We start from the raw sequence: 287,186 nt of genomic DNA, 5'->3' as shown, positions 1-287,186 counted from the left end.
TGCTTAGCAGTGGCGATGGCAGGCCATATATTGAGAAAGTTGTTATCACTTATCTTCTTCCGCCCCATTCCCAATAGCTGTAAAATATATAAGATTCCTGTGCAAGAGGCAGAACTCATGCAGCAAACAGGAGTAATTCTACCTTATCAAGACATATGTGATTTTTGTAAAATATAGCTTTGGGGTTCTTTTCATGCTGTCATGTTTAATTCTGTAAGGAAGAGGCTGATGAATCTGCTACCAGCCCAGTAAAAGGCTGTTTGTGTAGCCCCATTGGCTATGAAAAATGCATGAACTTCATGTCAACAGATGGGAACATTTACATACACCACTATGTTTCGAAACAGTAATATAAACCACATGGAGAGTAAAAACACAAAGCATGGATTGAAGTCTTTCATGTCAATTCACATTAAAATCAAGCTTTCTCAAGTGCCAACTGACATTCGTTTAGGACCAGAAAAGTGAGCTTGTTGCTTGCTCTGGGATGAGAACTAACAAGTCCGTGAACACAGAAATGGGTGAATCTGTCAATTTCAATTTCTCTCCGTTTCTCATTTTCCCCAACTTATATTCATTTCTACACATTTCCGCAGCAGTTTTCGACTTAGAAAAAAAAAGTCGAAAATTCCTTTTAGCGCAAATGTCTCTGCATAATGTATCATATTTTTTTATGTTATATGCGTTTCTGTGCACATTAGCTGGAGAACTGCATTGCAATATTCAAAACAGTGTCAATTTTTAGGGATGGCTGCATTGTTCATGCGCTGTTTCAGAGCTCTCACTCCTTCTCTCTCACTGTTTAGGATGCAGGGATGCAGAACATTCACCTTCCGTTGCTTACCTCTGTGGGAGGTACCTTATCTTTGCAGTCCCAGTTGCAGCAGTGGAGGGGAAGTTCTAGTAGGTATTTGCTCCTGGAGTCCTGAATTAAGGTACCCAGAAGAATTTAAGGAGCCACAAAAGTTAGCAATCTAACCTTCCTGTATTTGCTGTTGGCATGATCTACTTGCTGTCTTGAGCAGAGTTGCACCAATGTTCTTTCAGCAAGACCTCATATTCTCTCCAGTCTTATCTGACTTTTGTTAAAAGGTAAAGGGACCCCTGACCGTTAGGTCCAATCGTGGCTGACTCTGGGGTTGCGGCACTCATCTCGCTTTACTGGCCAAGGGAGCCGGCGTACACCTTCCGGGTCATGTGGCCAGCATGACTAAGCCTCTTCCGGCGAACCAGAGCAGCGCACAGAAACACCTTTTACCTTCGCGCCGGAGTGGTACCTATTTATCTACTTGCACTTTGACGTGCTTTTGAACTGCTAGGTTGGCAGGAGCAGGGACCAAGCAACGGGAGCTCACCCCGTCACGGGGATTCGAACCGCCGACCTTCTGATTGGCAAGTCCTAGGCTCTGTGATTTAACCCACAGCGCCACCCGCGTCCCCTGACTTTTGTTAGGTCCCTTATAATAGGAAGCTGCCTTACACTCAGCAAAACTGGTTGAGGCTGATGGGCTCTGGAGTTCACCAAAATCTGGAGAGCCACTAGGTCACGGAATGCTGCTCTTGACAATATTAGGTAACAACAAGCCAAGAGTTTGAACATACAAAGAGATTTACTTTGGGGGGAAAGGAGGCATTTTATTTTGGCTGGAAATAAATTATATAAAGAGCAAATATCATTTTTGTAGCTTTTTTAAATTTAATTTTAAACCACACCATTAACTTTATTGCAGTTTATAGAGGATATTTTAAAATGTCAAAAAGTACAGGCCTACATTTCATTACTAGAATTTCACTCCCCATTGTTCTTCTCTGCTGGGGTGTTTCCGTTTTGTTTCGTTTCTCCCTGAAATATAATACTTGATCAAACGTATGATTTATGAATATGTGGTTTGGATCCTTCACAACACACGGTGGGGAAATGGTTCAATAAAAAGTTATTAAAGAAAAATCCATAATGTTTCATATGTTGTGCTCCCATCACAGAGCAAGAGACCTGAAAGACTACAATCAATCACATGGTAAGCACCTCCGAGATGAACTTGCCATTCAGCATATGTAACTAACACCAGCCTAGAAGGCCTGCGTCAGCCAAAACCCAACAATGCAAACTGTCGCCTCCACTAAATGAATGGGGAAGCCCTTGTGGGCAGAAGAGTTCTAGCTGTGGATCTATGTAAACCTTTGACCTCAGGCAATGCATTCCATTATTCTACCTTGAGAGGATAAGTGTTGTTATTTGCTTGGGGTCTACAGCACATTATATGTATTTTAATATTATTGATTAAATACTGAATGGTTAGACACAAGGTTAACTGGTAAAAATAAGAATAAAAATCATTGACCCAACCGACATGCCTATTTTGTGTGAATGATAAATGCAGCACAGAGTTTTGAGTTTTATAAATGCCATTATGGAGTGTCAGCAGAACTCCAATGATGACCTTACTGTGTCAAAATGGTATGTCTTCATAAGAGATGTTCTGAGGCCATTTACAGTGGTACCTCGGGTTAAGTACTTAATTCATTCCGGAGGTCCGTTCTTAACCTGAAACTCTTCTTAATCTGAAGCACCACTTTAGCTAATGGAGACTCCTGCTGCCACCGCGGTGCCAGAGCACGATTTCTGTTCTCATCCTGAAGCAAAGTTCTTAACCTGAAGCACTATTTCTGGGTTAGCGGAGTCTGTAACCTGAAGCGTATGTAACCTGAAGCGTATGTAACCCGAGGTACCACTGTATTGAAATTCATCATGGAGGGCCAAAACTAGATGAGATTCTATTTGTATGCTTAGCAATTATGTCAGTAACTTTAAAAAGTAATAGCAGCCCCCTCTGATCTGATTCAGGACCTTCATACAAGAAGAAAAATGACCCCACCCCCACTCCTGCTATTTTCATTGGAAAAAAGAGCTTCCGTTGGGGCAAATGAGATCTTTTCTTTCAATGCAAGTACCAGGCATGAAGAAGGTTGAGCTGGATTGGGACTGTAAAATGAGGCAAGAGATTAAAGCCCCTTTCTCAACACCACAGCCCCGATCTAAATTGAGTCCCCCATGCCTGCTATTTATCTTTTAAGTAAGTCACAGAAGAGCTGATTGCATGAACCCTGATTAGTTTGTTAGCCCTGTTTCTGTCGCCTTTCAAGAATTTTCCCAAAGCAGAGTTTCAACATAAGGCAAAAAAGGAAAAGAGAATATTCCCCTCTGTTGAAGGACAGAGCTGTATATGTCACACAGCTTTTCTGTAGCAGAGGATGCTATCTCAATTCTAGTGTTGAAGTAAGATTTGGTTGCCCAACCAATTAGCTTCTATACATACAATGGGGAAGAGGGCGCCATTTTGTCCTTCACCTCAGATGGCAAAATGTCTTCAGTTAGCACTGTGTGAGGCATAGGCATCCCACTCATTTTTCAAACCAACATAGTCAGGGCTTCTTTCCCTTTTTTGCTTTCCATTTGAAGTTGTGGAAACGTATAAATTTCCTATTTACCTCAAAATAGCTTTCGTTTTGAATAGATGTGGGATATTTAAAAAACAACAACAACCGAGCATGTAATGTACTGAGCCTGGATCCTAGAACAATAGGCAGGTAGGATCCTAAAAAGCAGCAACCTGATTGGCCTGCAGGAGCCGCCCAATCCGGCTCCAGGAGGGGAACTGAATTAGCCAATCACACGGGACCCATTTTGTAAATAATATATATATAGCCAGAGGTTTTGGAGGAAAGGACTCACTCAATGTTTACCGTGAGCTGAAATAAAGAGCATGAAATCAACACTCAACTCTGAATATATTTCAGAGCATCTCGTTGTTATTAACAGAGATCCAGAGGTGTTGATGTGGTAAGGGCACTTATTTATTATTTAAAGCAGCATCTTGTATATCTGCAGTTCTCTGTGACCTTGAAAGAAGACGATAAGAAGGCCTTCCATTTGCCATCATCTCACAGTGATTACCTTACCTGAGATCAGCAGGAAGCAATCCTCAGGTTGGCAGCAGCCTGCGCCCAAGTGATTGAAAAAAACTAGCTGAAAAACCTCTAAACATCAGAGTAAAAAGGGTACACTGGGGCTTAGCTATGTTGACAGTGTAAAACAGTTGCACAGCCTTGAAGGACAAGGCCTATTCATCTTAAGCAATGGCTTCAAGAATAGGCTTGCTCTTTTTGGATTCCACTTACTCTAGCTCCACAGTCATGCTCATGTGCCACTCTGTACAAGATTTGGCTTTTGATACAATACAATCAATGCTGGGTTTGGGCCAAATTCTTGATATGTGCCCATAGTCACACCCATAACAATTCGTAGCGGCTGGGAGCCAACATAGGCGAGACTTTCCCACCACCACACGCCAAAATGGTCTTACTATACTATACTAAAAATGGTCTTACTATTGCTAAAAGAATAAGTAATAAACCCAATAAAACAAATTGACTACCAAAAAACACAGAGGGAAGAGCAGTCTTGAGTAGTGTTCGATGTTGCCTGGATTTTGAATTGTGAAGTAGCTGACAACCCTGCGCATTTTGTTCCTCAAAAGAAACCGAATTTTGTCCTTTGGTTTCATAGTCGAACCATTGTGGGCGATATTATCGATGGCACTGAAGTTGATCTTATGATTGTAGCTGGTGACAGATGTGGAAAAGATACTGGTGACATCTTCCGTTTCTCTGGTAACCTCATTTGTAGAAGCCTAAAATAAGAAAAAGTTACTAATAAACATTTGGGCCATATCACTATTTCATAACCAACGCACCAAAACCAAGTACAAGGAAATATAACTGCAGAGGGCAGAAGTTCACCGTGACTCTGTTGCCAACATACCATTAGTCTGGGATGTTAGAAGAATAAATAAATCCCTGGAAGTCTTTAGCAAAAGCCTAATTCTTGTTTACTGATGCTAGACCCTGAGGGACCAAAATTTAATATCCTGTCTAGGAACTTGGTGAACACACCCTTTGATGGCTTACAGGTGGTGGTGATTTTTGAAGTAAGTTTCCAGCCCCAATACAAAGTGATTTCCCCTCACTACTGCAGTGCCAACACTCAGAGAAACCATGCCACCATCTAGGAGATACCATATTTTCCTGTGTATAACACCCCCTCCCCCGTGTATAAGATGCCCCCTATTTGGGGGGACTGTAATTTAAGAAAAAATAGGGACGCGGGTGGCGCTGTGGGTTAAACCACAGAGCCTAGGGCTTGCTGATCAGAGGGTCGACAGTTTGAATCCCTGCAACGGGGTGAGCTCCCGTTGCTCGGTCCCTGCTCCTGGCAGCCTAGCAGTTCGAAAGCATGTCAAACTGCAAGTAGATAAATAGGTACTGCTCTGGCGGGAAGGTAAACGGCATTTCCGTGCGTTGCTCTGGTTTGTCAGGAGCGGCTTAGTCATGCTGGCCACATGACCCGGAAGCTGTACGCCGGCTCCCTCGGCCAGTAAAGCGAGATGAGCACCACAACCCCAGAATCGGTCACGACTGGACCTAATGGTCAGGGGTCCCTTTACCTTTACTGTTTGAATGTTGTGATGATGATGCATATTTCTTGTGTTGTGAACTGCTTTGGGTATATGTATAGGGGAAAGTGGCCTACAAGCTAAATAAATAAATATTTTTGTATACCTTTTGTGATGCGATATAGTGAGCTACTGCATATTCTACCAAGGCACCAAATATGAAGGTGAAGCAGATGCCCAGGTAAACATCAATGGCTTTTATGAAACCGTTGGTCTTCGTCACAGCGTTTCGTGAGCCCATCATCAGAGTTGTCATTGACAGCACAGTTGTTACTCCTGCAGGGTGGGAGGGAGGAAGGAACACTTTAATCAAAAGAAAAGCACAGGGCTGGCCAAAGATGGTGGTCCCCCTCTCATTTCACATATCAAATCTGACTGGCCTTAACAGCTGAATCCTACTTCAACAATGTTGATGGGACACATCTGAAGGCAGCAGGCTAGCTGCTCTGGCTTCCAACAGGTGAGGCACTCAAGAAGAAGAAGAGTTTGGATTTGATATCCCGCTTTATCACTATCCGAAGGAGTCTCAAAGCGGCTAACATTCTCCTTTCCCTTCCTCCCCCACAACAAACACTCTGTGAGGTGAGTGAGGCTGAGAGACTTCAGAGAAGTGTGACTGGCCCAAGGTCACCCAGCAGCTGCATGTGGAGGAGCGGGGAAGCGAACCCGGTTCACCAGATTAGCAGTCTACCGCTCTTAACCACTACACCACGCTGGAATGACTTTGTGGCTGCTGCCAAGTAAAGGTACCTATACCTTACCTTAGCATGGCAGCAGAAGAACTGGGGGAGCACTGAAGTCTCACCATTTTCTTTCTGGGTCCACATGCATTTGCTCATTCTTGCTAAGCCATGGTGCTCTACCACTGAGCTATAGCCCTTCCTCATCCAATTCCCTCAGTTTAGGATGTCAACTAAGCTACAGCTAATTTTAAAGGACTGATCCCCTTCTAAAGAGCTCGTGCATTCCTGAAGGCAATTTGAAAAACACATGGCTGGCATGCAATAATATTCAAAGTCTGAAAGCACATTCAGAGTTAATTTGTATTTTCCATCTGACAGTATTTGATAGATGCTCTTCAAATTAGCATTTGACAGGTGACAGTGGTTAACACGTCAAGTGTTTGTGATGATTTATCTCAGCTTTAGAAACTTGGGTACCACAACATTTCAGTTTTTACATTCAGCATAGCTTGTAGCACTGCATAAACAACAGGTGCTTGTGTTCTCTTGCTCTCTCCCCCATCCACTGCAGGAAGTATCCTACTTCAGAGAACAGCTCACCAATACATGTTCTTGCCGGAACGGAATCCAGAGTGATCCAGAAAGAAACCCAAGACAATATGACAAGGAGGGTGGATGGCACATATGTCTCCAGAATGAAATAGAGGATATTTCTCTTGAGTTCAAACTGCAACACTAGTCTTGGGTAACTGCCTAGTTGGAGAAAGAAAACACATCCTACAATGAAAAGAAACCATCCACAGAGAGAAGGCAATCCTACGCCAAGTTTTATTCAATGGATGCAGATTTTTGACAAAGTAGAGAAGAGAGCCATCATATTACTGGCCAGAAGACAGGTCTGGCATCAGAAATGAGTCTCTTTCAACTCTACAACTCTATGAATCTACAGTGGTACCTCAGGTTAAGTACTTAATTCATTCTGGAGGTCCGTTCTTAACCTGAAACTGTTCTTAACCTGAGGTACCACTTTAGCTAATGGGGCCTCCTGCTGCCGCCACACGATTTCTGTTCTCATCCTGAAGCAAAGTTCTTAACCCGAGGTACTATTTCTGGGTTAGCGGAGTCTGTAACCTGAAGCGTCTGTAACCCAAGGTACCCACCGTATAGTTCTATGATCACATCTCCAAAGCTCTCAAAATCAGAGAAAGGTTCATGGGGGGACCTGGACCATTCAGAATAGCCAACGTTTGTGAGCCATATTTGTTTACGTCTCTGCTTCTTCAGCTTTCGTTACCTGTTTCCTGGTGAGACATTGTTACAAGGCTGTAATAGTGCTCCACTGTGTACTGAGAAAGTCGCAGGTTCTCAAGGCCGTGGACCGAATCGTTTCCCCTCAACCAAGTGTACAGTACATCGTTTTCATCATATCCCCCTGCAGGCAATATATTAAGAAAGCATCAAGAGGTAACTGGACAACCAATTGAGTAAGTAGCTGAATGTTTTGCCCCTACATCCTGCACTGGACTCTTGGAATTCCCATAGGAGTTCTTGGTTTCCGGAGCCCATTTTAATGCTCTCCCTTCAGCACTACTAGAGGGCAGATATCATGACATCCCAGCTGAACAAAGATTATGTCCATGCAACTCTAATGAGATTGAATCCATTGGGCACATTCTTCTCTATTGGGCCCGTTGTATTGTGTACCATTGTACTGTAATACCTGAAGAGAGCTAATTTTACCGTTATTAAGGAAATTACCTGGCCGCTCAGAGGAATCTTACGTTAAATACCTTCTTGCTCATAAAGATCTGGATATCATCAGGCCTGTTGCGAAATTCTGTTTTATAGCAACGAGGACAAGACAGGCTGTGGTGACAGTGATGGCCAGAGAATGAGTACTGATTTTAATTTCTGGAATACAGGTTTTAGCTGAAGGAGTATTATTTTTAATGTAAATAAGTTTAGAGGGAAATTTTAATTACATCCGCTTCTTTATGCGGTTGTGGCGTATGTTGTTGTTGTTGTTGTTGTTGTTGTTAACTTTGCTGTCTGGTCTTTGACTGCAATAAAGATTGATTGATTGTATACACACCATATATTCAAAGCACATCTGACACATAGAATCCTGGGGACCATTGTTTGTCAAAGGTGCTGGAAACTGTTGCTCTGTGAGGCGTTAAATACAGTTTCCAGGATTCTTGAGGATGGATACAAACTGATATAAAACCATCAAAACATTCCAAAGACCATATTGAGAGATAGAAATATATAGGTGAACTTTGCATCTTAATTACGCACTTTGGATTTGATGGATGTCATAGGGTCTCCTGGGTTTGACCCCTGGGTCAATCATCCAGCAGACGAGTTGGTTGATATAGGTTATAACCCAATGAGTAAACCAAACCTCTTACACCTGTAATTGATGAGGTGGCGTCCTAATTTGAACCCTACAATGGTGTCCTGAGTGGCTGGGCAGTGGGCCACAGCACCTGGGCATGCAACATCTGAAGAGACACAGATTCCCCTCTCTACTCTCAGCATTAGGTAAAGGTAAAGGGACCCCTGACCATTAGGTCCAGTCGCGGACGACCCTGGGGTTGCGGCGCTCACCTCACTTTATTGACCAAGGGAGCCGGCGTACAGCTTCCAGGTCATGTGGCCAGCATGACTAAGCCGCTTCTGACGAACCAGAGCAGCGCATGGAAAGCAGCGCACAGAGCAGTGGTACCTATTTATCTACTTGCACTTTGACGTGCTTTTGAACTGCTAGGTTGGCAGGAGCAGGGACCGAGCAATGGGAGCTCACCCCATCGCGGGGATTCAAACCGCCGACCTCCTAATCTGCAAGTCCTAGGCTCTGTGGTTTAACCCACAGCGCCACCAGCGTCCCCTTACTCTCAGCATTACAAGACTGGTTATTTGAGTCTATCCCCCACTGTTGACAATGCTAAGGAAGCTTTGGATGAGTGAGGTCTCTTGTAAGTAAAGATTGCCATTTCATCAGCAGCATGGATGTAAGTTCATCCCAACAGAAATTATGAGCCATTTCCCCCTATAAACGGAAGGTACTGCAAATACAAAGAGTTATACAACTCTCCTAAAATCAGATTGCTTTCATAAACAAGCCGATAACGTTTTCATCGGCCCAGCTATTTAATTAAAGATCTGTCACGCAGTAAAAATGGAAACACTGATATTTACCAGTTTGCCTTCACAGCAAAGAGCGAGAAATTGTGTTTTCCACTAGAAACAAATGACGGGAATCTTGCAACAGATATTACACAGAATCTGCCGATTCCCCAGGTACAAATCATCCAAATATGACTTTTCAAAGTTTGCGCCCAGTTTGTAATAATAACTGCCGTTACTAAGGGAAACTTTATAATAAATGACTAATTGTTCTTAATTCATCTGGCATATATTTAAATAGCATTAATTCCAGGCATTTATCCTAATGACATCTCCAGTTGGCAATGTGCATGTAATTTCATAAGAATAATATGGCACAGGAGCTTGACATAGGACCCAATTACTCTCTTTCTCTCTTTTTAAGGCTAAACCCAGCTACATTTTAAAACAAGAGGCTAATCATTATTATTTCTGTGCATTGTAATAAAGTTAATCATGGCAAACTAATATGATTTTAATGTGAAAATAATAGGCCCTTCCATAGGAACTCCACTCAAGTAGCTGGCAAGTAAAACCTGGTCTTAAAATAATGAGATTTTAGACATTACTTGAATTGGTAACCACGATGAACAAAGAGTCTTCAAGATGTTCAGTCGTTGCAAGCACCCAAATTGTTCTGGTTCTTCTTACCCCCATGAGTGGCAAAAGCCCATGACTCCTTAAATCAGGTATTTCAAACTGTGTGCAAGGGCACAGTAGCATGTCACACACAAGAGAACAGTTTGTGTGCCCTGATAAATAAATCTATTAAATAAGAAAGGTTACCATGTGCACAGACAGGAAGATGCTTTATCCAATAGACCAGACCTTTTAGCAACTGCTAAATCTTACTCAAATGTGATGATGGAAAAAACCCCTCCCTGAAGGGTCTTTCCTTCAGGAAATCCTCAGACAGATTCACTACCTTCTGAAGGAGACTCCGAAGGAGTCTCAAAGCGGTTAACATTCTCCTTTCCCTTCTTCCCCCACAGCAAACACTCTATGAGGTGAGTGAGGCTGAGAGACTTCAGAGAAGTGTGACTGGCCCAAGGTCACCCAGCAGCTGCATGTGGTGGAGCAGGGAAGCGAACCTGGTCCACCAGATTACAAGTCCACCGCTCTTAACCACTACACCACACTGGCTCAAGGAAGGGGGTCAATCATAGGCCTTCCAAGATGCTGAGGCCCACGTAGCTGCCTGCGGGTGCTGTGTGGATCCACCAGCTCGTGACTATTGACTCCAGGCCACAACTTACAGCATCTTTGCTTGCTTTTCTGAGATTGGGAAACACTGCATATGTCCTTATGCTCGCAGAACAGCTTCTCAGCTCCTTCCTTCCTTCCAACAGCAGCTCCCTGGAGCCCCAACCCCAGAACAGAACGCCCTGAGGCTCAAGAGGCTACTGCAAATAACACCTCTTCCTCAGTGTCTGTGTGAAAGTGCTTTCCACTTACACATCAGATTTGGACCATAGGCAACTGTCTGATTGGTGGCAGTAAGCTGTAGATGGACTTCCCAAATAAAAAATGAGGTGAAAATGAAAAGTGAGATCAGCTCTCCATGCATATTTGTTGGTGAGGGAAATGTTCGTTTCCGAGCACAATTCAAAGTGTTGGTGCTGACCTTTAAAGCCCTAAACGGCCTCGGTCCTGTATACCTGAAGGAGCGTCTCCACCCCCATCGTTCAGCCCAGACACTGAGATCCAGTGCCGAGGGCCTTCTGGCGGTTCCCTCATTGCAAGAAGTAAGGTTACAGGGAACCAGACAGAGGGCCTTCTCGGCAGTGGCGCTTGCCCTGTGGAACACCCTCCCTTCAGATGTCAAGGAAATAAGCAGCTATCTTCTCTTTAAAAGACATCTGAAGGCAGCCCTGTTCAGGGAAGTTTTTAATATTTAACGCTGTATTGTTTTTAATACTTGATTGGGAGCCGCCCAGAGTGGCTGGGGAGACTCAGCCAGATGGGTGGGGTATAAATAATAAATTATTATTATTATTATTATTATTATTATTATTATTATTATTATTACTACTATTATTACTATTATTATTATTATACTATGGAACAAGCCTGTCGGCTTGAAAGCAGAATGTCTAGAAAAGTCAGTGGGTCAAGTAAGGTCCTTCTGAATGCCAGGATGTGCATGTGAAGCCCGTGTTGACCCCACAGTGATTTTTTTGACCTGTCCTCTGCGTTCTTTAGCTATTTGCTCGATAGCCCAGACTTTCCCCTCATCAATTCTACAGCAAGCCATAGTGGTCATTGACTACGCTTCCTGGTCATATATTTACACAACCAGATTTCTGGAAACAACAAAGGGTGCTTTATACTGAGATATGACCCTAGTTAAACCCATCATTCAACCTGAGGTAGCAAAGAGGTCAAGTTCTTATAAGAATGCTTGCATTGTATGCTCCCATGCATTCCTTGATTCAGTTCTCACTAGTGGCAATGGAAGTGTCTAAGCAAGTGCAGTTCAGGCCTATGTATGCTTAGGTAAAGGTAAAGGGACCCCTGACCATTAGGTCCAGTCGCGGACGACTCTGGGGCTGCGGCGCTCATCTTCCTTTATTGGCCAAGGGAGCTGGCATACAGCTTTCGGGTCATGTGGCCAGCATGACTAAGCCGCTTCTGACGAACCGGAGCAGCACACGGAAACGCCATTTACCTTCCCGCCAGAGTGGTACCTAACTATCTACTTGCACTTTGACGTGCTTTCAAACTGCTAGGTTGGCAGGAGCAGGGACCGAGCAACGGGAGCACACCCCATCGCGGGGATTCGAACCGCCGACCTTCTGATCGGCAAGCCCTAGGCTCTGGGGTTTAACCCACAGTGCCACCTGTGTCTGTATATGCTTACTCAGATGTGAATCCTATGGAGCTCAATGTGGCTTGTTCCCTACTGGCTAGTAAGTATGCTTAGAATTCCATATTTATTAAATGTACTGTGAAAACACAACTTTTCTGAGTTACAGAAAAGACACACAGAGAGAATGCAACTGGAGGCCTATTTAAATAGAAAATAATTGTATTCCATACAGTAAAGTGGCCTAGCTATTGAAAATGAGACAGTGGCCACAGCTTGTGTGGGGTGGCAATTATCCAGTTGGCAATCAGATTCAAACCTGCTCCCTAAATTGGTTTGCTCTGTTAATAAATGACAGAGCAGAGAGAAAAGGCAAGTTCAAATGATTAGGAGCAAATTCGCCTTGCCTGTTTTGTGTGCTGTGTGACAGTCTCATGTTTTTAAAAGAACCTCATCCCATGTAGGGCAAGGGAAGAGACACTGTGTGGTCTGTCCATAAATCTTGCACATGTATTTCCAAAACTGTCCCAGGGTGAAGAAGATAGACATTGTAAAAGGTCGGTAGGGAAGCTGTGCCCTACAGATGGTTCTTGGACTCCCTTTCCCATCAACCTGAGCCAGCATGGCCAATAATCACAGACGATGGGAAGTGTCATCCAGAAGCAACTGGAGGACCACAGGTTCCCCCAGTTCAGTAGCACCCGCCCTGTGGAATGCCCTCCCATCAGATGTCAAAGAGATAAACAACTACCTGACATTTAGAAGACATATGAAGGCAGCCCTGTTCAGGGAAGTTTCTAATGTGTGACATTTTAATGTATTTTTAATCTCTGTTGGAAGCTGCCCAGAGTGGCTGGGGAAACCCAGCCAGCTGGGCGGGGTACAAATAATAAATTGTTGTTGTTCTTGTTGTTGTTGTTGTTGTTATGCTTGTAAAGAGAACCAAGGAAGGGGAGGAGGGAAGTCTGAACAACTACAACTATGTATGTAATTGTGTTTGATAATTATTGGTGGCAATTTGAAAAACTGAAGACTGAAATGTATTAAAAGAAAGAAAATTTTTAAACCCCAAACAACATTGGGATCAGTATCATGTATAACTGCCCCAATATCATGAGTACAAACTATAAGGTTTTCGGCAAAGGCCCATGAGTACAAACTATAAGGTTTTCGGCAAAGTCTAGAATCTACAAATGCCAAGTGTTCTACACCTATGGATTTTTTTTTCCATTCTTCTGGTTTCAGAATATATATTGTGAATTTTCTCACCAGCCCATTTAAAATTAGCATGATTACTGGAAGATTAGGCGCAGCTGTTTACTTTTTGAAATGGCTCTACATTTGAAAGGGGCAGGTGGAAAATTTCATGAGCTCCAAGACAGAAATGAAATGTTTGAACTGGTCACCTAAATATGAAGAAACAAATTCAAGAGCAGTCGGGGCCGGGATAGTTTCATCTTCTTGTAGAATGTGATACTTACAGCTTTCCATCTGCAGTTTACAGGTCTGCGTATCCAGGGGATATTTTGACAGGTCCATGTTACACGCAACTGTGGTAGTGATTCTGCAAAAAGAGAAAGTGATGTGAAGGCATCAATGAGGAACGGCCTGTATTTTCCATAGCAGTCCACAGGTGGCAATGTTTCTGCTTCGAAGAATAAATAACTGTTAAAACTAGCACTGAAGCTGCAGCCTGGACTTCCCTTTAGTTCAGATTGGCAGCTCTGGATCATTCCACTTATGGAAACAGGATAATGTAAGTTACAGATAGGTAGCCGTGTTGGTCTGCCATAGTCAAAACAAAAAAATTCCTTCCAGTAGCACCTTAAAGACCAACTAAGTCAGTTCTTGGTATGAGCTTTCGTGTGAATGCACACTTCTTCAGATACACTGAAACAGAAGTTTCCAGACCCTTCTATATAGTGAGAAGTTGGGGAGGGGTATTACTCAGAAGGGTGGTGGGAATGGGTGATTGGCAGATAACTGTGATGAGCCTGTTGACGACTCTTAACGACTGCAATAGGTCTTACAAGAAGAAGCAAGGGGTGAAAAGGTGAAAAATGGCTTTGTCATGTATAATGAGATAAGAATCCAAGGTCTTTGTTCAGGCCAGGTTTCTCCATGGTTTTAAGTTTGGTGATAAGTTGTAATTCAGCAGCTTCTCTTTCCAGTCTATTTCTGAAATTCCTTTGTAGTAAAACAGCTACTTTGAGATCTTGTATAGAATGTCCTGGGAGATTGAAGTGTTCTCCTACTGGTTTCTCTGTCTTTTGATTCCTGATGTCCGATTTATGTCCGTTTATTCTTTGGCGTAAGGATAATGTAAGACAGCTTTTGTGAACTTGGTGCTCCCCAGATGTTTCAACCTCCCTTCAGCCCCAGCCAGCAAGTCCAAAACATCTGGAGAGAACCAGGATCGCAAAGGCTGCTGTAAGGCTATGTGACATAATCTGCCTCGGCATCCTCTGCTAGGCCAAAATGTAAAAAAATATGTTGCTCAGCAGAACACCACAGAATTTGGGCCAGGTTATGCCATGGAAGTGAAAGCTGGACCATAAAGAAGGCTGATGGCTGAAGAATTGATGCTTTTGAATTATGGTGCTGGAGGAGACTCTTGAGAGTCCCATGGACTGCAAGAAGATCAAACCTCTCTATTCTGAAGGAAATCAGCCCTGAGTGCTCACTGGAAGGACAGATCCTGAATCTGAGGATCCAATACTTTGGCCACCTCATGAGAAGAGAAGGCTCCCTGGAAAAGACCCTGATGTTGGGAAAGATGGAGGGCACAAGGAGAAGGAGATAACAGAGGACGAGATGGTTGGACAGTGTTCTTGAAGCTACCAGCATGAGTTTGACCAAAGTGCGGAAGGCAGTGGAAGACAGGAGTGCCTGGTGTGCTCTGGTCCATGGGGTCACGAAGAGTCGGACACGACTAAACGATTAAACAACAACAACAACAATGCCAGTTTGAGCTGAATATTTGTGTGATGGCCATCATTCTGCAAAGCACATTCTCTCCTTTATATAAGAAGCAAGTGACTACTAAAGATTGTAGGATGTGGACTCAAATTCACCTACATCAAGTGCTATTCCTGGTTACATAAAAAGTTAAATCGCAAAAAAAAAAAAAATTATATAACACTCAAACCACTTAACATGTATGTGTAGTCTTGCTTTAATCCACGTGTGTCCAAAGTCGGTTTAATCCAGTCCCTGGGGCAGTTTATTTCCTGGGGTAAAATCCCAAAAAAACCTAAACCTCAACAACTAAAATCCTCAACAACTTCACTTCATCAAATCTGGTCCTCTTTGAAAATAGTTTGGGCACAATCTTTACAACAACAGCCCCTCTCCTGTTCTGTTTACAATCAAGCCCGGGGTTTCCTAACCTTTTAGGGCATGCCGGCACCTTTAGAAATCTAAGAAACTGTCACAAAACACCCATTTCACAGAAGAAACTCAGAACCCAGAAACAACAAACAAAACACCAAAGCAAAAAAATTGCAGGCAAAAGGGGGCAAAATTGCACCCAAAACAAATGAAATGCCAAAATTTAAGGGGCAGGTATCTTTGGGGGCACCAAGGGGAGTGTCTGAGGGTACTGTCTGTGGGTACATTGCGCTGGGGACCCCAGAGCTGGCCAGATGCAGAGTTCTGAAAGATGCAAAAACTTGCATGCTATTTTATGGTATTTTTAAGGTAAAGGGACCCCTGACCATTAAGTCCAGTCGTGATCGACTCTGGGGTTGTGGTGCTCATCTCGCTTTACTGGCCGAGGGAGCCGGCGTACAGCTTCCGGGTCATGTGGCCAGCATGACTAAGCCACTTCTGGTGAACCAGAGCAGCGCACGGAAACGCTGTTTACCTTCCCGCCAGAGCGGTACCTATTTATCTACTTGCACTTTGACATGCTTTCGAACTGCTAGGTTGGCAGGAGCAGGGACTGAGCAACGGGAGCTCACCCCATTGTGGTGATTCGAACTGCTGACCTTCTGATCAGCAAGTCCTAGGCTCTGCGGTTTAACCCACAGCACCACCTGTGTCCCTGTGGTATTTTTGGTTGGCCCCTAAAAGGCTGTGTTATAGATGTTCAGTTGTGTACCTCATACATTCTTTTTATCCCATACTTTTTTCATTTAAAACAGCCGTCTCAATAGTTCTTTGATATTAGTCAGTACATTCCCTGTACCTAAGTTCTCTATTGCAGCATGTCAGTGTGTTATCAAAAGCATGTGATACCTGTGATGAGTGTTTAAAGAAAGGAAGGTACAGCTGTAGAAATAATGGAATAATGAAACAATGAATTATGATGAAATATGCAACTGACAAAACTATTTCCCCAGATATTCCCGACCCTCAGAATCTAATGGTGTCTCTTGGGCAGTGGCGTACCGTGGGTTGTCAGCACCCGGGGCAAAGCAAGTAATTTGCACCCCCTAACCCGTGGATTTGCGCCCCCTAACCCTAACCCCCAGATGTTGCGCCCGGTGCGGCCGGCCCCCCCCTGCACCCCCACGCTATGCCACTGCTCTTGGGCCTTGAATTCCTGACTGTTGCACCAGTCTGCAATCTTTCTGCTACTCAAGGGTAACAAAGGGTAGCAAAACAGTAGGAGCACATGCAAGACTTACCGCAAAGCATACAAGACGGTGCCGTTAGAGAACAGCCGTATAAGCCGATTCTCTGCTGTGACCTCATGCAAGAAAGACTTCTTAGACTCCACAATATACGTGTCAGGAACCCATAAGTATTTCACTAGCCGGGCATCCAGAGTGAAACTTTTGTTCCCCTGAAAAACCAGTCGAGGATCTGTCCAGCGTTGTCGCAAATATATTGTTGCCGTGTAGTCCTGGAAAAGAAGGCAGCCTATGAGCAGGCATTCAGGACTTTGCTGCATAGAAAAGGGAAACTCTAAGTTAGAGAGACTTTTGGCAGGTGGAGTTCAACTTCCTTATCCAAAGGGTGCGCTGAGCATATATTTATTGAATGTAGTCCCTCTGTCCTATAGGCATTTCTGAAATTTGCTCATCTTGATTCTTTTAGTTCTCCACACTGCTCTGTAATTCAGTACATTTTTTTGCTGTTTTACACTTAGTTAGTTATTTAAAAATAAATAAATAAATAAATAAATAAATAAATAAATAAATAAATAATAATTTATACCCTGTCCATCTGGGTTTCCCCAGCTACTCTGGGCAGCTCCCAACAGAATATTAAAAACACACAAAAATTCAAACATTAAAAACTTCCCTAAGCAGGGCTGCCTTCAGATGGCTTCTAAAAGTCTGATGCAATGGTACCTCGGGTTCCATACGCTTCAGGTTACATACGCTTCAGGTTACACACTTCGCTAACCTAGAAATAGTGCTTCAGGTTAAGAACTTTGCTTCAGGATAAGAACAGAAATCATGCTCCGGCGGCGCAGCGGCAACAGGAGACCCCATTAACTAAAGTGGTGCTTCAGGTTAAGAACAGTTTCAGGTTAAGTACTGGAACGAATTAAGTACTTAACCTGAGGTACCACTGTAGTTGTTTATTTCCTTGGCATCCGATGGGAGGGCGCCACTACCAAGAAGGCCCTCTTCCTAGTTCCCTGTAACTTTGATTCTCATAGTGAGGGAACCACCAGAAGGCCCTTGGAGCTGGAGCTCAGTGTCTGGGCAGAACGATGGGGGTGGAGACGCTCCTTCAGATATACTGGGCGAAGGCCGTTAAGGGCTTTAAAGGTCCAGTCTTCAAACTTTTCAGACTCAGGATCGACTTTTAACCCAAACACCCATCCATCTGGGGACCCATTTCTTAATCTTTTACCATATATTTGTGTAATGGTTCCTAAGGGGGTTGCTCGTGCGTAAGCAGATGCCTATCTCCCTGGCTGGGTGCAAACACTTGGCTGGGCTGCCAAAGTGAACCTCCTCTGTCCGGACAGCCACTTACCTGTGGCTGACTCAATCGCTGGCAGAATCCATGAGTGGGCATTTCTTAAACTTCTTCCAGCAAAGAAGTTCTTTGACGCCTAGTCTCCGCCTACCCTCTCTGCGCGGAAGCCTTCTGCGCAGGGAGGGCGTGGGCAACGGAGGACCCTTACTCTCCCCGCTGGTCCCTGGGAAGGAGTCATGGGACCGCCTCGCCACTTCCCCCACCTGCCCCCCTTCTCCACTGGTGCTACGCTGATTCTCTTCCCCAGAAGATGGGCTGCTTCTCCCGATCCCTGGACGCCCTCTGGAATCCCTCTGGCTTTCGCGCTCTCCCTCCAGTACTGATGGCAGTTCCCTAACAATTTGCACGGTGGGAGTGTTCCTGTTGCAACCCAACTTGGATGAGGCCACAACCCACCCACCCGTAGTTCCTTAACATAGCTTAAGTAGTTTAAATTCGCATCTGTTGCAGGTATGGCACTGTAGGTGTGTCTCTCGCCTGCCGCATCTGAACATCAGCCTTGTCCTCAGGTAATCATGGCAGGCAAAGTAGGATTCATTGCTCTCTGCATTCAGAATATCATGTTCCACTCTACTTCAGTGCTGGGTGAAAGGATTCCTTTTGTGTTGAGTGCATAGACTTTAACAGGCTTTGGAATGAAAGCTGTTAACCAAAAAAAGTCATCCCAAGACTTCATGTATATCATTTCTAGCTTTCAGATTTTATTCTCATGCTGTTAGGGGGGAAATTTCTCTACCTAAATGATTGAGATGGTGCACCATTATGCATTTCAAAGCAGTGAATTATTAATCTCAGCAATGAAGGTGAAAACCCCCGGGTCATTTGTAGTTCAATTATTTATCTAGCAAAAGAGTACATCTCTATAATGTTCTGCGTGAGACCTGAAAATGTGAGTGCTATAGTGATGAGAAGACTACTGTATGAAGATAATATTTCTTGATTAATAGCTTTGGGATACCTGGAAAGTTAGCTTCATGAAAGATTGGCTCAGCCTTTCACAGACTTCCTATGGGTTCCAAACCCCAGTAGACAGCAGCTTTCAACGGAGTTCTGCATTTAAATGGATACTAAAAAGCTGTGGTGTTCTATAGACCAATGACTTCGGACACCTATTTGTCATTCTCATCTCAGAGGTGCCTTATTTTCAAAAGATGCCTGTAGTGTCTCAAGTCTGGGCTTCTTTGTTTGTTTATTTTAACACCAGAGCAGCCCGCAAACAAAATACTATGACAACAATACAAGGAATTTAAAAGAAATAATCCATTTGCTAAAAACAGCATCGCCATAAACAGACACTGGGGATCGGGTAGCAGGGGCTAAAGGAGCATCCCCACGGGAGGAGTTCCAGAAATTTGGTGCCACCACTGACAAGACTCTGCTGCATGTACTCGTCATCCCATATGGCAGTGGGTAGCAGGAACACAACCTTCCAGATCTTAACAGGCAGGCAAAATCATGTAGGAACAGGTGGTCCTTTTGATACTTCAGGGCCAAACTGTACAGGACTTTGAAATTTGACAACTACCACATTCAGCTTTGCTAGAGGTCCACAAATTCTAGTGTTATTAGGGAAGCAGAAAAACTTTTCTCTAGCCACTTGCAGGATTTTATACACTTCTGAAGTGTAAACAGGTAGCGGGATCTTTTTTTTTCATATGCAGTGGACTTTATAAGAAAGAGAGGGTATTTTTGGAAATGATATATGATGAGATGAAAAAGATGTTTAAAGTGATTATACCAAAAAACCAACAAACCCTGAAGCTTTTCTCTTAGGGGTTATAGGGACAGAAGTTCTTTTAAAAAAGATGATTAAGCTGTTTATGTATGTAACAGCAGCAGCTAGGATTCTTTATGCACATAAATGGAAGGAAGAAGTTGTCCCCACCAAAGAAGAACAGATAAACAAGTATGGAATTGGCAAAGTTAACAGCCAAAGTAAGAGAACCTAATGACAATTGTTTCATGGAAGAATGGAAGCCCTTTTCGGACTACTTAAAGAAATACTACAGTATGATGAATTCGTGAGCCGGTTTGAACTATGAGTAACAGAAGGAATTGGAGATGATAGCTGTTATGTAGTGAAGTTTCACCCTGGGCCAGCAGGGGGATACTGTAGATAGTTTTCACTCAGGTCCACGTCAGTTATTTTAGGTGGGAAACTCTGGGTTGTTGTTGCTACAATGTTGACAGCCGGCTGCCTATAAAAGCAGGCCGGCTGAGCTGTTTGCTGTTCAGTTCTGTCCAGCTTACAAGTAAAGAGCTGCTCTGGAGAAATCGCTGTGTCGTCTGCTATGTTCGCCCACAACTTAACAATAGCATTGTTGTTATAACATAAGAGAGGGAAGGTAGGGTGCCACAGAAGGAGATTTTATACGGATTTTATAAACTTCTATCATATTGCTTCTTACTCACCTTTTCTAAAAAGTTCCAAATGCTGTAACCTTCCTTTACAGGTAAAAGGTAAAGGTAAAGGACCCCTGGACGGTTAAGTCCAGTCAAAGGTGACTATGGGGTGTGGCGCTCATCTCGCTTTTTAGGCCAATCAAACCAGTGCACAATGAGAACCACTGAACACAACGGAAGGAGTTCCAGGAGAACCTGGATTGCAAAGTACCGTGGTACCTCTGGTTGCGAACGGGATCCATTCTGGAGGCCCGTGCGCAACATGAAAAGAGCGCAACCCGCAGTGGCCATCTGCACATGTGCGGTTGCGATTCGCCACTTCTGCACATGCGCATGACGTCATTTTGTGCTTCTGCACATGCACAAGCAGCGAAACCTGGAAGTAACCCTTTCCAGTACTTCCGGGTCGCCGCGGGACGTAACCTGAAAGAACGTAACATGAAGCGGACGTAACATGAGGTATGACTGTATCAGAAACTGCATCTGGATTCCCACTGTCTCCCTGCTCCCCGGAGCTACCTTAATTCCTTTTATTCCCCCTTCCAGGATTGTTTGCTTACCATATCGCTCTCAGAAATGCTGGAAATGCTTGCAACATCAAGGCTCATGGCTATTACCACAGGCTCTCCTGCAAAAGGAAAGGAAAGTGTGAATTGCAGAATCAGCTTAGGTGGTACCAAGCTAAGGGTACCAATAGTCTGATGACTTATCATAAGATGAGCAGGGCTAGGTTTTCAACATTGCAATATATCACCAGCTAAACATTGCGATATACCGATATATCATGATGTCTGAAATAAGGATGAAACTATGACAGGGCGTTGGCTGGCTTCACGGTTTTTCCTGCATCGTGATTTGGGCCAGCGCCTGATCTTGTGATTCGCTGACTCTTCCGGGATGCATGGGAGAACTGAGCTGGCAGAGTTAACTGGGGCTGCAGGAATCGAGAGATGGCTTCATGGTTTCCCCAACATTGTGATTTTTGCATAGCGTGCGCACACATCATGATTCGTGATATATTGTCAGGTCAAAACTTATGAAACCAATATCACGATATGGACTTCAAACCGGTTTGGGACGATATGTTGATACGTCGCCCAGCCCTAAAGGTGAGCTTATTGCTTTGCTATGACTCAGTCCCCAATCTGGAAGATAGTTTTGAATGCATTCCTAAACATCTTTGCCTACTGAGCAAAAGACAGAAAGCATGAATGAGGACAAAATCAAAATCCCCGTTGACCTGCCAGGACATTTAGGAAGAGTGGCATTTATTATCACGATGGGCTTACGCATTAAGAATATAGCCCTTTGAGGCTGTAATTCTATACATGCTTACCTGGGAGTAAATTCCATTAACATCCTTGAGGCTTACTGCTGAGTAGACATGCCTAGGCCTCACGGTGCAAAGCTCCTTAACTGAGGGGTGTTGGCGGGGGAGACCAGGATGTGGTTAGCTCATTAATTCTGAAGCAGATACTTTCAAAATGTGAATGACCAGCTCCCGTGTTCTACAGGAATGCGAGCCATTGAAAGAATGAAGATGGCCAAGTTGAAGAAGGTCAGATTCATCATAAAATGAAGAAACAAAAAAATTCCTTCCAGTAGCACCTTAAATACCAACTAAGTTAGTTCTAGGTATGAGCTTTCGTGTGCATGCACACTTCTTCAGATACATAAAATGAAGGTTACTTAAATAGTGCATGGCCTTGTCATGAAGAAGCAGAATGACTGTTATGATTAATAAGCATCTTGAGGTCTTTTTATGAGATGATGTTGACAATGACATCTGATGTGTTGACTGCATAGACAGGAGATTATAATGGTGTGTGAAAAGAAGATTGGACAAAAAATCCTAGTTATAATATAGACTTCTTCCTTGTCACTCACTTAGAACTTAGAAAGTATTTGCTTATGCCCAGACATAACCAGGCAATTCCTCTATTTTTCTTTGCTGTAAGTTGTTTGGAGACCTTTGGGTGACAACCAACTAATAAGTTTAATAAATAAAAAAGCTAAAAATATATACTAGCCCTTTCAATGTTGCCCCATCAGCTGGGAGTTATTCCTTCTGCTGCCTTGACCACCATTCGGGTGAAGTAATCACTATAATTGTTGACCTGTCTGTAAAGATATCTATATTGTTACATTTTTAAATTATGATGCTTTTTCAATTTATTTATTTTTTGGTCCAGTTCTTCTCTTTCTCCCATACCAGCTCTTTTTATCTGCTGCACTGAAAGACTGTTTAAAGGGCCATTAGGCTATAGTCATTAACAGACATATACCTGGCAGAAAGTGCCGTTAAACTCAATGGAGCTTAGAGCTACCCAAAGTACAGGGATTTGCTGTGTTTAATACCTGCCAGTGATATGGCAGCATAAAAACCGCTGCATCTGAGCGTTTAGTTAGCTTTTTCCGAATTCTTGGGATAAGGTGGGATATTAAAATTACAACATAAATAAATTTGGTCCCGGCATTTCAAACTGCTTACATTGCTCTACAGCTGCTAAGGTCATATTTATTATTGCTAGGTTAGTAGGTGTCTGCTATTAAGAGTATGCAAAGTACAGTAAATGTTTAGCAATAATAAGAATAATACACTGAAACTATCAAATTGCACTGTGAAGGAAGGAACATACCAGGCTTTGTGCAATGTTGGGCTATGCATGTTTACTCATAAGTAAGTCCTAATGTGTTTGTAAGGCTTAAAGGTAAAGGGACCCCTGACCATTAGGTCCAGTCGTGACCGACTCTGGGGTTGCGGCGCTCATCTCGCTTTACTGGCCGAGGGAGCTGGCGTACAGCTTCTGGGTCATGTGGCCAGCATGACTAAGCCACTTCTGGCGAACCAGAGCAGCGCACGGAAATGCCATTTATCTTCCCGCCAGTGCAGTACCTATTTATCTATTTGCACTTTGACATGCTTTCGAACTGCTAGGTTGGCAGGAGCAGGGACCGAGCAACGGGAGCTCACCCCGTTGCGGGGATTCGAACTGCCAACCTTCTGATCGGCAAGTGCTAGGCTCTGTGGTTTAACCCACAGCGCCACCCGCGTCCCATATTTATATTCATGTGTTTTCCATTTTTCCATTTTCACATCCTCCACATAGAATATTTATGTACACACTTCCCAACCTAGCCTCCCACGGTATTCATAATAAACCTAAGATTTGCTGCATCTCCATTTATTTTTCCACCTTTCTTTCATCCCTTTTACTCCTTAATTATAGTTGACTGCTGCTCATGTGATTACTCCTTCTTGCAAATTAATTGCAGTATCATATTTTCTTAGGTACTCCCCAAAGCTTTCCCATTCACCCTTTCATCCAGATTTCTTATGTTGGCTTTCATATTGGCAAGTTCTGCAAGTTCTGTCAATTTAAATAGCCATTGTTCCTTAGTTTTACTTTCTTTCCAACATCTAGTGTATGGCCGCAGCTGTTGCATAGAGAAATAAGTTGCATGCCTTCATGAGAATCTCATCTTCAGTTATACCTAGTAAGAAGGCTTTAGACTCCCTAGTAAATGAACAATGGAACAGGTGAGGGTATTGGGTAGGGTTAGCCTGCAGAAGAGATGACAGAGGTGATGCAATGTTGTTGTTTAGTCGTTTAGTCGTGTCCGACTCTTCATGACCCCCTGGACCAGAGCACGCCAGGCACTCCTGTCTTCCACTGCCTCCCGCAGTTTGGTCAAAATGCTGGTAGCTTTGAGAACACTGTCCAGCCATCTCGTCGTCCCCTTCTCCTTGTGCCCTCCATCTTTCCCAACATCAGGGTGTTTTCCAGTGAGTCTTCTCTTCTCATGAGGTGGCCTCCAAGTATTGGAGCCTCATCTTCAGGATCTGTCCTTCCAGTGAGCACTCAGGGCTGATTTCCTTGAGAATGGATAGGTTTGATCTTCTTGCAGTCCATGGGACTCTCAAGAGTCTCCTCCAGCACCATAATTCAAAAGCATCAATTCTTCGGCGATCAGCCTTCTTTCTCCAGATACAGATAGAAACTGAACACTGGAATTAGCCGTAAGGGCAACTGATCTTAAGTTAATAAAATGGAATGGGAATAGGCAAGGGTCTCTAAGTTCAGCTTAAACAGGGGCATAGAGACAAAATTATAAAGACCAATAAATTATTTCCTCTCTTCAAGGCTGAAAGGCTTTGGCAGGTCCTACACAACTACAAGAGATGCTGATGATGTCATACCACCAAATTTTGGCCTGAGATATTTGTTGTATCCCCGGGTTAGGTTCCCGAATCCAGGGAGGGATGTTGAGGCTCGGCTATCTGACGTGTCAGCATAATGACCCAAGATGCACTTTCTGAAAACGAAAAGTAAGAAATGTTGAATGTGGCAGTGGATACTCATCTGTTACACAGCTGCAGCCTTGCTCTTCTCAGCACATCCAACACTTGCAAACCAAACAGAATCTCCATTCTGCATTTATGCAGCATTTAAATCCTAAACGCCTGCTTCTTGTTCTGTGTGAGAAGGTAGTCGGTGTCTAATTGTCACCGGATTTAAAACAAGGGCTTGCCTACTCTCCCACATTCCTCAGATGAAAATAGGGACCTTTTTTACTCCCCACCAACAGACCCCCACTTGCAGGATTTAATTATCAGCCAAGAATAATTTTACAGCGCAAAGCAGGGGGGGAGGAAGCAAAAGAAACACTAAATGCTTGAATATTTTGGACAGCAAGTATGAGATAATCTGCTAAGTATGCGCCAGAGGAAGAGTCCCTCCCTGTGACCGGTATAAATCATCAGCCACTTTCTACCTCACCTCTAGAGGATGAGAACATGGGCGCAAAGCCATGTGGCAGGATTTTTTCGCTATTAAAAAAAAGAAAGGCATGTAGAACACTGAACTTTGTTTCTGTTGCTGCTCCAGATAATTGCTAAAGAACAAATAAGTGGCTATTATCGTATAATCAACAGGTATCAGGTAAGGAAAGCTATAACTTTAACTGGAACAGAACTGCAGTGGCCAAATTACTGGCTAGTGTTGCTACAACTGGAAGAAAAACCATGAAGCGGTCTGCCAAGACCCACAGCAATTTTCAAGTGGTCCGTGGTATGAAGGGGAAAAACCACTCATCTAGGGTGGCGCTGTGGGTTAAACCACAGAGCCTAGGACTTGCCGATCAGAAGGTGCAAGTAGATAAATAGGTACCACTCTGGAGGGAAGGTAAATGGCGTTTCTGTGCGCTGCTCTGGTTCGCCAGAAGCGGCTTAGTCATGCTGGCCACATGACCCGGAAGCTGTACGCCGGCTCCCTCAGCGAGTAAAGCGAGATGAGCGCCGCAACCCCAGAGTTGGTCACAACTGGACCTAATGGTCAGGGGTCCCTTTGCCTTTACTTAGCATCTTAACTGCATAGCTCTTGCTGTTTGCTGAAGACAAGCCTCTTTATCCTGGCCTTTAACAGTTAATTTATTTTGTTTTGTGAGACCCACCAGGAGGGGGGAGTCCGCAACAAAGTCAGTACTCTTTCTGTGTGGTTCCATATGGGATTCCAGCTATGATTTCCACCCCAATTAGAAGTTTTGGGGGGAAATCTGAGATGGGGATAATTAATTGAAATGGAATTGGTTTGGTGCTGCTACTGGGCAAGACGTTATTGGGATAAGTTAATTGGGGGACATGTGGATGGGGTACAAATTAATACAATAATTTATTTGGGGTGATTTTAGTTGGGAAGTGAAATTAATTGGCTAGCCTTCTGTGAAATATACATTCTAGTAATTATTTTCTAAATTTGCATATCTCTCTCTCATATATATACAGAGATATATATATATATATATAGTGTGTGTGTGTGTGTGTGTGTGTGTGTGTGTGTTTTATATATATATATATATATATATATATATATATATATATATATATATATATATATATTACACACACACACACACATACATACACATGCATACATAGGCAAGTATGTATCTTTTTGCCTTTTCAGCATATCCTCTTTAAAAAAAAAAAGATTTGGACACTTTAGAAAGCCTCTCTAAATTCCCGCCTCAGATTTTTACATCATACAATAGCCCCAGAAAACTATCTGGATGGTTCTATACTACAGAACTTTTCCATCTCCAGCCCCTAGCCCTAGGAACCAAGTCTTATTTTCTTGCATAAACAGATTAGCTGTGCGGCAGATATTCTTAAATATTTCAGCTTACCCTTCACACAAAAGAAACAGACAGACATGGACGGAGAAGTAACAACTGTAAGACATTTGTGAAGATTGTTTTCACCACCGGCTAAGATGGCTCACTTGTCAATGATCTGCAAAGCAAAGCAGATAAGTATTTCACCTGTATAAGCAGAGATGAATCAATCAGTATATTTTCATATCAGCGTCACATGTGATCACTCACATATCTGTTTCAGCCCATTTCTGCACCAACCAGCAATTTTTTTTTTAAGCCCACACAAAAGTTCACATTTAAATGTGTATTTAAAAATTTATTTTAAATTCATCTTCTTCTTTTTTTAAAAAAAAAAATAACAAATAACAAAGTGCTTAGATCTATATCAGACCATTTAGGAGATGTGAAGGAGAGAGAGTCCACACATTAGCTCTGGAGGTGCAAACCACATCAAGTCAATAGGTGTTGGAATTCAAAAAGCTCAAATTCCTCAAGCAAATCTCTAGGTGCCCAACTTTGTCTCATAAAACAAGCCACCCTAAAAAAATTAATACACACACACAGTTTTTTAAAAAAACCCACACCCGGTTTACAGCCATACATTAAGGTGTGAGGAGACCCCTCACAGAGCTACAATTCCCAACATACTACAATTCCCAGAATTCTTTGGAGAAAGCCATGACTATTAACATGATTTTTTATCTCCTCACAGACACAGATAAGTATGTGACTTGGCGTGTGGCACTCTTTGCAACTGCCGCTAGGAAAACTAGAGCAAATTATACAGCCAAGGTAGCCACCAACTGTAAAGGAGATGAATTTATTTGACCCTATCAGGCTATGTTCTAGCTTCGTCAGCAAACTCTGAGCATAACTGCACACTGTATTAATTGGCATTTTTTATATATATATTAGTGGCCATGTGATGATTTTAGCTTATGAATTTTATTGTTTAATGTCTTGATTTGTATATTGGGGTGCAGTGGTACCTCTGGTTAAGTACTTAATTCGTTCCGGAGGTCCGTTCTTAACCTGAAACTGTTCTTAACCTGAAGCAACACTTTAGCCAATGGGGCCTCCCACTGCCGCTGCGCTGCTGGAGCACGATTTCTGTTCTTATCCTGAAGCAAAGTTCTTAACCGGAAGCACTATTTCTGGGTTAGCGGAGTGTGTAACCTGAAGTGTATGTAACTAGAGGTACCACTGTACTTTTATAGCTCTGTTTAGAGTACGTAATGTTTTGATAATATAAATGTTTTAAGTCTTTTGTATCAATCCAGCATATTTTCTTTTAATTGTTGAATGATTCTGTGTGCATTGCGGCAGCCTTTGGCTATGTGCAATAAAACTGACTGACTGACCATGACTATTAAAGTGATATTGCAATAAAACTGACTGACTGACCATGACTATTAAAGTGATATAAGAGTGCTTTACATGTATGGAATGGATGCTGTTGGCATCTATCTGTCTTGAGAGGCAATGGAGGGCACATCCAGGGGTGAAGTCAAAACACTGTGCTAGCAGCTCCCTGGGGCGCAAGTCTGGGCAGTGTGTATGGAGGTCCTGGGCTGCCTAGATGACAAGCCCCCCCCCTCCCAACCTCGTGGTCCAAAGGAAAGCAGAGCAATACATTTGGCACCAGCTTGGCTGCAGGAGTTGCAGGAAGGAGGTGTAAAAATAACGCCATCCACTCAGTCTCAATTTGTGTAGGGTTGACTCCTTAGCCTAGGGGGTCAGCCACCTTTTTCAGCAGGGGGCCGGTCCACTGTCCCTCAGACCTTGTGGGGGGCCGGACTATATATTTTTTTTGGGAGGGGATGAATGAATTCCTATGCCCCACAAATAACCCAGAGATGCATTTTAAATAAAAGGACACATTCTACTCGTGTAAAAACACGCTGATTCCTGGTCCATCCACAGGCCAAATTTAGAAGGCAATTGGGCCAGATCCGGCCCCCAGGCCTTAAGTTTGCCTACCCATGCCTTCGCCTATACTTCTCCTGAACGGATGTAACACCTGTCCAAACAGAGGAACATAATACAGTGGTACCTCAGGTTACATACGCTTCAGGTTACATACGCTTCAGGTTACAGACTCTGCTAACCCAGAAATAGTGCTTCAGGTTAAGAACTTTGCTTCAGGGTGAGAACAGAAATCGTGATCCGGCGGCGCGGCGGCAGCGGGAGGCCCCATTAGCTAAAGTGGTGCTTCAGGTTAAGAACAGTTTCAGGTTAAGTACGGACCTCCGGAATGAATTAAGTACTTAACCTGAGGTACCCCTATATGTCTCACTAAATAGGCTTATAATACTTGTTCAATACTTGGAAGCAAGTACTGGTGTCGCCATACTGCATTGCTTCATTCTGATATTTTGAAGTGCTTTCGCTGACTTTCCTGGGAGTGGGCATGCCACTGGCTTCAAAGCCTGAAGTTACACAAGGGCTGTGCTCACCAAAGCATGAACTGGCGGGGGTGGAGGTGGGGCAGTTAGCTTTCATCTAATGCCACCATTCTGTGCTGCCCACTATTATTGCTCACCAAAGCCAAACAATGGAACGGCATTCGCTCAGTTGAAACACTCTCAGTGGTGCTCAAAATGTGTGCTAGGGAGCTCTGGAGTTCCTTAAAAGCTCAAGACTTCTTCCATGAGAAGATGTTTAATGAAAGACACGCTCGCCTGAAAGACACCCCTGTTATGTACTGAAGTTCTCACCCTGGGCCAGCAGGGGGAATACTGTAGATAGTTTTCACTCAGGTCCACATATGCAAATAAGGGATTGAAAGTGACGTTCAGTGATTGGACAGTTACAGAAAGTGGTTACTGTTGCGTTCTAGTGGAGCTCTATATAAGCAGGCTGGCTGAACCCTTCAGTTCAGTTCTGTTCTGGCCTGTGAATAAACAAGAGCTGTTTGAAGAATGGCTGTATCGTCTGATATGTTCACCCACAACTTAACAACCCCTGTCCTTGCAAAGTCATTGAGAGCATATTGAATGTGTTTTAAGTTCATGCAGGATGACACTGACTTGTGTCAAGCAGGCTTGTTTTCAGTAAAGACATGGACTGAGGCTAAGCAGTACAGTGGTACCTCAGGTTAAGTACTTAATTCGTTCCGGAGGTCCGTTCTTAACCTGAAACTGTTCTTAACCTGAAGCACCACTTTAGCTAATGGGGCCTCCTGCTTCTGCCACTCCGCCAGAGCACAATTTCTGTTCTCATCCTGAAGCAAATTTCTTAACCCGAGGTACTATTTCTGGCTTAGCGGAGTCTGTAACCTGAAGCGTATGTAACCCGAGGTACCACTGTATCTCAATCAGGGGTCAGCAAACTTTTTCAGCAGGGGGCCGGTCCACTATCCCTCAGACCTTGTGGGGGGCCAGACTATATTTTTTTTGGGGGGGGGACCAAATGAATTCTTCTGCCCCACAAATAACCCATTGATGCATTTTAAATAAAAGGGCACATTCTACTCATGTAAAAGCACACTGATTCCTGGACCGTCCGTGGGCTGGATTTAGAAGGCGATTGGACCGCATCCGGCCCCCAGGCCTTAGTTTGCCTACCCATGGTCTGGATGTCTGATTGTCTGGGAATATATGCCAACTTGAGGTTCATGATGGAAGAATCTGACATCAGATCTCCAACACTGGACACCCAATATATCCTAAGGCCCTGGAACTCCATTCTAGCGGCCACTGGATTGAATTCTAAGGCTGCTTCCAGATTGCTGTTATTTCTGGTTGGGAATCAACTGCATACTGGCAAATTTGGGATGTGCATTTGAAGGGGAAGCTGACCACCTGGACCCATGTCAGTATAGATTCAGGTCCCACATCTGGAACAGAAACTGCTGTGCCCATTCCAGTGGACAATCTTCACCAAGGTGTGACCCGCCAGATTCTTTAGGAGCTCTCAATCAGTTGCATTCGGAACCAACAGTCGTGGTTTACTTCTGAGCCAGCCAGAGGTGGCAGCCAGGAGCGTGGTGTTACATTGGCTTTGTTCCCACTTGGTGGAGAGACTGAATAAGATTTCTTCTCCACCCCGTGGAACTTGTTCTGCAGGATTCTATAAAGCTGAGGTGCATATCCCCTGTTCTACCTGAAAGACCACCTGATTTTAGGCTGCATTTTTCTCTTCACGTATATCGCTTTTATATTGTACATGGTGTACACCACTCAGAGATTTCTGGGAAAATATCAAGTGCTTTCTTTTCTTTAAAGAAAATAAAATGTTTAGCTTTGAGAAACTACACTGAGTTTCATTGTCATCAATACACCTATGTGGAGATGCCCTGTGAAATGTGGAGAGCCAGTGTGGTGCAGTGGTTAAGAGCGGTAGACTCGTAATCTAGTGAACTGGGTTCGCGTCTTCGCTCCTCCACATGCAGCTGCTGGGTGACCTTGGGCCAGTTTCTCAGCCCCACTCACCTCACAGAGTGTTTGTTGTGGGGGAAGAAAGGAAAGGAGAATGTTAGCCGCTTTGAGACTCCTTCAGGTAGTGATAAAGCGGGATATCAAATCCAAACTACTACTGTGAAATAAGTCTGCTGGACATCATTGTAAAGTTAAAGGGACCTCTGACCATTAGGTCCAGTTGTGACCGACTCTGGGGTTGTGGTGCTCATCTCGCTTTATTGGCCGAGCTGCTTCTGGCGAACCAGAGCAGCACACAGAAATGCCGTTTACCATTCCACTGGAGTGGTACCTATTTATCTACTTGCACTTTGATGTGCTTTCGAACTGCTAGGTTGGCAGGAGCAGGGACCGAGCAACCGGAGCTCACCCCGTGGCGGGGATTCAAACTGCTGACCTTCTGATCGGCAAGTCCTAGGCTCTGTGGTTTAACCCACAGCGCCACCCGTATCCCTTTTACAGAAGGATCATTAACAGAGATGACCTCACTGCTTTCAGTTCTGGTCAAATCTTTAAAAATTACACCTTAACCCGGGGGTCAGCAAACTTTTTTAGCCGTGGGCCAGTCCACCGTCCCTCAGACCATGTGGTGGCCAGACTATATTTTGAAGGGGGAAAAAATGAATGAATTCCTATGCCCCACAAATAACCCAGAGATGCATTTTAAGGTCGAATATGTGGAATTAGCAAAACTGACCCACAGGATCCGCAATCAGGAGGAAACAAAGTACCAAAAATAATGGAGCAAATCCATGGACTAAATAAGTGAGAACTGTAGAAATTTGAAGACATTAGCAGGACTGAAATAAATCTTATGACATGGTCTAGATATTACTAAGAAACTGTGGATTAGAGATTGGAATAAGAAAACCTGCGGAAGGGAAGGAGGGAAGTCGACGTTCTATGGAGCGTAAAGAAAGACAGATGTAAAAAGATATGAAATATTTGTGTATTTTGTTTGTGTTTGTGTATTTGAAATGAAAATCTAATAAAAAGCAGATTTTTTTTTAAAAAAAAGAGAGATGCATTTTAAATAAAAGGACACGTTCTACTCATGTAAAAACAGGCTGATTCCCGGACCGTCCGCGGGCCGGATTGAGAAGGCGATTGGGCCAGATCCAGCCCCCGGGCGTTAGGTTGCCTACCCCTGCTTGAAACAGTCAGCTTGGCATGAGTCAAATGCCAACTGAACTCTGGTCATCTATCTTTTGTATGACTTCTACCTCACATCCTCTGCAAAGCAGGGGATCTGTGGCAGTGAAAAATAATGCCCAGATGGGAGAACCATCATGAAAAATACCAACCGGTCTATCTCTAGCCATGGTGAATCTGTAATAATAAAAATGTGATCTCATCTTGAATCAAGGCACAGATGACAAAGATTCCTCATTGTGCCAGCATTAGACACCAGGAACAGAATCAGATCTCAGTGCCAAAACATCTGAAGACAACATTAACCTTACCTCCATCACCACATTGGATTTCCCTGCCCTGTGTACCTTCCATGATCCCAGCTGCACCCCTCCCATTCAGCTAACAAGAAGAAGGAACTACAGCACACTTTAGTAAAAAATTAATTCAGAACATTGTGCCCATGGAAAGCCCTTCAAGAAATGGGCATTACGCTGTTTTCCATGGTATAACTCGCTCCCTGCCCCAGCCCCAACCCCGCAATAAGGGTATGCCTCTATTAAACCACCAAAGAAAAGATAAGAAGGAGGAGGAAAAAGGATTGTCAGCATTTACTTACATTTAGTATATTATTCGTCACAAAATGACCAGTCCTGTCTCCCGGTTTTGTTGGCACGGAACCAAAGCGGCAGACACTAACAGTTGAAGCCTGTGCGTGCAAATAAGTGAAAGTTAGAAGCTGTATAAGTCGATCCACTTGTCAAGGTGTTACACAAGCCGAGTTCCCTCAATGAAAGTCTGAGAGACTCACCGTCGGGAGTCAACATTCATTCAGCTGCAACTAATAATCCTGCCTGAGATCAATCATGCTGGGCATCTGTTCTGGGGCTGTGATTTTTCACTCAGTCAAGTGAACGTGCTTTCTCAGCTGACCTCTGCAGGTAGAAATCCCCTCTCCTCCCAGGGACACAAACTGCAGGTAAATCCTCCGTGGGCTTTCCCAGGACTTTACGTGTAACGTGATTTGCATGGCCCGTCCCCCTCAGCCGTTGTCCCAACCCAACCCATGCCATCATTTATGTTCCAGCATTTTCAGTGAGACCATTTTTCCACAGTTAGATCATCACAAACTGTACTTACTGCATGCACACAGATGTAAGTTCCATTTAAGTTACATTCTGAGGCATGGAAATGGGCCTTCTCGCATGCATATATATATATATATATATATATATATATATATATGAAAAACTGGTAGAGATGTAATAAAAGATGTGGCTGATTAATCAAAACAACATGGCCCCACCAGGATGCAGGCCCCAGAGAATAAGGGACTTAAGTGAAAAAAGATATAAATGCAGTCTTTTGTCCCAAATAAATATTTATGCCTCCTTGTTAATGATTTTAATTCTTTCTTTTTTGTGCATTCATCCTCACTTAACTGGCTTCAACAAGCTGAATTTTATTGTTTCATAACCTGGATGCCAGGGCAGAAGTGCAATCAATTAATAAGTTGCCTCTCGAAATAATTTATTTAATTTTATAAACACTTTAAAAATCACAACCTATAGCAATTGCATCACTACAGCACACTCTATTTTGGAGTGGGGTTTACATTAAATGTACAATTTCTAATGAAAGAATGACTTGCTTTAAAAAAACCACGACTTACCATTCCTATATAACACAATCACCCACGGTGATTCAGCTATGTTTAATGTATTGAGCTGACCTACCGATTTATGGTGTGTACAGCGTCTTTGTTTTATGAATATAAGCTTATTGTTGAATGCCTACCACGGTATTATTTGTTGCTTACACATTTTATTATTTTTATTATTAATTATAATATCAAAGATATCATAGAAATCTGCCTCTCATCTGTACTGTACTGTCACATCCCATGAGACCATTCACTTTCATTTGGTATTAGAGGTTTGCATCCAGCCAGCTGACAAGCAGATTTCAACCCTGCCTTTGCTTGCTAACTAGCTACCCATTCAGACGACTGTTTTCCCGCCCCTCCTTCATTCATGCTCTCTTCCTCATCCATCCTTCTCCCCTTCCCTCCTCCACCTGGTGGTGACCCAGAACCTAAGAGGAACCTGATGTCTCAGGTGCAGTTTCATCTCCATCCACCATTATCCAGCAGGCAGGCCACTATTGCCTACTGGAAGGGAGAGGTGGCGAGGAAGCTGTTGTGGTGTGAAAGCACCAGCGGAGCCAATCTGGCTCTCCTGCTAGCATGTTTGCCCTGCAACAGCCTCCCTGCTGCCTCATCCCTCTCAGTGAGCAACAGTGACCCACCTGTTGGGATACTCGGCCTCACCCAGCTAGCCAATTCAGCTTTCATCGTTTCCATATTAACAGTTACAGATAGGTAGCCGTGTTGGTCTGCCATAGTCAAAACAAAAAAATTTCCTTCCAGTAGCACCTTAAAGACCAACTAAGTCAGTTCTTGGTATGAGCTTTCGTGTGCATGCACACTTCTTCAGATACACCGTGTATCTGTGCTACTTCAGATACACCGTGTATCTGTGCTATTGGAAGGAATTTTTTTTGTTTTGTCCATATTCACACACACACACACACACACACACAAATCCACACACAGACCAAGAGTGAATGAGCACATTAACATATTGCCTTTTGAATTAGGAGACATACCCACCCCACCCCCCAGTTCAGTCTATCTCTCGGGTCTGTGTTTGCAGGAAATCTACCAGAATGAGAGTCATGCTTTCTATGGCTGGCTGTGCTTAAATAATTAAACCCTTTATAGGCAATACACTGGTACCTCGGGTTAAGTACTTAATTCGTTCCAGAGGTCCGTTCTTAACCTGAAACTGTTCTTAACCTGAAGCACCACTTTAGCTAATGGGGCCTCCTGCTGCTGCTGCTGCTGCTGCCGCGCTGCCGGAGCACAATTTCTGTTCTCATCCTGAAGCAGAATTCTTAACCCCAAGTACTATTTCTGGGTTAGCAGAGTCTGTAACCTGAAGTGTCTGTAACCTGAAGCGTATATAACCCGAGGTACCACTGTAAGTTGGAACAAAGGGAGGTCAAAAGAGGTGCCAAGACCGCGTACCCTTGAGTACTGTTAAGTTGTGGGTGAACATATCAGACGACACAGCGATTCTGCAAACAGCTCTTGTTTATTCAGAGGCCAGAACAGAACTGAACTGAAGGGTTCAGCCAGCCTGCTTATATAGAGCTCCAGTACAATGTAACTGTAACAATTTTCTGTAACTATCCAGTCACTGAACGTCACTTTCATTCCCTTATTTGCATAAGTGGACCTGAGTGAAAACTATCTACAGTATCCCCCTGATGGCCCAGGGTGAGAACTTCAGTACATAACAAAAAGTGTTCTTTTTCCATTTGCATGGAAAATTGAAATATTACTAGACTTGCACCGTACATACTGAAAATATGTCTGGGAGGGGCACAAGAAAGTTAAGGATCTTGCACTGGAGAAGGAGAAGCTGGAGATTTACTTCAATAAACAAGTAATCAAGTGTGATTCTAGACTGTTGCTGTTTTGGGGTCAGTTTCAATCACATACCAGCAAATTCAGGCTGTGTCCATAGCTTTTGAAAAGGGGAGTGTTGGTTCATGTTGCCTGCTAACAAGATGAACATGGAGTGAAAATGTTTTTGGAGCTTCAAAACAATTGACTTGGGGGCCAAAGCTAGGAAACGTAGACATGACCTAAGTCAAATATTTTGTCTCGAATCTTAGTTGAAACTCATTGTTTAAGAAATGCTAACATGCAGATGATAAATCTGGACTTTAGACAGTTCATTATTTAAGAGTGATGAGCCAAGACTTTTTAAAACCAAAAGATGATTGCTGCTGACCTATATGACTTTAAGAGGATGTACTGAGGGGATATAAGAGTCAGTTCAAAGAAAACATAGTCATGGCATTTCTTCCCTAAAGGTAAAGGTAAAGGTACCCCTGCCCGTACGGGCCAGTCTTGACAGACTCTGGGGTTGTGCGCCCATCTCACTTAAGAGGCCAGGGGCCAGCGCTGTCCGAAGACACTTCCGGGTCACGTGGCCAGCGTGACATCGCTGCTCTGGCGAGCCAGAGCTGCACACGGAAACGCCGTTTACCTTCCCGCTGGTAAGCGGTCCCTATTTATCTACTTGCACCCGGGGGTGCTTTCGAACTGCTAGGTTGGCAGGCGCTGGGACCGAGCAACGGGAGCGCACCCCGCAGCGGGGATTCGAACCACCGACCTTTCGATCGGCAAGCCCTAGGCGCTGAGGCTTTAACCCACAGCGCCACCCGCGTCCCATTTCTTCCCTGCTTTGGGGTAAATGCATAAAGATCCTTTGGGTAAGTCTTTTTAAAGGAAAGGGGTGCTTAGAAAGCTTACTTAGAAATCTCCAGAAATGTGCTTATTAGTACAACCACTTTTGTGCTTTTTTGTCTATCTTCTATGCTCTCATACCATATCTTGTCATCTTCTAAATACTGTTTGGTATTTTAAAGTAAACTACTGTATTTTAAAAAAAACATTTCTCAAGCAACTGGGTTCGTATTTAATGTTTGGGTGATACTTGTCAGACATTGTGCAGGTCTACATTTTTTATAGTTCATTTCATACATTCCGGTTAACACAAGCAACTCTGGCTTTGCTCAGCTACTGGGGTGTGTGTACTTTATAGACAGTTTCTTACTGATCATATGCTGGTTTTGACCTACAAAGCCCTACATGCCTTGGGACCATGTGATTTAAAAGACTGCATTCTCCCATACAAACCTACCCAGCTTCCTTGGGAGAGACCCTTCCAGCCATAATGCCAACACGTTTGGTGGGAATTCCAGAGATCAGGGCCTTCTCACAAGCTCTGGAACTCTATGCTAAGGGAGACAGACTTTGGTAGGCTGATCTCTGATGTTCCAAAGACAGGGTGCCACCAATGAAAAGACATGTTCATCCAGGAACAAGTGGACCTCGACTGAGATCTGTGGTCCCTGGATTCTGTGAATTACGAATCAGAAATTGTTGGTAAGAAGCAATGGACAGTCTGTGGCAGAGGAAGCTGCTTGGGTGCCTGGGGCGGCGCGCCCAGGGGTAGGGCAGGCCACAAGGCCTCCCGAGTCTGCCTGCCTCCTCTCACTCAGCCGCCCTACAGCTGGGGCGGAGGCAGCGGGCGGACCGTTTGGGCAGCACGGAACCTGCGTGCGCCCAAGCCACCGCGTGTCAGGTGTGCGTGCAGGAGCCAGGCCCTGTCACCAGTAGGACTTTGCATGACTGGGGCCTTCCTAAGTTTGTTCTAAAGAGGCAAGGCACGGCCACACAGGTGAGGCCGATTGGTAACTCACAGCACCTGGTGGCAAGAGCCCGGAAGGGATATAAGGTCAGCATTTCCCTTCGGCTCTTTCCCTTCGACAACACGCTTCCTTCCTTGCTCTGTTTGGCTTCTTGACTCCTTACTTCCTGATACTCGGACCCTTGGCCCCTTGATCCTCGGATCCCTGACTTTGTGACTCCTTGCTTCTTGATCCTCGGACCCCTGACTTCGTGACTCCTTGCGTCTTGATCCTCAGACCCCTGACTTCATGACCCCTTGCTTCTTCATTCTTGGACCCCTGACTTCTTGACTCCTTGCTTCCTGACCCTCAGACTCTTGGCTTCTAGACTCCTGCCTCTCTGACCCTCGGACTCTTGGCTTCCTGGCTCCTGGACTCCGGTTCCAGCTCCCACCCCACCTTCTTGCCCCCGGTCCCAACGCAACGTCCCCAGCCGGGACTTCAATCGCCCGTAAATCGGACCATGACACCACGTCTCTCCCAGGAGAGACACATGGCTTCGGCACACTGCAGGCCCCATGGTGAGTGCCACCTGGCATTTTGTCACCCCGCTCAGTGGTTACACCCCGGGACGACCTGCACCCACCACGCACCCCTTCCTTCAGCCCTATGGACAGTCTTCTATTTATTATAAATATTAACATTATGCAACAAGGCCGTATGTGGGATGTGTAGTTCAAATAAGGACCAGAGAGCAGTGGCGTAGTGTGGGGGGTGCAGGGGGGGCGGCCGCACCGGGCGCAACATCTGGGGGTTAGAGTTAGGGTGCGCAAATCCACGGGTTAGGGGGCGTAAATTACTTGCCTTTACCCGGGTGCTGACAACCCACGCTACGCCACTGCCAGAGAGCTGTCTTTAAGTTGATGGGGATGTCTCTGCCAGTAAAATGAAAAGGATGTGAAATCCAAATGTAACAGTCTTGATGTAATATTACAGCATCTAGCTGTCCCCACCCCCGTATCACAACAGGGGGCAAAACTGCCAGCTCAGAACATGTTGATCAATTAGTTAGAAGCACACTGTTTATTTTCTCTAACTACACTTTGTCCCGCAAGAGCACTTTCCTTCTAGAACACAAGCTACTCCCACACTTTCGGCTACAGGCTGCAGTGAAACTCAACCTCTTGCCAACATCCATCACTTGTCTGGGTTCTTCTATTGTTTGCCCTTGTGAGCATAGTTAGTGCATCCCAGCGTAAAACCAGTTCAAGCCAGAGGATGATCTGCAGCTGAAATTCAAAGTGAGATATGGGGTGCTGATAGCTTCTATGAAACCTGGCAGGGTGTTTTGAAGGCTTCAGGGGAGTCAGTGTGATTTTTATATTTTGCAAGTAAAAGCCAGACATGCCAGACTATGTACTACACTTTTCAGTGGGGATTTTAAGGGAAAGTGCCCAGGGGAAAGCTGGAATCTTTGGGGGAATGGCAGAGGTTGCTCAGTCCCTTCCCTGCTAGGGAAGAAATAAAGACCTTGCTTTTGATCCCCACCTGCAGCCCTGGTTATTCATTTATTTATGACCTGGTGGCCTAAGTAACAAGGACTCCAAGGCTTGACTTCACCAGTTTTCTGTACAGCTGTATGGAATATTCATGTTGGGTTTTCCAAATTAATTTTACATTAAGAAAACCAGTTGAAAGGCTTTCTGGGAAACGATATATAATGAGTTAAAGAAAATGTTTAAAAACACTTTTGTTTTTTTTAAAAAACAGAAGCCTTTTTACTGGATATAGTAGGCGAAGAGATACCAAGAAAAGATAAAAGATTGTTCGTGTATGCAACAACAGCGGCAAAAACCCTTTTAGCCCCAAAATGGAAATAACAAGTAGTACCAACGAAAGAAGAGGGGCAGATGAAAATGATGGACTTTGCAGAGCTGGCGGGAAAAATCTGAAACCAACACGATCAAGTATTCCAAAAAGACTGGAGTAAATTTATACAATATTTGAAAGATCACTGTAAGCAATTAACAACACTAGTAGGGTTATCGGAAGACTTGTAATGAGATTTTTTTTACCTTTCTACATTTATTTAAACTTTGAGGTGTTTTGTGATGAGTTTTATTAGAACTGGAAAATATATAAAATACTGAAAGCCAGGATGTGGGAAGGAAGGGATAGGCTCTAAAGCAGGGCTCAGCAAACTTACCACACCTTGGGCTGGTGTCTCCAGCACCGGTTGCGCGGTGGGCCGGAGGGCGGGGGAGCACGTGCCCATACGCATGCGCACCCGCTATTTCCGACACACTTCCGGGTTGGAGGAGCACCGGAAATAGCTTATGTGCATGGGCCTCTTCCAACCCGGATGTGCACCAAAAATAATGCTTGCACATGCACAAATAACGCACATGCGCACGAGCTATTTCCAGGGCTCCTCCGACCTGGAAGTGGGCAGCCGTGCAGCGCAACGCTGGTAAGAACGGGCAGCGGGGGTCGCTGCAGGCCGGATAAACAAGTCCCTCTGGCCTTAACCGGCCCGCGGACCTTAGTTTGGGGACCCCTGCTCTAATGAGCCAAAGAGGTAAAGTGGATAATAATGATGTGATTATTTATGATTAAATGGAAAATGAATAAAAAATATTATTTTTAAAAAATTAAAAAATTAAACCAGTTGGCACATGTCGTGGACAGTTGTGATTAGGTCCAGAAATGCACTGGTTCAATGAACTTCCAGGTCTTGTCTCAACAGGACATGCACCCTGTATCTGTATCTTTATAAATAATCTCCATAAGGACAATAGACAAACCACCAGTGTGAGAGCTACTGAGCCAGCATGAAAGCAGGAGCTAAAAGACCCTCCTGCCTACTGCTCTCTGTGCAGGCAGCTTCTATACGATGGGAGGAGAGGACTATAGCCAGCTTCTAGGGTCTGCTGGTCAAAAACTTAGTGCTCAAAAATATGATGGGTCACTATGCTGAGGACCACATTACCTAAAGGACCGCTTCTCCCCATATAAACCGCCGCAGAGCCTGCAATCATTTGGGGCCCTTCTTCATGTGCCTCCGCCACGAGAGATCTGGAGAGTGGCAACACGAGAACGGACCTTTTCTGTGATGGTTCTCCGCTTGTGGAATATTCTCCCAACAATCCATGGACTTTTGAACTGTTTGTGGGAGGGAGGTTTAATTGTTTTTGTGTGTTATTATGCCACGTATTTTTGTGTTTTTATATTTGAGGCCCAATCCAAGGTAGGTCACAACAGCAGCACTACTACCATACAAATAGATGGTTAAAGAAAAAGAAAAAGGAATAGGTGCCTGAATATAAGGTGAATCTGAGTCTGAAAAGGCAGCAATAGGTGGATACAGTTAATTAAGAATACTCAACCAAAAGAGTACTATCATTTTCAGAGTGCAGCTGTGTGAGTCTGTGTTTTTGCATTTGTTAGCTAAGTTGCCATTGTCACACTCCTGATCGAGAGTGCATTTGTTGGCCGATCAACTTTTAGATTCTCTGCAGCGTTCAGCAGTCCACCCTACAAGCCAACAAATCTTGTTTCTCTCTTGCGTGTTTTGCTAAGGTAGAGTACAAGAAGTTTGCTAAAGGCAGTCTGTCAATGCACTTGACAAGAATGTGTGTAATCTGCAGCAAATCAGTGTGTGTGTGTGTGTGTGTGTGTGTGTAGACAATTGTTCTTCTCTCTCAACAGGGCAGCCACAGCAAGAGCGGCAAACAGAAATAAGCAAAGTGTGACAGTTACAAAAAAAAAATAGCCCAGCCAAAGACAGTAATAAGAGTCCAGTATTTCATAGGGTGAAGCAACATTGGCAGACGCACGGTGTACCGTTTCTTACAAAACATGTCTCTCTTGATTTCAAAAATTCCTTAAAGGGGGTGTGCAGGAAGGTTTAGAAAGAATTACTAATGAGATTGCAAAACTTTAATTACAGGGTGCTTTAAATGCTTCCGAAGATTATGTATGGCGATTTTTCTATGTAGCAGATGTTTCAGGAGAATAAATTAAGTGGGAAAATGCAATCCGTATCAGTTTTTCTTTGAAATGGAAGAAGCTTAGATATACTTGCGTTCGTCAAAACGACACCCAGAAGTTCCAGTTTCTGGCAATAATGGTACAGGGTTACATACACTTCAGGTTACAGACCTAACCCAGAAATAGTGCTTCAGGTTAAGAACTTTGCTTCAGGATAAGAACAGAAATTGGGCTCCGGTGGCGTGGCGGCAGCAGGAGGCCCCATTAGCTAAAGTGGTGCTTCAGGTTAAGAACAGTTTCAGGTTAAGAACGGACCTCTGGAACGAATTAAGTACTTAACCTGAGATACCACTGTATCTTCATTGTCAGCCTTGCTGAGCAAGTGTTAATGACTTATAGGGTGAGCTGAGCACATTCCTGCCTTTAGGTAGCATCGCATTCCTATATACAAATATGAGTGAGGTATTAACCTTAAGTGAATTCAGACCAGTATTTGCCTTATCTTAGTGGTATCAGCTGCTCTAGGAACATATGCCATGGGTCTTTCTTTGGCGATCACTCATAGCCAAGTAAGATTGATTTCCATAAACACGGTTTTAACAGTGAGTCCGTAAGTGACTGTGGAGGCCAATTCTGGATCCACACGTCCTTCCACAGTGGAGGCATATGTTTCCAGCCGGGAATTGATCACAGTGTGGATTTGCCAAGCATGCCTTCCTCTTAGCACATTTCTCCCTTTTGTCCTGAGTTTGAGTGTCTTCAAAGCCCATGACACCTTTGGTAAAGGCTGTTCTCCAATTGGAGTGCTTGAAGGCCAGTGTTTCCCAGTTGTTGGTGTTTAGACTACATTTTTAAAGTCTTTAAACCTCTTTTGTTGACCACCAGCATTACGCTTTCCATTTTTAAGTTTGGAATAGACTAGTTGCTTTGGAAGATGATCATCAGGCATCCACACAACATGACCAGTCCAACAAAGTTGATGTTGAAGAATCATTACTTCAACACTGGTGATCTTCACTTCTTCCAGTACACTGGCATTAGTTTGCCTGCCTTGCCTGTAGAATTTTTCAGAGACACCATTGATGGAATCTTTCAAGGAGTTGGAGATGGCGTTTATAAGTGGTCCACATTTCACAAGCATACGGTAAGGTTGGTAGTACATGGGTAAGATTATATTAGAGGGGTTTACAATGTGATGACACTGATTTTTGTATTTCCTGGCTCAGAAATACAAAATTTGGCAGCTGGTAATGGTCACCTCAAATACAAGACAAAGGTTGACCCTGTGAGATGCTTGGCTTCTCCTTCTAGTGTTGAGCACCTACATATTGCCTTGTAAGAAGATTCCCCTGCAAGGTAAGTCACATCAGGACCAGCCCATTCAGATGGCAGACTGAAGCAACCGCCTTAGGTGGTAGAACCTCATGGAGTGGTGTCCCCGTGAGCACCTTACCAGACCCTGCTGTCACCATGTGACCCCCAGTAAGCGAGGGATTGGAGAGGCATGCTAGGGTTTGGGGACTGGTTGTCTAATATGGGTCTTGGGAAAACTGTTCTTCAATTATTTGGTTCCTAGATCACATTGGTGGGGAACCGAAAACATGGGGGACAAATATGGATCTCAATAGCTATCTGAATTCCTGGGATTCTCCCTAAGCAACGGTCTATTCCCCAGGACACACCCACAAGCAGCCATGTTCTGGACTCTCCTCAAGTGCTTTTGTGTCCTTCAACTGCCTCTTGCTTACTCAGATAAAGAATAGAGAAGTAGAGGGTGTTTGTGTGTAGGAACCTCTGATTTTTCATAGCTTAATGTAGCTTACTATACAATGTTCTTCCCCCTGTTGCCTCAGGCCCTCCTCTGTCTGACTGGTTTCATGCTGCCCCATGGAACTTGCGCTGTGAGGTTTTGCAGTCTCTTGACCACCTATGCTGTTCAACGTCAACATGAAATCACTGGGAAAGGAATGTACCCTAACAGTACTTCATATTATCTGACTCATTTCCCAGAATGTTCCCCCGACAACATTTACCCAAGGGAATCATACTGGGGAAAATATTTGGCAATGGTTAAGCATAATTTGGCTTTTATTACCCAAGAAACTCTGTCAACAATGTTGTCTAAATTACTTGAAGCACTATGAGTAACGAAGAATCAATATGGTCTAGGACACGGACAGGCTTGAATTTGGGAAATCTGAGTTCAAGAATGATGTCTGTCATGGACTAACAGTGAGGTCCTGGCCAGGTTATTACCTCCGTTCGCTACCTGAAAGTGACCTACTCCACATAGTTGTTGTGGTGCCTATCAGGGCTGCTTAAAGATGTCTCAGACCCAGTGTTGAGGTAGACCTAATGTTGAGTACCTCAGGGGGACTTCACGGCCACTGTGATAATCATGGAACTGTCAGTCAATTCAAGCCTACTGGAAGAGGAAGGTCTTCTCTTCACCATGCTGAAAATGGTTACCATTGGGACTGAAGCTTAGAGACAGATAATGTCTCCATGAAAGAAGAGATGACATTGGCTGCCCTGAAGGCATATATCATGAGCCCACTCATTTAGCAACCACCACTGGCTCCTGATTATTTTGCCTCGCCATCAACATTCCTTTTTGGGGAAAGGGTTGCAAGCAGGCACTGCTCAGACAACTCCAGAAATTTCTAGATAACACAGATTAATTTGGCCCATTTCAGCCCAGTTTCCAGCCTGTGTTTGTGACAGAAGTGGCTTTGGACGTCCTCCTGAATGACCCAAGAGAACCTGAGAGGAATGCATCCCTGTTGATTCTCTTGAACCTTTCAGTGGCTTTTTGTCCCATCAAGATGGTATACTTTGGGGTTGTCTGGTGCATTTAGGAAACCCACAGAAAGCAGCAACCCTCCCCAGCAATGGGTAATCTATTTACCACCCATAGTTAATATACGCTGATAGAGTTACCTGCTTGGAACTGATGTTGGGAAAAGGAGTATATAGATGTCTTGTGCCAAACATAAAACAAATGTATTATCTCCTTCCCACGTCTGTCCAAGGTAAGCAGATTATACATGCATAGTCACTGCTGGACATTTTTCACAATAACATTGCTATGTCTGTTATAGCTGGAGATATGCCAGATCACCACATACAGGGACATACATCCCGAGGGAAGACTATGTGACAGCTTGAATAGATCACCTAGTAAACACCATGGAAACCACAAAACACCTACACAACAGCAGCACCCTTGGTCACAGAATGATCAGAAGGAAGCTTCTTTGAGTGAAAAAACCATAACTGAGCTCCATTGTACTTTCTGCAAAAAGGGAACATCTCCAAAAAAAATGTTTTGAAGTGGAGGGAAAGGAAGCTAAAACCATTTTCGTCCATTCTTTCCAGTCACATAGGCTTAATTTTGTTCACCCAAAACTTCCATTTTCATGCCAAGAGTTTATTTTCTTTTGCCTTCCAAAATAGACTTATGATGTTTCCTAGAAGCCTTTTTTTAATGCCAAGTTCTGCATTGTGCATAAAAAGAACCAGCAGCCTATCGGATGTTGTTGGACTCGAAATCCCATCATCCCTGATGAGGGTGGTAGAGGCTGACAGGAGTTGGAGTCCAACCACACCCGGACAACCACAGGTTCCCTATTCCTAATATATACCAATAGCAAGCTCAGGTGTTGAGTTATGATGGCTACAGACCCCAAACAAGAGAAACCAAAGGAGTAAATCATTGTGCTTGGGGGGGGGCTCAAGAATTGAAGAATGGGGGGAATGAAGGCAGGGCATAACAATTCACAAACAACTTGAGAGGACTGAGCATGTTCATTTGTCACAGAATGCTGGATGTCCGTCTCTGTGACGGGTGAGGAGGAACAATAACTTCTAAAAGAAGGCATGGCTGCCACATTGCAACTTTTCCGCTCCCAATAATTTTTATTTATTTCATTTGTGAACCACTTCACCTGAGGCATCCCAAAGTGATATATAAAAAGCACACATAAGTAGAGTTTGTGTGTGTGTTTAAAGTAAACATAATTGTAAAAACAGTTTTAAACAGCAGGACATACCATATTTTTCGCCCTATAGGACGCACTTTTCCCCCTCCAAAAATGAAGGGGAAATCTGTGTGTGTCCTATGGGGCGAATACAGGCTTTCGCTGAAGCTTGGAGAGCGAGAGGGGTCGGTGCGCACCGACCCCTCTCGCTCTCCAGGCTTCAGGAAGCTATCAGCAAGCCTGCGGATAGCAGCCTGCTGCCCGGTGTGCGGGCGCCCTGAAGCAGAGCACCCCTCGCGCAGGGCAGATGTCCGCAGCCTGAGGAGCCCTAGCCGGAGTTCCTGCAGGGCTCCCTAGGCTGCGGATAGTAGCCTGCTGCACGGGGCGCACTGAAGCAGAGCGCCCCGCGCTTCGGGCAGACATCGGGCAGCCCCACAAGCTCGGGGGACAGCGGGGAGGCGCGGCGCTGCCATCCCGCTGTTCCCCGACCTGGTTTGGAGGCTGGCGCTGGGGAGAAGCGCGCTTCTCCCCAGCGCCAGCCCCACAAGCTCGGGAGACAGCGGGGAGGCGGATCGCTGCCATACCTCTGTTCCCCGACCTGGTTTTGGGGGGGACATAAAGGGGGAAAAAATCCTTTATTTCCCCACAAAAAACTAGGTGCGTCCTAAGGGCCAGTGTGTCCCATGGGACAAAAAATACGGTACATAAAATCCATTCAATTGCAAGAAAGATATCTCCTGGGATAAAGTTTTTAGAAAGCTTGTTGAAAGAGGCACTTAGCAGGTGCTGAAAAGACAACAGAGAAGGTGGATATGCAGTGGGAGGGAGTTACAAAGGGTGGTTAATATTTATATTAACATGCATAGAACAAAACCTAACAGACAAATAATTTCATATACATAAAGGGTGCAAAGAGGGATGTTTGGCGGGAGGGGATGTTTCAAAATAAACTTCCATTCTAATTGTGTGGGGTTTTTTTCAGGTGTGCCCAGCAGTTAATACATATCTGTTCAATGTCTGGATTGGCAAACAGTCAAGAGTTCTAGATGAGAGCATATTGTGCTGGTGGCTCTCTTGTTGTTGCCCTTTTTATTAACAGAGATAATCAAATCATACCAATCTTGGACAAATTTATCGGATGTTCTTTTAGCTTTCAGCCACTCTTAATTTATACGTGAGTTTCTCTACCAACAGAATGGTATTTCCCAAACCACCTAGAAAACCCAGCAGCGTTCTGAGGCAGGTCCTGTTTGTGGAAATTCTGTTACTCAATACAAGGAGGAAAATTTCCTGGATGCAAACTTGGAAGTCTCAAAAACAAAACAAAAAACTTTGGACGTGTAAGTTCATCCACAATCATGCACAGTGAGGTGGCCTTCCTCTTAACGTTTTCCCAGTTAAAAATGAGATGTCCTAGACATACAAAAGCTAGTTCAGGTCAGAGCTAGAGAAACAGGTGGAGGAACTTAAGCCTGGAGCAGCAGCAGGAGATTCTCTTTCCTTCTCTTTGACTTCATGACAAACAACAGCATCACCAACAGGGAGGGGAGACAAGAGCCTGAAAGGCAGAACATTGTGTAGCCTTGAAAAGCTTGTTCCCCAGCCCTGATCTAAACTAAGGCATGCAGATAGACCACGTGCCAACAAGCATATGGTACTCAGTTATCTGCGTTGGCTTAGCCCAGGGGTCAGCAAACTTTTTCAGCAGGGGGCCGGTCCACTGTCCCTCAGACCTTTTGGAGGGCCAGACTATATTTTTTGGGGGGGAGGGAATGAACGAATTCCTTTGCCCCACAAATAACTCAGAGATGCAATTTAAATAAATTCTACTCATATAAAAACATGCTGATTCCCGGACCATCTGTGGGCTGGATTAAGAAGGCGATTGGGCCACATCCAGCCCCCGGACCTTAGTTTGCCTAGTCCAATGATTCTCAACCTTTTTTCCCTGAGCCACAATTTCAGAATAAAAATTTGCTCGTGCACCAAATTTTTTATTGACAAGAAATACATTGGAAAACGGAAAGAAAGAACTTCAAACAGGGCTTGCTTGATAACATAAAACACAGCTGCTTACAATATGATCGTGGGGTGGAACAGCCAGACAGTATAAAACAATGCAGCTACATAAGAACAATAATCACTCCCAAAATATAATTATAAATTAGCCTCTTACATAACATATGTAACTTGAGTATGTATACAAATTCAATGAGATGTCTGAGCTTCCTTTGGCTTCATAATCTTGTTTCTATTAGGTATGATTTAAGGCAAACAAACTTTTATCTCCTCATGACGGCTTTGCCCCTTCGACTGAAGGCCAGTTAGTGTGACTCCAGGCGAAGAACTCCATGCAAAGCAGATGAGCCAAGCCACAGGCAGATGAGTCAAGCCATAGGTAAGGTAAAGGGACCCCTGACCATTAGGTCCAGCCGTCACCGACTCTGGGGTTGCGGTGCTTATCTCGCATTATTGGCCGAGGGAGCCGGCGTACAGCTTCCGGGTCATGTGGCCAGCATGTGGCGAACCAGAGCAGCGCACGGAATTGCCGTTTACCTTCCTGCCAGAGTGGTACCTATTTATCTACTTGCACTTTGACGTGCTTTCGAACTGCTAGGTTGGCAGGAGCAGGGACCAAGCAATGGGAGCTCACCCTGGTGCGGGGATTCGAACCGCCAACCTTCTGATCGGCAAGTCCTAGGCTCTGTGGTTTAACTCACAGCACCACCCACATCCCGAGCCAAGCCATAGAGATAACTTAAAGCTCATGATCACTCAAGAAGAGCCATCTCTACCAGAAACATGTTCCCCTTTCTTGTATCCACCCCAACCTCTCTCTTTCATGCACCCACCTATTGTACACCCAATATTTTCTCCCTCTCTCTCCTTCTTTCTCACCCCTCCATACATTCCCCATCTTACAACACGGGAAGCTGCCATATAAGAAGCCAGATCATTGTCCCATCTAGCACATTGTTTTCCGCACTGGCAGAAGCTCTTTGGGACCCCATTAGCTGCAAAAACCGGGTAGTGAACTTTTGACCCTCTCCATGCAAAATATGTCCTCTGCCACCCTTGTACACCTCACCTTTCCTCTTTCCTCTTTCTGCCTCATTCCTACCCACACCCAACCTTCCCTTTCCTGCCTCAGTCGTGCACACCCATGTGCCAGATACTTAATCATCCTGTGCACGTGTCTCTCCTTCCCTCTCTCAGTCTTTCTCTCTCTCTCTCTCTCTCTCTCTCACACACACACACACACACACACACACACTGGTCACACTCCTCTTCTCCCCAAGCCATTTGGCCGTTGGGGAAGGCTTGAGGTTGGTAAGTCAGCACACACCTGGCTAGGGTGGCAGGTGAATGGGAGGCAGAGCTCGGCCCAGGCTCTTCTATCTTGGCCTTCAATCACTGTTCCAGGCTCAGGTCTCCAGTCTCCAGGCTGAGCACAGCAGCTGACAAGGCTCATGCCCAGCTAAGAAGGTATGGAGGCAGCCAACTCCATCATATCCTGTGCTCATCACAATCAGCACTGTTTCCGTTCTGCTACCAATCATCTGCCGGGCTGCCTCTAAGGCACACAACAGCTCCTGCATTTGAGGGTCTCTGTGTCACCACAACTGGAAGAGTCTGCATGTATTGTTTAAATGGTCAGTAGTTTCCCAACATGAAGAAAAACATCTTCATGTATGCAACAATGGCCGCGAGAGTTCTGGTAGACTGAAGAAACCTCAACTAAAGAATCATGGCAAGAAAAATTGATGGACTATGCAGAACTGGCAAAACTGACATATAAGCTACGGGACAAGGATAACTGTGACTTTAAGGATGAATGGGAACCCTTTACAAAGTATCTGAAGACGCAACAAAGTGAACTAGACTCCTTGGCAGGTTTTGAATAAACATTCACAAACTTTTTATTGATAATAATCAGCTAAATAGTTTGAGGATCTATACAACTTTGTAACATGCAGAAAACAGCATTCTTAGAGAAACCAAAGACTGGAACTGAGGGAAGTCAGGGGGTGGGTGGGTTTTGTGGGGGGGGAGGGAGGAAAAATGGGGGGGGGGACAAGGATGATATGTTTTTGGATAATATGTCTTGTTATAATTTTGAATAATTATTTTTTTTAAGTAGTTTCCCAGCTTCTTGGGTCCTGCCAGCCTTCTGCCTTCTTCCATGCGTTCGGTCTTCCTGAAGCTTCTCCCCCTTGCCTTCCATCGTTGCTCAGTGGCTCGCGTTTTATGGCAGGGCCTTTTAGCTGCATCACTGCAGACACAAAATCAACAGGTGCAGCCTCCCCAGACTTGGAGCTGCCTGTTGCCCAGCTGTGAAAGGTGCAGAAAACCTATCAAGGAAATTCTGTGGAGGGTGTGCAAGTAATCATTCCCCGGCTGATGACAAAAGCACCTTGCACCACCCTCTCCAACTGCACCTTTTGCCAAGTGAGGCAGGGGGCTTCGGCAGAGGTTGCCAGTTTTAACCCTGCTCTTTGCGAATGGTCAACCCTGAGGAGCCAAAGAGGCTTGCAGCCTTTCATTCATAACCCACCTTCCAAAAGGTTTTAGTGACATCTGGTGGTGTGATTGGGAAACCATAGCTATTGTAAGATTCTCCTTCAGGGATGCAATTTCTCCTGTCCGCTGGGGAGCTGGCAAGATTTTCAGGAAGCCTGATCAGAAAGAGGAAGAGATGGAGACTTGAACATACTTGAGGGCTTAAATTTAGTGGCACTAGAGGTCAACCCTAAGGGACGTGGGTGGCGCTGTGGGTTAAACCACAGAGCCTAGGACTTGCCGATCCGAAGGTTGGCAGTTTGAATCCCCATGACGGGGTGAGCTCCCATTGCTCGGTCCCAGCTCCTGCCAACCTAGCAGTTCAAAAGCACGTCAATGTGCAAGTAGATAAATAGGTACTGCTCCGGCGGGAAGGTAAACGGCGTTTCTGTGTGCTGCTCTGGTTTGCCAGAAGCGGCTTAGTCATGCTGGCCACATGACCCGGAAGCTGTACGCCGGCCCCCTCAGCCACTAAAGCGAGATGAGCGCTGCAACTCTAGAGTAGTCCGCGACTGGACCTAATGGTCAGGGGTCCCTTTACCTTTACCTAGAGGTCAGCCCTACCTGGCTTGACTTCCCTCCAGATGCAAATAGCAGAGGGAGGGCAACTTAATCCTCTACTCCCCACACCTTTCTTGCTGTTTCATCTAGCACTTCTAATTGGCTGCAGGAAGCTCTTGCAGTGAATCAGAAGCCGTGGAAGCCCCATTGGACGTTCGGGTTCCAAAGAACATTTGCAAACCGGAACACTCACTTCCAGGTTTGCGGCATTCGGGAGCCAAAACGTCCGGGTACCAAGGTGTTTGGGATCCAAGGTACGACTGTATACTCAAAGCGGCTTACTAGTTTTATTATCAGTTTCTTTACTTAAGAATTTAGGAATGCCTCTACATCCAAAACTTACTGCAGCGCTGTATTCAAGTTGTTATGTACTGAAGTTCTCACCCTGGGCCAGCAGGGGGATACTGTAGATAGTTCAGGTCCAGATATGCAAATAAGGGATCGAAAGTGACGTTCAGTGATTGGATATTTACAGAAAATGGTTACTGTTGCGTTCTAGTGGAGCTCTATATAAGCAGGCTGGCTGAACCCTTCAGTTCAGTTCTGTTCTGGCCTGTGAATGAACAAGAACTGTTTGAAGAATCACTGTGTCGTCTGATATGTTCACCCACGACTTAACACAAGTGCTTTGACCATTATATCCTCCTAGACCAGCTCTGAGTTAGCAGTGGGAACTGTTTTATCCCTCCCTCCCTCCCTCCCTGTGTCCAGAAAATAGCATTGGGGGGTTGTGTCCTGGCCCTGTGGCCCTTCTGCTTTGGGGCCTTGCAAAGGCCCCATCCTGTCACCAACTCTGCTTAACATCTATATATTGGAAGCCGTCATTCTGTAGCAAAGTGTCATCAATACACACGGTACCAGGAAGGGCCTTCTCAGTGGTGGCGCCCTTCCTGTGGAACGCCTTCCCATCAGATGTCAAGGAGATAAAGAACTACAACTTTCAGAAGACATCTGGAGGCAGTCCTGTATCAGCAAGTTTTTAATGTTTGACATTTTATTAGGTTTATCTATTTGTTGGAAGCTGCCCAAAGTGACTGGGGCAACCCAGCCAGATGCGCAGGGTACAAATAATAACATTATTATTATTTCTGATGCGTTCAGTGGGCCAACCCTGTGGAACTGCCTCTGAGAGATTAAACAGGCACCCTCCTTGCTGACGCATCCAGACTTGAGGGTAGTCAAGTCCATGATTACGACTTTCCTGTTCATAGAATCATGGTTGGAAGGGACCTTGGAGTCATCTAGTCCAACCCCTGCAATGCAGGAATATTAACGTAGTCCCAGCAGGCATTTTAACGTAGTGCTTGGTTTAATGATACTTTTTCCTGGTTTTATCGTCCCATTTTCTGTTACTGTTTTTTATGCACAATGCTTAGAAATGCAAGCAATTAAGCAATTGAGTGGTATGTAAATGTCTGAAATAAATAAAATTATTGTGTTACGTGCTTGTGAATGGTTAACACCGGACTGAGGTCCGCATGTTTGCTGGCCTTCAGGATGAATTGGCATCAGGCTGCTCTCATCATCACAAGACTTTGGCCGGCTGACTTTGTTTGATGGCCAACAAGAATGTGTTACCATAACACGCTTCCAGGCAGCCTGCTTGCTGAGGATTAAGTGCTGTTGATTAGTCAGTGAGCACTGACTTTGATTTGTTTGTGGAGAGGCTAGGCAACGTTGCATCAAAGCAAGGACTCAGCTACATTAGTAAAAAAAAAATGTTTTAAATGCGCTATAACATGGTGACACCAGATGGTGATGTAGAGCTCCATCTTTCGGCAACATGATTCCCCATTATGAGGTTTACAATGCATTTTCCTGAAATGTTTTTTTTTTTTTATGTGTCTCGATCCAGTCCAGGGCCTATTCTATACTGTCCGTAGTGTTTCCCCATTAGTTTCCTTCCTGCAAAATGTCTAATCTTTGGGCGGTGGCACAAGAGCACCAAAGGAGCTTTGATTGCAGATCCTGAATTGGATGGTGCTTGCTTGAATCCTACCTCAAAATAGTGGCATAGACAAGTCCCATCTGTAATTTTAGTTAAACGTGTAATATATATGTGTGTGTGTGTATATATCACTAAAGTGTTGCTTCGGCACATTTCATAAATCAAACTAAATAAATAGCAACTTCACTTTGCAAAGAATAAAAACCCTAATACTGTTACATAAGCATGAATGTTTTATGGGCTCTTGCCAGTAAGAAATACTGCATTCTATCGCCTTGGCGGCTCAGTTGGGAATGGTCCCTGAATTTTCATTAAAACAGACAAAGCCTTATATTTTAACTAAACATATTCATGGCAAATTATTTAACAGCAGTTCTTGGTGTGTGTCCCCCCTTCTTCCAGATGTAATTCATAGCATGCATTGTGTCTCCTCAGTCTGCCTCTTTAATTTCTGAGCATCTCCTTTCATCCTTGCTTTGCTAGAAAATGAGCACATGTCTTGCCCAATTCCTGCCCCTTGTAAAGGAACCAAAAAATGTTTCACATTTCTCCAAGCCTCCAACAGTGGAGGAAAATATCTTTATGTAAATCTCAGCATAATCTTGTTTCGTCCGGCTGGATGCCTATGTTTTGACAGCATAACATGGAGACTACTGCTTCGTCGTGATTAAAACAACAGCATCAGCCAAAGGGCTGAAACAAACATGGTCTGCCATTATGTACCTAACTTCGAAGCAAGCATGTTGTTGTTGTTGTTGTTGTTTAGTCGTTTAGTCATGTCCGACTCTTTGAGACCCCATGGACCAGAGCACACCAGGCCCTCCTGTCTTCCACTGTCTCCCGCACTGTCCAACCAAGCCTCTGTTGTCCCCTTCTCCTTGTGCTCTCTATCTTTCCCAAAATCAGGGTCTTTTCCAGGGAGTCTTCTCTTCTCATGAGGTGGCCAAAGTATTGGAGCCTCAGCTTCAGGATCTGTCCTTCCAGTGAGCACTCAGGGCTGATTTCCTTCAGAATGGAGAGGTTTGATCTTCTTGCAGTCCATGGGACTCTCAAGAGTCTCCTCCAGTACCATAATTCAAAAGCATCAATTCTTTGGCGATCAGCCTTCTTTATGGTCCAGCTCTCACTTCCATGCATTACTACTGGGAAAACCATAGCTTTAACTATACAAAGCTTTGTTGGCAAGGTGATGTCTCTGCTTTTTAAGATGCTGTCTAGGTTTGTCATTGCTTTTCTCCCAAGAAGCAGGCATCTTTTAATTTTGTGGCTGCTGTCACCATCTGCAGTGATCATGGAGCCCAAGAAAGTAAAATCTCTCACTGCCTCCATTTCTTCCCCTTCTATTTGCCAGGAGGTGATGGGACCAGTGGCCATGAGCTTCGTTTTTTTGATGTTGAGCTATACCTAACTTCAAAGCGGGCATAGGAAATCCTTTTGAGCCTGAGGGGCACTTTCCCTTCTAGGCAATCTTCTGAGGGGCACATGCCATTGGTGACAAAAGTGGGTGGGGTAATGGATCTTAATTTTACCTTTGTGCATTAAGCTTGTTTCTAAAAGGTAAAGGTAAAGGAGCCCTGGACAGTTAAGTCCAGTCAAAGGCGACTGTGGGGTTGCGGCACTCATCTCGCTCTCAGGCCGAGAGAACTGGCATTTGTTCACATACAGCTTAGGGTCATGTGGCCAGCATGACTAAACCGCTTCTAGCGCAACAGGACACCGTGATGGAAACCAGAGCGCACGGAAACGCTGTTTACCTTCCCGCTGCAGCTGTACCGATTTATCTACTTGCACTGGCGTGCTTTCGAACTGCTAAGTTGGCAGGAGCTGGGACAGACATAGGCGCCGACTCCATGGGGCCTGAGGGGGCCCGAGCCCCCTCAAAAATTCGTTTGGGGGGGCTCCGCCCCCCCAATAATTTAAGAAAATTATTACCGTATTTTTCCGGCATTCTGCCTCAGGGTCTTACTGCCCACCCTGCTCTGTTTCCTTGCTGTGTTTGCTCAAACGGAACAAAGAGCAGGGAAAGCCCCTCCCCTCCAGGCAGAGGGAAAGCAGAGTGTGTCTCTGTGCTCCGTGCAGGAGGGAGAGAGAGAGAGAGCGAGAGAGAGCGCGCGAGCTGGCTGACTTGGGTGGGTAGGTGAGGGAAAACTTTTGCCTTCCTTTCCTCCCTCCTCCTGTTATACCCCTCTCCTGCATTCTTAGCCAGCTGCTTCTCTGCACACCCCTCTCCTGCTCCGTGTCCCTTCTGTGTTTTTCCTTCCCTCCCCACTTAAAATGTGGTTAAAAAGCATGGATCCACATGGATCCTCAGGATCTTTGCATTGGGTCAGCCCAAATTCACCATCAGATCACATAGCATGTCCATGGCTACAGCCTGCCCCCCAAAAATCACGCACCCACTGTTGCCTGGGGCTGCAATGGTGCAAAAATGTGGTTAAAAAGCATGGATCCACATGGATCCTCAGAATCTTTGCATTGGGACAGCCCAAATTCACCATCAGAGCACATAGCATGTCCATGGCTACAGCCTGCCCCCCCAAAATCACGCACCCACTGTTCCCTGGGGCTGCAATGGTGCAAAAACGTGGTTACAAAACATGGATCCACATGGATCCTCAGGATCTTTGCATTGGGTCAGCCCAAATTCACCATCAGAGCACATAGCATGTCCATGGCTACAGCCTGCCCCCCAAAAATCACGCACCCACTGTTGCCTGGGGCTGCAGTGGTGCAAAAACGTGGTTACAAAACATGGATCCACATGGATCCTCAGGATCTTTGCATTGGGTCAGCCCAAATTCACCATCAGAGCACATAGCATGTCCATGGCTACAGCCTGCCCCCCAAAAATCACGCACCCACTGTTGCCTGGGGCTGCAATGGTGCAAAAACGTGGTTACAAAACATGGATCCACATGGATCCTCAGGATCTTTGCATTGGGTCAGCCCAAATTCACCATCAGAGCACATAGCATGTCCATGGCTACAGCCTGCCCCCCCAAAATCACGCACCCACTGTTGCCTGGGGCTGCAATGGTGCAAAAACGTGGTTACAAAACATGGATCCACATGGATCCTCAGGATTTTTGCACTGGGTCACCCCAAATTCACCATCAGATCACATGTCTGTGGCCACAGCATGAAGCACAAAAATGATACATCCACTGTTTCATTCAGAATGTTTTTTTCCCTTGTTTTCCTCCTCTAAAAACGATGTGCGTGTTATGGTCAGGTGCGTGTTATAGAGCGAAAAATACGGTAGTTATATTATGCTTTGTAAAATCACAAAATTATGTTGGTATTTTTTATTTTCCTTGTTTGATGATAGTTACCTTTTAAAATACATTCAGTAATGAGTTAAAACAAATAATTATTACGGTAGTAAAAGAGGCGGCGTGAGTAGTTTTGCTCGGTGCGTGCGACTGGCCCAGCCCCTCTTTCCTTTTCCTCTCTTCTGCTCTCCCGCCGGGCGCCTGAGGGAGAGTTACTTAGCGGTTCTGAGGAGCCGCTGTTGTTTCGGCAGGGGAAAAACCGCCGCCCGCGAACCGCCGAGCTCCCTCTCTCTTTCTAGCCTCTCTCTCTCTCTCTCTCTCTCTCTCTCTCTCTCTCTCTCGCTATGGCCAAGGAGGAGGAGAAGCCCTTCAGCCAGTCTATGGCCGAGTGGCGGAGGTTCATCTACAACCCCAACAGCGGCGAGTTCCTGGGGCGAACGGCCAAGAGCTGGGGTGAGGAGGGCGAGCGAGCGCACGCGCGCGGGGAAGGGAGGGGAGGGGGCGGCCGGCACAAGGGGCGGTGGGAGGCGAGGCGCGGCGGGCACTTGCCTTGCCCACCACGCATCTCTCTCCTTCTCGGTCTCTCTCCCTCCCTCAGCTGGCGAGGGGGCCACGAGGCGGGCGGCAGCAGCAGCAACGGGCCGGGAGCGGATCTTATAAAACTTCCCGGGGCAGGACCCCAGTATGGGCCCCCCCCAATATTTTTTATAAGTCGGCGCCCCTGGGGACAGAGCAATGGGAGCTCACCCTGTCGCGGGGATTCGAACCGCCAACCTTCTGATCGGCAAGTCCTAGGCTCTGTGGTTTAGACCACAGCGCCACCTGCGTCCGCCCCCCCCCCGCACCCAAGCAAGCAGAAATCAAGGAAGGCAAAAGCATTCAAGGATGCAGAGGACACCTGGTGAGGATCGTGGTGTGACCTAAGGAAGGTCCTTAGGACCAGAGAGAGAGGCTTGGAGGGTCGTATTCAGACCCCAGGCCTGAGGTTCCCCATCCCTGCTTTAAAGCAACCTTTAAAGGGCGCCTTCACACAGCACATAGCTAAATGATGGGATTTGCTACCGCAAGATGCAACAACAGGCCGCCATCTTAGTCAGCTTTAAAAGGAGATTGGAGTCATCCATGGAGGTAATTCAATAGCCTTCAGCGTCTAATGGCTTCAGGACCAAAGCAGCGTGTTTCTGAATAAGTCACCAAGGAACACCAGCAGGAAAGGGTTGTTTTCCTCATGTTCTACTCATCTTCTTCCCATAAGTACCCGGTCATGATGGGTGCAAGAAATGCTAGCCTAGACAGGCCTTTGGTCTGATCCAGATGGGCTCGCCTTGCAATCATGTATCTCCCATGGTTATTTGAACCCCAAGTCACACAAATATCATACCATTTCCTGGTTCGCTACAGACGCCAGGAGGAGGAGGAGCTCACTAATTATGAGGTGGGAGAGAAAAGAAGATTCCAAAGTGCAACGCTTTTCACGCTAAGGTTGCCTGAGAAGTTCAACAGGCCATTTAACATTGTGTGTATATTTTCTTTCTCTCTTTTCACTGTAAATTTGCAGTGGATTGTAAAAGTGCCACGTGGTTTATAAATGCTTCCAAAACAGTGCTTTTTTCCCCTTAAAAAAACAGGTGCCGGTACTCACCATGAAGTTGTTACAGTAACTGCTACACTTTTTAACAACAAACATATCAGACGACACAGCGATTCTTCAAACAGCTCTTGTTTATTCACAGGCCAGAACAGAACTGGGCTGAAGGGTTCAGCCAGCCTGCTTATACAGTGGTACCTCGGGTTACATACGCTTCAGGTTACATATGCTTCAGGTGACAGACTCTGCTAACCCAGAAATAGTGCTTCAGGTTAAGAACTTTGCTTCAGGATGAGAACAGAAATTGTGCTCTGGCGGTGCAGCGGCAGCGGGAGGCCCCATTAGCTAAAGTGGTGCTTCAGGTTAAGAACAGTTTCAGGTTAAGAACAGACCTCTGGAACGAATTAAGTACTTAACCCGAGGTACCACTGTATAGAGCTCCACTACAAAAGCAACAGTAACAACTTTCTGTAACTATCCAATCACTGAACGTCACACTCAATTCCTTATTTGTATATGTGGATCTGAGTGAAAACTATCTACAGTATCCCCCTGCTGGCCCAGGGTGAGAACTTCAGTACATAACAAGTACCCCCTGGAAAAAAGGGGGGGATCACTGCGCCCAAGTAAGTAAATAGCAGCTGCTGGTTCCCTACCCGCATCCTGTTCCCTTAGTCTTCCATAATTCCTCATTCCTACTCTCCATCATTGCTTTTTTGGACCTCCAGGAATTTTGACAAATGGCAACATCCTTTAGGAAACGGGAACGCATGCTATTGCATTCAAGTAACGGATATGTGCAAGCACGGATCACTTCCACCTCTTTCTTTCTTTCTATCTTTGGCTGGGTTTCTACATTTACCATTCTTCCGACAGACAGCATCTTAGTAGGCGAGGGGGATGTGAGCCATTGAAATGAATGTGCCTTGCTAACCCATAAATTGCATTGGGTCTGCTCTGTGAGTATTGGAAACAACCCATCAGAATGGATTGCTTCGAAGTTGTTTCATTCTGCGCCAGGTAAAGCGATTTTTAGGCCACTCCCCATTCCTCCCTGACTCGTGCCTTATTTTATCTGGCCAAAGGTGGCAACCCTTTGGTATCCATGGGTTTTGACGGGTGGCACTGTGGGTTAAATCACAGAGCCTAGGATTTGCCAATCAGAAGGTCGGCAGTTTGAATCCCTGCGATGGGGTGAGCTCCCGTTGCTCGGTCCCAGCTCCTGCCAACCTAGCAGTTCAAAAGCACAACAAAGTGCAAGTAGATAAATAGGTACCACTCTGGCGGGAAGGTAAACGGTGTTTCCGTGCGCTACTCTGGTTCGCCAGAAGCGGCTTAGTTATGCTGGCCACATGACCCGGAAGCTGTACGCCGGCTCCCTCGGCCAATAAAGTGAGATGAGCACCACAACCCCAGGGTCGGTCACGACTGGACCTAATGGTCAGGGGTCCCTTTACCTTTAATTTAGCATTTTACTTTTTTCCCACGTTTAATTGTGCAACGGTTTGCTCCAGCAACGATAGCAACAGACACGTACACACATATATATTTAAATGTTTATAACTGCGGTATTTCCCAGGTGTCAAAAAAGGTTATTTATGTACGCCGCTACTGCGGCCCATAGAATTTATGCAGCTTGCAGACCTAACATATAGAATAAGAGAACAAGAAGAACATATGTTTAAAGAAGATTGGAAAGTGTTTGTTGAATATACGGAGGGGAACACTTGAAAACGCTGTAAGTGTTAAGATAAATTCAACAGTGTAAATAAGTTTTGATGTAAGGAATAATGGAATACTGAATGGTTTTGTTGTTCTTTAGTCATTTAGTTGTGTCGGACTCTTCATGTCCCCATGTACCAGAGCATGCCAGGCATTCCTGTCTTCCACTGCCTCCCGCACTTTGGTCAAACTCATGCTGGTAGCTTCAAGAACACTGTCCAACCATCTCGTCCTCTGTTGTCCCCTTCTTGTGCCCTCCATCTTTCCCAACATCAGGGTCTTTTCCAGGGAGTCTTCTCTTCTCATGAGGTGGCCAAAGTATTGGAGCCTCAGCTTCAGGATCTGTCCTTCCAGTGAGCACTCAGGGCTGATTTCCTTCAGAATGGAGAGGTTTGATCTTCTTGCAGTCCATGGGAATCTCAAGAGTCTCCTCCAGCAACAGAATTCAAAAGCATCAATTCTTCGGCGATCAGCCTTCTTTATGGTCCATAAAGTTTTGATGGAAGTAATAATGGAATACTGAATGGTTTTAGTTTATGTAAAATATGCAACTTTTTATGTTATGCAAAATGAACCATGGAAAGAAAAGGGAAGTCACTGACATTTTAAGGTTTTTTAAATGAATACCCTGAATTGTAAAACAGAAAACTGAATAAAATTATATATATATATAAATAGATGTTTCTAACCAACTTCTCCGTAGCCCAAGCTGCATTCCCCCCAACCCCATCAAAGAAACTCTCCCCACGTGACGTTTCTCCTCCAATTACTTCCCTTCCGCGGCAGCGTGGGCGGAAAAGGCTGCTGCCAGCACCAAAAATGGCTCCGGCGGCGTCACTTTCCCCGCGAGAAAGATGTCGGGTGGGGCGTGCGCCGTCTTTACAGTTCCTGCCTTTCCTTGCCTTGCTACGGTGGCCGCCGAGGGTCACGCGGAGCGTTTTCCTTCCCCGCTTTGAGGGATGCTGCAAAAAGGAAAAGAAAGGTCCGCTTAGATTCAGCTCCGCTTCCTTCTCTCCGCCCCGGGAAAGGCAGCAGCGCTTGGCTGTCATAATTCAAAAGGTATTCTGTCCCTGGAAGTGGAGGTTCCACTGGTAGAGCTCACTGCATGTTGCTTGGGGGGGCAGAGGGGGGGGGGATACGTCCTTGCAATTTTGATGCCCATCCAAGGTGCCAGCTTTCGACAACGAACTCAGACCTGGGTTAGATCAGTCGGTAGAACATAGTCATTCTTAATCTCAGGGTCGTGGGTTCGGGTTTTGCACGTTGGGCAAAAGATTCCTGCACGGCAGGGGGTTGGACTAGATGACCCTTGGGTCCCTCCCAGCTCTACAGTTCTGTGATTCTAACAGTTTGAAGTTGCACCAAGAGCCCAGTCGCTTAGTGCAGCGGCGCCTAGTACTCCCAGCCTGTTGAGATCATTCAGAGGCCTTCGCTGTGCTCTTTTTGGCACCTGCTAAAAAAAAACCCCACTCCTATTTAGACGAGTCACCCCAGATGCTCAGAAAGTTTTAATCTGCTTTTTTTGTATTTTTACTTTTGCATGTTTTGAAGTAAGGGTTGTAATTTCCCCTCCCCTAGATTTTACTGTGCTATCTTTTGTAAACCGCTTTGAGGGATTTCAAACAACAACAACAATCAAGCGGTGTATAAATCTTAGGACATAAATAAGTGTTTGGTGCTAAGAAGTTATTTGTTTTGTTTGGGCTGAATCTTCTGCCTGTCAGTTTCACTGGATGACTCCCAAATCCTAGTTTTAGCAGAGAACATTTTCTCTCTCTTTCTCTCTGCTTCCCTACACCTCTCTTCCTTCAAACATTTTGGTTTTTCCTCATAGGGATTGATGTTTTCAATGCAAAATTTCCAGAATTGCATGAAAGTGTCTAAGTATGCCTGTTTCTCATCGTGGGTAGGTGTCTTCTCAGTTTTGCACAAGGCAGCAAGTAGAGAGTAGAGCCTGGAATATAATAAATTTCCACCAAGGCTTCCTACTAGGCTGGAATATGAAACTAGGCTTAATAGTGCAAGTTTATTCCACACTTTATTCTGTTTTCTTAGGCTGCCCTCCTTGTGTTTATTTACCAGGAAGTAAGTTCTATTAAACTCAATGAGACTTCCTTCTGAGTTGGCATGATAGGATTGCACTGTTAGTCTGTCTCCCTCTACAGAGGGAGGACTGGTCATACAGTCCTTTGAATTCCATAAACTTTGTCTGCAGTTATTAATGTGTAACATTCTGTGTTAACTGTGAATTCACCGAGAAAGTGAATTTATTCATTTATTTATTTTGAAAGTGGGGGATTTATACAAACCAATATATCACCATTCTTTGACGCACTTCCTTTTGATAGGATGGAGAAAAAGAAAATTTTAATGAAATCCAACACGGCTGCTTCCAGCCTACTGAGAACCTTACATTCTCTCTATCAGTTTGGCCACTTCTGTGACGCAATAATATACACAGACCAGTTTGGCATCCAGGAGGAGTTTTTCGTTCACAAAGTTGTATTGGCTGCTTCCAGCAATTATTTTAGAAGCCTGTTCCTCACCGATGAGATGCTGAAAGCCAGAGATTGTCGGGTGACTCTTCAGGGTGTTCAAACTGAAGAATTTGTCTGCTTCCTAAAGTTTGCCTACACAACAGAAGTAGAAATTGAAGAGGACAAACTGCACCGAATAAAGGAGGTAGCCGAAAGACTTGAATGCCAAGATCTGCTTGATGTTTTTGAAGAAATGAAGACTGCAGGAGAAGATTTGGATCTGGGTGTTCATTCAGAAAGACATGAAGGCAGTAGGTCTGTCTGCAGTAAAACAAAACAAGTAGAAAACAAGGAACAGAGTGCTTCGTCCCGAATTTTGGCAGCGCCCATGAAGAGACAGCTTTGGGACCGAAAGAAGCACACAAAACTGACTGCCGTCTATGATGGTAGTGAAGGTAAACCTGGCCGTTCTGACAAATATGGTGTTGTGTTTGAGGGGCCCAAAGACAGCACAGCAGCGTCAGCTGGATGTCATGAAATAGACATGCACGGTGCTCATACTATGAAGAATGTCAGCCCACCGGGAAATAAGGCCAGCAACCTGTCACTAAATCTGGTGGACTCCAAGGAAGCCTGCATTGTTACAAGCAAGATATTACCCGGCCAGGAGGAGGGTGAAAACGGCTTGAATCTTAGCGAAACCAAACTCAGGAAATCGCCGCGCAATGTATCGAAAGTCTTGCCCCAAACATACACATGTGACAAGTGTTGTCATTCCTTCCATTTTGCCAAGCAGTACCGGTCGCACATGGAGCAAGAACATGACGCAGATCTGGTGGTTCAATATAGCTGCGATATGTGTGGCCAACTCTTTCCCAGTTGCCAGGACCTAAGGCAACATAGGCTCACCGTTCACAACGATGAAAAGCAGTTCCCCTGCTTGTTGTGCGACAAAAGGTTTAAGTGCCAGAAAGACATCAGCCATCATATGCGGAGAGTGCATGAGAAGAAAAACAATCCTCAGAGGTGTCCCTACTGTGACAAGGTGATCAGCTCTAAGTGTGGCTTGACGGTTCACATTCGAACACATACGGGAGAGAAGCCTTATAAGTGCGGAGGCTGCACGGCAAGTTTTGCTCAGAGATCTGCCTTCACTACTCACGTAAGGTAAAGTCTTTGTTCATTTCAGAATACTGGGAGATAGTTTTCCGTCTTCATCTCTTTGCTGTTAGAAATTTTATCCAGAAGCGAATAGAAGTCTGCCAGCTTTAGAGGATTTGCTATAGGATTTGCTTTAGAGCCAGTGTGGTGCAGTGGTTAAAAGCGGTGGACTCGTAATCTGGTGAACCAGGTTCGCTTCCCCGCTCCTCCACATGCAGCTGCTGGGTGACCTTGGGCTAGTCACACTTCTCTGAAGTCTCTCAGCCTCACTCACCTCACAGAGTGTTTGTTGTGGGGGAGGAAGGGAAAGGAGATTGTTAGCCGCTTTGGGACTCCTTAAGGGGAGTGAAAGGCAGGGTATCAAGTCCAAACTCTTCTTCTTTTTCTTAAAAAAAAGGTAAAGGACCCCTGACATTTAAGTCCAGTCGCGAAGGACTTTGGGGTTACAGTTGCTCATCTCGCTTTACTGGCTGAGCGAGCCGACGTTTGTCTGCAGACAGTTTTTCAGGGTCATGTGGCCAGCATGACTAAGCCGCTTCTGGCAAAACCAGAGCAGTGCATGGAAACGCTGTTTACCTTCCTGCCGGAGTGGTACCTATTTATCTACTTGCACTTTGACGTGCTTTCGAACTGCTAGGTTGCCAGGAGCTGGAACTGAGCAACGGGAGCTCAGCCCCTCGCGGGGATTAGAACCGCCAACCTTCCGATCGGCAAGCCCAAGGCTCAGTGGTTTATACCACTGCGCCACCCGCATTCTTCTTGTTATTGCAGTGCTATTATACAAGCATATTCAAAGTTACATTTAGACAGTTCTATCAGTGTAAAAGTATTTGCTGCATGGCTTCCACAGCCAGTCTGTGAAGCTTACAGGCAGCACAATAAACTTTTCTTTCTTCCTTTTATAGCCTGGACAATGTGTGGCACAGCAAACCAAACAGCCACAGTCAGAGAAACAAAGGTGCTGTGCTGCTCAGTTTGCTCTCCTTGTCAGGCAGCTCATACAAACTGCCATGGAGTTTTTATGCCCTGTGCGCTGCTAGGAGTGATTATTATTGTCAGACTTTATACTTGGCTGCTGCTGCTCAGAACAAGATTATGAAATGATGCTTTACATCACAGTCCATTGCATCTCTTACTCAGTATCAAACGCCACTAAGATCAACTGAATTTACTCCCAGGAATGTATTCTAGAATTGCAGGCTCTGCGTTTAACTTTGCCTTCATGATGTGTATTTGTCAATTTCCATTTTATTTTACTAAGCTTTTCTATCCCACCATTCTAGAAAAAGAAACCTATCCAATGCAGAAGACAGGTCCAACCAATACATCAAAACTTACCAGTTTTTAAAACGAAAACAAAGTTAAGATGGTAAAGGGACCCCTGACCATTAGGTCCAGTCGTGACTGACTCTGGGGTTGCGGCGCTCATCTCAATTTATTGGCCGAGGGAGCTGGCATACAGCTTCCGGGTCATGTGGCCAGCATGACTAAGCTGCTTCTGGTGAACCAGAGCAGCGTACGGAAACACCGTTTACCTTCCCGCCGGAGTGGTACCTATTTATCTACTTGCACTTTGACGTGCTTTCAAAATGCTAGGTTGGCAGGAGCAGGGACCGAGCAACGGGAGCTCACCCCGTCACAGGGATTCAAACCGCCGACCTTCTGATCGGCAAGTCCTAGGCTCTGTGGTTTAACACACAACGCCACCTGCGTAGCAAACAGTAATTAAATATCATACCTGGAAATGCCTGCTGGAAAAAAAAATCTTAGAATAGCACCTAGTGATGGGGGCAGCAATATCCTATGCATTTTGACTTAGAAGTATGTCCTACTTAGGTCATTGGGGCTTACCCCATAGAAAGGAGGTTAGGATTGTGGCCTTAGATGCTTTTCAATCGAATTTGCCCTTGTATGAATATATGGATTATTTGTGTATCTAGTATAGCCTGCTGGGAATTGTATCTAATTTACAGGTGGCATTACTTTTTCCCCCCAACAGAAAAATACATGAATCAGGACAAGACAGGAAACTCAGTCCAGATTACTGGATGATAGCCCCGCCAACAAAAAAAGCAGATGTTATAGATAGCAAAGTTGACAAGAATAGCAAAACATACCCAAAGGTACCAAACAGCGACTTGCAAAGAGAACCTGTGGATGAAAAAACTCGAGAGCTTGAGGGAGAATCCAGGAATCCTCCTCCTTTGGAAGCAGAGTCTGAGAGTAAAGAGGAAAGTCAGGAGCAACGTGGTGATGCTGATATTCCAAGAGAAAAACCAGATGGACACAGGACTTTGGCTGCAGAAGACTGTGTAAAAGGAGAAAGGGACTGTGAAACAGAAGGAAGGGGCAGGGAAGAGAATGAGGCAGTCTCTTCCGAAGACATCGATGATAATTCAAATGATCAAGATGCTGAAGAAAGCAAATTGGATGCCGGTTGCAAAGCGAGGGGCGTTGTGAACAAAAACGAGGGCGCCAAAAAATCAGCCTATGTTATAACGTGTACCAAATGTGCAGAGAAGTTCGTCTCGCGGAAGAAATACACTGACCACTGCAAAAACGTCCACCATTCTGTGCCTGGTAAAATTTATCAGTGTGACGTCTGTAGCAAGTCCTTTGCGAGTTACAACAGCTGGAAGGAGCACAGGGCGAGCGTCCACACGGACGACAGGCAGTTTTCCTGCACCCTCTGCAACGCCACTTTTAAAAGGAAAAGGGATGTGAGGACCCACTATATGCGGAAACACGAAGGAAGAGTGAAGCGTCCCCTTTGCTCTGTCTGCGGGAAGATCTTGAGCTCCAGAACAGCGCTAGTGTTTCACATGAGGACCCACACAGGCGAGAAGCCGTACCAGTGCAGCATTTGTTGCTCGAGATTTGCTCAGCCATCCCAGCTCAAGATTCACACCAGGTAAGCCTGTTTTCTTTCTCTCTCTCTCTCTCTCTCTCTCTCTCTCTCTCTCTCTCTCTCTCTTTCTCTGTCTTTTCTATTTTCTATCTTTAATTTTGCAAATTCTGCATGCATCAGAATTGGGTACTTACCTCTAACTCATATTGGCCATGCGTACAGTGGTACCTCAGGTTACATACGCTTCAGGTTACATACGCTTCAGGTTACAGACTCTTCTATGAGAACAGAAATCGGGCTCCGGCGGCACGGCAGCACCAGGAGGCCCCATTAGCTAAAGTGGTCTTCAGGTTAAGAACAGTTTCAGGTTAAGTACGGACCTCCAGAACGAAGTAAGTACTTAACCTGAGCTACAGGTGGCGCTGTGGGTTAAAGCCTCAGCGCCTAGGACTTGCCGATCGAAAGGTCGGCGGTTCGAATCCCTGCGGCGGGGTGCGCTCCCGCTGCTCGGTCCCAGCGCCTGCCAACCTAGCAGTTCGAAAGCACCTCCGGGTGCAAGTAGATAAATAGGGACCGCTTACCAGCGGGAAGGTAAACGGCGTTTCCGTGTGCAGCTCTGGCTCGCCAGATGCAGCTTTGTCACGCTGGCCACGTGACCCGGAAGTGTCTCCGGACAGCGCTGGCCCCTGGCCTCTTGAGTGAGATGGGCGCACAACCCCAGAGTCTGTCAAGACTGGCCCGTACGGGCAGGGGTACCTTTACCTTTACCTTTAAATGTTCCAATGTGTGTAGGTGGGGGGGTGGAAGAGTGTGTAGCTGGCAACCTTCAGTAGTAGTTGTAATACAACTAGAACTAAATAGTTCTAGCATTTTTAAAAAAGGTGACACACCGCTTAAACACACAAATATACAAAGCAGCTCTTGGACCAACTCCAAATGGGAGCAGAGGTGGGGACTGACTTTCCGTGCTTCGAAATTTCTGGTAATGTTACATGATTTCTGCTGCTACCTCAATGGGGGCAGGTTTAAAAACCTGTTTCCTTGAGCTGGGGCTCCCTTCTCTATTTGTTCTCAGGAGGTCTTAAATCAGGAGAACTTTCGGTGTTGCTGGACTTACAACTTCTGATTGTAATTTTGTCTGGCACATGCCATTTTGTGGTATTTTTACAAAAGTGTGGTTTATATTTATCTAAATAAATAAAAACTAAAACCCCTCAGCATTCCAGCTGAGGGCTAGTTGGCATCCAAGAACGCTTGGAGACTCGAAGGTTCTCCCATTCCATCTCAAATTATCCTGTATTGATTTTTTAAATTTTATTTTAATTAAGTCTGCTGTTATTGGTTGTACTCTAAAGCAGACATAGGCAAACTCCAGCCCTCCAGATGTTTGGGACTACAATTCCCATCATCCCTGACCACTGGTCCTGTTAGCTAGGGGTGGTGGGAATTGTAGTCCCAAACATCTGGAGGGCCGGAGTTTGCCTAAGCCTGCTCTAGAGGAATGAGAAATCTGACTTTTTCTTTTCTTATTTGACAACTCTATCTTTGATACATTAAACATTAGGAAGAACTTCCTGACAGTAAGAGCTGTTCGACAGTGGAATTTGCTGCCAAGGAGTGTGGTGGAGTCTCCTTCTTTGGAGATCTTTAAGCAGAGGCTTGACAGCCATATGTCAGGAGTGCTCTGATGGTGTTTCCCACTTGGCAGGGGTTGGACTCGATGGCCCTTGTGGTCTCTTCGAACTCTATGATTCTATGATACTTTTTTTTGCTGTAGCCATAGAATCGTATAGCGCCAGAAAGTGCCTGAAGATCATTTAGTCCAAGTCCCCAGGCTATGGCAGGAGTCATTTCCCAAGTTCTCTGCCGCTTGCCTTGGGTGGTGGCAGGGAGGTGAGGGAGAGGGGTGGAATACTGGCAAACTATCTGTAATATTTACTAAGCAGGACACGTTTTGTCAGCGTTTTCATATTTCTTTGACTGCAGGTCCCATACAGGTGAAAAGCCATACGTCTGTGAGGATTGTGGAGCTTGCTTTGTAGATAAAGGCAAGCTTACTGGCCACAAGAGGACACATACAGGTATAATAATAATAATAATAATAATAATAATAATAATAATAATTTATAACTTATACCCCGCCCATCTGGCTGAGTTTCCCCAGCCACTCTGGGCGGCTCCCAATCATATGTTAAAAACAGTGCAGCATTAAATATTAAAAACTTCCCTGAACAGGGCTGCCTTCAGATGTCCTTTAAAGATAGGATAGCTGCTTATTTCCTTCACATCTGAAGGGAGGGTGTTCCACAGGGCGGGCGCCACTACCGAGAAGGCCCTCTGTCTGGTTCCCTGTAACCTCACTTCTCGCAATGAGGGAACGGCCAGAAGGCCCCGGCGCTGGATCTCAGTGTCCAGGCTGAACGATGGGGGTGGAGACGCTCCTTCAGGTATACAGGTAAGCGTTTAAATCCAGTCCTTGGATGTGGCAGAGGTTAATTCCTATCCGTGCATATTGATTTATTCTGATTACAATCCTGCATTGCCGGGGGTTGGGCTAGATGACCGTTGGGGTCCCTTCCAACTTTACAATTTTATGACTTTTCATGAATTACAGATAAGTAGTTGAAAAGGATGATGGGGGGGGGGGGAGGTTACCAGATTTCCTGTGAGGCATAACTCTTAAGCTGCCTCTCATTCACTTACTCTAGCCTGTTCTATCGGGTCGAACTACATGTTACACTGTGATCAGGAATAAGACAGCACACACATTTCTACACTCTCCACAAATGGCCACCTGCCCAGGGCTTCTGTGGCATTGACCACACAGAAAAAGATGTGTAACTGGTGCAGCAGAGGCTTAAAGGATCATATACCCCAGGAGCAGAAAGAGAGGCAACTATTCTTGGGAAGGTAGAGAGTGTAGAAGTGATCTCCTGGACCAGGGAAGGGGAATGTGTGGCCCATCAATGGAAGTAGATCACAAATGTGTGCCTATGCACTGTGAGACGACGGCCACACAGATGCTCCTAGCCCAGAGATGGAAAGAAGACAAAGTCCCTACCAGAGAGGAGTGGCAAACTAAGCTGTTGGAGTACGCTGAAATGGCAAAACTGACCAGAAAGCTCAGGAACCAAAAAGACCAATTCTTTAATAAAGAATGAGGGAAATTTATACTGGTAGAGCACTCTAAGCAGATGAAAAAATTAGCAGGATTGCAATAATAATAATAATAATAATAATAATAATAATAATAATAATAATAATAATAATAATTTATTTGTACCCCGCCCATCTGGCTGGGTTTCCCCAGCCACTCTGGGCAGCTTCCAACAAAGATTAAAAATACATCAAAATGTCACACAGTAAAAACTTCCCTGAACAGGGCTGCCTTCAGATGTATTCTAAATGTCAGGTAGTTGTAATGTAGCAAATGTAGCAAATTTTATGGACAAAATAGAGAGACATAAAATATGGAATACTAAACAATATGCAGTTGAAAAGGTTGACAATAGGACCCATGGAGGGGAAGTCCAGAGATTCAGAGAAATCTCTAAATATGGATATGTATTTTGTATTGTTATAATTCTATACTTCTAAATTCAAATGAAAATTATTTCTCTCTCTCTCTCTCTCTCTCTCTCTCACACACACACACACACACACACACACACTGGCCTTTCTAGTGTCCCACTGAATACGTAGCTGTTCAAAGGTTGTTGGGACACTCAACTGCTGTCCCGGGCCCAGAGTGGGGTAAAAAGTAAATAAACAAATGGCATCCCCTGGCGGCCTAGCCAATGCTCAGGGATGATGGGAATTGTAGTCCCACAACATCTGAAGCGGCTCCCCATCCCTGGACGTTCTTTGGACGTCTCCTGTGGGTGATCATCAGCGTAGGTAATGGTCAGTAACATAATTCTACCACCATTCATTTCCTTTGCAGGAGAGCGTCTGTTCAAGTGTGATGTCTGTGGAAAACATTTTTCTACCAATGAATACTTGAAATGCCATAAGCGCTGCCACATGGGAGCCAAGCCATACAAGTGTGATGTGTGTGGGAAAACGTTTGGACTGAGGGCCTCATTAGCCCAACACAGTAACGTTCATGCAGGTAATAAATCCCTTCCCAGTGGGGGTGGAGGAGATGGATCGTGTTGAGGAAAGTCTCTGCCACGTGCAGTGTTCATTCTGTGCAAGTACAGCGTAAGAATCCAGAATCTGTCCCAGACCACAGTTGGCAATGTGCCTTGCATATTTATTTAAATATGATGCAAGAATCGTCATGTGTAAATAAAAAGGTAAAGGTAAAGGTACCCCTGCCCGTACGGGCCAGTCTTGACAGACTCTGGGGTTGTGCGCCCATCTCACTCAAGAGGCCAGGGGCCAGCGCTGTCCGGAGACACTTCCGGGTCACGTGGCCAGCGTGACAAAGCTGCATCTGGCGAGCCAGAGCCGCACACGGAAACGCCGTTTACCTTCCCGCTGGTAAGCGGTCCCTATTTATCTACTTGCACCCAAGGTGCTTTCGAACTGCTAGGTTGGCAGGCGCTGGGACCGAGCAGCGGGAGCGCACCCCGCCGCAGGGATTCGAACCACCGACCTTTCAATCGGCAAGTCCTAGGTGCTGAGGCTTTAACCCACAGCGCCACCTGCGTCCCCATGTGTAAATACTACCGTAGTTTTCGTTCTATAAGACGCACCAGACCACAAGACGCACCTAGTTTTTGGAGGAGGAAAACAAGAAAAAAAAAAAATTCTGTATCTCAGAAGCCAGAACAGCAAGAGGGATTGCTGCGCAGTGAAAGCAGCAATCCCTCTTGCTGTTCTGGCTTCTGGGATAGCTGCGCAGCCTGCATTCACTCCATAAGATGCACACACATTTCCCCTTACTTTTTAGGAGGGAAAAAGTGAGTCTTATAGAGCAAAAAATACATATTTAAATATGATACAAGAATTGTCATGTGGAAATACTTTCAGTACAATTTATGTTCTAAGCAGGAGATCGTTACATGTGTACATGAGCTAGGGTGCTCTGGGCTAAGTTTCAAACTTTATTTCATTCCAGGCAAAGGGGGACAATGTATTTCCTTGAGAGTCACTGAAAATTAAATAGATCTGTGTGCTCTAGCTTCCCCAAATGCTCACCTTTCAGAACCTTGCGTTCTTGTTGGGTATGCGGCAGCATTTGTAAAATTCTGACAACCGCAAAAAACTTGGGTTTTCAGTTTTCCCTACTTGGCAATATCTTTCCTTGATGAAAGCCAAGTTGTGTAGAGTCTGTGGGCAAGCAGCTTCACCACTCCACAGATCTCTTATTGCTTCCAAAAGATGGACAGTGTTCAGGTTCGGGGGGGGGGGGGGGATGAGGCCTATTTCCAGCAGCAGAGGGTAGTTCTGTAAGTAGAACTGATCATGTGAAAACCACAAAGAGGAACCCAGCTTTTCCCTGTGTTGTTCTCCTGCCATAGTACTGCCCTCAAGGCATCAGTCACATTCATGCCTTACATGAAAATCACTCTTGTCCCAGTCATGGTTGTGAATCCTGGGAACTGTAGCACTGAGAGTTGGAAATCCCTTACAGAGTTACGATTCTCAGCTTTGCTGTTTAACAGCTGCTGTGTCTGTTGGCTTCTGTCTCTCTCCTGTTTCCAACTTACCGTATTTTTGCTCCATAAGACACACCTGACCATAAGACGCACCTAGTTTTTAGAGGAGGAAAACAAGAAAAAATATTTTGAATGAAACAGTGGGTGTATGATTTTTGTGGTTCATGCTGTGGTCACAGACATGTGATTTGACGGTGAATTTGGGGTGATCCAATGCAAAAATCCTGAGAATCCATGTTGATCTGTGCTTTGTAACCACGTTTTTGCGCCATTGCGGCCCCACAAAACAGTGGATGCGTGTGTTTTTTGGTGCAGGCTGTAGCCATGGACATGCTATGTGATCCGATGGTGAATTTGGGGTGACCCAATGCAAAAATCCTGAGGATCCATGGGCTTTTACCTCCCCCCTCCCAGGCAGCCTCCTTTATCTCTGTGTCCCTTATCTCTTTCCCCGATCGCTTGCCGATCAGCTGCTTCCTTTCAACACCCCCTTGCCTCTTATTTGCCTTAGTGTCTTTTCCTTAGCTGGAGCAGTTTTTTGCTCCTCCTTTTCTTCTAATTTCTCTCCTTATTGCTTTAGCCTTCCTGTTTTCCCCCTTTGCAAGTTTGTTGTCTTTACCTCCCCCCTCCCAGGCAGCCTCCTTTGTTGCTAGCATCCCTTATCTCGCTGCCAATCGCTTGCCGATCAGCAGCTTTGTTTTAACACCCACTTCCCTCTTTCAAAAAAAAAAAAAAAAAAAAAGAGCATGATCTGCTTTTTGCCCCTGGGCAATTTGGCTCCAGGGACCACACATTCGCTCCATAAGACACACAGACATTTCTCCTTACTTTTTAGGAAGAAAAAAGTGCGTCTTATGGAGCGAAAAATACGGTACTTTGTTTTCTGATACCAGTATGTGTTCACCTTAGAAGCCGCTAAGTAGACCCAAAATGGGTTTAAAGTTGAGAGAGAAATAAGATTTTGTAAATACACCCCAACATTTGTGAGGTCTGTTTTGTTTTCTCAGAGACTCCTCCTTATTTCTGTGAGCAGTGTGGAAAAACCTTTACTCAGCAAGGAGCCCTGAGGCGTCACCAGCGTATTCACACTGGAGAAAAACCCTACAAGTGCAGGGCCTGTGAAAGGACCTTCACAGATCTGTCTACCCTGAGAAGGCATGTCCTGGTATGTTCTTCAGTTTGCCCCATTCATTTTAATAGGGATGGGCAGGCAAACAAGCTTAATACTCTTCGAGTATAAAAAATATTTGCCATGATCTTTAAAAAGCTTAGAACACCCATGTAGTAAATTGCTTTGGTGTCTGTCTAGGGGCAAATTTAATGACAGAGCCTTTAATCCCAGAGGGGCCTTTACTCCACATTGCTTTGTTTTTTAAAAAAATTGGTCTAGTTAGTTTCAGGTCTTTATGATTGCTCTAATCAGGTCAGAACTTGAATAACAACAGTATTTTTTTGTCTTGTTTTCTTCCCCTGCTATAGGTACACGATCGGAATGCTCACTGGAGGACTTTCTTAATAGATCTTACCATGAAAAAGGATCACAACTGGTCCAAAATAGAGCCTTTTTCTAATATCCGTATAGGAGAGGACTCTAATCTGGTTTGGTCCGACGGCCAAAGTAAACTTTATAAACCAGAGAGCACCAGTGTAAAAAAAGCGGAACACATATCATGTGGTAGTAGTAATGCCAGAGATCCTGACCATTCCCTTATGTATTTATAACTCTGTACAGTGAAGGCAAAATGCAGGCGTAAAACATTTTGCATCTCTCTCATGTGCCCCTTATGTGGGAGCATCCTCCATCTGCCTACAAGTTCTACAGAGAAGACACACTAAGAGTTCAGCATCTTCAGAGCTGAGAGGCAGCCACTGGGCAGCATAGACATTGTTGTGGAATTGCTTGTGAATGGGTCATTTCTTAGTAGCTTGGATGCTGGCTTCGCTAATAGCTATTTAGGAGTCAGAAGAGATGCTTTCAGAGCTCAAAATGAGTAGATATGGTGAGATATGCAGAACTAGCACAGCTGGCTTCAGCAGCAGTACAGAAGCATCTTCATAAGTTTTTAAAAATTCAAGACCCTTTTTCGGGCTGCTTTTATAATACTGCCAAGGAGGCTGTGGGCCGTGTTTGATTCCAATAGAGGGATGTCTCTGCTCAGAGATGCATAAGATCTTTGCAATGTACCTATGTGGGGACAGGCTCCGTGGTTCTGGCGCTGAGGGGAATAGCTCTGCACTACTAGAAGTGCTCTTTATTATTCTCATTTCAGTTTTTAAAGAAATGGCATGGGCAAAGATGGGAAAGAGCTATGCTTAATGCGGGTAGTTAAAGCCGGGAGTCGCAGAGGCTAAGACAAGGCCAATAAGGCCCCGCCAAACTGGTAAAACAAAATATTAAAATAACAAAAGCAGTTTAGTGCATGTAAGTATAGGGTGATGCACACTGAGGCAAAACACTTCACATTGCACTTATGGGGTGTGATCTGGTGTTGACTGACCAGAAATGAGATACTGGTGGATAAACTCAATGAAAAGTGTGCAGCAGCAGGGAGGCAAATAGAATAGAAACACCCAATATCATTCATGTATTTTATACAAATCTTTGGGGCAGGCACACTTGGAATACTGTGTACAGTTCTGCATTGTGAAAAGAATATTGTGGAACTGGAGAACGTGCAGAAAAGGGCAACCCAAATGATCGTGAGGCTGGAGCAGCTCCTCTGTAAGGAAACGTTGCAATATTTGGGGCTTTTTTGTTCAGAAAACAGGTTAGGGGGCATATGAAAGAGGGGCATGTGGAGAATAATACTAGAGCCATCCCATGAAGATGCAGGACAGACTAAAAGTGGGTATTTCTTCACACATTCAATTACAGAATTCTCTCCCACAAGTTGTAGTAAAAGCCACCGAGTTAGATGGTTTTAAAGGGGATTGGACCATTTTATGGAGGATAAGTCTGCAAATGGCTACTAGTCATGATGGCTGTGTGCCGTCTCCAGGATCAAATACTGTGTACAAGATAAGAAAATAACTTACGTTCTGGTTGTGGGCTTCCCAGGGTTTGACACTCTGGCAAACAGGATGTTAGGTGGGTTCTTGGTCTTACCTAGCAGTGCTCCTGTTCTTAATAGATGAAATTGCTTTCTACTTGTACTGTTATAGTGGTGCCTCGCAAGACGAAATTAATTCGTTCCGCAAGTTTTTTCTTCTTGCGAGTTTTTCGTCTTGCGAAGCACGGTTTCCCATAGGAATGCATTAAAAATCATTTAATGCGTTCCTATGGAGACCGCTTGCCAGGCTGGCGGTGCGGAGAAGGGCTTTTCTCCCCACCTTCCGAAGGCTGACGGCGGGAGGAGGTCTCTCCACCCCACCGCTAGCCTTCGGACAGGTACGGGAACAGAGGGGAAGGCACGCAGCGCTTCTCCTCTGTTCCCGGGGCTTGCGGTGGGAGGAGGGTTTTTCCTCCCCACTGCCAACATTCAGAACAGCATTCTGAATGTTGGCGGTGGGAAGGAAAACCCTCCTTCCACCACAAGTCTTCAGGACAGCCATCCGAAGGCTGGCGCGGGGAGGTCTCTCCGCCCCACCGCCAGCCTTCAGAGGAGCCTTCCGAAGCCTGGCGGGGGGGGAGAAGGGCTCTCCGCCCCATCGCCAGCCTTCGAAGCAGCCTTCCGAAGCCTGGCGCAGGGAGAAGGGCTCTCCGCCCCATCGCCAGCCTTCGGATAAGCCTTCCAAAGCCTGGCGCGGGGAGAAGGGCTCTCCGCCCCACTGCCAGTGGAGGAGGTCCGAGGACAGAGGGGAAGACGCGCTGCGCTTCCCCGCTTTCCCGGAGATTTCCCTATGGGCTTTCGTCTTGCGAAGGAAGCCCATAGGGAAATTCATTTTGCGAAGCGCCTCCAAAACGGAAAACCCTTTCGTCTAGCGGGATTTCCGTCTTGCGAGGCGTTCGTCTTGCGGGGCACCACTGTACTCTTTGAACTTAACAGTGATTGGATCCAGTATGAAAAAGGGCAATTGCCCTCAAATGTGAGGCAGGGAAATAAAGTGAGGTTGTGGGGAAGTAACTGTATTGTAGGGGAGGTATTTGATGTGGAGCAGACGCACACCGTGTTTACAACACATTCCTTCCCTGCCAAGAATCCTGGAAACGGTAGTAGCAGAGATGGTATAACCAGAGAAAGGGCTGGATTCCTTCAGGTTCGTTGAATGTTACCTTCAGCCGTCTCATTTTCAGAGAATGAAAGGAGGAGCTGCAGGAAAAGCCGCTCAGAACATTTCACATTGGCGTGTGGGAACTCCAGACTGCATGGACCATTAGAACTTGCTAATATGCTGAACAGAACAAGTTTGATTTTTAAAAAGACCACGTGTAAAGATTTGCTAGAGGGACACTCAGAAACGGCCTGAGACCAACAGACTTGAAAACTGTCCATCTCTTAAGTGTATTTGCTATTTTATAACTGTAGCCGAGGATAAAATTTCACACCTGTTTAGGGATGTTTTTAATGTTTGATGTTTTATCGTGTTTTTAATATTCTGTTGGAAACCACCCACAGTGGCTGGGGAAACCCAGCCGGATGGGCAGGGTATAAATTACTATTATTATCATGTTATCATTTATGCTACCTGTTTATAGGCCTGCTGCTTTGTAAATGTCGTAGCTTTCCACAATAAATAGTCATTTCATATGGTTTGCTCTGAAATGTATAGATGCCTTTTTGTACTAAAGATAATGGCCCTCCCTGCATGACCAAATGGTGCAACTTCTGTGAAACTGGAGCTTATAGCTCAAAATTCAACTGGAGAGCATGTTGGCCCCCTGGTTATAGCTGGATTATTATTTTTATTTTATCGGTTTTAGCTGATTTATTTTATTATTATATTAGATTTAGCTGGATTATTATCATAGTCATAACTTGGGTTGAATGTACTTCAGGTTGAGTGCTTTTGGGTTGCGCTCCGCGGCAACCTGGAAGTAACAGAGCGCGTTACTTCTGGGTTTTGCCGCTTGCACATGTGCAGACGCTCAAAATGACATCACGCACGTGCGCGGAAGCAGCAAAACGCGACCCGTGCACGCGCAATCACGTCTTACGTTTCATTCAGGATGCCAATGAGGCTCCAGAATGGATCCCGTTCGCATCCTGAGGTACCACTGTAGTTTACACTGTAGTTTACAGTGGTACCTCGGGTAAGAACTTAATTCGTTCCGGAGGTCCTTTCTTAACCTGAAACTGTTCTTAACCTGAAGCACAACTTTAGCTAATGGGGCCTCTCACTGCCGCTGCACCGCCATACAATTTCTGTTCTCATCCTAAAGCAAAGTTCTTAACCCGAGGTACTATTTCTGGGTTAGCAGAGTCTGTAACCTGAAGCATATGTAACCCAAGGTACCACTGTATTGCTTTTAGCTGGATCATTATTATTTTTATTATATTGGTTGTAACTGGATTATTATTATATTATATTGGGTTTAGCTGTATTATTATTATTATTATTATTATTATTATAGTTTATTGATATTAGCTGGGTCATTATTTTTATTATATTGGTTTTAACTGGATCATTATTATTTATTTTATTTTGTATTATATCCGTTTTAGCTGCATTATCATTATTTTATTTATCAGTTTGAGCTGCATTATTATTATTATTCTCTCCCCCCCACAATCCCGCAATATCTCTCCTCTGCCTCCGTTTCCCAAACCTCCCCCAATCCTGTCCCCGCCTCCTCTTTCTGCCCCATCTCGGCCTCCAAAGGCCTTTTTCCTAGAGCGAACACCAACCAGAGGTGTCCCCGCCTCATCCCTCCGCGGTGCCCCGCGCAAAGCCTTCCCCCCGGCAACCGCGTCCGCCTCCCCTTCCCTTCCTGCCCGCCTGGCGTTCCCCCTCGCTCCGCCTCCTCTCGGCGTCGCCCTGACCCGCCGTGGAAGATGGCGCTGAGCGGCCAGGTCGGTGCCTATGGGGAGGGTTGGGGGGTGTGGAGAAAGACTTTGAACCCGGCCTGCCGGCGTGGGGAGGGGTGGTCCCTAGGGGAAAAAGAAGGGGGTCGTGCCTGGGCTCGGGGGGCAGCAGCAGCAGCACAGCCCCGTGGGGAGAGAGTGTGGGTGACTTGTGGGGTGGGGGGAGGAAGGGAAGTGTTGACCCCCCCAACCGACCGACCACGTCCCTGTGGGATGCTTCAAAGGGGTCTGAAGGCATGGCTTGGCTATGGTGGGTGGGGAGGCCGGGAGTGGGGTTTGGGGGCACGACCCCTGGGTGGCTATAGGATGCGTTGCAAGGGAGGGGTGGGGGCCAGGTGAGCCAAGGTGGGGGGAGGGTGATGGTGGTTTGGCCAGGTAGGGTGTTTCCCAAGGAGGAGGGGGGGGGGATCTGAGGATCAGGAGGAAAGACGGGGTAGCTTTTGTTAAAAATCCATCCATCAACTTGAAAGGCAGCTTTCTTATATGGTTAAAGGTAAAGGGACCCCTGACCATTAGGTCCAGTCGTGACCGACTCTAGCATTGTGGCGCCACCCGTGTCCCTATATATGGTTATCATGTATTTAATTATACCCTGGCTTCCCTGACCCCAGGGCAGGTTACAGATTTTTAAAAATTATATGCACCCCAAAGAAAATAGGAAAAACAGAAATTGAAAGATCATGAAACATGATATTTCTAAGGGAATCAATTTTGCTATTTGTACAGCATGAGGTGGGAACACTCAGGTAAAGGTAAAGGTACCCCTGACCATTAGGTCCAGTCGTGACTGACTGTGGGGTTGCGGCGCTCATCTCGCTTTATTGGCCGAGGGAGCCGGCGTACAGCTTCCGGGTCATGTGGCCAGCATGACTAAGCCGTTTCTGGTGAACCAGAGCAGTACACCGAAACGCCGTTTACCTTCCCGCCGGAGTGGTACCTATTTATCTACTTGCACTTTGACGTGCTTTCGAACTGCTAGGTTGGCAGGAGCAGGGACCGAGCAACGGGAGCTCACCCCGTCGCGGGGATTTGAACCGCCGGCCTTCTGATCTGCAAGTCCTAGGCTCTGTGGTTTAACACACAGCGCCCCCCGCGTCCCAGAAACTCAGGTATATAAGCTAATCACCAAACGGCACTTCAAACCTAGGTGACGGTAGCCACAATGGTATGTCTACGTGCCATTTCCCCACCACCAATGGAGTTTGTTATGATGATTACTGGTATTTTATTTCTATACCCTTATGTATTTTAAAGAAAAATCTGAAAGGTGTTTGCAACACATTGAAACGTCAGATAAAACATTCTAGAGTAAAACAAATTCAAGGAAAATATTTGAGATCCTTCTCTTAAGTGACATTTTGCTTTCCCCATATTTATTTACCACTTAATTTATATGGCTGTCCCATAGCAGAAGTACTCTAGGAAGCCAGTGTGGTCTAGTGGTTTGAGTGTCAGACTAGGACCTGGGAGATTGGGGTTCAAATCCCCACTCAGTCATGAAGCGCACCTTGGGTCAGTCACAGTATCTTAACCTACTTCACAGGGTCCCTGTAGGAATTAACTGAGGAGGGTAAAGCATGTACTGTTTGGAGGAAAAGGCAACAAATAAGCTCTTCTGCGTATCTGCTTAAGAAAGTTGGAGGGGCCAGCCAGATGGAGATGTCAGTCGCCAAACTGGCATCCAGAGATCTCCAACTGGTTGCAGTTGGACCCGTGCCAGTCGCAAAGCACATTTGGCATCTGGCTAATTTCTAACATTAGCCAGGGTGGAAAATCCTGTAGTGAACAGGAAGCTATCAGGATCGGAGGCGGGGGAAGATATTCAAATGCTGGCTGGCAGGGGAAGAGGTTTAGTTAAAATTTTGTCACTGCTAGTATGTTTAACTTCAGTAGTTATCAGTGTCAGCTCCAGCCTGCCTTACCTAGAACAGAGGTGCTGAAACAGTTTTCCTTAGATGACTGGTGGTCTACAAGATCTATTCAGCTGGTCTGCAGAAAGGTGGCGGAACAGTTGGGAATATCCGTACTTGGCTGTGCACTGATTTCTCCCCCATTTGACCATGGTCTGGTTTTAAAACAGGGCCCTCATCCAGGGCCTGTGATTTTTTCATAATAGCTTTGACTATGGTACCGGTAGCTGAAGGAATATGTTTTATATTTCTTTATCCATCACATTAGAAAGGCAAGACTACAATTATTAAAATACAAGCTGAGTTAGGTATGTGTTTTGATTTATAGAACAAAAAATGTTTATTAAGCAGTCCACTGAGAAACCCCACCCTCTAGTGATCTGTGGAAAAAAATAAGCTCATGATCCACTAATCTAGAGAAAACTCTGCCTCCTTTTAATAGCCACAATTCTATCATTAGTGCAGTCTCAACAACATATCCTTCAGGGTGTGAACATGGCTCTGTGATCTTCATTTTTTGTCTTTTAAGAAACAGCCAGACTGCTATGGATGAAATTTCAGGAGGTATAAGTATCTTGAGCAATTGCCCCACCCCATGATACAAATAAAGATGGAATGGATTTTTGATTCTTAGTTTGGTGCACCACGGTAGATATTCCAACAGAACCGCTGTCCAGAGATGGAAAAAAAGTGCCACTGAGATTATCAAAGACAAAAATACACGACTGATCATTTATGTGGATTCCAAAGGCAAGGTAGCATTTACTAGATGCATTGCTTTATTTCTTAAGCCAAGGTGTGCATTGCATGTGTCTCTTGTTTTACCATGTCAGGAGCACCGAAGTTACCTAATTGCTGCATCTCAGGACTTCTATGGCTGTCATGACAGTTCCACAGTGTTTTTGGCCAAATAAGCAAAGGAGGCCACACACTGATATGATTTCTACAATGGTTAGGAAGGAGGTGATGGGGGAGGGAATTAATGATGTCTCCTTTGTTACTGGTGACTCATTCTTTGTTAGCCAGCATGTTAAGTGGCTCTTCCCCCAACAGCTGATGGATCCTGCTGGCTTCATATCAACCCTACAGATAACTTCGGCTGCTATGACCAGCTGCTTTACTGAAGACCTAGTTATTTCTTTGAATAGGGAATTGGCATGTGTGGTTGACACAATAACACCGATGTAAAACTGACAGCTGAAACAGGGTGCCTAGAAGCATGAAGTCAATTAAAAGCGAAGGATAAGAAGCTCAGCTGAAAGTTTTATTATTATTTATTAGCAGATTTATACCCATCCCTCCTAATGCCTTTACATTGCTCAGGGCAACTAACAGCAAACCAATAAAAACACAAAATCATCCTAAAAGCTAACAACATGCTGTTATTGCATGCTCTAAATTGTACCTTTATTTAGCCTTCTTCTGTGCTTCTGAACATAATATTGATGCTTTTTTCATTCTACTGGATGTGCTTGTATTGGAGCAGAAGTTAAAATGTGGCTCATCTGTATTGCTTGCTGATAGTCTTGCTAAGAATATAGCATGAGCTTATTTACGTTCTTAAGCAGGAGTGCCTTCAAGATCGCAGAACAGAGATTAGCTATATGTTAATTATTTAGAGATCCCAAGTAAGTGCTCTCGATTTGTAAATATAAAATGCATCAGTGGACTATGAAGATTGAAATGTATTTTTAACTGATTAGCAAGTCTGAAATCCCTACATTAATTGCTTTATATTAAAAATGTATAAATTGCACTTTATCCAGAAATGAATAACACAGACGTAACAATGCGGCAAAAATAGAGGGATAAAGCTAGTCAACCATCTAAAAATATAATAATCTAAAATGCCTTGGCATATAAAAAAGTTTTTGCCTGGCGCTGAAACCCAATATTGCATTGGTTCTATGTGTCCTTCTCATGGGAGGGACATTCCATGGTTGGCATGCCACTGCAGAGAAGGCAGTGGAGTGAATTCTCTCTCTCTTTCTTTTTTTTCAAAAATGTTATTGATTTTCCACATTTTTAAACAAACAAACAAACAAACAAACACAAATCATAACTAAACTTAGTCCAATGTTAATATCATAGTTAAATGACATCCTCAAATTCCCTTGACTGAATTCCATTATATATCATTGTAACAGTTTTCCAAAACAGTTTCTCATAAAATTAACTTACTCCTTAACATTTTTGTCTCTTTTCATCTTAACTTTAAACATATTGTTTTGTAATTTCACATATTTAAATCCTTAGCCTATCTGTTATTTTGCAAGTGTTTCTATTTAATTTATCTTAGCATATTTAGATAAATAGTCTTTGAATTTCTTTCTGCTCCTCCTTCTGGTCACGGATTCTACTGGTCAGGTTGGCTAGCTCCGAAAAGTCCATCATCTTCATCTGCAAATTCCTCCACTGTTTCCTCTGTTTTCCAATTTATGGCTAATAAAATTCGAGCTGCAGTTGTGGCATACAAAAACAGTCTAACATCTTTTTGGGGCAATTCCAAACCTATTATTCCAAGAAGAAAGGCCTCTGGTCTCTTAACAAATGTATATTTCAACATTTTTCCCAACTCATTATAAATCTTCTCCCAGAAGTCTTTCACTTTGGGACAGGTCCACCACATATGATAAAAGGTACCCTCCTTTTGGAGTGAATTCTCAGCAGAGTGCTGTGCTGTTTTCTCTTCTGCTTAATGTTGGGTTTTTGCAGGAGGTAGAAGTGGGGTGCTGTTGGAGCTTTCTTTGCAAGAGAAAATGTGTTTCTTACATTCACAGAGAATGGGGAAGAACTACTGATATGATCAGAAAACGGCTGGAAATTGAGAACATATGAGGAGCTGAAAGAAAAATTAACAGGCTGGCTACAATATCATCAAATAAATGCAATGTGGATGGAAGATAAAAAAGTAGGGATGAGTGAAAAAAAATCCAAATTCCAGATAGAAATAATTGAAGGCAAAACCAAGTTATTATCCAAAATGTATGATATATTATTGGAATGGGACACTAAAGACGAAGAAATAAAGGAGGTCATGACAAAATGGGCAATGGACCTGGGATATAATATAGAATATGAAAAGTGGTCAAAACTATGGAGAAATGGAATGAAATTCACGGCTTGCGTCACACTCAGAGAAAATTTTTAAAAGATGATGTATAGGTGGTATATTACACCAGTAAAATTAGGGAAAATGTACAAAACAGGAAATAAGGCCTGCTGGAAGTGTAAAATCAAAGAAGGCAATTTCTACCATATGTGGTGGACGTGCGAAGAAATGAAGAAATTCTGGGATTTGATTTACAATGAGTTAAAAAAAATATTTAAATACACCTTTCCTAAAAGACCAGAGGCCTTTTTATTAGGAATTATCGGGGACGAAATTAAAAAAGAAGATAAGACATTATTTCAATATTCGACAGCAGCGGCCAGGATACTAATTGCACAAAATTGGAAAAGTTCGAATATTCCAACGGTCAGAGATTGGCAAACAAAATTATTTGAATATGTTGAAATAGCAAAAATGACGCAAAAAATTAGAAACCAAAAAAATACAAAGTTTATTAGTGATTGGAATAAATTTATGGTATATATTGAAGGAAATTACAGAAATTTAAAAACTATAGCTGGTCTGATATAAATCTTACAATGCGTAAACCATCAATAATTATTAGCTGCAGAAAAGAAAAGAAAAAAATTCTTTTTATCAAGAAGCCCGAAATCAGGAGGGAAGGAAGTCAATAGGTGCGTAGAAGAAAGATCTAAATACCTAAGGATATAAAGATATAAAGATTTAAAGAATAAGATAAAGAACTGTAACAGAAATTGATGCTTTTTTCCTTTGGATTATGTATGAATATTTTTTCTTTCTTGTCTTTATTTCTTTTTCTGAAACTGTTGTGTTGCTTTTTGTCGTTTCTTTTGGTTTTTTTGATGATTTAATTGAAACTCAATAAAAAAGGACTAATAAAAAAAAAGAGAATGGGGAAGCAAGGAGAGATTCTTTCTCTCCTGCATGTTGGCTTTTGCATGGAGGACCTGCACTAGAGAGCAATAGGAAGGGGAAGGGGGGGGCCCCCGGCGTATTAGTAAAACCGCCCTCTCCTTCCCCGGGTTCTCTGCATTGGCCACAGAACTCTGCAAAACGAGGACTCAGTGGCTAACAAGTAAAATCAGAAGTTATGGACCCTTGCTAAAGGATCAGAAAAAACTGAATATCTTTCCTTCCAAATATATAAGAGGCTAAAATATTACTATTTTTCATTAGCAGGGACATGGGGGAGGGTTGGGTAGAAAAGGCCGAAAGCTTCCCCCACCCTGCTAGAAATACGGTCAAGCCTTGGTTGTCAAATGTAATCCATTTCGGAAGACGATTTGACTTCCGAAATGTTCAAAAACTGAAAGCAGAAGCCTCAATACAATAGAGAAACTCAAAACGGAAGCGGCATCGGACATTCGGTTTCCAAAAATCTTTCAAAAACCAGAGCAGTTACTTCCGGGTTTTCGGCATTTGGGAGCCGGAACGTACGATAACAGGCGCTTGGGAACCGAGGTTTAACTGTACAGTGATACCTCTGGTTAAGTACTTAATTCATTCCGGAGGTCTGTTCTTAACCTGAAACTGTTCTTAACCTGAAGCACCACTTTAGCTAATGGGGCCTCCTGCTGCCGCTGCACTGTCGCTGCACAATTTCTGTTCTTATCCTGAAGCAAAGTTCTTAACCCGAGGTACTATTTCTGGGTTAGCGGAGTCTGTAACCTGAAGCGTATGTAACCTGAAGCGTATGTAACCTGAAGCGTATGTAACCCGAGGTACCACTGTATTACTGAAGGTCGTTGTGTTTTTATGTAAACTGCTTATGTTTATTACAGTAAGTAGTATAATATATATAATAAAATAGAACTAACTAAATAAAAAACCTGCCTATTATGCCAACATTTTTGAACTCTTGCTATTAATGAAAAATGCTAGATCCACACAGTCTAGCTTACAGTAATGGAGAGAGTTCTTTGTGCTTTATAGTTTTTACAGAGCAGGATTATTTTGTCATTTAAATGATAATTAGGATATTCATTTCCCATTACCTTTGATATCCTTTTCCCGGCAGGCAATTAACGTGCGGTTATGTTCTTCATAGGTTTCGGAAAGGAAGAAGATGCCCAGTAATGCTGTTCTCTTGGAATCCAAATCCTCACCCATCAACCTTCTAAATGAAATGCAGCAGCTGCGTCTCCTAGGACACCTTTGTGATGTGACTGTCAGCGTGGAATATCAAGGGGTCAAGGCAGACTTTGTTGCTCACAAAGCTGTCCTGGCGGCAACCAGCAAGTTTTTTAAAGAGGTGTTTCTCAGTGAAAAGTGCATGGACGGACTAAGGACAAATGTACTCTTGAACGAGGTCCAGGTAGCGGACTTTGCATCTTTTCTTGAGTTTGTATATACTGCCAGGGTAGAGGTAGAAGAAGATCGGGTTCAACGCATGCTGGAAATGGCTGAGAAGCTAAAGTGCTTGGACTTGTCGGAAACCTGCTTTCAGCTGAAGAAGCAGATGCTCGAATCGGTGTTGTTGGAGTTGCAGAATTTTTCCGAGTCGCAGGACGCAGCGGAGGACGGCGGTTCCCAGCCAGGCAGCTTGCTTGAGCCAAGGGCAGTCACTGAGACGCCGGGGGACAACACGGACCGTGTTGCGGATTCTCCTCTCGGCAGACCCAGGGACGGCGAGGGCCTTGAGGCTCCCGCCGCTAAATTAAAGGAGAAGTTAGACAAGAAGAAAGAAGCCTTGAAGGCGTCCTGCGCCAAGATCAGGAGAGCCAGCGGAAGACTTGCTGGCCGGAAGGTGTTTGTGGAGATCCCCAAGAAAAAGTACACGAGGCGCCTTCGAGAGCAGCAAAAGTACGCGGAGGCTGTGGCCGAGGAGAGTCGGCTCTCCAAAGACCACGGCATCCACAAGGAAGGGGAGGAGAAGAAAGATGAAGACGCAGAGGAGAAAGGACAAGTGGTGAGCGTTGTGAAATCTGAAAGCAAAGGGTGCGATGGCGCCGACGACCTGGAGGAAAACCTGACCAAATTGGAGGACGATAAAAAGAACCGTGGCGGCAACTTTACCTGTAGCACCTGCGAGAGAGAGTTCCTGTACGAGAAGAGCTTTCTGAAGCACATCAGACACAGCCACGGGATCGCGGCCGAAGTTATTTACCGTTGCGAAACCTGCAGCCAGACTTTTGCCAACCGGTGCAACCTCAAAAGCCACGAGCGCCACGTCCACAGCAGCGAGCGCCACTTCCCTTGCGAGCTCTGTGGTAAGAAGTTCAAGAGGAAGAAGGACGTCAAGAGGCACATTCTGCAGGTTCATGAGGGTGGTGGGGAACGTCATCACTGCCTACAATGTGGAAAGGGTTTGAGCTCCAAAACGGCCTTGCGGCTTCATGAAAGGACACATACAGGCGACAAGCCTTATGGGTGCACAGAGTGTGAGGCTAAGTTTTCTCAGCCTTCGGCACTTAAAACACACATGAGGTATGAACACACTTAACTGGCCTTATTAGTTAAATCTCTGGGCAAAGAAAGGAAAAGGTAGCGTTCCTCCAAGGCTGCTTGCCGGTGGTCAAATAAGAAAGCAGGGTTTTATGAGTAGAGTTTACCGTATTTTTTGCTCTATAAGGCTCACTTTTCCCCTCCTAAAAAGTAAGGGGAAATGTGTGTGCGTCTTATGGAGCGAATTCAAGCTGCGCAGCTATTCCAAAAGCCAGAAGAGCAAGAGGGATCGCTGCTTTCACTGCGCAGCAATCCCTCTTGCTGTTCTGGCTTCTGAGATTCAGAATATTTTTTTTCTTGTTTTCCTCCTCCAAAAACTATTTGCGTCTTTTGGTCTGGTGCGTCTTATAGAGCGAAAAATACGGTGCTCGTGAAATGTTTGGTAGTGTTTGCTCTTTGCTTTTGAAGAAAAAGTTTGAGACTGTCGTGCAGATGGCACCAAACCACAGGCTCAGGCTCCTATTGAATTGCCTTTAAAAGAGTTGGGAGTAAATTAAGCCTTTATAGGAGAACTGGGGAAGTTTATAGTCTTGATTGCATCACACCGATACTCAGAATTGTAGTTAAAACAAGTGGCAAAAAAGACTTCAAACATTCCAGTCTGACTTTTGCCAGCTAATTTGGATAAAACACATTACAGTGCTTCATGATATGAGTCCTTGGGAATAATAATGGTAACTTGAATGTTTTCTACCTCCACATATAGAGCATTCAAATTCAATGGGAGGTGGCAAGTTCTGAGAATTGAAACTGAATTCTGCAGTCATTGTTTCAGGTGTTACTTGAGCACAAACAGTAGCATAATCCTTTGGTTCCAGACAGTACCTCTCTTTCTCCCACTCATCTTCTGAAACTTTTTGTGATAGGCTTGACAGCAAAACTTCATCGCTGTTGATGGGTCATTTTGCCCCGTGAAAAATTCAACAGCATGTGTGTTCTTCAGCTGGCAATGTCATGGGGAAATATTTTCTCTTGATGAAAGCCAAAGGTCTCCTGAAGCTTTCTCAGGGCTACTTTCAATGCCCTGCAACATCAAGGAAAGAGCCACAGGGACCTTTGCGGTCTCAAATCTCCGGTAGTAGAAGTGGCACTTCTTTGCAAGACAAGGACTTTGAATTCTTTGATTCTGTTATTGTTCACTAGATGGGCTTTCACTGCTTTCAATTCTCCCCACTGTGGAACAGCTTTTGAAACCTGCAGAGTGAGGAATTGAGTCCTTCCCTATGACTTACCTTTCTTTTTAGATAGAAACTGCTGTAAAATATCTTTTGTGTGTGTGTATCTATGGGTTGGGTAGTCTCTATAAAACACAGAAAAGAAACTATGGGCTTGCAGGGCCCCTAGATACTTCAGGTTCAATTCTTAGTTCAGATATTTGGGAAGCTCCTTCATTGTTATCGTGCATCATGCAACAGTAATATTTTTAGTGGTATGTTTTGTAAAAACTGTATGGGCTTGTAGAGGGAGGGCGATCACTACCCCATCTTTAGGTATGTTGAAGAATTCTTCTGCCTCCTTGAGGAGCCAGGAATATCAACCATTGTAGAGCAGTGTTTGGTCCCAGCAGGAAAAAAAACCAGGGTGTGCAGGTAAGGACATAGCTTGTGATTAATTTTATATGTGTTAGTGTTTTAAGTTGAGGGAATGAAATCCAAAAGGTAACTGTTCTAAAGCATCCACAAGCAAAACATCTCTCTCCTCTGCACACACGGTTTTGAAAGCCAAAATATTTGTGATCCAGGGAAACACTTTTGGATCCCTCTCCCCACCCCGGGGGATCCAGTTTTACTGGAAATATGTTGTCATTCCTGTTGATTTAAGATTGCAGGTAGCTTTACACAAAACAAGAAAAAAATACATTCTTTAGTATAAGTAAGTACAAATAGTATCTGAAAATTGCAGCTTTTCGGTTTTAAAGCATCTAATTTTTTTGGTTCTGCTTCTGTTTTACCTTACTTGCCATTGCCTTACCATTATTGCTGGCTGGGGCCAAAAGACAGCAAACATGCAGGAGACTGCTTTTGTTCAGCTGGGAGCCCCATACACTAGCATATGCTGTGCACTTGGCTTTCGGCGGGGAGGGGAGAGAGAAAAAGTCGCATCCATGGATAGGCAAAGACAACCTAAAGAAAGAAAGTCCCCCCACTAGTTAGAAGAAGCAGAACAAGAGACTATGATGTAGTGCTGTAGTTGTGTTGATTTGTATTATTTTCTCATTTCAGAATCCATACTGGTGAAAAGCCTTTCGTTTGTGGCGATTGTGGAGCAAAATTCACGCAGAATCACATGCTGATCTATCATAAAAGATGCCACACAGGTATGAAAGTATTGCTTTTTTTGTTGTTGTTCCTTTGTACTCTTTCACTCAGAGTGCCTGATTTCCTGTACATCTGAGAGTTTGGCCACATTGATCCCAAAGAGCAAGTAATTTGGGACAGGTGCGCAGTTTCTGTCTTCGCTCCAAAGTGTTGCAGGTTTATTCTGTGATGCTCCACTGGTGCAATGCATCTCCTTAGACAATTATTGCTGGACCTGTAGCTGTTAAAAAGAGGTGAGGGAAGAGTTAAAACTGCCAATGCACTGTTTGGTTGAAGTGTATCTTTACTCTCTCGATCCATATCCTTGTTCCAAATCTTATTGTTAGTGGCTTAAACTAACCTCTTCACCTTTATTGTGTCCTCTAGGGGAACGACCTTTCATGTGTGAAACGTGTGGGAAGAGCTTTGCCTCTAAGGAGTATCTGAAACACCACAACCGAATCCACACGGGGTCCAAGCCATTTAAATGTGAAGTTTGCTTCCGAACATTTGCACAGAGGAATTCACTGTATCAGCACATAAAGGTTCATACAGGTAGGAAGGCAAAAGGGTCAAGCTGAGGGCGGGACAGGGAGCCTCCTGTTTGCAAAATTTTGGTGTGAACTAAAGGGACGCGGGTGGTGCTGTGGGTTAAACCACAGAGCCTAGGACTTGCCGATCAGAAGGTCGGTGGTTTGAATCCCTGCAACAGGGTGAGCTCCCGTTGCTCGGTCCCTGCTCCTGCCAACCTAGCAGTTCGAAAGCACGTCAAAGTGCAAGTAGATAAATAGGTACCACTCTGGCGGGAAGGTAGACGGCGTTTCCATGCGCTGCTCTGGTTCGCCAGAAGCGGCTTAGTCATGCTGGCCACATGTCCCGGAAGCTGTACACCGGCTCCCTCGGCCAATAAAGCAAGATGAGCGCCGCAACCCAGTTCTGTCACGACTGGACCTAATGGTCAGGGGTCCCTTTACCTTTAACTTTAAAAAGAGAGGCTCTTACCAGTTCACTGTATACAGTGGTACCTCGGGTTAAGTACTTAATTCGTTCCGGAGGTCCGTACTTAACCTGAAACTGTTCTTAACCTGAAGCACCACTTTAGCTAATGGGGCCTTCTGTTGCTGCCGCACCACCAGAGCACGATTTCTGTTCTTATCCTGAAGCAAAGTTCTTAACCTGAAGCACTATTTCTGGGTTAGCGGAGTCTGTAACCTGAAGCGTATGTAACCTCAGGTACCACTGTACAAACGTTTAGTTTCGCTGGTGATTCTGTTTTATAAAACATATGGCAAAAGCTGATTCGAGAAAGGATTATAACAGATCTCTGCTGAAATACACCCCCTGGCTCAGTCATTCTCTTGCACTCAGATTTGTTTTTTGGTCAGGTGTTTCATCACTAAGGAGACGTTGCTAACTCTCCGCACCTTTAGTAATCTTGTCACTAAACTCTGTTTCCTCCAGTTGGTTTGCCGTGTTTAGCTTTGACTTCCCCACCCAATTCTTTCCTGAGGAAAATTTACTCTTTGGCACAGCACCTTCGAGTATATTACCGGGAGTGGGGGTGACCTGAAAATGAGCATTTTCCACCATTGTCCCTGCACTCTTGAAAGCCCATCCCTCTGCCATATGTGATACATCATGCAGCAGTTGTTCCAGATGTCTTCTAAAGACATATCTTTCCCCCCGGCTTTTCCTAATCTGTAAAATATTGGAACATGTTATTACGGAATTACAGTGGTACCTCGGAAGTCAAACGGAATCATTTGGAAACCAAGGCGCAGCTTCTGATTGGCTGCAGGAAGCTCCTGCAGCCAATCGGAAGCCGCGTCGGATGTTCAGGTTCCAAAGAACGTTCGAAAACCGGAGCATTCACTTCCGGTTTTGCAGCGTTCGGGATCCAAGGTAAAAACTGTACTGTTTTTCAAAATACAGACATAAAGACAGTAAAACAGTGTCTCTCTCTTTAGGATATTGCATTTTTGTGTTCCACTTTTTTAAAATGTTAAGCAGTTCAGAAATGCTTCCGATTACATCATTGTGCTTTCCGATTATTCCTCTGCCCTGGCCTTCTCTGATCAAAGTAAGGACATCCAAGTTTCTGTTTGCCAGGTCGCCAGCCTGCAGGAAGGTTCCTGCTTTAGCCATGCCCATGTCGTGTTATTCTTGGGCCTTTCCTAAGCAAGGCTTCCGTGCCAGCGTCCAGTTAGAAACTGGTATCTAACGACGACGTTCAGATCCTACATAAACCAGCTTCAGCCTCTTCCAAAGTGCCTTGCAGACTCGAATTCATTTCATGTTTTTGAGGACTGTTGGTCATACCTGGGGAAACCCGCCTGCACCAGTGAGTTGTATGTTGGCCTTTGACCTATACTTTAAAATCCCAAGTCTGGGAGTTCCTGAGGCCACACTGAAACCCTCTATGTCAGGTCTTCATCTTTACAATAGGAATAAGAGAGGATTGGACGTTATTCTGCATGTTGCTAATGCAGTTAGGATCGCGATTAGTAATTAAAGATTTCTTTCCAGTTAGTGCTTTCAGCTCTGGTGAAAATAGTTCTTTCCTTGAGCTATTTGCGTCTACCATCATAATGACTTTTTAGTTGGTCTTTCCTATTCTTAGCTTAAGCCTTTTGTTTGTTTTCATATTCCATCTCCCTCTTTCTTTTCCTTCCAGGTTAATATTAATATTTCTCTGCTTTTGTTTTCTCTTGCTACATTTTCCTCTTTATGATTTCTTTTACCTACTTTCAAATGTATTCCTTCTCTACCTCCTGTTTATTTTTCATCTCTGATTTTTCCATTTTGTCCCCTGTTGGTTGTTAAACCCTGTGTCTTTCTCTATTCTATTCTGTGTTGTGCTTTTTTCCCCTTTATTGCTCCTTAACTATGGAACTCTCTAGCTAATGTTTGTGTAGTTCATTCTCCTTTTTTAAAAGCACAGCATACTAATTTATCTTAGCAGGCCTATGCTTAATCATTCTTGACCTCTAAATTTCTAGCGTTATTTTTAGTTTAATTTAGACTGTAACCCTGCTCAGTGGGGCTTGTCGTCCTATGTGTTTTGAACAGTCCCACAGGCACTTCACAAATAAAGTATAATAATGCCGTTCATTTTACAAACGTATCTGACGGTAATTTCTGCTGGAGGACAGAATAACTGTCTGTTTGGTGTGTTGTTGTTGTTTAGTCGTTTAGTCGTGACCCCATGGACCAGAGCACACCAGGCACTCCTGTCTTCCACTGCCTCCCACAGTTTGGTCAAACTCATGCTGGTAGCTTCGAGAACACTGTCCAACCATCTCGTCCTCTGTCACCCCTTCTCCTTGTGCCCTCCATCTTTCCCAACATCAGGGTCTTTTCCAGGGAGTCTTCTCTTCTCATGAGGTGGCCCAAGTATTGGAGCCTCAGCTTCAGGATCTGTCCTTCCAGTGAGCACTCAGGGCTGATTTCCTTCAGAATGGATAGGTTTGATCTTCTTGCAGTCCATGGGACTCTCAAGAGTCTCCTCCAGCACCATAATTCAGAAGCATCAATTCTTCGGCGATCAGCCTTCTTTATGTTTGGTGTAGATAGATTTAAAAAACAAAGCATAATTGATTCCAGAAGTGCTTTTATTAATATATAAGCATGAAAATATTTTATCCCATTTTCAGCTCAGTTCAGTGTTAAGTTGGGAATACACAATTGAAGTTTATGACACCATTCCTATCATCAGAAGTTCTGACTTGTACTCTTGAGGTCATTGTATTCTGGCTGATCTTAAGTTGTATTTGGTGCAGCTACAAAGGTGGAGATCTTGCAGGTGCTCCTTAGTGGTTTCTTCCTTCACTTGGTCGCTGTCAGAGTCTGCAAGAGCAGCCCTTTTGCATGCAGTCAAATAGCAATAGTAACCATGTGCCCTGCTTCTAGGTGAGCGTCCCTACTGTTGTGATCAGTGCGGCAAACAGTTCACCCAGCTCAATGCCCTGCAACGCCATCATCGGATTCACACAGGGGAGAAACCGTTCATGTGCAACGCTTGTGGCCGGACATTTACCGACAAATCTACTCTTCGGCGGCACACTTCTGTAAGGAAATTTTGATTTTCTGTTTCCTAACAAGCCACATAACTTAAGGATGCGGCAGGTTTGACCCTCCAGATGTTGCTGACTACAGCTCCCATCATCCCAGGCTGTTGGGTCATGCTGGATGCAGCTGGTGAATGGTTTGAGTCCCACAGCACCTAGAAGGCCAGAGGTTCTCTATCCCTGATGTAAATGGTGTAGTTACTGGCAGAGATGGAAAACATTGTGTAAACCCCACAGAGCAGGCTTCCTCAAACTTGGCCCTCCAGATGTTTTTGGCCTACAACTCCCATGATCCCCAGCTAGCAGGACCAGTGGTCAGGGATGATGGGAATTGTAGTCTCAAAACATCTGGAGGGCCGAGTTTGAGGAAGCCTGAATTAGAGCCGTAGATGCTGGCTGTTTTATGCATAGGGAGTGAGCAGAAACGTTCTTTGGCTAATCCTAAACTAGGGACGTTCCCATTTTCCTGCATTTAAGAATTGAATTATTGAGTATGGGGTGTTGGAGATGGCTGCCAACTCAGATTTCATGAATGCCTTGGCCTCTGTGCCCCTGCAGAGTTTCAGCATTGACACTTTCAAGCAAATACCTGAACATGCCTGTGGTACTTGCCCATCTGCGTGTCAGTTTTTCCATGGTACTCAAGCCACTAGGAAGTGATTCCTATTAGGGCCTCAGTTGTACACTCTAATTTGTGCAGCCAGAAAGCCCAAAAGCTGTTCCTTGCCTTTATTAAACAGTGAAAACAAATTACTAATATATAATGAGAAAATGCAGGTTTGGTCTTGTATTTTTGATCTTATTATGAACTCTTCTTGTACTTGTATTTTTTTTAAAAAAATCCCTCACTACTTCATAACTTGGGAAGGCTAAATCCTCTATTCTGCCTACATTTTAATTGCTCCCAGCCATTGTTCATAAGAGAAACAGGTTTAGATTGTTGGAGCTAGTAATAATAATAACAATTTATAATTATAATAATTTATTTGTACCCCGCCCATTTGGCTGGGTTTCCCCTCATTGCTGAATATGAATTTGCAAGGGTCCTATAATGCTATAGGGAGGGACGCAGGTGGCACTGTGGGTTAAACCACAGAGCCTAGGACTTGCCAGCCAGAAGGTCGGCGGTTCGAATCCCCGCAACGGGGTGAGCTCCCGTTGCTCGGTCCCTGCTCCTGCCAACCTAGCAGTTTGAAAGCATGTCAAAGTGCAAGTAGATAAATAGGTACCGCTCCGGCGGGAAGGTAAACGGCTGCGTTTCTGTGCGCTGCTCTGGTTCGCCAGAAGCGGCTTAGTCATGCTGCCCACATGACCCGGAAGCTGTATGCTGGCTCCCTTGGCCAATAAAGTGAGATGAGCGCCGCAACCCCAGAATCGGCCATGACTGGACCTAATGGTCAGGGGTCCCTTTACCTTTACCTTTTTTTTATGCTATAGCAGACCAAGAAATGGCATGTGCAGTTTTAGATAAAATAAACAAAAATAAAATAAGTCTGAAATGCCTCCCAACTTTGTTGGAGTTGCAGAGGCAGCTGCCTCCCTGCCTGAGTCCTGTGCAGTGTGGGCTCTGAATGCTTAGACAGCAGTTTGAGAAGCGGCTCAGGACCACAATACCTCAAGCACTGCCTCTTTCCATATGAACCTACCCAGACCCTGAGATCATCTTCTGAGGCCCTTCTTTGTGTGCCTCCTCCTTGAGAGGTCCGGAGGGTGGCAACATGAAAATGGGCCTTCTCTTAATGGCTCCCCGTCTATGGAACGCTCTCCCCAGGGAGGTTTGCCTGGTGCCTTCACTATACATCTTTAGGCGCCAGACAAAAATGTTCCTTTTTAACCAGGCCTTTGCCTGACTTGATCTACATCAAGGGTCAGCAAACTTTTTCAGCAGGGGGCCGGTCCACTGTCCCTTGGACCTTGTGGGATGCCGGACTACATTTTGGGGAAAAAATATGGACGAAATCCTATGCCCCACAAATAACCCAAAGTTGCATTTTAAATAAAAGCACACATTCTACTCGTGTAAAAACACCAGGTAGGCCCCACAAATAACCCAGAGTTGCATTTTAAATAAAAGGACACATTCTACTCATCTAAAAACACACTGATTCCCGGACTGTCCATGGGCCAGATTTAGAAGGCAGTTGGGCCGGATCCAGCCCCTGGGCCTTAGTTTGTCTACCCATGATTCTACATCTTATACCTTTTTTTAAAATGCTGGCTCTTTGGGGGGGGAAAGGGTTATTGGGTTATTGTTGTTGTTTTGATTTTATGTATTTGATATTTTATGTGAACCGCCCTGAGACCTTTGGGTATAGGGCGGTATTGAAATTAAATAAATAAGAGGAAGAATAATCAGATTTCAGGGCAAATTGAAGGTGCTGTAGACTGTAATGTGTGCCAGTGGTGAATTTTGCATGTTTGTGGTCCCCCCCCCCCAGATTCATGATAAAAACACACCATGGAAGTCTTTCCTTGTGGTTGTTGAAGGAGCGTCTAAGAAGGATGAGGATCATAAAACAGAGGCAGACTATAACGTGGCTCGTTCCAAAATTTCCGAGAAGCTGCTGTCGTTCTCTGAAAACGGGCACTATCAGGGTCTGACGGCCATCCAAGGAAATATGACTGCACTGCATGAAAATGGAACGTCCGCAGTGTCAGACTGCAAATCAAAGGGCGCTGCAGGGTCTCCGGAAACCTCCGTAGCTACAACTTTGCATGATCTCACAGTGCTGCACACCCAGACTGACTCATTTCAGCCTCCACTTTACACCTTGGTGACTATAGAATAGCAATTGCTACAAAGAAGAAACTCCAGCTGCGGATGATCTCTGAAATACTGTAGTACACAGTATCCATGATCCATGTAAAGAAGAAGAAAGGGTTACTATGGATGATCTTAATATCCTAGATTCTCTGAAAACCATTACTTCTCGAGTTGTCTTTCAACTGAAGGATTTTCTCTCATCCCGTTTGTTAAAGAGAAAATTATTCTCTCTTTCGTATGCTGTCTTTGTAATTTTGAAGTAGATTTCAGATTACAGAGTCAGGGCAAGAAAGCGAAGTTTTAATCCAGATTTTTCCTTTCCTTCAGCAGAATGGTTTCTTTGGAGAGATTGTTTTCCCTCTGAAAGGAGACTCATTCTGTGCTGGTGTTGTTTCAAATCTCTTAATCGACACTGATTTTACATTGTATGGAAACAAACGTGAGATCGTGTAGCACAATCTCTCTGGGCCCAATATGAAATGCAGTTTTAATAAATTCTGGTGCTGTGTTGTTTTTAAACATTGGGGCATGCCTGACCCTGCTCTTTCAAGCTCTTGAATAAGTTATTTTGGGAAATGTTTGGAAAACCAGGTTGGTAAAAGTGCTGGAGCTCCACTGCAGTTCTTATGCTAAATCCGTACTTTGTCAGATAGATTGTTCTACACAGCTTTGAAGTGGATTTCAGAGTAGTGTTGCTGGATTTTGTTCAGAATTTGTGGAGGGATTTCACAAGCTTTTTAAAGTTACTCTAAGTACATGGTGAACCTTTTCTCTCTACTCCTTCCTGTCTCCTCAGCCCCACCTACAAACTCGCTGTCTTTTAATGGTCTCACCAATCTATTCTGTCATATGCACACACACCCAAAGCCACACATGCATCTTCAACTTCTGTTATAGATATACCCCCATTTCCATACATTCCCTGTACAGATAGGACCTTCACAAAGTGTTGCATTTCTAAATTGCTCTTCATTGCCCAGAGGACCTTAGTATTTTTCCCAGCCTCTTGTGATCCCAGTGCCCCACATATGGAGGTTGTGTGCTGGCCACGAGACAAAGAGTTCTGTCACTTTATAAATTTATTGGCAGCGTACTTCTACAACAAATTGCTCCAAAGTAATGAATGCGGGACTGCAGGTCACCTGTTGTCACTCCTCAGTCCTCTTCCTCTTTGTGCTACAGCTGGTAAAATATTCTTTGTTCAGGTTTCTGGCAACGGTTTCATTATCTGGGTGAGTACGCTTCTTGTTTTTCTATTTGCTATAATGTTTGTCCCAAAGGCTACACAATGTACTGGAAAATTAAAATTATAACCTGAACTGGCATTCAGAGTAATGGCTAGGAGCTCCTTGAGATTTCCAAGTTCAGCTTCTAAAGGTTTTGCAAAATGTGTTGCATGAAAAGAGAGTACACTTTTAGCGGACATAGTTGGAAGTCAAAATGAAGCAACTGCCAAAATTTTAAGAAATACATGTTTCTTTTAAAATGTTGTTTTCCTTATCATAGGGTTGAAGGAGGTGAAGAATTAATTTGTTTTTGCTAAAAACACATCAATACTGTGCCTTCTTACTTTTAAATTCAGGAAAAATGAAGTGCCAAATCCCAAACTTATTTAAGTTCCGACATTCCACTGGATTCCAGCAGAACTTGCTAGTGCAACTGTTAGGAGTAATTGTAATTTATGTATATGTCACCCAGCCCGTTAAAGCACTGGCTAATGGGATCAGTTTTTCAACCACTCTCTGTGTCCTGAGATAAAATCAAGTTCAGTGTGTTTTAGCTTAGACAGTGTTATAACCGGACTTGGTTTTATAAAACACAACTGAGAATGTTAACTACTTCTTTCAAACTGCTGTGATTTCACTCTCTTCATGGATTCATTTTGATGCATTTTTCCTTTTCAAGATTGATTGCAATGGTATATTAAGCCTGAGCTTAACAGATCCTTTTAAGTCATGGTATTCCCTGCTCTGGCTTACCTGTAGGATTGGCCCTCCACCCATTTGCAATATTAGTAGTGACAAAGTACAGTTATTTCCAAAGGAAGAGACTTGTTTCAGAAAAGTAATCCAAGTATGTAACAGCAAATTATTTCTCAAGGTAACGATGGACTCAGTTTATCAGTGTAAAGTGCTTTGGGTCACTTACTCTTCAAGGCTGATTTACTCCTATAGAAGATCTGATCCTTTTCATGTTGCTGTACATTTTAGCAAAGTTATACTCTGGATTCACGCTTGGCCTTTTCTAAAGCTTTTTCCCCTTTCATTAAAAAAAATGAATGATTTTTGTTCAAAATCACCCGGAGGGGGAAAAGATCTAGGCTAACTTTGGTACAAGTATCACAAACAGGTGACTTAGGATCCTGCTTTCAATGCAATAAAAGATCAGTCCAACTGTGTATCAGTTTTGTTTTGTTTGTAAAACCCCTTAGTACGAGTTTTTTTTTTACCATTTACTCCTTGTTTATTTTAATTCACTAAAAGGGGTCTTTTTTAGGAAGACTGGAAGAGCTTATATTTAAATATTTATTTTGTAATCCATGTGCTCCATTTTGACGTTAGAATTTTAACGACCAATTACAGAAGAATTTGTAGTAAATATTTAAATCCTTATGTTAGTAAATATAGGTTGGGATTTTTATTTTTACTCTACAGAGATGTGAAAGTGGGTTCACTTGTATGAACTGGTAAACCCCATTAAAAGATTTTTTTCAAATAGTACTATCTTTGTTGTGACTCTTTTTGGGGAGAGAAAACACACTTGAAGACTATCATGATCTCTCTACTGTGATCCAGGAGTGAGCAATGTGTGATGAGGCAGGTATTTAACTGATCTATTTCAGCCCCATTAAGATACATAAATACATAATGCAGTATATATAGGTGCGCGGAAGCAGGATCAATATGGATTAGCTAAACTGCAGAGCTTTCCAAACTCTGTGTCGCGACAGGTTAGTGTGTTGGCTGCTTGTGTAAGTGTGTTGCACAAACACTCCTCAAGCTCCTCCCAGGGATGGTAAGGGCCTAGTTTAACCTCCAGTTTGCTAGTAAAACTGAATTACTGTGTCATGAAATGATGCATGTCCAAAAAGTGTGTCATCAACTGGAAAAGTTTGTAAAGGTTGAAGAGTAATCCTAAACATCTGTACCAGTTCTACAAGGTCTTACCCATTCAAGCATTGCGATGGGGTGAGCTCCCGTTGCTCTGTCCCAGCTCCTGCCAACCTAGCAGTCTGAAAGCACACCAGTGCAAGTAGATAAATTGGTACCACTGCGGCGGGAAGGTAAACGGTGTTTCCATGCTCTCTGGCTTCTGTCACTGTGTCCCATTGCACCAGTTTAGTCATGCTGGCCTCATGCCCCGGCAAGCTGTGGACAAACACTGGCTCCCTTGTACTGAAAGCGAGATGAGTGCCGCAGCCCCATAGTCACCTTTGACTGCACTTAACCGTCCAGAGGTCCTTTACCTTACTTTTACTTTTTACGCGGGTGGCGCTGTGGGTTAAACCACACAGCCTAGGACTTGCCGATCAGAAGGTCAGCAGTTCAAATCCCTGCGACGGGGTGAGCTCCCGTTGCTCGGTCCCTGCTCCTGCCAACCTAGCAGTTCGAAAGCACGTCAGAGTGCAAGTAGATAAATAGGTACTGCTCCGGCGGGAAGGTAAACGGCGTTTCCGTGTGTTGCTCTGGTTCGCCAGAAGCGGCTTAGTCATGCTGGCCACATGACCCGGAAGCTGTACGCCGGCTCCCTTGGCCAATAAAGCGAGATGAGCGCCGCAACCCCAGAGTCTGCCACGACTGGACCTAATGGTCAGGGGTCCCTTTACCTTTACCTATAAGTCTGTCACAAACATCACACTTCAGATCACCAAAGCTAACTTCTATAATGTAAATAGGGGTGGGTACAGGTTCGCCAACCCTGATATAAAGGACATAAATCTTTTCTGTTTTGTACCCCCTGGTGAAAACTCACTGGGCAGGTGTTGGGGCTGAATAAAAACACACACATTTTGTTGTTACAGTGGGCAACACACTCTTTAATGACTATTCTCATGATAAAACAGCAACGCAAAAAGCCGAAAGCCTCATATCCAGCCACAGCCCCTGTCAGTTAAGGACCAAACCCAGACCCCTGGTGGCTGCAGACATTATGGTAGTATTTTGCAGCTGTTGAGTCGAGTGCAAAGACAAGACAAAGCTTTGCCATTTCTCTGCATCTTGTTACAAAACAAAGCAACCCTACAGCGCCTCTACAACATCAGCGATGAATGAATCTTCTGTTACACATTCACTATAGTTTCATAGATTCCTAAACCACAATAGTACGTATGAACATACGATGGCCGTTGGTCTATGTTTACATACAGGTAAATCGGAAATAGCTCCTTACCATCGCGGGAAGTCTTGTGATGATTAAAGCAACAGAGGGGAATTTCGTTTGAAACATTTCTTGAGCTAGACAGAGGAAGCTGCAGCTGAAAACCACGAGCCTGGAAAGCTGGGCCAGTGCCAAGAGTCAATTCTCTGCACACCATCAGGCAGACAATTGATGGGCTTAGCATCAATCACAGGTTGGGGAGAAGGGGTTGGAGCTGCAGACCTCTCCACTGGCCACCCAACCAGTGACTGACACTACAAAATTGACTACACCGACCATGTGATTGTCGACTAAATGCACAGACAGCGTGGGAAGCTATGGGGTGTGGATGGGGACAGGAACAAGAAGGTTCCTCGTGTGGCAGCATTTTGATCTGCTCTGAATAGTCGGAGGAACTTGCTTTTGTGTGCATATTACCCACACAGAACGAGAGCCATTTACTTAAAGTAAGCCCCACAGAAGACAACAAGACTGGTGTGGGGTTTGTGTGTCTTGCGGTAATACCGTAACCTCTTACAAGAACAAGGACCAGTAGAAGCACAGTTGAACAAGTAACACAACACAGACAAATGATGGTTCAGTGCCTGAACGCGGAAGCCTGTAGCAGCTGAAAAGTGTGGTTTTCGGAGACATGTTGAAAAAGGGGTGTGCCACAATTTAAAGAACAATTAGGTCTGTCTGAGAAAGGAAAATAGAAATCTACATATATATTTTATTACATTTACAGCTGGTCTTTCTGGGAGGAGGGAACCCCACCTGGGCACTGATTTGCGCCAAACCTTAACTCAGGGCTGCCATATGCCTGGAATTTCCTGGACATAGCTGATATTCATCTGTTGAAAATGGCGTCTCGGCGTTCCATATCCCAAGTATTGTTTTTTTTTAGCGTTCCCCTCCCCCCCCCCCCCGCAAAAAAGGTAAAAATATTTTTGGAGATTTTGCGGGGGGAAAGCTCAGCAACTCTGCCCCCACCCCAAATCTCAACAACTTTGCCCCCAAAAAAGCTCAAAAACCTTTGTGTCCAGATTTATATGGCAGCCCTAGCTGAGCTTCAACAGGTTGCTACATCACATACCCCACGGATATAGTATTTGCACAACCATGCATAGCCTTTGCAAAAAACACTTGTTCATTACTGCCTCTCTCTCCTCTCGCCATCGGCTACTCAGCACTGACCCCCTGCAACCGGTGATCCACCGCCATGCCTGCATTCCACCAAAGGCCATCTGGCGAAAGCTTGCTGCCATTTCCCAGCAGAAAGAAACGGGGTGGATCCAGACCAGGCTGGTTGTGCTAAAGTCTCCCTGAAATCTAGGTGAAAAGTCAAGTCTTTATTCAATCGAGTCCTGTTGATTTCAATGGGAAGGAAGTTCTACGAACCTAGCCTGGAGCCAACCCAGCAGGAGGGTAGCAGTTAATGGGAAAGTCAGTGGCAATGAACTCTTTTGAGCTGAACTGCTAAAGTAGGCCAGTAGCAAATTACTAAGGCTATATATACACACACACTCTCTCTTTGCAAAATATACAGCAAGCTAGGTTGGGCAGAATGAGACAAGTAAGAGTAGACTGCATCTCTCTGCACTGCAGGCGGTAGGGGGTGCCATTTATTTTATTTATTTTTAACCCTAGCCCAGCAGGCAGGAAGATTCTAACCCAGGCTGTTGGCTAGCTCACTTTGCTTGTAGAGAATTTATACAGTGGGAAACCCCACCCCTACCTGCAACCGTAAGCCCATTGAATCATGCCATTCCCTTGATTCAGCTGCACCTATAGAACAGCTCTGGAAAAGCACACTGGCTCTTCTGCTATGGAAAGGCTGACAGCGTTTTTCAACCTTGATTTTTTTTTTTTTTTTTTTTGGTAGTTCTACATGCTACAAAGCACACGCCCAGAGACACACATATGCACATGGCATATAAAAAAACCACAGGCTTTCCACCAGCACGACTGAAAACGCACAATTCCTCACAATTTCACACACACGCACATGCACACCCCCCCTGAAAGAGCAGTCTAAAATACAGCTCGTTTATGACTACCGGTGTGTCATAAACAATATATACACTCATGGATCAAAGGTGTAGAACAGGCATAGGCAAACTCGGCCCTCCAGATGTTTTGGGACTACAATTCCCATCATCCCTGAACACTGGTCCTGTTAGCTAGGGATGATGGGAGTTGTAGTCCCAAAACATCTGGAGGGCCAAGTTTGCCTATGCCTGGTGTAGAAGCTCCCAGTTTGGAGAAGAAAATGTCGCCACAGAAAGGGAGGAGGGGGGAGGATCTGCTTGTTAGTCACTTTAAAAAATGGTAACATTCACACACACCCCTTCGCACCCCTTTTGAAGTGACTCATAGTGTTTATGTTTCTGGACCCCACAACTACCCTGACTGAAACTTCCGCAGGGCACCTCCAACACACGTAGGTTTGTGTGAAAGCCAGAACTGTATCACCATCACTGCGTATGTTCAGATCTTTTCAGACTATCGATGCGCGTGGATTGCATCAGCACTGCTGATCATAATTGGTCAAGGAAAGGAAAGGGCAGGCAAACGCTTCGAGAATTGCACCACCGTCAGTAGTTGCAAATTATGTAATTAACATTTAGAAGAAACCCTTCCGATTCGTTCATGTTGTCCAGATAGACAGACGTTCCCCCTGTAAGTCGTGTAATCATTTCGGCTAAGGTCAAATTTGCATTCCAGATGGTTCATACTCTTGCTTGTTTTTGAGCCAGAGGATACTTAATATAGATACACTTTGGATCCCTGCATGTACTTACAAAGGAGTAAAACCCCATTGAAGCCAGTGCGAGTTGACTCAACAGGAATAGGATTGCATTAGGCAGGGATCACAGATTTTGTCATCTCAGCGTTTGTGACTTGGCCACATTTCCTAAGCAGGAATGGAAATCACACTTAAAACAACACAATTTGATATAATACGTATCTATTAATGCAAGAGAAATCTCAAAAGGGCCCAAATAAATTTTAGTTGATGAACTCATTTGTCCAAAAATAACCATACTCTTGGAGGGAGACTCACAGTAAGTGTGCCTAAATTTCAGGTTGGCTAGCATTTTATGTCAACAGACTGGATTTATAAGACACTATGAATACGTTGAGAGAGAAAGTCCAATTGAACACAGGGGGCTTCCTTCTAAGTAAAGATGCCTTGCACTGTAAGGCAGCAATCCTATGGACAGTGATGCGGGGAATGCTGATCTCAGAGGGTCTTACTTGCAAGTAAATATGCATAGATCAGGCCGCATTTAGAAGGAAAACAAAAACACAAGGGCTTGAAAATATATATAGTTCATATCCATAGTTACACCGAACGAGCCACAACAGGGTACTAAACAAGACACCAGTCAGTTAAGCTAGAAGCATTGATCCAAGTATCCCATAATGGTCCTTGGCCACAACACAGTATACTTCAGCAGACATGTCATGTGCCACAAATTGTACTGACAATTCACTTGAGGTCCCCGTCAGTGTCTTCCTGAATGGATTTCTTAATGCGAAGCAACATGGTCGTCAGCCACTGATCCAAGCGAGATATTGAATCAAACTCCTTAACCTAATTAGAAGAGGGTAACATAACCGGTTAGCAAAGCAAGTACAGTTGTACCTTAGATCCCGAATGCCTTGTGAGTTGAACGTTTTGGCTCCCGAACGCCGCAAACCCAGAACTGAGTGTGCCGGTTTGCGAATGTTCTTTGGAACTCGAATGTCCAACGCGGCTTCGGACTGGCTGCAGGAGCTTCCTGCAGCCAATCGGAAGCTGCACCTCGCTTGCCAAACGTTTTGGAAGTCGGATTCCAGAACGGATTCCATTCAACTTCCGAGGTACCACTTTACAAAGACAAAGTGCACATATTGTTTTCAACAATATAAGGTGCGTCTTATAGTCTCGTGCGAAAAATACGGTATTTTCAGAATATGACCCAAAAGAAAAATATAAAGGTTCTGGGTTGTACCCCGTGAATCCATCCTGTGAGGCGGTGGGGGCGGGGCACAAGAACTTCCATCTGTGTAGCGGGACTTCCTTTCCCCTCATGCCTCACCAAATCAGATTTGGGGGACCAAATTTGAGGGGGGGTGCTTCCTTCGGCCACTGAGGTGACTTTGTTTTATACAAATCAATGTTATTTTGGTCTTTTGCTCACTAACAAATCATAGATACGAGAAACTAACTCTGAGCCCGGCCTTAGCTGGGGAGGGCGGGGTACAAATAAAATTTATTTATTTATTTATTTATTTATTTATTTATTTATTTATTTATTTATTTATTTATATTATTATTATTTTCTCTCTCGGCCTGTGATCGACAGAAATCAATCCAGCGACTAACTAGTTGATCATGATCAATGTGTTGGACATGTCTGCTATACAATTACCTGAAAATGCACAGCCACACAATACATTTAAAAGGGCACTGCTTCCCCCAGATCTGTAGTTTACACCTCAGAGAGCTATAATTTCCAGCACCCTTAACAAACTACAGTTCCCAGGATACTCTGGTGAAAAGCCGTGTGCTTTAAATGTATGGTGTGCAGGTAATGGAAGTGACCGCCTAAGATTGTACTGTTAATCTGGAACTAACTCTGTGTCTCTGTTGCTTCGAATGAGTTGTGGTTACAATAGTGCTGGCTATTTTACTTTTTTTTTTTAAGTTGGCCCTATGAAACCTGCCCCGTGTCCAAGTAAAACAGAAGCCTACTTACCGCTTCAGTGTAAGCTTCACAGTTTTGTTCCTCGTGAGCTTCCAGTAATTTCTAGCAGGATGACATGAACAGATTAAACAGCAGAAGTGATAATATTACTCCATCTCTCAAGGAAGATGAACTTGTTAACTAATTCTCTTTGCGCTCTGTAAAACTGAAAGAGGCTTTTCGCAACTTGAAGGCGTTTTAAAAACTACGAGGTAATGTATCCCTTCAATTTAGCAATAACCTGTTACAGTGGTACCTCGGGTCAGTGGCGTAGCATGGGGGGTGCAGGGGGGCCGGCCACACCGGGCGCAACATCTGGGGGTTAGGGTTAGGGGGCGCAAATCCACGGGTTAGGGGGCACAAATTACTTGCCTTGCCCCGGGTGCTGACAACCCACGCTACGCCACTGCCTCGGGTTAAGTACTTAATTCGTTCCGGAGGTCCTTACTTAACCTGAAACTGTTCTTAACCTGAAGCACCACTTTAGCTAATGGGGCCTCCTGCTGCCACTGCGCCACCAGAGCACGATTTCTGTTCTTATCCTGAAGTGAAGTTCTTAACCTGAAGCACTATTTCTGGGTTAGCGGAGTCTGAAACCTGAAGCGTATGTAACCTGAGGTACCACTGTATATACACGGCTGTTTATCCCAAGAGTATGCTGGATTTGAAGGGCTGGATGGGGTGCCTGCATAAGCACCCATCATCACAGCGATTGTGACCTCTTGGTCAGGCTGAGACATGTGGGGAGTTGAAGTGTCAGAAAATATTTACATGGCACTGTGGTCCCCATCCCTAGGAACTAGGTCTATCTATGTCAGGGAAAGAAAGCTGTCTTGTTCTGCCTCAAAACTTTGGGTGATCTAGCTCAGTACCAACTACAAATGTAAAGGCCTTGGGGAAACTCCAGAAAATTTGAAAGGAAAAAAATCCAAGTATTGCCCCCCCCCCCATCTCAATTTTCCAGAAACAAATAGGGGAAAGACGGAAATATGGGGGGAGGGAGAATTGTGTCCTTCCCAGTTTTTCTTTTTTTAAAATTTTTACTTATGATTTTCAATTTTATACATTTCAATAATTTTACAATCAATTTAACATTTCGATGCTCGACTTCCTTCCCCCCTCTTTCTGCAGTTCTTTAAATTTATATTTTTCTTTTCTGATATTCCAAATTAACTTAATCATTTACTCATCTGCCTTAAATGTACACTCTTATCAAGCTGCAGGTTATTACAATAATCCCGCCAATTTATCTGTTTACAGTTTGTTTGTAAATATTCAATAAACCATTTCCATTCTTTTATAAAAAGTTTGTCAGACTGATTTCTTATTTTTCCCATAAGTTTTACCATTTCTGCATATTCCATAAGTTTTTGTATCTATTCTTCTTTCATTGGGACTTCTTTCCATTCTGGGGCAAATAACATTCTTGCTGCCGTAGTCGCATAGATAAATAAATTTTTATGCAGTTTGGGTAATCCCTATAATTCCCAAAAGTATCATTTCTTCTTTCTAGACCTTCACATCTCTAGTCCTGCTCAGTGTGCCTCCTCCAAGGTTTCAGACACGAGTCTTTCCCAGCCTACTTGGAAATTCCAGGGACTGAACCTCAAAACCTTCTGCATGCAAAACATATTCTCTTCCACTGGGCTGTGGCTCAGAAAGATGATGTTGGGGGGAGAGTCAAGGGATGAAGTGAAGAAGGGGTTGGATGAACACGAGACTATCAAAAATGCGGGCTAAAAGTGGTACCCCAGTCAGGAGCAGAGCCTATAATAAGCTTGTGTGAGAGGAAAGGGTATACTGATTGTGGCGTTTGCCCATTCATTTAGAAAATGTTTGAACGGGGGGAGAGATAGGGTTAAAAATATAGACCAATAGGAAAGCCAGAGGCAGAGCCTACCTGGGTATAAAAGGGCTTAGCCCAGGTTTGAGTGAGTTGTTGTTGGGAGTTGTTGATGGGTTTTACTGGGTTGACTGGTTGGGAAAGGCAGTTGAAGAAGCAGTTGGTAATAGACAGTTAGGGCAGTGGGTTCTTGAGTGAAGGGAGGTAGAAGAGATAGAGAGAGGAAAATAAGACTAAGAAAGTAAAGAGCACCAACGTTTGGAATGCCGTTAAAGTTTGTTTGTGTCTGAAATAAAATACACTCTTCTTCATTTATTGAGAACCTGACTGAGGCTGAAGTGATTTTACTGGAGAGGACCTGGTTGGTGGCAGTGGATTAGTGGTGTACGGGTCAATAGCCTGTGAGACGACTGGGGGCTCCGTACGAACGCCACACTGATAAACAAAGGTCTACTTGTGAGTATCAGAGTGGAAGAGGAAATGAATGTAGCTTGGAGATCTGTTTACAAGGCCTAGTATTTAAGCCCTTGAAGCCATAGGAAACAAGCAGGCAGGGAAGGGAAGGGGAAGCCCCTTCTTTGCACCCAGCACAGAAATGTTGCAGGCCACTGGAAGGAGTCCCTAGTTGGCTAGCAAAACCATTTTTGAGGCTAGCAAATGTGGTGGGTTTATTCAAAAGGAGTGAGGAGGAAAGATCTCCAGAACTTCTTCAGAGCCAAAGGAAGCACAGAAGTGAGGAGGAGGAGAAATACAGACCCCTTTCCCTCTTTCTGAGGCTGGGGTGGGGAATCTTTAGCCTGCCAGATCAAAATGGGACTACAACTCCCATCAGCCCCAGCCCGCCTGGCCGATGGTCAGCAGTTCAACAGCATTGCACCCCCTCCCACCCTGATTATCACTTATTAGCAACAACCGGTACAGCACATCTTCAAATCCCACCAGAAGTGATTATATGTACCGTATTTTTCGCTCTATAGGACGCACTTTTTCCCCTCCAAAAATTAATGGGAAATGTGTGTGCGTCTTATGGAGCGAATGCAGGCTCCTTGGCTTCAGCGATAGCAACGCGAAGCCTCCGAAGCGCAGAGGGAGCGCTCCCTCCGCGCTCTGGAGGCTACGCGTTGCTTTCGCTGAAGCCTGGAGAGGGAGAGGGGTCTGTGCACACCTGAAGCCTTTGGACCGCAGCGGGAACTCGTGCTGCGCTCCAGAGGCTTTGGGTTCCTTTTGCTGAAGCCGGGAGAGCAAGACTCTCCCGGCTTCAGCAGAGAGGGAGAGCTGCGCAGCGCCCCTTCAGCCAAGCGGGAGGAGAAATGGAAGGGGCTCCGTTTTTCCTGCCGCTTCGCTGAAGGGGCGCTGAGCAGAGAGGGGGAGATTTTTTTTTTCTTGTTCTTCCCCTCTAAAACAAGGTGCGGCCTATGGTCGGGTGCGTCCTGTAGAGCGAAAAATACGGTATATGGCCATTGCCATTCTTTCCCTCTGTTTTCAGGCTTCATATCTCCTTTAGTCACACGTTGGGAATCTGGCAATCTCCATGTGACAATTAGAGTGCTACAAGAGGAAATCCAGCAACACTTTTCTATTTTTAACTCGTTCAAACACATGCAGTTTCACCTACTTTCAATAGTTTACACTCCCTTGAATCTGAGAAGGCCGGGAACATTTCTTCATACTTCTCCAGAGCAAGCTGAAAGAGAGCAGCAAATTTTAAGCTTCCTATTTCATCGACCCAAGCAGGTTCCCTGCATATCATCTAGTTTAGCCCTTAAACCTACCAGAAACTATTTCTTGGAAATGGATCACAATGCAAGGGTGGAAAAAAATTAAAATTACTTAGCACATTTGGAGAAATGCATTTAGAATATGAAAGGGTATGGTGAGAGACACTTGTATATGCTATTTATAAATAGGACAGTCCTGTGTTACAAACTTACACCTGTTTTATCTCAAACCTGAAACTATACCTCCATACTTCAAACAGACAGGACTGGCTTTAGACATATGTGATTGCCATCAAAGGTTTAAGGCAAGAAAACACAAGGCAATTGTGATGACTCTTCTTGCCTCATAGTCTCACATTACCATAAGCAAGCACAGAAAAGGACATTCAAGTAGGGCAGATTTTTGTAGTTGAGCCCTGGTTTTGTAAATAAACATTTAAGAACTCCCATTGCTTCATAACCATAGTTTTGGATTTTCTCCTTATTATATCCGTCAGTTTTGCTAGTTCCAGGTACTCGCAAAGTTTCCCCAACCATTCTCTTTTTAAATCTGGTTGTGTTTAGAATAATCTTGTGCGTAATATAAAAAATACAAAGTGAGACATTAAGGAAATCCAAAGGGAAAATATGAAGAACAGAGGTTCTGACAAACGGATTATTAAAAACGCGTGAGGTAAACGGTGGAAGTCTTTTTTTAAAAAAACAACAACACTTTATTTAAGGTAGATAAGGACAAGATGAAATTATACAATTGAATATAAATATAGATGGGAAACGGCTATGTATTGTGAGTACTTATCTACTTTTAAAATTTTTCACCTATGATCTTTTTCTTTTACTTCTTCATTTTTTCTTTGTTCTTTTTTTCTGATATCTTTCATTTCACTGCTTTATTGTGAATAGCATTTTATAGAGGTATAAATAACTGTAAGTATGAAAAGAGACAAAATATTCTCTAATTTTTTTCCCTTGGTTAGATGTATTTTCTTTTTCTTTTGTATTTTCTTTTGTTGTGAATATGTATGTTTTCTAATTTGTACTTAATAATAATAAAAAAGGACATTCAAGTAGGGCTTGTACAGTGATCACTTGTCATTGCAGAAAGAACAGCAGTATGAGCAGATGGTATTGATGGTTTAACGTTAGTCAACTGATTCTGTACATTCTTTGTACAAACGAGGGTGCATCTTGGCCTATACAATGATGGTACTTAGTGAGTTGCACTAACCTTAGCATTCAACTCGTCAACTATAAAGTGGCACAGGGCAGCTTTAAAGAAGTAATCTTTTGCACTGTGCTTGAGTAATGGATTATCCATAGTGCTTGTTCCAACCTAAAGAGAGCAAACAGACATTTAGCCCAATAGGGAGCAGTAAAATCCCAAATGCTATTATATCATCCAGTCCCTTGTGATTCCCTTTCATTCTATTTGAAATGCCAGTATTTTGTTGTCCCAAAACTCCAGACTTCACTTTGGTTGTAACAATAATAATAATAATAATACATTAGTCTTAAAATATTATTTCAATTTCACAACACATTTCACTCTACCACAAATAGAGAACTACTGTATTTTCTGGCATATAAGACTACTTTTTAACCCAGGAAAATCTTCTCAAAAGTCGGGGGTCATCTTATACGCCGGCTACAGCAGCAGCTCCTGCAGCAACTCCCCACCAAAGGATAAAACGACAGCAAATTAAATCAGAGGACACCAAACTCTCTAGATGAAGCACAAATACGCTTGAAAATTGGCCCCAGAAGCCCCCGGCCACTGGGAAGTGGAGCGGATTTCTGAGCCGGACTGGAGACTGTTTTTTTTTTATTATTATTATTATTTGAGGTCCTCCTGGGCATCAGTAACTTGTTAAGAAATGAGCAGGAATAAATGCTTTGGATTGTATGCCTATGATTTATTCTCTCCCTTTTGTGACACTGAATGTGGCGAACCTACCTGTTCAAAGAGTTCAATTGCCTTCTGATATTGCTCTAACTGAGCAACATACCCAGCCACCTTCAGCAGACATTTGTTAGCAGAACTAGAAGCAAGAGGTAGAATTAGCTGAATTGCACAGAAGTAAGGATTTCTAAACAAATGCAAAATGGAGCAACGTACGACTGATGAAGAAGCTTCAACTCCTTAGGAAATTATTTGACCCCATGCATACAGATGGAAGAACACTGGTGTTCAGTCATCGTATGATATATCTATATCAAGGGAAACCTGTGGTCATCCAGATGCAGTTGGACCACAAATCCAATCATCCTTGACCAATGGTCTGGGGATGATGGGAGTTGTAGTCCAACTGCATTTGGAAGGGCACAGAGTCCCCATCCCTGGCCAACTTCCAACTGTCATCACATCAATAGGAATCTGGGGTGTTGATACTGAAGTTGGCAGCTGGGCAAGCAAAATGCCAATCCACAAAAGCTATTTTTAGGATTTGGATGCTATGTCGCACCTTTCAGCATGGGAAAGAGAGAATGCCATTTTATAGCGTCAAAAGAAAAGCCAAAACAGAAGTACAGTCGTGCCTTGGTTCTTGCAAACCGGAACACTCACTTCTGGGTTTGTGGCATTCGGGAGCCAAAACGTCGAGTCACAAGACATTTGAGAACCTTCCCTATTGAAGGAGAATTACATGAAGATGATGTACAGATGGTACTCAACACCAGTGCAGTTAGGGGAAATGTACGAAACTAGTTCAAATATATGTTGGAAGTGTAAGGAAAAGGAGGGGACATTTTATCATATGTGGTGGGATTGTAAGGTAATTTTAAAAATTTGGGAAATGATATACAACGAATTGAAGACAATGTTCCATTTAACATTTGTTTAAAAACCTGAAGCATTTTTGTTAGGTATTGTAGGGAAAGATCTGCCAAAAAAGCTAAAAAACATCTTCATGTATGCAACAACAATGGCTGCGAGAGTTTTAATAGAAGAATGGAAGACTGAAGAAACCCCAACTAAAGAATCATGGCAAGAAAAATTGATGGACTATGCAGAACTGGCAAAACTGACATACAAGCTACGGGACACGGATAACTGTGACTTTAAAGATGAATGGGAACCCTTTACAAAGTATCTAAAGATGCAACAAACTGGACTCCTTGGCTGGCTTTGAATAAACATTCACAAACTTTTTATTGATAATAATTAGCTAAATAGTTTGAGGATCTATACAACTGTGTAGCATGCAGAAAATAGCATTTTTAAAGAAATCAAAGACTGGAACTGAGGGAAGTCGGGGGGTGGGGGGTGGGTTTTGTGTGGGAGGGTGGGGGGAAGGAGGAAAAATGGGGGGGGAATAAGGATGATATGTTTCTGGATAATATGTTTTGTTTTAATTTTGAATTTAAAAAAGTTTAAAAACCAAACAAAAAACAAGGCATTCGAGAACCAAGTACGACTGTAATCTAGATTTATACACTGAACACTAAGAGTAGCTATTTTATGAAAACTTACCTGTTGGATTCTTCCCCTTTGTAGTAATCTGCAGCCTGTTCATAATGGGCAATAGCCTAAAGAAAGCAAAACAGTGGCTTTCCATAACTTATGCAACACTGAAGAAAACAAAACCAAATTTCAAACTAGGAAAAGGACACAACATAAAACAGCGTCATAGGTGGAGCGGCTGTATTTCTAATGTGCTTTTATTGCCTTTGCTAAAAGGATTCCTCTTCATCTGAAAATATCTTCTTGTATACTTCCCACTACCGCTGCCACCATTTGAGCAAGCTAAGAGTATTCTGTGGTGCTGGAGGAGACTCTTGAGAGTCCCATGGACTGCAAGAAGATCAAACCTCTCCATTCTGAAGGAAATCAGCCCTGTGTGCTCACTGGAAGGACAGATCCTGAAGCTGAGGCTCCAATACTTTGGCCACCTCATGAGAAGAGAAGACTCCCTGGAGAAGACCCTGATGCTGGGAAAGATGGAGGGCACAAGGAGAAGGAGGCAACAGAGGACGAGATGGTTGGATGGTGTTCTTGAAGCTACGAACATGAGTTTGACCAAACTGCGGGAGGCAGTGGAAGACAGGAGTGCCTGGTGTGCTCTGGTCCATGGGGTCACGAAGAGTTGGACACGACTAAACGACTAAACAACAACAACAACAGTATTCTGTGTGGCTTGCTGGACTGTGTCTGTGCTCAGGGAAGTGTGCACAGGGTTGCAATCTAAATATTTTCAGACTATTCTGACAGTGTCTTAACATGTACCCAAGGGACTCAGATAACTTAATGGGCATACCTTTTCAATGTCCACGAGCTCAGACTCATAAATCTCTGCAATGGTAATGTGATGCTTGGCCGCAATAGTAAATCGGCCCTAGGAAGAGAAGCAGTTGACCTAATTATTCTCTTTTCAACGCCGACCACAAAGACAGCTGAACCAAAGAGTTAACACCAATCTGCACGGTCACGAACAGGAATCCCAACCCTAGCACCTAGGGTTTCTTACCATGTCTGTGTAAATATCGATGGCGGCATTTAAGCAGTTGATAGCCTCTGTACCGTATGCATTTTAGGGGGAGATAATGAATAAAATCAGCTCAGTCATTCAAACATGGTATATTTCACAAGTAGAAGGAACTAGCTTGCTCAGATTATTAGATTCAGCATTCAGAAACTCGTCCATTCTTAAATTCTAATAGCAACTCAACCCATTCACCCTTGCCAGAGATCCCTTTTGAGCACAGGTGCTCTGACATACCGTATTTTTCACCCTATAGGACGCACTTTTCCCCCTCCAAAAATGAAGGGGAAATGTGTGTGCGTCCTATGGGGCGAATGCAGGCTTTTGCTGAAGCCTGGAGAGCGAGGGGGGGCGGTGCGCACTGACCCCTCTCGCTCTCCAGCCTTCAGGAAGCTGTCCGCAAGCCATGGGAGAGCTGTGTGACTTCGTGCAGCTCTCCCACGACTTGCGGAGAGCTGCCTGCACCCCGAAGCCTGGGGCGCGAAATCGCATAGCTCTCCCACGGCTTGCGGATAGCAGCCTGTTCTGGGGGCTGGGGTCAGGGGAAGCTCGGGCTTCCCCCGCCCCAGCCCCGCACCTGGGGGGGAAATAATTTTTTTTCTTTATTTCCCCCCCAAAAAACTAGGTGCGCCTTATGGGCCGGTGTGCCCTATGGGGCGAAAAATAAGGTAATTACTGGAAGTCTCCCATTCTCAAGAGCTTCTCCATATACTTCCACTGAGGGAACTGACTGACAAAGACACCAGCCACCTCCGATGAAGAGAACATGGACACATGTTCAATATATGCGCCCCAGCACTCATATACAATAGAAGTTGTGCCATTATGGTAAAGAGGCAAATGGCCCCACCAATTTCAGTTTGCCCTCAGTCAGCCCCCACCTGCCTGCCTTTTTATAATCAGTTGATGAAGCAACATGGGCTTTCATTTTTCTCCTCCTTAGTCTCACTTTTCCCTTGTATAATGTAGCAGGGAGGAGGAAGGGGACAAAACTAGAATTACCGCATTTTTCGCTCTGTAAGACGCACTTTTTCCCTCCTAAAAAGTAAGGGGAAATGTGTGTGCATCTTATGGAGCATAGGCAGGCTGCGCTGCTATCCCAGAAGCCAGAACAGCAAGAGGGATCGCTGCGCAGCAATGCCTCTTGCTGTTCTGGCTTCTAGGATTCAGAATATTTTTTTCTTGTTTTCCTCCTCCAAAAACTAGGTGCGTTTTATAGTCTGGTGCGTCTTATAGAGCAAAAATTACAGTAGTTGGCTCAGCCTGTAATTGACTCTGGCGCCATCTACTGCTGTCCTCCCAGCCGCCCCAGTCCTATTTTGTAATACTACTACTAATAATTTATTTCTTATATCCCGCCCACTCTGGGTGGCTCCCAACAGAATATTAAAAACACAATAAAACATTTGTAGGCTGCAATATTTGCGTCTTCAAACTGAATTAAGGCATAGTCAATTCATACAGGCCCTTGTATATGTGACACGCACACACATGTGTGTATACTATTGCAACAAGCCTAAGACTCATTCATTCTCTTCCCATCACATATAGGACCTTTAATATAAGCCAGGATCTATGCATGTAAATATCCACATGACCATGGATAATCTTAGCTGGAATACACATAGCCTGGGTGTTAGTAAAACCTTTAAAATGACATGAACAGTCAGGGGAAAAAACTGTGATTGATTAGCAAATGTTTAGGCAGATTTTGTTTGGGGAAAACATTAAGATTTATTTTTAAAAAACAGATATCAAGATATCGTATTATTTTTCACTATTCTTTAAGGGGGGAAACAGTTTGGAAGGATTAATGTTTTATTATGCAACCTAGCACAATATACATTCAGTAAACCCTATGCATGTCTACTCAGAAGCAAACCACATTAAGTTCAATGGGGCTTACTCCCAGGTAAATATGTATAGGACTGGAGCCTTACACACTTTTTAGTATCCTTAAAAGTCAGCTATATGTCATTCAACAAACCCATTCATATCCCACAATTATTACTGACCCCACTGCACATAAAACAATTGTGTGAAATGGACCTAACACTACATTTATTCCGAGTTTCCCATGGGGCCTTTCAGGACCGCTCATGATGATACATTCTTCTCAGGAGAGTACAGTTTCATTTGGCTGCCTTGGCTTAGGAAAATCTCAAAGCTACAAACCGTAGTGCTTTATAAGTCATCGTCCTACCTAAATGCCTTGTTCAACATAGGTAAATACCAACCTAGACAGTTGTACTATGCACAATATGCATCTTACCTTGGGGATCTGCCTTTTTGAAAGCATTGCCTGCGTCTACAAAACAGGTTGCTGAATCATGTTTACTCTGTAGTTGCATGTGGAGTTTGGCTGCCTGACAAAATGCATTTCCTGCAGCTGGAAAAGAAACAGTCCCCAAATCACATGATCTCTAGACACTGTTATAAGAAGCCATTTGAATGACAAAAAGGACAAGGATCTCTCCCACATACCCCCCCCCCATATTTTCCTTTGTAAATACAGAATTCAGGCTCACACTGAAAGATAACCTATTCTTTGCTCTAGCTTGGAAGAGTGCAGATGTTTCTGAAGGACAGCTTGCAATGATTGTTGTAATTTTCTCTGTTCTGGATCTGTCTCTGAATTAATTACAAAGCACAAGATGTTCTTATGTTCTTCAGGGGTGGGAAACCTCTGGCCCTCCAGATGTGGCTGGAATGAAAGCTCCATCGTCTCTGACCATGGGCCTTTCCTGACTGGGACTGATGGGACTTAAAGTCCAACAACATCCAGGGGTCAGCAAACTTTTTCAGCAGGGGGCCAGTCCACTGTCCCTCAGACCTTGTGGGGGGCCGGACTATATTTTGAAAAAAGAACAAATTCCTATGCCCCACAAATAACCCAGAGATGCATTTTAAATAAAAGCAAACATTCTACTCATGTAAAAACACCAGGCAGGCCCCACAAATAACCCAGAGATGCATTTTAAATAAAAGGACACATTGCACTCATGTAAAAACATGCTGATTCCTGGACCATCCGTGGGCTGGATTTAGAAGGCAATTGGGCCGGATCCAGCCTTAGTTTGCCTACTCATGATCTAGAGAGCCACAGGCTCCCCACCCCTGCCATACTTTTAAGGGAGTTTTAATTATCACAAATAAATCCTCTGTAACAATGCAATTGTTCCAGCTAGAAATATACTATGCATTCACAAAGACCATGAGAAAGGTGTAGAAGAAAGGGAAACATTTGAAATTATGCTATATTTTAAGTATACAACTACACTTGATCTTACCCAAAAGGCTGAGAAGCGTACAATATGGGCATGTCTTTAAGTTAACATCTTACATTAAAAACCTGATAGTACTGAACTATCAAAGGCTTTTCACCAAAGCCAGACTAAACGTCTTTCCTTCTGCAGTGTTGGATGGTAGGTTGAGAGGAGTTCCCTACCAGGACAGACTTTGCTCGTGCGCTCAAGACATTGATTCCATAAAACATATTTTGTTGCACTGTGCAAAATATGAGCAAGCCAGGGCTGAACTGATATTACCCTTGCTGGTAACTTTCCAGGGGAAAATCAGAGGCTCACTATGTCAGGTTCCTATTGGAAGACCGGACAAATGCTAGAACATTAGCAGTGGCAAAGTTTTTATCGGTGGTTGCAAGAACCAATGATCCCTATATTCTGAACAAAATGCTTGTTTAACCTGGAGCTAGGCTGTATGAATTGTGTATTGCTTTGTAACAATTTGTTGGGTCTCTGGACCGTAATAAAGATTGATGATTGATTGAATATACAATTCTAGGGTAAAAATGATGGCTGGAGGACCAATGCGGAGAAGGCATCTGTTTATAGATGACATGCAAAAGGCAATAAGGGAAAACAAGACACATTGCTAAGCTTAAATGAATTGTACTAGTGTGCAGCCAATCCCTCCACAAGTTTCTGAGAAATTAACTTATCCAGAAATAATGAGTTCTGAAGCAATCAAGGACTGAGCTGAAAGCAAGGGAAAGTAAGGGCTTCTGAATCACCTCCATTTCGTCTTGGGAAAAGAGAATGAATCATCAACAAACAGCAGAGTCATTATCTAGCATACACAGAGATGAGTGGCTTTAAAAATTCAATGCAAGCAAACCATGACTTAGGCTATCAGCCAAAGGGGAATGGCTGCATCATGCTTGCATGTGAAATTAAGGAATGTTAATTCTGATCAAACAGCTGGAATAAATTACCCCATATATCTATGGGGCATCATAAAGTTATATGGGAGCTCTACAACTATCCATTGGCCTTCTCCTTCTCCAAAGGAAGAAAACATTTCCATACATACCATTCCAGTTTTTGGCTATCTTGAACATATTTGCAGCTCTGGTATACATTTCACATGCTTCTTCTACCTTTGAATTTCCTCTGTGGGGGGGGGGGGGGCAGAAAGAGAAAAGGAATTGGAAGGAGGCAGATATTTCTAATGCTAGGAAACATCTAGGTATGAAAGGGAAGCCTCAATCTGATTCCATGACATAAATGGTTTACATTACACAACTGTGAGTCCTTGGTAGTTGTCTGCACAATGAATGCTCTACCTTGCACAATGAAAGCCTGAAGACAACAGAGAGATATGGGCATTTTTACTAATGTGACCCAGACACCACTATCAGAGGAGGGGTCCAATGAAGAGGGGTCTTTCAATGAAGAATTGGAAATCAATGAAGATTCAGAGATCATCCGAGGAAACAGCCTCCAAATGAATTAACCCCACCGCCAAATAAAACTTTCAAAGGAATCCAGATAGCTTCTCCCACAAAGGAGGCAGCTCTCAGGCCCAGAGGACTTATCCCAGAACTACCTGCACCTTAGGAACGTGGGTGGCGCTGTGGGTTAAACCACAGAGCCTAGGCTTTGGCGATCAGAAGGTCGGTGGTTCGAATCCCCGCGACGGGGTGAGCTCCCACTGCTCAGTCCCTGCTCCTGCCAACCTAGCAGTTCGAAAGCACGTCCAAGTGAAGTAGATAAATAGGTACTGCTCCGGTGGGAAGGCAAACGGCGTTTCCGTGTGCTGCTCTGGTTCGCCAGAAGCGGCTTAGTCATGCTGGCCACATGACCCGGAAGCTTTATGCTGGCTCCCTCGGCCAATAAAGCGAGATGAGCGCTGAAACCCAAGTCGGTCATGACTGGACCTAATGGTCAGGGGTCCCTTTACCCGCAGCTTGGAAGAGTCCCTTTCCACTGCTGCTCTACCTCCTCCATGGGCAACAAAAGACTTCTCAGTCCTACCAGAGCTTCAGACTTCAAAACAGCATATTGGCCCTTTCAGCGTAGGTAACTTTGCTCTGGGGAAATGGAACTTGAGATACGCACACAGCTGCAGCAGTCCTGAAGCAACCCTCCAAGGCAGCCTTTCTCAACCTGTGGGTCCCCAGATGTTGTTGGACTACAACTCCCATCAATTTGTTCATAAGTGACATGAGGACTCCCCTGATAGAGGCCCATAAAGGATTCATGCACCCCGCCTAGCACTTTATCGCTGCCCCTTGTTACTATATGCGGATGACGCAGTCATTCTTTCTTTTTCTAGAGTAGGTCTCAGGAGGGCCCTAAAATTTTTTGGATCATACTGTCACGCAAATTCCCTTACAATTAATTATGGAAAATCTAAGATCCTGATTTTCTCAAAGAGCCGGAAACTCCATAATTGGAGAATTGATGGGAGAGTCATTGAACAATAGATTCCAATATTTGGGGGTCTGGTTACAACATAACCTCAGATGGAAGGCCCATGTAGCCTATGTTACAAATAAAGCCAAATCTATCTCCTTGGCGATCTTGCGATTCTTCTTCACCGATGGGGCCCTTCATATCCCATCGGCGTTGAAAGTCTTCAAGGCCAAGGTGATCCCGACAATTGCTTATGCCATCTCAATTTGGGGGACTTTTGCCAACCTATCTCACCTGGAGGTCATTCAAAATCAGTTTTTAAGAGGGATATTGAAACTGCCCAACTGTGTAAGTAATACAGCGTTACGCATGGAACTTAATATTGTATCCCTGGAAAATGCTCTGTAGAAGCACATACTTTGTCACTGGTTATCTCTATGGCACAATCTCCCAAACTTGTACTTGATACAATGTATGTGGAGAGATGATTTCCAGAGCCCATGGGTAAAAAAATTACAGCTGAAAATAACGGCAATGGGAATCTCCCCATCCAAATTACTAGAGCAGGACATAGTTCCAGCTAAAAGAACAGTAACCTGTAAGCTAGAGGAGATGGACTTGCAGCAGAAAATGATCTTGGGCAATGGTACCTGCTCACCTCTAAATCTTGGTTTATTACCCCTCTTAAGGCTCCCAAACTATTTGAATTCTTTAACTTCCTCAGCTCATAGATATGCCTTTGTAAAGGCAAGATTCAACACCTTCCCATCGAACGTGCTGAGAAATAGATTCTCCAATGGACAGATATCGCTCAATGGACAGATATCGCTCTTATGTGATTGTAATAGTGGGGCACCAGAATCGTTGCATCACATAATTTTTGACTGTGCTTTTCACTTACCGGCCAGGAGCAAGTTTCTTGCTCAGTATCTTAAGGGAATTGCCGATGATACGATTGAAGCCAAACTGAGATATCTACTAATTGATGATGACCCCCTAAAATCACTCATGGTTGCCAGATTCCTGATCAGCGTCCTATCCCTAAAGAAGAGAAACGGTCTCCTGTGTGATTCGGATAACCTCTTTAAACCATGACCTATGTTTTAGGTGATATCACCATTGTTTTAAACCATGATCTATGTTTTAGGCGATATCACCACTGATATCCTTGATTAATTTATGAGCAGAGGGCATGTATAGGTTACAAATTTACTGTAAGGTATGATGGTGGTTTTGGTTTTTGTTTTGCTTCGGTTACTGTTTGTCTTTTGTAAGTTTTGGCGATTTTAAATTTGGAGGTTTAAGTATAATATGTTGGTATGGGAAACTGTCGTGTAACGGGCCAATGGCCGTAATAAAGATCAATCCAATCCAATCCCATCACCCCTAGCTAGCAAGGGCAGAGCTCAGGGATGATGGGAGTTGTAGTTCAACAACATCTGGGGACCCACAGGTTGAGAACTGCTGCTCTAAGGAAACTGATGCTTTGACCTTGTATTGAGCCACCACAGAGAGCTGTCCGTGGTCCTGACCACATTTAGCCCTTGAAGCCTCATCTCCCAGGGCCTATTCTGTCACTTTAACTGCTATTCCACCTTGACTCTCGTGGTGTATCTTTTGCTGTGGACATACCAGTCTCTCTCTCTCTCTGTGTGTGTGTACGAGTTAATGCCAAAAATGTATTTTGATGAGTTATGGTTCCATTAGACCATTATTTCACATAATGAAATAACTCATGCTACCACCATGAGTTGACCAAACTGTGGGAGGCAGTGGAAGACAGGAGTGCCTGGCGTGCTCTGGTCCAGAGGGTCACGAAGAGTCAGACACGACTAAACGACTAAACAACAACCTATGGCATTGGAACAGTAAGGGCATGGGTAATTTTCTAGCAAACATGTACTTTAGTAGCTGGTTTAAAATTTGGTGTTTCTACAGTAGTAGATTAAGTCCTGGTCTGCCAGCTTTCTCAGCAATCCAATATAACAAAGAGCTAGAAGACGAAAGCATCTTGAGAAATATGCAGAAATGGGTTAACTGCAATTAGAAAACTATATCAAAATTGTACCAATGAGGAGTTATAGGGAAACTGTTGAAGAAACAGGTAGTGATTGTATTCCCTTATGTCAATACTTTCACGTACAACATATAATTAGTAACTTATTCATTAGTAACTCTCCGAAGCTCACTGCGCAACTCTACAAATTTCAGGGTAATGATTTCTAGCAAGCCAGCTGTAAAAATCTTGAGCCGAGTATATAAAATCACAGCTGATCTAGGCATTATGAGGCACAGATTAGTGGCTAAAAACCTTACGCAAATTATGGCACAAGAAATGTGAGTTTGGGTGTGGAAAGGCATCCTACAGTATGGACAAAAAATTATTAGAAATGGCTATTTAAATGGTACCGGACTCCATATAAGATGAGTCAAATGTAGAAAATAAATGTTGCAGATTCAGCTTGAATAGATTGAATATTCTTCATGCATTCCAGACTTGCCCTAAATGAATCAGGCTTTCTGTAATAAATTATTTTTATAGGAAAAAATCAGGTTTTGAATAACCAGTGGACCCTTTAGTTACCTTAGTGGGATATGATACTTGCAGACAATATAGAAATGTAATATATTTACTAACTGTGGTTCACTCAACCATTAGTTATGGCCAAAACAAATTAATATTGGATAAGGCCTACATGGTTGAACTTGTTAATAGCAAAATGCTATGATAAAAGTTAAAGAGGTAGGAAAACAATGCAAAAATTTAGTCATTGTATTCCAGAGGTAGCCAACACTGTAAATCAGGCATCCCCAAACTCGGCCCTCCAGATGTTTTGGGACTACAATTCCCATCATCCCTGACCACTGGTTCTGTTAGCTAGGGATGATGGGAGTTGTAGTCCCAAAGCATCCGGAGGGCCGAGTTTAGGGATGCCTGCTGTAAATTAACGAGTAATAAGAGTCTACAGATAAATGAAGAGCTGCGTTTGTTAGTTAGCATCTGCACTGTCAGCCAACCCCCAAGTCCAACCTAGAGAGAAGAGTTTGGAGACTAAATTATATCATCATCTGCCAGAAGCCAAAAAAGAAGGCTATAACCATATCCACATATCTTCAATGTGTTGGGGAAGGCCCAAAACTGAGCAACAGCGCATCTGCTTTGCATGCAGAGGACTCTAGCTTCAAACCCCAATATTTCTAGGTAAAGGTAAAGGGACCCCTGACCATTAGGTCCAGTTGTGGCCGACTCTGGGGTTGTGGCGCTCATCTCACTTTACTGGCCGAGGGAGCCGGCGTACAGCCTCCGGGTCATGTAGCCAGCATGACTAAGCTGCTTCTGGCGAAACAGAGCAGTGCACGGAAATGCCATTTACCTTCCCGCCAGAGCGGTACCTATTTATCTACTTGCACTTTGACGTGCTTTTGAACTGCTAGGTTGGCAGGAGCTGAGACCGAGCAACGAGATCTCACCGCGTCGCGGGGATTCAAACCACCAACCTTCTGATCAGCAAGTCCCAGGCTCTGTGGTTTAACCCACAGTGCCACCCGCATCCTTATATTTCTAGGTAGGGTTGGTAAAATTCCCCAGTCTGAAACTTGAGAGAGCTGCTGTGTGTGAGTGTTGACAATACAGACTGTTGGTCTGCCTTGCTATAAGGTAGTTTAGTGTGTTCTTATGTTCTGATACTGTAACTCTGTGCAGACTTTTTAAAAGCAGAAATGAAATAAAAGGGTGAGTTTCTACAACTATCTTTCTTACACCTCTTATTAAAAAAAGAAGACAATAAAACAATTATCTTCCTAAATATAAACAGAAAGGAAAAAGTTAAATCAGTTCTGTAGTTATCTATTGGCAAAAATCCGGTTACGCTTGACAGCTCACTTGCTGAAGAAATATTGGAAGAGAATTATATTGATGGACTGATATCAAGAAGTCTTATGAACACAGTGTTCCCTTGAAATAATGTCATCATAAATGCTCGTGACAGCAAAATGTAACATAAAAACAGCCATGGCATCCTAGCCATGGGACCTCGGACCCACAACATGCAAGATTAAAAAGAAAGAAATATCACCAATTGTTTTTAGAACTCAAGGTCAACTGTAAGGACCCAAACTGATTTGACGAGACCAGAGCACATATTTTCTCTGTAAAATTCACCTCCTTTCCTATAGAGCAGGCGTTCGTAAATCCAGTTGCTTTAACAAACCTGGCACAAACTGAGGCTCTAATCTCTTTAAGAACAAAATGAGATATACATTTGAATTAACAGATTAGCGGAATCGGATCCATGATTGCTAATTAACCAATAATCTGAGAAGAACTTCTTCAAGGTTTGCCTGATGTAATGTAGAAATCAGGTGCTACAAGCCGCATCACCAAATATCCCAGGAAGAAGAAGAGGTTACAGAACGGCTAAATGATTTTCAGGACTATGCCCTCGTAAAAACCATAGAAGCAACAGATGAAGTAGCAAACATCAGACTCTTGCATTGCAGGCAGTTGGACTAGATCAGTGTGGGGGTGCAGGATATTCCAAGGAGGCCACGAGTGAAAAATGTGTAAATGGGGGGCCCTACAGCATGGCTGGGGGCCACAGAGGAAAGTGAGAAGTGAAGGAAACTATAATTTATTTTTTTAAAAATCCTGATTTAGCTGGCTATCCACTTGGCCAATCCCAAGCGGGGATTGCCCACCAGGACCTAGCATGGGGGTCAGCAATTTTTTTCAGCCCACTGTCCCTCAGACCTTGTGGGAGGCCAAACTATATGGGGGGGGGGGATGAACAAATTCCTGTGCCCCAGAAATAACCCAGAGATGCATTTTAAATAAAAGCACACATTCTACTCATGTAAAAACACACAGATTCCCGGACCGTCCGTGGGCCAGATTTAGAAGGCGATGGTTGGGTAAATTATGTGAATACCTGGATTTAGCCAAATTGACGGACTTAATAAGGCGAAAACCCAAAACTATGGTACAGGAAACAGTGGGATTGTTTAAATGAATATTTGCATAACCAGGGCTCAACTACAAAAATTTAGTTGTGTTTAGACTAACCTTGTGAAGACTATAAAGAATATAAAGTAATAGATTAGGGGAAAACCTATAGGAAGGATTTGAAGAACAGAGGTTAAGGTGAACTAGGTATAAAAGACGTGTGGTGTAGGCGGTGGAAGTCTTTTAAAAATATTTTAATCAAGATTTGTATTTTCTAGCATGGAAATGCATGTTTGTGTGTAAGTGCAAATTTGAGATTGTTGTTTACGGAAAGTATCTATTTTCTAATTTTTCTTTTTTTCTTTTCTTGTTTCCTAAATATTGTTCTACAATGTGTGAATGATTATGTTTATATGCATATGTTTGAAATTTGTCTCTTTTTTGACATTCTTGTATTATTTAATAAAATTAATAAAAAAAAAATTAAAAAGAGAGGTGATTGGGCCGGATCCAGCCTACCCATGGCCTAACGCTCCTTTTCACCATGTGCACTTTCTTGGAGTAAGGTAAAGGGGCCCCTGACCATTAGGTCCAGTCGTGGTCGACTCTGGGGTTGCGGCGCTCATCTCGCTTTACTGGTCAAGGGAGCCGGCGTACAGCTTCCTGGTCATGTGGCCAGCATGACTAAGCCACTTCTGGCGAACCAGAGCAGTGCACGGAAACGCCGTTTACCTTCTTGCTGGAGCGGTACCTATTTATCTACTTGCACTTTGACATGCTTTTGAACTGCTAGGTTGGCAGGATCAGGGACCGAGCAACAGGAGCTCACCCCGTCGCGGGGATTCGAACCGCCGACCTTCTGATTGGCAAGCCCTAGGCTCTGTGGTTTAATCCACAGCGCCACCCACGTCCTTTCTTGGAGTAGTCCAGGTTTATTTCCGGCAGGAGAGGGTGATCGGTTCCTGTTTTAACCAGTAGAGCCTGTGATTCAGGTAAGGGCACTAATAGGGTAGCAATGGGTAGGGCTGGGTGAGCTGGAGATGTTTGTTGCTGCTGCCAGAGCTAGGCCCAGTGGTAACCTGGGCCTGACTCTGCAAGGTGCAGGGTGTAATCCACCCCAGTGCCTGGGGGATCAGGGCCCATCAGCACCATTGGCCAGGCTATGCAATGCACGGGGTGAAATCCATGCAGGGTCATCTAGTTAGGGGGCAGGCTTTTGTTAGGAGGCAGCAGAACCTCAAGATTTGTATTGATATGCCTTACTGAGCTGAATCCTAGAACAATAAGGATCCAGAATGCAGCAGTCTGATTGGTCCGCAGGAGCCACCCAATCCAGCTCCAGGTGGAAGTGAATCAGCAACCTGATTGGCCTGCAGGAGCAACCAATCAAGCTCCTGGGTGAAGTGAATCAGCAACTGGATTGGCCAGCAGGAGCAGCCAATCAGGTTTCTGGAGGAGGTGAATCCGCAACCTGATTGGCCTACAGGAGCAGCCCGGAATTAGCCAATCACGCGGGGCCCATTGTGTTAATAATGTATATATACCTAGACATTTTGGGGGAAATTTCATTTATTGCTACTATGAGCTGAATAAAGAGCATGAAATTCACACTCGACTCCGAGTATATTTCAATATGTATTGATTTTTAATTAATGGGGGAGCAGCTACCCCCCTTGGCTACACCCATGGGGGGGCCACAGGAAGGAAACAAGCTCAGAAGGGGGCCACGGTCGAAAAAAGATTGGTAAACACTAGATTAGATGACACCCCCCCCCAATCCCTTCCAACTCTACAATGCTATAATTCCATTTGAGCCGATGATGATGATTCATTAAATTTGTATACCACCCTTCCCTCGCAGATCCCAGGGTGGATTTTGTGGGGTTTTGCAGTTTATTTTCTCCCCACTGTACCCACACCTGCCAACTGAGAGGAGGACATCATCCCATGCGCGGATTCATATTGAAACACGGAGGGTGGCGATGCCGCCACAACTCTGCTAAGTCATTAAGGCAGCCCCAAACTACCTTAAGTCCTGCTGAATTAAACAGGAATTGTTCCCAGCTAAGCGTGTGATGCTCCTCTGCAATCTGTCCTTGCCTTATTGACATTGCCATGTCACAGCCTCTGCCAGTCCATGGCCTTTGGAGTGCCAGGATGAGGCCCACAAAAAAGTATTATTCATTATTATGATGATGATTACTCCTCCTCCTCATCTGTCTGTGTAGAGACAGGCAGGTGGGCAGAAATCATAGCTGTCAACGTTTCCCTTTTTTTAAGGGAAATTCCCTTATTCCGAATAGGATTCCTCGCAAGAAAAGGGAAAAGTTGACAGCTATGGCAGAAATCCATCCTGGTGACGGATCAGGATCCATCCCTGCCCATTTCGCGCAACCCGAGGGAGAAAAGCGGGACCTGCTCGACGGTCACTCGGTCGCAAAGGGGAGGGAGATCCGTTGCCCCTCGGCTCTCCTCTAGACCCGTACTGTCTAGATCCTCTAGATCCATCGCCCGCAGACGCGGATCGACCCACCTCCCGCACCCAGCGGGGCCTAAAGCCGAGCGGCGGGTCCCCGCGAGGGAGGATCCCTTCCTTCCAGGCCCCGATCCCCTCTGCCCGATCCCCTCGCCCGCTCTCACCCGAAGAGGCCCCTGAGGAAGGAGTGCGAGGACTTCACCCTCTTCTCGGCCTCGGCCAGGAGATGCGCGGCCTCCCGCTCCTTGCTGCCCGCGGTGGCGGCGTCCATCGCGGCTCCCTTGCCTTCTGCGTGTGGCGCGGCGGCGGCGGCAGCGGCTGAGGAGGAGGCGGAGGGCGGCCGGCGACCAGGCCCCTCCGGATCCAGCTCCGCCTCCTGCGGCTGCGGCGGCTCCTTCAAACCCCCCGGCCCGGGAATCTACTCGGCCGCGCAGGGTCTCGTTCGGCCCGGCGCTTTTCGCGTGGGGTGGGATCGCGCCGTTCGAAGGGATCCCCGAGGGTCATCTAGCCCAACCCCGCGCGCGCCGGGTTGATCGATCCCGCTTTTCTCCCTCCTGATGTTGAGTTGGAATCTCCTTTTTTGCCACTGATGCGGGTCCTATACTCGAGAGCAGGGGGAAAACAAACTAGATCCATGCTCCATGACAGCCCATGAGATATTGGAAAATGGCTAGCCTATCTTCTCTCAGTCTCCTCCCCACCCCCAGGCTAAACATACCCAGATCCTTCAACCACTCCTCATAAGGCTTGGTTTCCTTCTGTTGTGGCACCCAGAACTGGTGCGGGGTCTCACCAAGGCAGAATAGAATGGGACTATGGCTTCCCTTGACCTGGACGCCAGCGCATAAAGGTAAAGGTAAAGGTACCCCTGCCGGACTCTGGGGTTGTGCGCTCATCTCACTCTAGAGGCCGGGAGCCAGCGCTGTCCGCAGACACTTCCGGGTCACGTGGCCAGCGTGACAAGCTGCATCTGGCGAGCCAGCGCAGCACACGGAACGCCGTTTACCTTCCCGCTGGTAAGCGGTCCCTATTTATCTACTTGCACCCGGAGGTGCTTTCGAACTGCTAGGTTGGCAGGCGCTGGGACCGAGCAGCGGGAGCGCACCCCGCCGCGGGGATTCGAACCGCCGACCTTTCGATCGGCAAGTCCTAGGCACTGAGGCTTTTACCCACAGCGCCACCCGCGTCCACTCCAGCACATGGCTTAACACAAAATGTCTGCCTCCTGCCCAGTTGTTAATGCCAGGCTCAAAGTTAGCTGGGCAAAGGAAATTGTAGGATAATCTAGAAAGCCACCTGGAAAGTAAGGGAAAGAATATCTCACCACTTTTCATACCTTTCTTAAAATACGTATTTGCCTGCTTAATTATTATGGGATTTATATTCTTCTAGGGACGCGGGTGGCGCTGTGGGTTAAACCACAGAGCCTAGGGCTTGCCGATCAGAAGGTCGGCGGTTCGAATCCCCTCGACGGGGTGAGCTCCCATTGCTCTGTCCCTGCTCCTCCCAAACTAGCAGTTCAAAAGCACATCAAAGTGCAAGTAGATAAATAGGTACCGCTCCGACGGGAAGGTAAACGGCATTTCCGTGCACTGCTCTGGTTCGCCAGAAGCGGCTTAGTCATGCTGGCCACATGACCCGGAAGCTGTACGCCGGCTCCCTTGACCAGTAAAGCGAGATGAGCGCCGCAACCCCAGAGTCGGTCACGACTGGACCTAATGGTCAGGGGTCCCTTTACCTTTACCTATATTCTTCTAAATGATGCTATGGCACTCTTAAGACAACTGAAGCCCTCCTCATAAAACTCATTACTGGCGAGGGAAATATTGAGTGCCACATATCCTTCACTATAACAAAGAAAATTAATAATAATAAGGATAATAATAATTTATGGATATGCTGCACCCATCTGACTGGGTTACCCTAGCCACTCTGGGCGGCTTCCAACAAATTAAGACACAATATGGCACCAAACATTAAAAACCTCCCTATTGCAGGGCTGTCTTCAGAAATGCTCTGGTTTATGTATGTGACTTAGCACCAGTGATGTCATATATCAGAGGTGGGGAACCGATAGTCCTTCAGCTGCTTCTGGACTATAGCTCTATCATCCCTGGGCAGACAGAGTTGTGGTGAGATGGGTGTTCATGTGTCCCAAGAGCATTGATGGCGCTGCCCAAGTTATTTCCTGGACACAGCATTTGAAGAGCATGGCAAGGATTGGACAAGAGGTCTCTTGCGTCACAGTAGCATCACAATGGCTCTGAGGTGCTTTTTGGCCCTGAGATCACCAACTCGTGACAGAGGATTCAATGGGGGATATGATCTCCTCTCCAGCCTCTTGGTTATGAGTGAGCTGTAATCTAGTCTCTTCCGGTTGCGGGCGGATTTTAACTTTAAGCAGACGGCACCACCATTTCAACAGCCTTCAGGGAGCAGAGCAACAGGATGGCAAAACAGAATCTAACATGCTGGAATTTCTTCAAGTGCTTTGACAGAAATAAAAGGTATGTTCAGGATCAAACCAACTCTGCTGGTTCCGAGGGCTAACCCAGAGGCGAGGTCCGAGTCCAGTCCAAGATCAATGGTACGGTATGGAGGCTGTCCATCAAAGCTGTAGTTGGGTCCAAGGCGGGGAGTCCGGTGGGGTCAGGATCTCTGGCAGAAGAGCAGGACAGGGTGCAGGCAGGAACAGGCTAGCAACAACATTGCTCCCACAACCTGGGACTGGGGCTGACTGGCTTTTACCTGCCCTGAGGCATAGGGTGGCCCCGATCCTCTGGTGACTCGCCTCTCCAGGCCTGGAGGTGAGCACTCCTCCTGCGGGAACTTAGTTCCCTCCACCTCTCTGCCCTGAGCCTCTGCAGCTCAGGAGAGGCTGGAGGGTTACCGGACCCAGAGGCAACCTCAGCTTCCCCTGACAGGGCTGAGAGTGGAGCACCTGCAGGCAATGGGTCCTCCATCACCTCAGGAGCCAGAGCAGACTCAACTGGTGCTTGCACCTGAGGATCCAGCGCAGGTGAGGACCCTTCAGGCTCATGCCCCAGCCCCGGCTCAGCTGGTTCTGGAGGCGGGGACTCCTGTGCAGGCTGGGATTCCTCAGGTTCAGCCTCTGAGTCCGAATCCCAGGCCGTCACACTAAAGGGAAAAAATTGGCATCATAGGTGGAGGGAGGTCTGCATGCAAATTACATTTAAAGGGTGTGGCTTTCCCCAAAGAATCTTGGGAATGGCAGTTTACCTTTCACAGAGCTACAGTTCCCAGCACCCTTAACAAACTAAAATTCCCAGGATTCGGAGGGGGGAGTCATGTGTTTTAAATATACTTTAAATATATGATACCTAGGTGAGATGTGTTGTCCATCCATCCATTACTGGGTTTCGATAAAGAATCATTTGACCAACTCATCGGTGTGCTAGGAAATCACGGAAGCCTTCTAATATGGGCGGTTTGGGGTGTTAGAAAGAAAGCTGCTGTTTCTGTCTTCGACAGGGCAACAGAGTGCTTTAATCCACTACAATTGTGCAAACCTAAATTTCCTGGTATATGCCTGAATTACTCCTTCATATTTCTGGCAGTCTGGAGGTGCTGACGAACTACCAATTTGTTCTCAGCCAGTTTGTGTGAGGCAGGGAATATTTTCCCCTCAGCCATACAACTGGGAAAAACACTCTGTGGCTTTGTTTTTAAAACACAATGTGTTTGCATCAAATGCAATACTCCCCATTTTCAATTGTTCTGAAATGACATAGAAAGTGGCAGCAACGGGCGGGGGGGCGGGGGCTTTTAAAAGCCAGGAAAAATAAGAATAAAATGACCGGGGAGGAAGGCATTTTGGGTACTTCCAGAGGACCTGATTATTGAGCATTCATTCTGATTTTGATTTTTTAGATTGTCCTACTACCTTCCTTTTCACTTTTTTGGGGGGTTTTTGTTTTGCAAGACTTCCTGTTCTACTATAGTTGCATGATCTGAATTTGTTGCACATGATAGAACCCCACCCCAAAACAATGAGAATCTCGAAGTAGTCTCTTTTTTTTATTCATTTATTTATTTGAGGTATGAGCTTCTTTCTTTCTTTTTTAATAACTTTTTTATTAACAATTTCAACGTAACAAGTTATCAAAACAGATCATCTTCATTATTTTCCCCCCTTTCCCCCCACCTTCCCAACGAACCCTCCCTCCCCCCCCCAAGACTTCCTTCAGCTCCTCTCTCTGATTTCTCAACTCATGTTGTTCTCTGCATACTGTAAAATTGTATACATCCTTACTATATTAAAGGTAAAGGTAAGGTACCCCTGCCCGTATGGGCCAGTCTTGACAGACTCTGGGGTTGTGCGCCCATCTCACTCAAGAGGCCAGGGGCCAGCGCTGTCCGGAGACACTTCCGGGTCACGTGGCCAGCGTGACATCGCTGCTCTGGCGAGCCAGAGCCGCACACGGAAATGCCGTTTACCTTCCCGCTGGTAAGCGGTCCCTATTTATCTACTTGCACCCGGAGGTGCTTTCGAACTGCTAGGTTGGCAGGCGCTGGGACCGAGCAGCGGGAGCGCACCCCGCCGCAGGGATTCAAACCGCCGACCTTTCAATCGGCAAGTCCTAGGCGCTGAGGCTTTAACCCACAGCGCCACCTTACTATATTAGCCCTCAATAAATTTGTGTATGCTTATTCAAAACCTGCCAAGGAGTCCAGATCATTTTGTTATCTTCTTAAATAATTTGTAAAACGTTCCCATTCTTTTTTGAAGTCACAGTCGTCCCTATCTTGCAATTTGTATGTCACTTTCGCCAGTCCTGCATAGTTCATCAATTTCTCTTGCCACTGTTCTTTTGTCGGGGTTTCCTCATTCTTCCATCCTTGTGCTATCAAGACTCTTGCCGCTGTTGTAGCATACATAAATAAATTCTTTATTTTCCTTGGCAGGTCTTGTCCTACAATCCCTAACAAAAATGCTTCTGGTTTTTTTGCAAATGTCATTTTAAACATTTTCTTCAATTCATTATATATCATTTCCCTTTTTTTTTTAATTCTCTGCAGTCCCACCACATATGTTAAAAGGTCCCTTCCTTTTCTTTACACTTCCAACATATGTTTGACCCGGTTTTATACATTTTTGCTATCTGTACTGGTGTTATATACCATCTATACATCATTTTCATGTAGTTTTCTTTCAAAAGAGAACAATCTGTAAATTTTAAATCTATTTCCCACAGTTTTCCCCAATCTTCAAATTGTATGTTATGTCCTATATCTTGTGCCCATTTGATCATGACCGATTTCACATCCTCATCTTTTGTTTCCCATTCTAGCAGAATACTATATGCACCCTTCAGCAACTTCACTTTCCCTTCTATGACTACCTTTTGAAATCTATAAGTGGTGTAACTAAATCTTTGCTTGGAATCTCGAAGCAGTCTCTGATGGCATGGAAGAGCAGGGCAACTTCAAAGGTGTCAGGGGGTGCAAAAAACCAGGATTTGGGCTGCAGGTTGCCCACTTGTGCTTTAGAAGGCATGAATCATAGAATCAATCACAGAATTGTACAGCTGGAAGGGACACCAAGGGTCATCTAGTCCAACCCCCTGAAATGCAGGAATCTCAGCTAAAGCATCCACGAGAGGTGGTCATCCAACCTCTGCTTAAAAACCTCCAAGGATGGAGAGTCCACAACCTTCAAAGGGAGACTGTTCCACTGTTGCTATTGCTGCTGTTGGGTAGGGATTTATGTTAATTAATATCCATACATATACAGAGCTAAACACAGAGAACAAGAATCATGATCCACCCCCACTCATCCTTTCTTTTTCTTCCCTCATTGGCAGACCCTACCTGCCTGTGGACTGTCTCGCTAGAGTGGTGCATGCTCTAGTTATCTCCCGCTTGGACTACTGCCATGCGCTCTACGTGGGGCTACCTTTGAAGGTGACCCGGAACCTGCATTTAATCCAGAATGCGGCAGCTAGACTGGGAGTGGCCGCTGGGACCACATAACACCAGTCCTGAGAGATCTGCATTGGCTCCCAGTACGTTTCCAAGCACAATTCAAAGTGTTGGTGCTGACCTTTAAAGTCCTAAACGGCCTCGATCCAGTATATCTGAAGGAGCGTCTCCACCCCCATCGTTTAGCCCGGACACTGTGATCCAGCGCCGAGGGCCTTCTGGCGGTTCCCTCATTGTGAGAAGTGAGGTTACAGGGAACCAGACAGAGGGCCTTCTCGGTAGTGGTGCCTGCCCTGTGGAACGCCCTCCCTTCAGATGTGAAGGAAATAAGCAGCTATCCTATCTTTAAAAGACATCTGAAGGCAGCCCTGTTCAGGGAAGTTTTTAATATTTAATGCTGTACTGTTTTTAACATTTGATTGGGAGCTGCCCAGAGTGGCTGGGGAAACTCAGCCAGATGGGCGGGGTATAAATAATATTATTATTATTATTATTATTATTATTATTATTATTATTATTATTATTATTATTATACCTCTCAAGAAGAGTAGCTTAACTCAAATGGCTTCGTATGCCTCCCAACTTTGATCCTTTTTTTTTTGCTTTTCCAGGAGAGACATCCTTGAGCTGGCAATTTCTGAAGAGGAATCTCAGAACATGGAGAGACTGAAGATGGATAATCTCTCCCATTTCTTATCAGACAAGCAGAGCATCGTTGGGCACTGCAACACCTTCACCATTGTAGCAATGGTGCACATCACCAAGGACGATGGAGATCTTCTGCAGGATGTTAAGCAGGGGCAGAGAGAGGACCAGACCGTGATGGAGAACCTTTCTGACGTCCCATGCAAAGGGGAAACAGAAGGAGAGCACCTTGAGAGATCTGATGACAGGAGACAGAAGGACGTCGGCACACAGAAGACCCACAGAAATGGCCTAATGGGGGAAAGGATAGATTCTAGGGTACTGAAAGGTCAGTGGGGAGTAGGAGATTGAAATATATGGCTTGTCACAATGTATGTTCCATCCAGCCGCTGATCTGCCTGCCTAGGCAGGATATGGCTTCTGGTTGTATCACTTCAGTAGGAAGATGAACAGAGATATCTTGGGGGCGGGGAGAGGCACAGCAATCACCAGTGGCAGCTCAGGGTGGACCCCCAAGTCACCTGTGGCCTAGGAGATGCTCTCCTTACAAACGAGAGAGCATGGAAAATAAATTTGGCTGTATCACCATCCTTGCCACCCATTTGAGAGAAGGTAGGTTGTTATGTAGGGACAAGGGTGGCGCTGTGGGTTAAACCACAGAGCCTAGGACTTGCCAATCAGAAGGTCGGCGGTTTGAATCCCCGCGATGGGGTGAGCGCCCATTGCTCGGTCCCTGCTCCTGCCAACCTAGCAGTTCAAAAGCACGTCAAAGTGCAAGTAGATAAATAGGTACCGCTCCGGCGGGAAGGTAAATGGCGTTTCCGTGCGCTGCTCTGGTTCGCCAGAAGCAGCTTAGTCCTGCTGGCTGCATGACCCAGAAGCTGTACGCCAGCTCCCTCGGCCAATAAAGCGAGATGAGCGCTGCAACCCCAGAGTCGGCCACAACTGGACCTAATGGTCAGGGGCCCCTTTACCTAGGTTATTCTGTGTAGCTGCACTCCTCAACAGCCTGCTTTTATGAGGGAAACATTTTCATCCCAAGGCCTGCATTCATTTGTGGACAACCTTTTGAAGTTGTGGGCATATGGTGGAGCGATGAATGCCAGTTTTGCCTTTGTACAGTAGACTGGTTTCTACACAGCCTCCCAAACCTCTCTCAAGCCCCCATCTGGACAAGGCGTAGGTAGTAATAGTGGTGATGATGATGATGATAATGATAATAATAATAATAATGATAATATTAATAATAATAATAATAATGGCACAGGATGCCTATTGGATAGTACTCATGCCATGACTAATAATGAGCATCTCAATTAGGAGTATCTAGTCCTTTTCTAAACCCTTTTTTATAGCTATTTTGTTGTTGTTTAGTCATTTAGTTGTGTCCGACTCTTCGTGACCCCATGGACCAGAGCACGCCAGGCACTTCTGTCTTCCACTGCCTCCCGCAGTTTGGTCAAACTCGTGCTGGTAGCTTCGAGAACACTGTCCAACCATCTCGTCCTCTGTTGTCCCCTTCTCCTTGTGCCCTCCATCTTTCCCAGCATCAGGGTCTTTTCCAGGGAGTCTTCTCTTCTCATGAGGTGGCCAAAGTATTGGAGCCTCAGCTTCAGGATCTGTCCTTCCAGTGAGCACTCAGGGCTGATTTCCTTAAGAATAGATAGGTTTGATCTTCTTGCAGTCCATGGGACTCTCAAGAAATCTCCTCCAGCACCCTAATTCAAAAGCATTAATTCTTTGGCGATCAGCCTTCTTTATGGTCCAGCTTTCACTTCCATACATCACTACTGGGAAAACCATAGCTTTTACTATACGGACCTTTGTTGGCAAGGTGATGTCTCTGCTTTTTTAAGATGCTGTTAGCTATTATGTTCCCACAAATTATCCTTTTTTCAGAGAATAGATTGCTGTGTCCTTGTTTCTTTTAGATGAAGAAGATAGGAAGAGTGGCACACCAGCCTTTTGTTTCCATTTTCTCAACCACCATCCCAGGAAGGTGCCCAACATAAATCTGATTGAGTCATCCCAGAAAGCTGCATCAACAGTCGCCCATTAAAAGTGCCTTGATCATCGACAGACTTGTCAGTATAATGGATGTCCTTGTTTCAGAACTGCTGGCCAGGGGGTCTCCCTGCACGGGGCCAGGTTGGCTCATAATTATCCTCCCAATTGCAGAAGATGCGTAGATTCTGCAGGCAGCCTTCAGATGAAAGCTGAACTGAGAGACAGGAAAGAGCAGGAATATGGAAAGGGTGTCGTGGCTATGTTTGAAAAAATCATGAAAATATGGCAAATGGGCATTCCTCCTCTCTTTTAGTGGTGTGATTCCCCCAAACATGCCAGTGTTGCCGCATCTCTTGGCCTGGAAACGCAGTTACTAAACGGAAGCTGGTGTAATTCTGGGATCTGTAGTTTATCCCCCACAAAGCAGAAATTCCTGCTCCCTTAACAAGCTAGTTACTGGGGTTGAGGGTCAAGTGGATCAGGCGGTGACCCAAAGGAAAGCTGTTTGTTTATTCTTCGGCACACTGCTGTGCTATCATTTTCCTCTTAGTTATTACTGGCAAAAAGTTCAAGTCCACTTCACCCCAGAAACATTGGCAGAGTTCTCGTTTTAAGCACTTTAATCTAATTATATAATGTGAAGGTTCTGTGTGTCATGGCACCAGCAGGTCTTCCTGACTTCCTGCTTGCAAAGGAATGCTTCAACTGGATCACATTGTTTGAAGTGGGGCTGAGTTGCTGGTGACTCTCCAGATTTTGCAGAGTCTTCACCTGCAGTTGATGAAAGCCTTTCTATTCCTACAGGCATTTCAAGTAAGTTTCATCAGGCCAATTTTTCGTTTTTATTACGCACCATATTACTTGATGGATGAGTTGTTTTGTAAACAACTTTGAGACCGTTTATGGTGAACATGGTCTATAAATACTGGGGCGGAGATAACAAATATTTATTGATTTAACAACATTTATATTCTGTTTGATCATTAAAAAAAACCCAGCCTCTAAGCTTGTTTACAGAAAGTTAGGATAGTAAAACTAAAATGATCAATAGCTCTGCTGCTTGATAAGGTCTCTTTCAAAAAGGATTACCGTATTGGCCTGAATATAAGCCTCACTTTTTTTCCAAATTCTGACAGTGAAAAGTTAAAGTGCAGCTAAAATTGGCGACCTTACAAAGATTGGCTTTTACGATTTCACTGCTGAAACAGACATATGGAACAGGTGTGAGTGTCTGCGGAATTTTAAGGGAGCAGCTTATATTTGAGTATTGTCTTTCTCCCCCCCCCAAAAAAAATTTTTTTTAAAGGTGTGGCTTATATTCAGGCCAATACAGTATTATTCAGGTTTCCTCTTTCAGCTACTTGTGTAAAGTAGCTATGAATCCAAAAGTTGTTGTAATGTTGATGCTTTGAAAGTGCATTTCAGCCCCTAAAATTCTGTGTGATTCCAGTGGAAGGGTGGAGCTGCCAAATAAATACCATTGTCTATGTCGGCTGGGACAGATGTGAACTGGAGTCCAACAACATCTGGAGGGTCACAGGCTTTAAATGTTTGCTACAAAGCTCAGCCTTGGGTTGGAAACATCTTTGTCACTCTAACACCTCTGCTGCTTTTCATCCATCAGTCTTAAGAGCAGACTTGAGTCTTCCTGTGCTTGCTCAAATCAGGGGTAAGGACTCTGTGGTCCACAAGTTGTTTCTAGACAACAGGTCCCATCATGCCTGATGGTTGCCCATAATGGCTGGGAGCTATTGGGAGTTGGGATTTGAACACCTGGAGGGATACAGGTACCCTAACCATGGCTTAAAGAACTGCAATGGTAGCTCTTTATTTAGTAAATGTGAGAAGAGAACTAAGGTGTAGCCTCCAGCTGTCACACACAGATACCTAGGATAAATATCTCTACTTGGACAGCTTGTTGAGAGAGAGATATTCAAAAAGCACTGCAAAGATGGTAGAGATGGCGCTTGTCAGATATCTAAAGGGAATTCCAGGAAGATCCAGTTCTGGAATTGTGCAGAATGTACCTCCTGAAGGATGCCATCTCCTTGCTGAGTGCAGTGATCGGTTGGGCACACAGGGGATGAGATGATCTTTCACATATCCCAGTCCCAAGCTGTACAGTCCTTTGTACCCCACTACTAGCTCCTTGAACTTAGCCCAGTAGCTAATCATAAAGTGCAGGTAGATGTGTATGCATTTTGAGACTCTTCGAATACCATCTTCTCACTCACATCTATGAAGCAGGACTAAGAAATGTCCATTAACCTCCCCTGAATAAAGCTGGCCAAAGTTTATTGTGATGCTTTTGAAATTCTCTGAGTGAAACTGCCTTGAACTCTTTGTTCTGTTCCCTAACTTATACCATGAGTATTCAAGGGTGCAGCCAAGGGCAGTGCTGACTCCAGCATATGAAAACAAAGCTCTTGAGGGTGCCAGTCAGTAAAGAATGTCTCATAGCTCACCCTAAACTGCTTAATCTGCAAATGAATACACTCTAAACATATCCCACCACCCCATTTCTTAAGCAAAGGTGGTTTCCCCCCACCTCACGTGTTTGTTCTGCTTCACTCTCTGGTATGCAGGCAAAATGTCAGTTTGCCTTCAGTGTTTGGAAAGTGCAATTCTTCAACAGATGGATTAAGGAGCTACACAGTGCTGGAAACCCAAATGTCAGGCAACTGGTCTTTCAAGGAACGGATCGTTTAGCAAGTTAAGTTTGGAGCAAGAGAGGCGAGGTTGTCTGCAAACTGTCTTCTTCCAGAATATCTTGTCTGGAGGTTGAGGAAGAGTTCTAGGAATGTAGGTCTTGAGGAAAAGTTTCCAGAGCAAGGAGTAAAAGAAATACAGTGGTACCTCAGGTTAAGTACTTAATTCATTCCAGAGGTCTGTACTTAACCTGAAACTGTTCTTAACCTGAAGCACCACTTTAGCTAATAGGGCCTCCTGCTGCTGTCACGCCACCGGAGCACGATTCCTGTTCTCATCCTGAAGCAAAGTTCTTAACCCGAGGTAATATTTCTGGGTTAGCGGAGTCTGCAACCTGAAGCGTATGTAACCTGAAGCGTATGTAACCTGAGGTACCACTGTACTGGAGTTTGAGGAAAGAACTGCTGGACGGTGGCAGTGTTGGAGGAAGTGTTGGAGGAAGAGAGGTAGGAAGGCTAACAAGAGAAAGCCTCTCTTAAACATCTTGTTGGTTCGTGCTACCAGCATGAAGATAGGGAAAATAGAGAGGTGCAGGAGCAGCTCACTTCAATGCGTTTTCCCCTCAGCTTTGTGACTCCACTCGCTCTTTTTCTGCAACTGCTCAGAAGCAGATACCACACATGTTCTGCCTTTTCTTCATTCTGGTTGGTCAGAGGCATGCAGGAATCTAGATAAGACTATGGGAGCAATGATACTACTGGGAGCAGAGCAGAGAGCCACCTGGCAAAGTGTATGCAGGTATTTTGTCACTCCATGAACATTATAATCCTAGCGATTTCACCATACAGAATGGAAGCATGACTATTACAAAGCAAAAGGGTCAAAGCTCAGAAAAAATATGGATGCCATAAGCAGTCTGAGAATTCATGTTAAAATTCACCCCGCAGACATACAGAGCATGGGGTCTAGACCACTTAAAAAAGTTGGATGATCAAGAACCAAATTCATAGTTAGGTCATAGTTAAGTATTGCACACATGGCTCAAACCTCTACAAATAAATCAAATGCAGAGCTAGATTATATTTAGATATAAAATGCATTTTATTTTAAAATAAGATCATTCCCAGAGACCTGAAGGCTGCTCTTCAACAAAAGCAAGTTCAATACAAAGCAATCAAGACAAACTACGTCCACCAAACAACTCAGTAGTACAGACCAAAAACCATGTACATATACTTGCATTTATTGAACTTTTATATAGTCAGCTTTGTACAGCAGTGACAAGATTCATATTATACAAGCTATTGTTTTCAATTGTTGATTTGCCATAGAAGGATTTCCCCCCCATTTTTATTATGCACTTGAACACTTCAGTAAAAAGTTACAGATACTTGAGCTTCAATTACCTGGTATTGTAGAGAGGTATGGGTTTTAAGTACATGCAAACATACATACTTGGCGAAATACTCTATATCATAATTTCTGAATAAGTTATACACAGTACATTAGCAAGAGGTTAAAGACTACAACCCTATTACATTCTGAAAATCAAATCTAACATTCTTTTCTTTTCTTTTTTAACACAGCTGCTAGTGGCCAGGAAAAAAAGATGATACAAACCTCATTTAGCTATCTACATATAAAGGGATTGTGGTTTTGCAAGAGCAAAGATTTGAGCATTTTTATTCAGCCCTTACTACCCCTTGCATCATATAGCACCACAAGAGTGCAAGGACCGCTGCAAACATCTAGAGCAGTACTTACTGGCTTTTGCATTGTGCATCTGTGCCTTTAACATTTACGTACAATGATATATATATATTTTAAACCTATAGTCAGACACTGGCAATTTGGCTTATAGTGATTGACAACATTCTGTGCGTCAGCAAAATTTAGATACAAAAACAGTGAAGGAGGGGTACCATTCACCTGAGGGTTGCTAGGCAGAGGCTATGCCATTCATCATTGTATCAGGCAAAATAAAAAGACAAAACCGCAGCAACCTGAAGGCAATGGGGGGTGGGGTGGGGGTGGAGCGGGGAATGAAGCTACAATTGCAGTTTTACAATGTGATGGCACACCTGTCTGAATAAATGCGTGCATCGGTGCAAATGCACGCACCTGAGGTACCTTTCCCCCCAGGCCAAATATTATCTTATACAGTACAGTCTTCTCCACTGGTATTGGAGTCAAATCAATTGAACAATGATATTTGGCAGCTGAGATCCTAGCGACTTAGGCAACTATTGCATTTCAGGTTGCTCAGAAACCAGGTGTGTATGCTACAGTACACAGATTCCACATTAAACTGGTCAGTTCAAAACACAGGAGTAGAGTAAACCAGTAATTACACTGACCAAGCATTCTAGCAATGGCTTTGACAATCGAGCAACGACTTTTCATATTCTACAGTGGACCATGTGTTATTGCTTCGTTTGGATTCAAGAACAGTGAGGCATTGCTAGCTTTGCTCAGTGGAAAGAATTGGGTGAACATACCAAACAGCATTCCTCTGTGCACGGAGTCTGCTAAAAACTGCTTGAACTTTCAGACATCCTTGCTTGTATGGTGCTATTACTACACTTACATAGACCTAGAGAACTAAAGTGGCTCACGGTGGGACAGAGGCAACTTTTGAGCTCTGGTACCTCCTGCTTCAACCGCTCTAGCTGCTCGGTCTGGAATATATTTGGTTGTTCAGGCATCCAGTCATAAATCCTAAGGCAAACATACGAGAAAGGAATGAATGCAAAGCCCACCTATACCAAAGGCACACTCAAGGTCTTATATACACAAGAGCAGATATGTCCCAGCACAACTAAAGTCTTCACCCCAAAATTTTTATACCAATGTTTTAAGACTTCGATGAAATTTGGTTTTTTATCCCTGTGTGCTCAAATATTTCACCCAGTGATAGTTCTAGAAGTAGGGTGCTCAGCACCCAGCATGTCACCAAGTGAAAGCTTCGAGGCAACCCTGCTAGCAAAGTTATGGAGTGGCTTTCCTGGGTGTTAGAAATCACCATGTTATAAATCCACCCAATATTTCTGATGCATGCATTGGCGCAAGATACAGGCATTGCTTACTATTTGCATGCCATGCCATACAACAATTTCAACCTTTAAATGAATGAAAAGTCTGCAGAGAACATAGTGCGTACGCTGCTACTGAATAAGAGCGTTCCAACTTTTGTTTTTAAAGTAAGGAGAAAGCATTGTGGAGTTATGCACTTTTCTATTTAAAAAAAAAAGCATTCTGGTCAGCAAGTACAAACCTGTCACATCATTTGTAAGTTGAGGATCTGGTGAGTGTCTAGAGGAAAAGGAATCCAGGTGTCAGGGACGAGTCACTCTCCTATTTAGAGGGTCTACTCTTGAATACAGCACACCTAGAATTTTTGCTCGTCTCTGGGAGACAGTTGCCTGGGGGATTTGCATAGGTAGTAGATCCAATGTCTGATTCAGAGTCCCATCAGACATTTGGAACATGACCGATAACTCTAACCTTCCATTAAAGGCCTCAAAGGCCAGAACTCTGTGGACAATGATTGGCAGGTGCAGAAAGGAAGCTGAATTAACTCCTCCCCACCCACCTCCATGGCTTCCGGTGCTGGTTCTGAAAACAGGCACTTCCACCTACAGATTCCAAGCTTGATGAACTCATGATTGTTTGACCATATAAAGAAGCAAGAAATAAAATCTTGAAATGTGCCAAATAGCCTTAAGTTGAATACAAATTAAGTCCCTTGCTATTGTATCTAGGGTTTCCTGAAAAATATTGTTCAGTCTCTACCCATAAGGCACGCTCTAGGTGACCAAATTTCTGAAGCCATTTACATGAGCAGCCGTAAAACAGTATTCAGTTTTTATTTTCAAGTTAGCTTTACATCTAAAATATAGTTTGGAGCAGCCATCTATCCCAAAGTTTTAGTAGCTATTGCATTCCCTCACCTAATCTGGGGGCATTATTTAATGAATAACCCAATCCCTCTGTTCTCAAACCACAGTTCTTTGAAACCACCCTTCACAAGATAAACAGGAATGTCCAGACACTTTTCTGTTGTGCAGCCATGTTAACAGAATGATTAGTAATGCTCTGCGAAATATCCAGGGAATTAAATTAGAAACCAGAAATTAGAAACCAGAAACAAAAATTCCTTGATGTGAAAATAATGTTTATGTTCCAAGCCTCAAAACTGATCTCAGTGGCGTAGCGTGGGTTGTCAGCACCCAGGGCAAGGCAAGTAATTTGCGCCCCCTAACCCATGGATTTGCGCCCCCTAACCCTAGCCCCCAGATGTTGCGCCCGGTGTGGCCGACCCCCCCTGCACCCCCCGCGCTACGCCACTGACTGATCTGATACACTAGACCACACTGTCACATTTTCACGATACAAAATAGAAAGGGATAAATATGAAAGCCATGAAGAATGAAAAAAGGGTTCAACTGGAAGCATTCACTGCCAATAATTTGATTTCCTGTTTTCTAAAAGCAGCATGGACAAACCGTCACTTGAGTTCCAAGAATAGTTCATGTAGTCTTGTAAGATTCTGGTGGTGTCTGGGCTTTAGGGAAGTTAATTTAAAGTTCTCAACCACTCAGCTGTGCTTAAAGGAGGGGTCATGAGAACTTAGAATCCACTCCCCACCCACACAGCAGCTGAAGAGCTTCAGCATAGCAGTCTCTAAGGATGCCATCTAGCAGGGGAAAGGTTGATTTAGAGTAAAAATAAAATATTTTGTGCTAAAAGGTGTCAGATTGCAGAATATCAACAACTGTTCCTGTTTCTCTTTGGGACATGCTGCATATTATTCGACTTGTGCTGATGACTAAAGGATAGTAAAGACTAAGGAATTTCTCTCCCATGCTGGTTTTACATTTTTTATATCAGTACAGTACCTGGGAGCCCACAGAAGCAGCAGATGTGCTCCCCTCATGAAAGATATTACATTGCCTAGCTACCTGAGCAATTTAATGCTGATCTACATACAGGTGTTTGTACATGTTATTTGTAAGAGGCAATCCATAACAAAACCAAAGGAGGACATGAGGAGTTATTGGAAAATGCAAATTAAGCAGAAAAGAGACGAGACGAGACCATATAACACCGGTCTTGAAAGACCTACACTGGCTCCCAGCACATTTCCAAGCACAATTCCAAGTGTTGGTGCTGACCTTTAAAGCCCTAAACGGCCTCGGTCCAGGATACCTGAAGGAGCGTCTCCACCCCCATCATTCTGCCCAGACACTGAAGTCCAGTGCCGAGGGCCTTCTGGCGGTTCCCTCGCTGCGAAATGCCAAGTTACATAGAACCAGGCAGAGGGCCTTCTCGGTAGTGGCGCCCGCCCTGTGGAACGCCCTCCCACCAGATGTCAAAGAGAAAAACAACTACCAGACTTTTAGAAGACATCTGAAGGTAGCCCTTTTAATGGAGCTTTTATTGTTTAATAGGTTATTGTATTTTAGTGTTCTGTTGGCAGCCACCCAGAGTGGCTGGGGAAACCCAGCCAGATGGGCGGGGTATAAATAATAAATTATTATTATTATTATTACAAGCTGTTTAAATTACAGCCAACAGGGAAAAGGTGGTGTAATCCACTTAACAAACTTTGCATTCAAGATGTGTATCACTAAAGTGATATCAATATTTAAAAAGGTGTATCTTGTATACTGATGCTTATTTTCTATTTCCAAAAGAATTCAAGGTACATTGAACATGCATGTTGTTCTAGGTCAAGCTTTGAGTGTATCACATAGAAACTACTACTACCATTAAAATGGTACAAAGAGGGTCAGGTATGCAAACGTGTTTGCCTATTTGAGACAAGGTTTTAGAAGCCCTTGATTCCAAGATTCATCTGCTATCTTAGCAGCCATCGGAATACAGCTATAAACACATTGCTGATCATATTCAATAGTTAAAATACTGTGATACCTGTCATATACCAGACCATGAACTCCATATTCCCTCAATTTCTTCCTGTTTTCTAGCTCATTTGTTTTGTCGCCCCAGCAGAAGACAACTAAACCTTTAGACCTGGCTTCAGCAACAAAAGATGGACTGAGTAGCAACTCCTCTGTGTGTGCATTAATCCCCTGAAAAAGAAAAAAATGAAATATTACCCATATATAGCTGAGATGTTAGCAGTGCAAGGATTAATCTTTCATGTCGTTAGGCATGCTGAGTACTATACAACTATGTTAAAATACATTGAGGTCTTGGTATTTGTAGAAAAGACAATTATAGCTAAAGCACAATCCTCATTTCAAAAGTAGTTGCCGCCTATAATTGTCCAGATGCTTTATGACCTACCAGCAGATTTTCAAACTGCGCAAAACTTGTGGCAATAGCCGTTGTGCGGCTCCTGAGATCCATAAGTTCTGGGTAAGTATCACATTTTCCTTGAGTTAGAAACAATATGGGATATTTATTTTGTTTGTGTCTGACCCTGTAAAAAAAAGTTTGAACTAAGTTACAAGTTGGACAGGAAAAATCCCTGAATCAGACCAGGAATCACCCATAAACTATAACTAATTTACTTGCAAAATATAAAGCCAACTTTTTTAATAACTGTGCATTCTTAAGTAGAACTTTAAATATGCAATATGAAAATGGTTACAGAGTTTAAATAGAGTATATATATATATATATATATATATATATATATGCTTTCGTGTATATATATATATATATATATATATATATATATATATATTCGCTTTCGTAGATTTTCACGGGTACAGGAATGCAGGTTTTGGTGTCCTCGGGTGTCTTCCCGTGTAAAAGTTGGGGTGTCTAGGCGACGTTTCGACGAGGTCTCACTCGTCATCTTCAGGCTGGTGCTTTCGGCTTCTTGTTACTGGAACAGAGCGGGATCTCAATGTTTGAGTTCCTATAAATACTGTAGAGGGGGTGTGGTGTCTAGCCTCCAATGTTCTGGGCAGAGAGGAAGTTCCCAGGCTAGTGTGCCTTTTCTTCTTTTGTTCCTTAATTACTTGAGAGATACCTTGAGTGATTTCTTGAGTGATATCCTGAGTACCACTTAGGTGGGTCATTAGGTGTGGATTAGTTGCTAAAGTCTTTGTGTCTTGACCTCTTGAACTTTGTGAAGAGTTTTCCTGAGAAGATGGCTGTATTGCACTTAGTTGTGCTTTGGCTTGGCTTCGTGTATAGGGGCGAGCTGTGGTTTTGTGGCTTGTGTCAGCCAGATCTGTGTAGGGATTGCAGGGGGGTGCAGCATCCGGAGGTGCCACCATGGATTGGCTACTGGATGGTGTCAGTAATTCATCTGTGGAGAGGGTCTGGGTTTGGGTCTGGTGTGGTTGATTGGTGTTGGCGTTCTGTGTGCCTCTGGATCTGGTGTCAGTTTTTGTGGAGAGGGCTAATTTCCAGATGTCTGGCAAGCGGGATGTGTCGTCACGCTTGTTCATGTTGTGAGGGTGTTTCTCTATCTCGATGGCTTCCATGATTATTCTCTTGTGGTGATGTTCCGTGTTAAAGAGCAATTTGGAATCTGCAAAATTAATTTCGTGTCCTGTTTCTTTCATGTGTTGGAAAAGAGAGGAAGTTTTTTCTTCTTTTTTGACGGCATTCTTGTGTTCTGCGATACGTGCATTTATTCGTCTGTTTGTTTGTCCAATGTACGTGGCTGGGCAGACTTTGCAGGGTATTTCATAGATCCCTTGGTTTTCCAACTGGATTTTATCCTTGGGGTTTCTGAGGATATTGGCTATTTTTTGGTTGGTGCAAAAGGCTGTTTTGATATTGTGTTTATGGAGGATTTTGCTAATTTTATCTGTAGTGCCCTTGATATAAGGAAGGAGGGCCATGCCATTGTTTTCTTCTGTGTCTTGGTTTTTGGGGGGTGTTTCCTTTTGGATTAGCTTCGTAATCCTGTTTTGCTGGTATCCATTGGCAATTAACACATTTGAGAGATTCTGTAACTCAGTTGTCAAGTGGTCTTTGTCAGCCAGGCGTTTGGTTCTGGAGATGAGAGTCTTGGCTACGGAGTTTATTTGTGCAGGGTGGTGGTGTGATTGTGCATGTAAGTAGCGGTTGGTGTGTGTTTTTTTCTGGTAGATTAGGACGTCAAGGAAGGGAAGTTGGTTGTTGGCTTCTATTTCCATAGTGAATTGTATTTTGGGGTGTAAGTTGTTGAGATGTGTGAGGAAGCTATCCAGTTTTTCCTTCCCGTGTGGCCAAATTACAAAGGTGTCGTCAACATATCTGAGCCAAAGTTTGGGTTTGTGTTCTGACTTGTCTAAAGCATTTGTCTAAATGCTTTAGACAAGTCAGAACACAAACCCAAACTTTGGGAAAAACTGGATAGCTTCCTCACACATCTCAACAACTTACACCCCAAAATACAATTCACTATGGAAATAGAAGCCAACAACCAACTTCCCTTCCTTGACGTCCTAATCTACAAAAAACCTGATGGCTCCCTAGGACACACTATCTACCAGAAAAAAACACACACCAACCGCTACTTACATGCACAATCACACCACCACCCTGCACAAATAAACTCCGTAGCCAAGACTCTCATCTCCAGAACCAAACGCCTGGCTGACAAAGACCACTTGACAACTGAGTTACAGAATCTCTCAAATGTGTTAATTGCCAATGGATACCAGCAAAACAGGATTACGAAGCTAATCCAAAAGGAAACACCCCCCAAAAACCAAGACACAGAAGAAAACAATGGCATGGCCCTCCTTCCTTATATCAAGGGCACTACAGATAAAATTAGCAAAATCCTCCATAAACACAATATCAAAACAGCCTTTTGCACCAACCAAAAAATAGCCAATATCCTCAGAAACCCCAAGGATAAAATCCAGTTGGAAAACCAAGGGATCTATGAAATACCCTGCAAAGTCTGCCCAGCCACGTACATTGGACAAACAAACAGACGAATAAATGCACGTATCGCAGAACACAAGAATGCCGTCAAAAAAGAAGAAAAAACTTCCTCTCTTTTCCAACACATGAAAGAAACAGGACACGAAATTAATTTTGCAGATTCCAAATTGCTCTTTAACACGGAACATCACCACAAGAGAATAATCATGGAAGCCATCGAGATAGAGAAACACCCTCACAACATGAACAAGCGTGACGACACATCCCGCTTGCCAGACATCTGGAAATTAGCCCTCTCCACAAAAACTGACACCAGATCCAGAGGCACACAGAACGCCAACACCAATCAACCACACCAGACCCAAACCCAGACCCTCTCCACAGATGAATTACTGACACCATCCAGTAGCCAATCCATGGTGGCACCTCCGGATGCTGCACCCCCCTGCAATCCCTACACAGATCTGGCTGACACAAGCCACAAAACCACAGCTCGCCCCTATACACGAAGCCAAGCCAAAGCACAACTAAGTGCAATACAGCCATCTTCTCAGGAAAACTCTTCACAAAGTTCAAGAGGTCAAGACACAAAGACTTTAGCAACTAATCCACACCTAATGACCCACCTAAGTGGTACTCAGGATATCACTCAAGAAATCACTCAAGGTATCTCTCAAGTAATTAAGGAACAAAAGAAGAAAAGGCACACTAGCCTGGGAACTTCCTCTCTGCCCAGAACATTGGAGGCTAGACACCACACCCCCTCTACAGTATTTATAGGAACTCAAACATTGAGATCCCGCTCTGTTCCAGTAACAAGAAGCCGAAAGCACCAGCCTGAAGATGACGAGTGAGACCTCGTCGAAACGTCGCCTAGACACCCCAACTTTTACACGGGAAGACACCCGAGGACACCAAAACCTGCATATATATATTCGTATATATATATATATATATATATATATATATTCTATTTAGAAAAGCAAAGACATGCTACAAAAACACCTGCCCTTCCATTTTCTTCTTTACAAAGCACGAACCCTACTTTTAAAAAAGCTCACACAAAAAATATTACAGTAGACTGGATGAAAACCATTTGATTATTCGAATGACTTCAGTGTTTGTATACAACTAGTTTAGACACTTAGTTTGTTTGCTTCCACTGTCATCAAATGATCGCATTCTAATGTGATGTATGTAGGCAGAGCCTTTTTTGAAAATTTTGAAAACGATGACATTCAGCTGTGTGCCTGCTGCAAGTGCCATGTTCCCGCTGTTACGAAAATAAATGAATTTCGATTACTTTTGACACGGGTAGCCTTTATCAGCAGAGTGAGACCCCACTCTGGTCATAAAAGACATATTAAAGGCTTGTCTGCCATTACCCAGAGGTAGGCCAGGGCTCAGGCAGGTCTGTTCTTCTCCAATACCTAATCCTGTGATGTCCTTTGCCTCTCTGGAATATCACCTGCTAAATTGAGGAATCATTCCTCAGGGCTCCTGCCTAAAATTTACCCAGAAGTACTGCTTCAGCTGAATGGTAATTTTCACCCACCTTTGTTATATCTGTAAGGAGTATAATTACCAGGCCTTTTAGGGTGGGGTTTAGCCTCAGACCCATACCTCTTAAGTCCTTTATCACACCATCATGATCCTGATAGACAGGAAGAAGAATTTATAGCCTGTGCCTTCATTTTAAATTACAAGCCCAGTTCGAGCATAAAAGTTTATGCCTTTTGTCTTAGGAGCTAGGAAGCCACATCTTCCCCACCACTGATAAGAGAGAATAATTCACATTTTCTTAAACATGAACCTTCTTCCACGAGTATTATTTTAACACTATTGATATAAAGACGCTCCAAGTTAAAAATACACCTCTCTAAAATGTTATCAAGTATTTCCATCAACTCACATTGTACATATATCGGCATCAAATGAAGAAAATATAACCCTCCTACGTCCAGCCTTGAGCAGAACAGTTTTCAAAAGTATGTCTAGATAGAGGTTCATGTCAAAGTAGGTTGAAAGATTGCCATCCCATATACCATCCTGAAAATGGAGAGGGGAGGGGGGAGACAAGCCAGACACTTTTGGTTATTAAACTTGAAAGTTCATGAACATCCGTTGATATGGATGAAGATTAAGCTGTACCTTTGATACATAAAAGGCAAGTTACTCTATTCTGGCTCACTTAATAACAAAACAATAACAACAATTTATTGTATCCTGCCCATCTGACTGGGTTGCCCCAGTCAACAAAGTGTAAAGGAACCCACCAAACACCAAAAGTTAAAAAGCTTTCGAAAACAGGGCTGCCTGCTTAGTACAGAATAATTGTTATCTATCGTTCCTGACTTCCACTTAAAATCTTATAGCCTAAAAAAATCAGCCTTGAACTGTATTATGTTGGTCACAAAAATACAATTTTTAACCACCTAATAAATTAATGTTGCATCAAACATCCTTTAAACCACATAGAAAGTAGCCGATAATTCTTTTGGGAAGCTCATGCTATGCTGGCATGGAGTTAAAACATCCAATAAATATATTCAGTTTACCGGAGCATCAGCTTAGATCACAGTCATGATTGGACTGATGATCATATTTGGTGTTAGGAAGGAAATCCCCTCCTACCCAGCAAACAGGTTAAAGATTGTGGGTAAAAGCAGCAACGTTTTATGAGCGGACTTCCATTTGTCCATTGTCTCCTCCCCTTCCTCTCCTCCGTCCTGGAACCTCCTGCATGACCCCCAGCCTCATCTGGAGCATCCTCAACCTTGTGGATGTGACTTGGGGGGGCATGTGGAGGGAGGCTGAAGAAGGGGAGCACAAGTGAAAGCCGGTTCTGCTTGCACAAAGGCACCATTATTTCACCCTGTAGGATTTGGTTTCAATTAACTTCTCCTGCAGGAAGCTCACTTTGGTCTTTTGCTTTAGTCACCCAGAACCATGTTTCCCTGGCATTCTTCTGCAGTGCGTCTGATCTTGGCCATCATTACATTTGCCTCTACCGAGCTGTGGGGGCTGGTGGGTGGTTCCTACTTCCAACAACAGGCTGGGTTAGATGGAACCAACAGAGTGCCTCTATTTTCAGTAACTGTTCCTTAGAATTAGACATGTGAACCACAGATTCCAGAGCTAGAAAACAATGCTATATTTAGAAACGGCATTCACTCACTTTAACCATTGGAGAATCAAAGGAAAAAAGAAGCAGAAATGTACTATTTAACCAAATTGGTTTCTATAATTTAAACACTACAATGAAACAGCAAGCTACTATGTTTAAGATGTATTGTTAGTAGACTTTCTTACCCTTTGCTGGCAGATCCATTTGATTTCTATATTAAAGCCCACTTCTTCAGGAATGGTTTCTAGTACCTGGGTGGAAAAGCAATAAAGGTCAGGAAAAATTGTGCTAAAATGTTAAATTTAAGAGTGATTTCCCTCATCTTTTATGTCTGAAATCAAAATGGCTCTGTAGAGCCTATAGAAATTGAATTCCCTGGTGCTGGAGGAGACTCTTGAGAGTCCCATGGACTGCAAGAAGATCAAACGTATCCATGCTTAAGGAAATCAGCCCTGGGTGCTCACTGGAAGGACAGATCGTGAAGCTGAGGCTCCAATACTTTAGCCCCTCATGAGAAGAGAAGACTCACTGGAAAAGACCCTGATGTTGGGAAAGATGGAGGGCACAAGGAGAAGGGGACGACAGAGGACGAGATGGTTGGACAGTGTTCTTGAAGCTACAAACATGAGCCTCACCAAACTGCGGGAGGCAGTGGAAGACAAGAGTGCCTGGCGTGCTCTGGTGCATGGGGTCACGAAGAGTTGGACACGACTAAACGACAACAGATTATAGGATTTCCCTTGCAAATGGTAACCACATTAGCAGTCTAGAACATGCTATTCTCCTCCCACTGCTGATGCACTACCTGCCAATTACTGTAACACGCAAACCTGGGCTCCTGTCTCTCCAAACAAACCATGAGTGGTAAACAAAGAATAAACCTTGGTTATAGCTTGTGGTTGGGGAGGAACAGGGCTTAACCAGAAGAGGGGGGGGGGGAATTGGCATTAAAAAACACACACCCCTTTCCATTCTGTTAATGCAAGCCTCCACTGGATTAGGTTCTGATTTAATTATCCCTTCCATTCTAAATTTTAGCTTACAATAAACCTAGGTGGAACAAATGATTACTGTACTTACACTTTGTAAGGAGGGGAATGGCTGCGTGTCAGAAGGAGCATTTTTGTCTTCTTTAAATGATTCTGTAGGAAAATTGTAGAAAAGAAGCCTTGAAGAGAAGTCTTAAGTAAAAACGAGGCTTTCCCATCTTTTCCTCCCCCTACAGTCCCCTCGAGGGTTGGGGACCTTCCAGAGCAGATTTAGGGAGACACAGGGAGAGGGTACAGGGGTAGGAGAGGAAGAGGACATCCTGTTGCATGAGCTGAAGTCTGTTGCGCAAATGGGGCAGCATCACTGGATGCTGCCCATATAGTGTCAGAAAAATTGTGATTACTAGCTAGAGTGAGTTAATTCGCAACTGACAACTTGCAGGCTGGTCGTGCTGCACCTCCAGGGATGCCACTGACCCTGCTCAAAGCTGCACTGCAGTCTACTGGCAAGCCTAGCTCGTCCTTACAAAGGCATGGATGCCAAAGGAGAAGGCAAAAGGAAAACCTGCTGTGACACTTCAAACAGCTTCCTGCTACCAAGAGAGAGATGCCCTCACTCTGCCCTTCTCCTATTTGCTCTATCTTTCTTCTGTCCGTTCTGAAGAGCAGGAAGCAGTTAAGATATGCTAATAAGCCCTGGGTGCTTATGCAAAGAACCAAGCATCCCCCCTCCCTCCGTATCATAACACTGTTCTAAATAGCCTTGCCAACCCAGGAGACACATTATCTAAATTCTACACTTCACTAAAAGCACTTGTGCTACTTCGCTGGCCCAATATTAACTAACTTGTTGCCAAGATAAAAGGTTGCGGCAATGCAGTCAGCTTAGCAGTAAAGCAAACTTGAGTGAAGCTCTAGCAAGCCAATAGAATATAACTGCCGCATCTCAGACATACCGTATTTTTCGCCCCATAAGACGCACTTTTCCCCCTCCAAAAATGAAGGGGAAATCTGGGTGCGTCCTATGGGGCGAATGCAGGCTTTCGCTGAAGCTTGGAGAGCGAGAGGGGTGGGTGCGCACCGACCCCTCTCGCTCTCCAGGCTTCAGGAAGACATCCGCAGCCTGGGCAGCCCTGCAGGAGGTCAGGCAGGGATGTCTAGGCTGCAGATAGCAGCCTGCTTCCTGGAGCGTCGGGCGCCCTGAAAGCAGAGCGCCCGGCGCTTCGGGAGCGCATCCACAGCCCGGGCAGCCCTGCAGGAGGTCCAGCAGGGCTGTCTAGGCTGCGGATAGCAGCCTGCTTCCCGGAGCGTCGGGCGCCCTGAAGCAGAGCGCCCCGCGCGCCGGACAGACATCCGCAGCGTGGGGAGCCCTGCAGGGGTTCCCCACAGGGCTCCCCACGCTGCGGATAGCAGCCTGCCGCCGGGCGGGCGGAGCGCCCTGAAGCAGAGTGCCCCGCCCGCCGGACAGACATCCGCAGCGTGGGGAGCCCTGCAGGGGTTCCCCGCAGGGCTTCCCACGCTGCAGATAGCAGCCTGCCTCCCGGCCGGTGGGGCGCCCTGAAGCAGAGCGCCCCGTGCGCCGGACAGACATCCGCAGCGTGGGGAGCCCTGCAGGGGTTCCCCGCAGGGTTCCCCACGCTGCGGATAGCAGCCTGCCTCCCGGCGGGTGGGGCGCCCTGAAACAGAGCGCCCCGCGCGCCGGACAGACATCCGCAGTGTGGGGAGCCCTGCAGGGGTTCCCCGCAGGGCTCCCCACGCTGCGGATAGCAGCCTGCCGCCTGAGGCAGACATCGGCCAGCCCCACAAGCTCAGGGAGGTGCAGCGCCCTTCCTCGACCTGGTTTGGTTTCCCCGACCTGCTTTTGGGGGGGAAATAAAGGAAATTTTTTCCCCTTTATTTCCCCCCCAAAAAACTAGGTGCGTCCTATGGGACGGAGCGTCCTATGGGACGAAAAATACGGTAAGTAGTGTGAACTATTGTTCTCATTCAACAGATCAATAAATGTCTGCACAAGCTCTTCCAAAGTACTGGGAGGAGATACTTCATTCTACAAAAACTCCAGATACAACTGTTGAAATATTAACCAGCCAATATGTTGGTTATGAATGGAAGAACAGCTGAGAATTACCAAATTTTTCGGCGCTTCTACGTACCTTCGCTATCTTTGGATTTCAATGCAGTCACGTGTAACAGCTACAAGGAGGAAAACACGAAATGTTTTTGAAAGCTATCTTTCAAGTATTGCCCACACATTTCCTGAACAGTGTCTCTGCAATGGCCTCAAAATAATGCTGAGTGCAGTCTACAGCAAGAAGGAAGGCTTGTTCCTATTTGGTCATCTTGGGAATTAAGATAGTTTGACAGACAATTCATGATGCCTGGGGATACTTTATTTTATTTTATTTAAGTTGCACTAGGTCACATTCAGCTGCTGGCAGTTGTGTGAGGCTCCAGCAACCCAGGGCTTAATAAACACAGAGAAACAGGATTCTGTTGCTGGGTCTCTAGGAACAACTGTTTCTTAAGAAAAAACTAAGCAACATAACTTTTTTTTTGCCTCCAAGGACTAGCAAAATCTTACCCAGCAACCTGCCACCCCACCCCAAAGCAGTAGTTTATGATGCTGAGGTTTTTGCTGTGGGATGTATTATACAGTATCATGAGTTTCTGGAGCTTTTGAGCCCCCGTCAAGAGGAATTTGCAGTTCCAAATGTTTCCCCCTTTTGGGCCTAGCAAATAGGACTCTAGCACTTTTTTAGAACCGGCAGTAGAGGGGGATAGGTGAGCTGAGTGCAGCCAGACCATGGCAGAACTGATGCTGTTTCATTCCCTCTGTGGAAGAAGCAGAACTGCACAGAATGTTTTGAATCGCTTCGCAAATGCCCCACACCTTTTGATACTGCTGTTTTAATACGAAATGTATTAGAGCATTTTTGCAGCAGATAATGAAGGTTAGTAGCCAAAGAGGAGTATTAAGTCATGTTAAGGCTGTTGTGAGAAGCATCTTGGTAGGCATCTATATTATTCTGGATAAAACAAGTCTACATCGGCAACCATTTTGATCTTTCCTTAAGATTCCCATTCCATGGGAGGCTGGGCTAGATGGATCTTTGCTCTGATCCAGGAGGGCTCTTCTTATGAGGCCTTAATGCTTAGCATAAATAGAAGAGCCTATTCCAAAGGCAGTATTCCATGGCAAAGACCATTCTCTGGAACAAAGAGAATATAGACAATGCTTCAAATCACTGACGTCGAACACGAGTTTGAGCCTTCTGTAACTCTTGTGTGGGAAGTAACAACAACATTTTAAAATGTTTCCAATGCTTCTTCCTATAACTATGTCCTGTCCTTGCTAACAGAGAGCTGTCTGCAGTCACACACACAATTGTGACTTCCTGGTTTAATCAGTGACATGCTTTCAGAGGCCTGTTCTGAATCGTGGTTTGAAAACTGCAGCTGGCTGAAAGCATCAGTGCTTAACTTCCAGCTGCAAGTAGCCAAAAGGAAGTCATAACATTTACCCTGTACAGGCTTCATTCATTACCGGTGGTTTTCTGGGCTCTGTTCAAGGTGTTGGTCCTTGGCTAGAGCCTTAGCTCCCCTTGCATATTGCTATCATTTGGACAGGCACTGCTTTCTATGCCTATATATACACACACACATACATATTTTAAAAAGTGGTTGCCATGAGGAGCTGGGTCATTTCCACTTTGTTGAGCCCCTTTCCAAAAGGAGGCTGCACGCCAGATTCCATCTAAGTTTTCAGGAAGACAATTTAAACTACTGTTTCTCCAGTATTTGGATCAGGCCGATCCAATAAGTGGAAAGCTGCAGCTACTTTTGTAATTTCACATTACTGCAATTAACTGTGGTTATTGGCTCAGTTCTGGAATTGGTGTGTTTTATCCATTTATTAAAATTACGAGCTGCCTTGATGGCCTATGTTGGATAGGACAGAAATGTTAAGTAAAAACAATTTACTGGCCTCATGGGCCAGCCTGGTACAATACCTTTAATAACTGCAGTTGGGCGTATGTGAGCTCTTTTACGGGAATCTCAAACAGTTCCACCGGCTCAGATTCATCTTTCTTTTAAGCAAAAATAAGAAAAAGATTAAGTTAGAAAGCTACTGGATAGTGTGAGTTCTTCTAAGGCTGTACTCAACTGCTTTTAAAGCTCTTTGATCCATTACGTTTAACTCAGCTAGCAAGCTACAAGTCTAAAAACTAATAATCCCAAATACCTTTGTTTGATAAAAAGATCCCAGGTTTCCTTTATTTCGTGTTATGTTAAAATACTTGGAATAAACATCACGGGGAAAACTGGGACAGTGGCTGAAGCCACTTCTGGACGTCATACTAAATCATGCATAGGCAAACTAAGGCCCGGGGGCCGGATCCGGCCCAATCCCCTTCTAAATCCGGCCTGTGGACGGTCTGGGAATCAGCGTGTTTTCACATGAGTAGAATGTGTGCTTTTATTAAAAATGCACCTCTGGGTTATTTGTGGGGCATAGGAATTTGTTCTGCCCCCCCCAATATAATCCAGCCCCCCACAAGGTCTGAGGGACAGTGGACCGGCCCCCTGCTGAAAAAGTTTGCTGACCCCTGTACTAAACCATAGTTTGGCATGATGTAAAGGAGCCTAGGTGAGTTTTGGGTTTAGGCACTCCCCCCCCTTTGTATGTTTGTCTGAAATAAACCATTCATATTAAACATAATTGGGCAGTTCAGATGAAAGTGCAATCACAGCTAAGGAAAAGTGAACATTTCTGAATAACTTATAGCCATATAGGAGAGGCAAGAGGAAGCAGGGGAACATGAGGTTTGGCGCAGCTCATTCCAGCTTGTTTATGTCCATGCTGAACTATGATATCTGAATGTGGACATCATCTTCACATTGCAACCTTCATATGCAAGGCAGTGCTCAACCTATTTCAGAACACCATATATTTTTTCCCTGGTTCCTTGTTTCAGGTCAGACACATTACTTTAATAATAATGTCTAAAACCATTATTTGAATCTCTGCCCATCAGATAAACAACACTTTCCTGCAAATAAATTGTCCTTAGTTTATTGGACTATTCCTTGAAGGTGAGTATGCAGTTACTGAAAATATTTAGTTACTACTAAATATGAAACAAAATAGAGCATAATGCAATAATGCATGAAGGTTGAAACTAGTAGTTGTCACAGAAAAGACAGCCTCTCCTGCTATGTCTCACGGAGGACCTTACGGTCTTCAAATAAAAACATCTTGGAGATCCTGGGTCACAGGGAGGTTAGGCTGGCCTCAACCAGAGCCAGGGCTTTTTCGGCCGTGGCCCTGATCTGGTGAAATGCTCTGTCACAAGAGACTAGGGCCCTGCAGAACTTGACATCTTTCCACAGGGCCTGCAAGACAGAGCTGTTCCACCAGGCCTTTGGCCAAGGCACAGTCTGACCCCCTTCTTCTGTAATCCTCATAGAACTCTAGCCTAATGGCTGCCATTAATTTGACTCTGAATTGATTTTAGAATGAATTGATTTTAGAATGTATTTCAATTAATTGATTGTGATTTTATGTAAACTGTGTTATTTTTACTGTTGTTAGCTACTCTGAGCCCGGCTTTGGCTGGGGAGGGCGGGATATAATTTTTTTTTATTATTATTATAAGGATTTTTTAAAAAAAACTACTGTTCTTAATTCAAAGCAACCTTACACTTTATCCTCTCACTGAGAGGGGAAAAATAACTAAATGAATTCAATCCTGCAATTCTAGTCCATTAAATCAATGTGTATAGAGATATAGGATTTGTGGTCAGCAGCACACACAAGTCTGTGAATCACAGCATGAACAAGAAGATAGCATATTTTTCACCTCAATTTATGAACTTGTACTAAAGGAAGTCAGGACGAAATCTTGCAAAAGCACAATAAGTAGTTACTTTCATTATATTGCCACAAATCCAAGTCTCTTGAGATACAGCCATTTTACTGCCCATTTCAAAAATACTAGCCAAGTAAAACAAACAACACATTTAAAAAATACCTTTTTCATAGCAATACAGCAAGTAAGATCATGATATATGATAGGGATGTGATCCTTAGAAAGGTGTACATCAAATTCCACAAAGGCTGCTCCCTAAGTGAAAAGAAAAGTTGGAGGAGAGGACAGCAAATAGATTTTAGCATATGAAAGGCTAATATATATATATAAAAGACAAATTTGCACACATTTCCACCAACTGTGAAAAGACACAATAGAGTGTTGGCTTGCATTCTGTAGCAATTTATAGAGAGAGTCTGGAAAGGAACTAAAACTCTATTTGAGGAGATTGACATGTTTTAATTCCAAGCACAGCAACACCATTTTTATATAAAATGTGAGTTTTACGAGAAGCATGGTTTTATGTAACGATTTATATTTCATTTTATAGTGTTCATTCTGATTTTATTTATATGTGCAGCATAAATGTGATAGGATAGAAAATTTACTGATCTTTTATTTTTATTCTTTTTTGGGGGGCGGGGAGGAACAAGCATCTAAAGAGCTTCTAACATTAAGCCTTCTTATAGTGAAATGTGTAAGTTCTCTAATGTGTGTCAGGGTATGTTTTACCCAGAGTTACTTGCTCATAACTTTAAAGGGGAAAAATGAGGATCTATTCTGTGAGCAGACATTGAATACAGAAGAGTGAGTCTTGGAATTATGGACTCTTGTGGGTTATGTACTATAGCTCTCCTTCAACAAGATTCCTTAGATTTAAACTGAGCACAATTCAACTCTCTGTTCCTTGGTTTTTAGGCTCGCCTTTTCTAGTAACTGGAAATGCTAACAGCTGTCATCGCTGAGGTCATCAGGGGGACAGGAAGCAGCACCCTGGCATCCCTCCTGGGTACAGCTCCACCTGCAAGCCTCTCCTAGTATATGGAGATGCTTTTTACTGTCTTTCTATGGAATTTGTGATCTTTTGCAAGTGCCCTTGGGAGGACTTTGTCCTGAAAGGCAGCATATATGATCACTGAATGAATAAAAGATTATGTGTTTTCTACAAGGTTCAGTCTTTGCTCATTGATAATAGACAGTCATAGGTGTTAACATGCAAAAAAAGAATCAAGGTAAAATCACCACACACATACATGTTTAGCAGCATTTTTCAAAGAAGCAATGGTATTTTCTCGAAGTTTAGCAAGCCTGGGAGGAGGAAAAAGGAAAACAGTTTTACTTATTTCTGATGTTGGGAAAAAAATAAAATTCACAAATGATGGGCAAGCAATTTTATAGGTAATGAGCTTCTTAATTTGAGTTTTCATTGTACATGCAGCACCTTGCAACCTTGATCCACCAGGGCTGTCCCAAGGAAGAGGGAAAACCTCCTTCCCTGAGCTGAAGTCTGCTAGACGTTCACAGGATTCACACTAGGGGAGCTACTGAAATTAAAACTCCAAATTCAATTACGCAAACTTACTTGGTGGTGGTTGTAGAGTTTCCTGCGCCCCTGTGTCCAACATCTAACCCTGTTCTGTCACGCCAGTATTTGGCATATGAGGCTTTCACATCACAGGAGTACCCTTGAATTGGCTTAATAATTATGTAGTCGACTAAAAAGAGAAAGCGAATGTCACTTGGTGGTCAAATTCTTTACTTTTATCCAATTAAATCTTTTCTCTCATCACTAGATTTAGAGAAATATCGCTTAAGATTTACTGGGATATGGTAAAAGTACCTAATGGAGAACCAAAAGGTACATTTTGAATATATTCCTTATTACCATTTCACTAGGCCCCTGACATAAACTACTAGTTCTGATTGAAAAGCACCAGTTTTTCTGAAAGTCCCTGGACTAAAAATTTCTGAAGGCAAAAAGGGAAATGTATTTAGCTTAAGGCTCATACTTGCATTAAGGTACCCCTGCCCGTTCGGGCCAGTCTTGCCAGACTCTAGGGTTGTGCGCTCATCTCACTCTAGAGGCCGGGAGCCAGCGCTGTCCACAGACACTTCCGGGTCACGTGGCCAGCGTGACAAGCGTGACAAGCTGCATCTGGCGAGCCAGCGCAGCACACGGAACGCCGTTTACCTTCCCGCTGGTAAGCGGTCCCTATTTATCTACTTGCACCCGGAGGTGCTTTCAAACTGCTAGGTTGGCAGGCGCTGGGACCGAACGACGGGAGCGTACCCCGCTGCGGGGATTCGAACCGCCGACCATGCGATCGGCAAGTCCTAGGTGCTGAGGTTTTACCCACAGTGCCACCCGCGTCCCCATGCTTGCATTACCGCTATATTAAGCATACCTCTAACTTTTCCAATTGTTTTTCGTGAAAGTCTGCTCATAATAGGAAGAGTGAGAATGCCACAGCTCTTTCCCGATTCTGCAAGAGTGGAGGATAACAGACACGCAGAGCCCACGTGCCCTGGAAGTGCGTCTCCTTGAATCACTGCTTCACTAAGGTCTTCCTAAAAATGCAACAATGTTTACATATTTAATTTTACAGTCATACCACGTGTTGCATGTGCAAGAAGTGTTCTGTGCGCTTCACACATGCGCAGAAGCGGCGCTCTAGTTAGAGACTTTTCGGGGTGCGAATGGCACCCCGGAATGGATCAGGTCCGTAACTAGAGGTACCACTGTATTGCTGTGAATTCATCTCGGCACTTCTTTTAAATTCCTGGAAATGTGAGCATGCAGAACTTGGAACATTCAGTGGGTTGCAGCCTACAGTCAAGCACCGTTATTTGTTCTGCAAAATGAGTCTGAAGGTTTTGTGAATTTACTCATGTATTCAGATGTACCCTTTTACAGTTACATTACGACTGAGAAGGCTAAATTGTGTGAATGAAAACAGCGAGTGGATACTTGGAACGTCAGCTCTGCAAGGTTGCTCATGAGGTCACTGGATGCAATCTGGTCGGTTTCATAAGTCCTCAGATAATCAGTAGAATAATACAGTAGTGGATTAACTGCACAAGCCCAATACATTTGATACCAAGAGGTCTAAAAGATTCCTCGTTCTGTGAGGTTCTTCCCCGCCTTCCACTTTCCTATCTATAAATTGTACCAATAGGATAGAGGTATAAAAAGGCTTTCTGGCCACCAATATTAAGCAAATAGCTAAGCCCTCACCTCAAAAAAGTCAAAGATTAATTCCAAATTGTCCGGTTCCATGGTCTGAATAGTATATTCTGTCCATCTATCAGGCTGCAGACCATAACCACATTCTGGCTGAGAATGACGAGATTTGAACTCAGTGTCACTTATTAGTGAGATCTCCAGCGTGTTTGGCATTTTTTGTTGAATTGTAGGTGACAGTCTATCATCCTCTTCATCTTCACCCTCCTCCTCCAAGCCTTCAAGGGTGAGCTTCACCCTAAGCAGTAAGGAGAAAGCAAAATGTCACATTATGTAACAAATCTTCAGTGACATCAATAGTGACAGAATAATGTATTATGCTTTTGGTAACACAATGAACTCAAGGCACTAAAAATGCAGCATTATTTTTCTACTTAAGGACTCCAGTGTACCAATAATTTGAGTGTCTTGGGGGATGGGATGAAGGAAGAAATTCCTAAAAGGAGGCTGCATATGTACTACAAACTGTACAGATTTTTATTTTTAGTTTCCCAAAAGCAATAGCAGTGAAGAAACTCAATGCTGATTATAAAAGACTGAGAAATAACCACAATAAAGCCAGAAGCTATGTAGGGGGAAAAGAGTTTCTGAATTTAGAAAATGGACTGGGAAAGGAACTCAGTTTTTTCACTATGCCAACATAGATGGATAATCCAGTAGTATTCATATGCTAAAGATGGGATTTAGTTTCAATAGCAAATGGAGAACTTTGATTAGCATGATCATACCTAAACCTGGATTTTTTGAATTTTCTCTTAGTTATAGATACAGGAGGCTTTTCAGAAAAATGCAGGCGTAGCCTTATTTCTGTCTGACATGTCAGCCAACCGGAATCAACACTTTCCACATCATCTGACAAAGGAAAAACGTAATAATTACAAAATGATTTTGCTACATTCCAGAATGACACCAAAAAGACTTCTTAAAGTTGTCACCAAAGCACTACTGTCCCAATATCCCAGTTTCCAAAAGGGAAGTGCCATCACAAGCTAGTTGCTGCTGTTGAAACTAGTATAGGTACAAAAATTTGAGGCATACACAACACAGACCCAAGCAGACTAAACGATTTGCCGGCATGACCATTTTCACTATGTTTACATGCTTCTAAAACTATGGATGAGTTTTCTGCATGAGCAGAAGTAAGTCTGCAAAAGCCCAGGGCTTGTGCACTCCCCACTCCTCCCCCCACAGGCCAGGAGGAGGAATAAACTAGAATTCAGTTTAGATTTTCATCAAATCCTGGCAAATCACTATGTCTGTAAGAGGAAAAGTGGCTTAAAATACTGTAAACTCAAACCAAGTCAACTTCAAACCGTGAGTTATGAAACAGGCTTGTTCAATATGCCAAAGTTTATTTTAAAGAACTATTCCTGGTTAGTACATAACAAGCCAGGAATCAGCAAAAGAAAAACTGAAACCTGATTTATGGCTCCTGCTAGCAAAATGAAATAGGAGTGCTCATAACAGAGGCTTTGCTTGGGCTCAAAACAGATTGGCTTTAGTGTTCCAGGCAAACCCTCCTACTGTGTGGAAATCCACCAAATTGCATTTGAGTTTCCAAAATCAACCTTGAACATGTTGTGCGCCAGGGAGAGGAAATTTACTATCATTTATTTGAAATGGCTTTTAATTCACATTTGAAGGCGCTCTTTCTACACAAGGCAGCTTACAAAACTCCTACATAAAAACAAAACTACGATAACAGTGCTTCTTACCAACGATTCCGAAGTGTCCGTCATCAACGGAAATATCCTCTAAAAATGAAGGAACAAACAGTGAGAGAAGTTCACATTCACAGGCTACAAATTATTGCGACTTTAAGCCTCAATCCTACACATACTTATTTGGGAGTAAGTCGTATTGAACTTTATGAGACTTCGATCCAAGACGGCATGTGGAGGACCACGTTATCAGTAATGGTTCTACTTTTGCACTTCACCGTTAGCTGCTATAAACCAAAACATTTAAAAAGAAAAACAAAGCAGCAAGTTTACTGCAACCTGCAAGATACCTCTAAGCTTTGTTTTCTTGCTAACATTATCTCCAGGCAAACTTAGCATGATGGACAGTACTTACATCAAAATGAGCTATGTCAACTGGAAAAAGGATATTGCATTATCTTGACAAAATATAATCCTAATTGCTATTATACTAGAAAGATAATGCTATGTTACTAATGTGACAGACATTAAACTATCTGCTAAGCAACCAATAATTCAGATATAAATCTTCTATGTTTACAATTAAAAATGCTTATTTTCTTCCCTTTGCTAGAAACAATAGTCAAAGTTTCACCTTCAATCCATGCTACAGAAAGGTAAAAGATGAAAAGCTTTAGACATGGAATAAACTCATCAATAAACAGAATTATTCAGAGTTTAAAGCTGAAGTGTAACCCTCTAATATCAAAAGGTCAGTTTTGCCCATGTTCATTTTCAGGCGCTATTTATATTAGGTCTGACCTTTCACCTGTAGCAAAAGAGTTGGGGTTTTTTTTGGCCATACAGAAAAAAATATCAGTTTGGAATAATCCCATGAGGACCTTAAACGTTTGTGTGACTAATCTCCTTCAAGGTCAGGGGGACTACTAAGTTAAAAATTGAGAACAGCCACCGGGAGAATGTTTTCAAAGCAATGTAATTTCTCTCTAATGAGGTTATTGGGTCTTAGGTTGCCTAAGGCAGCACTCCCAATAGGATTGCACTGTAAGGCTTGGTGTGCACATCTGTTCAGAATAAAGTCACCCTAAATTCAGTTAGATTTGCTCCTAGGCAACCATGCAAAGGATTGCAGTCTTAGAAGGAAAACCTAAGTTCATTCCTTTGAAGCCCATAAACTAAGAGTATGGATTTCACTTTCAAATACAGTCGTACCTTGGAAGTTGAGTGGAATCCGTTCTTGAAGTCCATTTGACTTCCAAAATGTTTGGAAACCAAAGTGCGGCTTCTGATTGGCTGCAGGAAGTTCCAGCAGCCAATCAGAAGCGGACGCCCCGTTGGACATTCAGCTTCCAAAAATTGTTTGCAAACCAGAACAGTCACTTTTGGGGTTGTGGTGTTCAGGAGCCAAAAAGTTCAAGAACTAAGCTGTTCGAAAACCAAGGTACGACTATAATGCTATTTAGGTGGGCACATTTCCATTTAATTATTTTTTAAAAATAAAATCAGCCAACTGCAATCTTTTCAGGTACACCTGCTCCAGAGAAGACAGTATATAACAACAATCACCTTATTGAACCACCTTCAGGAGGAAGAACATTAGTTTAGACAACATGTTGCCTTTTGTACAGTTTATCTCAAACGAGTAGAAAAAATATCTACATTATTTATCCTGTACAGTGGAACCTCAGTTGTCGAACATAATCCGTTCCAGAAGACTGTTTGACTTCCAAAATGTTTGACAAAGGAGGCACAAAGGGCGGCCTGCAAAGTCAATGAAGAAAATTGAAAAAAAAACTCAGTGGAAGCCATTAGACTTCCGTAAAGCGTTCAAAAACAGAAGCATTTACTTCCAGGTTTTCGGCGTTCGAAAACCAAAACGTTCGGCTTCCAAGACACTCGAAAACCGAGGTTCCGCTGTACTTATATTATGTCCTATAGTATTCATGAATATGCTTATGATAATGTTTCAGAAAACCTCCAAGGCAAAAATAATCTCTCTTACGAAAACAACTGGCACTCTGACTTAATGTTAGCCACAGTCAATTTATGGTTTCCACCACAGAGAAATGGTCTGTAAAGAACAAAACAAAACATAATCATGAGCGCTTAATCTCAAAGCGCAGTGACTATTGTCAATAACGCTCATTTTAAAATGTCCTGTCTCCTCCTTTTAATGAAGACTCCGGGGGTTCACAAATTCCTCCTCTGTCTAGTGAGCACGGCAAGCCTCAATGCAGAGGATCTTCAAAGAGCAGCACATCAGCTGCTATGAGCCCTTGAGAGGAGGAATGGCACTCATCCATGTCACACCTCCAAAGCCCAATGTGAATCAAGAGGCCGCTCATCCTCCCTAGCAGACAGCCAAAATCTGTGGACCCCTAAAAAGAAGGCACAAATGGAATTTATGTTTTGTTCACAAACTATTTTGTTCACAAACACTTTAAATGCTCGTGCTGTGCTAAAAATGGTGCCTTTGTAGCATTGGTCTTAATCTTAATCCTACAAAATATTACCAATTCCACTCAACTGTTTTGCAAAATATTAGTAATCTTATGCATATGCCTCAAAAGAGATGCAGTTCATGCCCATACCTAATGGGGTTATTGATCGTGGTGGTAGATGAGTCTCCCACTTGTGAATTATGACTTGGCATGGACCACCGGTTTTCTGTAATTTAAAAGTTAAATGTCTGCAATAATTTTCGTTAGATCCCGATTTATTTATCTTTTAACCAGTGATGCCATTTACAATCCTTTGTGAGCGTAGTTTACTTATACCACCTTTGAAGCGCAAAGCTTTAAGTTTAATTCACATCATGTATACCATAATCATTGATGTCATTAAGGCGCATCTCATCACCCTATGACAAAAAACCCCATTCAAATCACACTGCCATCTTATACTGAAGGGGGGTGGGGGTGGGAATGCAATGGCAGCCCCTTAGTCTATCCTCCCATTTCCCCTTCATCTATGCATTCAGCTTAATCTCTGAACAGAGCTTGCATAAATCAGTCCTGCTTGGAGGTTAGATTGAACATAAGGGTCAGGATCTAAGCCGGTGGATACAATCCCATGCACAGACCCCACACCACAGGTCTATGTGAGCTAGCCTAAGTGGTGACAAATTCTGACAAGTGTAGGGTTTTCCAGTATAGTTGCAATCGTCATACATGCTAACAGGCCAATTTTGGAACGGTTGTATGGGTATAACTAGTCACAAAAAATTGCAAACGCATGCTAACCAATTTGGGCGCTTAACTAATTGTTATTGCTTTCTACAGTGTGTCAGACACAGAAGTTAAGTATGACACAGAGCACAAAGTCTGCACAGCATACCACAGCCCCAAATCTTCTGCACTTATATGCAGATACAACACCCCACCACCACAGAACCAGCATAGGAAACAATGGGGATCTAAGGCTCCCTTTCCACATGCGGAAGGAGTCTTCGGTTCAAAGAAGGGCTACTTTGTGCTTCTGTGCCAAATATGTGAAAATTTCCTGCTTGTATAGAAGGGTTTTCACAAGTATAAGAGCTGCATCATAACCCATGTAGTACAGCCCTGTATGAACTCCTGTGCAATTGTCTGAGGAAGAGCATTAACAGCTATTTGGATCCAACCCATTGCTTTGAGCACAGTGAAAACAAGAGGCCTGAATTTCAAAATGAATGCCAATAATAAAGTTCCTTAAACACATACACATATTCCTGGGTTGTTTTGTGGTTTTTTTTGTATATTTTTGGTTAAGGTGATAGAAAATGTGTATAACTCAAAAATGAACAAGGCAGAGGGCTAGGTAGGAAAAAATGAATCATTAATGTGTATCTTTCAGCCTGATCAGCCGAAATTTCTATTTAGGAGTTGGGTGCTCAAAATTTGCCATTTTGAGGGTTCTCAGCTGATCTTTGGGTCTTATAAAGCCTGGTTTGCAGCTGATTGGGGGTGTCTGCAAACCCCCTTTGGGCTGAGCCATGTCTTTCCCAACCCCCCCCCCAAACTATGATGTAGTACAGGTGGGCACAGTTTGGACAAAATGGCCTTGTGAGCCAAATGGGGAGGACTGGCGGGCCTGATTAGGCCCACAGGCTGAGGGCTCCCCACCACTGACAAAAAGTAACCCACAGGATGGATAAGTGTGGCATCAGAAGCCAATCGCAGCGTGCTTGTTTTCACATGATGCAATTTCTTAGCTGGCATCAAAAATGAGCCCCATGTCCCCCTGAAAATAGTAATGAAACTTCTTGAGATGTCTATGTCTCAACACATCCTAAAAACAGGAACTGCCCAGAATCCAGATAGACTGTAAACAAGTTGTACACATTACTACGTTTTGAGAACTCTTTCTTCTTCCAACCCAAGTGTGTGCATTCACAGAATACAGTACTCCTAAAGAATCTACTTGAATTAGCAAACATTTATTTAAGAACCTAAGACTGCAACTCTAAACACATTTTCTAGGGAGTAAGCCCCACTAAAAATAGTGAGACAAAGGGTTGTATCTAATGCTGTTCACACACAAGCAGACATATGCTTTTAAATAACTCTCCATCCTCCTGCAGTCCCAAATACCCCCAAAATCTGCTCCAGAGGATTCCCAAGCCCTTCAGAGCCGATCCTGAGGGTGTGAGGGGGACTGCAGGGGGAGGAGAGGAAGATGAAATCCCATTGCACAAGTGGAAATCCATTCACACAACACTGGATTCTGCCCTTCCTTCCAAGTACAAAGTACAGAATTGTGCTTCCACCTACAGTTATTGCCATTATTCAGCTGTAGAGCTGACCCTGCTACATTTTAGATTAAAAAATCTATTTAAGAATCATATATTTTAAAATCAAAAGCACAGCATAATTCACAAAGACCCAAGACCATTTGTTCTCACTTCAGACACTGGGAACAGCAGAGTCATCCATACAACATCTGCTGAGGTTTTACAAGTTCAAAATATAACAATTATTCGAATTATTATTTTATTATACCCCATCCACTCCGGGTGGTTTCCAACGCATATAAAAACATAATAAAACATCAGACTTTAAAAACTTCCTGATACAGGGCTGGCTTCAGATGTCTTCTAAAAGTTGTATAGTTATTTATTTCCTTGACATCTGATGGGAGGGCGTTCCACAGGGAGATTAGTTTGTGTCTTTGAGCCATTAAGCCCATGTAGTTTATTAAATTAAATGTTTGTACAACTGGATCTATGGTCATACAACACGCACTAAATAAAATAAATCATCTGAAAATGCAATATGCTTTTAACTTATAAGGCAGTATTATCTTTTGTGGACACTGTACTATTCAGTAGCTAAATCAGAAGGGATGGCATATGCACCCCAAATGAAATTTATTTGAAAAAAGTTGGGCAAGCAGTTTCATACTGGATAGACTTATCTTTTCTAGCCAGTATCTTTGGCTGCTAGCAGAGTGGGTGGGTGGGTGGGATTTTTGTAAGACACTTTTATAAACAGATGATTAACAACAGAAACAGTAACTTTTGAGTTACCAGGGTCAGGTAATTTTCTAAGAAAGCGTAAGGATCTCCCTTCCCGCAAGCACAAATAAATCAAGATAATACAATAGAAGTATGGGATGGGGTATAGAAAAATATTTGCTTAATGTTTCTAAGGAAAGCGTCATATAAAAAGGGAAAGGGCTTCCTAGAAAGCCAACAAGGTGCCAGCTATTTGTACTCTGCCCATGGTCTCTTAGTGATATTTTATTTCTAACGCAAAGGAGGGGGGCTGATGAGAGTGAACTGCTGTCACTCAAGCTACTATAGATCACTCTTGTCTCCCCTGATGTTGTTGGACTAAACCTCCCATAATCCAGTCGGTTTAGCCAATAGGGAGGGACTAAGGGAGCTGGGGAACAAAGTTGAAGAATACTGCTCTAGATTCAAGAAATCATCTTGATAGCTTTATGCCCAACCAAGCTTCCACAAGCATCTAAGCAATGTGAACTATTTTTACAACTGGGAAGTTAGGGAACTGTAACTGTTCCCAATAATAACAACTGACTACATAGCTGTCATCTGCCCCAATTCAAATTAGTCCAAGACAACTTAATGAGGAGTTTAACAGCAGTAACAGAAAACAAGTCAGTCTCCTTAGTAATAATATTTAAAGAAGCATCGTCAATTATCTCATATATTTGAAAGTAAGATGGAGTCATATGTTACACGTTAGCAGAAAAATGCCACTTGGACTACTCAACTTATGAACCAGGCCTAAGTTTAGGTTTACATATTCAATCTTGACAGGTATTTTTGGTCATGTTCTAAGAAATCGTAAATATATATTTAGTGTTCTAAATGCACTCCCATCAACAACAAATTTGTGCTTCACCTTCTAAGGCGTTAGTCACAACATCATGGTAAAATCAGAGATTTATCACTCTTGTGTTTAAAAGTTTATGTAAAAATAGTGAACCTGTTAACTTGCCCTATAAGCATTAAGACTGCAACTAGAAGGTCTGTTTTATTTCCTGGTTCATGACACTTGACACATTTCTGTGTATAAAAACCCCTTCATTTGGCCTCTTATCTCAGCCTTAGTCTAATTGTAGGCAGTTTCTCAACTTATAATAAAATGCGAATGTTTTGCAATGTATTTTTAATGTTGAACACCGCCCAGGGATCTTTGGATAAAGGGTGGTATATAAATTGAACAAATAATAATAATAAGGACTACAATACATTCCAGTCATTAAAACCAATCAGGGCTAAGTGAAATGACTAGAAATGGGGAAAATGCAACAGGAAGAGCCATTTAATGAAAGCACTGATTATTAATTCAATACACAGGAGCATTTAATGTTACGTTTACTTATGTTACAGTCAGTCGCCATATTCTAGTTTGTGTTCTTAGTATCGCTCCTGCTTTCAGCTTCACTGTATTATATCCTCACATGGGAACAATACATTCTTTATGCTAGAATAACCACCCCACAATAAAAATGCACACTTTTGCCAATATCGAGGCTCACAGTGTCCATCAATATGGGCTCTTTCCATATGTCTCTACTCTGCTATTCCATAAAATTCATACTTACCACAGAAGACTCTGCGTCACACGGAACTTACAGAGTGCACAATACAGAGCACCTACTTAAAAGGAAACAAACTCACCAAATATGTTCTGTGAAGTTTGCATGTATTACAAGGGAACTTGATTTACTTCAGATTGTTTTTATTTTTTAAAAAACCCACTATGTTGTAGTTGAATTCTCTTCCATACTTTAGACATTTGGCAATATTTAAAAGGGTGTGGGCAGAAAGGGATAAAATCCAACTTTGGCAAGGGTTCTATGAGTCCACAAGCCTTCACTGATTTCTAGTGTGTGCTGCAAAACTACTTAGGCAAAATCTAGCTACAGTGGTGCCTCGCAAGACGAAAAGAATCCGTTCCGCGATTCTCTTCGTCTAGCGGTTTTTTCGTCTTGCGAAGCAAGCCCATTGACAGCTTAGCGGATTAGCGCTACAGCGGTCTAGCGGCTTCTAGCGATCAGCTGTTAAGCGGCTTAGGAAAAGGGCGAAAAAAGCGGGGGGAACCGCGGGGACTTGCAAGATTTTTTCGTCTTGCGAAGCAACCCCATAGGGAAATTCATTTTGCGAAGCACCTCCAAAACGGAAAACCCTTTCGTCTAGCGGGTTTTCCGTCTTGCGAGGCGTTCGTCTTGCGGGGCAGCATTGTACTTTCTACTGCTGGACTTACGTTGCTACTATGTTAAATGCTTGTGCTATGTTTAAAACTCTTTAAATACAAGTTACAAGCAACAATAATTTTTTTGGAATGCACCAGTTAAGCTTGATATGCTTCACGTTCTACATCTTTCTTACATAGAAAGCACTTGGGTAGGAAAAGCATGAGATTTGCAGATCACGGCATGCATCAGTTTACATAAGTATTTTGATCTGCACGCAAGCTGGGAAGCAGTGATTTGTGGTTTGCAAATACTGTGCAGAAGGTTATATGCAGGCACACTCTCCACATAGAATTCAAGGTCTCATACACAACTGCTTTCTGGGTAGGAAGCTTTTACTGAAGTTAAAAACAGGAGAATTGAATTCAAAATGAATCCAACAGCCAACTATACTGTGGGCTATTTCCAAACGCCATACCACTGGGAACTTATCCCTAAGAGTTAGTCAACAAGTTATATTGGTGCTTATTTAGGCATACGTACCTGGGGTTCTAAAAAGGTCCCCTGGAAGTATCGATATTCAATATCATCTCCCCTAGGAAGTGGAACTGTAGTTCTCCATAGCAGACTGCAGAAAAGGGTTTTTGAAAACATTTTAGAAAAGATATAGGATGGCTGTACAACAAGGACACTTGCTTTAAAAATCCCTGTGTGTGCGCACACCCCTCAGAATACAAGGTGTCTGACCTATACTTCCACGTTGTTTCAAAGGGCCATTTCTGCTGTGACACTATGTATTTTAAAAGCATCCATGCAATTAGCTCCACGTGGAAAATGAGTGGTGCTCATTCATAGCACAGTGATCCAGTAAGGGCTGAGTTCTCAGTTATATGTGAGAAAAGCAGACAGACACCGGGAATTTCCCCCCGCCTAAGTGCAACCACCGCTATGATAGTATTAAAAAACTGAACTTAGGGGCCTTAAAGCTACATCAGATTTGTCTCTTCTCAAGAGGCAAGACGAAACTGCTGGGGTAAAGAAAAGGAACAAGATGCCTACTGCATGCAAAGAACTCACTGTGCAGCTTTCTGAATCACACTGGAAGGGGCTGGGGAAAAGGTAACATTTGATGAAGGTATGCAGGGGTAGCCAATGGGGACTCCATATATTGTTGGACTACACCCCTCATTATCTTTGACCAGTGGCCATGCTAATGGGGTGATGGACACTGTAGTTGAATGTGTTACATGGGTGAAAGTACTTTTTTACAGGCACGCTTGAAACAAATGTGAGCAATTCAAGTGCTTAAGCAGGGTTGAAGTATATACCAAGCCAGAAGGGATAATTCACCTCAAGTGTCATTTGTCTTCTAGAATGAGGTGCTCAGAAGTTGAGGTAAAGAACAAGAAGTAGCACTTGAACTGTATATTTGGTGTCAAGCCAGCCTGCATGCATGGTTGTGAATTTCAAAATGTGCTCCTGAAAGAAACTTACACATCACCAGCCTCCTCCTCTGGCTGTAGGATTACTGCGGATTGGGGATCCCAACTTCCCAGAGAATTGCAACTGCCACATATTGCCAAAACTTCTCCTAGAAAAATAAATATATACTAGAAAGCATACAATAAAGCTTCTGAACATTTAAGAGTTTTCACAATACACTTTTGCCAATATTATGTAACGTATCAGGCCCACACTAAGAACAGGCGCAGACTCGAAATTATTCAACTTCTGAACTGCTTTTCTTTTAAGAATATTCAAAGCACTATCTGGAAATCATAGAACTAAACAAGCAGCAGGAGGAATTTATGTGCCTGACCAAGCACACATAAGGCAAGGCAGACCTGGGGGGGGGGGGGGGCTCAAAACTTGCATCTCATGAAGTTACTGCATGGGTGGAACTTTTGCTCACTCTCCTCCTGCCATGTCCCCCCCAATCTGCTCCAGGGGGTTCTCCTAATCCCCTGGAAGAGATTTGAGGGGACATGGGCAGCAGAAGAGTGAGGGATAGCTCTGTTGTACAAATGGAAGTTGTTCCATTCACATAATTACTTTTTTGCATTCAACTCTCAGTCTTTCTCTCACTCAGAAAGCCCAGCAACGGGGTGATAAAGCCCTCTGGGAACAGACCCTGCCCATGTATCAATCTGTTAGCAGATAACCTTTAAACACTTATTTGGGAGGGGGGGCTGCTAATTAGTTACAATTAGTTCACTAAAGCAGGCTGTTCTATACAGTGGTAACAAAGAGAAGGTTGAAGAAAAGGAAACAGATAATTTGTACGTTACTGTGAGCCTGGAAAGTGGCAACCTAAGCATTTATTCACTGCAGTGAAATACCATTCCCAGCACTACTCGATACACACATAACACTATATGGATCCACCGGGAGGGGGCAGGGGGGTGGAGAGAGGTGAAATGATATCCCAAAGCTGTGTACAAGCTGCTGGTTAGCCTTGTAGGAACATTTGTGCAACACATTCCTGCATTAAATAAGTCTTGTAAGCATTTATACAGGTCATGTGTTCTAAGCTAAAAACAGTCGACTGACTGTTATCTGAGACACTAATAACTTTGCTGCCTGGTGAGCTTGGGCCATTATGTAATATTTCTGAACATGTCACCTGGCAAGGGAAAAGGATCAAATAGGTGACTTGGACAGTACACTTGTTATGAGACCAATGCAGCTTTGTTGGCAGAGCTCAGCAGTGGAGGGTGGAGATATAAAGAGAGGTCGAAAGAGGGCAGACACAGACCTAGGAAGCTGTGCGAAGAGGACCAAGTATGTAGGGTACTCAATTTTATATATAAAAAAAAATATATCTAAAGAGGAAGAGAATACAAGTGGGTTGGGAAAACAGTGGTGCCAAAGTCTACAAGGGACATGAGCATGCATGCATATGCTTGCATGTCAGAAAGCCAAAGCTTATTACAAGTTTTTTGTACCTGGTGGTGGTATTCCTCTTACTTCAAAGGTAATGTGGCAAGGTGACATGCTTGTGAATTATGTTCAACGGCTGTTGTACCCTATTGAAAAAGGGGGCAAAAAAAGCACTAGTTTAGGAGCAGGTCATTTCTGTATACATCTCAATATTATACCTTTTTTAAAAAAAAAAAAAATCCAGTTATACCGAATTCCCTTCTGGAGAATCTTCCAAGGGCCACATGTCAGGAGAGGGTGGGGCCAGAGGCAAATGTGAGCAAAGAATACAATTGTTACCTTTGCACAGTAGGCTAGTTTCCACACACAAACACTCACACACACATCCTTCTCTATCTTCCATGCAGACAACCAAGAGGAATTATCAGAGTTCAGGGACACATTCAAGGTATGAAGAAAGGCCAGTGAGGGGTATGGCGTGAGGAAAATTATGAGAGCCAGGCAGAGAGGCTTAAAGGGCCACATTTGGTCCCCAGGCCTCAGTTTCCCCACCTGATTTATATCCCGACTTTAAAGAATAAAAATATTTGTAAGGTTGCTTACAATTAACAGAAACTCTGCCATGTGTGGATTAAATTTCAGTTTGTTCATTCCCACCCATGTCTGGGGACAATTCTGAAACTGAATCAGAATTTCCAGAGATGAGGAGCTGGAAATGAGGCAGTACTGAGCAGGGCCTGCTGACAGATGGGTAGAAGAGGTCAGATTTGGGGGGACAAGACCAGAAGAGGCCCCAGATTCTTAATTTTCCCTCTCCCACCCCAAGTCACTCAGTTGGACATTTCTGAAGGAAGTTAGAGAGCAAAACACGAAGGCAGCTCTAATGCTTCTGCAACTCAACAGGCAGCACAGTTGCTAAGGACACTTAATCACTGTTGCTAAGCCATCAGAGGAAGGAATGTGGACCATCCCCACCAAAGAGCAACAGAAAAAGCAGGAGAAGCTGGATGCAGGAAGGTACTGGGGTTATGTTTGTTAAAACACTTTCCTGGAGCAAACATTACTTTATTTACTCTTAGGAGTGTATAAAACACAACTGGCTGGTTTTGGTATGTTTTACTCAGAAGTACCTCCCTTGAAATGGGACGCGGGTGGCGCTGTGGGTTAAACCACAGAGCCTAGGACTTGCTGATCAGAAGGTTGGCGGTTTGAATCCCCGTGACGGGGTGAGCTCCCTTTGCTCAGTCCCAGCACCTGCCAACCTAGCAGTTCGAAAGCACGTCAAAGTGCAAGTAGATAAATAGGTGCCGCTCCAGCGGGAAGATAAACGGCATTTTCCATGCACTGCTCTGGTTCGCCAGAAGCAGCTTAGTCATGCTGGCCACATGACCCGAAGCTGTACGCCAGGTCCCTCGGCCAATAAAGCGAGATAAGTGCCGCAACCCCAGAGTTGGCCACGATTGGACCTAATGGTCAGGGGTCGTTTTACCTTTACCTCCCTTGAAATAAAAGATGTTTCCTTCTAATGAGAAAATATATATATTATAGCACCCTGCCGATTTTCCATGTCATCCAGGCAACCACTACTGGCCTGCTTGTCATCACTGAGCTGTTATTTATACAGTCACCATAAAACAAACATATATAATGCAAAAAGAATCAGCAACTACATTCACAAAACAATTTACCTTGCAGTTAAATTTCCTATGTATTTTAATGCAAATATTCTTTAAAATCAAGGCAGCCAATAAGTTTTGAGTGAATTTATGTTTTGTATAAAGTGGTGAGACGAAAAGAATCCGTTCCTCCTCTAGCGGTTTTTTCGTCTTGCGAAGCAAGCCCATTAACAGCTTAGCGGATTAGCGCTACAGCGGTCTAGCGGCTTCTAGCGATCAGCTGTTAAGCGGCTTAGGAAAAAGGGGGGGAAAGCAAAAAAAAACCTGCGGGGACTCACAGGATTTTTTCGTCTTGTGAAGCAACCCCATAGGGAAATTCGTTTTGCGAAGCGCCTCCAAAACGGAAAACCCTTTTGTCTAGCGGGTTTTCCGTCTTGCAAGGCGTTCGTCTTGCGGGGCACCACTGTATTTGTATCTCAATTTCCCTCTCAGGAGCTCCAGACTGTGTTGATTGCCTTCCCCTTCCTACTTTTATCACCACAACAGCTGTGTGAGATAAGCTAGGTTGAGTTTGTAGTTCAAGCACCGAAGCGGTCAAACTACACATCTACATATGTTTACAATTTTTCTGCGGGTTGCTATTTATCGGAGTCAGCAAATTTTTTGTTTGTTTGTTTTGGTACTTTGCTGTAAGTATCAGGACTATGAAACCCTGCAGTGAAAGCAAGGAGGGTGCTTTCCTGGCTTTATTTATCTGTGGAGATGTATGGAGATTCATTCTGTAGTCACACTGTCATTGGCATCGTTCTGAAGAAGTGATATTCTTTCAGATCATGTGCTCTCTCTGGACATCAAACAAGCTGCACTACAGCTATCCACACAAACTTTGTGTAGCAGGGAACAGTGGCTTTAGGGAGTCTTTAGGGAGAGTTATTAAGGAAAGGAGAAGCCACAGATGCTTTTTCTGATGAAGAGAGAGGAAGAAGCAGCTGGGCCTGGGGAGACTTCAAAACATTGCTTTCCATTCTTATTAAAATGTTTTATAACTTGATCTCGAGGAGAAAACCTCTGAGTGGCTGACATTTTCTTAAAAACAAAACATGAAGCTTAAAAACAAAAAGTGAAAGAATGACAGCACCCACACCCACACCCCACGGTTCTAAAATGCTCATACAATTACAAGCTACTGTGCTCAGCAGTTCCGTTTTGGGCAGAAACATACCAAAATGCAGCCAGTGCAATAAGGAGGGGGCATGAAATCGATTAAAATGATGTTTCTTGCATTTTTTTAATTTAAAAATACAGCTGTGTCTTAACATTAGGTTGTAGACCTAGTAAGAATAAACCCAATGCAATTAATGAACCCAAGTTATCCATGACCATTGATTTCAATGGATCTACTTGGAGTAGGACTGCACTACCTATTTTCTTTAAAGTAGAACTAATATCCATCGGTGGAACTGCATAATTTCCATGACGTCGGTCAAAGGATCTGTGTACTCTGCAGGATTTGTAACAGCAGCATCCAAATTATTTCTCAGCTGATAGCCCAAAGTGTTGACAAGACAACTTCTTCACACAGAGAAATAAATCAACCAGAGTATATATGGTTCTGATGCTGCATTGCAGAATCACAGCCTACTCAAGTTCAGGAGGGAGAATTGAATGGTATCAATGCAGAATGCTACTGATAAACTGAAATGAATATTTCTGTTTCTTTCAGATATAGCCCTATAAAATTGAGGTGCTGAATTGTATTCTACAACAACAACAAAAGTGATATGCTTTGAGGAATACATACTTAGTATGAGATCTTAAGCCAGAAAAGTATTAACTAAAGGTGAAATCCAGTGGCATATGAGCAGAACAGACCTCTACTCACCAATGAGACTTCACCTTCCTCTCCACCACTACCACCCCAAATAACCCAAATCTGCTTCAGATATTAGTCCTCAGGTCAGAAAGCCCTAAGTGTATTTAGGATTAAACCACCTTACTACTTTAACACCCTGGTCAGCAACTATTTTTAATAGAAACCATATTTTGAAATGTGCAATACAGACTCCATACTGACACTTCTCTTTCCCCAGTGTAAGTTGTTGATGCTTTAGGTAGGTACAAAGACTTTCCTTTAGGTACCTCTGCACCTCTCTATTATTTGCCATGCCAACATACCTACAGAGCAGAATGGTTGAGATGTTTAAGAAGGGGAGGGTCCTGGTAAAAGGTCTTCACACATCACAGGAGAGGGGACCAGAGAGCCCCTTTGCCTATGCTACATAATAGTACAGGTGGAAGAGTACAATTATTTAATCGCTACCATAAATGAACATAAATAACTTGCGTCACAATGTACTTCAACACAATTACTGCCTAGCATGCTTGTTTATTATTGCACTGCAAGTATTTCATTTGCTTTGGAGACGAGATAAAGTGGTTGATAACAAATTTGTCAGAGAATTACAAGATGAGGTCAATGGACACATACTGGAAGCTTTAAGTCACCCTATGCTATGTTACTCAAGTCTATCTGGTACTTTTATACAAGAAATACATGGTCTATATACTGAAGCTTATGTTCAAATTCCACAATCCTGAGTCAATGTGATTAATTTTGCTTAAAACAATTAAGACTGAGATATACAAAAAGGTAAACAGAATCACAGGTAAGCCAACAAGTCCCAATGACTGTCTACTGTTTAACGCCAAGTTTACAATAGTATCAAATGCCAATGTATGTGCACATTATCATCAATCTTTAAAAAAATGGCTTACATACCTATACAAAGTAGTATAGTTTTCCCTACTGTACAGAGAAGGCATCTATAACATCCCACTTAAAGGACTGCTATTCTTCAAAACCTTCATGTCTGAAGAGCTTGTTTGTTTCTTAAGGATATAAAAGGCTCAAAAGAGTCTGTCATCCATGCTGCAGCTAGCTTAATGTTATTTAATACAGTCACATTCCTCCCTAGACAGCTGCTCCATATCAGCTGGCACCAGCTTTTTTATCGTAACATACATTACATAACGTAGAAAGACCTTTAACACATTTCTTTGCCTCCTGTCACCCCAGTCTGTGTGTCTATGACCAATAGCAAAGACAATAATTAAAAACCATTCACTAACGCCCTTCTCTCTGACTGGCTTCTCCCCAGCTCTATGACAGCTTCTTATGAGGATCTGGCATCTTTCCCACATCCTCTGCACCAAAGAGGCAGACAAGGACACAGAAGCCAAACCAGTACCTAGACCTCTTTTCTTTCCTCCCTCTGCAAGACAGACCACTGTCTGGATTAACCAGGAGCATTATGAAACTACCTGCCCCATATAACTCTAGAGAGGTGGAATAAAAAGGGACTATTGCATAACACCGCCAAAACCACTGAGGAGGAAGAAGAGGGAGAGACGAGCGGTTTCACTGCAGTGGCCAATCTGTGCCTAGGCTGTACAATTTCACATTGCTGGTGGGAACTCACGTGAACTCACATACCAAAACAACTCTTTCCACACAAAGTTGTAATGTCAGGGAGAAGGTTGCTAACCTAGCCTTCTTCCTCACATGCCAGAATAAATATAAATAGTGGTACCTCGGCTTAAGTACTTAATTCGTTCCGAAGGTCCGTTCTTAACCTGAAACTGTTCTTAACCTGAAGCACCACTTTAGCTAATGGGGCCTCCCGCTGCCGCCGCACCGCCGAAGCACGATTTCTGTTCTTACCCTGAAGCAAAGTTCTTAACCCGAGGTACTACAGTGGTGCCTCGCAAGACGAAATTAATTCATTCCGCAAGTCTTTTCGTCTTGCGAGTTTTTCGTCTTGCGAAGCACGGTTTCCCATAGGAATGCATTAAAAATCAATTAATGCGTTCCTATGGAAACCGCCTTCAGACCAGGCCCGGGGACAGTCTGTCCCCCGACCTCTTCTGAAGGCCGGTGGGGGGCGAAAGTCTTTGCTCCCCCCCCCCCCCGCCTGCCTTCCCGGGACAGCGGAGACTTCTCCGCTGTCCCGGGGCGGTCTTAAAATGCTGGCCGGTGGCAGCGAAGCCTTCGCTGCCGTCCCCCAGCATTTTAAAAGCCCCTGGGACAGCAGAGACTTCCCGGGGCGTTTTGCGAAGCGCCTCCAAAACGGAAAACCCTTTCGTCTAGCGGGTTTTTCGTCTTGCGAGGCGTTCGTCTTGCGGGGCACCACTGTATTTCTGGGTTAGCAGAGTCTGTAACCTGAAGCCTGTAATATAAATATATATGCCATAAATTATTTAGACATGGAAAAGTATTCAATCATATGAATTCCCATCTGCAGTCTGAAAAAGTACAGCTCAAACACAGGTTAGATTCCTCTCCCACCTCTGCAAACCACAGAGAGAAATAAGATCTTTATAAACCTGCAGGGATTATAAGTGGGAAAGAAGGGTGTGTCTCTATTTTATGTTCTGATATTTTCTGATATGGCGGAACAGAAATACTTTTATACTTAAATAAAGCAAAACTGTAAGAGGGGTTCACTTTCCCCTGCCCAATACAGAACATGCTTCTCTTGTTGAACTTTTAACAAGTAGAACTGCACTCTCCTGCTTCTGCTGAAGTCTAGTGTGCTACACAACACTGGCTCTCTCTGGTTAGTTGCACCAATGGCATCTCTTTCCTGTTTATCCTCTTTTTTTTTAAGTAGGAAGTAAGAATTGCCAGACAGTAAGAAGGAAAGAACTTTGCACCTCTGATTGTCATGTATTAGAGATGCTTTCAACAGGTGCACATTTCCTCTCTCTGCACAGGAAGTTGCACCTGCTGAAGTTCCCTCATCTACAAAGCTGTTAAAACTGCAGAGGTACTGCTGTCTTCCTTTGCATCTTGGTCATCCTACAAAGAGAAAAGGGAAGATGGGCACATTCAGTAAACAACTTAAGCCAGGTCCCATCTTGCATAACTGGAATTATGGAAGTTCCTTGGGCCCAATGAAGATGAACAGTGGCTGGCAAGGAGGAAACGGGTTCAAATCCACCACAATGCTCACTGCACAAGTCACCTTGGACCCAGCCGCAATCTCTCAACCTGGCTCAACTCCCAAGGCCCTTGTAAAGATAAAAGGTGAGGGAGTCAGCAGCCTGACCTCCTTGAGGAATCAAGAGGGAAATGTAACATTACAAAAATAACCATTTTGCTAGCTTGTGGTGGGGGCAAATATCTCAGCAACAGCAGCGCATACAGAAAGTTCCATGCTCAGTTTCCATCCTCTCCATGGCAAGGCTGGGAATGATGGATAAGCCCTGAGTTAAGATGGTTGTTTCAGGCTCAGCGGGAGGAAGCTGCCTATTGTCCCTATTAGCAGGGGCAGTTCCAGCTGTCAAAGAAGGAGATCACAGAATCACTCTTGGAAGATACGATGATGATTACTATTACTACTACTACTATTAGATCACAGAATCACAGTTAGATGGAAGATATTACTATTACTACTATTTATTAAATTTGCACACACACCCCTTCATCCAAAGATCCCAGGGCGGTTCACAACAGGAAAAGTGCCTCCGTGGGGCCATGTGGTATCCAACCCCACTGCGACGCGGGGATCTCCGCAGAGGATCATAGAAAAACCCCCCAGGCAAAGGATCGCTTTTCCCACGCAGGACCAGTCCTCCCAAACGTGGTTGTTGTTAAAAGGTGAGGTTTCTACACACACACACACACACACACACACACACACACACAGTCCCAGCGGCCCATGTTCCGCCCCCCACGCACCCCATGACGGCCGAGTACTGAGTTCGAATCCTACCGTTAGCTCGATGTTTTTGTTGGGGGGGGGGGAGTGGATTAAACCAACACGGGGCAGGAAAGGGGGGAGGCGGTCGTGGGAGGAGGAAGAAGACAGGTTTCCTCACAGAAGAACGCGCAAAAGAAAAGGCGTAGGCGCCTCCCCACCACAAGCCGCCCCCACAGCCACGCGCGACCCCATCTTTTGTGACTGACCTGCCCACGGAGAAGAGGCGACGGCGAGACTTCCTCTCCGGGTTCGGCGAGGATAAAGCCGGCGGCGCTGACGACTGGCGAGCCTCTTCCCCTCCCTGCCTCAAACCGGTTACAGCCGCCCCGGCCGGAGCCGCCACCGGCGCAGCCGCCACGGGCGGAGGGGGGGAGGGGAGCGGAGCCGGCGCCCGGGAGCACGTGACGGCCGCGGCCAATCAGGGAGTGAGAGAGAAGGGGTTGGGGGAGGGGGAGACAGAAGCCGCCTCAGCCGCCCGCGAGGGGGCAAGCGGCGGTTTTTCCTAGAAAGCGCGGCCTTGGCAAAAGCTGAGGGGAGAGAGGCGGGCAGGCCGGGCGGGCGGAGGCGGAGTAACCGGCGGAGGGAAGGAAGGAAGGAAAGGCCAAGACGGGTTGCCGCCGCCGGTTTCGGGTGAGATTCGTCGCACGTTCATGGGCGCCTCAGACGCGGTCGGGTTTCGCGCCGACTAACCCGCTTATTTCCCGCCCCTCCCCCTCCCCCCGTGAGAAGAGCGAGGAATATTATGGCTACTAATATACAGTCATATATTGGGAGGGTATGTAATAATAATAACAACCAGTGCTCTTTTCCCCCTAAAAAAATGTTTAGGGGTACTCTCGTTTTGACTCAAGAATATCACCGTTTTATAGTTCAAATGGGGAAAAATAAATACAGTAAATGGACAAAAGTACAAAGAATCACAAAATGGTTAGGGGTATGCGTCCCCCCAGAAAAAGCACTGATGATAATGATATTATTATTATTATTATTATTATTATTATTATTATTATCATTATTATTATTATTATTATCATCCGGGCTTACAGATATATGTATATAGTACACACACACACACACACACTTTCATGCTCATGTATGGGAAGCTCAGGAGTGTGAGTATGTAATATATATATATATATATATAATATCTGTAAGCCCCTTTCAGTCCCTGTCAGAAGGGGTGTGTATACACCCCCCTTTCTGACAGGGACTGAAAGGGGCTTACAGATATTATTATTACACACACACCCAACATTTCTACGATGAAAACAGGGATGTCCTATTACATAATCATAACAATAATTTTATTATTTATACCTCGCCCATCTGACTGGGTGGCCCCAGCCACTCTGTGCAGCTTCCAAACCTATTTAAAATATAATAAAACATTAAACATTGAATTTTACTGTTAATTGAATTTGTATATTGCCTCTCCAGGATTTCAGACAGGAGTCTCTCCCAGAATGGGCATAGCAAAGAGGAGGGCAGCTGCCCCCCCCCCAATCAAGAAATGAAGCTACACCAGAAAGTAGTGTGGGGTGGCACTTGCTTTGAAGTGGCGACGTCTGACATCCCCACAACAAATTCAAATGAATGCTTATGGGAATGCAGGAAGCTGCCTTATACGCACTGAGTCGGATCCAGGGGTGTCCCATTTTGCTGCCTTAGGCAAAGTGGGGAAGCAGGTTCCAGGGCTCTTACAAGACCTTGCTAGAAGCCACAACTGCTGCTCCTTGCTTTTCCAGTGGAAAGAGGTGCCCCTTAGATTCTGCCCCCTGAGGCAACTCTCTTGGTCATCCTCATGGACAGGCCAGCCCTTGTCAGATCATTTGGTCACCAAGCGGCGGAGCATATGCCCACGCTGCCCGGGGCGGGTGCACAGAGTGCACCCCCAAAGGCGGGGAAGAAGGCGCCCTCCTGGGCGTCTCGGGATGAGAGGAGTGGAGAAGCTGCCACCCACTCTCTTCCTGCTCTCTGCCGCCTGATCAAGCCTGATTCTGTGGCTGAGCTGATGTGGCTGGGCGTAAGGCACTCCACAGCTGAGGAAGGTGGGTGGCATCGTTGCTGCCCACTCTCACATTCTCCTCCCCTGGGTCAGGTATGACCCAGGGGTGGAGCTGTGGGGGCACCCCCTCACAAAATTGTGCCCGGAGCCCCTCCCCCACGCTACGCCTCTGGGTTCACCTAGCTTGTATCGTCCACATCTTCTGGCTGCAGCTCTCCAGGATTTCAGGCAGGGGTCTCTCCCAATCTGGAGATGTTGAGGATTGAACCTGGGACTTTCCCCTTTGCAAGACAGATGCTCTATCACTGAGCTTTCAATAAACTCTTCTCCCATTTCTGGTAGATGTTATTCTCCCCCATACCTCTGGTTGCACAGTGCTTGATATATTCCATATCGGCCAATACCCTATATCTATGGTTATTGTCATCCAGTAAATTGGGACGCGGGTGGCGCTGTGGGTTAAACCACAGAGCCTAGGACTTAACAATCAGAAGGTTGGCGGTTCGAATCCCCGCGACGGGGTGAGCTCCAGTTGCTCGGTCCCTGCTCCTGCCAACCTAGCAGTTCGAAAACACGTCAAAGTAGATAAATAGGTACCGCTCCGACGGGAAGGTAGACGGCATTTCCGTGCGCTGCTCTGGTTCACCAGAAGCTGCTTAGTCATGCTGGCCACATGACCCGGAAGCTGTACGCCGGCTCCCTCGGCCAATAAAGCGAGATGAGCGCCGCAACCCCAGAGTCGGTCACGACTGGTCAGGGGTCCCTTTACCTTTACTTAAATTGGTGGCAGCCAACCCTTTAAGGGAAGTGTTCAATAGATCATGTCCAAAGCATGACATGGCACCTCACCCATGCACACTATAATACATATACAGTGGTACCTCGGGTTACATACGCTTCAGGTTACAGACTCTGCTAACCCACAGTTTCAGGATAAGAACGGACCTCCGGAACGAATTACAGTGGTACCTCGGGTTAAGTACTTAATTCGTTCCAGAGGTACGTACTTAATCTGAAACTGTTCTTAACCTTGAAGCACCACCTTAGCTAATGGGGCCTCCTGCTGCTGCTGTGCCGCCGGAGCACAATTTCTGTTCTTATCCTGAAGCAAAGTTCTTAACCTGAAGCACTATTTCTGGGTTAGCGGAATCTGTAACCTGAAGCGTATGTTACCCGAGGTACCACTGTATTTGCCCCCTTCCCCAGCAATATACTTGCTAAGACCATGTTGTGTGCTGTTGATCTAGAGCCAATAGAGAGCCTTCCTGTCCTGCAATTAAACCCATGGCCCTAGAATCTTAGAATTGTGGAGTTGGAAGGGATCCCAAGGGTCATCTAGTCCAATCCCCTGCAATGCAGAAATCTGTCAAGAATTGTCTCAGTTCATTGCTGATTATACCTACTTATATTAAAATAAAAAAAATTCAAATTGAGAAAGAAGGCAGATGGAGAAAATCTATTGAGGATGCATCAAAATAAGCAATCTTTCTTTTAAAATATTTTTAATTGAAGAACAAGATTTAATAATTAAGAAAATATGCATAAGCAAAATATATCCTAAGTATAGAAAGAAGTTTATATCACCTGCCAGCAAAGAGAACCATTCAAACAAATAATAAACTGAAAAGCTATTGCTTTCAACTAACGAAAAATCATGAAAATGGCCTAATATATTTTTCACTCCAAAAGGCAATAAAAATCATCAATTTTTCAATAAATATGTTTTCATACCTTCTATTTTCTCTCATTTGGTTATAATATGTAAGTTTATTCATACCTATGGTGTCTTGTATAGAACCAAGAGTCCCTTGAGATATGATTAGACAATCCCTTAATCAATGAGTATAAATCTGTCTTTTTAAAAATAAATAGTTTCTGTATATAATTTGTGTTTTGTCATAAACTACAGGACTAGGGAGTCTTTGCACTACTAAGTGAAGTTTCCAAAACAGAACCAAGTCTTGAATGACGTAGGAACTAAAGAGCTGGATCCTCCTGCTATAACTATCATGGATATCTGTCCTAACGTCCTGATCAAATTATAAATGCTTTGAGGTTTCCCCAACCTTTCCTCATAAGCATCTGGTGCTACCTGTTTTAAGAGGCAATGCATTAGTTGGACTAGAGATCCAAACCAGTATCAACATTCTTACCGTAAACCAAAATGATTTAACTACTTATGCATCACACCCAAAGCATCTCAATACAGAATGTAACTCATACTGTTGGCATTGGTATGCTGTATGCTGTTTACAAATTGCATGCAAATGTTTATTTCAATGTGCTATTGAATGAATGAAAAACTGGTTTTCTGCTTCCACTTTGACAAAATATGGAGCCAGAGCATTACTAGGAATTAATAAATCTGTCAGTTTTGGTTTCTCTCAGTTCTTCAGTTTCCCATTCTTAAGTTCAGTTCACATCAACTTGTGATTTTTTAAAAAGGAAAAATTGGAGAAGTGTGATTTTGAAGGAGAGCTGTGTTTCAGTTTGTACACTGCTTCAGAAAGTATGAATTCGGTTTGCATTAAAATGCGAACCAAATTAATTTCTTCCCTGGCCCTGCTTGTTTGTCAGTTGATCTTCTCTTCCCACCCAATCTGTTTTAGAAGCTTATATGAGGCCCTGGAATCTGATCTGCAGGTTTGACAGGTCACCCTAGCAGTGATGTTAATTAAACATAAAATGAGACACAGGATATAATAACGAGTGCTGTGGAAAATTAATTAAAATGCATCTCACTTTAAAAGGGATTTTAAATCTGAAATGATGGATGTTGGCCTCACCCAATTATCAGTCCTTGAAAAACAAGGATAATATGCTGCCTTTCTCTGTATTGCAAAGTGCTTCAACAAGCTGCTTTTGACAAAACAGAATTGAATCCCACATAAGGATGCCAGAAGGAATCCATTTTAAATAAATTTATACATGCATTTTGGCAGTTCCAACCCAGTCAAGCTTTGCTCACATTGAACTACCTCTTAAACCAAGCCATTCATGAACATAAAAAATTGTCTTCCATGAACAGAACAGTCACATGCTTTGGCCTTTGCATAGTTATTGACTAATAAATTAAGTTATGTGCAAGAGGTTGGGGAAAGGGCTTTTAATATCTAGTGTAAAGGGACCCCTGACAATTAGGTCCAGTCGTGACCGACTCTGGGGTTGCAGCGCTCATCTCGCTTTATTGGCCGAGGTAGCTGGCGTACAGCTTCCGGGTCATGTGGCCAGCATGACTAAGCCGCTTCTGGCGAACCAGAGCAGCGCATGGAAACGCCGTTTACCTTCCCGACGGAGCAGTACCTATTTATCTACTTGCACTTTGACGTGCTTTCGAACTGCTAGGTTGGCAGGAGCAGGGACCAAGCAACTGGAGCTCACCCCATCACGGGGATTCGAACCGCCCACCTTCTGATCGGCAAGTCCTAGGCTCTGTGGTTTAACCCACTGCGCCACTCGCGTCCCTAATATCTAGTGTAGGATTTTCTAATTGGGCTTGTTTAGTTTTTGACCAAAAAGGGTAGCAGTGGTTTATAAAGCCTTCCTCTATTGACATATTCTTTCTTGAAAAGAAGAAAAATGGAGTTAGAAAATGACAATCAGATTAACAGTGGCAAGCGTTTCAGATGTTGGGCCATTCATCCCACATTTGTATGGATTTCTGTAGCTCTGGTTGTGAAGCAGTGAAAACAAATAAGTTTTAAATGTTATGCGTAACCAAGAATCCAAAGCAAAATCAATATGGGTGAATAATAAAAAAAATTCTGGAAGTATTCAAAAAGATCTGCAGCTTTCTAGTATGGTCACATACTGGAAAGTCCAACTTGTTTTAGCTCTGATTGCTTCACTCTAAATTCCTGAGATCTTTGTTTACAGTGTAGTATTGCTAGGGTAACAAGTAGCCTTGCAAAATAGCTGTATAGTATACCAACTTCCTGCAGTGTTGTGGTTTGTCAGGTCTTTGTCATGGACTATTACAGCAGCTCATAAAATGAGACCGGCAGGCAAATGGCACAGATTTATTTATTTATTTATTTTAGTTATGAACTGGTTTCCTATTAAACATCCTCCCCGAGATGATCATGTTTTGAAGTGGATGGATAGGAACAGGAGGACAATTGCAACTCATGCTTTTCAGTGATCCAGACCATAGGATAGATACCACAGTCTGCCAGCACAATATTTTGTTGCTGGGGGAAATGCAGGCCTTTGAAGGTTTTTCATTTTTAAAAATAAATATGCTCAGAAATTAGGAAGCTGATTCAAGAAATCCAGAACTCTCATTATCATCAGGTCTTTATCGGGGGAAATACTGTTTTCCCCAAAACTCAAAGCAAAATATTTTGTTGTTTGGAAAATGTACCAACAGCATTATCATTTCATAACTTCTCCCCTGAGAGATGGAAATGGTGTGTGAGTGGTTGCATAAGGGTCACGATGACTTACTGAACACTGGTCGTGCCCTTACTTAGCGCATGACTTTACTTGGATGACTTTAAAAGAGATTAAATTCGTGGAGAACACAGCTATCAATGGTTACTGGTCATGATGGCTATATATACTACCTCCAGGTTCTGAAGTCCCATCTAGATGTGGCCAAGAGAAACTGCAGCTGTTGCACCAGCCTAAATTGATGAAAGTTAATCCTAGTTACAGAGGCAACAGTATCCAGAGCTGTATCCAGGAGTTGCCCCATGAACACAGCCCTTTAGAACTGCAGGGAAGATGAGCATTGTTAGCTGTTTTGGCCCAAACACTTTGATGTATAGTTTGCAAGGGAGAATTTAGAATACAATCCAGCTGTCTCTGCAGTCATTTGGATTGGATCACTGAAACCTTACAAGGCAAATGGGTTGTTTTTCTTCTTTTTGCTGAGAGACTATTGCATAACAAATCCAGGGAGTGCTTGCTTCCCAAACAACTTATTATGTGACCTTTGCATGAAATGTAGTAGAGGAAAAACAACAAAGGCGAAGTCTGCAGTTGCTGATTAACATTTCCCTTTTATTTTGATGGTGTCCATATCTGCTATACAAATCTGTCCTTTGTTTCATCTGGTGCTCAGTTTTGGTTTGCACACACTAGATCGTGTGTCTGTGATTGGGGAGGTATAGCAAGAATTGCACTGTTTTCTTCTTTAGGTGAGAGCGAGTGAGCAGTAGAAAGTCTCAATAGTCCTGCTTTGCTTTATACCATACAATCTTCTGTCTTAATAGCTGTTTTTGTCTTATTCTGTGGTTGTAATAATTTGTCCTGTCCCACCATCTCTGCCCAGTGGACATGCCCCCAACAGTTAACACCAAAGGTTGGGCAGAGCTGACGTAAAAAGCAAAGCAAGGATACTGTTTACCTTAGCTCTATTGATTTTTTTTCTTGTGTCCACCAAACAAGAGATGGAGGAACTGGACAAATTGCAACCTTAGAATACAAAAACGCACCAGAAAAAACTTGCAGTGAAGACAGATGATTATAAAGACCTAAGCAAAGCAAGAATATGATAACCACATTCAAAGGGGCAGTTGTTTCAGGTTTAACAAACCCTTTATATGGGGAAGAGCCATAGTTCAGTGGTAGTGCATCTGTTCTGCTTGCAGAAGGCCCTGGCTTCAATCCTTGGCATCTTCAGGTAGGACTGGGAGAGAATCATGTCTGAAGTCCTGGAGAGATGCTGCTAGTCAGTGTAGGCAGTACAGAGCTAGAAGGACCCATGGTCTGCTGGCCCCATGGAAAAGCCAGGAATATGACGTGAACTGAGGTGATAAAAAAGTGGCATCACTTTAAACTATTTAATATTGGGAGAAGTTTTCCTAGCATATGCTTAAATGGACACCGCAGAGTAGTTTTAATGCCTGTTGTAGTTTCCATCGTAACAGACTGAATCTGACAGGCTTCAGTAACAGGCAGCTTTTTAGAAGTGGCTGCTCATTTCTGTTAATATTTTACTGGTATGGAAAACTATCACAGTCTAAGATGCAGAAATGATTATGGCTTAGACCCAAATGTGCCCCAGTGCAAGCCGAAGGCATTTTTGCTTGCTCAAGGGAGGGCCCCCAATCCTGCAGCACCTGCCTCCAATTTCTGCAGCACCTTATTCCACTCCCTGGAATTGTACTCCAAGCTGTTCTAGTGAGCCCCACAAACCTCAGGAACAGCTTTTCACAAGGGGTATATGGAAGTGGGAGACATGAAAGCACTGCCTTTTTAATGGAGCTCTGTCTGCAGTAGCTGGAATCCAAGCCCATGAAGAGATTTCCCCAACCAGAGACTACCATTCCTCTTGTCTCCACCATCAGACAGATGCCCAACAGGTCTCCTTTAATCAGTTTATTAGTATTTATAAGTGGACATCTGTGTCATCTTGACACTTCAAAAAAGAAGAAGACCTGGCACAAATCCAGTCTTTTGATAGTGCCTACAGGCCTTCTTAATTACATGTGGGTCCTGTATCAGTATGACTAATGGCTTCTAGCATAACGCTAGGGTAGGAGGCTCCAAGAGACTACGGTAAACAGATCACCAGGAGGATTTTGGAAGAGCCTCAAATAACCCTGAGACTACTGATCAGCTTGATAAGACTTGTGTGCAAACCACACCATTTGTTTCCCCTGATCCAATGGTTATAGCCGGCTGTGGAGGTGTGGCTGACAGATGGGAACATTGCCTGTTCTGATTCAGCACTTTCATCTGCTTGTTCTACTATGGAACACAACTTCGGTTCTCGTTAGATGTGGGTCAAAAGGTGGAAGTGATATGCACAGAATACAGTGTAGCCATCAAATGAACAGTCTGTCTCATTAAGGCTGCAATCCTCACCTCACTGGGAGTAAGTCACACTGAATTCAACAGGACTCACTTCTGAGTAGATGTGAGTAGGTCTGTTACCTAAGTTGCCATGAACACGGCTCCTTTAAGCAACTATACTGTCTTCTCTAGGATTGGACTGTAGGTTTAGAAGTATTGATTTTTAAACAATAGTGAATAAATCACATACTCCAAAGCAATCTCTTCTGAGGCCAATGGGATTACTTTGATGCAGATGGTTGAAGATTTTCAGGACCAGCCTATTATCATTCTGTCTGTCCATCTTTCCAAAAATGACAGTGTCCTGGGTGTGCACAAGAGGGGCCCTAAATGGTTGTGTAGGAGAAAAATAGTGTGTGAGAGTGGGTTTGAACACCCATTTTCCTCAATGTCAGCCAAATAACTGCAGATGATGATGATGATGATTTTATATATTTGCTGCCCATCATGCTTCTATATATTATCCCTGGCAACAGAGGATATTTGTGCTGGTGCTCAGAGCGGCAGCACAACACTTTCATACTTTTTTCACTGCCACACAGACTAGAAATATTAGAAATGAAAGGCAAGGCAAAGCTCAGGGCAGCCAAATTATGTGCCAGATTCTTTGCACAGCATTGGCAGAGATGTTCAGAGCAACACACAGCCCTGAATGTTGGAGAGCTCTCAGCATTTACTCCAACCCTTTTAAAGGAATAAGCCTTGGACTCTTTACATCAAACTCCATACCACAGTATTCTTTCAAGCAAGTATAAAGATCCCATAGTGGAGAGAGAAAGCTCAGTTGTATACCAGTGCTGGCAAGTTCAGTTTTCACATCTGGCATTTCTTGGGGGGAAATCATTTCCCTTTGTGTAGCTGCAGGTGTTCAGGGAATTCATCTTAGCAGTCATTTTAATTTGAAGATGCTAATAAGTGCACTGTTGGAGCTCTGTTATGCATCTTTCCCATTTCATCTAACTAAACTGAGGTTTTTGATAAGTGTGCATTATTCTGCCAAGGATCATTGCACAACTGAGCCTCATGCAGGCATCTGGTTGGCCACTGTGAGAAAAGGATGCTGGACTAGATGGGCCAAGCCATCTGAAATGGTCAAGGACCCTTTCAAAAGGACCCTTGTTGCTTCCCATGTGCAAATCAGTCCCAAGGTCAATCAGTCATTTTATTTACATGCCGCCTCTCCAAAGTTAAAACCCTGCTGAAGTCAGCTTGCAACGTATAAAAATTATTTAACTACAAACATAAGAAAAGTAGTCACAATCAATAAACAAAACATCAAAAGGTACACAACCAAACTGAACAATTTCCACGTAAATAGTAACAATCAAAGATACAAAAAACAACAGCAACAACCCTCCACAACAAACCCTGCTAAACAATGCTCCAGCCCAAGATTTACCCACAGCCAGAAGCTTCAAAGTTACTCTCCTGACTTCTGAATTGAAACACTGTAGAGTTCTGCTAGCTCTATCGTAGGCTAAGTCTTCACTTACTGTATATGATTTCCACAACAGAAGGTTTTTTTTAAAAAAATGTCTGAGTAATGTTGCAACAGCCTTTGCTGAAATTTATGCAAAATTTATGCCTGTTCTTACAAAACGTGGTTGATAACCTAAACTTGCAAATGATGGAAGCTGCGTCAAAAGACAACAAACCAAACAACTGAGACTTTATTTGGGTCTGAGCTCAGAGGGGCCTCAACCTGAGGGCCAATTTGGAGAACTCTTGCATGCTGAGGAATGTTCAGTGTTGGTGTTAATAAATTCTTTTGCCTTTTAGCGCAAGGTAGTACCAAGATGAAAGAGTCATGTCCCTTTCATGACAGCTGGGATGGAGTCCTCTGGTATGGCACACCAACAGCATTCTGAACAGATCCAACAGCAGCAGGGTCCATAGAACCAGAAGGTGGGAAGCCTCTCAGTAAGAACTAACTGCTTCTTACACTACCTCACCAGTCCAAAGGTGCAGGTGGTAGGCCATTGAGCAAAGGAGCAGAGCCCACTTTCAAGCCAGACTATTGGCCCTTTAAAAGTCTGCAATTATCCAACAAAAAGGGTAGTATACAGGAGAGGTGGACAACAGGTGGAAGCTCAAAAACTCTCCTTGGTGCAAGTTGCTAGCTCAAAGCTCTCTGTGGTTGTTACCTTACTGTGTCCTCTGGGCTCCTCCTTGTGACCAGAAGTGGATGCTTGGCCAGGTTGCACCAATGATTGCACCAAGGTTGCTAACTGATGGTTTAACTCCCTGTTTGAACAAGGCCGAAGTGAAAACCACTTTTGAAAAGTAAACAAAGAATGTTAAACACCTTGCTAAACATTGCTGGTATCCTGGGATGGGAGATTTCCGTACATTTCTGTTATTTTGCGGCCAGCTTTTTTTGTGTGGCCATGGGGGTTGGGAATCTTTTTCCTATGAAGGTTCCTATGAAGAACCATTGCCCTTCCAATGCTGAGCAAAGCCAAAATAGATAATGTAAAAATAATAAAAACTGAAGAATAAATATGTAAAATGAGAAAAGTTGTTCAATTTCCCTTAATTTACATTATTTGATTGAAGAATTGTTTTGGGGGAAGAATTTGGATTAACAAGGTGCAGGATTGTAAGATTTATGCCCCCAGAATTTTTTAAACAAGGACATAGTGCAATTTGACTGCACTGAGAATAAAACCATTTTGAGGTGGGGGGTTTTAAACAATCAATCTGTATATAAATGTTATGAAATAATAAACAAACAAATAAATAAACAAGTCCCCTAATTACATTCCTTAAACCACTCCATTAGTATCCCATCTGCTATTTAAGTGGGTAGCAAGCATACAGATATATTAGGTTAAAAAGTGGAGGTAAGGAGGAATAGGTGCCTCACCCACTGCCTGTAAGGCACATCCTTCAGCTCCCACTCCCATTATAGACCTGCTACCATTCCCCTGCTACAGCATTCCTCCACTTTGTCCTGCCCTCCCTCCTACCCACTTTTAAAAATTTCTGTGTCTGCCCGCTTGTTTATCCAGATACTTAGAATAAAAACAGGCTCCCCATTTCCTGTGTCATTAACAACTGGCGCAGTATATGCATTTTGCAATCGGGAAATCTGCTCTATTTAAAGTAGGTGGATTTCACAGTTCCTTCCTCAGCCCAGTTTCACAATGCATATTTGAAACAGGAACCACTTCAGCAAATTACTGTCAACATTTAAGGTGTTGGGTTTTCTTAAAGGCTGCCTGCTGAAATAGACTCTGAGACAAACTGATAATATTGCAATACTATTGCTGACTGTTGACCCAAGAGGACAAGCCAAGTTTCTGACTCATTGATTGACTGTTCCACCCAGTTTTAATCCTTGGCGAGAGATGCCAGTTCTTTTCTGCTGTTTGCTTAATGCATAAGCGAAGAGAAAGGTCAGAAGAACCACAACAAAAATCTATTAAAGACACTTTATGATTATAACACTGCAATACAAATTCACTTTATGACACTGCAGTGCAGTGGCCATTTGCTGGATCTGTAAAATAGTAATGACTTTCCTAATCAGCTATCTAATAGGTATGAAAAACAAATACTTACACTTGCAGAAATGTTTAATCATAAACTACCAAAGGGCAACCTTCACACTATTCAGTTTTGACCACTGATTTCATGAAGTAAGGGTAGACGATGTGGTCTCCCAACAGCTCCAGCCAGTGTGGCCAAGCCATAATGGGATTTGTGATCCAAAACATCTGGACATAACCACAATAGCTATTGCAGACATAAAGGCTCTCTTCACTCTATTTTTCTATTTTACTTTCTCCACGGAGCTCAACACTATATCAGGAGCTGCACCACTCCTGCTGCTCCCTTTGAAACAAATATAGCTGGAAGCTAGAGTAGAAGTGACATGTGACCAGAGCATAGGCGCTCCAATATCACATTTGTTTCGCTGAAGGCAGGTGAGGTCCAGCAGGATCAAGCCCAGTCCAGCAGGCAGTCGGGACTCTGGAGGGCTCCCAGTGGATTCTACTGAGTTTGATGTGTGTGGGAAACTTAATAGGAAGCTGATGCCTTATAAAGGCATTGTTTTTACATCAAAATAAGATTATTGTACTAGCCCAAAACCATGACAAATTCCATACAGTGAACAATCAGTTTAAAATATAACTCGGACATCTGCAAATAAAAACAGTAAACAAACAGATGTGTCTTCAAATGGCAGTGGAATGCCAATAAAGATGGGCCTCCTGTTTTTCAGCAGGGAGGGCATTCCATTGTCTCTCAAAACGGACAGGTGCCAACAACAGGGCACCCCATAACACCAGTGCCACCAGTAACAAGCCCATTTCTGTGTTTCTACATGCCTGTTCTGTAGGGCTGTTGCTACCCTAAACAGGAAGGCTGATGGTAGTTTGCTTCAAATTACTAGCTTTCACACCACACCTGCACTATAAAACAAACAAATGCTGCTGGTCCTAAACTCTCATGTGCTTAGACACATTCAGCTTTAAAGTACCAATTTAAAAAACAAGAAGACTTTGGACACCCATAGTATTTGTTGCATGTAATATCCTTTTTTTGCCTGGATAACTCTAGCTTGAATCTTTGGGACTTATACTGGTTTGACTGGTTTTTATCAGCAAGTTATTGACAATACGTGACTAATCAGCTCAAGGATAAATATTGAGTTCAGATTAGAGTAGGCATTTTTTTATTAAAATAACCCATAGCACATCATTGTAAAAAAAAAATAATGTTAAAAATGACAGGCCCAAAGTCAACATACTGTGAAGCTGTAATCTTTTTCATTTTGACAGGCTGATTGCTTAATTTAGGTAAGCGCTTAAGCATTCTGTTTAAAATGTTTCACAAGCAATGAGCGCAGTCACCGTGTGAACTTGAAATTGCCTTGTATCTGGTGCAGAATTCACTATACTAGGAATCTTTAGAAGACAGAATAAAGTATGGTCAAGGTAGCTTAGATACGCATTCACAACATTCCAGAGAATGTGTGTTCAAACTAGTTCTGCCATATCAGTGGCTGCATTTGAATGTAATGCTAAGCTGTGGTTTAATGTTACTAGCCTCCTCCTGAGCCTGCATGCTCCACCTGCCTCCTTTGGCATGGCATGAAGAAAAGATCAAAAAATTTTGCTCCAATTTTAATCCTTTTAGTGCATTTTCCAAACACAAACAAGCTGTGGCTAAACTACAGCCAGTGAAAATAAGACAGCTCCGTAAACGATCGTTTTAAGTTACCTTATCCCCAGTAACTTCAGTTAGGAACATGAAACAAGCCTGCCAGATTGGGCCAATGGTCCACCTTGTTCAGCATCCAGATCTCACAGTTGCCAACCAGATCTTAAGAAAGGCCTCATTTAGGCACCAAGTGAAAATGTTTCTCTTTAACCAGGCCTTTGGCTGATTAATAATAATAATAATAATAATAAACATTCTATGTCCTTTTAAATGTATTATGGGAGTGGGGTTATTGGTTTGTTTTTGTTTTTATTATGTATTTTGTGTTCTCATACCACCCTGTGATCTTGGGATGGAGGGCAGTATACAAATTTAATAAATAAAATAAAAATAAACTTTCTTTTTCCTCTGTTGTTGCCAGTTTGAAATGTCCTAAAGTAAAGGGACCCCTGACCATTAGGTCCAGTTGTGGCTGACTCTGGGGTTGCGGCGCTTATCTCGGTTTATTGGCTGAGGGAGCCGGCGTACAGCTTCCGAGTCATGTGGCCAGCATGACTAAGTTGCTTCTGGCAAACCAGAGCAGCGCACGGAAATGCCGTTTACCTTGCCGCCGGAGCGGTACCTATTTATCTACTTGCAGTTGGATGTGCTTTCGAACTGCTAGGTTGGCAGGAGCAGGGACTGAGCAACGGAAGCTCACCCCGTTGTGGGGATTCGAACTGCCGACTTTCTGACTGGCAAGTCCTAGGCTCTGTGGTTTAAACCATAGCGCCACCCGCGTCCCTTGAAATGTCCTAGGTGGCCCCAAAAACTTTAGTTTTACTGAAATGGTCTTGTATATCTGATATGCTGCTGAAACCTAGCAACCGGGTCTATTTATTCAAGCTTGAATATAGCTATTATTATTGGAACTTGATTGTCAGTTTCCTGTGACTCTATTCCATACCATTTCCTCCTTCTGTTTCTGTACTTACATATTTAAAATATTTTTATCCTGCCTTTCTGTCTGAAGACACTCATGGTAGCTCATAATAGGATTTCCTGAGCGTAGACACACATAGGACTGCGAGTTTAGCACAATCCTGTGCGCATCGACTCAGAAGTATGTCCCATCGAGTTCAAAGGTGCTTATTCGCAGGTTAGCATGTGTAGAGCCAGTGGGGTGTAGTGGTTGGAGTGTTGGACTTGGACCTGGGAGACCAGGGTTCAGATCCCCACTTGGCCATGAAGCTCACTGGGTGACCTTGGGCTAGTCATGGCCTCTCAGCTACCCACCTCACAGGGTTGTTGTGAGGAATAATGCATAGCAGGAGAACCATGCATTTATTTGTTTATTGTTTTTTAATATATTTGTATGCCTCCCTCTGAAGGTCACTGGGTGGTTCACAACATAAAAATACAAAATAATAAAACAAAATACATAATAAAACAAAACAATAACCCTCCTATCGTATGTCATCTTGAGCTCCTTGGAGGAAAAAGGTGGGCTATATTTTATAATTAATTGATTTTAGAATGCTGTATTATTTTACTGTTGTTAGCCGCTCCAGGTTCGGCTGGGGAGGGCGGGATATAAATAAATTTATTTATTATTATTATTATTAATTATTATTATTATTATTATTATTATTATTATTATTATTATTATTTAATAACAAAAATAATAATATTGGATTTCAGTCTTAAGAAATTACATTATACACACAATAAAAGAACGGAAAGCTTGTTTTGCACTGGCAGACGTGTGCTTCTGCAATCCGATGCACATCTTCCTGGGGTGCAAAGCCCCACTGAACAGGCTAAAGGTAAATTTCGCAGTGCACATGCCATGCTTCGGAATGCAAGTTGTCGGTGCTTCTGTTTCTTTTTTTTTCTTTTTTTTGCGCACACACACACACACACCAAAAAACAGCCCCCCACCAAGTGCTTTCTAACTGTATAAACTCTGTAAGGATTTCCTTCTCGAATTCCACTCCATGCCCGAACGGTTTCCCCGCAAAATTATGCTTCAAGTTTTCCTATAGTAATAATACCGGCTGACACCACAAATTTCATCCTCGTCCCTCGCTCCGCATCCTTTTCGTCGCGCCCTCAACAAAGATGGCAGCGTTGCCTTATTCTCACGTTTAGAAGCAGGAAGGAGAGATTAGAATATCGGGCTGTTTCCTCCCTAGCCGAGGAAGCATCTGCGCAAGTTTTATTTTTATTTTGCATTCTTAATCACCACCACATGGAGCTCTGAGGCTGAGGGGAAAAACATTTCTGTCTTTTGCTTCTATTTTGGACAGGTGTGTGTCCGCCCCCCCCCCCCCAATTTATGCATTGTTTCCCATGATAGGTCCCGAGACGACTAACAATAAAAACATTTTTAAAAAATTGTAATCTGTATAAACGCCGTGCACTGCTGCCACTCCAACGAGAGAGAAAACAAAACATCAGCAAAGACCAGGAAATCCGGTCTGCAGGCAAATGAACTGCTCTGCAGCCCAACATCGATTGCTTTTTTTGCCTGTGTTTTCTCGTGCCTCTGCTGCTTCAGGAACTGCCTGGCTGGAGGTGCTGAGCCTGCGTTGTAAGTCAAGTAGAAGGGGGTCCGGCGGAGGCTCGCCTTTTTGCTCCTGGAACTCCACGTTTCTTGTGAGACAAGCACATCTACCATGGAGACACGTGTCAGGGGGAGGGAGCGCGCTTGGAGGGCTTGGAAAGGGGAAACCGTTGGGTTTCCTCCTAGTCAAATGTCGTAATGACACCTCAGTACGGGGTAGTCAGCTGCATGTTGTTTTTGTTGCAGGAGATTAACTGGGCTGGTCTGAAATCCCTCCGGAATTTCTCAGCCTGGTTGGACTGTGATCACATGGGCTGAAACACACGTGTTTGTGTGTGAGAGAAAGTTGGCTAGAAACAAAGCAACTTCAGTGGTATAATTTTATTTCTACGGGCTAGGAGAACATCTGACATAATAATAATAATAATAATAATAATAATAATAATAATAATAATAATAATAATAATACTCTGCCCATCTGGCTGGGTTTCCCCAGCCACTCTGGGTGGCTTCCAACAGAACACTAAAATAGAATAACCTATTAAACATCAAAACAGGGCTGCCTTCAGATGTCTTCTAAAAGTCTGGTAGTTATTTTTCTCTTTGACATCTGGTGGGAGTGCGTTCCACAGGGCGGGTGCCACTACCGAGAAGGCCCTCTGCCTGGTTCCATGGAACTTGGCTTCTTGTAGCGAGGGAACCGCCAGAAGGCCTTCGGAGCTGGACCTCAGTGTCCGGGCAGAACGATGGAGGTGGAGACGCTCCTTCAGGTATACTGGACCAAGGCTGTTTAGGGCTTTAAAGAAGAGTTTTGTACCAAGGCGTGTTGGAAGGCTGTTCTTTGCAGAGCAAGGAATTCCAGTTATTGTGTGGTACTTAATTTGCCTTGGGCTCCGTTTCTTTGAGTGAAAAGCCAGGTGGAGGGCTCGCTTCCTTGCTTTCCTAACACAGCTTGCTGTAGCTGACAGATACTGCCTCGATTTACATCTGGCACCATGGACCCCATTGTAATTTAGATGGTGTTGGTACTGTACAAAAAACACTCCCTGCAACTAGAAAACCAGAATGTCAGAGAGAAGGCTACTATACTAACCTTCAACCCTTCTCCACGTACATGGTTTTTGTTTTAAAGGGGAGGCTGTTAATGGAGGAGCGTTTATTCTGTTATGTGAGTCTGCACCTGCAGTCTGAATTTTGCTATAGCTCAGGCAGCCTGCCTCTAGTGGGAGCTAGGCCTAGCTAGAGTTGCTATAGCTGGTATGCTACAGTCATTTCAGCAGACCTAGAAACCATTAGGGTAATATTGTTATGCTCATCCCATGCACCCACTGGATATCAACTTTTCCATTCATCAGTAAGCCTTTGCCTGCAGCTTCCCCAACAGAAGATCTGCTTGGCAACTTTGCCGCTGACCTAGGAAGGGACATTTGCAGTCATGATGGCCAAACCGCTATCACTCCTTTAGAACAATATTAAATTGGTATGATACATATTGCAGAGCTTTTCTATAGCAGCCAACGTTGTGCCTGGGCTGAGTAAAAATAATCTAGTTTTACAATTGACTGGGGAGGCATCTATTCAATATTAGGGTATCAACATTCTGTGTATATAACAGATTTGTGGTAGGGGGAATCTCCACAGGTGCAGCTTGCCATGTCCCAGGGCTTTCAAGGGTTTGGAAAACTGCACCTCCTTTAATTTCCTTGCTCCAGCCAAGCGTGCAGAACATATTTATGCCCTTCTAATGACAATGAAATATTAATTTCCTGTTTTAGCAGTCCTTTTCTGTGCTTGGTCTTCAGACTATGGCAAATCATATAATGGGTGCCAAGAAGAGACTATACATGTGCACATATAACGTTTGGGTGTCTTGATTACTGTCAGCTCAGATGTTTAGGGTACACAATCAGTAAGTGTTTTGCTGTCTTCCAGGTTCAGCTGTCCATGATTGAAGGGTGTCCATAAAAGAGAACTTTCCTTTCTGACAAGAATAGCATGGTCTCGTGACACTAAGGATCAACCCCCCCCCCCCCCCCAGTGATCCTGGCACGGGTGAGTCTAGACAGAGCCTTCAAATTTTAATTAGTTCATACATGTCCTTACTTTGTTGTAAAGGTAAAGGTACCCCTGCCCGTCAGGGCCAGTCGTGACCGACTCTAGGGTTGCGTGCTCATCTCGCTCAAGAGGCCGGGAGCCGGCGCTGTCCAAAGACACTTCCGGGTCACGTGGCCAGCGTGACGAAGCTGCATCTGGCGAGCCAGCACCAGCGCCGCACACAGAAACGGCGTTTACCTTCCCGCTAGAAAGCGGTCCCTATTTATCTACTTGCACTTAGGGGTGCTTTCGAACTGCTAGGTGGGCAGGAGCTGGGACCGAACGACGGAAACTCACCCCGCCGCGGGGATTCGAACCGCCGACCATTCAATCAGCAAGTCCTAGGCTCCGTGGTTTAACCCACAGCGCCACCCGCGTCCCTTACTTGGTTGTACTTCTCACTAATTTAGATTGGGGGGGGGCAGCAACAGCTATGAGGAGGACCCAGCCCCATTCAACTACATATGCATTTATAGACAGAGAGCAGTTATGTTTTTTTTGTAGGGTTGAATGCTGGTTGATCAGATGTGTTAGCCATTTCTGTTATGGAGGACAAGATGTCCATGCTTTAAGCATGTAGCACAAACAGCTGACCTTGCTCCTCCACTCTTGGGAATGCTATGAGTCCGCAGGGCCTGATCAGCAGATTAGAACTGTGGAAACGCCTGCTTCACGAAGCAATATATCACTGATTTATTCCTGAAGGTGATGGTCTTCTTTGTCCTGGACTTGATAAACACTAGGGCATATGTGGACTTAAAGCACACAGATGCTTTGGAAAGGTCACGCTGTGCCTGGCGCCGTGATGGTCAAGTTTTACTCGGTCTGTTTATTTCATTCCAAAGAGCATGACTGGATTTCTTGGAAGGCGGCTGTTTGCATGACAGGTGTTGTCAGAGCACGCAGCTAGCTTGTTTGTCTTTGGCAGGTTTCCCGGAAGAACAGTCGAAATGTCGGAGCAATCTTTGCCACTTCGGTGTGAGCGAAACAAGGAGCTCTTCAAAAACATTAGCTCCAGCTTAGATTTCCACGAAATCAGATGCTTTCCAGCTAATCCCCGATCAGCTTTGTGACCATTTTCTGCCCCTGCTTCTTCTGATTCATGTGTCGTTTAACTTTTCTACTTCTCTCCTCTTAGAGAAGTAGAAAAGGCAAGCGAATGAGATTAAACCATGATGATTTGGTTACTGCTGTTCACAGTAGGCTTTTTTTGAATTGGCACAAAAACATTGCTCAGTTAAACAATGCTTTTGTGCTGATTTAGTTTAGTTCAATGAAACACAAAAACTGGGCAAAATATTCATTATGTTCTCAAAAAACTGACCACCTGTTAATATAATTCCCAGACCTGAGAAATCATATGAGCACATGCTGCCTTATGCTGACTGTGACCATTGGTACATCTAGCCGGGTATTATTATTTTTTTAAATAATATTTATTAAAGTTTTAACAGTTACAAAAATAAAAAATAAAAACACCATATTAAACCAAAACAAAACAGCACATCACAATAAGGAAAAAGGGAAAAAAAGACAGAAAAATAGAAACAATTAAAAAAACACATCAAACCTTCCCATAACTTATCTTACATTTGCTTGTTTCCTTGACCTCCTCACACCTCCCTTTTTTGTATTCTAGTTTGGTTAACTATTTCAGCAAATCCTTTCCATCTTTTCCAATTTTTTATCCTGTAATTTATCTTAATATAATATAACTTAACTTTCCCTCCTTTCACCAATTAACAATCTGTTTTTTCCTAAACCTTTATAACATTTCTGCTAAAACCACATAGCTTCATTCCAACATCCTTCTAACATTCATTAATTTTACAATGTTTCTGTAGATATTCTTTAACATCTAGCCGGGTATTGTTTGTTCTGAATGGCAGCACCTCCTCAGAGGGTCTCAAGCATAGATCTATCCCAGTCTTGCTGTCGAGCCTTTTGAGTGAAGAACCTGGTAACTGAACTTGGGACCTCATGCATCCATGTATTCACCCAAAGTTTCACTTGATAATAACTTGCTTTTCCTGCCTCACCCCTGTCCCTGTTCTCTAACACGGAAACTGTTCTTATTAGCATTAACCTTGCCTCCGTTCTCTAGGTCAAGTAAACCGATCATGTTCTGATCAGAAAACTGATACTGTGGAGTTAACTAGCAAGTGTGATGCAAAGGGCAAGTTCAACCGCATTCTGTAGAAGCAGACACACACACAATCTGGAGCCAATAGAAAATATCTCTCTGTGTGTATTTATTTAAAATCATTTTTGTTTGTAGGGGTGGAGTGGGTCTAACAGAGAATATCGGAACCCCTTTTCACCATACCAGACAGTTGAAAATACAAAAACACACGCAGGCGTAATGCTTTCTCTAAGCTAATTGTGTAAATTGTTCTCACTTGCTTGACAATAGCAATGTGCTGGAAAAGGGCTCTCTGGTGTCGTCTTCTCCAACTTGGTTGAATGTCATTGGCATTGTAGCATCCCATTTCTGTATATTCTCAAACACAGGGGTGACATAATACAGTTATGAAAGATTACTTTTGATGTGTAAGTTTATTCCACAAATTCTGGCCACTGATTCCCACGCTTCTAAGGGGCTCTGCTAGGGCAGCATAGTTTGTACCCATCTATCCGTCCCAGCATTCAAACTATGAGGAAGCGCTCTCACACTTTTTGTGATACATTCTCCCCACTGTCAGCAGTATGATTCCCATGCATGATTTTTGTGCCTGAACTAGGGCTGCACATATTACTTCAGTGTACAGGCTTTTCCTACTTTGAGATTGCTCTTCATGTAGAACAGGGCTGGAAAAGTTGTGGTCCTCCAGATGTTACTCCAATCGCTCATACGCCATTAAAATATCCCTTGGAACAGATAATTCATCCTTATTTTCTTTTTGGAGTTAGGTAAAGAAATTATTTTGAGTAGCTGCCATACGTATTTTGATCTTGGCTCTCAGTTTGTGCAAAGCGTGGTTGTGCCTGATAAACTTGATGGCTAATCAGGCGTTTTAACAAATGGCACATAGTGCTTTAAAGCCCAAACCACCAGTTGACAATCACAATGCCTGAGAGTAGATTCTTGACCTGGATGCAAAAAGATAGTTGTGTAAGTATTAGGTGGACCTCTACTGAAAAGACTCTCGGTCTGGTCACCCTCCATTTTTCTCCCAGAGGAGGCACCCAGAGAAGGGCCTCCAGTGGTGACTTAATGGCCTGGGCAGGTTCATACAGGAAAAGATGCTCCCTAAGGATAAAAGTTATCCAATAGAAGCTGCTGGATTGTGTCTTTAAAGATTTGGTCCTGCACATCTGTTTGGAATTATTTTATCAAGTTATGTAGTCCCTTCTTGTGTTCCTCAGCTGAGTCTGCTTAGAGCAGGCATGGCCAAACTTGGCCCTCTAGATGTTTTGGGACTACAACTCCCATCACCCCCAGCTAACAGGACCAGTGGTCAGGAATGATGGGAACTGTAGTCTCAAAACACCTGGAGGATCAAGTTTGGCCATGTCTGGCTTAGAGGTTCCTCTAAAATGCAGGACTGGAGAGTTGCCTCTCAGCCTCTCCTGTGTAGCACAACTTGCTCATCATGATGTCAGCTCCTCCTTTGTTGGCTACTTTAATTATGATGTCAGCACTGCTTCTGAGCCTGTGGATGGCTTTATATGCTGCATGGCTGAGCCTCTGAATATCAGAAAGGCAATATGCATTTCCAGTGTACTCTTCTCCCTCCCACAAAGAAAACAAAATACTTCAGTGCTGCCTATGGACCTCTTACCACTGGGAGTGCTTTATAGCATGTTTCCAGAATGTACCGTACACAATATTCCCCCAACAGAGAAAACCACCAGCTTTGTATCTTAAGACAATTCCAAGCTAAGATATGTCAAGGTGGTGTTCCCATGCGAAGAAGCCCTTAGTCAGCATAATAAATCTCCCAGTTTGCAAGTGGGGTGCTGCTTTTCAGTTCATTCTACATTTACTCAAAATTGGAAGACCGGCTGAGTTCAGTGGGGCTTGCACCCAGGTATGTACCATATGTCCAGGTCACTTCATTGAAACAGACTTGCTTTGGAGTATTTCCCCCTTTCTGTTTTCTAATGGGTGGAGTGCAATACTACACAACATCCTGAAATGAAAAAGGGGGCTGTGAATTGTCAAAATCTAAAGAGCAAAATCAATTCTTGCCTTTGTTTCAGTGGTCTTGCCATGGAAGGAAGTGAAGCGGCATCAAGCTGCCAGTCTGGAGAAAGCAGCTTGCTGGACATACCATGCATCATAAGTGCAGAAAGTTTTCTGCTGAATCCCAGAACTGGGAGAAGTGATGAGATTCTCAGTCCTGCTGGCACATTTGTTTCTCCGGCATCCACAGAAGTTGACACAGGTACAGGACCATCACTGATATTACTCTCATCGGCACTTCCCCTGCCCAGAATAGCCAGGTAGAGAAAAAGACACACTAGGCACCTTTTTCTGATACTAGGCAGCTGTCAAAGAGTTGGGATCATGACACCTTTTAATTCAAGTTTAGAATTAAGAACATAGGAAGCTGCCTTATACCAAATTGGACCATCAGTCCATCTTATCATTTTCTTCAGTGACTTGCAGTGTTCGCTCCAGGGTTGGATACAGGGGGCATTCCCAGCCCCAGCTATGCCACTAAGCTATGACTCTTCCCCATAGGGGGAATTGTCACACGGCAATGCTGGATTAAAGTTATATTTGTACCACAAAGTTCTGGGTCAAGTTGATTTGGCTACTTGCCTTACTGAGTCATTCATTCCCTGCTTCGTGTCTGGCAAAGGTGACTTACTGCAATCTCTTGTGCTATCTCATTCAATTGTTCTCTTTTCCTGGGCAGAGGACTATTTTGGTGGACAGAGGACCGAGTTTAATACGAATCGATGAGATCATGTCTGCAGTTTCAAAATAAGCTTTTAGATGAAAAATTTTGGTTGGAAATAGAAGTACAAACCATGGCATAAAACTCAGGGTTTTTTTTGTTTTTGCTCTAAAAAGGAAACTCTCTTCCTGCTTCCTGACTGAAGCCTTTCAGTCTGTGAATAAGTAGAAGAGCACCCAATAGGGAGTTGTCCACTTCCCTCTGGAGTCAACCAACAATTGGCCTTTCTATTTGTAGTAGCACACCCCATGTCACAAACACCTACCAAGGATACATGGTGAGAGGGTGGAGTGGGGGAACCTGCTTGGGGGCTTGGAAAGGGTTTTCTAGTAGTTCCTAATAGGGAAACATAGCATCTCAAAATAGGGTTGTCATGTGGCTGTTGTAGTTACAAGAAAGCAACTAGGCTAGTCTGAAATCCTTCTGAAATTTCTCAGTGCAGGTGGAATCCAGTCACATGGTCGGAATCACAAGTATAGTGGGGACAGACTGCCCTACTTCCCTTGAAGTGAATGTTCTTTTTGCCCACCAAAATACTGTCAAGCAGAAATCCTCAAACGCAGCTCTCTTGTGTTGTGGGCAGTAGATGCCCCAGCTCTGTTAGTTCACATGCCGTAACTAGAAAGGTCATATTGGGATCTGGCATCCTATGCGTATGGGATTATGACACCTTCCTTGTAGTCATGCCAGCATTACTCTCACAAGCCATGCCCATTTCGGGAATACTCTGTGTGTGTTTTCTTTTAAACTGGTCTAAAACGTATTCTGCCCCAGTTTGACAGACAGATACACCTGTTACAGTGCTGCATATTTGGTGTATTTGGTCTTGCAAGTAGTTTGAGTATACTGCTGTCTGCTTTCTGTTTTCTGCATTCTCTTTATTCTACAGTGCAGGGGCAGAGATAGACTTCGGCATCTCACTATGTTGCATCATGTGATGCCGTCTGAGATCACGTTGTGATCCGCCATTTGTACTTCCTCTCTTACATATTTACACAGGCGGTTAAAATGGCATAATTGCCCTCTTAGAGTCATAAGGGTGTGTGAGTGTGTGTGTGTTCTGTTTATTACCTTAGATTAGACCAGGATAAGCTATCCTTGTCTGTCAGAAGTTAAATTCCTTTTGCACTTGCGTATCATAGACGTCATGTCAACTCCTGGTTTCTGGCTCCATCCGCATACTAATTTAGATGGGGAAACTAGTGGCAGGGAGAAGGTTGAACCCCGTATCTGCCACCACTTGCTGCTCTAATCCAATTTAGATTTCCACTCCCTGCAAGCTCCTACTGTTCAAGTAAAACTAAAAAAAAACAAAATATCATGTGTCGTTTGACCCTTGAGAGTGGATAGGTGGTATTTGCTATGGGGTAATTTAAATATCCAGCTATTGCGATCAGCTAGAGATAATAGGATGGCTCAGATTTTTGCTCTACCCTGCCAGAATTGTAATAAAACTGCCTCATAGTTTTAGGACTACTAGCCAGTAGAAACCTACAGAGGGCAAATAAACAAAGTATTGGCTATTTCCCCCTTTCTTGAAGAGGTGATATTAAATTGTCAGATTAGTTAACCTCTGTTGTGAGGTTTTTGTACTGTTTTCCATTTGGGTGATTCAGGAAAGAGAGGAACTTATCACAGATTTTATGTTCAACTTAATTTCTGATGATTTCAGCTTTATTGGTGGTGTGCGTTTTAAAACAATACATAGTTTTGCTCTGTGTTCTTTGCTAAACTGTCTTCTTTGCTTAACTGATAGCCCAATTCTATGCCTGATTATGCAGAAGTAAGTCCTGCTGAAGCAAATTCCCAAGTAAGAGTACCTAGGATTGTGGCCTAATGGTTTACTTGAAAGTAACTCCTACTGTCTTCAGGGGGACAACTCTCCAGTAAGTGTGTTTAAGAGTGCAGTCTGAGTACCCTAAAAATTAGGTGCCACTTTCCCCCCTAAATAATATTCTGTAATATTTAGTTTTCTGATTTCAAATGTAAAGCAAAAACGAGCCATGCTAGCTGGTCACTGCTTCCATTTCCACTAGAGGGCTGTCAAAGTAGGGTTTTTGCAATAACCTGATTTATTTCAGACTTTAGTGTGGAAAGACCCAATTTATGCACCTTATCATAAGGTACTGCTCTGCATCTCATGCTTCCTAAACTGTTGGTTTCCAGATGCAACACTACCCTTGCTTTATATTTAAAAAATACTGATGAGGGATAGGGAACTGGAATTAGCCAAATTCTTATCCTCCATCCTCTGTGGGACAACTTTGACAGGTGGGTAGGGGCTGCTAACTTCAATCACCTGGTGTTATCTGGTGACCCATTTTTGCTGATGCAGATGTTCCGCAGAGAGTTGAGGTTTGGAAAGTATCACGCATGGTGCTAAGCAACTCCTGACAATCAGCTGCTATCTTTTATAGGGTGGTACTCAATGCTATTCCTTCTATGAGTAAACTCACTGAAGTTAATGAACATGACTTAGTTCATTAAATTCAATGGGTCTCCTCTTGAGTAGGAATAGCAAAATGTTGGTGTTGATAGAATTTCTGATGTCCATTTTTGGCTGTCAAACTCTGAAAGATATTTTAGCAGGGTTGCTTCAATCCAAATGAAGAAAAAAATATGCCCTAGCTGCATTTTAAGCTGGTAATGTGTACATAGCCTTTGTTGAATTGTGCATTGCTTCCAACTCAAGTCACAGACATGAGTGTCCATAGGAATTTTCCAAGGGTGGGAAGTAAAGTAAAATGCTAGAGGTGGACAGTAGTCAAGTTTCCCCCACACGAAAATGAGTGCCTACACATGCTACCTCATATATCTCAGGTTCTACAAAAACAGTATAGGTAAAGGGACCCCTGACCATTAGGTCCAGTGGTGACCGACTCTGGGGTTGCAGCGCTTATCTTGCTTTATTGGCCGAGGGAGCCGGCGTACAGCTTCCGGGTCATGTGGACAGCATGACTAAGCCGCTTCTGGCGAAATCAGAGCAGTACACAGAAACGCCATTTACCTTCCCGCCGGAGCGGTACCTATTTATCTACTTGCACTTTGACGTGCTTTCGGACTGCTAGGTTGGCAGGAGCTGGGGCCAAACAACGCGAGCTCACTCCATCATGGGGATTCGAACCACCAACCTTCTGATCGGCAAGTCCTAGGCTCTGTGGTTTAACCCACAGCGCCACCCGCGTCCCTTCTACAAAAATACTTACTTTTTAAAATGGAAATCTGAGCATTCAGGGCAGGGGGTAGATTCCCCCTCTTCACTCCCAAGGTCATAGAAACATAAGTGCTCATAATGAGCAGCCAATGTTGACATTTGAAGTGAGAAACTGTTCTCACTTAAAAATGCACATGTGAATTGGGCTTATTAAAAAAATTAATGGAGATTAATACCACCACAGCTTTTGAGTTCTCGATGTGTATTTGAAAAAGTGGAAGCCTTGTTCATCATAATAGTGGGGAAAGGGCAGGCAAGTCCCTTAAGCTTCCTTCAGGATCATTCAGTGTGGCTGCCTCTCTGACATCTCCAGCAGCTCCATTGTCCTTTCCCCATTCACACAGTCTTAAAACTTCCTCTCATATGTCATGAGGTGCTTCTTCCTTTTACTCCTTTATACACCATTATTTCTCAAAGTTTAGAGTCAACCCCACAATAGTGAGGACTAGAATCTTACCATGGCTGAGTAGGATGAAAGCCACAGGGCGGGCGGCTGCAGTGCTACAGCTTCTAAAAGGAGCTGTTTCTAGCTGAATAGAATAGGTTGGAACTGAAACCTCAATCCTTGGGACATATATTTAAAGGTCAGTGATTCAAATGTTCCTTAAATAAGGGAATGTGTGCATGATTGGTAAGGGAAAGAATTCCTCACCACCACAAGTTTGCTTTTATCCATTTGTTCAGCAAGATGTTCCCATTGTGGTTCAGCTTCATAAGTTTTTATTTCGTTTTTTTCTGTTTAATTTCAACCCACAGTCCCGAAAGCATATTTGCTTCTGGTAGACAAAGCCATGCATTAGCAGTTAGGTTATATTGGAAAAGGCTTTAAATGGAAAAGTCTTGGTGCTTTGGGTTGTAATCGTTTAGTGTAAAATGGCCATGGACTCCTGTGGTGCTTACAGAGTAGAGAGCACTTCAGGTGGCAAAACAGGACGTGCCGCTCCTGAGTGGGGTTGCCTCATTTGGTGGGTTTTGTGACCCATCCCTGCTGCAAAACTTATTCATAAACCAGCCTGGCCGGAGTAGACAAGACTGAGCCAGGTGGACAGAGGATTTGACTTACATTCAAACACTTACCTTTGACTCCCTTGACTCTGTGCCCAGGACAAGAACCAGAGCTAGCAGATAAATTGCTTGCCTTTCCCATATTCACTTTCAAACTTAATTACAGTTAGGCAGCTTAGGTTTCATTTTCTCGAGAGTGCTTTTGAGATGGTTAGAAAACGTCTTTCTTAAGCCTTAGACATTCTAGGTTACTCTCTCCATACCCACACCCCACTGCCACCCTTGGGATCTAATTTGAGCTGGAATTTAAAAGAAGCACCATAGTTTAGTTCACAAGATTAGAATCTGAAGATGAACACAGGATGTTCTTGCGGGGGAGGAGATCTCACCGATACCTGTGTTGGTTCCTTTCCCAAGCACGGTATCTTATCCTTCAGGAGGACTGAACTTTATATATTGCTGTGGGCAAGAGTGGAAATACAGAGAGCAGAGAAGCAAAACAGGAAATTAAATTCTAATCTATAAAGCTAAGCCCATGTCAAATGTCATCCTGTTGCAGTGGAAGCCGTATGCTTTATTGTAACATTTCCAAAGCAAAATAAATCCAAAGCCTAGCAGGTAGAATGGGTTGCAAGGGACGTGCATGGATGTCATGCTCTTGCTATCTTTTGCCCCCTGCTAATGATATGTTGGCCTTTTTCTGACGATTGAGAGAGGATATACAGTATTTGTATTTTTCAACTAGAGGTACATGAATCCTCTCGTTTACTGTTGGTAACTTTATAGGGTAGCTAAAACCCAGATACTTTGATTGAAATGCATCTTTTTTTAAAAAAAAGGATAAGTGCACATACATCTAATGAAGTAGGTCTACCCCCTCCTCAAACCCCCTCATTAACAAGTGTCACAGTAAACAAAATGCCATATATGAAGGGGCACAATGAAATAGGGCACACACTCACACACTCTTTTCAACTATTGCATAGACATGGGTAGAGACCCTATGGTCCTCCAAATGTTGCTGGACTACAACTCTTATCATCCCTGACCTTTGGCCATTCTAGCAGAGGATGATGGGAGTTGGAGTCCAACGGCATCTGGGAGAGCCACATGTTTGTCACACTTACTTCTTTCGTCAAATTTATAAACCACTTGATTGTAAAAACAACAACCACCCAACAACCTCAACTTGCGTTTGCAACAACACATTTCTCAAATATGTAGCGTTTGGTTGTCTTGTTAATGAACATCACTAGGAATTTTAATTCCTCTGACTCTTGACTGAAAAAGTAAGTTTTCTGGCCCTTCAAAAATAAATTTGGAAGCATGCTTGTAGCATCGATAGATATTTGTCAGGGCTGCTGGAGGTTGCTTTCCCACAATAGGTTAAGAAATGATGTTTGAATCAGTGCTCACTCCCATCCCTGGGAGCCAGTCATGAGCCAAGAGGCATGTGGGTGGCTTAATACATTTTCTAGAAGCAGAGCATGTGGCAGGGCAGAGAGAAAGTGGCCTGGAAGGGCTCTCTTCCTGGGATATAAGTTGCTCAGGCTGAAGAGCAGGCCTTGCAGGCGTGGCTTTATAGGACCGGGTTCTCTTGACTCATGTGACCGGGTGCTAAGTCAGATGGCAGCATTTATTATAACCACCCAGGTGGCATTTCTGGATAGTAGAGTTCAGTCTGCTGTTCCTTCAGCAGAGATTCTACCTAGTGGCACAGGAAGTTAGCTGCTGGAGCCAGGCTGGCAGAACTCCTGGTTTAAGACCTCCTTGCACCTTCTGATGCATCTAGTGAACATAGCTCTCAATACCTTTCGTCACCCATTCTCTTGACACTATTCTGAAATTTTCCATCCTGTTCTGATATACTTATTGCCAAAACAGGAGTCAGTAGAGTCTTTCGTTTTAAACATGGGGCTTTGGGCATCCTAAGAACCTTTCTTGTTATAAGGAATCTGCGAATTCAGTAACAGGCAGTTTATGTGTGTGCTACTTCTGTTAATTAAAGATTGGCCTCATTTTGATCGGATTGTTTTGATCAGATTTCCTGTGGACAGGCAGATGGTTGCTGTGCTTGCATGTTAGAGAGAGGTCAAGATCTGAGTTAGTGCTGGGTTCATCCAGATGATTGACAGTGATGGTGTGTGGGGACTTGCTAGTTCAGGGGGGCAGGTGGAATTGACCAGTCTGCATCAGCATGCTGCTCATTGCCTCTAAATTAATACATTATTTATTGTTTTATTTATTAAATTTGTATACCGCCCGTCATGCGTATGAACCGATGCCGCTGAGGTGGTCAACATGGGTCCGGCTGCATTACTTGCAGACAGGAGCACATGTAACTGAACATACATCATTCAAAAAGATGTCATTCCCCCACCTCGCAAAACTAGCATGTCAGGAAGAAGACTAGATGAGAACCTTACTTCACAAGCTATTTTTCTCTGTGGAGGGAACTTTTCATTTGGAGGGGCATTCAGTCTTGTGAGCAATCTGAAATAGTGCAGCTCAGATTTGGTTTATCACCTCTAAGATAACTAGGCATATTCCAGAGGTGAGGCAGGTGCTAGTACATTCATTCTGGTGGCGTTCGAAGTGTTTTCTCCTCCCTGCTATGGGACCAAACATTTCCCTCCTTTCTAAGCCCAGGAGAGGTGAAAACACTTCTCAGGTGCTTCACAGCAGAGTTGATACTCATGAAGCTATGCTGCTTTGTTGATGCTGCTTGATTTTTGCATGGGATTCAGTTGTCAGCTCACACAAAGATGCCAGATTTATTTTCTGAATAAAGATGCTGTGCCTGCGATGCATATAGCCTGTCGCAGATTGATTGTCTTGTAGGCTTCATGAAAAATGAGCAACTCCGCTGCATGATGATTTGCTGTTTCAGGTTTCAGTGAGTCAAAACCCCAGTAGAACAGTTGCTGTACAGTAGCTGTAAGGCTGTATTACTCTAGAGCTAGTACTGTGGTTGAATTAGTACGAGGAGTGCATAAACAGCCTAGTAGGCACCCTTTAATCATTGTAATGTGATAGCAATAAAGTGGGGATGTGATGGTGCAGAATTTGCATTGTGTCGACTCTATAGGTCCTAAGACCCTCCTGCATGTCTTATGCATGCAGTCTAGAGAGATAGTTAACAGGGGGACCCATCGGATGATGCACTGTAACTCCTCTCAACCCCAGCAAGTATGACCAATGTTCAGGGATGATGAAAGTTGAGTAAGTGTAGTCAACACAGGGCCTTACTCTAGATCAATCAGCCTGTCTCACCCTTGGGTCCCTAAATGTTGTTGAACTACAACTTCCATCATCCATAGCCAGCAGGTGCAGCAGTCAGGGATGATGGGAGTGGTAGTCCAACAACATATGGGAACCCAAGGTTGAGAAAGGCTGCTCTAGACCAACAAATCCCATCATCCCTGGCTGTGGTTGCTGAAGGTGGATAGGTGTTAGAGTCTGCCAGGGACTAGCAGCACGCTGACAAGTGAGCACAGGGTGAAGTGGGGCTGGAGTTGGACTCAGGAGAGAGGGCCAGTGATTTGTGGAGAACTCTACCAGCAAGGAGGCAAGAGCTGGAGCAGGGAAAGCTTCCGAGCTGGAGGGTGGAGCACAGCATGGGTGTGGAAGAGGAAGAAGAAGCAGGTCGAGCAACAGAAGGGCTCTCTCTGCACCACTGTCTCACAGAATCAAAGGGAGTTGAAGAGGAAAGAGCAGAGGAAGGTTCCACGCAGGTGTAGTCTCTGGCTGTGTGTGCACAGCCCATCGGGAGAAGGTACAGAAACTGGTGAAGGGGGGAGTGACCCCTTGTTGTTGCAACTGCTTCATAGAGTGCAGACCTGGGAATAGATACTAGACTGGTGTTGGTGAATATTTGGAGCTATAGAAATGGCTGCAAGTGTCCACTTTGACAATGAAGAATTCTCTATCTGTCATGTGTGCTCCTTTGACTGGTGAGCACCCTTGACACACTCCAAAAACAACTGGAGGGCACCATGTTGGATATCCTGGTCTTCAGTTTCCTCATGTATGGGGAAGATATTTAAAATGTGAAGGGAGTGCTGTTTTCCCAAGGCCAATCCAACACAGCCACAGGCCGCACAAGCCTAGCTCCAACAGTGTGGTCCAAGTGTGGTATCTGGTGGGTGGCTTCCTAAGTCCTAGATGCCAGTGGAAATAGAGAAGGACTCTGGATCCCACCAATCCTACCACAGGGTTTACACACAAAGGTAGCTGACACTCAAAATATATTCAGGAAGCACAGAGCTCCCAGGAGTCTGGCTGTCAGAGGTGTTTCACATTCATGTCCCAGCTACAAACACAGTGTGAGTGTTTTGAAGATGCCAGAAACAGACATATGTCCCTCCTGCCTTAGTTCATCTTCTAGATGGAAATAATTCTCCAGCTTCTGAGTTAGTTCTTAAGATCACCCATCTGGGAGGTGAGAAACTGTTGATGCTCTTAAATAAATGAAGTGCAGATTATCTGAGGGGCGTAAAATAGTCTGCAATTCTGCATACATTTCTAGCCGAACAGAACTCTGGCTTCCCCTGCTTGGAGCTTAAAAATGCAGTGGGGTCAAGAGCAGAACAATCTGTGCCTTGCTTACTTCATTTTCCCTTTTGTTTTGCCTGACTGTTGCCTTCTCAAGTAAGGAATCATTTTCTGAGTGTATATTTTGAAATGCTGCTCTGATCTCTGTTCCTCAAGGGAACATTTCAAGCTCTTAGATTTTGTACCTGCCAAAAAACGGAGCTGCGAAAGGTCTGCTTCTCTTCCTTGCTGGGTTGGCAAGTTGAGAAGGATTTGGCAATTAGTGTTCTTCACCCAATGGCTAACATGTACCGCCACGTCTCCTTGGATTCCTCATGTCCATGATTTCAGTCTTTTCAAATCTGGTTCTGAAGGGCATGTTTTCCTTCTCAGTTTTCATGCTATATCATTATCTTGTGCATTTGTCTGTGCTTGGAGCTCTTAATCATTACCAGTCCTTTATGTGGAGGGAACTTGGAGCTACATGTAGTTGAGCCTTTGCCAGTCTGGTGCCCATTGGATGTTTTGGATTACAATTCCCATCAGCTTCAGCTAGTACAACTGTCTGATGATGGGGCTAATGGGAGCATGGTTATGTTGGGTGAGTGGGAATCTGATGGGATTTGTAATCCAAAACACCTGGAGGGCACCAGGGTAACAGAGGCTGGTGTTGCTAATCTTCTTCCTAGCTCTTTGCTTTTGCATTTTGAGTTTGGACGTCTTATATTACAATCTTCTTTACACAGAGTCTTCATTTGTTAGACTAATATATTAGGAAATACTTGGAACAGCTCCTGTTGCTTTTCTGCCCAAAGATTTTGCTCCTCTCTAGGAGGAGGGAGAGGGTGTTTGGGGGAATTTGAGTGAGCTGCAGATGCTATAGGGACAGAGCCGTCTTTCCCATTGGTCTTAGTGGTTCAGGGCGCCAGGGTGCCGGCCTCTCAGGGGCTCCCTACCGAGAGGGGGAGCTGAGCAGCTTTGCCAGCAGCCTCCTCTTTCCCTGCACACCTGCCAGCTGCGCCCTGCCAACTATATGGCTGGCCGGCGGGCAGATTCCTTCCCAAGTCTCTGCAGGAGGAGACCAATCCCCACAGAGGCTTAGGATGGAAGCTGTGTGCCTCTGCATCTGCTAAAGATGGGGTCGTTGTCCTCTTCCTGCTTCCTGGTGAAAGCCTTCCTGGGCTGCCTTCTCCGGCACCCCAGCACCGGAGAGCATGTCCGCCAGCACGTTTTCCTGCTTGATTGCCGCCACCACGCCGAGGATTCCACCACCCCATCCCTTGTTTTGGAGTTGCCGTGGGAGGGGGGGCGGAGGGATCTTTGCACCACGGTGCCGGATATGTTTAAGATGGCCCTGTATAGGGATTCATTCAGACATTTGCAACAAGAAGTTGAAATGCACTGGACTTATTAGAGGTTTTTTCCACACTAAATCAACCTTTGTATTGCCTTGTTGATCTTTTCTGCTTGTATTTCTTTCTCTTATGATGCTCCATGGTGGTTGAGTGCAACCCTCTTGCTGGATTATCCTACTAGAGACCTTGTTTGTGCAGGTGACTGTAAAGTCATAACAGAGAGAGCTTAAACAGGTCCCACTGCAAGGCATAACATTTCTCAGCCTTTACGGTTGCAATATTGGTACATGATTGCTCAGGTTCTGTATTGGCAGCAACTCCAGTGCAAAGGGTGTGTCTTGTGCCTTTGTTGCTGCTGTTCTGGTCCCCTGCCTTGTAGCTATCCTGTTCTGGTTCTGTGCCTGCAGGATGAGGCAGTTTGGTTGTCACAGCACCACAGAGAGCTCCTGTTGAGCAACTTGCTCCAACATGGGTTGAAAGTGAACTACATTTTTCTTCAGTCCACCGCTCCTGTGCTCTACCCCAGGGGTAGCCAACATGGTGCCCTCCAGTGTGTTGTCAGAGTTCAGCTCCCATTCTCCCTCACCATTGGAGTTGCTGGGAGTTGTAGTCTAGCAACTTTTGGAGGGCACTGCATCCGCCCCCTTTGTTGGAGAGCTACAGATTATTTAAGGGCCAGTTGCCTGGCCTGAAGATTCACACTTCTGCTGTTGTCGGTGGCCTTCCACCTTGTCTGTGACATTTAGACTGGTGGGCTAGTTATGGGAGGCCTTGGGCCCACAGGAAGGATCCTGTAGGAGTCTCTGTTCTGGCTCTATGGACCATGGAATTCCCGGATCAGTCCCAGCAGCTTCCTACTTTCAGTGGGTCCCTGGTCAGCAACATCAGGCTCACAGCCAGGAACCTGATCTGGCTGCTCAGCTGGTGGCATTGCAGCCTCCATTTATTGTTCACTGCTGGGCTTCCACAGTCGTGACAGCTCTGCAGTAGTTTTTGCACTGAAAGCAAGTACCTGATCAGGCTTTGTTTTGAAGGATGCCACAGCTGACAGGACCTGAAAATATGCAAATAACCAGGCACATGGTGAAGCTGTTGTTGCATGGGAAAACTTGTTGGGAGACCTATGGCTGGTTGCAGTCTCTCACAACCTGACCTACCACAGCATTGTTGAGAGGATTAAACAGGGAGGGAGAGAACCATGTGGCCACCTTGAGTTCCTTGGAGGAAAGATGGGGTATAAATGTAATATATAAGTAAATAAAAAATCGGGTCATGTGAACCCACCCTCCAAACATACTAGAAACTTGTGAATATTTTATGCAGCTTCTCACCATGCAAATGCCTACTTAATTTGATCCCTTTCACTTTGGGAAACAGGAATCTGTTCATCTGTTTCCTTTAATATTTTATGCCCAAACCATGTGAGGAAGAGGAAATGAAAATGTTTCCAGATAGAGAACTTTTATTAAAGAAAAGGGAGGAAAAGGAACAACTAGCGATGTGTAACTGTGTGGGATACGTAGCAACAGCGAGCCACCCTGCCTTACAAAAATAAATCTCAACTGATACAGAAAGTTTAATTAAATTTAGCATTCTGCCTGAGCAGGGCTTGTCTGGGGATCTGTAATTTTTGATGCATCTACCATTGTGCAGATGGTCTTTATTAAAACAAGGGCATATTAAATTTTTGGGGGGTGGGGGTGGGGAGGAGACAGTGTCACGATGTTGCTTACACAGGTACATGTGCTGGAAACTAATTACCTCTCTTAAAGATAAGCCTGATAAGATGGGTTTGCTCCGCATCTGTGGCAAAAGCAATTAAAAGCTCTGCACTCCTTTTCTTTGTTTGTTTTAACAATTACAAATGACCTGGTTTTTTAAAGGACAATTTAATATGCCTTGATGTTTATCACTGCCTAAAGTGTTTCTTGCTGGGCAGCCTGCTCTGACTAATATAATTTACCTGCCTCTGTAATGCAATTTCTTTCAATCACCTCCTTTCCTATCCCTAGGCTGTTAATGTTGGAAAACACACTAGTCTTTTCTATTTTGTTGAGTGGTCAGGAGGTGGGGTGGAGGTGAGAGAGAAACATGTTTTTGCGGTGGCTGTTTTTCACATTAGTAGAGAGACGCAGCTGCATAGTTTTCACGGAAAGGCAAGGAGCTCTGGTTCCTATATTTCACCTGAGGCACTGCTGAAGTAGCAGGAAACAGCTCTTCTTCCCTACACTGTACCCATTACCCTTCCACGTGAACTAGGATCGCTCTGGTTTAATTGTCCAGCCAGCCATGTTGAGGGTCAGTTTGGATTATCCTTTCTCTCCCACCTTTTTGTATGACCCCTGCTTACTGTTAATATGCCATTTTAAGATTAGGAAGCTACAGAACCCCGAAGGAAAGAAGGCAAGCCAGACCTTTGGTTGTAAACCTCCAATTTACACCACAGTTTCTAGTCAGCTTCTGGCTAGTGATAGCTCTGCCTGATCTACAGGAGGGAGAGCTACCCCAGTGAGATACAGAATCTCATTGGCTCATTGGCTGTGTGGTCATGGGCAGTGGTTGGGTGTTCCAATTTGCTCCTTGTGTGCAACAAGGGCAGTACTCATTCTTGCCCCTTCTTCCCTGCTCTCCAGCATCTACCACCTGAGGCAGCTGCTCATTCTGCCTAATATTACGACTGGCCCATCTCACTTTAGTTCTAGTGATGGCTTTCCAAAAGCTGAGTTCAGAAAGTGATGGGGGGTTGCTAACATGTCCCTGTGGTCTGCAGGGAGTAAACCCCACCTTGTTTCCCCTGCTAAATAACTTTTTATTCATTCAGAGAAGCATCTGTTCATAAACTGTGCTCTTTTACCAGTTTATAATTGTGACAGATGGGATTGTAAATATGCTGTATTAAAGATAGTTATGGAAATGAAACTTGTTCAGTTATTAATTGCTACCTTTTTGACTAGGGTGAATTTCATGTAGGCAATTTAGACTGGCAGGCAGTGTTCTGATTGCTAAAGCCATCCACCCTTTTAAAGACTCCTTATCGTCAGCATTCTGTGCAAGACATTTCAACAAGGTGTGAGTGGCTTTCCTAATTTACAAAGTACAGTACTGTGTAGATTATTCATCCCCTGGAATGCCTCTTTTGAAGAATTTGGAAAATCCTCATTTGCATGGGACATGGAAGCCCTTGTTGTGAAGAGGTGCCAATGGTGGCTTCTCAAAAACTCTGCATCCTGGAGCTACTTCCTTTGGCTTTCATCAGAAGGGAACAAGATCATTCTTTTTTTATATCCTTTCCAATTTATGGCAGAACTTTAGATAAACATACACAATTCAGACTTGATGGGCCTATGTAAATCATGCTTTGTACTTTCGACTTCTACATATGCTGACTTTACACATACTCTAGCCCAGAGCTTTACAAACTGTGTGTCGAACAGGTTAGTGTGTCGGCTGCAGTGCCGAGGCTGGAAAGGGGTTAGTTTAACCTACGGTTTGCTCGTAAAACTGAATTACTGTGTTGCAAAATGCTGCATGTCTTAAAAACTGTGTCACCAACATGAAAAGTGTAGAAAACTCTGCTCTAGCCTATCTTCTATAATGGCCAGGTCAAAGACAGATTATGCAACATGTCTTGTTTGCAAATATAAATGCTGAAAATAATATGTATATAAAACATATAGTAGATAAAAGCCAGAATCAAGGATTAAAAAGCAAACAAAACCCAAGCAATAAAACAAAGGACAAAAAGAGCCATAAAAAATAAGTAGAATTGTCATCTTGTCAAGGTCCCTTTGTAGTGTGAATCCTGACTTTTAAATGGGCCTTTGAACTTCTAGCAAGTATTCAGCCTTCTTCATAGCACTATAGTGGAACAAAGGCTGTTAACTTGGTTTAGTATAGATTTAAAGCAGGGCTCCCCAACCTTTTCAAGCCCAGAGTCACATTTGGAAGAAGCTGTCATGAGCGCTACCCATTTCACAGAAAATCTGGTGATGCTCGTGGTCCTTTGCATTACAAATACATGCCAAAAGGTAAACAAATTGGAGGCATTGTGGTTTGCTGTAATAATGTTGTGTGTTTTGTGTGCGATCGACATACACACTGAGTGGTATCCAACTAAACATTTGCACAAGCACAATGATGTTTACCTGCACAGTGTAACTTCCTTGCCCTCTCCTCTCTCCCTGTGTGAGCCCCACACACCTTAAGTCTGCTGCAGATGGTATGGGGAACCCCTGTGTAGCAGGTTTAAGGGGCGCACAGGAGAGGGATGGGTGAGGAAGTTACATTGTGCAGGTAAAAGTTGTGCTAGTGTAACTGTTCACTTGGTCTTATAGTGCAGTCATTTGGTTTAAATGTGATAATATTGAAAGTGACTTCTTGTGTCTATTGTTTTGTTAACCAGGTACAAATAAAAGGTTAAATACAGAGACCCCGAGTTTATAATAGCTTAGTAGGCTGAACCGGCTCTTTAAAAGGATAGGCACATTTCAGTATATTGTGTTTCTTTTCTAGTCTTGCTGGGCTCTGATTGGGCAAAAGGTGTCTTGTATAGCTCCATATTGACTATTTCTATTTTTTACTTTCTTTTACCACACACAGAGTGAATGTGTATTTCCCAGATAAAACTACTCATTATGGATAGCAATGACTGCTAATTTTACTAGGGGTCAAAAACAGGCTACCATTTTTAATCCTTCCAGATAGTCCCAATGGTGCCATTTTTTGGACCTGTGGACTAAGACGAACATTGTGGAGAAGGTTATTAGAGTCTCCTCCCTTGTATCTTGCCAACTTAATTGGCTCTGAGTGTTCAGGATAAGTGGTTTTCATCCCTGTGGCTTCATTTAAGCATGCCAAATCCTTTTCATTATTCAAGAAGCTATCTTTGAAGACATTTGACTGTTTTCACACCTTCAACAGAGCAAAGTGCACACATACCTCCCATCACCCCTTTCTGTTAAAATATTAGTCCGTGAAAATAATTTGACACCATAAACTGTTGTAACTACCAAATACAGGGAATTTAAGCACACACAAATTGTGGTGTGGATTCTGGAACCTTAACTTACTATAATGCTTTGTGATATCTGTGCTGTTGGAGAAAAGGATAATTGGGAAAACTTGTGGCATCAGTCTTTAGCCCTTCTTCCTAGTGTTACGTCTGCCCTGTTTATGAGCAGTCTTATTTTAATAAAATGTTGTGCCCATAACCTGCTTCAGTAGTCCGCCAGCCAGTTAGCATGCTTAAAATCTTTAAAACGCAAACCCAAAAGGATTGTCTGATTAAAGAAATCTCAGTTTTTGTTTCATTGTCTTACACTATACATTTTTATCTGGTTCCCTTTTTCTTTCTTTCTGATTTTGCTTTACATATTTTTTCTTTAGTAGCAAGTTATCCTTTCAGGGACTGATTGGTATCTATGGTCCAATTATTTTTTATGTTCTCATCCTTTATAGTCTGAAAAGAAGAAAAACTGCATAAATTTGCTTCAGTTCAGAAGACAGGAAAAAAAGCAACCCAGAGCCCTGTTAGCAGCTTGGGAGACAGAAAATAAGAATGAAAGTTAACAACTTAATAATGTTTTGAAATATGTTGGAAGAGTTGTCTCCCACTTGTGCTTTTTTTGAACATTGAAGTTACTGTTCAGTCATTTGTTCTGTTGGCATGTGAGCATGCACTAAGCAGGGGGAAAGTGTTTTGTGTGTGGTTTTTTTAAGAGTGCAGAGCGATATAGGCTAGCCTAGTTGATCAAAAGAATTGCTGGAGGTCTCTGTGTGTAGAGGGGGAGAAGGAAGTACAGTTCAAAGTAGAGAAGGAAGTAGAGTTCAAAGGAGTTAGCCAACCTTTTGAGGGTCAGTAGCTTCATCTGGAATTTTGAGAAAGTCATGTGGGCACTACTCAGAAAGTGGCTGCCACCAGGGCATGGAATAGCACAAAATGACTGCCATGGGGGTGTGGCATAGTGCAAAATGGCTGCCACATACAAAAGAGCAGAAAACAAACAGTACTTTATGAAAACCATTGAAGACATTTTTATTTTGACAAACCTTTCCAGCTAGATGAAAATGTGTCCACCTTGTTGTTGTTGTTTAGTCGTTTAGTCGTGTCCAACTCTTTGTGACCCCATGGACCAGAGCACGCCAGGCACTCCTGTCTTCCACTGCCTCCCGCAGTTTGGTCAAACTCATGCTGGTAGCTTTGAGAACACTGTCCAACCATCTCGTCCTCTGTCGTCCCCATCTCCTTGTACCCTCAATGTTTCCCAACATCAGGGTCTTTTCCAGGGAGTCTTCTCTTCTCATGAGGTGGCCAAAGTATTGGAGCCTCGGCTTCAGGATCTGTCCTTCCAGTGAGCACTCAGGGTTGATTTCCTTCAGAATGGGTAGGTTTGATCTTCTTGCAATCAATGGGACTCTTCAAGAGTCTCCTCCAACACCATAATTCAAAAGCATCTATTCTTTAGCGATCAACCTTCTTTATGGTCCAGCTCTCACTTCCATACATCACTATTGGGAAAACCATAGCTTTAACTATTCGGACCTTTGTTGGCAAGGTGATGTCTCTGTGCCCACCTTAGGTGTTCATTTTTTACAGTTTTAAAATTTATAATCTTGTACTCGTTTTAACATTACTTTAACTAATTTTAAGGATATGTCTGTAAATCACCTTGGGATATATGTGTGGAAGGTGATTCACAAATCAACAAATAGATGACACCACAAAATGGTGTAGGCATAGCTTCCTGCCCCATCAGCCCCCATCAACAGGAAAAAGATACCTACACCAGATACCACTTCCCGTGCCCACAGAGAGAAGTGATACCCACTTTCCCTCTGTTCAGAAGAGTTGGAAGGGTGGGTATTCAATAAATGGACATATTTAAGGGGACATGTTCAGTGTAGGAGAGGCTGAGCCAAGGGAGGCATTAGTGGGTACAATGGTACCCATGGACACCACACAGGCCCCCCTGAACTGTCCCATTAAACTTTAATTAGTTTAATGCTAAGCAAATGTCCAGTGCGCTTCCGACGCGACAAGTCCCATTACAGCAGAGCATTTCGCGCAGCGGTTTAAGAAGAGCTGCATAGTCAGTATCTTTTCAATAAAGGAATCTTGGAGCAAGCGGTTTGGAACTCAAAGAAAAAAGGTTTATTTACAAAGAGAAAGAAAAACCCTGGCGACAAACCACACATATCAGCAAACACGCCCAAAAGAAAAGGGACACACTGGTTGAACTGACTATTTATACAAACTCACATTCCTGGAAGCTTAATGACTTCCAGCTGCTCAGTGATTAGAGCATCTTGCTACCTCTTAACCCTTTAATACCAACATGAACACTTTTCCAAACACATTTTATTTGGGAGGGAGGGAGAGCTGACTAGAATTCTAGACATGTCTACTCAGGAGTAAGTCCTATTGAGTTACTGGGGTTATCAGCAGCTAAGTGGGTAGAAAATTGCAGCCTAAGCCCGAACATTTTATTTTTAATCCAGCTTTATTTATGACATTATAAGCTGCCTTGAAAAATCAACGAGAGCACAACAGCAATAAAATAAATGTAAAATAATGCAGCAAATGCACACGCAGATTAAAAGCACTCCAACAGACATCTGATCTGAGAACTAGCAAGAAGAATACACCATTCACTAAAAGAAACCTCGAGGAAACAAGAAGGTTTCCAGAGCTCTTCTAAAAGTGGGAAGAGAGTGGAGATTTCCTTGGAGATATGGAGTCCCACAGCTGTGGCACCACCAATGTTTTTCAGCAAAGCTCAGTTGGTTAGAGCATGGTACTGATAACACCAAGGTTTGATCCCCATATGGGACAGCTGAATATTCCTGCAATGCAGGGGGTTGGACTAGATGATTCTTGGGGTCCCTTCCAACCCTACAGTTCTATGATTCTATGATTTTTCAAAGACCAGTTATGGCACCACCACTGTCCCTGTTACCTGCCTATCTGATCTTAACTAATGATGGGCCAGAAAGCAGGGCATCCTAAGTCCCTGGTGGGTTTTCATGGGTATAAGTAATCCTCTGAATAACCTGATCTCAAGCCATTATACGGACTCTAAAGGTCAAGGCCAACGCTTTAAAGTGAGCTCAGAAATGAATCGCTGACAGCATAATTGATGTAAGATAGGTGTGAAATGTTCTATCTTGCTCCTACAACATCTTTTACGGCAGGGATGAAGAACCCTCCAGGTGTTGCTGGACTCCCAATCAGCCCTGGACCAGCCAGCATGGCCAGTGGTCGGAGATGATAGGATCTGTGGTCTAGCAACATCTCCAGGGGTATAGGTTCCCCAGGCCTGTTTTAAAGGCAGAACTACATAGATTGTGTGTAGTCATCCAGTCCAGATGTCTCCAGTGCAGGAGTCATAGAGGCAGGTGTTTGCTAAACACATAGCCCAGAAGCACAGGCTATCCTAATCATCTTTCACGCTGGCTATATTTTGCATCCGATTCTAGCTGTGCCGTGTTACACAACATGGCCCATTTGTAAATATGTGGAGCTGCTTCACATGCCAGTTTGTGGCACCAGATTGCTTACTTGTCAAGCTGCCAAAGGATCTTGCATAACGCTGATATAGAATGGCACAGAGGTAGAGGAGGGTGCAGACCGAAAGGTGGACAGCGCTGCAGCTGGCACTGAAGAAAGGATCTCTATTGACTACTGTACATGCTTAGAAGTGATTTAGGCTTTCATATTCAGTTGCCACTTCTTAGAATCCTAGTTTTGTAGAGTTGAAAGAGCTCTTACGTATCAGAGAATTTTTCAGGCGTACATTCACAAATTCAAAACTGAGTCGAGTTGTTCAGAACCACCTACTTTGACCCTATTCCAGAGATGGGGATCCAACTGTAATCCTGCCCCCTCTTCCCAGGCCTCCCTATCTAGTCCTCAGGACTTTCCCCAGACCACACACCTCCCCCTGCTTTGCACCCTCCTGAAATGTCTTTTTCTGGCCAAAAATCATCAAACTCTGAGACTGTCTCTTGCTTGCCTGGATAGAGAGAGGTGTGTGAGTGTGCACAGAAACTAGACAATTGTACAAAGGGACGCGGGTCACGCTGTGGGTAAAGCCTCAGCGCCTAGGACTTGCCGATCGCATGGTCGGCGGTTCGAATCCCCGCGGCGGGGTGAGCTCCCGTCGTTTGGTCCCAGTTCCTGCCAACCTAGCAGTTTGAAAGCACGTCAAAGTGCGAGTAGATAAATAGGTACTGCTCTGGCGGGAAGGTAAACGGCGTTTCCGTGTGCTGCTCTGGTTCGCCAGAAGCGGCTTAGTCAGCCTGGCCCCATGACCCAGAAACTGTCTGCGGACAAACGCCGGCTCCCTCGGCCTATAGAGCGAGATGAGCGCGCAACCCCAGAGTCGGTCATGACTGGACCTTTACCTTTACCTTTACCTTTACCTTTAATATTTGCATCAGTGCTTCTGACCACTTTTCCCTCTTGCCCTGCCCACCACTAACTCTAATCCCCCAGAATGGAATGTGATCTTTGGGCAGAAAAAAATTTCCCACTGGGGAAGGCTGCATTTCCACATCTGATGTAGGCCCGAATCCTGTTTTGCCTGTGAGGGAGCCCAGTCGTCTTGGTTTGAATCCCCATTGAACAGCTGCCCTTCCTCCTATTTCATGAGGCCACCCTACTGGTCAGACATCATTTTTTGTTCCTGCCTTTTAGAAGAAATTCAGCTCTCAGATAAGGATAATATATTTGTTTCTGAAAACGTGGCACAAAGGACGGGATTCTGAGTGGAAGGCTCAAGGGGCTTGACTGAGTTTCCTGCAGAGACCTCTTTCTTTGCTGAGAAGCAATTAAGCAGGCTGTTAACTGTCATTTCTTATCTTTCTATATGTTATGGCTCTATAATGCAGGCAGTGGAGGAAGGCAGAACATGATCCGTTTATTTTTAACGAAGAACATACAGAGCTTGGTTATTTGTTTTCCAACTTAAAAATACAACATTATTTTTCTTCAACAATACTTAGCTTTGGGTGTATCCATTAATCACCCTATTCGAAGTTCATTGCAGGTAATTACCCCCAGACCACATTCCCTATTAGTTTTACTCACCGCATGTCTTTGCTCTGTGCCTTTTAAAGTACAGGTTAAAGCTTTTTGGACCTGTTTGCTTTTGCATTTGGAGTTCAGACCTTTTAATATCAAAATCTTAAGTGGCTTAATGAAGAGCCTTCCCATCATAAGACTGGAGTGTGTAAGGGAATACTAGTAATTCATGAGCCAGTGCCAATTGGTGAAGTTAGAAAAGGAAGCTGTGGAAGGAAAAAAGAGATTTATTATCAAAGCTTCTAGCTCAGTAAGCACAAAAGGAAATGAGTGAAGAGCACAAGCATCTGTGTAGCTGGCAACACAGTTTTTTCCAAAAGCCATCTGCAGAGGAATGAGAAGAAACCTTCTTGTCCCCCAAGGAATGAGACCTTTCAAAGGAACAATTTCCCTCAAAGGGACACTCTGCTTTCCTGAGACCTTGAGTCACTGTGACAGCAGAGGAGGTGAGCAGGGCACATCTATCAAGTTTCCAAAGGCCTCATCCACCAACCTTTCTGCCTCTCTTAGCTTCTTCAGGTAAAGCACCTTGGCCTCAAGGAAATGACCTCATTTCCTGAGGCCAGGAACTCACTGCACTGAGCACGCATTCATGACTTTTGTCTAACAGGCAGATAGTCATACATGTTCTGTACAATATACTGAATAGCTCCCAGCCCTGCTACTGGTTTTTCACCCTCTTGCTCATGAAGCAGCACTTGAGATGCTATATTTTAAGCACAGAACCTGTACATCTCCCCCCAGATGTTTTCCCAGTGGCCAGAATGAGTAAGACAATGCAAAGAACATAACAGAGCTTAAAAGACTGTTTCCTTGGTAACCACAGCCCATTCATGGATTTGTGAAGTCACAGAAGGCCAGTCTACCATATTCAGGTTAGGCTAGCTTGAAGCTGAAGTTCAAGGAGTGAAGTCAATGATTACCTGTAATGTATTTCTCCTTTAACTGTATCTGGCTACTGAATGTTTGATTGAAACTGGTTACTTTCCCAAGAGTTGTGGTACTTCAGATGATGAAAGTAGCAGAAATATATTCCCATATTTAGCTACCCCTTTTAATATCTTTGTTCCTTCCTTTCAAGACACAGACAAACACACTTTCCTTGTTGTTGTTCATAGTTTTCCTGTATTAACCATTGCAGTGGTGGGATTTAGCAGCAGCAACAGCAACAATCCCCAAGTGGCTTGAAGGCAACTTCAGTGAGGCTTTGTTGTTTCCGTGACATCACAGTTGATCAATTATGTCAGAGTCAGGACCACTTATTGCCCTAAGTTGTTACCTGGGACACACTTTTTAAAAGTATTGCATGGTTTCCTTTTTCTCCTTTCTTTTTATCTCTGGGGTTTCTTTTTACTCTGTTGCTCCCTGTTTTTGTGCCTCATTGAAACTTCTCTGAAACTTCAGTGTCTTAAATTAGAATCTATCAAAGCCAAATTGAAGTGAACTTCCTTTTGTCTGAAATGTCCTTAAGAGAATTTTGAATCCTAAGCAATGCTGTACATAGTGTTCAGAGTGCTTTAGAGTATCTAATTCATCTCTTTCTGAGTTGCATAATCACACCAAAGGTAAGGAAGTTATGTTCATTTCCCATTTGATGCAATTCAACCGTGAAAGGGGCTGTTCTTCCTCTTCCTCCTGCTTCTGTTGCCCCTGATTTATGTGATGCTTGTGAGAGTTTTTTTGTTAAATTGTCAGCTGTCAGTGTTTTTCAATAGGGCATTTGTTGTAACTGTCAGGAGTATAGACCAACAGCTTCACCTGAAGGCCATGTGTTTCTGACTGCAAATTATTTGAATCTCTAATGATGCAAAAAAAATTGAATCTCTAATAATGCTAGAGGGAGGTTTTGCAACAGGCAGCCTTGCGGTTGCCTACATTGTCATAAGAATCTAGAGTTGATGTGGCCAAGATTCTCAAAACTCCTGGAGAAAACCTTTTAAAATTTCTACTGCCCTCTTGTAGCCCTTATTAAGAGGAAATGGCAATGTATGTTTGTTGAGGAGCTGCATTCCAGCAGGGTATTGATACCTCTACTTGTTGCCATTTCCAATTATGAAGGTTGTCTTACCTGCTACATTGAGCTAGACTACTGAGAACTGCACTGGATCCTCTCCCAGTGATAATTAAATGTCTAAATGGATGCAGAGCCCAAACAAAAGTATTGCAAGCATAGCATATAATCCTTTTCTAAATAGGGATCTCCACAATTACAGAGACTTCTTCCTTTCCTGTCATGTAGAGAGTTATCATATATTGACTCTACACAGGGCAGTGGGACAATCTTTGCACAAACTATTCTATATGCATGTGGAATAGATTCTGTTTAGCAGTTGTAATGTATAGACTTGTGCTTAGAGCCTTAACCAAAGATGGTAGAGAGCTAGAAACTAGATAATCTCACCTGAATTTCTTTGTACTACTTAATGCCAAGTTAAATTTGAACATTTGTCATTATAATACTATTGTTTGAAATATATATCCTCCTTGCTTATTTTAAGGCGCACGTGTATTAATTCTGTTTAGATAAGGGAGGGGTAGTGCATACTGTATTGCCACCAAGATCTGGGTTTGCATGGATGAGATGTTCTAAATGAGCGACTCTAAAGGGAGCTTCTGAGTGGATGACAATGGATTAAAATGAGAGGGACATTCAGATCACCTGATAGGGGATAACATTTCTCATCATTGCTTGCATTGCTTGATGATACTTTCGCATGCTGCACACCTCCTCCATTAGTATCTGATGCTTCAAAATCAGAGGGAAATCTATAAAGGGCTGCATTGAAATGCACAGTTTTAGCAGAAGGTTATAATGATCTACAAGGTCAAACATCAAGGAAATGGGAAATAAAGCAATTTCTACATTCAGTGGCCAGCACAGTAGGTCAGAACCTCAGGTAGTTTAAAATTGTCTGTTAATTCCCCACCAACAAAAAAGAAAAGAAAACTTCTTAGCATGCATGAGAAACATGTAAAATATTCTTAATGTATTTATATGCATACTGTAGCCTTATTTGAGTTCACCGATTGGGTCTGTGTTGCTCCGGGACAGGAGGAAGTCAAATGACACCGAGGTTGGTTCAAAGAAAGAGTTTATTCTGCTCTCCGGATAGCAGAAGGCACTTGCGTGATCAAGTCCACAGCAAGTCCAAAGAAATGACAAGTTTCATGCAGTATATATATCCTCCAGGCACCCTCTCCCTCCTTCCCATATAAATCCAACCACGTCAGCCTATGTACGCAGGTTGACATCACATATGTTCTTGCTCTGGTATTCTTAAGCATAAAAGGGAATTCCTTCCTGTACTTCTGACCATAAAAGGATCTTCCTCTTCCTACTCTTATCTTGGAGGAAGAGGTCATCATCTCCAGGAACACGCTTCTGGCTTTGTTCCCGGACTTCGGTCTGTGCATCTTTTGTGGTCAGCACATAAGATAAGACACGGACGTGACTTCTCTGTTCTGCAGTCAGGGTCATCCCTGCCGTCACAAACTGATAAAGGAGAGGGCTCTGAGCACAGCCGGGTTTTTGTTTATACATTGACTCAGAGCTCAAGTTAATGGATTTTAGCTAAGGAAAAATAGGGATTTTGGTGCAGTTTCAAACTGCCTGCACAGTCAGTTTTGGGTTTGGGAAACCCATTCCTTCAATACTTTTTTTAACTGTGAGGTGATACACCATTAAGTTAATAAATGGTCTCTCGATCAAGTACATCGATTACATTTATATCCCACCTTTCCTCCAAGGAGCTCAAAGTGGTGTACAAGTTTCCACTTCCTCCCCACTTTATCCTCACAACAACCCTGTGAGGTAGGCTAGGCTGTAAGTGAGTGACTAGTCCTGAGGCCACCCAATGAGCTTCAGGGCTGAGTGAGGACTTGAACCAAGATCTCCCAGATCTTAGTCCAACACTCTAACTGCTACACCACACTGACTCTATTCTAGAAAGCTAGTAATTTACTTTTTACACAAGCATTAGGATGGGAGAAGCTCAGTATTGGTTTCCTTTCAACAACAACAACAACAATCCCTTGTATGGTTATGATGTGGTACTTCACCCTGAACTTTGTTGAGTCCTTTCCCACCTCAACTGAGTCAATTTTTTCATAGTTAAAAGGTGGTTTTCCATTTTGTGCATCGTTATAAATGCTGTATTGTAGGTCAGGGAGAGACATTCTTGTTCCCAATTGCTTATGAAGTGGATTCATTAGGGAAGATGAAAGCTGGCAAATAAAAAGGAGAAAGCTCCCCTTGATAATAGGCACAATGTACTTGAGTGGGTGGGGTGGGTATGCCCATACCGTGATTACTTTTTAATAGCCACATCATAAGGTGACTCAGCTTTCTGTTGAATAGCCTTGTGTATACAGCTCTGTTTCCTTTGAACAGGATTTCATATTTATTAAGTGTTGTTCCACTCTTTGAGTTTCAATGAATTATAAAAGACCTGGCTTTTTAAAACAAACCAACAAAAAGGCACAAGTGGCTTATGTAACAGACAGCCACAAATCTCACAAGGTTGTACAGGCGGAAGAGGGCAAGAAGCCGTAAGCAGTCCCCCCTCCCCCATGAAACCTCAAGGATCACGTCTGTTAGCAACGTGGGTTAACTTGGCATGCGGATGTGCTAAGTACAAAAAAAAGGGTGGAGGCAGAATCTAGGGTTAGATCCTCACAGGTCACTCTCCAACCTGTTCCCCCAATGTATGTAGGAAAGGACAGTGACTTGTGCAGCATGTGGTTGTTGCGTTTTTCTCGCAGTGGCGCTGCCCTCCCCGGATCCCAGCCTTGCAAGGCTGCTGGGGGCTGCTGGCGTGGGAATATGTTAGGCCTTTCATTGCCGCGTCACTGCCTTCAGGGGCCCATTGAAAGCACCCGGATCCGGATCAGAGACACACAAGGAGACATGCTCCACTGCTGATTAGAAGACCCCTGTTTCATAATACAGTGGTACCTCGGGTTACAGACGCTTCAGGTTACAGACGCTTCAGGTTACAGACTCAGCTAACCCAGAAATAGTACCTCGGGTTAAGAACTTTGCTTCAGGATGAGAACAGAAATCGTGTGGCGGCAGCAGGAGGCCCCATTAGCTAAAGTGGTACCTCAGGTTAAGAACAGTTTCAGGTTAAGAACAGACCTCCAGAACGAATTAAGTTCTTAACCCGAGGTACCACTATACAGGAGTCTTCTAACAGATTCCAGTTTTGACAATCAAACTCTCGGCACCGTTAACAAGTGACAGGTCTCAGGATTTCCTGGGGGAAGCCATTACTGCTTCCAGTGCTGTGTTGCTGTTTGAAATGTATAATGCAGGTGGGGCCTGCGTTTCAGAAAGGGTCTTCACACTCCTTTCTTTCCAACTCTTTGCCTTCTGAAAAGTGCCCGCACACACACACCACGAACTGCTTTCCTGCACATGGGATAGTCCCATAACTTTTCTCCCACAGAGAGAAAAGCAACCCTGGGTGTGATTTTTAAAAAATAATGTGATTTCATAAAAATAGCCTGCTAGATCCGGCCATCTAGTTCAGCCTCCAGTTCTTACAACAGCCCACCAGAGACCTGTGGGAAACCAGGGCGCAGAACATGAGCACAAGAGCACTCTTCCCTCCCATGGTTTCTATTATCTGGTACAGTGGTCCTTCGGGTTAAGAACTTAATTTGTTCCGTAGGTCCGTTCTTAACCTGAAACTGTTCTTAACCTGAGGTACCACTTTAGCTAATGGGGCCTCCTGCTGCTGCTGCGCCGCTGCTGCACGATTTCTGTTCTCATCCTGAAGCAAAGTTCTTAACCCGAGGTACTATTTCTGGGTTAGCGGAGTCTGTAACCTGAAACATCTGTAACCTGAAGTGCCTGTAACCCGAGGTACCACTGTATTCAGAATCCATGCTGCCTTCAGCTGTGGAGGTAGAGCACAGCTATCATAGTGGTAGTAAACAACAACAACAACAATTGTACCCCACCGATCTGACTGGGCTGTCCCAGTAGTCTTTGATAGCCCTATCTTCCATGAAATTTGAATGGGGGTGGGGTAAAAAATTGAGGGGAAAGGGTTTAGTAGCTGTTCCTCCCTCTCAGTGCAATGCTGAAGATTCCAGTCTCCTATAGCCACTTCTCATTTTCTGAAACAAGATGAAGAGCAGAGAGGAAATTAACAAATGACTAATCAAGTATAACATGTAGTTTGAGCTTCAGCATAGCATAAAATCTAGCACAGCAATAACTTATGTCTTACTCATGTTAATGTACGTATAATGTGTTTGTATGCATATCTACAGTCATCTCAGATGGGTCATTATGTATGTAGCCAGGCAGTTGACCAATTATTGCTCTTTTGCAAATGTACATTTTTACAGGAAACTTAAAAGCCCTAACCACTGGCAACATTCCCACCCTGCTTTGTTGTTTGGCTTTATTAAACAAACTATCCTCATTTTCAAAGAAAAATATAAACACTTCTAAGTTTCATATTTCCCTGAGGAAGCTCACATCATTTCAGCCACGGCATTCAAGTGATACAGGAACTCCTAGCAGATAAACATCAAAATTTCATTTTGGCATTGTTGTGTTTTGTAATGTTGTGGGATTTTGAGCCACTGATGAGGGGCCATCATGGGGATGGCAGAGCATCCATTTTGATCCCTTCTGCCATGAAAATAATAGAATCATAGAGTGGAATGGATCCTCTAGTCCAACTCCCTGCAGTGCAGGAATCTTTTGCCCGATGTGGGGCTTGAACCCACGGCCCTGAGATTAAGAGTCGCATGTTCTACTAACTGAGCTAATATTGGATACCATATGAATGTGCCTTAATGGAGTCAAACTATGTATGGCCCCATCTTATAACACCACTGTTATCCCTGAACTAGTTTAGCAGGGCAAGGGTAAGGAACACTTGAGGAACCCCCTCCATTCCCTACCAGAGACAAATGGCAAACCAAGCTGTTAGACTATGCTGCAATGGCAAACCTGAAAGCTCAGAAACCAAGAAGACAAAAACTTTAAGAAAGAATGGGAAAAAAATATAATTTATTTAGGAGAACACTGTAAGCAGATGAAAACATTAGCAGGATTTTAACCTCACTTGTAATGTACCAAATACAATGGATGATATGGATAGATATAAAACATAGACTATGAAATAATATGCAATTGGAAATGTTAACCCAGGGAGGGGATGGGGGAAGTCTCGAGATTCAGAGAAATCTCATGGATATGTAATTGGTATTGTAATAAAATTACACTTATAGAATCAAATAAAAATGATTTCAAGAACAAAACAAAACTGGTCAGCTTTTTGTATTTCCCTTTCCTTACTTCAGTATGAATAATATGTCTTTGCAATTTCTTTCCTGGCAGACCCAGATAATGCCGTCTTCATAGCGCACACAGTTGGAACCAGCATAGCTTGGAGGCCTAGACAATGTGAGAAGGCAGAGCCAAGTAACTGTGTGGACAGTGAGCTACCTCAGCCTAGTCAACTTCCCTCGTCTTGGACATGTGAGCAAACGGAGGAAGGGGGGCCTGCCATCAGACAATCTCTGGATAAGTTTTATGGGACTTGCTGCCAGAAGAAGCCGTTTGGAGGGAGTCCAGCCTACGAAGCCGCTTCCCAGTGCCTGTCTGTCAAAATTGCAGAGCTGGCAGGCAAAGAAGGAATGACGTACGCACAGAAGAGTCTCCAAATGGCCCAGCTGGTTTTGAACCGAGATGAGAACAAGGTGTTTCCTCAGCGCTCCAGCAACACCTGCTTCTCCATTCCCACGGAAACCAGAGATAGTTTGGAGGAAAGAAAGCAAATGCCTGGGCTCTCAAATGATATCCTTCAATTCATCTTGAAACAGAACGTAACAAAGTGATTTATTTATTTTGCTGGAGATGGTTAGCTTTTTAAGCACATGTGCGATTTGTTTTCATTCGTCATCCAGCAATGAGGACCAAGACATCCTCTACTGCTATAGAGCTTTCCTTCTTCCCCTCCCCCTGTTTGTTCCATCACCCACAATTGTCGGGGGATTGGGCAGTACCCCCCCCCAGAACAGTGCATGGGGGGGTGGGATGGGGAAGAGGGGGTGGATTCTTCCATCTGGCAAGCAAAAATGCTTGCGCTGGTGGAGTAATCTGCTCAGCCCTATGTTGAATTCCTTCCGAAGCATTGGATTTCTTCAAAAAACGTAGAATCATGGGGGAGTGTTGTTATTTTAAAAAGAATAAAGCTGACTTTCAAGCGAGATCAAGCATAGCCTTCCCCGGGTGGGATTGACCTAATCAGTGAGTTGCAATGTATGCATATGGTAACCTGCTCCTTTCTCCTCAGGGAGGGGATTGTAAAGCTTGTTCTTCTGTCACTGCTTTGGGCATGCATCAATTGGCAGGCTATAAATTGGGATTTTATGTCCCTTCCCTCCTATTCTTTGCATAACTTGAAAAGAGACAATGTAAACACATTGCTGAAACTGCAGAATATAATTCCCTGGGGAAGTGGACCATAGAAATAGCTAGTGGTTGTTTTTTTAAGTGCAAGATCTTGTTGAATCTTTGAAGCGTGTGCCTTGCTTGTCTTCCAACTGCTGAAAGGGCAACGAGAAAGCTGTGGCTGCTGCTGAGTCCAAAGGTATCTCTCTTTTTAAGAGCTGAAACCTTAAAATAACCCAAATACTGCAACCGTTGCTGGTGGTAACTCAGCTGTGTGGCTCACACCAGCTGAGCTTCTGGCCTCTGCTTATTCAACTAATAAGATTAATATTCTCAGTTCTATACAGGACCTGTGATCATTGGTGGTGGTTGTTTTTTAAGAGCAAAGTTAGCATCTGTGTACATCAAGTATATAGAGGGTTCTCCCCTTGTATCAATAAAAGTAAATGATACCGTGGAAATTCTCTTGAAGCTTGCTGTTTGGATCATTGTAGCAGCTGCTGGGGAATGAATTTGCAGTGACTGGGCTTTTACTAGATTGAATCTTCCTCCTGTTTAGCCTTATTGCTCCCTTTTGTTGTTGTCTTACAGAAATATTGATCCACTGTTGCTCAGTTCAGAGAAGCTTGGTTTTGTTTAATTCATTACTATTGCATCCCACTTTTCCTCCAAGGAACTCTGAGTTATATTCTCATAGCTACCTTCTAAGGTAGGTTATGGTGACAACAGATCAAGGTCAGCCAATGAACTTCATTAGTCAAGCAGCATTTTGTATCTGAGGTTTTGACCATCCAAACCAAATCAATTCCCAGCCCTGCCATCAAAGGTCCCAGAGCATCTGACAGAACTTTCTGGATCATGTATTTCAGCACTAGCTAGCTTAGCAACAGCGTCAAAGGACAGCCACAATTCCTCTTAATTATTATTCTACAGGAGTTGAGAACCACACCATACTCACCATATACCTACCACCCTTTTTTCCAATCCATTCCCCCAAAGTTGTTTAACTCCTTGGGGCTCTTTCATTACACAAACTGAGCGTTGGAGCTTATCCCCAGAAGAATCGGGGACGGGGGGGGGGGGGGAGCACACTATTTACTAGGAAAGACAAATGAGCTTAAAATCTTTGCATAAAGAGCCTCCTTGCAAATTCTGCAGAGCAAACATCTCTGCCTGGGGAACTGCAAGCCTGTGTCTGACTTAGCTAGATTTCCCACCCACTCGTTTTTGAAATTCAGTGAATTATAGATTTGTTTTCTTCCTCTCTCAACCTGTGTTGTATAAGTGCAACACAAATAGGCACTGGGATGGTTGCTGGAACTGCCTTTGGAGCTCACTTTTTCTTCTCTCTGCAGTTCTCATGGAAACATGTCAGCTGCAGGAGGAAATGAGGGAACCACAAATGAAAGGAATTCCTAGGGCATTTCCATATGAAATTGTTACCTTCAAGCAAGCTACACTTGGTGTTGTCTATAAAAACAATCTGGTGGGGAGGTTGTACTAGAATGAAGGAAGCAGTTCCCTGAGTATTCCAAGGCCAGTTTTTGATCTACCAAGTAATAGGTACCGTATATTGAGCTTTCCCTTTTAGTAAGAAGTGAGCATTTCAATGCTTATTAGTAATGATGAGATATCTGTTAAGCCGTCTTTGCCCTGTCCGCCTCTTCGGCACTTTCTCTCACTTTGGAGCATAAGTAGGTGGCTTGAGTTGCTGTGCTTAATAACAATAACTGTTCTTTATGGAAGATTGTCTAAGGACTGCACTGTCAACGCATTAGGAGACTGTCTTATGCCAAATCAGACTGTCTAGTTCAGTGTTGCTTACACCAGAGGTAACCAATCTGGTGCCCTCCATATATTGTTGCCCTCTCAATACCCTGCTGCCTTCCTCTGCTTCCCCACACTGTCTGTTGCCTGAGGCAGCTGCCTCACTCTGTGTAATGGAGCCAGTCCTGAGTAAGTCCAGAGTTCAGTGAGGCTTACACTACAGCAGGTGTGTCAAAGGTTTGCAGCCTTCTCTCCTGGCTCCTGTACATAGAGATCCACATTGTCTGCCTTTCCTAACTGCTCTTCTTTTTGGCTTGTGTAAGTGAAAGCTCCACATTGTCCTAATTACCTAATGAACATTTCCGCTTACCTATATGGTTTCTAGAAATGTAGAAGAAACTGACTCATTCAGACATATTGACTAATGCTTCTTGGGTCAAGGGAGACTCAAAATAGGCAATTCTTTCTCTCAGCATATGTTCCAATGGCAGAGATTGTCGCCTCTCTTTCCATTTCTAGCTCCACGTTTTCCAACGTTTTGTAGTAGGCAAGTATGTCACAACATATGGTTGCTAAACGGAGCACACATCAGCCAGCTTGCAGGCTCCAGAAATGCATTATTTTTGTTCTGTGTGGGTAGTTGTGTAGCATGTTTCCCCCCCCTAATGTGATGAAAATATACCTGATTCTGTTTGCTCATAAGGTAATGGCTATTCTGAATGCTTTCCTTATTTTAAACAATGGCAATCCTTGTCATGAGTGGCTATCTTTAAAACACTTTCCTAAACTCACTTTAGGAAGGGGGATGAGTAATTAAAGTTATTAATCTAAACGTTACAAGTTGTAGCTGAAGTCGGGTTTCCAGGTCAGATCTTCTGAGTTGTGGGATCACACACTCCCACTGATATATCATATACCTCAGGAGTGGAGAACTGGGTCTGGTGAAAGGGTCTTGCCAGGTGTTGCTACTTCAACTCCTTTCATAAGCTGGGGCTGATGGGAGTTTAGCGACATCTGGGGAGGCTATAGTTCCCCCACCTGTGCTCTAAAAGCTGGTTTTGTTTGTACAGTGGTTCTAGCCACAAAGTCAAAACAAAAAAAATTCCTTCCAGTAGCACCTTAAAGACCAACTAAGTCAGTTCTTGGTATGAGCTTTCGTGTGCATGCACACTTCTTTGTATCTGAAGAAGTGTGCATGCACACGAAAGCTCATACCAAGAACTGACTTAGTTGGTCTTTAAGGTGCTACTGGAAGGAATTTTTTTTGTTTTGACTATGGCAGACCAACACGGCTACCTATCTGTATCTAGCCACAAAGGTTTGAGAAGATCTTTGCCATATTAAAAAGGCAGAGTCACTTCCCTAATGTGGTGAAAGTTTCAGTGCTGGTTGGGTTTGTTGTGACTGTTCCTTGCTTCTTAAATGCTCTAAGAGCACCTGGCCATAAAAGTGCATCAACAGATCTCTGATTTCATGAGGGAGTTTGGGTTTCATTATATGCATTGTGTGTGTGTGCACACGCATAAGAGAGAGATGCAGTTCTCATCTCTCACATGGCACAGGCAGAAAGTGTAGGAGGTCAAAAGTGTAATGCTGTTGTTTTAAATAATTTTTATTAATTTTCCATTAATAACATTCCAATTAATAACGTCAATAACATATCAAATAATTACACCAATAATAAAGCCAATTATACATTCCAAATTAAAAGCCAATTATACATGCCAAATTAAATAATTTAAAAAGGACTTCCCATGTTCTGGCTGGAAGGAGAAACGCCACGGAAGTCTTGCAAGATGTCTAGGAGAGCAAAATATGTATTGAGATTTGGGAGAGATCTTGCATGCTCTTTCAGGGACCAATGTTAGCACTGCTGCAGTGCCAAGGGCTGGTGGCTAAGTGGTGGTGAGTGTCCCATGGGTGGGGGTGGGGGTGGCAGAGCAGGGTGGCGCTTCCTATTTGGCCTCGAGGAACAAAATGGGACGTAGCACCCCTGAACTCAGGATTCCAGAACTAACAGCTGTCAGTTCAGAGGGAAGGAAGGCAAGGAGCCACAGCCCAGGTGGGGCTTGCTAGCTTGGGGTTGAGTTGTCTGATTCCTCAGCTGGAATAGGTTCGGGACAGGTGAGGCTCACATGCCTTGTCAACTCTAGAAGCTATAACAGGAAAGCCGTCCTGGCCAGGGTTTTTTTTTTTTTTTTTTACACAAAAGTACAAAGAACATGCATTACCTCATATTACACAATACCATTGTCCCATCTTTTGTTTTTACAGAGTCATCATTTAAAGTGTAAGTAAAGGTAAAGGGACCCCTGACCATTAGGTCCACTCTGGGGTTGCAGTGCTCATCTCGCTTTATTGGCCGAGGGAGCCGGTGTACAGCTTCCGGGTCATGTGGCCAGCATGACTAAGCCGCTTCTGGCAAACCAGAGCGAGGCACGGAAATGCCGTTTACCTTCCCACCAGAGTGGTATCTATTTATCTACTTGCACTTTGACGTGCTTTCGAACTGCTAGGTTGGCAGGAGCAGGGACCAAGCAACGGAAGCTCACCCCGTCGCCGGGATTCAAACCGCCAACCTTCTGATCGGCAAGTCCTAGGCTCTGTGGTTTAACCCACAGCACCACCCTCGAAGTGTAAGTAGGATTCCTAATTCTTTCTGCATTGCACTTCTTATGCTATCCCTCAAGATTTAGAAACATAGGGAACCAAATTCATCGCAGAGATAGAGAGTATCAAGGAAGTAACTAGAATCCATTTCCTGACTATTTCCCCTCTTCTTCCCTAGATTCTGCAGTCTGCACAGGCTGGGTGAGCTGCTGGTCTCCTGCTGCCATGCCATTAAGATCCATCCCCTGGTGTGTGAGGCTCTCCCATACAGGGATAGAACCTGCAACCTTGGTATTACCAGCAGCATACTCTTATCAACTTATACTTAGACCATCAGCCCATCTATCTCAATAATGGCTATACTTACTGGCAGCACCTCTCAGATGGTTGTCTCTCTCAGCCCTACCTCAGATAGCTGGGGGTACAACCTGGGACCTTCCACTGGGTTGTGACCCTTGGTAATTCACATCACCTGCTATCTGATCATCTTGGGCATGGGTAGGCAAACTAAGGCCCGGGGGCTGGATCCAGCCCAATCGCCTTAGAAATCCGGCCCGCAGACAGTCCGGGAATCAGTGTATTTTTACATGAGTAGTATGTATCCTTTTATTTAAAATGCATCTCTGGGTTGTTTGTGGGACCTGCCTGGTGTTTTTATATGAGTAGAATGTGTTTTTTTATTTAAAATGCATCTCTGGGTTATGTGTGGGGCATAGGAATCCTTCATCCCCCTAAAAAAAATAGTCCCCCCCCCCACAAGGTCTGAGAGACAGTGGACTGGCCCCCTGCTGAAAAAGTTTGCTGACCCCTGATCTTGGGGATGGAAATTCTAGGGACTGAACCTTGGCTCATTCATGTTTTCCATAGGCTGGCCACTGTGAGAACAGGATACTGGACTAGATAGGACATCGGCTTGATCTATCAGGGGTCTTGGTGTGTTCTTATGTCACCATGAGCCACCATGTCTCACCTCCAGTATAGCTGAGAGGATGGTGCCACCTCTTTGTGTCTTTTCACATGAGCAATGGGAGCGATTGGCACATTTGCAGGATGTCAAGGGGATCTTTCCACCATGAATGAACAGTAAGAAAGAACTAGGTGTCCCTCTTTTGAACGAAGTGCTTTTGCTTAAGGCTTCCCATTCCTTTGATGATATACAGTGTAATCCATAAGAATAAATCTGGGAAATCCTTCCACTCCCATTTGAGAGCCAATAGAGAGAAAAATGCTGGTAAAATAGTGAGCTTTAAATGCACCACTGTGTGCTAATAGGCCTTGGGATTTTTTAAATGCTTATAGCTCTCATAGTCACTATATCTTGCTGCACATAAAGATAAGATTAATTTATAGAGCTGAGATTTGCCTCTCTGAATCTTCTAGCACAGCTAGAAAACTCAAAAGTGATTTTTTTATTATTATTAAGCCGTGGCCTTACTTAGAATTAAAGCACTATAAATATTTAAATGTGTGAATTATTAAGGCAGCCAGACTAGCCCAGTTTGCTGAGAATATTAAACGGGAACTGGGCAGATAAATCACTACCAATAATCCATGGCCAAATATAGCAAATGAACTGCTCCAACACTAGGAAAGAGGTTAGGCTTAACCCCGACTGAATTCTTGCAATGGCATGCAAGACAATAAAGCTCTTAGTATAAATGCAATGGTTGAAGTTGCAATCCTATAGACACTATAGAGATTGAACATTGAATAGAATTTACTTCTGAAGAGAAATTGGATTGCCTCTACATGTGCATAAATGTTTGTGCTTGCATGTGCACGTAAAAGGGGGTGGCTCTTTCTCCCTTCTCGCTCCACTTGCCAATCCTCCATTCCCCCCAGACTCAGTGGTTTAGATCACAGCACCACCTGTGTCCCTACAACACCTGGTAGCAGTCATGGAATACACAGTGTGAAGGTACTTTGGAATATTTCAGAGCTCCACCTTCATAATCTCTTTCTTATGACGAAGGTGAGGAGTGGAAGTAGTAGAAGTTTGAGTGCAACAAGAAGGGGAGGACACTGAAGTATTCCCTGCATTTCTCCCAGTTCTCCCTCTTGCTTCTCCACAGCACGACAGATGCCCCCTTTAGCCCCATCCACATCTACCCTCTTTCCCTGAAAGTAAGACACCCCCCCAAAATAAGACCTACTTCCAGTTTTGCCTCTCGCTGTAATATAAGGCATCCCCCAATAATAAGGCCTCCCCCGAACATAAGGCCTCCCCGGAATATAAGGCCCCAGAAGCTACTTTAAGGCGTCTGACTCCTCTGAACCGTAGTGGTGGGTGCTGCCGTGCAGCTCACTGATTGGCTGCAGCGCAGCCGGAGCTGTTCAGGCAGTGAGAGGTCTCTTTAAATCAGAGAGCCCGCGTCGCCGCCAGGACAAACTGCCACCTGCTGCTCGCTCTGCCCTGATGGAGTCTGGCTGACTCACAATTAGACAATAAATGTGTACCGTATTCTTCTTCATGGAAAAATAAGACATCCCCTGAAAATAAGACCTAGCGCATCTTTGGGAGCAAAAAGTAATTTAAGACACTGTCTTATTTTCGGGGAAGCAGGGTAGCTGGCCCTTCCCCAGTTCCTCTCCACCTTTCCACCCTACCACTAGAGGCTTAAAAGTTCCTCCCTCTCACACACACACCCTTCTCCCTACCTCCCATCGCTCTCCCCCCCCACCCCATTCCTTCATACTTGAATAAGGTTGCACAAAAAACACTCTGAAAATTGAGATTGCTGACTGAGGATCTTCCTCCCCCTTTCCCATGCACTATGATGATTTGCTGTTGTTTCCTCTCTCCCCTTTCTTTCTGTATGTGTTTTTCTGTGTAATGTTTAAAAACTCAATACCAACCCCCCCCCCCCAACCCTATATATAAAACAAGCAAATCCCAATGTACCCTTAATCATCTGGGTTTTTCTGACCTGTGGCTGACTGTTGAATCCCATGGGGAACATACTTACAATTAGTCAGACCTTTGGTTCATCTTGCTCCGTATTACCTAAACTGACAGCCTCCCCAGGTTTTCAGACTGGACTCTTTCCCTGCCCTACTTGAAGAAGCTGGGGGTTGAACCTGGGACATTCTGCATGCAAAGCATGTCTTCTGCCACTGAGCCACGGCCCTTGCCTGAATTTTAGAATGCAAGGGATTTTTGTGACTGCTTTCTACAGCAGCTGTATCCACCGAGAGGAGCAGCATAGAGAAGCAGCAGCCACAGAAGCCTGGAGTAGAGAAGAGGAGAAGCTCACAAAATGATGCACTCATACCTTTTCAGTAAAGCTTTCGTCCTTCATAAAAAGACCCCCTGGTTCCCTGCCGGGCTCCATAGCTCTTTAACAATCCTTTCACATCAAAGGTTTCCACAATTGTTAGGAGATGTGCCTCTTTCCCCAGAAATATTTCTTGTTAAATTCAAGCTGTTATCTGTTGCTGTTTGAATGCACTCTTCTGCTCACTTTCCATGGCAGGTTATGATCAGTTTTCATCTTCTTTTGAAAACAGATAACCTGATCTGTCACTTTCAGAGTTGCAAATGGGGGAAATTTGCATTGATTGATCCCAGAAATGACAACCCCAGATGTGAAGAGGACTCTCTTGATCAGATCAAGCTGCCATCAGGCTACAATAAAAATAATTTTAAAAATGTTTTAAAGCAGGCAGAACCCCTTGCAATGTTGTATTGGATGAGAGAAATTTACTGTCTCAGACCTCACTGAGTGGGGTCACATAAGCATAATTACAAGGGAAATGCTACAATTATTGCCTGAAGCAAACCAAGCTCAGTTGAAGACCTGACACAAAAACCCATGGGGAAACTGCAGCGTTTCTCAGAGCCCAATCATGTTGGGCATACAATATGGTGATATTGTCCTTAGTTCAGTGACTCTGTGCCATTCCAACCAGGCTTGGGGACCTGGGCAGCAATGGGTCTAGGGCCCAAACCTCCAGATCCTGGGCATGCCTGGACATGGGCAACCCCAGAATTATGTATATAGTGCAAGAGAGTTGGTTGTAGTGAAAACAGCTGTGCAGAGACACCTGCTGTTCAGCAATCCCTGAAATCTAGTGGGCATGTCCCCATGATGGAGAAGCCCACTACACACTTCTAGGGCAGCCTGAGAGGGCTGTGAACAAGCCTGCCATCATGGATGCTTCCTGGTGAGGTTATAACCCCTGTATGTGCCTGGCAACGGGAGGAGGATGTCATCATTTGCCATCAGGCCCCAGAGACTGTAGGATCTTCTATCAGGTTGATGGTCCACAGTCCACACCTCATGACCATAGTTTAGCGGTAGAATCCCTGCTTCGCAGGCAGAAGGTTCTAGGTTCCATCTCCGCCACCCCCAGATAGGCTTGCGGAAAGCTTCTGTCCGAAACTTTGGAAAGCCACTGCCAGTCAGTGTAGATTATATTGAGCTAAGGGGACCAGTGTGGTCTGACTGAGTATAAAGCAGCTTCCTATGCAAAACTTCTCTTGAACCTGCTGGGGAGCTCCAGAGGATGAATATAGATGCTGGGGAGAAGGTTTGAGCCAGTATGGCTTGGAGGTGCCATGAGAGCATCACTGCTCAGCTCTGCAGAAATTGACTTGCCTATGGGAGTATAAGCCCAGGGCTTGTTGTGGGGCACTATCCATGACCTACGCACCCACCCCCTGACTCCATGCTCAGGGAGTTGGACTATTCAGGGGAGGAGAGGGTAGACATAATTTGGCATTGCTGGCTCCATCCTACAGTGGTGTCATGTCCAGTTGACGGGTGCCTCTTCATCCTTGCCTGATTCCATGACACCTGGAGCTGCATGGTCCATCTCTTTCCATCCTATCCCTGTCGTCCTCACCAGACCTGATCAGCAGATCCCCAGAGTCTGTGCCACACAGACACCCTTCTCCAGCAGCAACACCACAGCTGGGTGGAGGCAGCTTGGAGGGAGAGGAGTCAAACGTGAAGGAGGAGGAGCTGTGGCAGCCCATGTCACCAACTCCAGCACCACTGCAGCAAACAGCCACCTGGGCGCTCATGCTTCAGCCTCCTCACCCCCATGGGTGTGAGAGGGGTACTGCCAAGCCTGTGCACTCCACCTTAGACCCCTTAGTTGATGTAGTGCTGTGTGTTGCCCTCCATGCATCTGGACTGCGATTCTGGCAAGATGGAAATGCCCAGGCGGGTTTGGGCTGCAGAGCCAACAGACTGGAGTGCTTCTCCTGTGTGAGAGAGACATTGCCCACTGCTGTTGGGGGAAAAAATAGGAGTGTTAGGGCAAGACAGTTCTGACAAGATGCAGCATTCACATCTTGCAAAGGGATTCGGAGAGGGTGGGGAATAAGAAATGGGAGACCATTGCACTGGTTGTCCATATGTTCTCCGCTTCCCTTGCTTGTTTGGGGTGCTCTATTCTGGCACCCCCAGTAGTTGAAGTGGAGTTTGATGTTATGGGCAGGCTTCACCCATTGAACTCTGTCAGTGGAAGTCCTGAGATTCCGATGGAAGTTTGGCAGTTTGCTCTTTAATGAAAAGCATGAAAACATGGCACAGACCATGCAATCATTTTGTCTGCTGGATTTGCCATTGACCGGAAGGAAGAGCTGTAAGGGGGCTAGTAGGGTGAGTTGTTAACCCCCTTGGGTTATAATTAATAGTGGGATGCTTGATGTAATTACCAGACTGCCAAATAATGAATGGACCTTGTTCTCTTTATTCATTTTCTGAAAGTAGATTTTACCGTTAAGTATTTCTTGGCTTTGCTTCATTGACTTACAATGGAGGATTTCGGCAACGAATGGATGGGGAATATTTTCAGTCCATAAAAATAATTAGCATCGTTTATAATGGAGAGATTTGTGCAACTACATCGTTTGTGCTGATCAGAGGAGAACAATAGCCATGTTTCACTGAGATGGGCTAAAATGTAATGGTTCGGAAGCAGGCACTGGGTGCTTCCATGATTGGCTACTCTGAGAACGGAGTGCTTGAATAAATGGGCCTTTGGTCTGATCCAGCAGGGCTCTACTTAACATTCAGGCAGAGAAAAGATTAATCCTGTGAGCAACTCGGTCACAGGCTCTGGTCACCACCAGACAAGTAGGCAGGCCTCAACTATTCTCAGCTTTTCTCTCTGCTCCATCCCAACTCTGCAACTGACCAAGCTCCCACTCAACTGTTTCCCTCACTGACAGGGTTGAGGGGCTTGCCTGGGGGTTGGGGGGTGTATCTGCTTTTTTGTCTTGTTTTGGAGTATGTGCAGGTATTTTGCCTGTTTGGGGCAAGGGTCTGAAAAAGGCCAAATTTTCTTTTCTGAAATAGATATTCTGTGACACAGATGGGAGTTGCATAGATTTACACATGTACCCTTGGGCCAGAAACATTTAGGGACCCCTGGTACACATGATGGTGTTATATGTGAAACTACTACTAGTAGAAATAGTAGTAACAATAAATACATGTAGTGCTATAAATTTCCTAGTCCTGCCTTGCTTTTGTAATACCAGCTATGACTCCATATTTTGCTTTGCATGAGCTCAACCAGCTCTGCTGGTTATATGGCTGCCCCCACCTCACTATAAAGAGTTCATAGAAAGATGGATTGAGGCAGACGGCAAGATGTGTGTGGTCTTTCAGAGTTAGGTAGGCAATATAGGCAATCTCTGTTCCCAAGGAGCTGACAGTCTGCAACAGGCAGCTGGAAAGCGACAGAAGGCAGCAGGGAGAAAGGAGGAAAAGGAGTGAAAAATGTGGACAGATTTCTCTAATCCATAGCGGTGTTTCGAGACAATGGGAAGGAGTGTGGGGTCCATTCATTCTGCTCAGAGAGAATCAAACACCCCCATCCCGGGGAACTCTTTGGATAAATTCTTACGTCAAGGGTCCCCCCCCCCCCCCCGTCTAGGTTTGTTCCATTTCCCCCAAATCATTACCAGCACTTCAATAAAGAAGTGCTGTGGAATATTTTTCATTTAGCATCTCTCAAGGTGTTGTGAGTTTTTATCGGCTCATTAGATAAATCGGCAGTGGGATGAGACAAGGTGAGGAAACTTAATTGCTGAAATAGGACTCATTTGACAGGGATGTCTTGCGGGGAGAGAGAGAGAGAGACAGAGAGAGAGAGAAAAGGAGTGTGTGGGGGCGTGAGTGAATGCAGGCGCATTTGCCTGTGAGTGACGCATATAAATTATAAAATATACATTATTTTACACAGAGGAGCTGGAAATCCCTTAGCATCGAAGCCCTCAAATAAGAACAGTGGCTCTTTTTCCTGCAGGTTCAAGTCAGTTCTGCACTTAGTTACCCCACCACTCCACCCACCTTTTACTGTCACGGAGGGCAGTGGGGACCATAATCTTCTTGCAGGCATCTTGTTGGGTCCGTGTGTATAATATGAGGCAGGGAATCCCTGTGCTCTGACGCGGGATAGGAGTCTTCAGTTGTCATAATGGGAGGGGGTGGAGGTGGGCATGGAAACGATCTTTCTCCGGGGGTGCTGGGCGCTGCAGAGAATCATAAGATGAAACTGTGTTGACAATGAAAAAAGGATTGAAGGTGGAAGTGAGGCTCTCCTACCCATAGCAGGGTAGGGACATTATCCAGGTGGTCTTCTGGGAAGGAACATAACAAGCTGCCTTCTACTGACTCAGACCATTGCGCCCCACTTGCCTACCCTGACTGGCAGAGGCTCTCCAGGAGCTGGGTTGGACACTGGGGCCTTCTGTATGCCACGCAGATGCTCTACCACCGAGCCGTGGTGTGCTAGGAGGAGCGAAGGGGCGAGAGCGGGCTTGGCAAGCTAATGAGAGGAGTTTTGTCTGGGGGGTGGCTTTGCGCGGTGGCAAGGAAGCCTTGCGGGCGGCTGGCAGCGGTGGAGAGAAAGTCTCGCTGTCTTCGGCTGCTTCTAGAGCAGGATCTTTCTGGCGATCCCAGGGACTCTCCGCCCCGATCCCCCTGGGGGCCACCTCTGACGCAAACCCCTTTCCCCGCCTTGGCTCCGACGCTCCCTCCTCCTCTGTATTCCCCACCCTCCCTTAAATAGCGTGGAGCTGCGGCCAGGAGGCGAGCTGGTGGCGAAGCAGCTTCAGCTTTTGCAAGCAAGTCTGTCCGTCCTGCTTGCGTGCCTGCCTGTCGGCCGGCCATGGTACCTTCCGTGGCGCTGCTCAGTCTCCTCGGAGCCGCAGCTCTGGCAGGTGAGTGAGGGCGCGGGGGGCCGCGCGGGTTGGGTCAGCACCACGGAGAGCGGCGCGGGGTCCGATCAGCACTGTGGACAGCGGCACGGCTCGGATCAGCACCACGGAGAGCGACACGGGCGCGGCAGACCGCAGGGAACAGTGGAAGGGAAGGCGGGACAGGGATGCGGAGCCCGCGGTGCTTTCCTAACCCTCTCCCACCTACGGCTGAGTCAATGCACCATAGCCAAGAACCGGGTGACAGGCACCTCGCCTGGGCACGGGAAAGCCCTCTCTCAGTCTGCCAAGGGATCCATCTCCTGTATCTCGTCAGGCTTCCATTCATCCATCCACATGCCCATCCCAATTCAGTTACGCACCTAAAAGAGAGGAATCGGGTGTTTGGCTTGAACGCAGATAGGGAGTATTCATTCAACAGCTTCCAGCTCTAGTTATGCTCACTTCAGCGCCCTAGAGGGAGAGCCAGTCTGCACTAGCTTCTCTTCAAAGGCAACAGCATCTCATACGGAGACCAAGCCAAAAGATGGGCTCCTTGCCCATGTCAGAAGTGCATTGGGTTTCAAGTGCGCATAACCTGAATCAGGGTCCCCGTGACAGCAGGAGGAGAAAAGATAATTAAAAGGGAAAGATATATAAAATATACCTTCTCGGTGTGTGTTTTCTTCTCACACACCCATGTGTGTAAGGGAAGGAGGAGGAAAGGAGTAATATATACATGCTCAGTATTTGTGTGTAGTTACCGAGGGCATGTACCAAATCCACTGTAGGTGAACAAGCACTCCCACATGCTGGTTGTTCATTCAGTTTTTTGCCTGAATGGAACCAGACAGCTCAAATTAAGCCTGTTAAAATGTTGAAGACGCGTTTCTAGAAACAGGCATTTTATAGGTATAAAACTGAAAGGTAAAGTGACAGCCAGCACTTTTCACACATTTGCTATTTGTCCATTTCGTTCAAGTATATATGCCACTTGGCTGTAAAAAGACAAAGGAAAGAAACCACAAAGCAGTTGCTTTGGTTTGCATTTCAACGTCTGGCAAGATCAGAAAGCAAGGATAATTTAAAATTCCATATCAATTTTATCAATTTTAACAATACTGGATGTTTTAAGAAATCCTTGCTTTAAAACTTGCCTTATTAACATAAGTGCTGTTGGGGTGAACTTGACTTGCCTATAAAAGAGAACAATTTCATTGTGGAATGAGGCACCCACTTCTGAAGTTTTGTTGCTCTTTCCCTCCACTCTGGCAACTGGATTGAGGGTGCGTGTTGCCTTTTCCTGAGATGAGTCACTTACCTGCGAGTGCTTTCCAAGTCTTGGAGCTGTAGGAAGGGTAGGAAAAGTCCATTAATTCTCAAAACGTTTATTTCTGACAAAAGCAATGTGCTGTGTTTTATGTGGGCATGTTGGTCTGTAATACTGCTCATGAAGAAAAACCTGAACACTCAACCAGTGGTTTTAAGTGCCATGGACCAGCTGATGTATACTATTTTAAAAAGTGATAGCTATATATTATTGATTTTTATAAAATCAACTGCAATACCACACCACCTTGATGGATAATCAAGGCTGCAATCCTGGGTGGATAATTAAGGCTGCAAGTTGCACTGAGACAGTATAGTGCAGTTGTTAGAGACTAGGAGCTGGGAGACCAGGGCCACCCAGCGATTCCTTCCTTTTACAGCACAGATGGGGAACCATTTTCAACTTTTCTGGGCAACCTTCTGAGGACCACATGCCTTTAATGGACCAAAGGCAAGAAATGGAAGAGGAATGAATGTGAATTTTACTTTTGTAGTAGTCTAGTTTCTACATGCACACTCCCACACCACTTCTATCCTCCTTTCAGGCAAGCAAGAAGCATTCCAGAGAGGCAAAGCATTCCAGAGGTCAGTGGGGAGAGGCAGGTGGCCTGGGGAGAATCCTGAGATCCAGATAGAGAGGGCTGCATTTCATCCTCCAGACCAGAGGATCCCCATCCCTGTTTTACCGTGAAACACATTTTGAATGCTAAATATATTAAACCAGTTGAGTTATTCTTGGGGGTGATATACATCCCATCCAGTGTTCAGTGGTGGGTGAAACAAAACTCACTGCCATTTTGTGTATTGTCATAAATGCATGTATTAAGCTCTTAAATCCCTTTGGCAGAAGGTTGTCTTAAGATGTTATTGCCCCAGCCAATCGCACGGACAGCTGCCCACAACGTTGGAGATTGTGCTCTCCAGCAGTGATCCATTTGTTGCAGTTCAGCCTGTACTGTAATGGACAGGTGCTCCTTTTGTGCAATATGGCTCTACATCCATCATGTGGTATAATACCTTATCCCAAATGGAACTCCTGTATCTAACTGAAATGTTTCTTTGATGCTGTAACATCGCAACAGACAACACAAACTATATTTAACGTTGCTTGCTTAATTTAGTCAGTGAGTATTTACTTCATCCAGGGCAGGCAAGTATTGCCTTTGTTTTGAAATAATAATAATAATACAATATGACTTTATTATCTCAGTAACACTTTACCCATTCCAACTCCCCCCCCCCTTGTTAATCTGCTGCTCCTGTCATCCTTCTAGTTTCGATATAAAAATCCAAAATTCTAAGAGGGCCACATGTTCACCGCCACTGTTTTCATGAAAAGGGTCAGTTTCCCCATTCCACCTTTTTTTGAGATGTGATTCTGTCTCAGGAGTAACTTCCCCACCCCAGTCAGCTCATTCTAACAAAATGAATTTCAGCAGGGGCAAAGGTAAGGTTTTGCACGTAGGCAGGAAGAACCAGCTGCACAAATATAAGATATGGAACACCTGGATTGCCAATAGTACATGTGAAAAGAATCTGGTGGTTTTAGTAGACCACAAGCTTAACATGAGTCAACAGTATGATGCAGCAGCAAAGAAGGCTAATGCTGTTCTAGGCAGCATCAACAGAAGTATCATGTCCTGATCAAGAGAAGTCATAGTCTCACTCTATTCTGCCTTGGTCAGGCCACACTTGGGAGTACTGTGTCAAGTTCTGCGTGTCACAATTTAAGAAGGATATTGACAAGCTGGAACATGTGCAAAGGAGGGTGACCAAGATGATCAAGGGTCTGGAAACCAAGCCTTATGTGCTGGTCTTGGGTTACCCAAGAGACAAGGTCCAAGTCTGGTCCGTGGTCAAAGGTGCAACGTGGAGGCAGTCCGTAGTAGCTGAAGCTGGGTGCAGGGCAGGGAGTCGGGTGAAGTCAGGGACAGGCTTGCAAGCAGGGAGCCAGAGCGGGTTAGGAGCTCAGGCAGGAAAGCAGGTTAGGAGCTCAGGCAGGAAGTAGCTACCAACAATGTTGCTCAACTTGGGACTGGGGCTGGCTGGCTTTTATCTGCCCCGAGGCATAGGGTGGCCCCGATCCTCTGGTGACTCACCTCTCCTGGCCTGGAGGCGAGCACACCTCCTGCAGGAACTTAGTTCCCTCCGCCTCTCTGCCCTGAGCCTCTGAAGCTCAGGAGAGGCTGGAGGGTTACCGGACCCAGAGGCAACCTCAGCTTCCTCTGACAGGGCTGAGAGTGGAGCATCTGCAGGCAATGGGTCCTCCATCACCTCAGGAGCCAGAGCAGATCCAGCTGATGCCTGCACCTGAGGATCCAGCACAGGTGAGGACCCTTCAGGCTCATGCCCAGCCCCGGCTCAGCTGGTTCTGGAGGCGGGGAATCCTATGCAGGCTGGGATCCCTCAGGTTCAGCATCCGAGTCCGAGTCCCAGGCCATCACACCTTATGAGGAACATTTGAGGGAGCTGGGTGTGCTTAGCCTGGATAAGAGGAGATATGATAGCCATCTTCAAATATCTAAAGGGCTGTCATATGGAGGATGGAGTAAGCTTGTTTTCTTCTGCTCCAGATGCTAGGAGCTGAGCAAGTGGCTTCAAGGTACAAGAAAGGAGATTCAGACTCAACATCAGGAATAACTCTTGACAGTAAGAGCTGTTTGACAATGGAGCGGCCTCCCTCGGATGGTTGTGGACTCTCCTTCCTTGGAGGTTTTTAAGCAGAGATCTGTCATTGATGCTTTAGCTGAGATTCCTGCATCACTGTGGGTTGGACTAGATGACCCCTAGGATCCCTTCCAACTGTATGATTCTATGATTCTTCACGCTGACAAATTATTGTTATATGCAAAAGTATGAAGCGTACATGTCAAAGGCACAAATCATTTTGCTTAAACAAGCTGCAGGGGGAGCCCGTTTTTCTGAACATATGAAGCTGCCATACAAATTCCGACTACCGATACATCTAGCCAAGTTTTTACTCTGACTGGCTCTCCAGTATACCAGACTGAGTGTCCACCCAGATCAGCATTTTGTTTTCAAAATGGGGAGTTCACACAATGGTGATGACTCTGTCTTCCCCACTTCTGAACATGTGGCTCACATAGGAATACTGCCTCTGAAGACTGATTTAGCTCTCATCATTAATAGTCATTGGCAGACCTCAATTCTTAGCTCTTTTATAAAGTCTTCAGAACTGGTGTCAGTGACTGCATCTTCTGGTACATCATCCCACAAAACAGTTGTGTGATCTGTGATTAAGGCAGCTATCCTAATCATGTCTACTCAGAAGTAAGTCTCATTGAGTTTAATGGGACTTGCTCCCATATATGTGGGGTTAGGATTACAGGCTAAACATTTAGCCTGTCCTAAACCCATGGCCTAGTCACTATGGTTATATTCAGTGCTTTTTTTCTTTAAAAAAATGTTTAGGGGGTACTCTCATTTTCCTACTCATATTGAAATAATGCCCCTCAATGAGGCCAAACTTAGATTCACAAAATGTTTAGGGGTATGTGTCCCCCTGTGTTCCTCCAGGAAAAAAAGCACTGGTTATATTCTACTTCAACGGAACAAGAGGGGGAGAATGCTATTGCCCTACTGTCCTTCCAGTGTTCCCAGAGGCACCAGCTTGGCCACAATGGAAAACAGGATGTCAGGCTTTATAGACCTTTGGTACAACCCAGCATAGCTCTTTCTAAGTTTTTACAGTCAATTAATCTCACGGGGAATCCCAAGTTGTAAATTGTTGATAGAAGCATGGAAGAATTGCTATCTATTTGCTGCCTCTAGACCACACATTACGATAAAAAGCTATTATCCTTTTCCCTGCCTCAAGTCAGCTGCTTTCCCACCCTAAACTAAAAAGTCCTGAACAATTCTGCTTTTCTAAAGGTCCCCCGCCCCTTGGTCGTTTTGGTTACCTTTTTCTGCAGCTTTCCCATCTCTTCGATCCCCATTCTGAGAAGGGATGACCAGAACTGTATTTGGCATTCTGTGCAGCTGCACCATAGATTTATATGATGAACTGAACTAGAACTCTGTGGCATTCCATTTGATGCTGTTGGACTCCAACTCCCATCATCCCTGCGCATTGACCATTCCAGCTGGAACTGCTGGGAGCTGGAGTCCAGCAGCGTCTAGAGAGCCACAGAATCTCCCCAACCCTGATCTAGAAGGTGGAACTCAGAAATTCGTTGCTCTGCTCTGGCCCTGAAGAAGAGATTCAGAAGGTGCAGACCGCATCACCCAAGATAGAGAAGCAACATAAGGTAGTGGCTGTTATGCAACTCCCAGTACAGTTTGATGCAGAGTTCATGTGAGGGGAGGAGTGTGGCTAGAATATGCAGCGCTCCAGGAATACCGTGCAGGCAGATGGTCCTCTGTGGTCCTCTGCCAGCTGGCTGATGGCTGCTTTTGACGTTTAAATTTATGCTAGGCAGAACTGGCGGTGCTGCTACTGGCTTCATTACTGTCTCCTTAGGCTAGGGAATAAGGGGGAAAAATTCAGTCTGAGGGCCACATTCATTTCTGAGTAACCTTCCAGGGGCCGTGTGACCCCAGTTGATGGGGCCAGAGGCACAGGTAGGCAGAGCAATGAATGAAAGTTTTGTTGTAATATACAGTTACTGACTCACACTTGCAGGCATGAAAGAGTTAACTTGAGCCCAGAGCTCAGGTTGCAGGTGGGTGTGGCTTAGCAAGCACTCAGCAGCCTGTACTCCCCTCCCTTTCTCAGTCTTTGTCTTCATGCTTCCTGGAACAAGTGAAGAAGGAACCCTATGCAGGGAAAGTGCACACACCATCCTAAATCCTGGTGTCCAGCAATATCTGGACATATTCCTTTTCCCCCCGGTGTATACTCGAGGGATTAGCTGAAGTATACAGTTAATTATAACTGAAAGGGTGCATGCTAGTGCAGAGCTGTGCATGTTTTGGTCCAGACCATGAGTTCTTAGATTCAAAAAACCAGAAAAAGTCTCCCTGTGTCTCCTTTCGGCTGCTGCTAGATGTAATAATTTAACGTATGCAAAAATCAAAGAGTAGCTGCATCTGTCATTTGTATTATGTGGTGATGGATGTCGGACATCTTGGGGGTTAAACTAATTATCCTCAATGAAAAATGCTGCAGAAATTGAATGCGGGCTTAAGCGCTAAAGGGTTATTTCATTGTTTTATTCAGTGAACTTCCATTCTGCTCTGGAGTAGCTGCTCCTGCCTTCATTAGGTATTGAAGATCATATATCCTCATCACAGCATTATTGTTTAATAAGCACACTTGGTTTTGAGGAGGTTGGAACTTTGGAATTATGCAAACAGGCAGTAAATTCACTTTTCATTTCCAGAATGAAAGTACGTTTGGGGCCCTGGTGGCACCAGAGCTCAATCTTGGCTAGCTCACTTTGAATTATGGCATCTAATATGTTGAGCCTATTCTGCACCGATGGGTGGCTGTTGCTGTTTTTGCAGTAGTGTAGTGTTGGATGGATTGCTGCACACTAGAGTTATTCATTCATTATTAAAAACTGCTTCAGCAAAAACAGTTTGCTTCCAATGGTGCAGCAACAGAGGCCAGCACTCTTCTGGATTTGGACTGGCTGCTTCAGAATAAGTCAGGCGCAGTCATGGAAGTGAGCAGGGTCGGGGAATATTGTCAGATGATGGGGCATTTTCACAGAGACAGAAAATGTGATCTAGCTGACTCATGGGGGCAGGGAAATGCCTATTCCCATTGCCAGCACACGACTCGCTCTCGTGAATATATTCGTTTTATTACTGCCATAACTCACGCACCAAGCAAGCATTTAAAAAATGATATTGCTGCTTAACGTTTATGCTTCCGTAACTTTTTATTATCATTTGAATCTAGGGAATGTAAAAAACAAAACAAAAAAACCCACTCACTTTGAGCAAGCAATATCCAAGAGCTAAACAAGTAATAGCTTTTAACGACGATGAAAGATCATGGGATTAAATTCATATTTCACACTGGATATAAATCTGTCCAGAAAGGGGCTTGGGAATAGGCTGTAAACCATTTTCCCACCCATGTACAGTAACAGAACCATACAAGGGGGCGTGGGAATTAAAATACCTAAAGAATGAAACAGAATGAGTAGCAAGCATAGGAAACCAGTATGTGGAAGGATTTCATTCATTTGAAGTTTGTCTGGGCTTCTTTGCAGATTCCTCTTCAAAAGCACTCAGAAGCAGCAGGCACAACAGAGGTCTGCTGTTCTAACTCTGCAAAGAACTTGCAGACTGTAAAGCAGAGATAACCAATATGGTTCACCACCCTGCTGTCTAGCATCCTAGTAAAGAGGCATCTCCTCACTGACTTTCATCAAGGATAAAGAATGAAATGGGGACTGGGAATCCGAATGAAGAGTTAAACCAGGGAAACATTGCAAGCAACAAGACCCTGCATTTAGAAGTGACCTGTTCAGCATTCCTGTTATGTGCTCCAGTGGTTGACATTATATAAACTACTCAGGGTACCAGGAAAGACTGGAAAATTGTGTTCTTAGTGAAGAAGGAAGGCTGTAATATGCAAAGCACATAGTTAGGATTCCAGGAGTCAAGCATCACACAATATACCATTTTAATTCTGGTGCAAAGGTTGGAATAATAATAATAATAATAATAATAATAATAATAATAATAATAATTTATTTATACCCTGCCTATATGGCTGAGTTTCCACAGCCACTCTGGGCGGCTTCCAGAATTGGCGAGTGAAACAAAGACAATGGGTTATGGTGCTGGAGGAGACTCTTGAGAGTCCCATGGACTGCAAGAAGATCAAACCTATCCATTCTGAAGGAAGTCAGCCCTGAGTGCTCCCTGGAAGAACAGATCCTGAAGCTGAGGCTCCAATACTTTGGCCACCTCATGAGAAGAGAAGACTCCCTGAAAAAGACCCTGATGCTGGGAAAGATGGAGGGCACAAGGAGAAGGGGACGACAGAGGACGAGATGGTTGGACAGTGTTCTTGAAGCTACCAGCATGAGTTTGACCAAACTGCGGGAGGCTGTGGAAGACTGGATTGCCTGGCGTGCTCTGGTCCATGGGGTCACGAAGAATCGGACACGACTAAACGACTAAACAATAAATTTTGGGGCTCATGCAGACTTGCCCTGCCCCCACTACTTTCCCTTGGAAAAAACCAATCTTAAAACGCTGAATCAGAGCAAACACCAACTGGGGTTTCTCCAGATTGAAGTTTGCTCCAATTTATTGGTAAAGAGTGGGTTTTCCAGGGGAAAGAGGTGGGGCAAAGGCAAAACTCCTTGAAGCCATGCCTAGGAAGCATGGGACAAGCAGAAAACTGCCCAAACCCATACTTTCTAGGTGCAGGACAAGTGCAAGTGTAGGATCCACTGAAATCAATGGGTCAAGTTACTCATGCCTTAAATCCCATTGATTTCAATGGGAACTAAGTGCAACCATTTTAGTCTGTTCTGCTTATGGGTGCCATTATTTAGAAGGTTTGGCAACCGCTTTCTAAGGGAAGACATATTTGCTAGTCTGGAGACAAATGTCTTGGAATGCAGCAATTGTCTGTTGAAACCAAACCAATTTTTGCTGCAGTTTATAATGTTGGTTTGTTTCCACCTGTTACAATCTGCCATTGGGGTTCCCATGTTTCTGACATTGGAAATGTTTTTATTCAAAGGTGTTCGTTCAGCACCGGTGGAAAAAGATGATCATGTTGAGGAAATGGTGAGTAGGAAAACTCTTTATTACGCTAAAATATAGGTGAATTAAATTGCCCATCATGGATAATTAAAGCTCCTTGCATGCAGTAAGAAATGCTCTTTACTAAACAAGACTGGGGTGAAGAATCTCTTTCTGTTTCCTTTGAGAGGAATCCGAGACTCATATGTTGACATATGTCTGGTAGCACCTCATCTATATTGCCTTCTTCTCCTATTCAACTCCAGAGGCCTATTTCAGATAGATGTCTTTCCACTTTAAGAACCTAAGAGTATTAAACACTAGGTGGAGGAGTGGGTAAGAATGTGTCATGCAAATGTCATCTTCTTTCCCCAAATTCCTCTGGCCCACAATAATGTCTGGCAGTGTTCCATCTGGAATTAGGGAAAAGCTTTGGCTTAATCGTTCTTTAATGCTATGCCAAGCAGATCATCCAATTACATCTGATTCGGGGGGGAAATGCATTGTATGGTACAGGCTGCCCTCCTGAGCACACTTACTTGGGAGTATGCCTATTGGAGCTCAGTGAGATTTTACTTTGAGTAAATATTCATAGAAGTGCATGGGTCAACAATTCCCTCTGCATTAGAAGACAAAAGATTAATGGCATTAAATACCACTTCAAATGACTGTTTGCTTTCAAATTAGTGTAATGGGCTGTGCACAGAGTACATCAATCTTGTTCCCACTACGTTCAAAGGAAGCATCCATTCTCACTCTGAAATATTTGGATCTCCTTTTCCTTTATGGTGACAAATGAATATGCTTGTTGTTGAGTTGGGTGTTTGTTTATAGAGCATTCTCTCTCTCAAAAAACCCAACAACCCTGGAAATTAGGCTAATTTTTTTGACTGATGTATATTAATTCACTTTTGTATTTTTAAAAAACAAACACTTGTATTCCGATCCTATTCTGACTCTCTTGAAGGTCTCAGTTGGAGTAGAGTATTTTATAAAAACAAATAAATAAAGAAAACACATTAACCTTCCTTTCCTGTTTTTACTCTAGGTGACGCGGTGCATTGTAGAAGTCCTTTTGAACGGTTTGTCGAAAGCTAATGGTCCACCTATCAATCCACTGTGCAAAGAGCTTCTGAAGACAAGTAAGTGCTCAGGTCCTAAGGGAATCCGACCCAGCTCATCTAGCCCCATTTTTACACTAAGAAAATAATATGGTAGATGATGCAGTTTCACAAGCAAAGCTGTCATGACTGTCCAAGAACCCATTCATATCAAAGTGACCCTTAATCAAGTGTGGCAAACTTGCTGTGTGTATGGGAAACTCAAGGAGGATTACGCTTTTGGAAGATTTAAGACAGGGGACCACAAACTAAGGTCCGGGGGCTGGATCAGGCCCAATTGCCCTCTGGATCCAGCCTGCGAATGGTTCTACAATCGCCACTTGGATCAGCGCGATCACAATATTTTTCCTATTTTTTTTGCCCCTCTACCTAAGACACCCCAAGCTTGCAAAAGTACATCTGTGGTTAATTTTGAGAGGCCCATCAGTGGCCTGACAAATGAGTCAGAGGGCAAAAGCAAAAGTGAGCGAAGAAGTAGAGTAGAACAGAACTAAGACTCTTTTCAATGCATCTGTGGCCATAACATCTCATATTTTGTTTTCAATAGCCTTGTCCATGAGGAGGATTATTTAAGTCACAGATGGGGAATATTGAGGAGAGACAATGGAAAACCAGATGGGAGGGGAAATGGCTGACTGATGGGAGAAATGAACAGGAGCATTCAACAAGGCAACATTTTATTGGTGGTCCTACTTGTTCCCTTGTAATTATATTATAATTACTGAAACAGTGCACAATGAAAAGTCTCCCACATTAAGGCTGCATGCACACTGAACATTTAAAGAAAATGACTTCCCCCAAAGAATCTCTGTTAAGGGTGCTGGGAATTATAGCACTGTGAGGGGGTAAACTACAGTTCCCAAGATTATGCCGGGGTGTCACATGCTTTAAATGTGTAGTATATATTCAACCTGTGCCTGTCACTAAAATAGTGTGAACTCTTGTGCATCACTGATGCCATTTTGGTAACATGAGCAAATAGCATTCCAACCTGAATTGGGAGAATCACTGATCCTCTTTTTTCTGGTCCTCAGTCTCCCAGATGAGCTGTAAGAAGTGAACAGGAATAGGAGGCAGGCAGGGATGGAAAACACGGCAGGCAGAGGGTGCAAACACGATGGCATCCTCCTAAAGAATCCACAATTTGTTTTGTTTTGTTTTTAGCCAATCAACAAAAGCAAGAAGAAGAACATATAGGCAAAGCTGCAGAACTTGAGCTGAGGCATTTATCAGAATCAGAGGAGAAGCCACCAGAAGGAACTGTGAGAGGAGGAGAAGAACCAATTGAAGAAGAATTGAAAAGACAGGCAGAAGGGAGTGAGAAATGGCATCCTGAAGAGAAAATCCACAGGGGAAATGTCAACCCACAAGTCATATCCCAAGAGAGTCCTTATTCTTTTGATGAAGCCCATAAGGAAGAAAAAAAGGATGACGCCAAGAAGAGAACTGAGGAAGAAGGTAGCTATGAAAGAAATCACCAGAGTGAAGAAGAAAGCAATGAGAAAAAACACAGCGAGGAGCTGGAGCCTGAGCTTCTAGACAAAAAGTCTCCTCCTACAGCAGGAAGGGTGGTTGAAGGTGACCTCAAACGTTCTGGAGGCCAAAGGTACTTGGAGGAAAACACACATAGTCTAGAAGAGGGGAATCCAGAAAGCAAGGAAGAGGAAGATGCGGAGGAGGAAGAAGACGAGGAGAGCAGTGAAAAATATCACCACAGCTTTCATCACGAATATGAAGACTCTTATGAGAGGCGAGAACCTGATGCAGAGAAGCGAGGCCGCAGACCAAGACATTATCATAGGAAACCGAGGCTGGGGAACTCCTCTGAATACAAGAGACATCATAATGGTGAGAAGAGGGACTCGCCCGAAGAGTCTAGTGAGGAAGAAAGTGAATTCTGGGATAAAAGGAGCCACTACCCTAGACATTATTATGAGGTAGGGCACCATTTTGAGGAGAAGAGAAACTCCGACGAGGTGCATGGCTCTGAGGAGATGGAGGGAAAGAACAGGGGCAGGTGGCATCACAGCAGGGAGGAGAATGAAGGGGGAGACATGAGGCAGCGCAGCAGGGAAAATGAAGAGAAACAGCACCACTACGAGAGAAGACTCCATGATGAACCACAAAAGGAGTTGAGGCGCCACTATGAGGAAAGGACTCTTCGCGGCAAGGCGAGTGAGGAAGATATTGGCAAGCAACATAGCTACAGCATCCGGGATGAGAAAAGGCGCCAACACGACAAAGAACGGCAGCACTTGGAGTGGGAGGAGCTGTCAAAACCACAAAATCTAGAAAAGGGAGATGAAGAGCAGAGGTTCTATGGTCCAGAAGAAAGGCACAACCCCAGTGTTGGTGAGGAAGAGCCAGAGAAGAGGCGCCACAGCGAGGGTGGGAGGCATGAGGGCAACAAAAGGGCCCTTCTGATGGAGGAGGGCTATCCAAGAAGCCACTACCTTGTGGAAGCTGTGAAAAGAGCTGCGCCTCCGCACATCCCTTACTACCAGCAGCTCAGGTGGAAGGGAAGACACGTTGAAAAGAAGGGAGGCATCGCCAATCCGTTTCTGGAGAGCAAAGAAGAAGAAGAGGAGGAGGAGCCCAGGTCCCACCCCAACGAGAGAGCCTTCTTTCCCGAATACAACGATTATGATTCGCCATGGGAGAAGCAGCTGATGGATGGCGTGAGCCGCAAGCATAACAACAACGACCCCAGATTTGAGGTGAAAAGGCAATACAACCGGATGGACGAACTTGCCCATCTTCTGAGCAACCGGAAGAAATCTGTAGAGTTCTCAGAGTTATACAGCTCCAAGGAAGACGTGAAAAGGGGGCACGCCGTGAGAAGCAGCAAGGGCAAACTGAGTCAGCGGCCTCTCACTCTGGAAGAGGTATTCCTTTATGATTTTGTATGAAATGCTCATTTTGGTTTGGAGGGGGGGGGAGTCAAAGTTTAATTTCAGCAACATGACTAGGGCCAAAGCTTATATCTGCCGTCATTTCCAAAGCCTTATAGTGGTGGCCTGATAGTGAGACCAGCAGGTCCTACCCATTGGGTTGTGCCCCACATTGGACAAAGGATTCCTGCATTTCACTTAGAGGACTCTTGTGTTCCCCTCCAACTCTATGTTTCTGTGATTCCCTAATCTAAATTACAGTGGTGCCTCGCTAGACGAAAAGAATTCGTTCCGCAATTCTCTTCGTCTAGCGGTTTTTTTCGTCTTGCGAAGCAAGCCCATTGACAGCTTAGCGGATTAGCGTTTCAGCTGTCAAGCGGCTTCCAGCGATCAGCTGTTAAGCGGCTTATCAGCGGAACAGCTGATAAGCGGCTTAGCGGATTAAGAAAAGGGTGAAAAACCCCCGCGGGGGGGACGCAAGATTTTTTCGTCTTGCGAAGCAACCCCATAGGGAAATTCGTTTTGCGAAGCGCCTCCAAAACGGAAAACCCTTTCGTCTAGCGGGTTTTCCGTCTTGCGAGGCGTTCGTCTTGCGGGGCACCACTGTACCTCTACATTTCGCAGTAGATGTTTTCACTACAGAGCCAGGCAAATTTTATTATGCACATTTGTTTTGAAACTGCTGGTTTTAGTTATGTTTTGATAAATTTTGTGGTGACTTGTTTTCAGAGTTTGATTTTATCAGTATTTTTTAATGAGTATTTAATATTATGTCAGCAACTCCTGCCATCCTAGCAGTTCGAAAGCACATCAAAGTGCAAGTAGATAAATAGGTACCGCTCTGGCGGGAAGGTAAACGGCGTTTCCGTGCACTGCTCTGGTTCGCCAGAAGCGGCTTAGTTATGCTGGCCACATGACCCGGAAGCTGTACGCTGGCTCTCTTGGCCAATATAGCAAGATGAGCGCTACAACCCCAGAGTCATTCGCGACTGGACCTAATGGTCAGGGGTCCCTTTACCTTTACCTTTAAGCAGCTTACAGGTTTTTGTGGATTAAGTGACACACACACACACACACACACACACACACACACACACACACACACAGAGTTAATACTTGTTTCCCATAACTTTACAATGCAATCCTATATATTTTGACTACAAACTAAGTCCCATTTGGAGTGGAACTTACTCCCAGGTAAGTGGACATAGGATTGCAACCTCAATTATAGTTTTTCCTTAGTTGCCCTCGGGAACTTCTCCTAAGGTGCTAACTGCATCCTTCTGTGCTGTAATTGGCTTTATTGTAATCTGAATCTATGCCAACCAATTGCGGGTGTTTGGGTAGGGTGCATATTTTGGGTTCCTGCCAGCTACATGATCTCAGGATTCACTCAGCAGTAATGAAGATTTATATGTAGTGCATGATATCTGATCCCTTTTCCCCTGAGAGCAACCCAATATTTAAACAGAAGCACATTTCTTAATAAACTCTAGTTTTTCGGAGAACCGTTAATTCAGAACTGAGAATCTCCTTTTAGTATATGGGACAGAATACTTTGTGCTTTGTGATGTTTGCCCTTGCAGAACTGACCACAGAGCCTTCTGCAAGGCTGCAAATATTTTGCATGAGTGGCACATTCCAACTCTCAGTACTACATGATACAGTACAGTATGCTTTTCTGAAATTACCGACCGAGGGACTGTAAGGGCAGTGAGAGAGTCACAGGACTAAAATTGCTATCCTGAGAAAACCCACATGCTAAATTACCTGACCTAATTGGTGGGAAGGTGCCAGGCATTCCTGAAATGGAATATGTTGTTGCAGATCTGAAATGAGCATGAGCTGTTGCAGATGAACTCTGACGATTGGACAAAACAAACAAAAACCAATTCCCTGGTTTTAACAGGCTAATCCTTAGGTTTAATGTAGCTCCACATCAGTGCGGAGGACAAGCTTGCAAAACATGAACTTGCATGAACATTGTGATGTCCAATATTGTGTTCCTATGGTGGTGTTCATGGGAAGAAGTTGGCTTTGATGTCTAGGAGAAACCAGTGTGCTCACAGGAGAGTGAGTGAGAGACAGCTGGACTGGAGATCCAAAGAGATTCCAGAAAAGGTCTGGGATCTAGCTGGTCACCAGTAACACCTCCACAAATGAGGGAACCCCATGAAGGGTGTCCTCTGCCACCACATTAATCCACATAAGATGAAATATGGAAATATCAGGTGTCTTCTAAACATCAGATAGTTATTTATTTCTTTGACATCTGGTGGGAGGGCGTTCCACAGGGCGGGTGCCACCACCGAGAAGGCCCTCTGCCTGGTTCCCTGTAACTTCGCTTCTCGCAGTGAGGGAACCGCCAGAAGGCCCTCAGAGCTGGACCTCAGTGTTAGGGCTGAGCGATGGGGGTGGGAGAGACGCTCCTTCAGGCAAAGTTGGGTCCAGGAGGATTCAGGTTGCAAGCCTGTTCTTTCAGGGAGATCACAACTCAATCCAGAACAGGCCAAACACCACCTCCTAGGTCAGAGAAAGGAAACCCCCACAGCCATTGGATGGATGCAGTCTAATTCCTGAATGGAATTCAACATCTGGCGGGTCATACCTTTCCCATCCCTAAACCACTGAGCCACTTGCGCTTGCCAATTGGGAGGTTGGCAGTTCGAATCCATGCAATGGGGTGAACTCCCATTGCTCTGTCCCAGCTTCTACCAACCTAGCAGTTTGAAAGCATACCAGTGCAAGTAGATAAATAGGTATACCTGTGGCGGGAAGGTAAACAGTGTTTTTGTGCACTCTGGCTTCAGTCACTGTGTTCTGTTGCACCAGAAGCGGTTTAGTCATGCTGGCCACACGACCCGGAAAGCTGTCTGTGGACAAACAACGGCTCCCCCAGCCTGAAAAGCGAGATGAGCACTGCAACCCCATAGTCGCCTTTGGACTTAACTGTACAGAGTTCCTTTACCTTTACCATTAACTATATCAACTGGACCCTACCATTAATATCTCTGTTTTCTCTGGGCTGAGTTTGTTTGCTACTCTCCCTCCAACCCATAACCACCTTCAGCTGTATATAGAGAGGCACAGTCCTCCTTCTGCCATGCCATGAGGATCTGGAAAACTGAGGTACAGTTGGGTGTCAGCAGTGTGCTGATGACACCCAAGTCTGCACAGCCTCTCCCGGTGGCTCCATGCAGCTGTTAAATAGCAGAGGCTGGATCCTAACAGTAAGGTAAAGGGACCCCTGACCATTAGGTCCAGTCGTGACCGACTCTGGGGTTGCGGCGCTCATCTCGCTTTATTGGCCGAGGGAGCTGGCATATCCGGGTCATGTGGCCAGCATGACTAAGCCGCTTCTGGCGAACCAGAACAGCGCATGGAAACGCCGTTTACCTTCCCGCCGGAGTGGTACCTATTTATCTACTTGCCCTTTGACATGCTTTCAAACTGCTAGGTTGGCAGGAGCTGGGACCGAGCAACAGGAGCTCACCCCGTCACGGGGATTCAAACCACCGACCTTCTGATCGGCAAGTCCTAGGCTCTGTGGTTTAACCCACAGTGCCACCCGCGTCCCTCGGATCCTAACAGTACCCTATGGGGAAACTCCTATGGGGCAGCATAGCTGTCCCCAATCACCTCCTTCTCTTCAGCTTCCCTGAGAGGTAATAATAATAATAATAAATATTTATACCCCGCCCTTCCCATTTCAAAAACCAGGCTCAGGGCAGCTAACAACAAATTTAAAACACTTAATTATAAAAGCAGCATAAAAACATGAATAACAATAACAATAAAAAATCAATTAGAAAATCCCCCGGGCTAGCTGGCTGAATTGGTCCTACTTGGGCCAGTGAGGGGGCCAGAGGAGAATTAGCTGTGGGGTCTCAGAGCAGGTGATCTTCATAAAAGGGGAGGGAGAGAGAAGAGAAGGGAAATAAAAGATGAGGCTGAATTCAAATTACAGGCCAGACGGAATAGCTCTGTAGGAACAGAAGCACTTCAGGCAGTGCCAATTAGGCCCTTTCTGCAACAAGAAAGGGTGGTATTGAAGGCTGCCGAGAGATCCTGGGGGAAAAATTGGTGTCACACCATGAGTAAATTAATATGTGCAAATGAGCCACGGCCAGGTGTAGTTTTCTTCCACCTTGAGGGGTGACAACATGCCTTTGAGGTAAGTGATGATTGCTAAAGAACAAAGGAATATTTGTACCATGATCCAGTGTTCCTAATACCAGAGTAATATAACCTGTGGTATCTTGGCCTACAAGGATATGCATTGTTTCCATTCTTCACAGGAAAAGGAACTGGAAAATCTGGCTGCTATGGATTTGGAGTTGCAGAAGATAGCAGAGAAGTTCAACAGTAACAGGAGAGGATGAATTTGGCCTGGCTTAATGTGGGTATGGTAAAGCGCAGCTTTATTTAACAGTACACTATATTTACTGGTAAAGTCACTGCCACAAGTGTTACTTCCCTTCCCTTCCTAATAAAGAAGTAAATGCAGGTTACTAGTTACCTAAGTGATGGTTTGCACAGGCCCAAGTATCTTTATTCCAAATACGCTAGAAAGCCCAGATCAGCATGAATTTTAAGCATCTAGACCTATGTGCAAGGCAGACATTTTAAAATGCGTGTGGAAATAATTGTGTATGTTCTTCAGAACTATGTTGTCTCTTAGTTTGAAATAATAAAAAGTATGTTGTTCACATTACCGCATGCTTGCCTTCTCTGTTAGTCTCATGATAATTTGCAGAGTGTTGCATCGATCAGGGGAATAAGGGCAGCAGCAACACTTAAAACAACCAAGTCTGAGGTTCAGCCATTTTTGCCCAATGTATGTTAAGTCACAGAAGGGACACAGGTGGCGCTGTGGGTTAAACCACAGAGCCTAGGGCTTGCCGATCAGAAGGTCGGCGGTTCGAATCCCCGCGGCGGGGTGAGCTCCCGTTGCTCGGTCCCTGCTCCTGCCAACCTAGCAGTTCGAAAGCCCGTCAAAGTGCAAGTAGATAAATAGGTACCACTCTGGCAGGAAGGTAAATGTCCTTTCCGTGCACTGCTCTGGTTTGCCAGAAGCAGCTTAGTCATGCTAGACACCACCTGGAAGCTGTACGCCGGCTCCCTTGGCCAATAAAGCAAGATGAGCGCCGCAACCCCAGAGTCGGCCACAACTGGACCTAGAGGTCAGGGATCCCTTTACCTTTATGTTAAGTCACACCAGCAAACAGCGATGCCACAGCCACCCCCACACCATACATTTAAAGTACAGGGCTTCTCCTCCCAAAGAATTCTGGAAACTGTAGCTAAGGGCACTGGGAATTGTAGCTTCGTGAGGTGCGAACTACAGTTCCCGGGATTCTTTGGGGGAAACTATGTGCTTCATAGGTATGTGGTGGATGTGACCTCAGAGTGAGGCTTTTTGAAGGGGTGATGGCACCAGAGTAGGTGCAACAGCTAACCATATTACAATGGGGCAATGGCAAATGCTCATCCCTTGGAACCTGTTTTTGAGCCTGTTGAACCTCAAATTGTGCCTGTTTTTGAAGCACAAACATACCCAAAGGAAGCACGGTGTTGGCATAACCCTAAAGGAGCGTCTCCACTCCCATCGTTCAGCCCAGACACTGAGGTCCAGCTCCGAGGGCCTTCTGGCGGTTCCCTCACTGCGAGAAGCAAAGTTACAGGGAACCAGGCAGAGGGCCTTCTCGGTGGTGGCGCCTGCCCTGTGGAACGCCCTCCCACCAGATGCCAAGGAGATAACTACACAACTTTTAGAAGACATCTGAAGGCAGCCCTGTTTAGGGAGGTTTTTAATGTTTGATGTTTTCTGATGTGTTGGAATCTGCCAAGAGTGGCTGGGGCAACCCACCCAGATGGACTGGGAATCATAATCATAATCATAATCATAATAAAGGTTCTGTTTTGGTCCTGGCGCTGTGGGTTAAACCACAGAGCCTAGCACTTGCCGATCAGAAGTTTGGCGGTTCGAATCCCCGCGACAGGGTGAGCTCCCGCTGCTCGGTCCCTGCTCCTGCCAACCTAGCAGTTCGAAAGCACGTCAAAGTGCAAGTAGATAAATAGGTACCGCTCCGGCGGGAAGGTAAACAGTGTTTCCGTGTGCTGCTCTGGTTCGCCAGAAGTGGCTTAGTCATGCTTGTCACATGACCTCCTGGAAGCTGTACACTGGCTCCCTCGGCCAATAAAGCTAGATGAGCGCTGCAACCCCAGAGTCGGTCACGACTGGACCTAATGGTCAGGGGTCCCTTTACCTTATCATTCTAAATTATGCAAGTATATGGGCCGTTTTCATTCTTTCTCAGCGTACACTTTTCAGAATCGTGACCAATATGTCTGGTGTCAATATTTGTAATGTGGCTTTGATTGTGCAATTTTCTGGTTTGGGTCAAATTTTGAGGGACGCCTCCTGCATAACGCTGACGGTCCGGAGGCGCTCTAGCATAGCACGGGATTTGATGTGGATAGGGAAGCATATGTTTTTTTAAAAAATACCCTGAAAATGGAAATGAGGAGAGTCAAAAGACGAAAAAGCAGGTAGGTGCACAAGTGATTTCCGACAGTTCACAAAAGGAAGCCCAGATGTTTCCCACAGCTGTCTACACGTTTATCAGCAGGCTTGCCATTATCCTGACTCCACGACTGCCACCTACTGTACATCAGTAATGCTGCTCCACTTAAAACTCATTCTGTGTTCTGAGCAGCAGTCAGTGGTCAAGAGTTGTATTCCGACAAGATCTAGAGGGCCTTATGCTATGCCATTTCTGGCAAACAGATTACGTAATGGGGCTTAGGAGCCAACCTTAGTCAAGCGTGATTTGCTTTGGGGCTATACACAGGAACATCTTGCTTGCTTGCTTGCTTGCTACATACCATTCCTAACTGGGGTCTGTGCAGAAAGCCAGGGTGCTATGCACAATGGAAATACAATGAAGGAGAAGGGGATTTGCTGTGGAAAATGGTGCCACTTCACATACTACCTGGCTTCATGCGAAGCAAGTTTTACACTTTGGCCACCGAGCGGCTGTTGAGCCATAGGTTTTGCCGGCAAGTATCCAAAACACAAAGAGACGCGGGAGGCGCTGTGGGTTAAACCACAGAGCCTAGGACTTACCGATCAGAAGGTCGGCGGTTCGAATCCCGCAACAGGGTGAGCTCCCGTTGCTCGGTCCCCGCTCCTGCCAACCTAGCAGTTCAAAAGCACATCAAAGTGCAAGCAGATAAATAGGTACCGCTCCAGCGGGAAGGTAAACGGCGTTTCCGTGCGCTGCTCTGGTTCACCAGAAGCGGCTTAGTCATGCTGGCCACATGACCCGGAAGCTGTACGCCGGCTCCCTCGGCCAGTAAAGCGAGATGAACGCTGCAACCCCAGAGTCATCCGCGACTGAACCTAATGGTCAGGGGTCCCTTTACCCTTTACCTTTTTATCCAAAACACAAACACCCAGACTGGTATCCAATTAAACAAGTCTGCTAGGGGAAGGGGTTTTAGCTGGCGCAATGCCCACGTATCAAGAACACGAAGTCTTGCCGTATTCCTTTAAGTATCAATTCACTGAGTTGGCAAAGCACTGGAAGAAGCTACCAGAAGCTATTTTTGTCGTCGCTTCCCCTAGCCTCTGAGGGCCTGGGGACCCTCCTAACTGTTATTTACTGTACTGATCCTCCAAAATAGGTATAGCTGGCTAAACATGTTTCCACCTTACCTATGTTTTCATGCTCAGAAGAAAACAACACATTCTTGTGTAAGAAACACACACCCCTTTAGAATTTATTGAAATGCAGGTTTTCGGAACATAGACTTTACATAACCATATACAGTTATCACATGTTAAAATGGCAAAGAGGGAAATCAGCTTTCATTTTTTAAAAAGTTACTTAGTAAGTGAAAATGAACTATTGCGTTGTTTCTACTCAGAAGAGAACCATTGAAATTAATGGACCTCAGCTAGCCGTGTCCATTAATTTCAATGGCTTTACTCAGTGTATGACTAACACTGGGTAGGTAAAAATGGTAAAACCCATTGTTACTCTAAAATGCATAAACATGATGATCCTTAGTTCTTGTCTCCACAACAGATAAAAAACACAGTTTTCTTGCTTCAATCCTGTTTCACCCATCTGTAATGAAACTGCATGATTTTGTAATACCCATTTCACTTATTAGTAATAACATCTTGATTTCAAGGGCTTGAAATGAAAAAAATAAAAATGGATTTTTAAGCAACAACATACTATGCCGTGAGATTACAAATGAGGTGGTGGTATAAATAAGAGATTCAAATTCAAACAAAACTATGAAGGCAAACAAGACTGGAGTTTCAGTCAATTTTTGCAACAGCTCCAGGAAGAGTGATTCTTATATCCTGAAGTCTTTCACTGTTTGAACATTGTAATACTGTTTTAAAGCTATGGTGCTATCCATGTACAAGTTGGATAGGATTCGAATGCAGTTCCTTCTCTGGATAACCTTCTCTGCAACAGTTGGCAAATGCAAGACAAAGTACGTTTCTCTGTGCTCTTGAGCACAGGTAGTGAAAGAACATGAGGCTCATCTGGTGCCCTAAGAAAAACAAGTGCTTCTTCAAATGTCACGCTGCTCTTGAAGTTTACGTTTTTTAGATGTCGGCTCTTCATCTGCCTGTTCTGAGCAGTCCCCAGATTTTACACTCTCATTTATAACAGTGATGCCTGTCAAAAGGTACCCGCCGGCGCCACTCATCATCAATTTGGGGTGACTCCGATCTGGCAAGACCTTTACAAAGAGCAAGAAAATGGAACGCAATCATTGATTACGAGGAATAGTTTCAAGTAGCCGCACGATGTATTTTTTTCTGCAAGGTTTAAGCTCTAACTGAATTCAGATGGATATTTACCGTATTTTTCGCTCTATAGGACGCACTTTTTCCCCTCCAAAAATTAAGGGGAAATGTGTGTGCGTCCTATGGAGCGAATGCAGGCTCCTTGGCTTCAGCGAAAGCAACACGAAGCCTCCAAAGCGCAGAGGGAGCGCTCCCTCCGCACTCCGGAGGCTTCACATTGCTTTCGTTGAAGGCTGGAGAGCGAGAGGGGTCGGTGCGCACCGACCCCTCTCGCTCTCCAGGCTTCTGGGATAGCCGCTTGAAGCCTTTGGAGCACAGCGGGAACTTGCGCTTTGCTCTGAAGGCTTTGGGTTCCTTTTGCTGAAGCCAGGAGAGCAAGACTCTCCTGCCTTCAGCAGAGAGGGAGAGCTGCGCAGCGCCCATTCGGCGAAACAGGAGGAGAAATGGAAGGGGCTCCGTTGCTCCTGCCGCTTCGCTGAAGGGGCGCTGAGCAGAGAGGGGGAGAATTGTTTTTTTCTTGTTCTCCCGCTCTAAAACAAGATGCGTCCTATGGTTGGGTGCGTCCTATAGAGCGAAAAATACGGCATACTATATCAAGCATGTCCAACAGGTCGATTGTGATCTGCTGGTCGATCTCGAAGATGCCCTAGGTTGTTTGCGAAGGTGTTCTCCCTAGCCCCAAAAAAGCTCAACAACTGTGGCTTCGCCCCTCAAAATAAGCTCAACAACTCATGACAACGGGTAGATCACCACCAGTTTTTTTTATACTGGGAATAGATCACAGCCTCTTGGGAGCTGCACGTGACTGTACTATATCATTTAACACCTACAAAGAAACACATCTGCCACGGTATTCCCACCCTAACACTTAAGTTTCACAAAATGGTCAGCGCCATTTTGGAAACGTGATGGGCTAGTTCATGCGTAATGCTAAGCCGTGGTTTAGTGCTACTCAGAAGAGTCTCAGTGAACCAGAGCAGAGCACTGCCTTGTGTTTACTCCATTCCAAAGTCTCTCAGCATAGTGTTGTGTGTGAATCAGGAACTCTGGTTTAAAATCAAATAGCGGTCAGTCTCTAAACAAGTGAGCTTGGGGAAGCTGCATCATTTAACCACTACTTTTTTCAAAAACTAGGACCCCTGGTTTGCATACTATGAAATATTCTGTCCATTCCTTGAAAGTGAAAGTAAACACAGACCAAAGTTATTATCTATCATGCTATTGGTCCCACACTGTAAAGCTCAGTTAACAGTTTTGCATTGATGAAGAAAAACTCTGATGCCAGTGACCTGTTGATATTTATTTAGCAGAAAACTAAAAGTTACTGTTGACTTAAACAGTGATTTGTGTATCTGCTCATACTCCCAATTACAGTGGTACCTCAGGTTACATATGCTTCAGGTTACATACGCTTCAGGTTACAGACTCCGCTAACTCAGAAATAGTGCTTCAGGTTAAGAACTTTGCTTCAGGATGAGAACAGAAATCGTGCTCCGGCGGCGCGGCAGCAGCAGGAGGCCCCATTAGCTAAAGTGGTGCTTCAGGTTAAAAACAGTTTCAGGTTAAGAACGGACCTCCAGAACGAATTAAGTACTTAACCTGAGGTACCACTGTACTCAAGAACTGAAGGCAGCCTTGCACTAACATGGTTACTTAGGCTAAAACAAACACTGAATTTTTGAGAGTGGTGCTAAGCTAAACGTTAGAATGCTTGCTTTCTCTATTTTATCCATTGGGCGGCTGAGATTGAGATGGAAGGAAAGAGCCAATAGATACAATTTTCTTTTTCACTTTTCTATACTAAGCTTCCCATCATAAGTATGGTGATACATATATACGTGCAATTCTTACCTGATAATTTCGTAACCACGTTTCAGAGAGTTTCAGATTAATGACACCCCCTTTTTCTCTCAGTTTCGTGTAGCATTCCACTAATGGCTAAGAGAAGAAAAACTGGTTAAACGAACTTGCTGAAAACTCAGAGGGATAATAAAAATAAAAGGTATTGGATTCACCTCTTTATATTGGCAGTAGACAACAAAAGGCCTTGAGGGAGCAACAAATTCTAATAAGGAGAGTAATAAAGGCGCCGGATGAAATCGACTGGCAACAATTAAACTGCAACAGAAAGTTGTACACAGGTTAGATCAAAAGATTGTTCATATTTGCCTGGGCAAACCAAGCTGAAATAAGGAAAGGCAATATCTGGCGAAGCATATTGTCCTTTTATTAATGTTGTTGTAGATGCAGGCTTTAGTGCCATGTTGAGTCGATATATTTCACTTTCAGAAGCGTTTTGCCTACATGTGGAAATCTGCAAGTCACCCATACAGCCTGGAAGGAGCCGATAAAACTCAGGTAATTAAGTCCACTTCAGTAAATTTTTGAAGTTGCATTTTTACAGCAATAAAACGTAACATTTTATTTTTATTTTTATGTTTTACAAAGGAACATTTCTCCCCAAGCAAAACACATTTAATGCTCTGGTCCAGAGATCTCAAATATAAATTCTGTGAGTCAATATTTCATGTCAGCCTTCAATAAATCATCCCATTTCATTCCAGTTTTCCGTAATTGTCAGCAAAGATTAGCAATCACTATGCTGGGACAGAAGATGAGGGAAAAAATTCAGAAATGAGTTGTTTTTAAGTCATTTATGCATACATGATTTCGGTAGAACTGAACCGCTAAAGGAAATGAGAAAAAAATTCCTTTATATTTCTCAAATGAGAAATATCTCTTTTACTCTGGTTTCTTCCCATCTTTGATCCTCATTGTGCCCATTCTACTTTGTGGTTTGTTTTGGCATCCTAAATCATCCTTGATAGGAAAGAGTTGAAGAATTGAGGAAAGAATTTAAAATGTTGTAAGAAGCTGCTAGAGCAATACCAGGTGAAGTTCAAAGAGCAAGATGGACAATGCTAGACACCGAAACCCAACTTACCACTGTGAACAACTAATATTCAGTCCATTAGGCTTTGTTGGGTTCTTGCACATATTTAAGGACGCAGGTGGCGCTGTGGGTTAAAGCCTCAGAGCCTAGGACTTGCCGATTGAAAGGTCGGCGGTTCGAATCCCTGCGGCGGGGTGCGCTCCCGCTGCTCGGTCCCAGCGCCTGCCAACCTAGCAGTTCGAAAGCACCTCCGGGTGCAAGTAGATAAATAGGAACCGCTTACCAGCGGGAAGGTAAACGGCGTTTCCGTGTGCGGCTCTGGCTCGCCAGAGCAGCGATGTCACGCTGGCCACGTGACCCGGAAGTGTCTCCGGACAGCGCTGGCCCCTGGCCTCTTGAGTGAGATGGGCGCACAACCCCAGAGTCTGGCAAGACTGGCCCGTACGGGCAGGGGTACCTTTACCTTTACCTTTACTACATATTTAACTTGGGGAACAAAGTAAGGCCCTTAATTTTCCAGGAATATTTAGCATTATGTGATCAAACTTACCCATCAGCATTTTTCTCTTTCAATAAACCTGCAGCTTCTATCAACTTTTTCTGCCTCTCCTCTTGTTTCTTTTGTTTGTCGTGTGTCTGGGAAGAAAAAAAATAAATAGCTGACAACCCATCTTTTGGCTGCTTTGACCATTAATGCCTACGTTCTTTAAATTTAAAGGGTTATTCAAACCAGAAGTGCTGTAGGAATTAAGTTATGCTCCACTGTTTCCCTCTGGGGGCACTCTCAGTGGACCACCACTTGTAGATATCTTGCCTCTAAGCTCAAAATAATTTATATTAGGAGTGTGAAGATGAACCACTTCCCAAAAGCTTTGCAAGCTGCAAAGTGCATTAGGAGCACTTTGGAAAGACCCGACACTTGAATCCTAAATTCTGTTGAGCTAGCACAGAAAGGCTTAAGCTCTTTGTTTAACATACTCTACAGCTGACTTTGGGACGCGGGTGGCGCTGTGGGTTAAACCACAGAGCCTAGGACTTGCCGATCAGAAGGTCGGTGGTTCGAATCCCCGTGACGGGGTAAGCTCCCATTGCTCGGTCCCTGCTCCTGCCAACCTAGCAGTTCGAAAGCACATCAAAGTGCAAGTAGATAAATAGGTACCACTCCAGTGGGAAGGTAAATGGCATTTCCGTGCGCTGCTCTGGTTTGCCAGAAGCGGCTTAGTCATGCTGGCCACATGACCTGGAAGCTGTACGCTGGCTCCCTCGGCAAATAAGGCGAGATGAGCGCCGCAACCCCAGAGTCGGCCACGAGTGGACCTAATGTTCAGGGGTCCCTTTACCTTTTTTTTACAGCTGACTTTACACCATAAAATCCACTGAAAGAATTGTAGATTTGGAAGGGACCCCACGGGCCACCTAAAAGATCACATTATTCTGGTGCTGTGCATAAGCATGGTGATTCTGAACACTAGCAAGTGTAAATAAACTCAAAGGTATCGCAAAAAAACTTTCAAGTTCTATCAAAAGACCCTGATAACTGACATCAGTCTCAAATGAAGAAAGCACAGTGCAGTGGTACCTTAGTTCTCGAACGGTTTAGCTGATGAACAAATCGGCTCCTGGACATTGAAAACCCAGAAGTAAGTGTTCCGATTTTCGAACGTTTTTCGGAAGCCGAATGTCTGACGCTGCTTCCGCTTGAGTGCAGGAAGCTCCTGCAGCCAATTGGAAGCCGTGTCTTGGTTTTCAAACCGTTTTGGGAGTCAAACGGACTTTTGGAATGGATTACATTTGAGAATATCAAGGTTCCATTGTAACTATTCCACTAGTCACTGAAGATATAGGGTGCCTCTGGGATAATGATGATGATGATGATAATGATAATGATAATGATGATGATAATGATGATGATGATGATAATAATAATAATAATAATAATAATAATAATAATAATAATAATTTATTTATAGCCCGCCCATCTGGCCGGGTTTCCCCAGCCACTCTGGGCAGTTTCCAACAAAATATTAAAATACGATAGTCCTTCTGATATTAAAAGCTTCCCTAAACAGAGTGAGAAATGTTTTAAGGTTTCAAGTGACTGTAAATGACTCTGGAAGTTGCTAAACTCATGGGTGGGACATCAAATCTTTCAAATAAATGAAAGATGAACACCACTTAGATTAATTCCAAAATGGCAACATTTCCTTGATGACAGTGTCTAAAAGTTAAGTCAGTAGATTCTTACTGTTCCCTTTGCTTTACTGTCTTCAAATGCGTCGCCCTCCGTTGGAATGTCCATTATTTCTTTTTCTTCAGGCTGACTGTCTTCCGCAGCTATCTCAGCACTGCATTCTGTGTCTGCTTCTTGGACGGAAGCTGGTTTGTCATCCACCGAACCATTGCTTTCTTCGGCCACTGCCGTATTCTCTTCAGATTCTAAAGGCAGTTTCTTTAAAGAAAACGTACCGGAGAGAAGACTGTCCACTTTGCTGAGAGGGAAATCATACAGCGTTTGGAAGAAGGATTCTGGAAACCCAAAGCAGCTTGTGGCTGCTCTAACAGGTCCTCCTCCTGGGTACATCTGAATAATGGATCCATAACCTGCAAGCATGGACCAGAGTCGTTACAACAAACATGGAGGCTCACACCCTGCACTGGTATAGGATACATACCTGTGGATGCTTATCAGAAAATGACTTGCATGAATATAAACACCAGCATGAAAAACGCTTCACAGAAGTTTCACATCACATCAATTCAAACAATTGCTGCTCAAGGCAGGGGCATTCAGTTTTGCACATTCAGTTTTAAATCAAGTATAATGAGGAACCAAGCAACTTTGGTGTAGTTACACCAAAGGAAGGTTAGATTCCGGATACGTGCATCAAATGGCTGCCTGCTCCACCCTGCCATATAGCAAACCTGCTTTGAAGTTGAATTCTAAAAGGAGTTTGACAGAGGCACCGGATGTGACCAGGAAGAGACTTTATTTTTATTTTAAATTAAAAAGCCACTGAAGAGGCCCAAGCAGGCACATCTAAAGCAGCTCATTAGATACCGGTTAAATATTCACCAGAGACCAACCCCCAGCAGTAAATAACATGGTAAAGGTAAAGGTACCCCTGCCCGTACGGGCCAGTCTTGCCAGACTCTGGGGTTGTGCGCCCATCTCACTCAAGAGGCCAGGGGCCAGCGCTGTCCGGAGACACTTCCGGGTCATGTGGCCAGCGTGACATCGCTGCTCTGGCGAGCCAGAGCCGCACACGGAAACGCCGTTTACCTTCCCGCTAGAAAGCGGTCCCTATTTATCTACTTGCACCCGGAGGTGCTTTCGAACTTCTAGGTTGGCAGGCGCTGGGACTGAGCAACGGGAGCGCACCCCGCCGCGGGGATTCGAACCGCCGACCTTTCGATCGGCAAGTCCTAGGCGCTGAGGCTTTAACCCACAGCGCCACCCGCGTCCCTAAATAACATGAGATAATGAAAAAAATAGAAGTTCTAAAATTTCCCTTCACTCGCTTACGCCAAAGAGGTTGTCAAGACAAAATTAAACAGCGGATGGTGGGGAGGAGAGAGGAGAGTTTGTGTTCTCTGACAACTCATATTTTTATAAATTTTTTGAGCTTTACATTTTGGTAGAAATGTCATTGTCAGGCTTGAGGAATTCTCTCCCCCTTGACACCATGGGGGCGTCAAGAAGCAGGGAAGAAACAAGAAAGCATACAAATAATTCAGTCCTTCCTCCATGATGGAGTTGCTCACTGTGGCTCCTCCCCCTTCCCGCTCTCCCAACAGCACCTGACCCTACGGTGGCCCCCCGTGGTCAAATGCCTCTGCGTCCGTTGCTCTTGCACCATTAGCGAACGTCGCGTTCTAGGGGACGGCGGATCCAGCCTTTCTCAACCTGTGGGTCCCCAGATGTTGTTGAACTACAACTCCCATCACCCCTAGCTAGCAAGGCCAGAGCTCAGGGATGATGGGAGTTGTAGTCCAACAACATCTGGGGACCCACAGGTTGAAAACCACTGAGATTCTATGCTGTCTACTGAAGTGTTCACTGGCTGCTCTGTCTCCCTCATCGCTTCTCCTAACTCTGCATAATTTGGCCATTCGCCTGTCTCTGACTTGTTATCTCCCTCATAAGGTAATTAGGTCCAGTCGTGGCCGACTCTGAGGTTGCGGCGCTCATCTCGCTTTATTGGCCGACAGCTTCCGGGTCATGTGGCCAGCATGACTAAGCTGCTTCTGGCGAGCCAGAGCAGCACACTGAAATGCCGTTTACCTTCTCGCCGGAGCAGTACCTATTTATCTATTTGCACTTTGACGTGCTTTCGAACTGCTAGGTTGGCAGGAGCAGGGACCAAGCAACAGGAGCTCACCCCGTCGCGGGGATTCGAACCGCCAACCTTCTGATCGGCAAGTCCTAGGCTCTGTGGTTTAACCCACAGCGCCACCCGCTCCCTCATAGTTCGGCTGTAATTCAACATGGCCTCCCTCTTCCCTGTCAGCTAGAGGAGAAGGGGCTGGCGACCTCCACCACTCCCCCCTCCTCTTCATTCCAGTCCCTGACACTTTTTTTAAGAGTGATTTTTGAGCTTGAACTCCAGCGGTTCTCAACCTGTGGGTCTCCAGATGTTGTTGGACTACAACTCCCATTATCCCTGAGCTCTGGCCTTGCTAGCTAGGGGTGATGGGAGTTGTAGTTCAACAACATCTGGGGACCCACAGGTTGAGAAAGGCTGCCTTAGACCTAAAGATGCTATAAGACTCGTGTTTTCAAAAAAGGTCAAATAAATATGCTACCGAAGAAGCAGGACTATGTGAATGTTCCACATTCCCATTAAAGAACAAAACACAACAGCACCACCACAAAGTTCTGCCTACAGGGAGCCTGCTATTCTTACCTCCCATTCGCTCCATTATAGCACCTAGGACCAATCCGGCACAGGTTTCCATTACAACCATCTTATTGCCAGCACGGACGTTTCCCCAAGTCAGCATCTGGGCTAAAGTATCGTATCGCAGATAGCTGAGAAAGGAAAAACAACATTCACTTTATTATCAGCACATGACAACAACAACAACAACAACTTTATTAATTGTATGCACCCCATCATCACCATCTTCAACAACAACAACAACTTTATTGATTGTATGCACTCCATCATCATCAACAACAACAACAACTTTATTGATTGTATGCACTCCATCATCATCAACAACAACAACTTTATTAATTGTATGCACTCCATCATCATCAACAACAACTTTATTAATTGTATGCACCCCATCTGACTGGTTGCCCCAGCCACTCTGGATGGCTCCCAGCAGAATATTAAAAACACGATAAAACCCAAACTTCGAAGTTGCTATCAATCCATAATTCTGCTCTTGAATTAGCTCCTTTATGTTAGAAATACAAAAAGCTAGAGAAGGAATTGGCAAGTTAAGGATACGCTGACTAAATGTTATAGGAAAATATATAGGAGGACTGTAGAGCAGGATTGGGCAGGGTGAAGGCCCACCCACTCAGTGTTATGTGGTTGCCAACAGGGTAATACTTGATTATAGTAATAATAAATAATAATAAATTTTTATTTATACCCTGCCCTTCCTGGTTTAAAAACCGGGCTCAGGGTGGCAAACAGCAAATATAAAACATTGATTAAAATGCGACTTTAAAACAGCATAAAATACAACATAAAATGCAGCATCAATATCAACAAAATTCAAAAATTCAGGGGTCATTGAAATAAATTGAGTCTTACTTTATTTTTCCTGGTTCCCTTCCATAGTACATTGTTGACAGAATACGTGTTGATGGCTTTACGATTGTAATAACCGCCTCGTATCTGTAAGGAAAGCACAGCAATCGTGTTTTAAACTTTAAGCGCAGATAATTTGTGAGCCACAATATACTGCTCCTGGCTTTCTAATATGCAACTTACTTTTTTTTCTTTTTCTTGATGTATTTATGCTGGGCAAATTCCGTCTTGTCTCTGAACGTGGTGCTGTTCTCTATCAATTGTTGAACTATTTCCTTTAAGAGAGAAGTGTGTCAGCATTGTCTCCTTACGTTATACTTACTTGAAAAAGAAAGTTTTCACATTTAAACCAGAGTACACAGGCAACGTCTAATGAAAGTAAGCACTTTTGGTTGTTTACCGGTTTTGGGTAGCATATACAGGTGAAACTCGGGAAATTAGAATATCGTGGAAAAGTTCATTTATTTCAGTAATTCAACTTAAAAGGTGAAACTATTATATGAGATAGACTCATGACATGCAAAGCGAGATATGTCCAATATTGATCTATTTGCAATCCTTATTTTGCTGATTTCATTTAATATTCTAATTTTCTGAGATTGTTAATTTGGGGTTAGGGTTAGGGTTAGCTGTGCGCCATGATCATCACAATTATAACAAATAAAGGCTTGACATATCTCGCTTTGCATGTCATGAGTCTATCTCATATATTAGTTTCGCCTTTTAAGTTTAATTACTGAAATAAATGAACTTTTCCACGATATTCTAATTTTCCGAGTTTCACCTGTAATTAACCTCCTGGGGGAGGAAGAGGAGGGAAGAGAAGAAATGCGCTTGGCAAAAACTCCACCACAAAACAAACAATCCAGGGACTTCACTTTTCCCCAGAATCACAGCAGGCAGGATTACTTATGTCCCAACTAAAAACACCATGCCCCCCCAGGATAGAAGCAGATCCACTGGATTTTTCGATGATGGAATGAAAGGTCTTTTCATTTCAAGTTACGGCCACATGGCCCTGCATCCAGCCAAGAGCCAACTGGAAGGAAAAGACCTGGAGTACGTTTGCCAACCAGGGAAGACAGTATCATGTCCAGGCAGCAGCCTATGTTTCTAATGGGGCTGCCTCTGAAGACCCGTCGGAAACTTCAGCTGGTGCAAAATTCAGCAGCCAGGCTGCTCATTGGGGTGACACGGTTTGAGCATATAACTATGGTTGCCATATGTCTGGAATTTTCGGGACCAGGCTGGTATTCGATTCAAAAACTAAGAAATATATTCTTTTGCCAAAAAAAAAAAAAAGGTCAACAAGTTTTGTGTCCGGATTTTCACTCTTTGAAATATGGCAACCCTAATATAACACCGGACGCGGGTGGCGCTGTGGGTTAAACCACAGAGCCTAGGACTTGCCGATCAGAAGGTCGGCGGTTCGAATCCCCGTGACGGGGTGAGCTCCTGTTGCTCAGTCCCTGCTTCTGCCAACCTAGCAGTTTGAAAGCACACCAGTGCAAGTAGATAAATAGGTACCACTGTGGCGGGAAGGTAAACGGCATTTCCGTGGGCTGCTCTGGTTCGCCAGAAGCAGCTTAGTCATGCTGGCCACATGACCCGGAAGCTGTAAAGCGAGATGAGCACCGCAACCCCAGAGTCGGTCACAACTGGACCTAGTGGTCAGGGGTCCCTTTACCTTTAATATAACACCAATCCTAGCCCAACTGAACTGGCTGCCAATCAACTTCCAGGGCCAATACTGGAATTTACCTATAAAGCTTTAAACGGCTCAGGCCTGAAATACCTCAAGGACTGCCTCTCTTCATATAAACCGACTGTCATCTGAGGCCGCTCCTCCTACACAAGAGGTCCAGATGGTGGCAAAATGAGAATGGACTTTTTCTGCAGTGGTTTCCTTTTTGTGGCGTGCCCTGGGCCTTCAGGTGCCAGACAAAAAAATCCCCCTCTTCCAGGCCTTTGTTTAAGTAGCCAATCTATGGGTTTTTAAACTGGAGAGGGGATCTTTTTTTGTTTTGTTACTATGGTGTGTGCTTTTGTGTTTTTACAGTGGTGCCTCGCAAGACGAAATTAATTCGTTCCGCAAGTCTTTTCGTCTTGCGAGTTTTTCGTCTTGCGAAGCACGGTTTCCCATAGGAATGCATTAAAAATCAATTAATGCGTTCCTATGGAAACCGCCTTCAGACCAGGTCCGGGGACAGTCTGTCCCCCGACCTCTTCTGAAGGCCGGCGGGGGGCGAAAGTCTTTGCTTCCCCCCGCCTGCCTTCCCGGGAGAGCGGAGAAACGCAGCGCTGCGTTTCTCCGCTCTCCCGGGAAGGCAGGCGGGGGGAAGCAAAGACTTTTGCCCCCCGCCAGCCTTCAGAAGAGGTCCAGGACCTCTTCTGAAGGCGGGCGGGGGGCAAAAGTCTTTGCTCCCCCCGCCTGCCTTCAAAAGCCGTCCGGGAGCATTTTAAAATCGCCCCGGGACAGCGGAGAATTCTGGACCTCTTCTGAAGGTGGGCGGGGGGCAAAAGTCTTTGCTCCCCCCCGCCTGCCTTCAAAAGCCCTCCGGGATAGCGGGAAGCTCTTCCCTGCTATCCCGGACTGCTTTTAAATTGCTGGCGGTGGGGAGCAAAGCCTTTCGGCCCCCGCCGGCCTTCCTGGACCTCTTCTGAAGGCCGGAGGGGGGGGGAAAGGCTTTGCTCCCTACCGCTAGCATTTAAAAGAGGTCCCCGGAGATTTCCCTATGGGCTTTCTTCTTGCGAAGCAAGCCCATAGGGAAATTCGTTTTGCGAAGTGCCTCCAAAACGGAAAACCCTTTCGTCTAGCGGGTTTTTCGTCTTGCGAGGCGTTCGTCTTGCGGGGCACCACTGTATATTGTAAAGCACAGGACGCAGGTGGCGCTGTGGGTTAAACCACAGAGCCTAGGACTCGCCAAGCAGAAGGTCGGCGGTTCGAATCCCCGCGATGGGGTGAGCTCCTGTTGCTCGGTCCCTGCTCCTGCCCACCTAGCAGTTCGAAAGCACGTCAAAGTGCAAGTAGATAAATAGGTACCACTCCGGCCGGAAGGTAAACAGTGTTTCCGTGTGCTGCTCTGGTTCGCCAGAAGTGGCTTAGTCATTCTGGCCACATGACCCAGAAGCTACCGTATTTTTTGCTCTACAAGACGCACCAGACCACAAGACTCACCTAGTTTTTGGAGGAGGAAATCAAGAAAAAATATATTCTGAATCTCAGAAGCCAGAACAGCAAGAGGGATCGCTGCGAAGTGAAAGCAGCAATTGCTCTTGCTGTTTTGGCTTCTGGGATAGCTGCGCAGCCTGCATTTGCTCCATAAGACGCACACACATTTCCCCTTACTTTTTAGGAGGGAAAAAGTGAGTTATAGAGCAAAGAATATGGTAAATAATAATACTAATAGTAATGGCACAGAGGTGCACTGATAGGAGAGGAATCGTGCCAATGCTGTTTTTACATTAGTACGCATCTTCTTTAGCTACAGTGCCTAGAAATATGGTTTTCAAACGTGTGTCTTTAAAGGTGGGGAAGCAATGCTGTGTATGTGGGGAAAGGCAGAAGAAGTTACTTTTAGATTCCAGCCTCGTGACACAACTCTACATGGCTGCCGTCAACCTCAGAATGCATCAGATAAAGCAAACCGTCTAGCGTTGTATCTCACAGTGAGAAGAGTGTGCTGGATAACCAAGGGAGAAGGATGAGAATCACAATTGTTAGTTACCTGTCCTTTAATGCCTTTATCCTTCAAAGCCTTTATATCATCGTGAGTCAGTTTTTGAGACTTTCCGTCATCAACTATATTACGATTATCGGCACCTGCTTCTTTGGTTTCTGAAAACAAAAGCACATATAAAATGGTGAATTATCAGTGGAGAACCGTGCAGAACAATAGTCTTATTAGAGCTATTTTTAAAGCCATAAAAGCTGGGGTTCCAAAACTGGCAGCCACAGTTTCCTAGCTGGGACAAAACAGGAAACTATGGTTAGTTAAGAGTCTTCTTGCTTCACATCATAAAGGGAAAAGATTCAGGTCCAAGATATCTTGGCTTATTAGGATGAATTATTCCCATTGCAGTAAGGTCATTCAGTTCTCCAAGTCGGAGCCTGTGACTTGGAAAATGCTGGGCCACTGTGTTGCAGATATTACCTCCAGACAGACAGTTCCCAAGCGTTCATAATCTTTTATCAGACAACTAGTTTACTTCCTCCTGACTATTTCAGCTTGAAGTGTAGCTGGACTGATGCCTTGCCTAACAGCAGAGTTGAATCAATGCTGACTCTATACAGTGGTACTTTGGGTTACAGACGCTTCAGGTTACAGATGCTTCAGGTTACAGACTCCGCTAACCCAGAAATAGTACCTTGGGTTAAGTACTTTGCTTCAGGATGAGAACAGAAATCGCACAGTGGTGGCGTGGTGGCAGCGGGAGGCCCCATTAGCTAAAGTGGTACCTCAGGTTAAGAACAGTTTCAGGTTAAGAACGGACCTCCAGAACAAATTAAGTTCTTAACCCGAGGTACCACTGTACTATACAAATATTAAAAAGAAAACAAAATGGCCCTCTCTGAAAGCTTAACATTTAATCCAAGCAGATAACCTCTGCCCTCACCCTGGCAAAGGCTACACATTGGTCAGATGTGCCAAAACTATTACACAGAACTGTACATACAATTTTTATGCCACAAAACTATCTGCTGGTTTTCTCTTACCTGTGGCAGCCTCTTGCACCCTGTTCTTTGGCTGAAGGGTCCCGCCGCTGGTCACTTCAAACGTTGTTCCATAGATATGCCCAATAGCATTATCCAGACAGAACCACTGTTTTTCAAATACGATTTTCCTAAGAGGAAACAAATGATTTGGGATAGGAACCTCCAAAAGCCATCAAAAACTAATTAGATGTGACATGCAAGTCCAGATTAAAATGTACCGTATTTTTCTGTGTATAAGACGATACAGTGGTACCTCAGGTTACATACGCTTCAGGTTACATACGCTTCAGGCTACAGACTCTGCTAACCCAGAAATATTACCTCGGGTTAAATACTTTGCTTCAGGATGAGAGCAGAAATTGTGCTCCGGCAGTGCGGCAGCAGCAGGAGGCCCCATTAGCTAAAGTGGTGCTTCAGATTAAGAACAGTTTCAGGTTAATAACGGACCTCCGGAATGACTTAACCAGAATATTTTATTATTAACCACTGTATTTTATTATTAGAAATAATAGGAAATATTTTATTATTAGAAAAAATAGGAAAAATCTGTGGGTCCCCTTATACACCGATAGCAGAGAGGGTACGAGTGATTGGTGTCAGTGATTGGTGTCAGCAGGCAGCATGAGACTGGCCTCTTAGGAATTGTTGGTAATGAAATAAATAGAAAGGACCACAAAATCTTCCAATATGCAGTAACAGCGGCAAGAATATTATTGGCCCAGAAATGGAAACAAGAACAAATACCAACGTTGGAGGAATGGAGAATGAAGCTGATGGACTATGCAGAACTTGATAAACTGACTGGGAAGATCAGATATCAACGAGATCAAAAATTCATCGAGGACTGGGGAAAATTAACAGAATACTGGGAAAGTATAAGTGATAACGGAATAACGTTAGTGGCATTTAGAGAAGCTCTGTAATAAAATAAGAAATATTGTAAAAAAGCAAAATATAAGAGGGGGGCAGGTATAAAGGCAATACAAAATTTGGAAATGTGTATTTAAAGGAACTAGAATTTGAATGATTGGCAGAGAAGCCGAAGGAAGTCAAAAACCGAAAAGTTTAATAGAAACTGTAATGTGGTATGATTGTATGGAAAATTAATAAAATATAATTATATATAAAAAAAAGAGACTGGCAGTGGCGATTGGTTGCTCTGGCAAGCCCTGCTGCGGTTTGGCTGCGAATGTGGCAATTGGGCGGCAGATTTACGGCATCGTCAAGGTGTGCAATCGTCTGTGTTTGCGTCGAGTGTAGAGGTGGGCTTTGGGCAGTGAGCGTGCAGACAATTGGTGGCTGCGGCAATGTGTGTGATTTGTAGTGCCGGGCAGGCTGTTTTGCTCAAAAACTGGGCAATTCCCGCCCCCCCGCCCCAAAGCGCTACAACTCTGGGCAATTTTAGGCCCCCCTCCAATTTTTTTTCCTGTCCAAAAAATAGGGGCCCTCTTATATATAGGGGCATGTTATACACGGAAAAATATGGCAACCAGACGGTTATAATGTGAATAGCTTCTTGTGGGCATCTGGATTTCCTGAACTATGCAAGATTAGCAGTTTCGACATGCCTTCATAGGAGCAAAACAGTTAATTTAGTTTCATTTTCCAGTCTATTAGTAGTTGGTTAAGCCCGGGAAGAAACCCAGAAGAAGCCTGCGAACCTCAAACAGCCTCAGTTCTGCCTCTGACTTGCAATACTAATACAGTGGTACCTCGGGTTAAGTACATACCCGTATTTTTTGCTCGATAACACGCACCTGACCATAACACGCACATAGTTTTTAGAGGAGGAAAACAAGAAAAAAAATTCTGAATGAAACAGTGGGTGTATCATTTTTGTGCTTCATGTTGTGGCCACAGACATGTGATTTGACGGTGAGTTTGGAGTAGCCCAATGCAAAAATCCTGAGAATCCATGTGGATCTGTGCTTTGTAAGCATGTTTTTGCACCATTGCGGCCCCAGGCAACAGTGGGTGGGTGATTTTTTTGGTAGCCATGGACATGTAATGTGATCTGATGGTGAATTTGGGGTGACCCAATGCAAAGATCCTGAGGATCCATGTGGATCCGTGCTTTGTAACCACGTTTTAAGTGGGGAGGGAAGGAAAAACACAGAAGGGACAAGGAGCACGAGAGGGGTGTGCGGAGAAGCAGCTGGCTAACAATGCAGGAGAGGGGTTTAACGGGAGGGAGGAAAGGAAGGCAAAAGTTCCCCCCCCACCCACCCCCTCTCTCTCTCTCTTCCACCTGCATTTTCCGGCTGCCTGCGATGCTCGACGCAGCAGCAGCGGAGCACGGAGAGGAGGAGGTGGTGGCTGTCGGCTGCTCTCCTAGCCGATGGAACCTGAGTTGGGTGGGCTGGAGTTTGAGCAAACACAGCAACCGAAAACAGTGGGCAGTAAGACCCTGAGGCAGAATGCAGGAAAGCAGCAACCTCCTCTCTTTAGCCTTCCCTCCTCCGCGATCTGATTTTTGCCCCTGTACTTGGGCCAGTCGGCTCCAGGGGCCACACATTCGCTCAATAACACGCACAGACATTTCCCCTTACTTTTTAGGAGAAAAAATGTGAGTGTTATAGAGAGAAAAATACGGTAATTCGTTCCGGAAGTCTGTTCTTAACCTGAAACTGTTCTTAACCTGAAGCACCACTTTAGCTAAGGGGTTGGCCTCCAGTTGTCACCACACCGCCGGAGCACAATTTCTGTTCTCATCCTGAAGCAAAGTTCTTAACCTGAAGCACTATTTCTGGGTTAGCGGAGTCTGTAACCTGAAGCGTCTGTAACCTGAAGCGTATGTAACCCGAGGTACCACTGTACTGGTGCATATTGCAGAGCTGTCATACACCACAGATGACTTCCACTACTAGTAGACACAACTTGTACAATTGAGAATACAGCTTCTATTGGTATTGGCACTTTTTTAAAAAGAAGAATGTCTCTTTTTAGAAATACAGTGGTACCGGACTTCCGGGTTAGCGCCATCGGCGAATGGCGGAGTTCCTCTAACCGGAGGAACTGGCTCCGTGGAAACTGGGTCTTCCCGCCGCGGCGAAGGTGGGGACCCGCTAGAAATCCCAGGTGGAGGAAGCCTGGGAACGTGGGGTTTGGCAGGGCACCAGGAGCGCCTCCCCTACTCGCGGGGAACCCCATTTTGGGGCTCCGGAGCGAAGTGGGGTGAGCGGCGCGGTGCTGCGAACTGATTGCTACTTTCACGGAGGGAAGCCGCATAGCCATTGCCGGAGAGCGCTGACTTTTTCCTGTCGACAATTGGACTCTAAACAAGTACCCGTGAGTAGAAATGGAAAACTGGATCAAGAAACACCCTAATTTGGCACCGAAGCGGGAAGGTTCAAAACAGGAAGTCCGCCTTCTGCTTTTTGTAAATAAAAGGTAAAGGTAAAGGTACCCCTGCCCGTATGGGCCAGTCTTGACAGACTCTGGGGTTGTGCGCCCATCTCACTTAAGAGGCCAGGGGCCAGCGCTGTCCGGAGACACTTCCGGGTCACGTGGCCAGCGTGACAAAGCTGCATCTGGCGAGCCAGAGCTGCACACGGAAACGCCGTTTACCTTCCCGCTGGTAAGCGGTCCCTATTTATCTACTTGCACCCGGAGGTGCTTTCGAACTGCTAGGTTGGCAGGCGCTGGGACCGAGCAGCGGGAGTGCACCCCGCCGCAGGGATTCGAACCGCCGACCTTTCAATCGGCAAGTCCTAGGCACTGAGACTTTAACCCACAGCGCCACCTGCGTCCCTTTTTGTAAATAGACTGAAGCAAAAACCTTGTAAGCTAATAGCCTGGAAAGTTGTTTGTAAAGGTCGAAATTTCCTTCATTTATAATCACTAAAACCCCCTTGGAAGCAGGAGAAAAGGGGGGGGGGAAATTTGACAGTTCAAGCTTGCAGGAGAGGGAGTAAAGAAAAATAAGTTTCCACCATCTCAAACCTGGGACCGGGGTGTCAGAGACAGAAATTGTTGGAGATGTCCATTGACTGTGAATGGATCATTTTGACAGATAGCTAAAAAAAGAGAAACAAACTGATTCCAATGTTGCCTTTTGCATTCTAAAGAAACAAAATATTTGAAAATTGAAAGTAACTTTCTTTTGTTGGATATGCTTTAAAAAGATGGACACAAATAGAAATTGTCTCCTCTAGAGGGAGCTTGTCAAATTGTTGCTGCAGTTTACTTGGGGACTTTACAGCTGCGAGATTAAGATCGTGGGACCAGTCTTTTGACCTTGAATAAAAATGTGTTGGGAGGAAGTTTTGGTGCTTGCTTTTTGTAAGACAAATGCTTTGCTGGAGCAGTTGCATGAGAAGATGGATTTGATGAATGAGAAGTTGGATTTGATGACTGTTGTAGTCAGTGAATGTGGACAAACAGGGAATACTGACACAGAAATCATACAGGGACCAACTCAGGAAACTGGTTCGACTGGGCAAGTGCAAGGGCAGTACCTCAGGTTAAGTACTTAATTTGTTCCAGAGGTCCGTTCTTAACCTGAAACTGTTCTTAACCTGAAGCACCACTTTAGCTAAGGGGTTGGCCTGCTTTTTCTATGGTAACTGTTGGCAGATGTTGACATGCACCACCATCAGGAAATGAGCACACAAATAAACCACGGGTGCTACGGCTGATGTTATTAGGTGGCCCCGCAATACTGTTGCCAGAAAATATACAACCGGGGGGTGGGGGGGGGTGGAAAAAAGGTGGCATGTAGGTTTGCTTTAGAGGTTCCCTTTCTCTGTTGCATGGCCTGTAGCTGCTAGCTAGAGTGGAGCTCTAAAACCCAGGGGAAAGGAATGGATGAAATTTAAAGACTATTTAGCTAAATATGCTAAGATAACTAAAATAGAAATACTTGCAAGTACCAGATTTGCTTAGGATTTAAATATGTGATGTTATAAAATAATATGTTTAAAGTTAATATGAAAAGGAAGAAAGAAGTTAAATTACTAAGTAATTCTTATTAGAAATTAGTTTTGGAAAACTCTTACAATGATATACATTGAAATTCATCCAGGGGGATTTGAGGAAGTCACTTAACAATGTTAATAATAGTGGAATACCGTAATTAAAGATAGCATTTATGTTTGTTTGTTTATAAATTTGGAAAATCAATAATTTTTTTGGGGGGGGGAATTAAAACCCAGGGGAAACGCAATGCCGGACAGGCCTGGGACTCTTAGACCTCAGGGTGGCAAGTTCATGCCGCAGGTTGGACAAAATATTCCTGTGTGGCAGGGGGTCCCTGGGGACCCTCCCAAAGAACTCCTGCTTGGCAGGGGGTTGGTCTAGATCAGGAGTCAGCAAATTTTTTCAGCAGGGAGCCGGTCCACTGTTCCTCAGACATTGTGGGGGGCCAGACTATATTTTGAAGGGAGAAAAAATGAAAGAATTCCAATGCCCCACAAATAACCCAGAGATGCATTTTAAATAAAAGCACACATTCTACTGATGTAAAAACACCAGGCAGGCCCCACAAATAACCCAGCGATGCATTTCAAATACAAGGATACATTCTACTCATATAAAAACACACTAATTCCCGGACCATCTGTGGGCCGGATTTCGAAGGCAATTGGACTGGATCTGGCCCCCGGGCCTTAGTTTGCCTACCCATGGTCTAGATGACCCATGGGACCCCTCTCAAGGAACTCCTGCATGGCGGGGGTTGGCCTAGATGACCCCATAAAAAGGTAAAGGGACCCCTGACCATTAGGTCCAGTTGTGGCTGACTTTGGGGTTACGGCGCTCATCTCGCTTTATTGGCCGAGGGAGCCGGCGTACAGCTTCCGGGTCATGTGGCCAGCAGGACTAAGCCGCTTCTGGCGAACCAGAGCAGCACACGGAAACGCCGGTTACCTTCCTGCCGGAGTGGTACCTATTTATCTACTTGCACTTTGACGTGCTTTCAAACTACTAGGTTGGCAGGAGCCCCATGGTCCCCCCCCCCCAGGACTCCTGCGTGGCAGGGGGGTTGGCCTAGATGACCCCATGGTCCCCCCCCCAGACTCCTGCGTGGCAGGGGGGTTGGCCTAGATGACCCCATGGTCCCCCCCCAAGACTCCTGCGTGGCAGGGGGTTGGCCTAGATGACCCCATGGTCCCCCCCCCAAGACTCCTGTCCTGAGTGGCTGGGGGTTGGCCTAGATGACCCCATGGTCCCCCCCCCAAGACTCCTGTCCTGAGTGGCTGGGGGTTGGCCTAGATGACCCCCGGGTGCCCCCCGATCCCGTGATTTCGCAGCCTCCGGAGGTGCCCCCGCCTCCCCACGTGTTTCAAGCGAGAGAGGGTCGCGGGGGGAGCCGAGAAGCAAGCGGGACCCCGCCGCCCTCACCTCCGCCTGGCCACCGCCACCGCCTTGAAGACCTCGTCGCGCTTGAGGACGGCGAAGTCCCCCTCGCGGATCACGCCGGGGGGCGAAGCCGGCTCCGGACTCCCCTCCATGGCCACGCAAGACACGCCTCCTGCCCGCCTGCCTGCCTTCCGCCCCAAATCGGCCAAGGCGCCGGAACGGAAGCGGGAGCCTCGCCCGGCTTCCCTGTTTCCAATGAGGAAGCAGCGCGTCTCCGAAACGGGGGCGAGGAAAGAAGGCGAATGGGCAGAGCTCCTCCTCTCGCAAACCCGGGGAGGGAGGCTCCAAGGCGAGCTCCCGTTTCAAATGCCCTGGAAATCTGCAGTAACAGCAATTCTGTTCCTAGCTATGGGCATCGCGTGTATTTTATGCAATGAAAATGGGCATCACGTGTATTTTATGCAATGAAAATGGGCATCACGTGTATTTTATGCAATGAAAATGGGCATCACGTGTATTTTATGCAATGAAAATGGAACAAGATGGAAGGAGGGCGCGGAGAGGGTGCGCGCCTAAACGGCGCTTAGCTCTTTTATTTTTTAGTTGCTCTTTTGTTAATGCTGCTCTTTTGTTGTTGTTTAGTCGTGTCCGACGCTTCGTGAACACTGTCCAACCATCTCGTCCTCTGTCGTCCCCTTCTTGTGCCCTCCATCTTTCCCAACATCAGGATCTTTTCCAGGGAGTCTTCTCTTCTCATGAGGTGGCCAAAGTATTGGAGACTCAGCTAAGGATCTGTCCTTCCAGTGAGCACTCAGGGCTGATTTCCTTAAGAATGGAGAGGTTTGATCTTCTTGCAGTCCATGGGACTCTCAAGAGTCTCCTCCAGCACCATAATTCAAAAGCATCAATTCTTCGGCGATCAGCCTTCTTTATGGTCCAGCTCTCACTTCCATACATCACTACTGGGAAAACCATAGCTTTAACTATACGGACGTTTGTTGGCAAGGTGATGTCTCTGCTGTCTAGGTTTGTCATTGCTTTATGAAACTATATGAAAATGATGTATAGATGGTATATTACAAGTGCAGTTAGAAAAAAATGTACAAAACCGGTTCAAATTTGTGTTGGAAATGTAAGGAAAAAGAAGGGACTTTTTACCATATGTGGTGAGATTGTAGTAAAATTAAAAATGTTTGGGAAATGATATACAATGAGTTGAAGAAAATGTTCCAACTAACATTTGTAAAAAAGCCTGAAGCCTTTTTGTTAGGAGTTGCAGGAAAAGACCTGCCAAGGAAATTAAAAAACATTTTCATTTATTTGACAACGGCGGCAAGAATCTTAATAGCACAAGGATGGAAGAATGAGGAAATCCAGACTAAAGAACTGTGGCAAGAGAAATTGATGGGATTATGCAGAATTGGTGAAATTGACACATAATTGACAAGGATAACTGACATTAAAGAAGAATGGGAACCTTTTACGAAGTATTTAAAGAAGTAACAAAATGAACTGGACTCCTTGGCAAGTTTTGAATAAACACAATTTTTTTATTGGTAACATATAGATAAATTGAGGATCTTTACAATTTTATAACATGTGCTGAGAAACCAAGAAGAGCTGAGGGAAGTCTGGGGTGGGGGAGTTGGAGGGTGGGTTTTTCTTTTTTTGGGGGGGAGGGGAAAATGGTGTGTGTGTGGATAATGTATTTTTGATAAATTGTTATGTTGAAATCCCTAATAAAAATATTTTTGAAAAAAATATTTGTGGGGCATAGGAATTCGTTCATTATTATTTTTTTCAAAATATTGTCCGGCCCCCCACATGGTCTGAGGGACAGCAGACCGGCCCCCTGCTGAAAAAGTGTGCGGACCCCTTTCCTAAATCTAGCCAAGAAACCCTGTGTTGTAAAAGGTTGCCCCCATGGCATGCGGTACGGGGCACGCACACATTTTTAAAATGTCCCACCAATGCCAGTGCAACCCATTTCTTGCAAACCGTGCACTTTGGGTTTTCTTTTTTAAGCGTACAACGAACCACGCCAAATAGGAATAGGACTTAAGAAAAGAGTAGCAAGTCCCTCATCTCTTTGCTTCTGCAGTTTCCCCTCCTCTCGCCTGATTTCCGGGTTACAGACGCTTCAGGTTACAGACTCTGCTAACCCAGAAATAGTACCTCGGGTTAAGAACTTTGCTTCAGGATGAGAACAGAAATCGCATGGTGGCAGCAGGAGGCCCCATCAGCTAAAGTGGTGCTTCAGGTTAAGAACAGTTTCAGGTTAAGAACGGACCTCCGGAACTAATTAAGTACGTAACCAGAGGTACCACTGTATATGCAGTTATGAACGTTTATTTTATATATAAGACCTTAATTTTTTTATTTCACCAGCCAAGAAACCCTGTTTTGTAAAAGTTTGCACCCATGGCATGCGGTACATGGGGCACGCACACATTTTAAAAATTTCTTGCAAACCGTGCAATTTGGGTTTTCTTTTTTAAGCGAAGTAAAACGAACCACACCAAATAGGAATAGGACTTAAGAAAAGTGACCAGGGAGAAGAGTCGGTAGAAGAAGATTGGAAGAAATTTAAAGACTATTTACAGAAACATTGTAAAATCAAAGAATGTTAGAAGGATGCTGGAATGCAGCTATGTGGTTTCAGTAGTAATGCTATAAAGGATTAAGTAAAAGTGGATTGTAAATTATTAAGATAAAAACAAGGTGGAAAGGATTTGCTGAAATAACTAATGGAACTAGAATACAAAAAAGGGAGGTGTGAGGAGGTCAAGGAAACAAGCAAATGAAAATAAGACATGGAAAGTTGGATGTGTTTTCAACTGTTTTTTTTTTAAATAAATTTTTTATTAAAGTTTCAACAATTTTTTATCCTATGTATTTTTTCTGTTTTTTCTTTCTCTTTTTTATTTCTGTAAACCTTTTTGAAACCCCAATAAATATTAATTTTAAAAAAAGGACTTAAGAAAAGTGCAGCAAGTCCCCCATCTCTTTGCTTTTGCAGTCCCCCCCCCCCTCGCCCCATTTCCCAGGGAGGTGAGAAGAGGCGGGAAATGCTGCTGCCCAAACGCAGCTCGGCTCGGGCCCTGCACCTCCCTCCGTCGTTTCCTATGGGGCAAAGGCGTCTGAACTCAGGCTGCGCTCTAGT

General features: G+C 44.2%; 9 protein-coding genes and 1 long non-coding RNA gene across 22 annotated transcripts; 6 read left to right on the top strand and 4 right to left on the bottom strand.

The window, feature by feature from the left end:
* Positions 1-3,833: 3,833 nt before the first annotated feature.
* GABRP (gamma-aminobutyric acid type A receptor subunit pi) lies at positions 3,834-33,177 on the bottom strand. Of its 2 annotated transcripts, XM_083730582.1 has the most exons (11): positions 33,030-33,177; positions 32,838-32,927; positions 26,700-26,805; positions 24,715-24,830; positions 21,074-21,141; positions 16,802-17,019; positions 13,652-13,734; positions 7,491-7,628; positions 6,797-6,949; positions 5,620-5,789; positions 3,834-4,691 (listed from the first exon to the last, which is right to left on the bottom strand). In XM_083730582.1, exons 3-11 carry the CDS (start codon positions 26,753-26,755, stop codon positions 4,395-4,397), a joined length of 1,299 nt encoding a protein of 432 aa, XP_083586708.1. In that variant the 5' UTR covers positions 26,756-26,805; positions 32,838-32,927; positions 33,030-33,177; the 3' UTR covers positions 3,834-4,394. The 2 variants fall into 2 exon arrangements, with proteins under 2 accessions (XP_083586708.1, XP_083586709.1); XM_083730583.1 differs by lacking the exons at positions 21,074-21,141; positions 24,715-24,830; positions 26,700-26,805; positions 32,838-32,927; positions 33,030-33,177 and adding an exon at positions 19,069-19,101.
* A 26,788-nt stretch (positions 33,178-59,965) lies between these two features.
* Positions 59,966-75,899, top strand: LOC310840349 (uncharacterized protein). Its single transcript, XM_083730150.1, has 8 exons — positions 59,966-60,163; positions 61,453-62,748; positions 64,742-65,653; positions 67,577-67,671; positions 69,534-69,701; positions 72,204-72,361; positions 72,676-74,613; positions 75,029-75,899. Exons 2-7 carry the CDS (start codon positions 61,454-61,456, stop codon positions 72,916-72,918), a joined length of 2,871 nt encoding a protein of 956 aa, XP_083586276.1. The 5' UTR covers positions 59,966-60,163; position 61,453; the 3' UTR covers positions 72,919-74,613; positions 75,029-75,899.
* A 1,129-nt stretch (positions 75,900-77,028) lies between these two features.
* Positions 77,029-97,453, top strand: GZF1 (GDNF inducible zinc finger protein 1). Its single transcript, XM_083730287.1, has 6 exons — positions 77,029-77,147; positions 84,211-85,589; positions 87,830-87,924; positions 88,292-88,459; positions 91,814-91,971; positions 94,410-97,453. The coding sequence occupies exons 1-6, from the start codon at positions 77,130-77,132 to the stop codon at positions 94,758-94,760; spliced, it is 2,169 nt and encodes a 722-aa protein (XP_083586413.1). The 5' UTR covers positions 77,029-77,129; the 3' UTR covers positions 94,761-97,453.
* Positions 97,454-102,411: 4,958 nt separating this feature from the next.
* LOC310840576 (beta-soluble NSF attachment protein) lies at positions 102,412-125,323 on the bottom strand. The gene is made up of 11 exons (XM_083730787.1): positions 125,106-125,323; positions 116,199-116,278; positions 114,139-114,255; positions 111,852-111,898; positions 111,642-111,719; positions 110,858-110,913; positions 109,343-109,427; positions 108,617-108,721; positions 107,286-107,354; positions 103,840-103,890; positions 102,412-102,692 (listed from the first exon to the last, which is right to left on the bottom strand). Exons 1-11 carry the CDS (start codon positions 125,210-125,212, stop codon positions 102,588-102,590), a joined length of 900 nt encoding a protein of 299 aa, XP_083586913.1. The 5' UTR covers positions 125,213-125,323; the 3' UTR covers positions 102,412-102,587.
* LOC310840801 lies at positions 103,899-137,355 on the top strand. The gene is made up of 2 exons (XR_014562150.1): positions 103,899-104,088; positions 136,398-137,355. It is a non-coding gene; the product is annotated as an uncharacterized lncRNA (long non-coding RNA).
* On the top strand, positions 127,125-133,606 carry LOC310840640 (uncharacterized protein). Its single transcript, XM_083730898.1, has 3 exons — positions 127,125-127,448; positions 131,496-131,857; positions 133,461-133,606. The coding sequence occupies exons 1-3, from the start codon at positions 127,390-127,392 to the stop codon at positions 133,586-133,588; spliced, it is 549 nt and encodes a 182-aa protein (XP_083587024.1). The 5' UTR covers positions 127,125-127,389; the 3' UTR covers positions 133,589-133,606.
* Positions 137,263-194,050, bottom strand: GPCPD1 (glycerophosphocholine phosphodiesterase 1). Of its 7 annotated transcripts, XM_083730317.1 has the most exons (22): positions 178,047-178,193; positions 176,792-176,936; positions 170,528-170,608; positions 169,077-169,173; positions 168,126-168,210; positions 162,530-162,605; positions 159,993-160,031; positions 159,006-159,129; positions 158,272-158,515; positions 157,442-157,604; positions 156,619-156,751; positions 156,290-156,344; positions 155,199-155,291; positions 153,177-153,254; positions 151,320-151,359; positions 149,258-149,319; positions 148,363-148,428; positions 146,963-147,099; positions 142,498-142,633; positions 142,120-142,280; positions 139,460-139,497; positions 137,263-138,903 (listed from the first exon to the last, which is right to left on the bottom strand). In XM_083730317.1, the coding sequence occupies exons 3-22, from the start codon at positions 170,574-170,576 to the stop codon at positions 138,851-138,853; spliced, it is 1,929 nt and encodes a 642-aa protein (XP_083586443.1). In that variant the 5' UTR covers positions 170,577-170,608; positions 176,792-176,936; positions 178,047-178,193; the 3' UTR covers positions 137,263-138,850. The 7 variants fall into 7 exon arrangements, with proteins under 7 accessions (XP_083586443.1, XP_083586442.1, XP_083586438.1 ...); XM_083730316.1 differs by lacking the exon at positions 176,792-176,936 and having other exon boundaries at positions 178,047-178,186; XM_083730312.1 differs by lacking the exons at positions 139,460-139,497; positions 176,792-176,936; positions 178,047-178,193 and adding exons at positions 174,858-175,827; positions 176,266-176,461.
* SHLD1 (shieldin complex subunit 1) lies at positions 178,290-230,426 on the top strand. Of its 5 annotated transcripts, none has more exons than XM_083730860.1 (4): positions 178,290-178,615; positions 196,293-196,412; positions 200,658-200,842; positions 228,910-230,426. In XM_083730860.1, exons 3-4 carry the CDS (start codon positions 200,668-200,670, stop codon positions 229,407-229,409), a joined length of 675 nt encoding a protein of 224 aa, XP_083586986.1. In that variant the 5' UTR covers positions 178,290-178,615; positions 196,293-196,412; positions 200,658-200,667; the 3' UTR covers positions 229,410-230,426. The 5 variants fall into 5 exon arrangements, with proteins under 5 accessions (XP_083586986.1, XP_083586985.1, XP_083586984.1 ...); XM_083730859.1 differs by having other exon boundaries at positions 178,335-178,470; XM_083730858.1 differs by having other exon boundaries at positions 178,355-178,470; positions 196,299-196,412.
* Positions 230,427-234,434: 4,008 nt separating this feature from the next.
* Positions 234,435-260,226, top strand: CHGB (chromogranin B). 2 transcript variants are annotated; one of them, XM_083730321.1, is made up of 5 exons: positions 234,435-234,633; positions 251,502-251,548; positions 252,552-252,645; positions 253,789-255,509; positions 259,814-260,226. In XM_083730321.1, exons 2-5 carry the CDS (start codon positions 251,546-251,548, stop codon positions 259,895-259,897), a joined length of 1,902 nt encoding a protein of 633 aa, XP_083586447.1. In that variant the 5' UTR covers positions 234,435-234,633; positions 251,502-251,545; the 3' UTR covers positions 259,898-260,226. The 2 variants fall into 2 exon arrangements, with proteins under 2 accessions (XP_083586447.1, XP_083586446.1); XM_083730320.1 differs by lacking the exon at positions 234,435-234,633 and adding an exon at positions 241,987-242,521.
* A 3,044-nt stretch (positions 260,227-263,270) lies between these two features.
* TRMT6 (tRNA methyltransferase 6 non-catalytic subunit) lies at positions 263,271-284,401 on the bottom strand. Its single transcript, XM_083730515.1, has 11 exons — positions 284,066-284,401; positions 277,727-277,854; positions 276,738-276,847; positions 273,193-273,284; positions 273,013-273,096; positions 272,149-272,273; positions 269,490-269,845; positions 267,795-267,880; positions 266,367-266,469; positions 266,203-266,289; positions 263,271-264,284 (listed from the first exon to the last, which is right to left on the bottom strand). The coding sequence occupies exons 1-11, from the start codon at positions 284,173-284,175 to the stop codon at positions 264,114-264,116; spliced, it is 1,452 nt and encodes a 483-aa protein (XP_083586641.1). The 5' UTR covers positions 284,176-284,401; the 3' UTR covers positions 263,271-264,113.
* Positions 284,402-287,186: the final 2,785 nt, after the last annotated feature.

This window comes from Podarcis gaigeae (genome assembly GCF_964106915.1).
Source record: "Podarcis gaigeae genome assembly, chromosome: 3".
NCBI lineage: Eukaryota > Metazoa > Chordata > Lepidosauria > Squamata > Lacertidae > Podarcis > Podarcis gaigeae.
This window is presented reverse-complemented; position numbering and strand designations above follow the sequence as displayed.

Bases quoted from the DNA above. Each gene is read 5' to 3' on its own strand.
- GABRP (XM_083730582.1), bottom strand. From the start codon at position 26,755: ATGTCTTACAGTTGTTACTTCTCCGTCCATGTCTGTCTGTTTCTTTTG. The intron at 7,629-13,651 runs GTAAGTATCACA...TATTGCCTGCAG, and splicing joins TAAACTGCAGATGGAAAGCT to GGGGATATGATGAAAACGAT. The intron at 6,950-7,490 runs GTAACGAAAGCT...TTCTCCAACTAG, and splicing joins AATGTCTCACCAGGAAACAG to GCAGTTACCCAAGACTAGTG.
- LOC310840349 (XM_083730150.1), top strand. From the start codon at position 61,454: ATGGAGAAAAAGAAAATTTTAATGAAATCCAACACGGCTGCTTCCAGC. The intron at 65,654-67,576 runs GTAAGCCTGTTT...CTTTGACTGCAG, and splicing joins CAGCTCAAGATTCACACCAG to GTCCCATACAGGTGAAAAGC. The intron at 69,702-72,203 runs GTAATAAATCCC...TTGTTTTCTCAG, and splicing joins ACACAGTAACGTTCATGCAG to AGACTCCTCCTTATTTCTGT.
- GZF1 (XM_083730287.1), top strand. The intron at 85,590-87,829 runs GTATGAACACAC...TTCTCATTTCAG, and splicing joins GCACTTAAAACACACATGAG to AATCCATACTGGTGAAAAGC. The intron at 87,925-88,291 runs GTATGAAAGTAT...TGTGTCCTCTAG, and splicing joins TCATAAAAGATGCCACACAG to GGGAACGACCTTTCATGTGT.
- LOC310840576 (XM_083730787.1), bottom strand. From the start codon at position 125,212: ATGGACGCCGCCACCGCGGGCAGCAAGGAGCGGGAGGCCGCGCATCTC. The intron at 111,720-111,851 runs GTAAGAAACCCT...TTCTCTTCCTAG, and splicing joins TCGATATTTACACAGACATG to GGCCGATTTACTATTGCGGC. The intron at 109,428-110,857 runs GTAAGTTTTCAT...TCTTGCTTCTAG, and splicing joins AAAGGGGAAGAATCCAACAG to TTCTGCTAACAAATGTCTGC.
- LOC310840640 (XM_083730898.1), top strand. From the start codon at position 127,390: ATGGCAAAACAGAATCTAACATGCTGGAATTTCTTCAAGTGCTTTGAC. The intron at 127,449-131,495 runs GTATGTTCAGGA...TTGCTTTTCCAG, and splicing joins TGCTTTGACAGAAATAAAAG to GAGAGACATCCTTGAGCTGG. The intron at 131,858-133,460 runs GTCAGTGGGGAG...TGTTTCTTTTAG, and splicing joins AGATTCTAGGGTACTGAAAG to ATGAAGAAGATAGGAAGAGT.
- GPCPD1 (XM_083730313.1), bottom strand. From the start codon at position 170,576: ATGTCACCTTGCCACATTACCTTTGAAGTAAGAGGAATACCACCACCA. The intron at 151,360-153,176 runs GTATTGTACCAG...TCCTCCTTGTAG, and splicing joins CCCAACTGCAGTTATTAAAG to CTGTTACACGTGACTGCATT. The intron at 148,429-149,257 runs GTAAGTACAGTA...TTTTCCACCCAG, and splicing joins CATTCCCCTCCTTACAAAGT to GTACTAGAAACCATTCCTGA.
- SHLD1 (XM_083730860.1), top strand. From the start codon at position 200,668: ATGGAAGGAAGTGAAGCGGCATCAAGCTGCCAGTCTGGAGAAAGCAGC. The intron at 200,843-228,909 runs GTACAGGACCAT...CTTTCCTGGCAG, and splicing joins ATCCACAGAAGTTGACACAG to ACCCAGATAATGCCGTCTTC.
- CHGB (XM_083730320.1), top strand. From the start codon at position 242,470: ATGGTACCTTCCGTGGCGCTGCTCAGTCTCCTCGGAGCCGCAGCTCTG. The intron at 242,522-251,501 runs GTGAGTGAGGGC...TTTTATTCAAAG, and splicing joins CGGAGCCGCAGCTCTGGCAG to GTGTTCGTTCAGCACCGGTG. The intron at 252,646-253,788 runs GTAAGTGCTCAG...TTTTGTTTTTAG, and splicing joins CAAAGAGCTTCTGAAGACAA to CCAATCAACAAAAGCAAGAA.
- TRMT6 (XM_083730515.1), bottom strand. From the start codon at position 284,175: ATGGAGGGGAGTCCGGAGCCGGCTTCGCCCCCCGGCGTGATCCGCGAG. The intron at 277,855-284,065 runs GTGAGGGCGGCG...GTTTCCTCTTAG, and splicing joins GTGGCGGTGGCCAGGCGGAG to GAAAATCGTATTTGAAAAAC. The intron at 272,274-273,012 runs GTAAGACTCAAT...TTCCTTTCTCAG, and splicing joins AGGGAACCAGGAAAAATAAA to CTATCTGCGATACGATACTT.